Source organism: Plecotus auritus (assembly GCF_963455305.1).
Source record: "Plecotus auritus genome assembly, chromosome: 2".
In the NCBI taxonomy this organism is placed as follows: domain Eukaryota; kingdom Metazoa; phylum Chordata; class Mammalia; order Chiroptera; family Vespertilionidae; genus Plecotus; species Plecotus auritus.
The window spans coordinates 185,374,213-185,662,570 of NC_137771.1; the positions used below are offsets into that span (position 1 = coordinate 185,374,213).

At 43.5% G+C, this 288,358-nt stretch overlaps 6 protein-coding genes and 2 pseudogenes across 18 annotated transcripts; 4 read left to right on the forward strand and 4 right to left on the reverse strand.

Moving 5' to 3' along the window:
- Window positions 1-390: 390 nt before the first annotated feature.
- Window positions 391-6,376, reverse strand: LOC308241297 (5-hydroxytryptamine receptor 3C-like; the record flags this gene model as incomplete). Its single annotated transcript, XM_080654705.1, has 8 exons — window positions 391-620; window positions 751-966; window positions 1,148-1,346; window positions 2,621-2,781; window positions 2,976-3,145; window positions 3,416-3,525; window positions 4,399-4,565; window positions 6,310-6,376. The coding sequence occupies 8 exons, from the start codon at window positions 6,374-6,376 to the stop codon at window positions 391-393; spliced, it is 1,320 nt and encodes a 439-aa protein (XP_080510831.1).
- Window positions 6,377-12,593: 6,217 nt separating this feature from the next.
- On the reverse strand, window positions 12,594-14,730 carry LOC308241298 (spindlin-2B-like; annotated as a pseudogene). Its single transcript has 2 exons — window positions 14,705-14,730; window positions 12,594-13,317 (listed from the first exon to the last, which is right to left on the reverse strand). The product of its transcript is annotated as a spindlin-2B-like (transcript).
- A 2,197-nt stretch (window positions 14,731-16,927) lies between these two features.
- On the forward strand, window positions 16,928-112,380 carry ABCC5 (ATP binding cassette subfamily C member 5). 7 transcript variants are annotated; one of them, XM_080657882.1, is made up of 31 exons: window positions 16,946-17,050; window positions 18,537-18,664; window positions 19,724-19,901; window positions 49,246-49,403; window positions 49,592-49,747; window positions 50,415-50,562; window positions 55,322-55,555; window positions 55,688-55,861; window positions 56,475-56,622; window positions 59,028-59,176; window positions 59,822-59,929; window positions 63,806-64,162; window positions 71,818-71,889; window positions 72,866-72,990; window positions 73,110-73,182; window positions 75,011-75,214; window positions 76,075-76,218; window positions 79,877-79,979; window positions 83,304-83,488; window positions 83,879-84,025; window positions 84,310-84,439; window positions 86,485-86,638; window positions 86,728-86,856; window positions 89,227-89,413; window positions 92,204-92,293; window positions 94,937-95,126; window positions 99,011-99,170; window positions 104,295-104,373; window positions 105,341-105,454; window positions 109,808-109,972; window positions 111,912-112,380. In XM_080657882.1, exons 3-31 carry the CDS (start codon window positions 19,779-19,781, stop codon window positions 112,011-112,013), a joined length of 4,308 nt encoding a protein of 1,435 aa, XP_080514008.1. In that variant the 5' UTR covers window positions 16,946-17,050; window positions 18,537-18,664; window positions 19,724-19,778; the 3' UTR covers window positions 112,014-112,380. The 7 variants fall into 7 exon arrangements, 5 of the variants coding, with proteins under 5 accessions (XP_080514007.1, XP_080514009.1, XP_080514010.1 ...); XM_080657881.1 differs by lacking the exon at window positions 18,537-18,664 and having other exon boundaries at window positions 16,928-17,050; XM_080657883.1 differs by lacking the exons at window positions 18,537-18,664; window positions 63,806-64,162 and having other exon boundaries at window positions 16,928-17,050.
- On the forward strand, window positions 106,572-107,979 carry LOC308242976 (pre-B-cell leukemia transcription factor 2-like; annotated as a pseudogene). The gene has a single exon. The product of its transcript is annotated as a pre-B-cell leukemia transcription factor 2-like (transcript).
- Window positions 112,381-116,798: 4,418 nt separating the features above from the next.
- On the reverse strand, window positions 116,799-117,110 carry LOC308240835 (10 kDa heat shock protein, mitochondrial-like; the record flags this gene model as incomplete). Its single annotated transcript, XM_080654286.1, has 1 exon — window positions 116,799-117,110. Exon 1 carries the CDS (start codon window positions 117,105-117,107, stop codon window positions 116,799-116,801), a length of 309 nt encoding a protein of 102 aa, XP_080510412.1. The 5' UTR covers window positions 117,108-117,110.
- A 19,736-nt stretch (window positions 117,111-136,846) lies between these two features.
- PARL (presenilin associated rhomboid like) lies at window positions 136,847-165,338 on the forward strand. Of its 2 annotated transcripts, none has more exons than XM_080655346.1 (10): window positions 136,847-137,066; window positions 145,543-145,738; window positions 146,216-146,356; window positions 148,657-148,705; window positions 156,200-156,295; window positions 157,487-157,636; window positions 159,318-159,388; window positions 161,475-161,576; window positions 161,715-161,812; window positions 164,988-165,338. In XM_080655346.1, the coding sequence occupies exons 1-10, from the start codon at window positions 136,942-136,944 to the stop codon at window positions 165,097-165,099; spliced, it is 1,140 nt and encodes a 379-aa protein (XP_080511472.1). In that variant the 5' UTR covers window positions 136,847-136,941; the 3' UTR covers window positions 165,100-165,338. The 2 variants fall into 2 exon arrangements, with proteins under 2 accessions (XP_080511472.1, XP_080511473.1); XM_080655347.1 differs by having other exon boundaries at window positions 136,908-137,066; window positions 148,657-148,761; window positions 164,988-165,308.
- Window positions 165,339-167,855: 2,517 nt separating this feature from the next.
- Window positions 167,856-177,486, forward strand: MAP6D1 (MAP6 domain containing 1). Its single transcript, XM_080655349.1, has 3 exons — window positions 167,856-168,282; window positions 173,452-173,569; window positions 174,115-177,486. Exons 1-3 carry the CDS (start codon window positions 167,915-167,917, stop codon window positions 174,193-174,195), a joined length of 567 nt encoding a protein of 188 aa, XP_080511475.1. The 5' UTR covers window positions 167,856-167,914; the 3' UTR covers window positions 174,196-177,486.
- Window positions 177,487-178,427: 941 nt separating this feature from the next.
- YEATS2 (YEATS domain containing 2) lies at window positions 178,428-276,560 on the reverse strand. 4 transcript variants are annotated; one of them, XM_080655342.1, is made up of 31 exons: window positions 276,376-276,560; window positions 251,795-251,912; window positions 248,212-248,309; window positions 247,597-247,689; window positions 243,891-244,136; window positions 241,604-241,719; window positions 232,665-232,826; window positions 229,468-229,579; window positions 226,170-226,214; window positions 223,557-223,737; window positions 219,373-219,612; window positions 216,613-216,771; window positions 214,618-214,721; window positions 212,842-212,949; window positions 212,169-212,351; window positions 204,456-204,714; window positions 203,788-203,949; window positions 201,818-201,990; window positions 200,133-200,291; window positions 198,210-198,386; window positions 197,000-197,183; window positions 191,292-191,420; window positions 190,610-190,708; window positions 189,638-189,740; window positions 188,400-188,473; window positions 186,390-186,469; window positions 185,570-185,771; window positions 183,555-183,781; window positions 182,713-182,787; window positions 181,514-181,587; window positions 178,428-180,171 (listed from the first exon to the last, which is right to left on the reverse strand). In XM_080655342.1, exons 2-31 carry the CDS (start codon window positions 251,892-251,894, stop codon window positions 180,063-180,065), a joined length of 4,233 nt encoding a protein of 1,410 aa, XP_080511468.1. In that variant the 5' UTR covers window positions 251,895-251,912; window positions 276,376-276,560; the 3' UTR covers window positions 178,428-180,062. The 4 variants fall into 4 exon arrangements, with proteins under 4 accessions (XP_080511468.1, XP_080511469.1, XP_080511470.1 ...); XM_080655343.1 differs by having other exon boundaries at window positions 223,557-223,733; window positions 226,166-226,214; XM_080655344.1 differs by lacking the exon at window positions 216,613-216,771 and having other exon boundaries at window positions 223,557-223,733; window positions 226,166-226,214.
- Between the last annotated feature and the right edge of the window lie 11,798 nt (window positions 276,561-288,358).

Genomic DNA, 288,358 nt, shown 5'->3' on the forward strand with positions numbered 1-288,358 from the left:
AGAGAGAGAGAGAGAGGAGAAAAACACTATTTTTGTAATGAGAAGTTTCTTCAAGAAGACTCTTAATTTCAAGATTTTTTTATACTATAATATAATTCAGGGAAGAACCAGTGCTTTCTGCAAAGGGGTTTATTAAGGTGATTCAATCAACGAAGTATTCCTGAGGAGTCAGGCAGGCAAGACTTATGGGAAGGCTGAGGGGGGTTGATGGTGTGCAGGAGCAAGGACCCAACTCTGGGAGGGTATAGGAAACCACCCAGGTCTGGCCTGACTGCACAGAAGGACTAGATTAAAAATAAGGTGAGGCTGGGATTTGGATGGGCCTGAGAGCCTCGCTGGTATCCAGAGGCAAGAGACGCTCCAGGCTGGAGCTTGCAGATGGGCATCTACCTAGGTGCTCCAGAGGACCATGACCGTGATGATGGAGGTGACCATGAAGAGCAGGTAGAGGCGGAACAGCAGGGTGTCCATCATGTAGCTAAACTGCACCCACAGGCTGACCAAGTGCTGCTTTTGAGCCTCATCTTCCTGTCGGGTCCTTGTTGACTCAGGGAGCCCATTTAACTCTGCCTCTCGGGGACCTGGCACCTTCCCCACCAACTCCATGGGCTCCTTCAGACCTAAGGAAAGACAGAGACCCAGACATGGGCTGCAAAGGTCATTTGAGGATGGAGAGGAACAGGGAAGGAGGCAAGAGCAGAGAAGCAGAGGGGTTGCAAGAGGAAGTAAGGGCAGTGCTGACTTCATTACCAGGCAGTTGGATGGGAGTGAGATGCAGGCCATTGTTTCCCTTCTGGGGTGCAGTGAGACAGCGTTCCCTTGGGCTGGTGCAGTGCAGAAGCAGAGAATAGAGCCACCGGGGCATGGGTGGGGGCTGGGTGGTGACCAGATGCAGTAGGTAGGTGATGAAAACAGTCTCCAGCAGGCTGAGCACCATTAGGGAGAGACACAGGGCAAAATAGACACCTGGAGGGAAGGCAAGCCTATGTGAGGGCCAGTGGCAAGTCCCAGGACTTCTTGTTTCCTATTTTCTTAAAGTACCCTTTTTAAAGACTCCTTTTCACACTGAACTGGTTCCACTAGTCTCTCTCCCCATCTCATTCCCCCAACCTTGCTTTTATGCTCCTGAAAGAGGGAGGGGCCATACTGATGAGGGGGGTGCCAGTGTCCGGGAGTAAGTCATTCATCATGAGCAGGAAGACATTGTAGCCCAGCAGAAGGGTCATCTTGAATGGGGCACGGTTCTCTGCAGGCAGGAAGAAGCTGAAGGCATCAATGACCATCAGAAAGCTACTAGGCACCAGAAGGTTTATGGTATAGAGGAAGGGCCTGCGCCTGATGAGCACCTGGTAGGGAGGAGAGAGGGGGCAAGTGAAGAGTAGGTTGGGAGGCTGCCGAGCAAGTTAAGAGCAAGAGTTGAGATTTGGCCTGGTTGTTGTGGCTCAGTGGTTGAACATGAACCCATGAATCAGGAGGTCACAGTTCAATTCCCAGTCAGGGCACATGCCCGGGTTGCAGGCTCGATCCCCAGTACAGGAGACAGCTGATCAATGATTCTCTCTCATCATTGAGGTTTTTATCTCTCTCTCCCTCTCCCTTCTTCTCTCTTTGAAAATGAATAAAAACATGTTTGTTTGTTTTTTTAAAAAAAGAGTTGAGATTTGTCCCAGAGCAAACTGTCTAGTAAGGAAAAGTCACATTCACTGTCCTGTCTCTTCAACAAAGTCATCTTAATCACCACAGTCTGCCTTCCCAGGGTTTGATTTTTCCATGCTGCTTACTACTGAAACATATCTCATTCCTTCTTGGCTCAAAGTGTCAACTTTTTCCACTTACATTTTTTATTCCTACCAATGTGCTCTTAGCAAGATTGAGGGACCAGATTCTTAGATTATCATGTGCATTTTATCCTTGTATTTCTGCTTGTTCTCCTCATCAAGGTCTAATATCTAGTGAATTTGCCAGTAGAATTTGAGACCAATGGGAGGGAAAGCAAGACAGTGACAGATATTTTGGGGTCACTAGGATTTGGAATAATAATATCCCCAAGACAGTGTTTCATAACTTTCCCACCATCTCTTTTTATTTTTAAAAATTTTTTATTGAATTTATTGGTGTGACATTGGTTAATATAATTATATAAGTTTCAGGTGTACAATTCTACAGTACATCATCTTTGTATGGTATTGGTTGTTCACCACCTCAAGTCAAGTCTCCTTTCATCACCATTTATCCCCCCCTTTACTCTCTTTTACCTCCCCTCCCCACTTTCCCTCTGGTAATCACCAAACTGTTGCCTGTGTCTTCCACCATCTCTTTAAAAAGGTGAACATAAAAATTCCAGCCCTCCAAAAAGTTCTGATGTCCCTAGGGTTGGGACGCTCACTCTCACTGTAATCACTGCCATAGGAGCTTTGTTTCTTTGTTAGGGAGGATTTATTCCATCAATATTTACTGAGTGCTAGATACTGTGGTAGGTACTGGAGATTTATCAGTGAAAAAAGTGATAAAAATCTCTGCCCTCATAGAGCTTATTTTCTAGTGGGAGAGCTTATGCTCTAGTGAGGGACATAAGCTACTCATCTTAGGAGAAAATCACAACCAGGGCCCCTGAGCTCACATAGAAAGTGATTTGGTCGTACTGGCTGTTGTCCACAGTCATCTTCGTCGTACTCTGGTGGATATCCAGAAGTATCCACTCCCCCTTGTTCTGAATGAGGTTCTGTGATATGTTAGAAATCTCCTGCACTTCCTTCTCCATGCCCAGGACCATGTTCTCCACTGCAAAGAGATCCAGACAACTCAGCCTCCCCAAATGCTCCCAACCTCCTTGCCCAGACTGTTGGATTTCTTGCCACTTAGCTTCCACATCACTTTCAGTGAGATTCCCTCACTGTTCCCAGCTTTCTGTTCTCTCCTCTTCCAAAACCCTTTCTCTGCCTCTCAACAGACTACTGTATACAAGCCTCACTCACCTGTGTACAAGAAAGAGGTGAAGCTGAGTGTGCAGTTTTGTTCATCAAAGGGGAAATAGAAGATGTCCAGGTTACAGATGCTGGTCACCTTCATTGGCTTATCATATCTGATGTGCCCTTCACTGGTGACATAAGCCATGAGCCCTGTAGGTGTTTGATCCACATCCATGCTGTACATGAGAAAGATGAGGAGGTGGGTGCTGCGGTTCCTCATTAGACTTGGCCTTCTTTCTCTCTCAGGTCGCCTCATTCCTGTGCTCCAACCCCATCTGTCTGTTTTCCCCCTTCTACCTATCTCCATGTTCTGGGGATTTTCTAAGTTCCTCAGTTCAGGTTCTGCTCCTTTCTGAATTGAGGCTTTGTGTGGCCCCTATGGACTACTTTATGCTCCTCTCTGGAGATATGGTTTCCTTCTTGCCTTTTTCATCCCTGGTACTCACAACTCATTGATGAAGATATCTGGAAGCCACAGGTTCTCAGTTGCTATGCTGAGCTTACTGATGCCCCCACATTCCTCTGGGTTCCACCTGATGAATGGATTGTACCAGATCTAAAGGAAACCACGACATGGGCAAAAGGGCTGGGAACTAGTTTTAGTCTTGCTCTATCTCCTGCACTTTACATTCCTTTTTTCACTCATTTCTTCACTTTCCCACCCCCCTCTCTGGTGACAGCTGCCACAATGTCACTAACAGCCTTACTTACTTCCACTTCTTTCTCAGAGCTTTCAAGGGAGACCTTGAGCTTGGCTTTGGATTCCGTTGGGTGGAGCCATTTAAATATTGGCTTCCGTGACCTTGGTTTATTCTACCTTCTCCCTGTGCTCCATCTCTTCCCTCCTAAACTGGCAGAATAGTCAGGAAGCTTTGTGTTTTCATTGTTGGTCTGGCTCTGTTTGAACTTTCTAATTCATGGGTGTTCTCAGCTTTATACATTGTAATCTGCAAAGTTGGACCGAGGAGTAGAAAAAGGAAGGTACTATAGTAAAGAGGAAACTAAGAATATCATACCACATTTAGCCACAGGAATGATGTCATCAGTTGAAGCTGTGCATTCTGGAAATACAATTTTCATACAGGATTGTTAAATATATGAAGTCAGGTCCAATGCCAACACTTACCTCTTACTCATTTCCAAGGCTGTTCTGTGTGGCAATCATGATTTTTAATCATAAGCCACTGAGAAATGTAGGTCAAATAATCCAGGGCACATGGGAAACATAAGAGAAAAAAAGCAGTATGAGGCCATTGGGATTATGTTTCTTGTGGAGTATTCCAAAAGGAGACAGACTTTACCTGCAGTGATATTGTAGCATTCCCTGTCATGTTCCTCTACCCATAGAATGAGCTCTTAATTTTACAAAATCCAATCAGGAGACCCACAGGTTACCACTAGATTATTGCAGTGTTGGGTCAGGACTTACCACTTCCAGGATAGCAGACAGGGTGAAGGAGATGTTGACTTGAGTGGGGTTGCTGTAGTTGATGACTGGACGAAAGGCCTTTCTGTCAAACACTGCTTGGAAGGCAGCAGGATCCACCCCATGCTGGTCAAACCCTGAGCAATTGATGGTGAAAGTGTTGGCTCTTCCTATAGAGAGCAGAGACTCTGTGAGAGAGGGTCTCCATGGCCAGGGCTGAGGCCTGGGGAGTGTTTCTGCACAGTGAGAAAATAGGAGGCATGGGAGAAGCATATGAGCTCCTCTTTCCTGAGCAGGGAACATGGGCTGAGCTGGTAGGCAAATGGTGGAAGTTGATGAGGTGAGCTGAGTCAGGGCTCCAACCTTAATTCCATTGTTTCTGTCTCCATGCAAAGCTTATCCAAAGGTGTATGCAAACTCAGCCCTGACCACTGCTTTTCAGTGTCCTGCTATGTTCTTAACAATCTCACCACCAACCTTTCCACCTTCAGGCAATGTCCTTCCATTGCTCATCTCTGTCCTTGAGCCATCTGGGTGATGTCAGTGACAAATTTTGCAACCACAGTTCTCTTTCTCACTATATTGCTAAGGTATAGATGATGATAAATTAATGAAGAGGGGAGTAATCAGATAGGTAGTGTGAGATCAGGCACGTTCAGTGTGGTATGGCCTTACACACTGTTGGCATCAGGTAGGCAGTATGAGATATTCGGGACCTTAAGGAAGGAACCCAATTTTTCAATTTAATGAATATTTAAATTAGTTTCTACTATGTGCTGTGATTGTTCTGTTCTAAAACTCAGTAGTCATCACCACTGAGACTACCTTTTTATTTTTTGTTAATCCTCACCTGAGGATATTTTTTTCCATTGATTTTTGGAGAGAAAGAAAGAGAGAGGAAGAGAGAGAGAGAGAGAGACATTTATTTGAGAGAGACACGTTGATTGGTTGCTTCCAGCACCGGGGATTGAATCTGCAACCCAGGTATGTGCCCTTGACTGAGGATTGAACCCAAGACCCTTTGGTGTGAGGACCGTCACTCTAATCACTGAGCAACACTGGCTAGGGCACAACTGAGACTATCTTTAATATATATATATATATACATATATATATATATATGTATATATATATATATTATTGATTTCAGAGAGGAAAAAAGAGATAGAAACATCAATGATGAGAGAGAATCATTGATTGGCTGCCTCCTGCACTCCCCACACTGGGGATTGAACCTGCAACCCAGGCATGTGCTCTGACCAGGAATCAGACCATGACCTCCAGGTTTATAGGTCAATGCTTAACCACTGAGCCACACTGCCTGGGCTGAGACTACCTTAAAGAGAGTTCCTTGAAACGAATCTTATACCCAACCCCTTTCTAGTCATACTTTGTGGAGTAGAAACAGACAATGATGTGGTAACATCTATATTTATTTATCTCTGATGTTGTACTCTTCCTGGTTGCTCATTTTCAATAATGAACAGAAAAAAATACTCTAGACTGGGAAAAATTATACTGGAAAAGTTTTCCTCTTCATGATGTCTTATCCACATTCTTTCCCTTAGCTTCCTTCCTGTTCCATTTCATTTGTTTCAAGAGAGCTTAAAAGGAATTTTCTTCTTAACATTACCCGATATTCAGAAACCATGGGAATGGATTATACGCTTGGAAAGAGAAAGACACAGGGAAGAAGAGGCCAATCGAAGCAGGAAGAGTGATGAAGTAACTAAAGAGAAGAGTGAGCTAACTGTTAGGATCCTAGAAAGAGGTACAAAGCTGTCAGTGTTATAAGTTTCTGTTTTTACCAAAATGAATATCCAGTCATTGCCTAGGAATAACAAGAATTAGCCTGGTTTCTCTGTTCCCCTAAAGTTATATGTCTGCTTTGCTCCTGCTCTTGTCCCTTCTTACCTTGAAGCAGCAGGTGGAGAATGAGGCAGAGGAGGAATCCCGCCCCATGGAGCCAACCTCTTTCCATCCTCTTCTCCTTGGCTCTTCTCTGGAGACAGTGGTGATGTTGACCTTAAAAGACCAGAAGCCACACCTAGAGCCCTAGCTTTGAATAATAGAGGTGTCAGGTGGCATTAGCCACCCCTCTAACAAGCACCCCTAGTGCTAAAAGAACATCATGGAGGACTACCCACCCTGTGACCTAATTGGACCTGAATCTAGTCTCCAAAATTAATCTGGAAAATCAGTTTGGAGAGGCGGGAGCAAAAATATTTGGTCACTGGAGCAGTGCCAATGACTTCCTCATACTGTGGAGTCACTTTGGCATACAATGCATCCTACAGAAGTAACACAATGACTGCCATTGTCTTCAAGAGACACATGCACTTATTTTAACCCTCTTGCCATCTTTTTAAAAAAATGGGGTCTCCTTTTTTTTAATATATATTTTATTGATTTTTTTACAGAGAAGAAGGGAGAGGGATAGAGAGTTAGAAACATCGATGAGAGAGAAACATCGATCAGCTGCCTCCTGCACACTCCCCACTGGGTATGTGCCCGCAACCAAGGTACATGCCCTTGACTGGAATCGAACCTGGGACCCCTGAGCCCGCAGGCCGACGCTCTATCCACTGAGCCAAACCGGTTAGGGTGGGGTCTCCTTATTTTTATAACCAATTTCAGACTCTAAGGTTTTAAACATGACTCCAGTACTGATAGGTCTTAACTTTTGATTTTTTTGAGTGTATCAAAAGCAATGTGGACCCAAGGTCTACTGGATGGAGGGAGTGATTAGTGGGATAGAGGGGAGGTGGCAGAAGTAATATTGTTTTTAGTAGAAGTTGACTTATGAGGTTATGAACGATCAGCCTGCAAGTTTATGTTGTTTGGGGCAGTGCCAAAGTTTTAAAGAAATTAGTTGTCGCCCAGCCAGCGTGGCTCAGTGATTGAGTGTCGACCTGTGAACCAGGAGGTCGAGGTTCAATTCCCAGTCAGGGCACATGCCTGGGTTGCGGGCTTGATCCCCAGTAGGGGGCATGCAAGAGGCAGCTGATCAATAATTCTCATCATTGATGTTTCCATCTCTCTCTCTCTTTCCCTTCCTCTCTGAAATCAATAAAAATATATTTTTTAAAAAGAAATTAGTTATCAACATTTTGGAATTGGGAGGCTTCACATAAAAACTGTGTTTCCGGATTCATTTGAAAAATACGATCAAATAACACTGGGCTCACGTTTCTGCTGGACAACAATGTGCCAAAGCTAAGAAACAGTTAAGCCCTTTAGTGGAGCAATCACAGTTTGTCACCAACTGTTGTCTTATTCCTGACCAGCTCCCCTCATTTATGTTATCTGCTTGGCCTCTATAGGTGTTTGAGTTGGTTTTGACTGTTAAGATTGATTTTCTTGTGTGATTCTTTAAAACAAAAAAAAATTTTTTTTAATTGATTTTATTGAGGAAGAGAGAGATAGAAACATCAATGATAAGAGAGAATCATTGATTGGCTGCCTCCTGCAAGCCCCACAGTGGGGATCAAGCCCGCAATGTGGGCATGTGTCCTGACCAGGAGTCGAACTGTGACCTCCTGGTTCATAGGTTGATGCTCAATCACTGAGCCACACTGACTGGGCTTGTGTGATTCTTAAAGGGCTTTGAGAAGTAATTTCAGAATACCATTTCATGCCTAGGTGATCAGAGGTCTCATCAGATTTAGAGTGTGCAAATATTTGGCTTATAGAGGAAACCAGACATGGTATAGTTAAGTGGGCCAAAATAATCAGTGGTTTAACCTGTTTTCTCTAGAATTATTTCTGTTAGGGAAGACTCCAGAGAGGGTAATCAGTGGCTTTGAGAACAAAGGGAGAGCAGTTGAGTCAATAAAGAAGCTTTAGCCAAAACCGGTTTGGCTCAGTGGATAGAGCGTCGGCCTGCGGACTGAAGGGTCCCGGGTTCGATTCCGGTCAAGGGCATGTACCTTGGTTGCGGGCACATCCCCAGTGGGAGGTTTGCAGGAGGCAGCTGATCGATGTTTCTCTCTCATCGATGTTTCTAGCTCTCTATCCCTCTCCCTTCCTCTCTGTAAAATATCAATAAAATATATTAAAAAAAAAAAAAAAAGAAGAAGCTTTAGACTGAGCCGGTAAGGTGCAGTAAGATGGGTCTAAGACCAAATCCTGTTTCTGCTGGAATAATTTCACTTCCTCTCAGCCTCAGATTCCTTATCTCTAAAATTTGGAGGATGGTCCGGCCAGCATGGCTCAATGGTTGAGCGTTGACCTATGAACCAGGAGGTCACGGTTGCGGCTTCATCCTCAGTGTGCGGCATGAAGGAGTCAGCTGATCAACGATTTTCTCTCATCATTGATGTTTTTATCTCTCTCTCCCTCCTCCTTCCTCTCTGAAATCAACAATAATAAAAAAAAGTGATTGTTAAAAATAAATAAATAAATACAAATAAATTTTAAAAATTGGATGAAACCTATCTTGCAGGAGTTTTATGTGGTTAGAGATAATGTATGTATAGTGCCTTTCCATCCTGAGCAATTAACAAATTGAAGCAGAAATAATGGCAGTAATAATTGTTACTGTTATCCTGGCTCACCTGAGATTGCTTGGGTCACTTCAGCTGGAATGGAATCTTCTAGACTTAAGCTGTCTGGGTGACTGAAGCCATCCTGTTCCTATGAGCCCTTTTCACTCAGCCTCACTCAGGTAGGTACTGATAAGTTTCATCCCTCTGCTTTTCACAGCTGGAGTTCCTTTCCCTTTGTTATTTCACATTCAAATAAGTCTGAGAAATACTGAACTAAACAAGGCTAAATAGGTTTTTTTTGTGTGTGTGCTTTTGGTTTTTATTTTTTGATTAATCCTCACCAGAGGATATTTTTCCCATTGATTTTTTAATATATATATATTTTTATTGATTTCAGAGAGAGAGATAGAAACATCAATGATGAGAGACAATCATTGATCGGCTACCTCCTGCACGTCCCCAACTGGGGACCGAGCCCACAACCCAGGCATGATCCCTTGACCAGAATCGAACCCAGGACCCTTTAGTCATGGGCTGATGTTCTATCCACTGAACCAAACTGGCTAGGTCAAACTAAATAGGTTTCATTTCTCAGAGTATTTATATAAAATTTGTTCATGTGACTTGAATACCATATACATAATTTTCCACTTAGTTGACTTTGATAATTTCTGCTTCTCAGAATAGCTTGCAGGACTAGTACTCCATTGATTATTTGGGGGTAGGGGGGTGGGAATTGCTTTAGTTAAATAAAATAAATCCAGAAGAAGAAAAAATTACTACAAGTTTGAAAAAATTGTCTTAAAACTTACTACAGATAGAATATAGCATGCAAGTTGCATATGTACAAATAAATAATTTAAAAATAGATAAGTATTTTATTATTATTTGTTAATCTCACCTGAGGATATTTTCCCATTGGTTTTTAGGGAGAGTGGAAGAGAGAGGGAAAGACAGAAACATTGATGTGAGAGAAACACATCGACTGATTGTCTCCTGCATGAGCCCAACCAGAGCCCTGGCCAGGGAGGAGCCTGCAACCAAGGTACATACACGCCCTTGACTGGAAACAAACCCGGGGCCCTTTGGTCCACAGGCTGACGCTCTATCCACTGAGCCAAACCAGCTAGAACTAGGCAAGTATTTTAAAACCTGAAATTTTATTTAAGCTATAAAAATCTACAAGCAAATAGAAAGTAAAATATGAATTACAAGCTGTTTCCAAATAACTGGGTAATATAAACGTTGACTCAAGGAGGAATATTTTCCCTTTTCTTTTCCTTTATCAACGGGCTGTCAGCTGCAGGCCACATATCATCCACCTAGATCTATATCTAATTTTAGGATAAGGGTTTAAAAAGATGCTTGGGTATTGTTACTTCTCAAATATACTCAGTAACTTTTTAGTAGCTGAAAAGTAACAGGAATTTTTTTCATTAGTGGTCTTGGAATCAATAAAGCATACAATTTTTGTTTTAAGAATGCATATTATTTCAGCCTGGGACTCCATAAATGAACTATTTGGAATGAAAATTAAATGCAGCTTGTATAGATTTTTAATTTTTCTGAACTGACATCCGTGCCAAAAAGGTTATCACCAATGCAGACCAAAGTTGTTTATCTCCTCTTCTGGTTAAAAACCAGTATTTATAAAGCAAAACATTTGGGAAGTGCCTAGACCTGTTTTGGGCAGAAGGTTCCATCTTGGCTGGACTACTGGTTCCGGCCTTCCTTAGTGAGACCCGAGTGCCTACCATGTCGTGGCCTTACAGGTGTCCAGCCGTACTTTTCAATAATGGAGGAGAGTCCTCATGTGCCTGTTACCATTAGAGATGCTAGACATACTGTATCATTTTATTCATTTGAGTCAATAATCCTTAATTATCGCTCTGGGAGGATTAAAGTCCCAAGGCATGTCTCTGGGCTGTGGTGCTTGTTGTTTTAGCTGAGTAGATTTTGATGGCTTGTTCTGGGTGGAGGGAATAGCTAGAGTGAAAACATGGAAATTACAGTGTTGCCAGGACCTCAGATTTGAGTAGGAGAGTGGCAGGAAATGAAGCTGTGGTATTATGTGGGGCCAGATCACGGAAGGTTTTGTAGACCAAACTAAAGTTGGTTTAATGCCCAGTGTCTCCCAAACTTGCATAAGGTTCAGACCTATTTGAAGGGAAATAATTATCCTAAAGCCCTGATGCTTATTTAAATTTATATTATAATATTACTTAAATATGTACTCTCATGAACCCATGTATAAAGTCCTTCTCCTTACAGCTCTTATACTACTATAAAGTTAACTTTAATGTACAAATTATGTACATATAAGACTACAGAATCAACACAACACTAATTTAATGTGGTGGATAATATTATTTTGATAAAATTAGATAATTGCTATAAATCATTTTCTTCTTTTTAATAAGGAACTAGCTTTTGAACACCTCTCTGTTATATTTGGGGCCAATTTGATAGTGCATCTCAATATAAGTACTTCAAAAAAATTTTAAAGCAATACTTTATTTTATTCTAACTATTAACTTTACTGCTAATGAGCTTGGAAAGCTATTACTACAAAGATGGTAAGGGTGTAATACTTTCCTCGATAAAATGAATATGTGATGTGACTTATAACTATACTACTGTGTAATACACGAACACTCAGCTAATCCCACTGCAGTTCTCTACTAATACCATGAAAACTTGTGTGCAAAACATGGTATGATGTCATTTGGCCTTTATTTGGCATTGCTTACATCGTAAATACTCTTCGTTTCTAATTTTCCTGAGACCATTAAAGTGGTACCTTATTCTGTCACACTATACTGTTTCCATGATGTCGAATAAAAGATTTAATTAATTATTTTTTTAAAAGCCTTATTCCATGAAAATTACTTTCATGGCAAAATTGATCTGCAAAAGAGACATTTTGTCTTTATAACTGGCAGGAGAATTCAAATGTGAGTACCACAGCAGATGTGGCGTGATGGTTACCACTTGACATTAATTAGCTTCTGACAAGCCGGGTAGAGGAGGGTGTCAGAAGGCTATTGTAGTAGAGTGCTTCTCATGTCAATGGACATAGCACCGTCCATCCAGTTCTGCAACCAGAAACATATGCGTTTCCCTTGACACTTCTCTTTCTCACCCATTACATGTGATTCATCAACAAGATCTGTGATTTTATTTCTTAAATTGCTCTCAAGTCCACTTCTCTCCCTCTTTTCCAACACAATCCTAGTCCAAGCCAGCACCCTCTTTCCTGGACAACAATCACTTCTAGCTAGACTCTTCTCTTCCATTCTAGCTGCCTTATTCTTTCTCTAGTCTGCCAGTGTCTCCCAAACTTGCATAAGGTTCATATCTATTTGAAGGGAAATAATTATGCTAATGCAAATTTTATTTCTGAACCCTTAACTAAGCATTCACATTTTAAAAATATTCTGTTAAATTGCACTTATCTCCATTGAGAGGAGAAATGTTTGTTTCTATTATATTAAAACTTTTTCTATGATACTAGCTGAACTTTACTCAGCTTGAATTTACAGCTGTACCTTCCTTTCATGCCCCATCCACCAAACACACCCAATCTGTTCAACATGATAAAGTCCTTACACACAATATGTCATGTTCACATACATTCGTTTTTGTTGTATGTTTTTTTTCCAGAATAAAACAACAGTTATGCTGGCAAGGGTGCTGAATTAAAGGGGACCCTTAAGTTCCCAAAGCAACATTATTTTTCATGTCTACAAAGTATACATTTATTTTCACAAATGTGGCAAATTGTACCCTAGCAGGACTTTTCACCAAATCATAGACATAGATATGGAAATCAGCATCAAACTTGATGAAATACACAGAGGGTTTGGCTTCCACTTGGTGAATGTTCATGCCAATCCATTTGGAGCCATCTTCTTTGGTATATTCCACATGTTTGCCTATCGGGCAATCTACAGCTCCTCCTAGCTCCAACTCTGCTGGAGGAGACTCACTGGCATGATATGGAGGTCTCCTTTTTTATACTCATCTGAACGCTGATACAAGACAGATGCATGTACAAGACAGGGTCTTTCTCAATGGTGATATAAAACCAGGCTTTCATTATTGGTGCTTGGGCTAAGACCATCCCTCTCCATTCATCCTTAGAACCATGCTTGTCCTCAACCATGTGTTCCTCAGCTTTACCAGTTATGGTATTTGCAAGGTTTGCATCACTGAGTTGAGATGATGCCACCCTGTCAGAAAGAATTTGAAGAGACAAAACTCTTTCATCTTTGTGAAGTTCCAGTCCATAGACACAATCAATTCCATCATATTTCACCAGATAAAGAGAGGGATTTATAGGCACCTGATCCAGAATGGCTTGTTTCCACTGGGTGAGATGATGGGTTCATCGCCTTCCTCCCATCTGTGCGAAATTCTGTAGCCTATGATGTGCCTGTGGGTCTGGGATGAAGGTCTGCCCCTATGTTTCTTTTGGAAGTTTTAAAAAAAATCATGTTTGCAGACCCAGTGGCCCATCCTGCTGGTGACCTGGGTTGTTTCTCTTCAGCTACCTGTGGGTTGGGGGTCTTTATGCCTGTGTGACTTATTTGTGGTCCTTTCTTCTTCTTTTTCGATATTAAAACTTTTAAATTATGAAATACTTAAAGGCTACCCATAATACAGCAAATGATATTTGAAGCACTCATATACCCACCTCCAAGCTTTGTTAAATGTTAACATTTATAAGTCATTTTAAAAAGAAATAAAATATTACAGAAACACGTGATGCCCTTGTATGTCCCTCTTTTATCTTAGGCTCCTCCCTCCAATGGTAGAGGTAACTATCTATACATTGAAATTGTTGTTTATCATACCAAGTACACGTGTGTATCCTTAAACAATGTATCACATTTTCACATGTTTATAAAATTAATACAAATGGAGTCACACAATTTGAGTCTTTTTGTAATTTATTTATACTGGACATTGTTCTTGAGATTTATTCATATCTATATATATAAAAGCCCAGCGACTGGAACGGCAGAATGACCAGAACAACTGGAATGACTGGTGGCTATGATGCTCACTGCAGCAGCCAACCAGCCTGATCCGGCCCCCGTCAGCTCCCAATACCCCGATCGGGGGTGGGGCTGGCTGGACCCCACCCGTGCACAAATTTGTGCACCGGGCCTCTAGTTGATACATAATAGCCCTTGTTCTTTGACTGCTATATAATATCCCATTGTACAAATATCATAACTAGTTATCTGTTCCTTTATTAGTGAAATTTATATTCTTTCTACTATTACAGACCATGCACAATGAATGTATCTCCTTGTGCAGATGTGTGGGAGACCCTTTGGGTCACTTTTTCTCAGCTAATTGCATTAAGCCCTAATGTCCTAAGGCAGTGGTTGGCAAATACTACCCTGTCATATACTACCCTTTACCTCTTTGCACACAATATGCCACAATTGCCTAATCCTCACAGCTTCCAACTACACGGTAACATTTAGTCTAGTCCAGTGGTCGGCAACTCATTAGTCAACAGAGCCGCAAACCGCGGCTTGCGAGCTGCATGTGGCTCGTGAGCCGCGGTTTGCCAACCACTGTCCTAAGGTATTCATTGTGTGTAATGAATTCACTTCTCTCCTGGCATCTAGAATGATACTAGCTATATGCTATCCTTGGGAGAAATAAGAAAATAGTCGCTCAAATAATTTTGTGTAGGGTTTAATTCACTTGCAGAAGCTCCTGCTGATAAAGGCTAGTCTAGAGCATATATGCAAAAGTGGAATTGCTGGGTTTAAGAATGGGCATTAAAAACCATTAGCTTTTACCAAAATTTCTTCTTTTCTTCTGCCATTTTAATAGAGTTGTTGATGGCTCATAACTGCCATGCTGAGCATTGCATTTCCCAGTTTTTTCTCAGTCAGATGTGACCATCTGACTAAATTGTCACCAATAGAATGTGATTAGAAATGAAGTATGCAGCTTCCCGGCTGGTGCCTGAAGACCAGCTCACACCTTCACACTCCCTTTTTCCTTCCTCCCACCTGGGTGACTGGTGGTAGCAATGAGTGGAGCAACTTAGGAAGCCAAATGTTGAACCTGAAAGAGCCACGGTCACCTTGGGTCTCTGACGAACTGCAAGAAGCAGAACTGCACTGCTGATCTGGTACCCTCAGCTAGAAATGAACTAGCACGCGTGGCATAAACTTCTTGACTTCAAGCCACTGAATGTTAGGGATCTACTTGAGGTCTAACAATACTACCCACTTCCAACCCACTAAATTTGCCAAATTGTTCCTTGATGTGGTTCTATCAATGGATACTCACTCTACCAGCAATGTGTGAAATACCCTGTCTCTCCAGATCCTTGACAACACTTGGTGGTGTCAGATTTTTGGTTTCCCGACCAGATGGGCATAAAATGGCATCTCATCACTATTTTAATTCCCATTTCCCTGATTATTAGTGAGATTGGGTGTCTTTTCAAACATATTTGAATGGCTGTTCTTGTTTCCTTTTCTGTGAACAGCTTGTTCACATCACTTCCCTATTTTCCTACTGGGTTATTTGCCACTTCTTACTGAGTCGTAGAAATTATTTGTATATTATACATTTAAGAACATTGTCAGTTATAACTTGTGTTTTGTCTTCACTTATGGCATCTTGTACAGAAGGTTAAATTTTAATATAGTGAAAAGTTATCAATCTTTCCTTTCTTATTTGTATCTTAAGAAGTTCTTCTCTACTCTCAAGATCACATAGATATTTCGCCTTTTATTCTAAATGTGTTTAAGTTTTCTCGTTCATAGTTTAGGTCTTTGACCTACCTGAAATAGATTTTTCTGTGTGGTATGTATGAAGTAAAATCCCTGAGTATTTTAAAAATAGGGATAACTATTATCCCAGAACTACTTATGGAATCTTCTTTCTTTCCCTACTGATTTGTAATGTTGTTGTTTTTTCCTGTTACAGATCAAGTTTACATATATGCATTAATCTGCTTCTAGGCTCTTCATTCTATTGTACTTGTCTATCAATCCATCTTTGCCTAAGCACCTTAGTGTCTTCAAGTCCCTTTACCTTCATTTATTTTTTAAAAATATTTTCTTATTGATTTCAAAGAGGAAGGGAGAGGGGGAGAGGGATAGAAACATCAATGATGAGAGAGAATCATCCATTGGCTGCTCCCTGCACGCCAGCCACTGAGGATCTGGCTGCAACCGGGGCATGTGCCGGGACCTCCCCTTCAAAGGTCTACTCTCAACTATTGAGCCCCGCCTGAGGGGCTTCATTTTTAAAAAAAAAAAATCTCTTAAATGGATGATCATAGTACCTACACACAGGGCTGTTATGGAGATTAAAAGAAATAAGAATTGCATGTAAAGCACCAGATAGAGTAAGTAGGCACTCAAGAGTAGTTATGTTATGATCGTGTTGAAGGTACAGATGAAACACAGAGATAAAGGGATCGATCTTTTTGGGATCCTGTTTCATGTATAAAAAGAAGGGGATGAGTTGGCATACTGTGTCTATGGCTCTTGCCACTCTAACAACTGTGATCCTGGCATTTTATTATCTAGAAACAGGCAGCACACACTACGCGTTGGGCAGTGGGATAAAAGAAAAGTGGTATCAGAATGCAGGGTGGATTCCTGAGCGCGCACTCGTGAAATGCCAAGTGCACAGCAGATAAGGTTTGGGACTGGCTGGCGACCAGGACCTAGAAGCACGGTGACCTTCACGGTGTTTCTGGTGCATACACGACCGCACACCGTCGGGATCACCTGCCTACAAACACTGGGCTGCCGGACCACACAGGCTCCCGTCAACCCTCCCCGCCGCCCACGAGGGCACGCGGCTTCAGAGCAGGACTGCAGACCGGGTCGCAGGAGAACTGGGAAGGATGGTGCAGAGCTAGGAGCGCGGTGGAAAAGCACCCTGCACCTCCCCCAGGGCGACTGCAGTGCTTCTGGGAAATAGAGTCCTTCGCCGCGTGCCCAGCCTCGGGCTCCTGGAAGGGGGACTACAATTCCCTTCAGTCTTGGGGATTCTTTGTGCAGCACGCCTGCGCAGTCTGGCGGCCAATGCCGCTATAAAGGCTTGTTTTGCCCCGGAGCTGATGCTCGGGAGCGTGGTCGAGTGGCCGGCGCGGCGGTCTGGGACCTGGGGCACAGGTAAGTAATGGCCGCCGCCGCCCCCCTTCCTTCTCCCTCGGTTGTCATTTGGATCACTCCTCTGTGTTTCCTCTGGGGCCGGTGGGCTGTGATCCGGAGACGGGCAGTTCGGGAGAAGCCAGACACCTGAGAAACGGGGTCTGGCCTTCCTCAGGTCTCCCGCCGACCCCTCCTTGGGACGCGACCCCTCGGGGCACGTGGTGAGGTGCAGGCCTGGGAAGGCATGTAGGGTGGGATGAGCGGTCAAGAGTGCTGGCTACATTCCCGGCTGCGGCCACCAGGGGGTGCTGCGCCCGCAGCCCGTGGGTGTGGGTCGCTATCGGCTCGCCAGGCCCTTACTGGCCATGGGAACGCCCTAGGGTCCAGGGCATCCCAGACGAAGCTGGCCAGAGAGAAGCCCCCAACCTGAAGTTGTGGGGAGGACGGCCTGGGACACCCCGGCTCAAGCTACACACCGGACACTCTGAGCTGCCAGCGACCTGAGAAGCCATCCTCTCGTGTTTTTCTGTTTGTTTGTTTTTGCAAATGGGCAAATGAGGTTCGTGACTTAAGCACGCACAGCAAACCCTGGGCAGAGCCCAGAATGGAACCCAGATCTCTTGACTTTCATCAGTGCCCTCTCCACTTCCACCACACAGAGCTGCATGATGCTTTGTATTTATTATACAGGGCCCTTTGGTTTCTGCACAGACGTGGGGAGGCAGGAGGCACGGCAATGGTTGGCAAAGTTTCAGGTTTTGATGGAGGATTTGGGTAGGTTATACTGGGGTCCAGTGTAAGTAAAAGGTGCAGAAGGTTGGGAACACAACAAGTGGATTGGAAGAGGGTGGTAAATAGGAATCCTCCTTGTAGCCTCAGGTCGGGTTCTCTCATGCAGTTTCAGGGCCTGGAACCAGATTTCCTGAGATGTTGGAAACCTAAGTTATGAAGGCAATTTGGAAACACCAGTCTGGCTAATTGAAGTTCTTAATCCTGTGCAACCCCCATCCCCCAGGCAGGGTCATCTGTTTCATTGCACACTTGTATCACTGGAAGGAGAGTCTTGATGCAAAAGCAAGAGTGTTAGAGGTGATGGGAAACTGCTCCCCACGTCCTTCATATGTAGAATAAATTGAAATAAAGTGATTGAAAGAAACTTTGGTTATTGTGAGTTCTTACACAACTGAGGTGATCTTCATGTTCCTCTTGACATGGCATTTGATAATATAAATGAGTTCCTTTGGCCTCCTCCCTCCCCTCCTCCTGCCTTTTTCCAAAGTAGGACTAATCTTTTCAGCTTCCAGAAATTAGCTAGGCTCCTGAACCTTTGGAGGGGAAGGTTGGACTTTTGTGACCCCTGTAACAAGGAGGATTACTATTATCTGCATCCAGACATTGGCAGGTGCCAGGTCTGTTTATAGTTATGCTTAATGAGGTCTCAGTGACGTGATTGCTTATCGTGCAATTTGTCATTGGACAAGGTGACTTTTTATTTTATTTTTTTAAGATAAGGAACTAAGTAGTATCAACTCCGAGTACTCGAATCAGACTTCTGAAAGGCAAGAAGTCAAGCTTTCTTTGTGCTGGAAGCACTGATCTATGGAGGAAATTTCGTCCTTCTTATTTAGAGGATTAGTAAGTGTTCTCCTTTTTTCTGATACCTTAAAAAATGAATTGTAGCTGTCAGAATTTGGTCTACAGAGTAGTACTTTCAAGTTGCAGTGATTTCTAGCAAGAGTTTATGGAATTTAAAAGGCAACATAGCTACACTTCTTTAATTTCTAGTGAGGCTGGTATGAATGGGGTTTTCTCAGCTTGTATCTGGGAAGGTTTGAACCATCATAGAGTGGGGGAAATGTTTCAGAGAGGTGTGTATGTGTTTTATTTTTTCAAAACTAATGAAAGTTGATATAGGATATTGATTAGAATTAGAACAGTTTCAGGTCATACTAGGTAAGCCTTCATAGGGCAGGGTGGGAAGTTTGTTTTGGTTATTGTTTTTGAATAATAGCTTTGTTGAGATGTACTGTAATTTATAAACCATGCATGGAAATTCAGCCTTTTCAAGTGTTTTGTTAGTATAGTCACAGAATTGTGCATCACTACTATCTAATTTTAGAACACTTTCATATCCCAAGGGGAATTTGTTTTTAAAGTGAAGGCATAATATTGTTTTGTATGTTAGCTATGTAACTCCATGGTACTTTAAAGTAATATCAGCTTCACTAATTATAAAAATGCAAAGATGGGATAGATCATTGGTAGAATAAGTGTTTTGTAGGTTTTCATTTAGTAAAAGTTAGTAGGAGGAATAATATCCATTTTTAAATTGTGAAGTTTATAATCCTTAGAACAAACTTAAATTGTTTCCAGAAAGGTTTTTTTTTAAAGACCTATAAATACTCGCGTTTGAACCTAGGGGAAGAAGTTGGGTGTCTCTTTACCAGTGTGTCTGTTTTTCTTATCTTTTTTGTTTTCCTTAGCAGTGAGAGGAGATAATTCTTGATCCTATTACACTGATTTTTTTTTTCTTGAAAATATGAAGTGGTACTTGAAAAAGATTTTAAATATTTTTTATAGATATAAGGGTAGAAAATCTCAGTGCTTTTGCCCTTTTTCCTATTTTAAAGCATTTTTGCATATTATAAAGCACAATTTAGGAAATATCTGTTCTTGGTGAATTTTTAATTTCAGAAATTCTCAAGTGAAACCAGGAGTCTGTGAGCCCTGGCGTCTCCAATCAGAGAAGATGAAGGACATCGACATAGGAAAAGAGTATATCATCCCCAGTCCTGGTTACAGAAACGTGAGAGAGAGAACCAGTACTTCCAGACAGGACAAAGAGGACTCCAAATACAAGAGAACTGGGCTGGTCAGTATTTCCTTTCTGAGTTCCTTGTCTTAGCTGCTTGTTATACTAGACCACACCTTCTTTTTTTCATGTAATGCATAGTTTAAAAGAAGTTTCTTTTTCTTTATTGGCTTTAGATCTCTGTTAAGAATTTATGGGGAGCATTTGAGATCTTGTTCCCTGGCATGTCAGTTTGGCACAGATAAACTCATAAAAAAAAGAACTTATGGTTACTTACGAAAGAGGAGAGGTTGGCTCTCAGCCTTCCACCTATTTCTCCCTTTGCCTTCTCTCTGCCACTTATGCTCACCTTTGGTGCCTTCTGCAAAGGCTTTGCTTAAGAGAAGACAACTTATGGGAGGGGAGGGGGAATGGAGCAGAGGAAATCTGAACCATTAAGCTTCATTCATGGGCTTAAAGTTATTTTCTCCCCCTCTGCTTCTGTTGTCTGTGTTTAAAATGACTCCTTTGGAGAGACTCATTCAGAATTTAGACAATACTTGGGACAATTCTAGATTGTTGTAGGATAACCAGTAAGCTTTTCAAGTAAAAACATGTAATCTAGTTTCTCCTAAGGGAAGTAATGAATATACATTTTAAACAGGAGAAAATGTCTTTTTTTCCAAGAAAAGAGATCATGCCCAAGGGGACGTGGGGATGACTGGGTTTAAGAAGTCATGTATTTGTGTTTGTGTATTTGTTTTGTGAAAACTTGAGAAGGATGTGAGCTTTGCAGCTGACACTGGAGTTTCATTAGCCTAACATTAGCTGTCCCTCTTTGGCTATCTAATTAACATTTTCTCACTAATGGGTGTTTTCTGTCCCCACTATAACCTATACAATACTTTCCCATTCAAACTTAACTTTGGAGAAGCAGAGATTCAGTGTAATCAGTGTCAAATCCTTAAGGTGTCAGCTTTAAAACTTCTTTGTGTCCTTTTGTCTAGACCTTGTTAATTAAACATTTATTAATATCGTCTGAGTTTTTGACACTGTTAGTATAGCACTTAAATCTAGAAGAAGTCAAAGGTAACATTGGAGCAAAGTTTTGAAGGATGATTGGGTGGTGATGCTATCAAGCTACTTGCCAGTATGTCATCTGTGCCTCAGTGGTTTAGGAATAAAATAGTATTGACAGGCCCTGGCCAGTGTGGCTCAGTTGGTTGGGCTTCACCCTATATTTGGAAAGGTTGCCAGTTCGATTCCTGCTCAGGGCACATGCCTGAGTTGTGGGCTTGATCCTTGGTAAGGGGTGTGCCTATTGATGTTTCGCTCTCACATTGATGTTCTCTCTCTTCCTCTCTCTAAAAATCAGTTTTAAAAAATCTTTTTTGAAAGTTTCTTAACATAGTATTGATGGTAGAACCGAACTTGTGGGATCATTAAAGATTAAATGAGATAATACATATAAAATGCTTAGAATGGTGCCTGCCACATAGCCTGTGCTCAATAGATGTTAGCTCTTAGAACTAGTTGTCTCGATTGTAGGATGTGTAAGGGAAATTCTGCATGCCATGCTTTACTATGGGTATTGGGGAACTCTTAGATGTTACTGAGGAGGGTTTTTTCATCTTTTAACTTTTTATTTTGAGATAACTGTAGAGCCACATGCTGTTGTAAAAAATAATATAGAGAGATCCTTATGCACTTTATCCAGCTTCCCCCAATGGTAACTTCTTGAGTAACTATAGTAGAATATCACAATAGGAGATTGATTGACATTAATACAGTCCATCCACATGATTAAGACTTCACCAATTTTACATGCACTCATTTATGTGTGTGTGTTCTGTGCAGTTTTTTCACATGTATAGATTTGTATGAACCTCTGCCACAGTCAAGATACAAAACACCTCCATCCCATGCTACCCTTTTATAACCACAGCCATCTCCCTACCCTTTGCCCTAAGCTCTGGCAACCATGATTCTGTTCTCCATCTCTATTGGGCATTTTAAGTATTGTATATAAATGGAATCTATAGAATGGAATTTTAGAGATTGGCTTTTTTCATTCAGCATTAGTCCCTTAACAGCCATCTAATTTGTTGTGTTTCAGTATTTCTTCCCTTTTAATTGTGAGCAGTATTCCATGTTATAGATAAACCATAGTTTGTTTAACCATTTACCTGTTGAAGGACATTAGAATTACTTCCAATTTTTTACTATTACAAATACAGCTGCTTTGAATATTTGTATGTAGGATTTTGTGTGGATAAGCGTCATGTCTCTGGAATGCCCAGGAATGCGATTGCTGGGTCATATGATAAGTACATGTTTAGTTTCGTAAGAAACATCAATACCCTTTTTCATAGTAGCTGTACAATTTTACATTCCCACCAATAATGTATGCATCCAGTTTCTCTGCATTCCTACCAGTATTTGGTGTTATCATTATCTTTATTTTTTTTAAATTGAATTTACATGGTTTACATTGGTTAATAAAATTATATAGGCACAATTCTACAATACATCATTTGCACATTGCATTGTGTACCCGCCATCCAAAGTCTAGTCTCTTTCTATCACCATTTATCCCGTTTACCTTCTTCCAGCTGATCCCCCCCAATAATCTTTATTTTAGCCATTCTGATAGATATGTCTGCTATCTCACTGTAGTCTTAATATGTGTGAACTAATGACTAATGAGGTTGAGCTGATAAGGGATTTTTAAGACTTGATTTTGTCTTAGGAAGATTAGTTTTGAGGCAGTTAAGGAAAAAATACCTGTAAAGGTGAGAGAGAAAACACAGAGCAGTCGGGAGGCTCTTGTGCTAGCCCACGTGCGAGAGGCCCCGGGTCTGTCTTCAGCATAATAATGAGGTGGAGGAGATGGGAGAAATTTAGGGGCATCTCTGGAAGGGGAGGGACACATTGGGGTGCCTAGGATTGCTGGTAAGAATGAGTTTGCCTTTAAGCATGTTGAATTTGAAGTGTATCCAGGTAAAATGATCAGTAGATAGAGCAGGGCAAGAGGAGAACAGGAAACAAATTTAGAGTCATTAGTGTGTCCATGTAGATCAGGGGTGGGGAACCTTTTCTCTGCCGTGCGCCATTTGGATATTTATAACATTTGCTGACCATATAAAATTATCAACTTAAAAATTAGCCTGCTGCCCAGCCAGTGTAGCTCAGTGGTTGAGCATCGACCTATGAACCAGGGGGTCACGGTTTGATTCTGGTCAGAGCACATGCTCAGGTTGCGAGGCTCAACCCCCAGTAGGGGGCATGTAGGAGGTGGCCAATCAATGATTCTCTCGCATCATTGATGTTTCTGTCTCTCTCACCTTTCCTTTCTGAAATCAATAAAAATATATTTTTTAAAAATTAGCCTGCTGTATTTAGTCAAATATTTGGTGATGTTCCCCACCCCTGATGTAGGTGAAGCCTTGGGAGTGTGCAGGCTTGTCCAAGGATGGCTTGTTGAGCAGGAAGAGGTCAAACCTGGGAAGCTGGGGTGTGGTCCTGTGAAATTTCTGGGGACAGGGTCCCTCCCAACTGGGTAGAGAAGAATTGACATTGGGAGCTGCAGTGGCAGCAGTAAGCTTTTTCTTTGTAAGTGGAGAACTGGAAATAGAGTCACTGTTGTACCTTTTGTCCCCAAAATTAAAGTTAGGCATCAGACAACAAGTTTACTTCATGTGATTGAGCCTTATCTTAAAGAAACAGGAAGGCTAATACCACTTCTATAAAATTTCAGGAGTCTGTATGAATTTCATTTGCATTATCCTTTTATCTTTCTTAAGCTTTTAAATTTGAATCCTTATAGGTGTTTTTTGTTTGTTAGTTTCTTAGTTTTTACCATATCCTTGTACCCTCTGAACTTTTATTACTTAAAATATTCTTCATTAGTTGTTTTTTTTTTCTTTTTGCTTAGCCTTGACCTAAGCAATAAATCATAGGTTTATGCAACCAATATTTTTATACACACTAAAGTGAATACATATCAAATGTTTTTACAAGTTTACATATCACCTAGAATGCTCTTGCATTTAACCTGTCAAAAACCAAAATTTCTTAAGATTTATTGATCTTGAATTTGTCTGCTATGTTAACAGTTTGCTGATAGATGGAACCAAAAGGATGACAAAAGATTTCTGGTCCAGAGATGATATAAAAAATGGATACTTTAAGTAGTTGGGAAGCAGAATGGCTATGTAAAGCATATCGTTTTTTAAAATGTAAGCTGGTAATTGGATAAGAGATTAAAATTTCATGTCAAATAATCATAACCATCATTTCTATATTAGTTATTAGAGAGGAAATCTGGGACCAGACGTTCCAGTTGCCAGGTATAGTTACTGTCCCTCAGAAAGAAAAATACTACTCCAAGGAACAAAAGATCAGAATACATCTGTGGCTCTTAATTGAAAAACAAGGTTTTACTCAGCACCATTAGCCTTTGATAGGCCCAGTTGACCTGAAACTGTGTCAAACAGAAGTCAGAAGCAAAGCGCCAAGGAACAGATTCTGATTTTAAACAGGCCGGTGATTTTTTTTTCACTCTGTAAGCAAATCTGCAGAGTGCACAGTTTGCCCATTGCTTAATATTGTGGCCAAATCTTTCCTTTGAAATACTCTTGGTGAAAATTGCTCTAATCAGTCACATCTTCAAATATTTGTATCACATCTGCTTAGAGATAATGAAGGTAAAAAGACAGGGTGACTAACACCTACTTTTGTTTAGGACTATTAACTTAATGCTGTGGCCACACACAATTCCATGCTTAGCAGACATGCTTTAATCCTGAAGTGCTAATAGGGGTGCCTTCTGTTGCTGTTAATTCTTTGGGCCTAAGTACTAACGTTGGCTGGCATGAGGCTGGCATTATTTCAATAAACATGAAGATTTATGTCTAGACCACTCCTTAACGCTGTTTCTGTGTCTGAGGCATGGTTCAGGCACAGCTTCTTTTCTTACAATTGCACTCATATATATGCATATGTAGATCACATAACTCCATGAGCCCTGGTTGGTTTGTTTATTTTAAGATGTGATATTTATTCGTTTTCTTAATTCAATGAACATTTGAGCACTCTCCAAGATACATGCACAGCACGGAATGAAGTGGTCTGATGCAGATAAAGATAAATTGATGCTGGGCTTGCCTGTCCTCCAATAGAAGCTTAAACTCAGAAGCATGTACATAGATGACTGTAATTTAGATGCTATGGATATTAATATGAAGAAGAGAGTGTTTCAGTCTTTGAGGTCAGGGAAGACTTCAGGAGGAGGTAACATTTGATTGGAGATTTGAGGAATGGGTAGAATTTGGAGAAAGGAAGAGCATGCCTGGCAGAAGAAAAAGTTGTGGATAGGGCCAACTAGGACCCTGTTGACTTTGAGCATAAAGTGTGAAGTCAAAGATGTAGAGGGATAGGTTGGTGAGTTTCAGATGATGTGTGTGTTCTTCAGTAATAGGCCAGAGAATTTGGATTTTAGTTGCTTTAAATTAAAATTTAAGCAAAAGCAAGACAAAGCTATTTAATGCTTTATAAACCTTTTTATTACGTAGTTGTTTTCTTACTGCTCCCAGGCCAGATTTTAGGGTGACTTGTTTTTCATTAGCATGTCTAACCTAGAAAAGGAGGAAGAATGGAAAATAAGCAGAAGTCAACCCAAGTTCATGTGCCCTTATGACTGCTCTCTTTTTTTCCCTTCGCTCAAAAGTGTTCCATTGGTGGAATTTTCTTTCTACCATGTTAGACTATTCCGCCTCTAGGAAGATGAGAAAGCAAGTATTCACAAAGCCCAGTGACCTTCATCTAGTACAGTGGTCGGCAAACTCATTAGTCAACAGAGCCAAATATCAATGGTACAACTATTGACATTTCTTTTGAGAGGCGAAAACTGGCTTCTGCGCATGGACCTCGAAGTTTCAATCGCCCTGTACGTGTGCGCCCGCACGTGGTATTTTGTGGAAGAGCCACACTCAAGGGGCCAAAGAGCCGCATGTGGCTCACGAGCCGCAGTTTGCCAACCACTGATCTAGTATATCCTTTAGTTTTGTCTTGGGCTGACCCTTTAACCTTGATTGGAGTTTTCATAATTAGTGAGTTGTAATATTTTGAAGTTGTATCCTAGAAATCACCCTTATCCCCTCTACCCAGAGACAGTTATTGTTATGAAGTAGTTTTGTTTAGTGCCTTACATTTTTGAGAGTTTGACTCTGAAAACTTTTCTTTAGGGACTAAGGATGTGTGAATTTTCCATGCCCTAGTGTTTTCAGAGTTAAGAATATTACCTGAGTCTTCTTGCTGTTAGGAAGGAGGAGGGCAGGGTGAAGGAGATTAGTATTTGCAGTCTCTGCATTATTTTACTCTTGATTGGTACTCAGTGACTCAGCACATTTTCTCAACAACCAGTGACAGGATGAGTAAGAACACCTGCTCTCTGCGGCCCCCTCTCACCCTCTACATCCATAAAGCTTCATAGAGCTCAGCGTGTATGATACCGGTATCTGGCCTGGAGCCAGGTGTTGGTCTCCAATAGCAGGCCAGAGCTCTCTGGTAGAGATGACAACAGTGCTGCTATTGGTGCAGTGCCCAAGTGGCTTTGCTGGGTGGTGACTGAACCTGCAGCGCATGGGTCTCCTGAGGTGGCCTTGATCATGAGCTCTTTTACGCCATCTGCAGCAGGGCTGCTGCTGCTTTGCTAGAAAATGCTGCCTAAGGGGAATAAATATAGCCTGTTGGCATGAGTAGTTAAAGGAGCTTCTGTTCAAAAGGAAGAAAAGTATTAGAACTAGCTTCCTGTTTCTTTTTGTTTTGTTTTGTTTTTAAATATGTTTTTATTGATTTCAGAGACAGGAAGGGAGAGGAAGAAGGGGATAGAAACATTAATGATGAGAATCATTGATCGGGCCCGGCTGGTGTTGCTCAGTGGTTGAGCGTTGACCTATGAACCAGAAGGTCACGGTTCCTGATCAGGGCACATGCCCAGGTTGTGGGCTTGATCCCCAGTGTGGGCATGCAGGAGGTGGTTGATCAATGATTCTCTCTCATCATTGATGTTTCTATCTCTCTCTCCCTCTCCCTTCCTCTCTGTAATTAATAAAAATACTTTTTTTTTTAATAAAAAAAAAAAGAAGAATCATTGATCGCCTGCCTCCTGCATACTCCCCACACTGGGGATTGAGCCCACAACCCAGCATGTACCCTGACCGGGAATTGAACCTTGACCTTCTGGTACATGGGTAGATGCTCAAGCTTCCTATTTCTTAAGTAGTTTTAAATACCTCAGTCTTTATTTTGTTAAGATAGATAACTTGGAAGTTACAAATGGTTAATGAAAACTTTTTCAATGAAATCTTGGTTCTGCTTTTAGGTAGCCTTCTGCGAATTTTTCTTTAATGCCTCAGCATTCATTCCCTCTCTCTTAATCAAAAAGGTCAATGCCAGAACAGGAAAACAGCCTGCAGAAGGTTTTACAACGGTTGAATCTGTTAATATAAAATTTACAGACTAATGTGTGCCCTGGCCGGTGTGGCTCAGTTGAAGCGTTATGCCGAGCACTGGAAGGTCTCAGGTTCGATTCCCGGTCAGGGCACATACCTAGGTGGTGGTTTCATCCCCGATAGCGGGGAGAGGCAACTGATCACTGTCTCTTTCTTTCTCCCCTCCTCCCCCTCTAAAAATCAATTAAAAAAGAATAGCAGCCCTAGCCGGTTTGGCTCAGTAGATAGAGCATCGGCCTGTGAACTGAAGGGTCATGGGTTCGATTCTGGTCACCACATGTACCTTGGTTGCAGGTTCCCTGGTCATGCATGCAGGAGGCAACCAATCAATGTGTCTCTCTCACATTGTTTCTCTCTCTCTCCCTCTCCTTTCCACTCTCTCTAAAAACCAATGGAAAAATATCCTTGGGTGAGGATTAACAAAAAAAAAAACAAAAAAATTTGCAGACTAATGTTAATTTGCCACACTGAAGCTCACTGATTAGCAGAATTAAGCTTTTCTCTCCCTTTGTTTTCCACCCCCTTTTAGGGAGTTAGCCTATTTAGATAAGTAGATGTTATATATGTTTAAATTATAAGATTATTTTTTAAATTAGCTGTTCAAAGAATCAACTTAACTCTGTTACATCAGATGAAAACTTCTGTTTACCAAAGCAGACATGGTGTTTAGCAATCACTTAGTTTTCGTAACTAAGAAAACTAAGTAGAAGAATAGCCAGACTCTTCAAATCTTCACCTTTATGTTTGCTTCTCACCATTGTCAGCAGTTCCAGTCTGCTCTGCAGTCCCGGGGTCACATGATGGAACCACTGATGTCTTATACTAAGCATTTAACATGAGCATACACATGGCACTAGGCGCTGAAGAAAGTTTTATTTATAAATTTATTTTTTTTAAGCCAAAGCCTGAACTTAAGGGATTTTTGTCAAATGCAGAAGACCAGTATTCATCTATCTAAATCTGTGGTTCTCAGCCCAGGCTGCATATTAAAGTCGTTGGAAGAGCCTTTGAAAAAATACAGATGCAGGACCCTATCCCAGACCAATTAAACCAGTCTCTGGGGTTGGAGTCAGGCTTCAGTGTTGCTTTAAAGTTCCCCTGGTTATTTATTCTGTTGTGTAGCCAGCACCGAGAACCTCTGCCCTAGATCCCTTGGGATAAAGTCTCTTCCTCTCAACCAATGGGGCTCCAAGTGTTCCCTGTAAGGTTTTTTCCCCTGTGATTCAGATTCAGTGTAATCTTTTGAAACCTTATCATTGTAATAACAAAGTTAATCTCACACACCACTGTAATAGGAACTTTGAATAAGTTCCTTGGAAGTTAGCATATTTATAAAACAACTAAAAGCCCTCAATTTCTGCTGATTATAGAGTAATACCAGATTATGAACTGTGGGAAAACACCTGTTTTACTATGGTGATGTTGTGCAGTTATATTCACTGGCATATTAATAGCTGATCCTCAGGACGAGGCACTATAGCATAAGGAGTGAACAGGTAGTTACCGATGAGATGCATGAGTTAATTCATAGCTGCTAAGCTGGAGAATTTTGCTGTCCCTCTTGATTGAAGTGGCCACTATTTGGAAGTTCTTTAGGGAAGAGCTTGAGATGGTCAGGATCATGTAAATACTCAAGGATGTGTTGAGAATTGGGAGAGGAAATGTCCTTGGTAGTTTCTTTAACTTGGGGGTAGGGACGATGGGATAGCCTGATGTCAGCTGTCCTTGGGAGGACACCATCTTTTTTAATTTAAAATAAAAATTTAATTTCCTTTTAATTTAGTTTTTAATATTTTGAGTCTCTTGAAACCTGTATCTAAAATTGTACAACAGTTCCCCTTAAAAAGATGTCTCCCAAGGTGTTTGTCATAAAGGCAGCTATGGGACTGGGACAGTGCAGAAAAGCTTTGACTTGGCCCAGAAAGGTTGATAAGAAGAGGCTGCCCGTTCTGTGTTTGTATTAAGACCTTGTGATTAAGGAGAGGGGAGGGAGAATATCCTGTAGGATCTGAGGCCTGTCCATTCTGATCATGCCCCAGGGATTGCTTTCTTTGTGGGGCGTGCCAGACAGGAGTATTGCGGCCTTCAATCCCCACAGTGGTCGTCAAACCGCGGCTCACGAGCCACATGCGGCTCGCGAGCTGCAGTTTGCCGCTCTGTTGACTAATGAGTTTGCTGACCACTGGACTAGACTAAATGTTACCGTGTAGTTGGAAGCTGTGAGGATTAGGCAATTGTGGCATATTGTGTGCAAAGAGGTAAAGGGTAGTATATGACAGTGGTCGGCAAACTCATTAGTCAACAGAGTGGCAAACCGCGGCTCGCGAGCCGCGGTTTGCTGACCACTGCGGCCTGGGAAGATGCGAGGAGCCTCAGTGTTGCCAGTCGCTGCCTGCCATCTCTGCATTCATAAGAACTTGGACGAATCCTCAGTCTCCAGGTTTAGGAAGGCCACCCTGCTGTTGTCCTGCTGTCAGGCAGGGCTTGTTCAGCCTGGAGAATGAGTTCTGGCCCCTGCTATCTTGTCGCGGAGGTCTCCATGCAGGGGGAAGCCCATGGTTGCCCTGTCAGCAGACATTCCGCTCTGGCAGCCTGAGAAAATGAGATGGGAAAAGCCAGACAAGTGGTGCCCCGCAGTGTGGTGGGTGCACTAATGATCACAGCCACGGGGATGGTGTGAGTGCACACAGCAGGGAAAGTCTCTTGCGCAAGCATGGCCGTTTGCTCATGGATCGAATGTTCCTTGTTTCCCTCACCAGATGGGCACGTAGGTGACTGTGTGCTTCCCTAACCTTTGTTTGAACTGTAGCAGAACCTGAATTTCATTGTCCTCTATTAGCTCTCCAAGTGTCCCCGACTGTATCACTTTGGTAGGAAAAAAAATGCTCAGTGTTTCCTAGCCATGTAGTCCTCAGGAAGATATAAATAGCAACAGTATTTCCTTGTTTAATGTTTTCTCAGCCCCTGGATCAAACAGTATTTCCCCTCTGAAAAGAATGAACTGCTGTGGACACCTCTCCCTGTGTCTGTGTCATCTGGCCATGGAGAGGCATTCAGTCTGTAGATGGTGCCCCTTAAGAGAAATAAAGAGAGATGGGGGCCCTCCTCCCTTCTCAGGAGAGGCTTTAAAAAGTTACTACTAAAAAGGATTTAAAGTACCATAACTTAAAGAACAGGCCTCATAAATACATCACCTAGACCAGGGTACAAGCACTGTCTTAGCTGTGTAGCTAGCTAGAGCTACCTTAGCAGGACTGACATTTGGGGCCACAGACACTTCTCAGTTTCGGGGGCTGTCCTGTGCATTGTAGGATGTTCAGCAGTGTCCCTGGCCTCTATCCACTAAATGCTAGTAGTGACAAATGTCTCTAAACATTGCCAGATGTGCCCTGGGCAAGCAAAATCGCCCTCCCTTCAGAACGGCTGGGCTACACTGTCCAGTACCTTAGCCATGAGCCACATTAGCTATCAAGCATTGGAAATATGGCCAGTCCAAATTGAGATGTGCTGTATATATAAAATACACAACAGATTTCCCCTGATGATCCTATTGTGTAGCCAGCCAGACTTAGTTTTTTTTTTTAAGTGTAAAATAGCTCATTAATAAGTTTTGTATTGATTACATGTTAAAAAGATAAGATTTTGTATATGTTGGGTTAAATATACAGGGTGTCCCAAAAAATGTATACACACTTTAATAGCTGATAGCTCAGTTTTGAAAATGAAATGTATTTTATTTTTTTAATATATTTTATTGATTTTAGAGAAGAAGGAAGAGGGAGAGAGAGAGAGAGAAACATCAATGATGAGAGAGAATCATTGATTGGCTGCCTCCTGCACACCCCCTACTGGGGACCGAGCCTGCAATGCAGGCATGTGCCCTTGGCTGGAATCGAACCTGGGACCCTTCAATCCACAGGCTGATGCTCTATCCATTGAGCCAAACCAGCTAGGGCATGAAATGTATTTTAATAAACACTGCCTTTATAATTATTCAAAGTTTATGTGTACACTTTTTTGGGACACCCTATATTATTAAAATGAATTCCACTCAGATGAGGGGGGTGGGGTGGGGTGGGAACAGGTAAAAGGGAGAAAGGGGGGACATCTATAATATTGTCAACAATAAAAAATAATTAATTTCACCTGTATCTTTTTCTTTCTTAATGTGCATACTAGAAAAATTTAAATGACATTTGTGGCTTGTGTTATATTTACATTGGACAGCACTGAGGTGTAGTTTAACCATTAATCTCGTTGAGGCACTTAGTTCCCAGTAAAATACTGGATTTAAATTCCCTTCATATAGTGGAGTTATGGAGACAGAATATTTAAAATGTTACATATTATCAGTTGGTTTTCCTGAGTACCCACTAGTGGCGTATTACAAATCGGTGCAATGGACATTTACTTTTTATTCAGTTTCTTCTTAAAGTGGAGAAAACTCTTTGTAAATGTCCTAAAGAAATATAGTAGCTTTCTGTTCACCCTTTGCAAGTAAAAAGGGTGGATCGTTCCACTACTGACATAGACATATCTATAATAATAAAAGCGTAATATGCTAATTAACCGGACAGCCAAATGACCTTCCGGACATCATTCCGGATGAAGCCACGGAGGCGGGGGCCAAAGCAGAGGCGGTTAGGGGAGATCAGGCAGGCAGGCAGAGTGGTTAGGGGTGATCAGGCAGGCAGGCGAGCAGTTAGGGGCAATCAGGCAGGCAGGCAGGTGAGTGGTTAGGAGCCAGCGATCCCAGATTGCAAGAGGGTGCAGGCTGGGCTGAGAGACGCCCGTCCCTCCCCCCCCCCCCCCGTGCACTAATTTCGTGCACCAGGCCTCTAGTATATATATAATTGGTGCAGTGTTCAGATGATTTTATGTTTGTCTTACCTTTTCTCCTTCACGTATTAGATTTTATCTCTATTTTTATTAAGGTATATATAATTTTATTTTTAAATTTAACTTATATTTCTTTTTTTTTAATATATTTTTATTGATTTTAGAGAGGAAGGAAGAAAGAGAGAGATCGAAACATCAACGATGAGAGAGAATCATCGATTGGCTGCCTCCTGCACACCCCCTACTGGGGACTGAACCCACAACCTGGGCATGTGTCCTTGACTGGAATCGAACCTGGGACCCTTCAGTCCATAGGCCAATGCTCTATCCACTGAGCCAAACCAGCTAGGGCTAACTTATATTTCTTGGTTGGTGACATTGAATTTAGAGTTTGAGAGAACCAATTTAGAAGGTTATTCTGAATTTTGACCTTTTAGAAATACTAGAATGTACCCAGCATTAAGGCGGTGATTTTGAGGTGCGGGTCTGTTTACTCCTGCATCCCCAGCACCTAGAGCAGGGCCTGGTCCTTAGCCCCTCAACAAATATTCATTGAGTGATGGACTATAAAATCATGTCTTTTTCAGAAAAGCTAGCTGTTCAAAATATATTATCTGTCACTTCTTTATATTTATTCCCCTTTCCCTTAATGTTAATTTCATTATACAAAAAGTTTTCCTCTTCATATTTAAACTCAGCAATCTTATCTTTAATAGTTTCTGGCTTTGGGGAAAATGGAGGTGATCTCCCTTCCATAGCTGGATTAAATATGCCATTTAATTTTCTCTGTCCTATTTATTTTATCATTTTTATATAACTTTTTGGGGTTAATTCCAAATGGATTAATGTACATGTGAAGCCTGGATATCAATTAATTCATCTCCAATCACTATTTACTGGTCCCCAAAATAGTCTCTGACTCACGTTTCTCTACCCTGTCACGTTATTTATGTCTTCCTATAGTATAGCTTGAATAAATTAAGTCTTTTCTTTTGGTTCATTTCTATTTTTAATTCATTCAACCTTAGAATTTTGATAACTCACTTTACAAAATGTTAATGTGGTAGGATAAATTTATTTTTACCTTTAAACAGGCATTCTTTTTTCCCCTGGCATGCTTGGCCAGGTAAGCTTTTTTAGGAAGCCTAGAGAGGAAGAGAAATTAGGCATCTAACCAAATAGTTACAAACATGGGAGGACATCTGTACAGTTGATGTTTTATGCTTTGCTTGCTTCTATTTTATGTTTAAATTCCAGTCTGTAATGTACCTATCTTTTAGCTTCTGCTCAACTTTGGCTTAAAAACAATCAGAAATACATTTTTGTAATTAAGTAAAAATAGTTCATTTACATCCTAGTGTTCCAATTATGTACTTGTGACTTTGACTCTGGAAACTACCATTTGCTTATAATGAGATTAGTTAGGAGAGTCAGAGATAGAGAGTCATAGTTTACTTTAATCTGATACTCACCCCGGGGAAGAGAGGAGGGCTGTTTAAAAGGGTGCATATGAGGTCATTGTGTACAGTCATGATTTGTTTGCTTATCCTTTTCTTTTAAAGGCACATAACGTAATGATTAGGAGCCTCAGCTGTGGAGCCTGGATTCAAATCCCTGCTGTTATTTAACATGTGTGCCTCAGTGTCCTCAGCTGTAAGATGGGAGTAATAATAGTACCTGCTTCATAGGATCCTTACGAGGATTAAGTGAGTTAGTATCTATAAAGCATTGGAAACAATGCCTGGCACATAGTAAATGCCATGCTAGTTTGTTATAAACTAACTGACAACTTTGAGGAAGCAGTTTACCTTTACAGATACATGATAGTCATGAGATCTGGCTATAAACAAGGAAGTTGCCCTTGTGGTGGGGTGGGGTCTCAGGGAGTCAGCAGAGTTCATCAGGCTCAAACCACCCAAGATTTGGCCTTGTGAAGGGAGAGCTCTGCATAGAAATGGTAGCACCAGTCGAGTGTGCAAGAGAAAATGGCCCCACCTCAGAGCCACACAACTCAGTCTCTCCCTTCTGGAGAGACCTTCAAGAGAGTCTGTACCAAGGGCCCAAGCTGGCCACAGCCAGCTGACTGCTCTGTAGGGGCCACTAGGAGTTGGGAAAGTGGGGCTGGTGGATCTCCCATGTGGGGGCTGCACTGGGTCAGGTGCTTGCAGAGGGAGGGATGGCCCCTGCCCCAAGCCTGTATACAACTCAGTCTCTGACACCTCTGAATTCACCCTCAAGAGCCCTCCAAGAAAGTCTACACCGTGGACCCAGGAAGCTGACTCCTTCGCAGGGTGTGAGCTCAGCAGGGTGGTGACAGGGAGTTGGGAATTTGGGCTGATGCCATTTGGAGGGGAGTGCTCAACTCAGGTAAGATGGAGTGTGTGGAAGAGAAACTTAGCACAGGGACTCTGGCAGCTGCCCCTTCAGCTCTTTCCCTGGAGCCACACAACCCAATCTGTCCTCACAGAACGCCAGTCCACTCCAATCCATCCTCCCTCTGCTGGAGCCCAGGGTGAGTGGCTGCAAAGGAGATTTTGTGCATTGGCCCTTTAAGAGGGTGCCTGGGTTTCGAGCAGACTCGTCTCTCCCTGAGAATCCTTGCTGATTTTCACAGCCAGATGTTTGTGGGCTTCTTTCTGGCTCTGGTACTCTAGTCTGGGGAGCCCGGCATGGAGTTGAGATCCCACGCTCCTCACAAGGACCTTTGCAGCTGAGATATCCCTCTGTATTTTTAGCTGTCACATGTGGGGGTGGGGCCAGCCCTTTCTACCTCTCCGCCTTCCTACCAGCCTTCATGTGGTTTCTTTTGTAAATTCTTGGTTATAAGACTTATATTCAGTCTTCAGTTGGTTATTCAGGTTGATTGTTCTATATTTTAGCTGTGATTCCAGTTTGGACCTGGGAGGAGGTGAGTGTAACTTCCACCTTACTCTGCCGCCATCTTGGATCTCCAGGCTAAGCACTTTTTATTTATTTATTTATTTATTTTATTTTTTTTTTAAACGTTTTTTTTTTGTTTTTGTTTTTTTTTAAATATATTTTAATGATATTTTACAGAGAGGAAGGGAGAGGGATAGAGAGCTAGAAACATCGATGAGAGAGAAACATCGATCAGCTGCCTCCTGCACACCTCCCACTGGAGATGTGCCCGCAACCAAGGTACATGCCCTTGACCGGAATCGAACCCGGGACCCTTCAGTCCGCAGGCCGACGCTCTTTCCACTGAGCCAAACCGGTTTCAGCATGGCTAAGCACTTTTTAGAAAATATATATTTTTTATTGAATTTTAGAGAGGAAGAGAGGGGGAGAGAAAGAGGGGGGGGGGCGAGAGAGAGAGAGAAGGAGAGGAACATCAATGATGAGTGAGAATCATTGATTGGCTGCCTCTTGCACACCCCACACTGGGGATCAAGCCCACAACCCAGGCACGTGCCCTGACTGGGAATCAAAGGGGTTCATAGGTCGACATCCAACCACTGAGCTTTTGAATTTGGCATTCTCCAATACAGGAAGTGACTTACTACCCAGGGGATGGCAGAACATGACATTGTTACATAGAGTCAAAGAAACAAACTTACGCAATAAGAGGATTTCATTGCTGTTAAGTTTGTTCACTTTTTTGTTCATGGGGTTTTTGTTTGTTTTTATGGCTATTAGTAGTCTTTATTTTACTTTTGCACTTTGTTTCTCGGAAGAATGTACCAAAAATGCTTTAGTCTCCCCCTCATAATGTGTTTGTGTTGTTTATCTCTTACATATACTCACTCACCACAAACCTCAGTGCTGGGGAGCCCCATGTGGGAGCTGGCTCTCAGTCTCCCTGCTTCCCTAGCTGCCTCTTCATGCTCCACCTAGAGCCCCTGGCCTGCCTTCGGACAGGCCCTGGAGAGTGGGTTCCTGCTGCAGGCACTAGAGCCTCTGCCCTGGGGTAGGGGCACAGCTCCTAGATAGCCACTGAGGTTTCTTGCAAGAAACCGGCCAGGGGGCCCGGTTGGAGTGTTGTTCCGTACACCAAAAGGTGGCAGGTTCGATTCCGGGTCAGAGCACATACCCAGGTTATGGATTTGATCCCTGCTTGGAGTTGAGGTGCGTTGTGGGAAGCAGCCAATCGATGTTTCACTCTCATGTTGATGTTTCTCTCCTCCCTTCCTCTATAAAATCAACAAAGCATTTCCTCAAGTGAGGAGGATAGATAGATAGATAGATAGATAAATTGTCTTTAAAAAAAGAAAGAAACTGGATGCTTTGGAGCCTGGAGAACTCTGCTCCAGAGTTCACGTGCCATCATTGTGTATGTTGGGATGGGCTTGAGCCATCCAGGCGTTATCCAAGTGGGGTCCACTGAGTTTCTTTCACACCACTGTGTTCTGGTGGGTTTGATTTCCTTAGCAGTTGGGCTCCCAAGATCTTGGCCTGGTTTGCAAGTCAGGCTTGGGTGTGTGGGGACGATTCTGGAAAGGATGAGCTGGGCCAGCCACTCATTGCTGATAGATAGGCCGAGTTAGGTTTTTCACAACAGGAGATGCAGGCAGGGCAGGGCTGAGCGCCACACAGCCCTCAGGAAGAGAGGGTGAGGGAGCAGAGGAGCCGTAGGCCTGCCCTTCGGCCCCAGAGTGAAGGAAAGGTGGGCTCTGCACTGTATCTGAGAGCAGGACCGAGTGCAGGAAGGGAGGAGAGGCCACCTGGGAGCCAGGCTGTGGAGACAGCTGGTGGTGAGGGCTCAGGTACTTCACAGGAGCCCCGGGCCAGGTGTGATCCCCTGGTGGGTTTCCGTCTGCAATGCCCAGGCTGGCAGAGCCACCACGGGGCATTTGTAGCCAGAAACCCCGAGTCCTTCACATTGGTGCTTCTGCCTGAGGGGGTATGGCTCCCACCTGTTTCCATCTCTAGTTGATGTTCTAATACTTGCGGTTTTATGTTAAACACCCACTCTCTCACCAGCAAGGTAAGTAATGTGACATCTATAGGGGATTTATGTGCATCTGTACTTGGGATGTCTCTAGGGGGGGAAGTACCTGAGAAATCTGGGCAGATAGATGTCCCCTTGCCTTGTGACATAATTTTACACTTAAAAATGGCAAATTTTATGTTATATATATTTTGCCACAATAAAAAAAAGCCATTTAATTCAGCCATTCAGTAGCTTCCACCCAACTATCAATTAGAAATGATTAATCTGCAATGTAATCCTATATAATAAAAGCCGGTTGGCGGGGGGCGGGGCCTGCGAGCAGGCGACACCAAGCCAGCCAAGGCAGGTGCCAGTGGGCAGAGAGAGGCGACCAGGTGCTGCTGTGCCCTTGCCCTCCCCCCATCACCCACTGGTGGCCTCCCGCAGAGGTTTATTCAGCTCGGCCGCACTGGCCTTTCTACTTTTATATTCTGGTTCAACCACAGCATTTGTAAGATGGGGCATTGGGGAGCAAGTGCCCTTCCCGCTGGACACAGGGACTTGAGTGGGGGTCGCATGTGTGTCCCCAGGTCGCCAGCAGAGTCCCCCGTCACCAGCAGAGTCGCCAGCAGACGATGGGCTGGCCCAGGAACCGGCTCTTCCTCCCGGTGCCCTGTGCCCTCCCCACCTCCTTCCTCCTCGGGGGCCCATGTCCCTGACTGCAAAGCAGCCCCCCGAGGTCCCTCTCCCTGGCCGCCCCCCCCCCATCTCCCATCGGCCCACCAGGGACCCTGACAGGAGGGTGGAGGGAGCCCAATTCCTCCTGGCCAGCATTGGTGACAGAATATGTCTGAAGACCAAATGATATATGTAAATTCGATTTATTTGGCAAAGTAATAGCTAAAATTCATGTCATTGAATTTCAGAAACACAGACTGCTCATGTTCATATATTATTGATATTAAATAGTGAATCCAAATTACAAACGGAAGATGACATTGACTGTATAGTTAAGGCAGAAATTCCAGATATAGACCAGTGTTCTCAACTTTTTCAGATTGTAAAATCAAATATGGTACATGGGCTATGTGGAATACAAAATCCACATAGTCTATGTATGGAAAATGGAAAATGTTCAAAGGGATATCTGAATTTCCAAATGCAACTATTGGAAATATTGATGGATATCCCAAATACAAATGAAGATCTGGTAGCACCATGTCTACTGGAAATAAAGTTGTTGATAACACTTGGATTGCCCCTTATAACCTGTATTTGTGCCTTAAATATAACTGTCATATAAACATTGAAATCTGTGCATCAATTAAAAGTGTCAAATATTTATTTAAATACATCTATAAAGGGCATGATTGTGCAAATATTCAAATTTCTGAAAAAAATATCAATCATGATGAAGTACAGGACTTCATTGACTCCAGGTATGTGAGCGCTCCTGAGGCTGTATGGAGACTTTTTGCAATGCAAATGCATGACCAATCTCATGCAATCACACAAGATTAGCTATTAATTTGCCAAATGATCAGAATTTGTATTTTCTTACCGATGATTTTGCCAAAGTATAGATAGGACTGCAAGGCATAACTCGACTTTGATGGCTTGGTTCTTATTGAATAGAGAAGATTCCGACGTGTGTAATTATTATTATTGGGAGATTCCACAACATTATCTATACTAATAAAAGGGTAATATGCTAATTAGACTGGGTCAACCAGCCATCTTCCAGACGTCCAACTTCCTTCCAGACAAAGCCATGGTGGTGGGGGCTGAGGCAGAGGCAGTTAGGGGTGATCAGGCTGGCAGGGGAGGGCAGTTGGGGGCGAGATCAGGCTGGCAGGGGAGAGCAGTTAGGGGTGGTCAGGCAGGCAGGCAGAGAGGTTAGGGGCGATCAGGCAGGGAGGCAAGGTGGGGGCGATCAGGTCAGCAGGCAGAGGGGTTGGGGCGATCAGGCAGGCAGGCAGGTGAGTGGTTAGGAGCCAGTCATCCCGGATTGCGAAAGGAATGTCCGACTGCCGGTTTAGGCCTGATCCCACCTAAACTGGCAGTCAGAGATCCCCTGAGGGGTCCCAGATTGGAGAGGGTGCAGGCCGGGATGAGGAACCCCCTCCATGCACGAATTTCGTGCACTGGGCCTCTAGTGTGTTTAATAATTCTCGTGGAGAAAATGCAAAAGGGTGGGAATAAAGTATTAGGTAGACTGTTCACTGTGAGCTTTAAAGAACCAGACGATATTACCTTAGACTTTTGCTTCTGCATGTAAAAGGTGCAATAAGTTTTGCTGATCTGCGAACTGTAGGAGGTGTAATTTATGATACATTTCATGAAGCTGCTAAACATCAGGATTTTTAATCAACGACACTATCTGGAAAGACAATTGATGATGCGATCATCCTTAATATGCCCAAACAACTATGGCAATATACACTGAGTGGCCAGATTATTATGATCTCTGAACGCATAATAATCTGGCCACTCAAGTGTATATCCTATATAATAAAAGGCTAATATGCAAATTGTCCCCTTGACCAGGAGTTCGACCAGCAGGCAGGCCAGCCAACTGCCCATGTCCCCTACCCCTGGCCAGGCTGGCCGGACCCCACCCATGCAACGAATTCATGCACCGGGCCTCTAATATATATACTGAGTGGCCAGATTATTATGCATTCAGAGATCATAATAATCTGGCCACTCAGTGTATATGCGTGTTTGGATGTCCTTCTGATGCAGACAAATTATGGGATGAGAATAAATCTCATTTTATTGAAGATTGTTGGAAATTACACCGAAGAGAAGGTGCCTGTATGAACTGTGAAATGCATGCCCTTAATGAAATTCAAGAGTTATTCACATTGCATGGAATGAAATGTTCCCATTTCAAACTTCCAGATTATCCTTTATTAATGAATACAAATACATGTGATGAATTGTATGAGCGACAATAGGCAGAGGGTTTTTTTTTGTTTGTTTGTGGGGTTTTTTTAAAAATATATTTTATTGATTTTTTGCAGAGAGGAAAGGAGAGGGATAGAGAGTTAGAAACATCAATGAGAGAGAAACATCGATCAGCTGCCCCCTGCACACCCCCTACTGGGGATGTGCCCGCAACCAAGGTACATGCCCTTGACTGGAATCGAACCTGGGACCCTTCAGTCCACAGGCTGACGCTCTATCCACTGAGCCAAACCAGCTAGGGCAATAGGCAGAGGTTTTGATAAATTCTCTGAATGATGAACAGTTGGCAGCCTTTCAGACTATAACTTCAGCCATCGAAGATCAAACTGTACACCCCAAATGCTTTTTCTTGGATGGTCCAAGTGGTAGTAGAAAAACATATCTTTATAAAGTTTTAAAACATTATATTAGAGGTCATGGTGGTACTGTTTTACGCACAGTGTCTACAGGAATTGCTGCAAATTTACTTCTTGGTGGAAGAACCTTTCATTCCCAATTACCAATAAATTACCAATTCCATTAAATGAAACCTCAATTTCTAGACTCGATATAAAGAGTGAAGTTGTAAACCCATTAAAAAGGCCCAACTTCTCATTATTGATGAATGCACTATGGCATCCAGTCATGCTATAAATGCCATAGACAGATTACTACGAGAAATTATGAATATGAATGTTGCATTTGGTGGGAAAGTTCTCCTTCTCGGAGGGGATTTTCGACAATGTCTCAGTGTTGTGCTGCATGCTATGCGATCAGCCATAGTACAAACAAGTTTAAAGTACTGTAGTGTTTGGGGATGTTTCAGAAAGTTGTCTCTTAAAACAAATATGAGATCAGAGGATTCTGCTTATAGCAAATGATTAGTAAAACTTGGAGATGACAAACTTGATAGAAATTTTCATTTAGGAATGGATATTGAAATCCCCTGTGAAATGATTTGTAACAATCTGTTATTGAAGCTACCTGTGGAAATAGTATATCTATAGATAATATTAAAAATATATTTAAATGTGTGCTTTTTTTGTTCAAAAAATAAGCATGTTCAAAAATTAAATGAAGAAAATTTGGATATACTCCATGGAGATTTTCACACATATTTGAGTGATGATTCCATCAGTTCAACGGATGATATGCTGAAAAAGAAAATTTTCCCATCAAATTCCTTTTTTTTTAAAATAAATCTTTATTGTTCAGATTATTACAGTTGTTCCTCTTTTTTCCCCCCATAGCTCCCCTCCACCTGGTTACCATCCCACCCTCTGCCCTTACCACCCCCCACACACTGTCCTCATCCATAGGTGTATGATTTTTGTCCAGTCTCTTCCTGCACCCCCCACATCCCTTTCCCCCCGAGAATTATCAGTCCACTCCCTTTCTATGCCCCTGATTCTGTTATATTCACCAGTTTATTCTGTTCATCAGATTTTTTATTCACTTGATTTTTAGGTTCACTTGTTGATAGATATGTATTTGTTCATAATTTTTATCTTTACCTTTTTCTTCTTATTCCTCTTCTTAAAGAATACCTTTCAGCATTTCATATAATACTGGTTTGGTGGTGATGAACTCCTTTAGCTTTTTCTTATCTGTGAAGCTCTTTATCTGCCCTTCAATTCTGAATGATAGCTTTGCTGGGTAGAATAATCTTGGTTGTAGGTTCTTGCTATTCATCACTTTGAAAATTTCTTGCCACTCCCTTCTGGCCTGCATAGTTTCTGTTGAGAAATCAGCTGACATTCGTATGGGTACTCCCTTGTAGGTAACTAACTGTTTTTCTCTTGCTGCTTTTAATATTCTCTCTTTGTCTTTTGCTCTTGGCATTTTAATTATGATGTGTCTTGGTGTGGTCCTCTTTGGATTCCTTTTGTTCAGGGTTCTCTGTGCTTCCTGGACTTGTAAGTCTATTTCTTTCACCAGGTAGGGGAAGTTTTCTGTCATTATTTCTTCAAATAGGTTTTCAATATCTTGCTCACTCTCTTCTTCTGGCACCCCCATAATTCAGATGTTGGTACACTTGAAGTTGTCCCAGAGGCTCCTTACACTATCTTCATATTTTTGGATTCTTTTTTCTTTTTCCTTTTCCTGTTGGGTGTTTTTTGCTTCTTTGTATTTCAGATCTTTGACTTGATTCTTGCGATCCTCTAATCTGCTGTTGGATCTCTGTATATTATTCTTTATTTCAGTCAGTGTATGCTTAATTTCTAGTTGGTCTTTTTCATATCCTCGAGGGATTCACTAAATTTATCAGCGGTTTCTAGAAAATTCTTGAAAAACCTTGTAACTGTGGTTTTGAACTCTATATCCAGTAGTTTGCTTTCCTCCATTTCTGTCATTTGTGACCTGTTTCTTTGTCTCCGCATTTTGGTTGCTTCCCTGTGTTGATAGAGTGGCTTTGTGTGCTAGGTGTCCTATAGGGCCCAGTGGCTCAGCCTCCCAATTACCATAGGTGGACACTCTTGGTGCACCCCTTTGTAGGCTGTGTGCACAGTCTTGTTGTAGCTAAGCCTTGATTGTTGTTGGTATCACTGGGAGGAATTGACCTCCAGGCCAATTGGCTGTGAGGATCAGTTGTGTCTACAATGGAGAACTTCTATGCTGGAGACACCCTTATGGGTCAGGACTTGCGTCAGTGGGGCTTTGGTGCTCACTGAGTCTTCCCCCTGAGTGTGTCCCTTATGGATCTGAGGAGTTGTAATCTGGATGGTCCTACTCTGACCACTGGCTCTTGGATCTCCAAGGAGGTGCAAATTGAGCCTCTGCCTGAGGCCACCCAGCAGGAGCTACGGAGAGATGTTCAGATTCTTCTTCTTTGTTTGGGTTTTGGAGGTGCCCTGATGAGGCCCAGCTGTGAAGCAGTGCAAGCTGCTGTGGAGCCTTGGGCCTTCTTTTGGAAGTTCTGGGGCTCTCTGACCCAGCTGCAGTTTGTTAGGTAATTTTAGATTGCAAAGGGCCAGGCCATTCATATGCAAAAGCCTCTGCATACAGCTGGGGTGGGGTTGTAAATTGGGTGGGGCGGGGTTTCAGGGAATCAACAGGGCGGAGCAAACAGCAATGGCTGACTGTCAGCCCTGCCCTAAGAGGCCCCTGGGTCTCAGTGTCCCATGGTAATTGCTGCAAGCACCTCTGAGAAAAAGCCGCCCTCATGTTCCAGCCCGATGCCAGACAGTCCAGTTTTTCCCTGTATGAGTCTGGGTCCCCAGAGTCTCGTCTTGAACTGGAGTTCAGAGCATTCGGGAGCTTGTGTCTCCCTTCCGATTGAAAAAGACAGCCACATCCTCAGTTGCCAGCCCTTTCCCTGCGCACTCACACCTCTGTACCTCCGCACTTTACTTCCGCACCGCCTCTGAGTCTCAGTGTGCTTTTCTCTTTCCTTGTTGTTGTAGAATTTCCACTCTGCCAGCCTTCCTGTGGTTCTGGATGATGTCCGTTTTGTCGTTTAGTTGTAGTTTTGAAGTGGTTGTGCGAGGCAACAAGTTCAGGTGTTTACCTATGTCACCATCTTGGTTTCTATCCCCATCAAATTTCTTAATAGCATTACTCCTTCAGGAATGCCATGCAATCATCATGCTACTGAGAAATCTTAATAGTAAATGGGGTCTTTGTAATGGTACTAGATTTTTTATCAAAAGATTACGACCTAACATAATCGAAGCTGAAGTATTAACAGGATCTATGGAAGGAGTGGTTGTTCTTATTTAAAAATTAATTTGTCCCTGTCTGACATTGGCCTCCCATTTAAATTAATTCGAAGACAGTTTCCCATGATGCCAGCATTTGTGATGACTATTAATAAATCACAAGAATAAACTCTAGACAGAGTAGGAATATTCCTACCTGAACCCGTATTCGGACATGGTCAGTTATTTGGAGGTGCCCAGATGAGGCCCAGCTGTGAAGCAATGAAAGCTGCTGTGGAGCCTTGGGCTTTCTTTTGGAAGTTCTGGGCTCTCTGACCCAGCTGCAGTTTGTTAGGTAAGTTTAGATTGCAAAGGGCCAGGCCATTCATATGCAAAAGCCTCTGCACACAGCTGTGGTGGGGTTGTAAATTGGGTGGGGCAGGGCTCTCAGGGAATCAACAGGGTGGAGCAAACAGCAAGTTCAGGTGTTGTTTTCCCTCAAGTTTGAAGAGTGTGTGACCTTAAAGTTGTAAATACTTCATCACAAGGGAAATTAATCAAGCACTCTGAAAGTGTTTTTACTCTTTTTTTAAAAAAAATATATTTTATTGATTTTTTACAGAGAGGAAGGGAGAGGGATAGAAAGTTAGAAACATCGATGAGAGAGAAACATCAGTCAGCTGCCTCCTGCACACCTCCTACTGGGGATGTGTTCACAATCAAGGTACATGCTTTTGACTGGAATCAGTCCACAGGCCGACGCTCTATCCACTGAGCCAAACCAGTCAGGGCAGTGTTTTTACTCTTAACGTGGTATACAGGGAGATATTAGAATAAGTTTAATCAATTTATCAGTCATTGTTTGTATCAATGTTGTTTTTATTTCATGTTTTTGTTTTTATATCATGTCTTTGTTGTTGTTATATCATGTTATTGTTTATTTATTAATAAATTTATATATTATTTTTATATACATTTTACTAATTTTCTTTCATCTCTGACACTTCTATTATAGAGAAAGGGCAAATAGCAATATTAAAATATTTCTTCTAATTAATTCATTTTCAATGTGTATGAATTCACGCATCAGGCCGCTAGTGTCATGATAAAAGCAAATGTCAAGAGAAAGATCTAATAGAATTCTATAATGCCTTCCAAGAGGTAAATATGCTCAATTTAAGTCATATACTCATGGGTTGCTTTTCAGTATTTGGCAGTTCTTACCTGTGTGAAAAGACATTTTCAAAGATGAAATTATAAAATCTTGTCACAAATCAGCATTAACAGAGAATGATTTGTAATGATTTTGATGAAAAGGAAAACCATTTTAAACTGCAGTTAAGTGACTGCTTCCCTGTGTTTGTTTCTATGTATTAGGTAGAGCTGCTGTGTCTCCTGGAATTGATAGAGTGGCCTTGTGTAGTTGGTGTCTTGTAGAGCCCAGTGGCTCAGCCTCCCCAGTCACCTGAGCTGGGCCCTCTAGGTGGGCTGTATGCACAGTCTTGTTGTAGTTGAGCCTTGACTGCTGTTGACATCACTGGGAGGAATTGACCTCCAGGCCAATTGACTCTTAGGACCAGCTGGGACTACAGTGGAAGAGCTGCTGTGCAGGACTTGCTTCAGTAGGCTTTGGTGCTCACTGAGTCTGCCCCCTTGAGTGTGTCACCTGTAGGTGTGTTCAGTTGTAATCTGATAGGGTCTGAAGCTGTCCACTGGATGCACTGGCTCTGGGGTCTCCTGGGAGGTGTAAAGTCAGCCACTGCCTGAGGTGACACAGCAGGAGCTACAGAGAGATCAACAGATGGCTGCTATTTGTATTGGGCTTGGAAGTGCCCAGGTGAGGTGAGGCAAGGCTGTGAAACAAGGCAGGCTGGTGCTAGTGTGAGGTCTTGGGCCTCTTATTGATAGCTTTGGAGCATGCTGATGCCAGCTACTGCTTGTTTGAAAGATTTTAGAAAAGTCTGAAGTCTGAGCCAGGATGTCCATTCATATGCAAAAGCTGCTGCAAACAGCTTGGGTGAGGCTGAAAATTGGATGGGATGGGGTCTTAGGGAATCACCAGGGTGGAGCAAACAGTATGGGTCATGCTGATGGAAACTCAAATATGGCTGCCAGTCAGCCCTGGGATGGGAGAGGTCCCAGCACAGGAACAATGATCCCTGTGAGCACCCCCATCTGGGAGAAATGTGCCCCCCAAGTTCCTGCCCCATGCCAGACAATCTAGTTCCTCCCCATATGTCCCTGGATCCCCCAAAGCTGCTATCCTAGCACTGGAGCCCAGAGGGATCAAGTTAAGTTCAAGCACCGGCCCTTTAAGAGGGACTGCTGGGTTTCCCGCAGCCTCCGTGTCACTCAGCCAGTTTCCCCTGGTTTTTATAGCCCAAAGTTACAGGGACTTCTCTTCCCAGCTTTGGAACCCTGGGCTGGGGATCCAATGCGGGGCTGGGACCCCTTGCTTCTCATGGGGGTCTCCGCAGCCTAGATACCCCACCCAATTAAAAAAATGCACATGTGGGTATCAGGCCAGCCTGTTCTGCGTCTCTGCCCCTCCTACCAGTCTCGATGTACTTTCTTTACTTCTCTAGTAGTGGGACTTTCATTCAGCCAGATTTCAGGTGGTTCTGAATGATGGTTGTGTATTTTACTTGTAATTTTGATGCAGTTGTGGGAGGGGGCAAGTACTGAGTACCAGTGTTTACTTACGCCACTATCTTGGTTCTCTTGATTTTTCACTCTTCTTTTCTAATACATGCTTTTAAGGCACTCACAATTTCACTCTCTGCAGCATCCCACAAATTTTGATGTGTTATAATTTCTTACCAGTTAGCTCAGACTTTTACTAATTTTCATTTGAGGTCATCTTTGACTCATATTATTTGGAATTGTACTGCATAATTTTTGACTATTAAAAAAATTTTCTTGTTATCTTTGTTATAAAATTTTAATGATGTTCCCAAGTAGTCAGAGACCATGCACTATATATTGTCAGTCTTCTGGAATTGGTTGAGGTTTGCTTTATGGCACAGCATATAGTTCATTTTGGCAGATATCCATCCAATGTGCACTTGAAGTGGCTTTACTCTCATTTTTTGTCATCTTCTGAAGCTTTGGATATCCAAATAAGGCTGGCCTTTGTAACATTTTGTGCCTATTCTGTACATATTTCTAGTTTCTACTTTCATATATTAGGTGTGTTTTTTTTGGTAAATGATAGATCCTCCCTTCCCCCAACTGGTGGGTGGAATAACGGCAAACATGACATAACCTGCAGCCCGGAAATGCCTGAGTGCCTAACCATGTACCTTATATGGACTATACATTAAGCCACCAATCAGCACCTGTCAAATACCCTAAGCCAGTGGTCGGCAAACTGCGGCTCGCGAGCCACATGCGGCTCTTTGGCCCCTTGAGTGTGGCTCTTCCACAAAATACCACGTGCGGGCGTGGACGTACAGTGCTATTGAAACTTCGTGGCCCCTGCGCAGAAGTCAGTTTTCAGCTCTCAAAAGAAATTTCAATCGTTGTACTGTTGATATTTGGCTCTGCTGACTAATGAGTTTGCCGACCACTGAGCCCTTGTTCCTAAGTACCTGAGTGCCTAATCATGTACCTTATATGGACTATACATTAAATCACCAATCAGCACTTGTCAAACACCTAAGCCCTTGTCCCTAAGTACCTGAGTGCCTAACTATATACCTTATATAGACCATACATTAAGCCACCAATCAGCGCCCACCGAGTACCCTAAGCCCCCACTCCTTCCCATTCCTCCCCTCAAAAGGAGTGCTCCCCTCTGCACTGGTTGCTGCTCTCCCTTTGCGAGACAGCCCGGCAGGTCTTTCCTCTAATAAAGCCTGTGTCACCTGGTTTTCGGCTCCCGACTGATCTTTCAGTAAAATATATTTTTAAAATTGATTTCAGAGAGGAAGGGAGAGGGAGAGAGAGATAGAAACATCAGTGATGACAGAGAATCATTGATTGGCTGCCTCCTGCATGCCCCACACTGGGGATTGAGCCTGCAACCCAGGCATGTGCGCTGACTGGGAATCAAACCGTGACCTCCTGGTTCATAGGTCACCACTCAACCACTGAGTCACACCGTGGGTCCTATGTTTGTATTTTTAGTGTAACTTTCTTCTTTATCAATCCATTGTTTTCTTTTCTTCCCCTTGTGGTTATGGGCAGCCGAAAGGTTTAAAACAAACCAAGAAACACCCTTGTGGTACTTGAACCTTAGCAGCCTTTATTTCGTTCATTATTAGGTACTATAGTCCATACCCACTAAATAAGTGTTCACCTTATGCCTAAGGACTTGGTAGAGTAGTTAATTCTTTTCTTGGTGTTGACTCATTTGTCATTGTGTTGTTACTCTCTTGAGATTGACCTGCCTTGCCTTTGACAAAGGAAAAAATGTACTTCCCTTTTGCCTGGGCTGTGTAGTTTCCTGATACTAAGCAGCAGCACCTCGCCTGTGAATTAAAGCTATTGTATTTGAGGAACAATCCACTGAGGCACCCACGCCTATGATCCCTATGCATGAGTTCGGCTCTTTCAGTTCAGCTAATACTTGGCATCTGCTCTGGGTGGAAAGGAGTTGGGAGTGTAACAATACTTTGTGTGAAGCGCAGTGTATTAGGTGCTGCAGCCCTTAACTCTCGATTTTGGGAAATATTTGTGATGATGTGAGAAAAGGATGATAGAATCCTCTCTTGAGGAAAAATGCTCTGATTCTAGAACAGGAAGGCATGCGGTTTTGTTCCTTTTAGAGAAAATGGGGATAGATTCTTGGCCCACCCTCTTCTCCCACAGTCAGACATTGAATTTCATGCATTTCTGTTCATCTGATTAATTGATATTTATAAGTTTTATAGCAAATATGTATAACTTTGTATTTCAACTCATGGGACCCTGAGCTTCATGCTGCAGAAATTTGGGTATGGAGCTCTTTAGCTATGCAGCCAGGGCGAAAACCCTGTTCTGCTCTCCCTGTTGCTGATAAGAGGGAAGGACAGGAAGCATGTGTACATCTTCTTCCTGCGTGATGGGGCTGCCTAATTGGGGGTGATCTTTAATTTTTTGTCATAGAAAATGGGCAAAAGAATTTGCTGTTATTGGTGAAGTAATTGTCTCTCAGCCCATATTGGGAAATGAAAGATAAAGCATTTTGGTGACAAACATATAAATTTTAGAACGTACAACACCAAGAGTGAATTCTAATGTAAACTATGGGCTTCCGTTCAGAGTAATTGTGTCAGTATTGGCTCATCAGTAGCACATGGAGCCACACTAATGCAAGATATTCCTAATGGGAAATGGATGGGAAGGAGAGAGGGCAGATGAGACGGTACATGGGAGCTCTGTACTTTCTGCTCAATGTTTCTGAACCTAAAAGTGCTCAGAAAAATAAAATGAAGTCTATTAGTTTAGAAGTTTCAGGTGTCTGGTTTTTAATGCTCCTAAACAGGTACATACCATGCAAGATGTTTAACCCACTGACCTTTGGAATGTCTCATTTGAGATGAATCTGGCTTGCAGTTTGATCTGTTATGTTCCGACGCTCTGATGTCTTCTCTCCCTGTCTGCTCAAACAGTTGGAATGCCAAGATGCCTTGGAGACCGCAGCCCGAGCTGAGGGCCTTTCCCTGGATGTCTGCACACGTTCTCAGCTCAGAATCCTGGATGAGGAACATCCCAAGGGGAAGTACCATCACGGCTTAAGTGCTCTGAAGCCCATTCGGACCACTTCCAAGTAAGTGGTTCTCCTGGTGACTTCTCCATGAAGCACCAAAAGCAGTGCTGAAAATGCGGGCGAAGGTTAGACCACTTGGGGATCCCATTTTCAGTCCGGAGCTCTGTTTACTAAACAGCATATTATAAGTGCCGGCTGGCCTCTCAGTGTGTGTTGACAGTTTTGTGCTTTGGGTTTTCTCTCCTTAGACACCAGCACCCAGTGGACAATGCTGGGCTCTTCTCCTGTATGACTTTTTCCTGGCTTTCTCCCCTGGCCCGCCTGGCCCACAAGAAGGGAGAGCTCTCCATGGAGAACGTGTGGTCTTTGTCCAAGTACGAGTCTTCTGATGTGAACTGCAGAAGGTAGGCGTCTCTGGTCCACCCCGGTGACCCACATACTGGATGCGTAGGGCCTGAGCTAGGGGTGTGGGTCCAGCAGTGTGAAGTCCTCAGCTCTGTCCTTTTAAGATCGGGGCTAGTGGGTGGAGGGAGGGTAGCTGGGGTGACTTTCTCTTTGCTCTTCTGCTTTATCTCCTATTTGACCTTTAATCCTGTTTTAACCACAGGCTTTCTCTCTCTCTCTCAGCCCCGCTTCTCTTCCTGAGTCTACAGGGAGATTATGTTGCTGCCTTGTGACAGAATACATTTTTATGGTAGCTGATTGTCATGATTAAAATCTAGTTTACAACTCTTCATCTTACCATAGGATCCTTCAGAAAGGGTTAGGGGTCCTTGAGAAGGAAGTTCTTATCCACACACAAAGGCTATGCAGGGATAATCTTTCTGGGTGGAAGGAAAGACTTTTGTTCTCATCTGTATTTTCTGAGAGGCTCCCTGTGCAGGGTAAATATGTAGGCACCCAGGAAGGGTATTTTTTTCCAGAAGGTGAAGGCTAGGTACATAATTTGGAAAGGAAAGACTCCTGTGAGTGGTGTCAAAGCCTGGAGACAAAAAGTGATGGTAGGAGGGAAGCTAGGGTGTGTATGTTCCCTGGGGAGATGTGTAACGGAGGACATGTGCCCTTGTTAAGACTAGAGAGACTGTGGCAAGAAGAGCTGAATGAAGTTGGGCCAGAAGCTGCCTCCCTCCGAAGGGTTGTGTGGATCTTCTGCCGCACCAGGCTCATCCTCTCCATCGTGTGCCTGATGATCACGCAGCTGGCTGGCTTCAGTGGACCAGTAAGTTCTAACCATCCTTTCCGACAGTGTCCAGGGGCCCGGCCATGGCCAGCTCTAACACTCTTGTTCTGTTGCAGGGGTTGTGCTCACCTTTGGGCTAGTTAGCAGCCTTAGAGATGCCTCCAGGTCTAAGGAAAGGGAACATTTGATTTTGGAGTGAGTGGCTTGTCAGCAGCTGGAAGGATGTGGGGGCCGTGTTGCCAGATAAGAAACGGAACTGGCTTGCTCTCCTGGGGCGGAGGGGAACTGAATGAGTCTGGCTCTGCACAGGACTGTGCTCCTTTGCTGTGTGTCAACATGAAATGACAGTCTTGGTTTGGGAAGGTGTGTCTCTCAGTGCTGTGTGTGGGCGAGAGCAGCCTGGTGTGGCATAGGCTGTTGAGCTAGTGCCGGTGACACACCATACACCTGGAGGCAGAGTTGTCACATGTTTGATGGTTCTGTAGCAAATGAGTCCTGAAGAAACTAGAGGACTGTTGAGGTTTTTAGAATGTAACCTGGAGTCCATTCTCAGTTTGGTCTGTATTGTAAACTGTGCGGCAAATGTTGGGGTGGCAACCGTGGTTTTTTCCTAGTGTGTACTGAAGCAGAGTAGGTAAGAGTGACGTTCACCTGTCTCCTGGACACCTGTTTCTTACACCTGCTGTGCTGCCTTACACTTGAGCCTTTGATTAAATCTATTCTCTACATATTTGCCTTGAGGCATCGGAGCAGTAGTGCTACTATACTGTGCATTTCCCATGTGTGGGTAAGCTGGAGGTTCATGGGTTGGGTAAGTATGTGCCTAAGATGCATGGTGATTAGGTAAAGCTAATTTACAGTTTTTCTGCTTTTTAAAAAAAAATGTTTGATGCCTTTTTTAAAAAAAAGTTTTGACCTCTTGTCTGAAGCAAAAAACACTACTTTTCTGGTATTGGGTTTCTCCATTTATTGACCAACTAACACATTTTTGTGTAAGTTTTAAGTAAGAGGGACTGTGTAACTGAATATTATGTTATTGACCAGAATGGCAAACATTTTCGTAGGGCCATCTTCCCCCAAGAAGAGCTTCTGTCATTGTTTCACTACAGGGCTGGTGGCTGCTCTGATCCTTCATAGAATTCTTTCAACTGGGTAGCACGCTATACAGGCTTTATTGATTACATTTGGCCAATGCAAGAACTTCTTTGGCTCCTCTCACCAAAAACTATTATTCCATGAATGGTTGGGATTTTCACTTTTTACTTGGGGAAAAAAATTACCTATGCATGTTCACTTTGAGAGCCTACAGTCACTCCCTTGAGCATCTGAGTATTCCTTAATCTCTCTTTCAAAGCACAGCTCACTGAAACACTAATCTTTAGTAAATTCTCCTAGGTGCCAGGGAAAGCTGGGAGAGTCTTCCTTAAATAGGAAAAAAGCAGCATGCTTTTCCTTCTCTCTACCCTTGGGGAAGAGCACCATAAGGCCTGTATTAGTTCATGGGATTCATCCTAGAACAGTTGAGAAAGCAGTGGTCCCCGTCCACAGTCTCTCTCATTGACAAAAAGATTTAAAATTGTAAACAATGCAAACTTCTTTTTTTTTTGAGCTCCGATTCTAATAACTTTCTTTTCAATTGGAAATTGAAGAAACAGGCTGGCTTTGAGATTAGTACCAACCACGCTTAAATCCTTTTGAGGAACATCTGTTTTAGATTTTTGCATATTTGCTAATATGGCACAACTTTCCAACTGGCTTAGTCTGTTCTTACAGAAATCTACATAAGAACCTGCTCCCCAAATATGGCATATTTCTTATCTCCCCTCGGGCCTCACTGACCCTTGCTGGCCATATGCAAAGCAGGTGAAACACAATCAAGTTATTGCGTTTTGTTTTTAAACTGCTGGCCAGCCAGGGCTGGACATCTGTGATCAAGGTGATCCAAGGATTCAGTGATGCCCGTGGACCAGCACTCTGTGCAGGGTGTGTCCAAGGGTTGCCATAACGTTAATGGAATACCAGAATCTATAAGGATGTGGCCCCCACCTAAGATGAGGGGCCAAATGGCTGAATTTACAGAGCTGATTTGTGTGGCCTTCTTGGAGTAAGAGCTTAAAAGACCAGGCCTGACCTATGATGCGTGTGTAAAGAATTAGCATCCTCCCTGTAGATCTGCAAGAGAAGGCTACCTCCTGCAGAGCTATCTCTTGGTGAATGCTAACTCAGCTCAAGGGCCTTTTGGGGAAAGGACAGTGAAAAGCCTCTAGAGAGGTAAGTTTTCCACCCTTCCGACCTCTCTCCAGCTGCAGCTTGCTTGGTGCTGTCAGAATCTGGATTTGGGGGGAGTCTCTCTGTAGTGGAACCAGTGACAGAAGCTGTTCTTTAGAATTTTCAGGATTGGCTGTATTCTGCGGTCAGAATGAGAGAGTCAAGCTGGGCAGAATCTCTCGCCAAGAGTTCAGGTAAGGTAATGTTTATTCACTGGGAATGTTTTCCACAGCCAGACAGCTCTGCTGACAGTCTCACATTTTCTCCCAGTTTGTTTAAATTTACATGATAAATTTGTAACTTTTTTAAACATAATTTTGGTTGGATTTGCCATGAAAAACTTTTTTTTTCTTTATCCCATACAAAATGGTTTGAAATGTAACTGTTTTTTAAAAACCGTATTGTTGGAAATGCTTTAATCTGCTCTGCTGTTTCCTCTCCTCCCCTCCCCCTTTGAAAGCTTGGCATAGTGTAAGCATTCATTATGTCTTTTACCTTCCCCGGCTCCTCCCCTGTGGGAGGTCCTTACGCTATTACCGGTGCTGAAAAATGGCACTCTAAAGGTATGGGAAAGAAAGAACCCCAAACTACAACCTGCTGTCTTTTCACGCCTTCCTTTGGAGACTGTTCCTTCGGGTGCCGAGGTGTATGAGAAAATGCTTTACTGCATCGCCATCTTGCTGAGTTGCTTCACGTGAGGAAAATGGGGTTCTGACCGTGCCACTCAGCGACTCAGTTCCACATTTTGGATTGCATACTGGAAAAGAAGCCAATCTTCTTGCTAGTAAACCAACAAACCAGCTGTATGCAGTGGTGACCCACACAATGGATATAAACCTAAAAATGAGGGAGGGGAAAGGTGGAATACGATAGTTCTTGCAATCTGAAATCTCCTACTTATTAAATCAGGTTATTCACTGAGACTTGACGTAAATCTGATTGGTGGGGATCTCGTAGGATCTAGTGGACATCTGGTATTATTTTCCTCTCAGGAAAAATGAGAAATGCCAATTAACCCGGAGAGAGTCTGGGTTCTGGGATCAGCGTTAGCCTCTCAGGACAGTTGTGCCTGGCCTCCATTTTTGTCTGTCGTTCAGAGCTGGTTTCCAGCTAGAGCCCGCTTCGTTGGGAGGATCTGGGGCAGGCGGGTGGCTGGGTTTCTTGTTCATTTTTTTCCCCGTCCTTCTGGGTGGGGGATTGGTTTGGCTTTCTTTTGTTGTGGCTTTGTTTTGTTTCATTTTGGGCAAGATTAATTTTAGCTGCAAGGATTTGAAAAGACTGAAGGATGCCACCCGTTTTTCCTTGAGGCCTAGATTTTTGTATTCTGTCCTGAGCAGTAAGTCATTCCTCATTAGCCTAGCGAACCAATAGTGTCAGTGATTTTAAGTAGAGTTACCTCTTTGGGGAGGTTGGGGCTTTGTTTTGTTTTAATTCTCTTTCCTTAGCAGCAAAGTCTTTATTCCTGGAGAATCTACTCCATTGCAGACTCCCTGCAGCGTCAGGAGCACTGACCGATTAAGTGCTGTCAGCTTGATGTACTACTCCGGACTCTGGAAACAGATAATGGTTCTATTCTGTATTTCCACCGTGTGTGGCTAAAACAACGGCCAGTGGCCAGATGACCTGTTAGATGGCTAGCCTTGTATACCTCGACTCTGTATGTTCCCATGTATGTTACCGCAATGCTCCTCCTGTTGTACAGTGTCTGTGAGATGCTCTTTGAAGATGGTACTTTTTTTTTTTCCTTTTTCAATAAAAGTACATTACCTCCCACTTCCTGGTATTTAATCCTGTTGCTGAATGTGCCTTGTGTGAGTGTGTGCTCCGGCGTTGCAGGACCTCAGAGCTGGAGGTGGCACTCGGTGGTCCTTGGGGACTGGCTGCCTTCCTCACTGCAGGTGGTGTTAGACATGTGCTACCTGAGGTAACATGTTTTTGTTTTCGGGAGGGAGCGGGGAGCGGGGAGGGCCCGCGGGAGGGTCTTTGGATTTGTGAAAGTCTGCTTTGTTTGCTCCCTACTGTGCTATTAAACTGCGGATGTTTATTTTCAGGAATGTTTTGCAAATGCACTTCTCACTCTTCCCCAGTCCAACTGTAGGTACACTGTTCCTTTTTATCAAATAAGCACGTTTGAAACGATCCCCCCACAAAGGTCTTAATTTCATTTAAAGAAATGTATCAATGTGTGGAGCTGCTGGAATAAGGTCAAATATATACTTTTTAATGACTGTGTGTTTAGAATTAATTTCAGCTCATGGACAGGTTTATGTTACATTAGAAAGAGTAACAGTTGTGGTGGTGTCCTTAAGGAAGAACTTTTCAAGTTAGAACTCCCTCCTGCAAGATGCCCTGAGGAAATTACTGCAGGCAGGGCGTCAGTGATGTTTGGTCCTCCAAGGAGGTGTTTCCCTGCTTATACGCTGGCCACTGAACAATGGCGCTTCCTCCTCTTTCTAACTTAACATAAAGCTGTGGCGTGGTGTGTGGGTGCCGTGCAGATGCTGACAGTGGTGTGTGTTTCTCCCTGTAGGCCTTCATGGTGAAACACCTCTTGGAGTACTCCCAGGGCACAGATTCTAACCTCAAGTACAGCTTGCTATTAGTCCTGGGCCTCCTCCTGACAGAAATCGTGCGCTCCTGGTCACTTGCAATGACTTGGGCATTGAATTACCGAACTGCTGTCCGCTTGCGGGGGGCCATCCTCACCATGGCCTTTAAGAAGATCCTTAAGTTAAAGAGCATTAAGGAGAAATCCGTGGGGGAGGTGAGTAAGGGTTCTTGGCTTCAGGGCAGAGAGAAAGCTCCCTGCTTGAGCTATTTCATTCCTTTAGGTCCCCACTTTGTGCTGTATCCTCCTGAGACAAGAGGGCCGCTCACTGCTCTCCATGTCTCCTAGCTCATCAACCTGTGCTCCAACGACGGGCAGAGGATGTTTGAGGCCGCCGCCGTGGGCAGCTTGCTGGCCGGAGGACCCATTGTTGCCATATTGGGCATGATTTATAATGTAATTATTCTGGGACCGACAGGCTTCCTGGGATCAGCCGTTTTTATCCTCTTTTATCCAGCAATGGTGAGTAAGCCTCCTTGCTGTATTTTGGCAGCATTTTGTTTGATAAGTTACTTCCATTGGGTTATGTATAGTAGGCACCACTGAAGTTTCACATCTCTTATTTGAAATTTCCTCAAAGCTGGTCCTACGTTGGAAAAGTTTAGAAGGAGCTAGACAGTGCTCAGTCCACACAGGCAGAATCTGGACTTGAGAGGAAGTAAGGTATCCCTTTAATAGGAGCCTCATTAGCAGTGGCTCCTAATGAGATTTTAAAAAGAGAGAATTTGAGTGAAGGAGAAAACCAGTAGGTGCACCCTGCCCCCAGGTAACACAAGAGTGTTTGAGTCACTCGGTCTCACGTTGGTACTGATAGGGTCCTCCTACTTCCATTTGACAGCGCTCAGTATCTGTGATTACTGTGAGAACAAATATTTGTCTTAGCTTCCTTACAAAGGGATAAGAATTAAATATTTGATTCTAATTTAAAGGACCAGTTTTATTAAAGATAATACAACTACATGACACTCATTTTATTTATAATAATCTTAAACAGATTTATTTCCCAGAGAGACTAAACAGCTCTTAAACGTTTGATAAGCTCTGATTTTAGCATAACATCTCTTTTTTCTTTCAGATGTTTGCGTCACGGATCACTGCATATTTCAGGAGAAAATGTGTAACTACTACAGATGACCGTGTTCAGAAAATGAATGAAGTTCTCACCTACATTAAATTTATTAAAATGTATGCCTGGGTCAAGGCATTTTCTCAAAGTGTTCAAAGTGAGTTTATAGACTTCATATGTGCATATGGTAGAAAGACTCAGGTTTCTCTGTTTCCAGATCACCTTAGCTACTAGGAACCTTAAAGTCATAGAATCTCAGTAACTTAAGTTCTTATAATATCTTACTAGAGGCCCGGTGCACGAAATTCGTGCACTCGGGAGGGGGTGTCCCTCAGCCCAGCCTGTGCCCTCTTGCAATCGGGAGCCCTTGGGGGAGTGGGCCTAAGCTGTCAGTTGGACATCCTCAGTGTGCCGCGGAGGCGGGAGAGGCTCCCGCCACCGCCGCTGCGCTGGCCAGCCTTGAGCCTGGCTTCTGGCTGAGCAGCACTCCCCCATGGGAGCGCACTGACCACCAGGGGGCAGCTCCTGCATTGAGTGTCTGCCCCCTGGAGGTCAGTGTGCATCATAGCGACTGGTCGTTCTGCGGTTTGGTCGATTTGCATATTAGCCTTTTATTATATAGGATGAACTTTACACTGATAGAGATCTTAGCGACTTGTACCCATGACTTCATCTCACCGATGAGGAAATTGAGGCCTGAGAAAACTGTGATTTTCCCCACCCACAAAATAATTCAGCTAGCTATATGCATTTTATTCAGTTTCAAAGATCCCTGTCTATACTCTTATCCTGCCCATAATTTTTGGGTCTGGTCATGGGAACATCACAGAAAACAGTATCCAGTGACTGCTGAGAGCTCTGCTTCTATTCTCTGTGCTCTGTGGGTGCATGTGTACCAGAGGTAGTTAGGCATGAGATCCCAGGGAAAGGGGTGTTGGGAGAAGCGCTGGGTGAGAGGTCAAGATGGCTGGACCTAGCTCTGTTACTCACTCATGGGGTTTCTGGCCTGTTTTTTTATTTTTATATTTTCAAGCAATTGATTTATGTCGAGTCACAAGGTTCTCAGTGCCTGGCCCTATCATGATCCATAAATTCACTGCAGACATAAACGTGTTATCTGTTAAGCCATAAAGCTTGGAGGAATAATTAGCATAGACTGGGCATTCAAAGAGATCTCAACAAAAGTTGAATGGAGGGCCTTTAAAAAAGGTGAAATTTAAGAGGAATATATTTAAAGACACTTTAGAGTTTAAAAAAGAAGATATAGTTACACATAAACTTAATTTAAGTATAAAAGCTCTGTTAATTGACCATAACCTCAGAGTGAGCTAACCTGAATACAGCTAAAAAGTTAAATCCAATTTTAAGTTGGGAAGAAGTACAGTGCTCAGATCAAGGAAGCTGTTTAATTTTCACTGCTTGGTTTGTTGATTAAACCTTCAGGAACTTTATATCCAGTTCCTAAGCTTTTTATGTGAGCAGCCATCCAGAGCAGGATCACTCGGAAGTGTGCAGCATTGGATTAAGCTGCTTCATTAAGTAGTGAGTTTGTTGCCCTTAAAATGGAACAGATGGATGCTAAGTGGACATCTGCCAAGCATGCTGTTAGCAGGGTGACTGCTGATGGGCCCTCTGACTCTCAGGTCTATCGTTTTATAATCTTTCTGATATTCCACTCACCCTTCAGCCCCTGACTTTGGTATCTTCATCTGTGTGTGTTGGCTTGAAAAGAGCATTCTTGCTCAGTATAGATTTGGACAAGGTGTATGATAAATGTTAAAGCAATGAGTTGGATTTCTTTTTTAATATGACTAATTTGCTAGCTGAAGGTAGTTCTCAATATGACTAATTTGCTAGCTGAAGGTGCTTAGTTTCCAAGTCTTGAGCAGTGGCCATACCTTTCAGGTCAGTGCATAGCATCTCAAAAAAATTTCTTTAAGTTTAAAAATACCTCACCACTTTATTATCATACTTCCTATGTCATGGTCTCAGTACTCTGCGGTTGCTCTGTGAATAAGGGTGTCAGTTTTGCAAATATTTAAGAAAACCATTCTGCCTACAAAAGTTGTATTCCACTCATCCTTCTGCTTTTTGTGTGGAAGTCTCTATCCCAGTGTCAGCTTACAGTAGGCACTCTAGCAGATCTTAGTTCCTTCTCGTTCTCCATTACTGTGGTACTGTCTTTTCTGTGAGTACCCAGACAAGAAATAAACGGCCAGATCAGGAAGCAGAACTGCCAATTGCAGATATAATTAATGTGTTTATCTGTATAACAGAAGAAATTCGCAAGGAGAATCAGACTTAGGCAGAAGATGATCATTGTGATGGTATCTAGTACTGTTCGTTGTCAGATTCATTCCTGTAATTTGATCCATTTCAAACCTCAGGCTCGTGTGCCAGTGTTAATGATAGGAATTGATAGTCCTAGTGACCTAGTCTTTGTTTTAAATCTTGTGTGTGGCTAAAGACCTCCCATGTCTTTTTTGGTGGCAGAGGAGCAATATTGCAGGGTGGGTTTTTTTTAGCTTGCTTTTTAGAGATTGGCTTCCTTTTTGTTCTTAGAAATCCGAGAGGAGGAGCGGCGGATATTGGAAAAAGCCGGGTACTTTCAGAGCATCACTGTGGGTGTGGCTCCCATCGTGATGGTGATCGCCAGCGTGGTAACATTCTCTGTTCACCTGACTCTTGGCTTCGATCTCACAGCAGCACAGGTCAGTGAGCCCTCAGGGATTGGGAAAATCAGGTGCTCTGATCCTCTTGTTTCTGGATTTGGAAGTTCACCCAATAATCAGAAGGCATTTTTTTTCTTTTTCTTTTTTTAATATATTTATTGATTTTTTTAGAGGAAGGGGGAGGGATAGAGAGTTAGAAACATCAATGAGAGAGAAACATCCATCAGCTGCCTCCTGCACACCTCCTACCAGGGATGTGCCCGCAACCAAGGTACATGCCCTTGACTGGAATCGAATCTGGGACCTTTCAGTCCGCAGGCCAACGCTCTATCCACTGAGCCAAACCAGTTAGGGCAGAAGGCATTTTTTTCATTTGTGTGATTAAACCGAGAAGTGGAAGAGTGAAGATTCAGCCGTAATGCACAAAGAATGGATGGGCTGTGTTTAGACAACTCAACTTTGGGTTTAATTCTGAAAATACAGATCACTCTGTGGTTCAGATTTACTGAGAATTTTAATTGAAGATCTCATAAAAACTCTACCTTTAAAAAAGGTGTCTGTCTCATACCAGCATTTGACAGTCAAGCTGCAGCCTTGCTTAACTTGAAGGGAAATTGATGGTGTCTTGTGATTTTGGTTGCATAGCCTCTTAAGGCTCAGTTTCTGCTCTTTTCCTCCTTTCAGGCTTTCACAGTGGTGACTGTCTTCAATTCCATGACTTTTGCTTTGAAAGTAACTCCGTTCTCAGTAAAATCCCTCTCAGAAGCATCGGTTGCTGTCGACAGGTTTAAGGTAAGTGGCTCCCTCTCCTCCTTCGCGTCAGGACCCGTCCCTGACAAAACTACCTACCTTTATTCCAGTGGGTCACACAGGCTCACTGCACTTGGCTTTTGTTCACCTTCAGCCTTTTGGCAAGTTGGTAAGATAGGGGCCATGCGGGGGGAGGGGGGAGCGGGCGGGAGGGGGGAAAAGGAAGGAGCCAGTGGAGAAGACTGACTTACGGGGCGGAGCTAGTTACCTTTTCAGATAAATGAATTTGTACCTTTTGTAGATGGCCCACTGAGTTTTGGGTTCCCAGGATTTCAGTGTTTCTCTTCAGAGTTGTCCCTTCTGCCTGGACCTGACATGGATATATGTCATAACTTACTGGGCCTTTTCAGTGATTCCAACCTAGAGGATCAAAGCTGTCAGCTTTTTCTTACCTTGACCTACCATTTACCTCTGCCAAAGTGCTTCATTTTGATGGGTCAATATGCTAAGCCCTTTTTAAAATATATATTATTGATTTCAGAGAGGAAGGGGTGGGGGAGAGAGAGAGGGAGAGAGAGAGAAACATCAATAATGAGAGAGAATCATTGATCAGCTGCCTCGTGCACGCCCCCTACTGGGGATCGAGCCAGCAACCCAGGCATGTGCCCTTGACCAGAATCGAACCCGGGACCTTTCGGTCTGCAGGCCGATGCTCTATCCACTGAACTAAACCAGCTAGGGCATGCTAAGCCCTTTTTGATACTTCCCTGTTCCTGGCCTGTGGTTGCCACTCATGATGCAGGAACTCCAGTGACATGATGTCATAAAACTAGATCATGTTGAGAAATGCAGAAGTATCAGGGTTTTTCTGGTAGGGTTTGTTGATCATGCCTTGACCTGCCTTTGTGCCTCCAGAATAATGCAAGAGGGAAGTATATTTGGGAGGGTGGGGTGAGATGGATGTTTGAAAGTGGGTAATACTTTAAAAAAAGGAAAAGGGACAGCACCGGTGTGGGCGGGGATTCTTGGACAGAGCCACTGCAGAAAGAAGCTCTTGCATTCCTGCAGCAACACAAGCGGTGTTCGTGGCTAGAAGGCCTGAGGCTCAGGCGTTTGAGGGGTTAATATCATCAGACGTTCAGGAGAAAACAAATTGGGTTTACCTTTTAAGAAGAATGAAAAAGAACTTGCCAAATGATATTCTACTCATTTATGGTTAACAGGTGAATTTTGTTTAAGAATGCACCCCAGCCCCTGCCCTCCCTCACCCCAGCCTGGCTGCTAGAAGGGCTAAGAGCCAGAGCCATATACGGAAAGAGAAATGGTCTGATTGTAACTAGAGCTTTATTTTGCTGAACCCACAATATTCAGTCATGGAAGAAAGCAAATGATTCAACTATAAATGTGTCCCACCTCCTTGTTAGTGAATGGGTTTGGTGGCATTTTAGATGAAGAAGTAGGAGTTTGATATAGATTTGTTCACTCCTCGTTTCTCGAGAGCTCTCTTCACTTATTAGCGAGAGCTTGTATTAGCAGGTGGCTTTTCTCATAGCTCCTCTATCCAGGAAGCTTCAGAGTTAATAAAGGAAGCACAATCAGCCACAGCTCTATTATATTCCCCATGAGACTTCAATCCCCTTCTATCATATTCCTCTTGCAGTTTCCTCCTTTCCAACCTCCTTCTCCCTCTTCCCTCCTCCACTATCCCCTCTCCCTCCCCCTTCTCCTCCTTCTAGGATAATAACCTGTAGAAAGGTAGTGAGAAGCCACCTTGTGACTTCCCTGATAAGATTGTCACCAGTATAGTGTTGCCAGCTTTAGCAAATAAAAACACGGGACATCCATTTAATAATAGCACGGGACACACTGAAAAAATTATTCATTGTTTATCTGGAATCAGAATTTAACCAGGCATCCTGTATGTTACCTGGCACCCCTATGAGTAGTCCCTTCTTCTGTTTAGCAGATACATTCTGATTTGATTCTTCTGGTCAGTAAGAGTAGCATTTTGATGGTCAGTGTCCTGTGGTAAAGTTGAGGCTTGTGGTTTCTGCACCTCAAAGATTCTGTTGTCCTGGCAAGTGCAAATCCAAGTAGGTATAAATTCAAGTGTTGTGACTCAGCACCTCATGGCAGAGTGGCCCGAAGCCGAAATCCTCCTGGGAGGAGTGCGGGGCTGCAGGGAGCCTGTGAGAAGGAACCGTGGGGAAGGAGCAGTGCAAACTAGCAGCATGAGCATGTTTCTAAAGAATCCACTGGGGTGTAAGAGGTCCTTTAGTAACTCTCCAGGGGAGAGAAGATGGGAACACATGGTTTACTGTGTGAAGGTGGTGACAATATTGGACAAGTTATTCTTAGCTCAGTCTTTTAGGAAGGCTGTGACCAAATGAAACCAACAGCTGTTTTCAGAGACAAACCTGAGGTTGACAAAGTGTGAGGATTATCTAGGAGACGTAATTTTGTTTTCTTTTAATCTAGGAGACTTAGAACCATGCCACTTCTGGGAAGATTAGGGAATAGGAATAAGTAGGAGATGTGGCAATTTAAGGGAGGAAAAGAGCAGGCTCAGAAGTTTCGGATCCAACAGAAAGAGCTTGGGAAGGGGATTGTATGGTGCATTTAATGGCACCTGCACACTTAACATAGTCGGGGGTTCTCAGTAACTGAGTGGAGAGTTCTGGCCCTAAAAAGTCATCTTTTCTCTAAAAAAATAAATAAATAAAATAAATACATACATAAAATAAAGACTTTCTAATGTTATTTTTACATTTTTTATTTGAAAAAGATTTTTTAAAAAATCCTATTGGGACTCCAACTGGGATACCATTCTGTAGAGAAGACCACTGGTTTAAGAGTGTTGTCAGAAGGGGGTTCAAAGTCATGGGCACTTCAAAGTCCTGGGCTGAGATTTATTTTGGTCAGTGTTTCAGATTTCAGAAGTATTCCCATTTTCTTCCCCTAACACAGTGGTCGGCAAACTACGGCTCGCGAGCCGCAGTTTGCCACTCTGTTGACTAATGAGTTTGCCGACCACTGGGATAGGGGCTTAATCACAAGGAACAACAACAGCCTGTAATTATTGGAATCGAGAGTCTAGGTCAGTGGTTGGCAAACTCATTAGTCAACAGAGCAGCAAACCGCGGCTTGCGAGCCACAGTTTGCCGACCACTGCCCTAACAGAATTCAGTGGGACTCTGGGGAAGAGCGGGGAAAGGTGTTCTCTTCCCAAGGATGTTTCTGAGGGAAATAACCTTCACTTCCACGCAAAGTCCCTTCCTTTGGTGGTTTGAGTTTCCACAAGTTCCAAGGCAGGATTCGGAAGACATGAGACTTATTGGCAAGAAGGAGTACTCCTCAGTCAATTATACTTTAGGCCCTCTTTTCTGACCTCAGAGAGCTAGGCCCCTAGGCACTTTCTCAGCTCAGCCTCGCCCTCAGACATGTGCCATGTTGTGGGAGAGGGAAGCACACAGGCTTTGAGGTTCTACAGGGGTGGTCTGAAAGGGAAGCAGTGATGAGGGTCTGTATAGGGGAGCAGCACGCCCTGTGGTTTTTCTGCTTGCATTTTCCCACTGCTACTCAGCAACTCATGGGTGAGAACAAGGGCCGGCATATGGGCTAGTTAAATGCCCTTTGGTCACATAGACTGGTAGAAAACGAACTAGTGTGGCATGTAATTGGTAGTGTAGAGTGTTGGGCCATTGACAAGGTCCTGTTCCTCCTGAGGGTGTCCCCACACCCCCCTTGACCTCTCGCTGTGCCTGAGGCTGGGCTACACTAATGAGCTACCTTTTGCCCTTCAGCTTTCTTCCACTGTATAGCCTGATGTGTTTTGCTACGTGAGTGTACGCCCTAGGCTTGTCTCCCTGGTCTTGATCCAGTGTCTCATCTTTGCACCTCTCTCACAACTCCTATCAGAGTTTGTTTCTGATGGAAGAGGTTCACATGATAAAGAAAAACCCAGCCAGTCCTCACATCAAGATAGAGATGAAAAATGCCACCTTGGCATGGGACTCCTCCCACGCCAGTATCCAGAACTCACCCAAGCTGACCCCCAAAACGAAAAAAGACAAGAGGGCTGCCAGGGCCAAGAAAGAGAAGGTGAGGCAGCTGGAGCGCACCGAGCATCAGGCGGCGCTGGCGGAGCAGAAGGGCCACCTCCTCCTGGACAGCGACGAGCGGCCCAGTCCCGAGGAGGAAGAGGGCAAGCCTGTCCACCTGGGGAGCCTCCGCCTACAGAGGACACTGTACAGCATCGACCTGGAAATTGAAGAGGTAACCGCTGGGCCTCCCCACACGCTGTCTGTCTCCCAGGTGTCTATTGTGGCACGAGCAGGCAGCTGCTGTTCCTTTTAGCAAAGTTCTATTTTGTGGCTAGGAGTGGTTTTGAATCAATGAGCAATTCTAGCCAGCTCCACCTCTAAGAGGAATATTTCGGCATTTAACAGTAGAAATGAATAACAACTAGTCTCATGAGATACTCATTTAATAAGCAAGGAAATGAAACATTCAAGTGGGTTTTCCAGGATTTTGCCCTGAATAGATTTCTGCTGATTGTAGTTGTATGTGAGCTGTAACAATTAGTTCTGGTTATTATAGCTCTGTGTAAGCTTCTCATTACCCCCAGGCTAGTCTCAACACAGAACCTGGAACATAATAGGAATTCTCAGTGTTGTTATTATTATTGACAATTCAGTTATAATTGTTTATTTTTATTTATTTATTTTTTAATTTAATAAATCTTTATTGTTCAGATTATTACAATTGTTCCTCTTTTTTCCCCCCATAGCTCCCCTCCACCTGGTTACCATCCCACCCTCTGCCCTTACCTCCCCCCAACTATCCTCATCCATAGGTGTACGCTTTTTGTCAGTCTCTTCCCGCACCCCCACACCCCTTTCCCCCCGAGAATTGTCAGTTCACTCCCTTTCTATGCCCCTGATTCTATTATATTCACCAGTTTATTCTGTTCATCAGATTTTTTATTCACTTGATTTTTAGATTCACTTGTTGATAGATATGTACTTGTTCATAATTTTTATCTTTACCTTTTTCTTCTTCTTCCTCTTCTTAAAGAATATCTTTCAGCATTTCATGTAATACTGGTTTGGTGGTGATGAACTCCTTTAGCTTTTCTTATCTGTGAAGATCTTTATCTGACCTTCAATTCTGAATGATAGCTTTGCTGGGTAGAGTAATCTTGGTTGTAGGTTCTTGCTATTCATCACTTTGAATATTTCTTGCCACTCCGGTCTGGTCTGCATAGTTTCTGTTGAGAAATCAGCTGACAATCATATAGGTGCTCCCTTGTAGGTAATTAACTGTTTTTCTCTTGCTGCTTTTAATATTCCTTCTTTGTCTTTTGCTCTTGGCACTTTAATTATGATGTGTCTTGGTATGGTCCTCTTTGGATTCCTTTTGTTTGGGGTTGCCTGTGCTTCCTGGACTTGTAAGTCTATTTCTTTCACCAGGTGGGGGAAGTTTTCAGTCATTATTTCTTCAAATAGGTTTTCAGTATCTTGCTCTCTCTCTTCTTCTGGCACCCCCATAATTCAGATGTTGGTATGCTTGAGGTTGTCCCAGAGGCTACTTACACTATCTTCAAGTTTTTGAATTCTTTTTTCTTTTTGCTTTTCTGGCTGAGTGTTTTTGTTTCTTTGTTTTTCAAATCTTTGACTTGATTCTTATGGTCCTCTAGTCTGCTGTTAGGTCTCTGTATATTTTTTTTTATTTCAGTCAGTGTATGTTTAATTTCTAGTGGGTCCTTTTTCATATCCTCGAGGGTCTCGCTAAATTTATCGGCCTTTTCTAGGAAATTCTTGAAAAACCTTATAACTGTGGTTTTGAACTCTATATCCAGTTGTTTGTTTTCCTCCATTTCTTTCATTTGTGATCTGTTTCTTTGTCTCCGCATTTTCGCTGCTTCCCTGAGTTGGTAGAGTAGCTTTGTGTGGTAGGTGTCCTCTAGGGCACAGTGACTCAACCTCCCCAGTTACCTGAGGTGGACACTCTTGGTGCACCCCTTTGTGGACTGTGTGCTCAGCCTTGTTTTAGTTAAGTCTTGATTGTTCTTGGTATCACTGGGAGGAATTGACCTCCAGGCCAATTTGCTATGAGGATCAGCTGTGTCTACGCTGGGAGAACTGTGCTGGAGACACTCTTATGAGACAACTTGCAAAATTGCAAAAGCCTCTGTGCTCAGCTTGGATGGGGCAGAGATTTAGGGCGGAGCAGATCGCCCTGGCTTCCCGTCAGCCCTGTTCTATGAGGCCCCTGGGTCTCAGTGTCCCTTGGTAATCGCTGTAAGCACCTCTGAGAGAAAGCCGCTCTCGAGTTTCACCTGCTGCCATACAGTCCAGTTTCTCCCCGAATGAGTTGGGGTTCCCAGAAACTTGCCAGGAACTGGAGTTCAGTGCAGTCGGGAGCTCCAGTCTCCCTCCTGCTTTAGAAAGCCAGTCGTGCACTCAGCCTCCTGTGCATTCAGCAGTCAGTCATCTCCGTGCGTGTGCGCCTCCGGACCTCTGCCTTCCACAGCTCCCGAGTCTCAGTGTGCTTTCTCTTTTTCTGACAGTCCAGTTTCCCCCCAAATGAGTGGTTTCCCAGCGTCTCGCCCAGGACTGGAGTTCAGTGCAGTTGGGAGTTTCCTTCTCCCTCCCACTTTAGAAAGCCAGCCGCACTCTCAGCCGCCCATGCACACAGCCGCCCGTCCTCTCCGCGTGCGAGTCTCCGTACCTCAGCCTTTTCCAGCTCCTTTGAGTCTCAATGTGCTTTCCTCTTTTCTTCTAGTTGTAGAATTCCCACTCAGCCAGCTTTCCTGTGGTTCTGGATTGTGTCCGTTTTGTCTTTTAGTTGTAGTTTTGATATTGTTGTGTGAGGCAGCAGTTTAGGTGTTTACCTATGCCGCCATCTTGGTTTCTCCTCCTATAATTGTTTATTTTTAACGCAAGTAAAGGATCGTTGTGGTGTGTGATATCACAGCCCAGGCACACAGGACTGGATTCTCTCAGCGGCCCTCCTTTAGGGAGTGGCTGGAACAGACAGTCCCGGTTCAAGGCTTTTAAAGTACAGAATATGACTGGGAGTCAGAACCATGTTGAGAGCTACTTCATACACAGGGTCCCAGATGTAGTTATACATTCACTCATTTAACAGGCATTTTTTCATGACCAACTCTGCCGGCACTGTTGTAGGGCTGGGGTCTAGCAGGGAAAATCCAGTCAAACCTCCACCCTGTTGGAGCTTACATTCTAGTGGCAAAGACAGTAAACAAGTAGGGAATATGTTCCAAGAACCTGTAAATCCCTGAACCCACCTATATTGCTGAATCCTGGTAATTTTTTCCTATGCATACATACCTATGATAACGTTTAGTTTATAAATTAGGCACAGTAAGAGACTAACAATAATAACTAACTACAGCAGTTTGCTCTATACTCTAATAAAAGGTAAGTGAATTAGGTGAGTCTCTCTCTAGTAATTTTTCTATTTTTCACCCCAAACCTATTCTGGAATCTGTGTAACCATCCCTTACTTGCAGGAAATGGCTTGGTGTCCCTTGTTTCAGGGGTCTCTTGCTGAAGGGATCTGAGTGTAGCTGAGTGCTTTTTGGCACAACACTTTGTCGTCATTCAGAATATGTTTTCTGTTCATGTCTTCCATCCACAACTTTAATGCCTCTTCCATCTTAACTAAGCACTTATCATGCACTTGTGGCCACAACTCTTACAGTTTAAGGTGGGACAGCAAAACATGAATTTCTTTTTCCTTATTCACAGTTTCAAGGATGGAAGATTTGCTCTTACTATAGATTTTAGTAACCTCTGCATATAATTTTTCTTTATTAAGTCGAGAAATTTTGCCTTTTCTCTTACAAGAATCACTTACTTTACAGCTGCTTTTTAACATATCTAAGTTGCCAGCACCACCACGCTTGCACTTTTTAAGTAAAATAAGAGAACACAAGCACTTTGATATGGAAAGAGATATGAAAAGAGTCGAAGTGACTAATGAACAGGGAGTGTATACAGAGTAGATCTCAGCAAAGGGATGACTCGTGTCCAGGGCAAGACCGAGCAGGACTGCATGAGATTTCATTACACTAATCAGAGCGCCACACTGTTTAAAACTTATGGATTGTTTATTTCTGGAATTTTCCATTTCATATTTTTGGACCACAGTTAACTGCAAGGAACTGAAACCACAGAAAGCGAAACCATGGATAGGGGAGAATACTGTATATTGTATGTCAGAGGGTGGTAAGGGCTGCGAAGAAGAGGTGGTAGAGAGTGCTGGGACAGGGAGCGGGTGGTTGCAATGTAAATAGGTTGCCTGAGGGAAAGGCTTCCTTTAAAAAGTAGTATTTGAGGAAAGACTTGCAGGAGTAAGGGAATGAGTCATGTGAATATCTGGCGGAGAAGAGCATTCCAGGCAGAAGGACAAAACTGCAAAGTCCCTGAGGCCTATTATTGGAGCAGAGTGACCAAAGGAGAGAGTAGTAGATGCCAGGGGCAGACAGGGAGCTAGGTGCAGAGCCTCCTGTAATGACTTCGGTTTTACTCTGAGTGGAAAGAGAAGCCATTGAGGGTTTGGAGCAGAAGAATGATGTGACCTGACTTATATATATACTAGTGGCCTGGTGCACGAAATTTGTGCATGGGGGGCGGTGCGGGGGGGTATTCCTCAGCCTGTCCTGCACCCTCTCCAATCTGGGACCCCTCGAAGGATGTCCTACTGCCGGTTTACAGGGATCAGGTCTAAACCAGCAGTCGGACATCCCTCTCACAATCCAGGACTGCTGGCTCTAGCTGCTCACCTGCCTGCGTGATTGCCCCTAACCACTCTGCCTGCCAGCCTTCTCGCCCCCAAATGCCCCCCGCCAGCCTGATCACCCCCAACTGCCCCTCCCTGCTGGCCTGCTAGCCCCCAACTGCCCCTCCCCACTGGCCTGCTCACCCCCAACTGTCCCCCTGCTGGCCTGCTCACTCCAAACTGCCCCCACCCCGCTGTCCTGATCACCTCCAGCTGACCCCCACTGATGGCCTGCTCACCCCCAACGGGCCCCCCTGCTGGTCTGCTTACCCCTAACGGCCCCTGCCGTCCTATCCTGGCCTGATCACCCCCCAGCGACCCAATGTCCCAGCCCCTCCTTTTTTTCTTTTTCTTTTTCTTTTTTTCAGCGCCTCCTTGAGCGGAAGCCAGGGCCGGCTGGAAACAAGTATCTAGGATTTATTTTATCTTCTATAATTGAAACTTTGTAGCCTTGAGCGGAAGCCAGGGCCAGCCAGGAAGCTTGGCTTCCTCCATTGCCAGGGGCAACCCAAGCCTCCTGTTTGCTCCAGCTCCATGGCCGCTGCCATTTTTGTTGGGATTTATTTATCTTCTATAATTGAAACTTTGTAGCCTTGAGCAGAGGCCAGGGCAGGCGGGAAGCTTGGCTTCCTCCATTGCCAGGGCAACCCAAGCCTCCTGCTTGCTCCAGCTCCGTGGCCGGCCGCCATCTTGGGTGGGTTAATTTGCATACTCGTTCCTGATTGGTTGGTGGGCGTGGCTTGGCATAGCGGAATGATGGTTAATTTGCATGCTTCTCTTTTATTAGTGTAGATGAGAGAAACATTCTAGCTTCTGTATTCAGAAGAGTATGTAGGGAAACAGGAAGGAGGCAAGGAGAACAGTTAACCCAGGAGAACATTAGGGTGCTTGGACCGAGGGCAGTGGTAAAGAAATGTTTACCTACATCACTGGAAGTAGGGAGTGCTGGGTTCTAATGTGTTTATCAAGTCAGCAACTAACTAGAAGCACGTCACACAGACCCAGAGCTAGACTCCCAGCTCTTGAAAGCTATGACCAAGAGGGGGAGATGGTCCTAGGTGAAACCACTGGAAATAACTAGTGGTTGTTTGGAGGGCATTCAGGTCACTTTAAAATATGTATGTGTGTGTGTGTGTGTGTGTGTGTGTGTAATTATATAAGTTAATTTCAGAGAGGAAGGGAGAGGGAGAAAGAGATAGAAACATCAATGATGAGAGAGAATCATTGATTGGCTGCTTCCTGTATGCCCCCTCACTAGGGCTCAAACCTGCAATCCAGGCATGTGCCTGATTGGGAATTGAACTGTGACCTCTTGGTTCATAGGTTGACACTCAAGCACTGAGCCATGATGGCCGGCTCAAGTCACTTTTGTACTTCAGTCAACTCTTAACAGGCTTCTTATTGAATAGCGATGATCTTGTTTATTGAGGCAGCTCTATCACACTGCTAATCAGCTCTATTCGAGGGTTAGTCCTGATAGTCAGTGGATGTTTACTCTCCTACTTTCTATTGATCCTTGTTGTGCCCTTTAGAGCCCACATTCACAGAACTTGAGCTCTTTTGAAGAGAGACCATAATTCTCCAGACCCCCCCTTTAGGGAGGGGAAGGGAACTTAGTGTCTTTTGATGTCTCACTTCATTGTCGATGTCTCTTTTAGTCATCAATCCATTATCAGAGCAGAGTTTTCTTTGTGGAAATCTAACCGACCTGAGCAGAGATTGAACCCTTGATTTGGTCTCCTCGTTACTACCAGGCTATAATCTTTCAAGCTTCTGGACCATATCAAAAACGTTGTCCCACATGCTTTTTTTTAGTACTGGACACTACTTGGTTCTACAAGGATAACTCCTTTCCTCAAGTTGCTCAAAGCCCATTGAGAGAGACAGTATTCACTTAAGCAACAAGGCCAAGATCCAACAATTGTCAAGTGCTGGTGGAGTTGGGATTCAGATCAAGACCATTTGCCTCCAGAATCCATGCTCTTTCTCCCCAACCATTCTTCATTCCTTCCTTTCTGTGAGTTTTCATGCAGTACAAGGTTCTAAACTAACAGCCCTGTTAAATCATCTTTCTGTTCTTAAGAACTTTTAACACTGCCCATTATTTTGCCTGAGGATATTCAGTTAATCACAGGAGTGGTTTTCCCCTTGTATGTGGGATTGGTGGTATAGAGATTCCTCCAATTCTGGGGAATGTTTTGTAGAAAAGTGGAAGCAACACTAAACAGTTTTTATTGAAAATAATTATAGTCCGTAGAGAAAAAAATCATAGTAAAATAATTTTTAAAGAGTTCTGTTCTCTCTTCTAAAAACAACAATAAAATAAGCAATAAAAAGGCATAGATTGCCAAAACCGGTTTGGATCAGTGGATAGAGCATCGGCCTGCGGACTGAAAGGTCCCAGGTTCGATTCCGGTCAAGGGCATGTAACTTGGTTGCGGGCACATCCCCAGTAGGAGGTGTGCAGGAGGCAGCTGATCGATGTTTCTCTCTCATCGATGTTTCTGACTATCTATCCCTCTTCCTTCCTCTCTGTAAAAAAATCAATAAAATATATTTAAAAAAAAAAAAAAAAAAAGGCATAGATTGCTACCCTAGCTGGTTTGGTTCAGTGGCTAGAGCATCGGCCTGCGGACTGGAGGGTCCTGGGTTTGATTTCAGTCAAGGACACATGCCCGGGTTGCAGGCTTGATCCCTAGTGAGGGGCATGCAAGAGGCAGCTAATCAATGATTCCCTCTCATCATTGATGTTTCTGTCTCTCTCTCCCCTCTTCCTTTCTCTCTGAAATCAATAAAAATATATATTTTTTAAAAACATAGATTACCAACAAAACAGGAAAGGAGTTGGGTCTTTTTAAAAGTGATATAGGATACCTTCGCATCTTTAATTTTTGCAAAAGCTTACACATCTGTTTTCTTGGTGTAACTCCACAGAAACCCTATGAAGTAGGTGGCTGACAAGGGAGAAAAGAGTTAAGTGACTTGCTTGGTGATCAGGAAGGCAGTTCCCATATTGATGGACTGTAGTTAATGTGTTTTTCCTCAAAGAAATAAAAGTCCCTGGAGGTGAGTGGTCAGTAGTCCTTGAATGACCTTCCCTCTCGCTCTGTGTTTTTTTCCAGGGTAAACTGGTTGGAATCTGTGGCAGTGTGGGAAGTGGAAAAACCTCTCTTATCTCAGCCATTTTAGGCCAGGTAAGATTTTGTTATTGTCCTTGGCATTTTTTTGCTTCTTTCTCTAGAATTTGCTTAGCAAAGGCCTCAGAAAAACTGAATTTATTTCCTAGAGAGGATCAGGAAAAGTAGAAACAAAATGAACCCTTCATCTGCATCTCCCTGCCCCCACCCCATTCCCCACGACATTCCCACCCCTTCACAGCATTGTATCTGAAGGGAGCTTAGTGACCTGTATGTGTACACTGTATATTACAGTGTTTGAGAGGACAAGCTTTATGTGCAAGGACTACACAGACTGGTCAATGAAACTTTGTTCCAAGTTATAGCATCCCTCACCCAAGACAAATTGTCAACAATCAGTCCCAAAAGGAACCCTGAAAGAAGGCAAAATGGATAAATCAATTCATATCAATTACCATGACTGAAAACAATTCAAAGTGAACAGGTCATCATGCAGTTTCTTCATGTTGGAGGGGAGGGTTCACCATCATTGTATGGATACTCGGTAATACTAGTTGATGTGGGACTGGATTTTTTCCCCCCTTTGATCCTCAATTTACAGAAGCAGCTGATCTAGCTAATAGCCTGGATTAATTCTGTAGATGAGTTGGCCTGCCCTAAAATTGAGGCTGTAAATCCTTACAGCATCCTCCCCAGGGAATTCTGAAAGGGCCTTCCGCTTGTGCTTCCCTTAATTAAAACCGTTTGCATTTAGAAAGAAAGGATATAAAGTAGCCCATAGGTTGCTGAATGAAGTGTTGGTTCATTCAAGTCATGGGTCACCTGAGCTCCCATCTCATATAAGCAAGGAGACCTTTGATTTTCTTTGCTGCTGAAGCTCTCTGTGGAACAAAGGTGGGGTCTGGTTTTGGGTCCAAAAAGCAACCAAGGAAACTGCCAAAACTGTCAACTTCATTGTGGAATGTGGGGGGTTCTGTTGGCTTTAGGGGGATGGTTTTTCATTGATGCCATTGGATGGTGTCTGTCTCCCTAGATGACACTTGTAGAGGGCAGCATTGCAGTTGGTGGAACCTTCGCTTATGTGGCCCAGCAGGCCTGGATCCTCAATGCCACGCTGAGAGACAACATCCTCTTTGGGAAGGAGTTTGATGAAGAAAGGCAAGGATTGCTTGGTTTCTGTCATGCTTTCTGTCTAGGCTGTGTGAGACACAAGGCACCCAAGCCACAGGCTCAACTCCAACCGTGTCCCTGACACTAGGTCTCTTTATGTTCTTCAGATACAACTCTGTGCTGAACAGCTGCTGCCTGCGGCCTGACCTGGCCATTCTCCCCAACAGCGATCTGACTGAGGTACAAGCCTTCTGCTCCCGATGGGGGCGTGTATGTAGCAGAGAGGATCCTGGGAGATGAGTGGAAGGGCTCTGCTGGAGTCACCTCCTAGGAGTGCATCTTAAATGCGTGGGAGAAAAACCGACACAGTGAGATTCACTTTCACTGGTACTTTATGTTAGGAAAGCATTTATGCCTTGGGGCTGGCATATCAACACTACCTGTTTTAAGCATATAAATATGTCATATGTCAGCTGGATTTTAAACAAAATCCCACTTTTGGTTCAGAGTTCGTGTTTTCTGCACTACTCATTTTTAATATATTTTATTGATTGATTTTTTTTACAGAGAGGAAGGGAGAGGGATAGAGAGTTAGAAACATCGATGAGAGAGAAACATTGATCAGTTGCCTCCTGCACAGCTCCTACTGGGGATGTGCCCGCAGCCAAGGTACATGCCCTTGACCAGAATTGAACCTGGGACCTTTCAGTCCGCAGGCCGATGCTCTATCCACTGAGCCAAACCGGTTAGGGCTGCACTACTCATTTTTAAAACCACAAGTCAAGCATGTACATATTGAGCTTCTTCCCTGAACCTCATTCTGCCAACCTCCTTGTTCAGATGCAGTCTGCAGAGAGCCCCCTCCCGTTAGAAAGGAAGAGGCCGCTGCACAAATCCCTTTCTTTGGTTCTCTGCCCTGGAGCAGTTTCCTGTGTCTTTGGAACTGGCTTTTTGAGTCCTGAGACATTGTCCATGACCTGCCCTGGAGGTCTCTGGGGCTGGCACTTGTGTTTCAGCTGACTTCAGCTAAATCCCTCAAACCAGGTTTGGTGAATGGTTTAATTAGTTCACCGGCTCTCAAATCAAGGTGCCCAGATCAGCAGCATTCGGTGACACTGGGAACTTGTTAGAAATGCAAATTATTAGGCCCCACTCCAGACCTCCTGAATCAGAAACTCTAGGGGTGGGGCCCAAAAACCTGTTTTTACAAGTCCTCAGTTAATTCTGATACCTGCTCAAGTTTGAAAACCTTTGCATTAACTGGATGTTTTTTTAAGGACAAGGTTTTTTAAAATTACAGGGCCCATTACCATTTTACAATGGATGTATTCACTTATCCATTTAGTAAGGTTTATCAGGTGCTTGTTGTGTGCCAGCTGCATATACAGATACTTCTGGGTGTTGGGAACGTAAAAGAATAAGACAATAACTTGCACCCTCAGAAAGCTTAAGTGGAGAGGATGGGACACCCACACATGAGGCTCAAAACAAGCTGATGAAAAAGAATCACTTGCTTTTGAGTGTTAGTAAGGAAGAGATGGGGGAGGATTTGCAGAGGAGAGGATGCCAGAACTGAGCAGGAATAGTACAGGAGAAGGTGTGACATTAGTCATGTGTGTTCATAATATATCCACAATTTAATGGCTTCTATCCCAGGGTGTGCTGGGGGATTGGCAATGGATGCTGGGAACCTGCTTCGTATGCCAAGTTTGGTTGTTTAAATTCTATCCTTCAGGGCTTTTGAAGAGTTTAAGGAAGGTTGTTCATGGTTAGCTTTATGTTTTAGAAAGCTCATTCTGCCCATAGAGAATGGACTGGTAGGGTGTCCAGGGGGTGGCAAGGCCAGATGAGGATTGACTAGAAACCAGATGATTGTGGGAGCGAAGGAGGTATCTAAGCCAACTCCCCACTGTGGGCCCTGGAGGATCATAGTGGCCACTCATCCAGGCTGGGAATTCAGTAGAAGATGCCGCTTTGGGTGGAGGAGAAGAATGGTGACTGGGGTAGTCACTAAACCCAGTTCTGGACTTGAGCTGGCGGCTCCACTATGCTTTCTGGGCTCCTATAGATTGGTGAGCGAGGAGCCAACCTGAGTGGTGGGCAGCGCCAAAGGATCAGCCTTGCCCGAGCCTTGTATAGTGACCGGGACATCTACATCCTGGATGACCCCCTCAGTGCCTTAGATGCCCATGTGGGCAACCACATCTTCAACAGTGCTATCCAGAAGCACCTCAAGTCCAAGACGGTTCTGTTTGTTACCCACCAGCTACAGGTATGGTGCTTTCTTCCTTCCCCAGGCCACCCACTATGTCCTGAGAAATCAGACAGGAAGGGGGGCTTGGTCCTTCTAGGTACCTTTGTGGTCTAGAAGTTCCTGGAACCACCAGTGTTCATTTCCTCAGCAAATAGCCGCCTGGCCCACCGTAGCAATAAAGCTCGTTGTACCACTGTACCAGGTTGGCTGTCTGCATCAGAGATGCTTGGAGCATGTTAGCTTCTGCATATAAATCAGTAAGTGAAGGAAGGAGGGGTAGGTAGAAAGTAGAGTTTGAATATGAGATAGTGTGGAAAGCCTTATGTTAATTTTAGCAGGAACTGTTCAGGGAAAACAAGGTCTTCTCCCTCTGTCACTCCATGACAAGTTGCCACTTTGGAGAGCAGCTGAAGAATATTGCCATCTATTTTGCATATGTTGTCAGGTTTGGCGGTTAACCCCCATCCTGCCACAGAAAGTCAGTAATTGTGTGTATTTCTCAGTGTAGTAACAGAGTGAAGCTTAATGCAAGGTTCTTGTGGCTCCACCAGATTTACGTCAAAAACTGGAGGAACTGTACTTGGAACTACATCTCAATAAAGTAGAGCAGAGGTTCTCAGTCTTGGCACTACTGACATATTGGGCCACATAGCTCTTTGATGTGGGGGCTGTCCTAGGCCTCCCTGGCCTCTGTCCACTAGATGGCCAGTAATAACCCTCTCCCCAATTAAAACAACCAACAGTGTCTCCAGATATTGCCAGATGTCCCCTGGGGGGCTCAATCGCTTCCAGGTGGGAAGTGCTAGACTAAGGTATGAGAGATTGGAATATTTGCACAAATATCAGTAACACCGTGTCATCCCTGCCTTTGTCTCTAGTACCTGGCTGATTGTGACCAAGTGATCTTCATGAAAGAAGGCTGTATTACAGAAAGGGGCACCCATGAGGAACTGATGAATCTAAATGGTGATTATGCTACCATTTTTAATAACCTGTTGCTGGGAGAAACGCCCCCAGTTGAGGTAAGAGTTATATGACATTTATGCATCTCTCCTTTCTAGCAAGGGAGGCATGACCTTACTGAGGGATGACCAGTCTCAGCTGAGTTCAGTGCCTGTGTTTTACTGGGAGAGCCCTATTTTCTGATGACCAGACTGCTGTGCTTTGATTCACATACTAATTCTATTCTAGGAGAGCAGGATTGTGGGGCTGGTGAGCCAAGGACTTCTGTCAATGAGAATTTATTAATGAGGCCATGACAGGGAGAACAATATGGGCTCTGTGTGTTGTCAAAGTAAGATATGTCCAAACCTGTAGAGAATTTTTATGAATTTGTTTGAGCCAAACTGATGACATTGCTGGGAAGCAAGATCTTAAATGCTCTGGAAAATGTCAGTTTGCAGATTCTTTTATACATTTGGAATTAAAGAAGGAACATAAGGGAGATTACATGGAGGTGGGAAAAAGCAGGGCAGAGATTAGGTTACATGACAGTTAACAAGAGGATGTGTTCTCTTGAGGGTGGTTAAGCTTAAGGGTCTGGGAAAAGGGATTACTACGGCATTTCAAAGGTTTATTAACCTAGATGCACAAGAATAGGGCTTGCTTAAGGCAAAGATAAACCTTCCACGAAAGAAGTTATAGGCCTGGAGCATCACTACCCACTGTGACCTGTCCAGTTAGAAATTAATGTTTAGATCACCCTGTGAGGTTACTTTCACATGAAGCTCCTTTTTCAATAAACAAGTGAATAAAGAACCAGGGAAGAGAAATTAATCATTGCATACATTTGAAAATGATCCGTGGTACCCTGGCTGCTGATTTTTCACTCATTAACTGACAACTATTATGTCCCAACTAGAGGCCCAGTGCACAAAATTTGTGCATGGGGGGGGGGAGGGTGTGTGTCCCTCAGCCCAGCTGGTACCCTCTCCAATCTGGGACCCCTTGTGGGATGTCTGACTGCCCTCTCACAATCCAGGACTGCTGGCTCCCAACTGCTCGCCTGCCTGCCTGCCTGATTGCCCCTTAACCACTCCGCTGCCAGCATGATTGACACCTAACTCCCTCCCCTGCTGGCCCGGTCACCCCCAACTGCCCTTCCCTGCAGGCCTGGGTCCCCCCCAACTGTCCTCCCTGCAGGCCTGGTCACCCCTAACTGCCCTCCCCTGCAGGCCTGGTCCCTCCCAACTACCCTCCCCTGCTGGCCTGATCTCCCAAAACTGCCCTCCCCTGCCGGCCATCTTATGGCGGCCATCTTGTGTCCACATGGGGGCAGCCATCTTGTGTGTTGGAGTGATGGTTAATTTGCATATTACCTCTTTATTAGATAGGATTACTAGATTAGGCACTTCATAGATGTCATCCTATTTTAGTCATTTAAACAGAGTTCTCTAGCAAAATATGATTATCCCTTACTTTTACAGCTGAGGAAATGGAAGCTCAGAAAAGTTAAGCAGCTTGCTAATGTTAAACAACAAAATTCAACTGTGTGAATTTGAAGATCTAATTGGCTTTATCAAGTGATTTGTGAATTGGACAACATCCCTTCTAGCAACTAGAAGGGCAGAAAGAGGGTGGGAAGAAGAGATTTAAAAAGTGGATTATTTCGGGTGAAGTCATCTTTTCTTAGGGGAAGACAGGGGGCCTTAAGAGGCAGGTTACTTCACTAGTGTTGATCCTGATTCCAGACTGAGGGATTTAAAATTGCACTCCTGGAAGAGGCTGAAACTGCAGTTAGGTTAGGTACTGAGTCTTGGTGTGGCTTAGCAAAAGTGACTCCATTTGGGGCCTTTTTAAAAAAATACTAACAAGGGCATTTTGACTCTGAAGTGCTCTTTCTGGCATGCTGCCTGCCCCCTGTGGCAACAGAAAGATGGCAGCTTTCCATGGCTTTACTCTCGGCTCCGAGTTAGGCAAATCCAAGGGAGTCTTACTTAGAGCTTGCCAAATCGTGTGTTCTTCCTTCTTGCCAACCTGCTCTCACGCAAAGTCCTTATTCTGTAGGCACCTTGGGTCCTAGTAGTGTACTCAGGCTGGGCTATAGGCTACTTCTTAGCTACCAGGTCATTTTGATGTCTGTGAGGGCTAAAAGCAGGCAGTTATTGGGATATTTTCTGGGAGTCGTTGGGTTTCATCCTGCTTGATTTCAGGTGCAATACAACAGTTCATGACTGATTTGTTTTCGGCCTTTTGGAATAACTCAAGCATTATTCCAAGTGTCATCAGTAACTTCCATAGAGACACCCTAATGCAGATTTGGATTTATGATCTCTCCCTGCGACTCTCAGAGTACTTACTCATCAGATCATTTCCTCCTCACTGTAGACTCAGAGGAAAATGAGAAGAAGAGAATCTAAAGCACGAAATGTCCAAGGAACAATAGACTTGGACAGTTTGTGAGTTGTAGTGGAGGAGCACACTTTCAGTTTGTCACTTAACTCTCCTGAGCTTCAGTTTCTTTATCTTACAAATGGGGATGGCATCTGCCTCTTAGAATTGTTGCATCAGTTAAATGAAATAATATGTAATGTTCTTACGCTAGTAAGTGGTCAGCAAATGGACGTATTCTCTTTAGACCAGCGGTCACCAACCGGTGGTCCGTGAAGTCCGAAAGGTTGGCGACCACTGGTTTAAGGAAAGCTTTGGAGCAGCGGTCGCCAACCGGTGGTCCACAGACCACTGGTGGTACGTGAGGTCCGGAAGGTTGGCGACCACTGCTTTACACAGTGCATTTACTCATGTACTGCAGTAAATAAAGAATTTAGGGTCCTATGAAGAGATAAGAGGAACTTGGAAAGGAGAGCGTTTCTAATCTCCTGGGTTCAATTTGATGCATGTTTACCAAGCTCCTCTGTGCCCCGTTATGGTGAGTTCTGGGTGATAGGCCCTGTGGGGTTCTAACCACGAGTGAGATGTCATCTCCCTCCTGAGGGACTTGGAGTCTCAGGGAAGACCAGTGCACCATGCTCTTCACCATGTCCCATTTACAGCAACTGTGCTGTCATGGAGTGCTACTAACAAAGTGTCTGGGGGCGGGGCTGAACTCGATTCTAGACAAATCTGAGTTACCTCAGGGAGGGTGTAAGATTTGAATCTGTTTGAATGAAGACAACTGTGACTGTGTTGGGCCAAGGGGAGGGCATTCCAAGTGAAGGACAATGTGGACAAAGTGGGAGGTCACAGTGATTCGAGGAATGGCAGGAAATCCAGTTTGGCATGAGAGTGGGAGCCCCAGGAATGGGACAGGAGCTTGCAGTTAGGCTGGGGCCAGGAAGTGGAGTTCTTACAAAACCAGGCTGAGAAGTTAGAGGCTTTCCTCTGGTAGCAGCGGTAAATGATCAGCTCTCTGGTTTTATCTAGTGATGTGGGGATCGGAGGTGAGAAGAATGGAAATGGCCCAGACTTAATACTTGGGACAAGTTGGAGTGGATGAGAGCATAAAGGCTACTGTGTTTGGAATTCAGGTCTTCAGTGACTTCGGGAGGGGCAAGTCAATGGAATAACAGTGTAGGAACCCAGAGCTCAAAGATTGAAGGAGCTGAGGAAGTACAAGAAATGAATAGTTGGAAGGATTGTTTTTCAGTAATACCAACAGCTTGACATGATTCTCATATGTCGCATGGACATTTGTCTGAATGGCCATATCATAAATGGAGACACTTTTTTTTTTAATTTTAGATTAATTCAAAAAAGGAAACCAGTGGTTCACAGAAGAAGTCACAAGACAAGGGTCCCAAAACAGGATCAGTAAAGAAGGAGAAAGCAGTGAAGCCAGAGGAAGGTAACAACCTTTTTTGAGATTTTAGATTTGTCATTAAAATATATCAGAAATCATGCCATGTGGTAACCCATGATGTTTGATAAGACTGGATATTTGATAACACTGTGTGTGGTAGAGTACCTGGCCTTATATGCCTGGAATAACAGCATTCTTATATAATATCAGGAGACTATGAGGCACCTTCTGTTTGCTTAAACAGACCAAGGCAATAAGAATGGCCTTTGATCCCTTCTCTTCCTGTGCAGGGTGGGGTCAGGTATAGATAATTATAGCTGAATCAGCCTGAATATGAAAAAAGGGGAAAGGTGTACCCGTCCTTCCTGTGACTCACCTGTGCTTTTTAAAAATCAGTGCCCACCACGGCAGAGGCAGTCCAGCTGCAGGGATGCCTGTGTTCTCCCTGTTAGAATGGGACGCTCCTTGGAGATTGCCCCAGAACTGTGGCAAGGTCACACCTGGGTTTCTCCCAGCTACTTTCCCTATCCAGAGTCCTCTTCTTTCAACACTTTATCTTGTCAACTGAAACAAATCTTGGGAGTTAGAAAAACAATCCTATCTAATAAAGAGGGGATATGCTAATTGACCATCACTCTGTCACAAAGATGGCTACACCCACAGCTGAGGCCAAGTTCCCATAAGGAGCCTTAACAAGCAATCAGCAGGCACCTGAGGCTACGCCCTCCCTTGCCCCCATGGGGCTTGACAGGGAACCTCAGGCTACGCCCACCACCCCAGCACCAGGCCGGGGGACCTCAGACCGCACCTCCTGCCTGGCGGGGCTTGACAGGGGACCTCAAGGTGCACCCCCAGTGCTGGGTCAGGGAACTCAGGCTGCACCCCCCGCTCAGCAGGACTTGACAGGGGACCTGAGGCTGCGCCCCCCTACTGGTGGGGCTTGATGGGGGACTTGAGGCTGCACGCCCCCCTCCCGGTGCTGGGCTGGGGGACCTGAGGCTGCGCCCCCCCCCCCCTGCCTGGCATGGCTTGATGGAGGACCTCAGGCCATGCCCCCCACCCAGCGGGGCTTGACTGGGGACCTCAAGGCACACCCCCCACCCTGGTATGGGCTGGGGGACCTCAGGCCACACACCCCCATCCTGGCGCCAGGCCAAAGGACCTGAGGCTATGCCCCCTGCCCGGCGGGGCTTGACAAGGGTGGGACTGGCCGGGTCTGGATCTAGCCCAATGGCGGAGGGGGCAGGAGGCTGGGTCTGGGTCTTACACGATTTGAAGGCGCATGTGGGTGGGTGGGGACTTGACTCTGGGTCCTGTGGTGCGCCTCAGACTCTGACAGGAGGAAGGTTTTCATATACATTTTACTAATTTTCTTTCATCTCTGACACTTCTATTATAGAGAAAGGGCAAATAGCAATATTAAATTATTTCCTCTAATTAATCCCCTTTTAATGTGCACGAATTTTGTGCACCGGGCCACTAGTTTACAATACTTCAGACGTTTTCACCTTGGTGAATTTTAAGCTGCAAGTCAGTCCCTCACTTCTCCACCTCCCCGCCCAAAAAAGAATGCAGTCCTGTTTTAAAGCTCTCTTTCTGTTGTATCATGTCCTCACCTGAGGTTTTGAATCTGAGGTTTTGAATCCTGGATTTGCCTCTGTTTTCACTTCCTGGTTCTTAAAACTGTAGCAGGTGTTTGGTGTTAGGAGTTGACCATCCTGATTTACTACTCCCTGCCTCTTCTTTCTTTTAATAAACCAGGTAACAATCCTGAATTCAGGTGTGATTTAAGATAGCCTACTCACACACACTAAGCAAACACAGCACAGCCGGCTGAGACATCTATCAGTTCCTGCCAGAAGCAGTACAAAAAGCCAGAATGTTCTCAGGGAACATTTGTTCTCTGCAGAGCCACTAACCTGGAGACTGGCAACTGTTAAAGTGCTCCTGGCCTGTGTAGCTTGTTCCACATAATTAAAAGTGTGTGATGAAGAGGAAGAGGTGGCCTGTAGGGCATCAATCATCTGACCATGCCAGGGAACCCCTGGGTGCTACCTTTGAATCTTTTCTCTTCCCCTACGCAGTCACCACATCCTACTGAATTTACTCCCGAGACTCCATCCCTATTGCCACGACCTGGTTCTGGCCTTTATCGTCTCGTACCTGTGTTCCTGCTGTCCGTCCTCCATGCAGACAGCTGGGCGATAGGGTTGAAAACAGGAGACTCACCAACTCACCTTCCTGCATAGAGTCTTCAGTGGCCTCCTCCCAGTTTCAAAGCAGTGTTTTCCAATCTTTTTCCCTGATATGGCACACGCAGAAAATTCCATTATTTGTGTGTGACGCTGGGGTGCATGGAAGAGGCTGCTCGCTGCCAGAGGTGACTGGACTGGCCATCCCAGGCCCATCTAGCCCAGTAGGGCTGAGTGTCAAATCTCCACACACCTGTAGCCCATTCTCAAGAAGTTCCTCTCTGAAGGGTAACTTCAAGTACCTCTGACAGAGCACAGCCTGCCTAATCCACCTGGTCCCTTGCCACTCCACCGGCACACACACACTGTTCAGGCTGCGCTGGCTTGGTTGTCTGTACTTACTGCCCTGCTGTTTCCCCACCTCTGTGGTGGTGCTCACATCTCTTCTGCCCATTGTTCCCCCAACTGGCCGACTCTGGATTACCTTCAAGGTGCTATATGGACTGCACATAAAGTCTTCCCTGAAACCTCCCTGCTAACCACTGCACAGCTCCCCCAAGTAGGTCAGCTATACCCCCTGGGCGTCCCATGCTGCCCTGCATGTAGCTCTAGCATTGCATTTAACACATTTTATTAGAATTTTGTGTTTATTTACCTGTCTGTCCTACCAGACTATGGAAGGACCCTCAAGGGCAGGAACCTGGTCTTACTCCTCTTGACTATTCCAGGGTCTCATCCTGGGCCTATTTATAGGAAGTGCTTAGTAAATGTTAAGTGGATGAATGAATGCTTCTGATAAAGAAGAAATAATTCTGCCCTGACTGGTTTGGCTCAGTGGATAGAGCGTCGGCCTGCGGACTAAAAGGTCCCAGGTTCGATTCCAGTCAAGGGCATGTACCTTGGTTGCGGGCACAGCCCCAATGGGGAGTGTGCAGGAGGCAGCTGATCGATGTTTCTCTCTCATCGATGTTTCCAACTCTCTATCCCTCTCCCTTCCTCTCTGTAAAATATCAATAAAATATATTTAAAAAAAAAAAAAAAGAAGAAGAAATAATTCTGAACTAGAGCCCTGTGAAGCTATAGGCTCTTTGATTTTGCTCTTCTATATAGGTGCCTTCGTTTTGGAAAAATAGCCTTTTCCTTCTGAGTTCATGTTTTGTTTTGTTTTCTCCCCTAGGGCAACTGGTTCAAGCGGAGGAGAAGGGGCAGGGTTCTGTGCCGTGGTCAGTGTATGGTGTCTATATTCAGGCTGCCGGGGGCCCCTTGGCTTTCTTGTTCATTATATCCCTCTTCACGCTGAATGTGGGCAGTACCGCCTTCAGCAACTGGTGGTTGAGTTACTGGATCAAGGAAGGAAGTGGGGTAAGGTTCCTCATTAATGGGAAATTATATGCCTAAGAATATGGCCATCTCTCCATATTACCTGGCCATTCTTAAGGAAACTAGTTTTCAATTAAAAGACACAATGAACAAGGGTCACCCAGGATGAAAAAGAGGGGTCCCTAATGTAACCTCACAATACAGTTGCTCCCTGACCAACTCAAGATGCGGTAAAGCTTATCATAGCACACCTGTGGGCTGTCTGCCCTCATCCACTAGAAAAGAGTGAAGGAGGGACAAAGCCCTCCTGTGTTTGCCACACCAGGTCCCAGAGTCCTTATCCTGCGCCCTCCCCTGAGCTGAGAGTGGCCCTAAGCAGGGTTCCTGGCCATCCCTGGGAGTCTTCCCTCACAGAGCCCTGCCTCCAAACAGAACAGCACGGTGAGTCACGGGAACAGGACCTCGGTGAGCAGCAGCATGAAGGACAATCCCCACATGCAGTACTACGCCAGCATTTATGCCCTCTCCATGGCCGTCATGCTGATCCTGAAAGCCGTTCGAGGAGTGGTCTTTGTCAAGGTATGCAGTGGTGGCCTCTGCTCCTGCTCACCCAGCTGACCGGTCAGGCTTCGCATGGCCTCTCCCAGGTTCATCCTGAGGAGGGAGCTCCTTTGAGACACAGTGGCCTCCACTGGAATGACCTGTATCCCATTAGCCTCAGCCTTTTCCCATTAGCCGCCTCCTCCCTCCGGGGCCATGTGCCCCTCTCCAGTTTTGGGTGTGAACGGCCTGTGGAGTGGGGACTGAGCCTGCCTGAGTGCCCGGGTCCCTGGGCCCTGCTCACTTTGCACTCTGCTCCGTAGGGCACACTGCGAGCCTCCTCCCGGCTCCATGATGAGCTCTTCCGAAGGATCCTCCGAAGCCCTATGAAGTTTTTTGACACCACCCCCACGGGGAGAATTCTCAACAGGTTTTCCAGAGACATGGATGAAGGTATTTCTCACCACTGTTCTCCGTGCTCTCCAGCCTTCTAGGTGACACTCCCCGATAGTGCAGGTCTGTGCGGCCGTACACTCTGAGAGCGCAGTGGCTGCTGGTGCTGGTACCAGGAACATTTTAGTTTTGGCATTTTCTTCGACTTACATTTAAGCAAAAGCCCCATCTTATTTTTCATGTTTCATCTAAGTTTTCATTTGATCTTATTTAACCTCAAACTAATTCAGAGGCTTGAGTTAGTATAAAGGTTTTGGACCTTGGAGGGTCATTTGAGATTCCAAAACATTTATTTGGAGGGCAGTTTCTTGCTTTTTGGACACCTGCAGCCTCTGGCAGGTTTTCTGGGTGCTGCCTGGGCTGTGCCAGCACCAGAACTTAAATACTTCCCAGAGCCCAGACTATTAGTAATGCCACCAGACATTTATTGAGGGCTTCCTGGGTGCTGAATGTTCTACACGCCCTGTCCTGAGCCTCACGGCAGCCCTACAAGGTGGGTATTGTTTCACCCACTGAATACATGAGAAATCGGATGCCTAGAAAGGTTAAATAACTTGCCCAAGATTGCACAGCTATTAGATAGCAAAGTGGGAATTGAGCCCAGATCTTTTTGACCCAGAGCTAATGTTTTTGCTGCACTGTGTTGCTCCCATAGAGGAGTTTATTACAGGTGCTGATAAGCATTGTAAAGCCATGGCCACAGGTAGCAAGGGCTCAAAACCATCACTGATACACAGAACTGATGCATAACATGATCCCATTAATGTTAAACAACACACACACACACAAACCGAGAAAAGACTGAAATTAAAAAATCAGTGGTATCAATATATCTGAGAGTTATATGAAAATACTTCAATCCCTCTCCCCTCCAAAAAAAAAGGTAGGGGGAGGAGATAGTCAAAAAGGAGATGAAGAAAATGTTTTAACTTTTCAAGTTTTTATTCTCTTGACTTTTAGGCATGTTTGACTTTTCATGATGAAAATTTTCTTTTCCTTTTTTTTTCTCTTTAATTTGTCTTTATTGTTGAAAGTATTACAGATGTTCCCCTTTTTCCCCCATTAACCTCCCACCCCTCACCCACCCATCCCAAGCCTTCACCACACTGTTGTCTGCATCTATGGGCTATGCATATAAGTTCTCCGGTTCATCTTTCTCCACCCAACCCCACCTTCCCTCTGAGATTCGCCAGTCTGTTCCATGCCTCTGTGTCTCTGGATCTATTTTTTAAATGTTAACAGCAAATTCATTGTTTTTGGTGAGAATGAATATTATGTGTAATCTTTTTTTTTTTTGCATATTTTCAAAATATTTTATAACAAGCATATATTACTTTGTAAAAGGAGGAAGTGTTTAAAGGGGTTGGGCAACATAGTGAACTAAAAGAGGGCATGTGCCTGACTGGCGTGACTCCGGTTGAGCATCAATCTATGAATCAGGAAGTCACTGTTGGATTCCCAATCAGGGCACATGCCCAGGTTGCAGGCTCGATCCTCAGTATGGGGCGTGCAGGAGGCAGCCGATCAATGATTCTCTCTTATCATTGATGTTTCTATCTCTCTTTCCTTGTCCCTTCTTCTCTGAAATTAATAAAAAAATATTTTTAAAAAATGAGGGCACAGCGGGGAAACAATACTTACATTTTCTTGGGAGAAGAAAAACTAGAGCAATCAGGTCTCTAGATTTTTATTTATTTTTTATCAGACTGTTTAAAAGGCAACACACCAATCTTAGATAAGATTTTGGGGAACGCCTGGCCTGTGTGGCTCACTGGTTGAGCTTCGACCTATGAACCAGGAGGTCATGGTTCGATTCCTGGTCAGGGCACATGCCTGGGTTGCGGGCTTGATCCCCAGTGTGGGGTGTGCAGGAGGCAGCCGATCAATGAGTCTCTCATTGTTAATGTTTCTCTCTATGAAATCAATAAAAATATATATTTTTAAAGATTTTTGGGAATGTCTTTTTGTTTTTTTAATTTTGGGTTCCGTGTTTCCTGTTTGCGGATCCCCACAACCTGACACTTGTTTCTTTACGGTTTCCCCAGTCGATGTGCGCCTGCCCTTCCAGGCTGAGATGTTCATCCAAAATGTCATCCTGGTGTTCTTCTGTGTTGGGATGATCGCAGGGGTTTTCCCATGGTTCCTGGTGGCAGTGGCACCCCTTGTCATTCTCTTTGCAGTTCTGCACATTGTGTCCAGGTAACGCGGAAGGGTTCGTGTCTTCCAGGGCAGAGAACGGAGCCGGAGTTGCTGTCCACCCTCTGACACAGAACTCGTTCTCTCTCCAGGGTCCTGATTCGCGAGTTGAAGCGTCTGGACAATATCACGCAGTCACCTTTCCTCTCCCACATCACATCCAGCATACAGGGCCTTGCCACCATCCATGCCTACAACAAGGGGCAGGAGTTTCTGCACAGGTAAGCGCTGAGGGGGGCCAAAAGGCTCAAACATAGCCAGCATCCCTGAATTTAATCAGAGTCCAAGAATGGGGGATTATAACGTTCATCACTTGTGATTTAATTGTCTCTGATTAAAGTTCACTCGCTTGGTGGAACTCCCTTCTGAGCAAACGAGAAGACAAAAACACAGATTTGGAGTCGGTTGGCTTTTGGTCCTGAATGACCATATTTGGTGGAGTTTTGCTGTTTGTTTTTTTTGGAACTGTAAAAGACAGTCATTGATGCTAGACTGACATTTTATTTGGTTGAATATTGTTTATATGAGATTTTTATGTACCTAATCATTGTGGAGATTTGTATTAAGAGATTAGAACTAACTCAGTGATTTCCAAGATGGAGCACATGCCCCACAGGGGGGCAATTCGATTATTAGGCGGGGGGGCAATTCGAGAATGAGTTATTAACAGTGAATTTTTTGCATTTCTTATGATTCTAGGGGCCTCATATACAGTATATAAATATATATTGACATATTTATGCATTTCAGTCCTCTATTATATGTTTTGAAATTTTATTTGCTATTTTTTCATATCACTTCATATTATTATTTTTTTAACAATTTCTTAGTGATTTCTTCCTCAGTACTTCAACTGTCCTTTCGTTCTTTTATTTTTCTCTTTCATAGATGCCATGTTTTTTGAAAACTTGTTTATACCAAGTTAAGGGCCTTTTAGGCTTCCTCCACGTGAATAGGAGTTCACTTTTTGAATAATAAAAATTATATGGGGGGGGCATCAGGATTTTAGAGATGCTTAGGTGGGGCATGGCCAAAAAAAGGCTGGGAACCAGTGAACTACAAAGTCATTCAACAGAGGACTGGTTAAAGGGGCTACAGTATCCTCGTAGAGTGGAGTGTTGTGTGGCCCTTCAAAAAATGAGACAAGCCCTGCCGCATAGCTCAGTTGGTTAGAGCATCATCCCAAAATGCCAAGGTTGAGGGTTCGATCCCCAGTCAGGGCATATACAAGAAGCAACCAATGAATCCATAAATAAGTGGAACAACAAAATGATGTCTCTCCTTCCCTTCCTTTCTCTCTTTCTCTAAAATTAATAAAATAAAACCAAAAACAAACAAACAACAACAAAAAAACATGAGGCAGCTCTGAAGGTACTGATATAGAAAGATTTCTAAGATATATTAGTGAAAGAGCAAGGTACCGATGTGTGTATGCTATTCTCCCTTTTAAGTGTGTTTGTATATATAACATTTAGAATATCTCTGAAAGGATACACAAGAAACTAATAGCCACTGAAGAGGGGAATGAAGTAGCTGGAGAATGGACGGGAGAAAAACTGACTTTTCATGGTAAAACTTGTGTACCCTTTAAATAGTCTGTCCTATGCATATATTGTCTATTCCAAAAATTAAGCAATTAATTTTTTTTAAATCTAGAGTAAAAAAATTAGACTAAACAATGTAGAAAAATAACCTTAACTTTCAGTGAAAAAGAAGAAAATATACTGACTATGTACAAGTGTGTTTATGCATGTGTGTGTATATATACATGTACATGTAAAGTGCATTGAAAAAATGCTGGAAGGAAATGCAGCCAGATACTAACTCTGGTTTTAACTGATAAGGTTATGGACTTTTGCATTTTTCCCTTTATTGCGTTTTCTAATTTTCTCTAAAGAGCACATATCTTATTGTAAGGAAGAAATGTGATTTTTTTTAAAGCAAAGCACATTTGCTAGAAAGACTTCCTGCTCTAGAATCCTAGTTATGGACTCCAGATAGGGTCTCATCTGCTCTCTGGGACCCCTCGTGACAGTGGTGTCTCCCCTCCTTCATTGGCAAAGGTTGTCTGTGTATTTTTTTGCTGTGGTTCAGCTTCTGGCTCTTTGTTCCATGGCCGTGGGAAACAGTACCATTCTGCCCAATGATGGTGTGTCAGCAACAATTTCCACTTTACTATGTTCATTCTGAGAGTTTCCTTGTCCTGGTTTTGGGCCATTTCTGCAGTTTGCCTTGTAACCTTTCTTTCTGTGAGAAAATGACCCCTAACCTATGACATTTTTTCTGACGTTTAGCACAGCCTCTTTATTTGGTCTCCCTCCCCCTACTTTCCCTATGCTGTTAAAGTAGATATTTTCCCCTAACATCTTCAATATGTTTCTTTGAAAGGGTAAAACTAGAAAACCCCATGTCCTCCTATCTGTGGAGCATGGAGTACTCTGTTCTCTTTAAGTTTCCATATCATTCTCTTCATTCAAACAGAAAATACTGAAGTATTAGCCCCCGTCCATAATTCACCAGAGCTTTGACATCACCATGACCAGGGTCACCTGGTACCTTATTTGTCTATTAGCTGTTCTGCCTTCCTACAGGTACCAGGAGCTGCTGGACCACAACCAAAGTCCTTTCTTCCTATTCACGTGCGCAATGCGGTGGCTGGCTGTGCGGCTCGACCTGATCAGCATCGCCCTGATCACCACCACTGGGCTGATGGTCGTTCTCATGCATGGGCGTATTTCCCCGGCCTACGCTGGCCTCGCCATCTCTTACGCTGTCCAGGTCAGTCTCTGGGATGGGGCATCACCTTCGCTCCGTTTGAGTCCTTCCTGTGTTAGCTTAGGAGAGGCATGGTAGGGGCCTCTACCCTAAGTCACTGTTTCACCTCTGACTCCCAGAGTGCCACGCAGACTGCTTTATAGTAACCATCTGGGGCAGGAGGCTGCGAGGGTGGGAGGGGTGGTATCTATCTATATATATAAAAGGCTAATATGCAAAGTGTCCCCTTGGGAGTTCGACCAGAAAACCAGGAGTTCAGTCACTCGCTATGATGTTTGCTGACCACCGGGGGCAGCGCGGAATGAAGGAAGGCCCCGGCCGGCAGCCGGAAGGCCCCATTGGCCCTGATCACTGGCCAGGCCTAGGGACCCTACCCATGCACGAATTTTGTGCACTGGGCCTCTAGTCTATACTAATAAAAGGGTAATATGCTAAATAGACCAGGTTGACTGGACATCTTCCGGACGTCCGACTTCCTTCTGGACAAAGTCATGGTGGCAGGGGCCAAGGCAGAGGCAGTTAGGAGCGATCAGGCCAGCAGGGGAGCAAGCAGTTAGGGGTGATCAAGCTGTCAGGGGAACAAGTAGTTAGGGGCGATCAAGCTGTCAGGGGAACAAGCAGTTAGGGGCGATCAGGCTGACAGGGGAGCAAGCAGTTAGGGGTGAGATCAGGCCGGTGAGGAGGAGCAAGCAGTTAGAGGCAAGATCAGGCCGGCGCAGGGGAGCAAGTAGTTAGGGGCGATCAGGCTGGCGGGGGACCAAGCAGCTAGGGGTGAGATCAGGCTGGTGAGGGGGAGCAAGCAGTTAGGGGCGAGATCAGGCCGGCGCAGGGGAGCAAGTAGTTAGGGGCGAGATCAGGCTGGTGAGGGGGAGCAAGCAGTTAGGGGCAAGATCAGGCCGGCGCAGGGGAGCAAGTAGTTAGGGGCGATCAGGCTGGCGGGGGACCAAGCAGCTAGGGGTGAGATCAGGCTGGTGAGGGGGAGCAAGCAGTTAGGGGCGAGATCAGGCCGGCGCAGGGGAGCAAGCAGTTAGGGGCGAGATCAGGCCGGCGCGGGGGAGCAAGCAGTTAGGGGCGAGATCAGGCCGGCGCGGGGGAGCAAGCAGTTAGGGGCAAGATCAGGCCGGCGCGGGGGAGCAAGCAGTTAGGGGGCGATCAGGCTGGCAGGGGGGCAGTTAGGCGGCGGTCAAACCAGCAGGGGAGCAGTTAGGGGGCGATCAGGCAAGCAGGCAGAGGCAGTTAGGGGCAATAAGGCAGGCAGGCAGGCAAGCGGTTAGGAGCCAGCAGTCCCGGATTGTGAGAGGGATGTTCAGGCCTAAACCGGCAGTTGGACATCCCCCGAGGGTTCCCAGATTGGAGAGGGTGCAGGCTGGGCTGAGGGACACCCCTTTCCCCGTGCATGAATTTCGTGCACCAGGCCTCTAGTGTAGGATTAAAGGGATTTAAGGCTTTGCATGTGTTTAAGAAATTGGTGCTATTTTCTTCATAAAGGTGCTTTTGAAAATAGTTTTTTAATTGTAGGTTTCTGAATTCACCATCCTGTCATCTCTGGCCTCTTCATAGTCTTCAAAGAAATACTCAATTTGCTTCTTATGTGCATTTTTTCCCCAGGCTCCTGCTTTTTTCCCCCAACACTGTTACATGTGGAAAGCTTTCTGGTCTCTAGGAATGGTTTATGGTTTTTAGCTCAAAAAACAACTGGGAACTTGAGCTCTGACTAGGTATTTGAAGATGTTAAGGAATTATTATTAATTTTTTAGGTGTCATCATGGTATTGAATAATGGTATTGTGCTCTTAAAGATTTTATATTTTAGAGAGACAAGCTGGAATATTTATGGATGAAATAATAGGATAGCTTGGATTTGCTTCCAAATAATATAGAAGGATGAGGTGATATAAAGGAAACAATATTATCTGTGAGTTGACAGTTTTTTAAGACGGATGTTTGGTACATGGGAGTTTATTATAATGTCCTCTCTCCTCTTGTACATGTTTGACGTTTTTCCATATTGGAAAGATACATTAAAAAGCAGCCAAAGAGCCTAACCGGTTCGGCTCAGTGGACAGAGCATCGGCTTGCGGACTGAAAGGTCCCAGGTTCGATTCCGGTCAAGGGCATGTACCTTGGTTGTGGGCACATCCCCAGTAGGAGGTGTGCAGGAGGTGGCTGATTGATGTTTCTAACTCTCTATCCCTCTCCCTTCCTCTCTGTAAAAAAGCAATAAAATATATTTAAAAAAAAAAAAAAAACAGCCAAAGAAACCTGAGAAGAGGTATGTACATGTATCTGTACAGATCCCCCAAGGCTGTCCATGCTCTGCAGCCTCCCTTGATGATTGGATGGGCAGTAGTAGAATCCTTCATCTGATGTGCTCAGGGGCTCTGCCAGCACTTTCTGCTCAGCCTTCTTTCACTTTGTTGACTTTCCTGGAAGCCTGCCCACTGGCTGCTCACAGGTTGATTCGCTGTGTCTGCCACAGCAGGTGCAGGTACAAGTATGCAGCTTCAGATACATGTTACTGGACATGCAAAGATGGGTGGAAAGCCGTTGGATGCAGGGAAGTTAGTGCCAGCAGTACCACAATGCCACCTGCGCTCACAGAGAATTACAGATGACTGGGGTAGGGGTGTAATGGGCATTGTCTTAAATGTTTAGAGGATGACTCAGTTCCTAAAACCAGCTGCTGTATGTGCCCAGTTCTTATGATTGAGCTGTGGTCCCCTAGATGAAGGAGGCTTTCTAGCGTTGGCATCGATAATGAACTCTCTCCTGCATTTCTGCTTCTCACCATCAGTTAACGGGGCTGTTCCAGTTTACCGTCAGACTGGCCACCGAGACAGAAGCTCGCTTCACCTCAGTGGAGAGGATCAACCACTACATCAAGGTCAGACTGCAACCTCACCTTCCATGGAGGCGTTTTACCCTTTACCCTTTTCCTGCCTCAGGTGGATGTGCAAGGAGGCAGCATGTCTTCCTGCCTTCTCATCCCTCAGGAGACGACTGGCGATCTCTCCAGCAGGCGTGGAGTGGAGAAGGAATTAGCATAAGAGTTTCTAAATCTATTTGTGAATTGTCTGATTGAGAACTTACGTTCATCAGCTCATTTCCAAAACGTTTCAAACTTTGTTAGTTTAGTTAGGCTGGCTAATGTAGCAATTTTTTTGCACTGTATAAAACTGTATTTTTTTTCTTTTTTTTTTTAAATATATTTTTATTGATTTCAGAGAGAGGAAAGGAAAGAGAGAAATATTAACAATGAGAGAGACTCACTGATCGGCTGCCTCCTGCACGCCCCCTACTGGGGATCAAGCCCATAACCCCGGGCATGTGCCCTTGACTGGAATAGAACCTGGGAACCTTCAGTCCATAGGCTGGTGCTCTATCCACTTAGCCAAACCGGCTAGGGCAGTGGTCAGCAAACTCATTAGTCAACAGAGCCGCAGTTTGCCGACCTCTGGGCTAGGGCTTTGTCAGCATTTATATCATTGTTTACATGGGAAGAATACATTCCAACTTCCAAATAATGACTTACAAGCATAGTATTGAATAAAAAATAAATAAAATAAAACAAGCATAGTGTTGAAAAACTTGCCATTCAGTTGCGAACTAGTGTGTTACATAAACTGCATTATCTCGCAGAGACGTGCTTCACTGGCTTGTTTTGACAATGGACCTCGTTAGTCATAGGATATTTCTCAAACTTACGAATGATTGTTCTGGGAAAGAATGGCACATAGCAATCTGATATCTCTGCTAATAGCTGTTCCTTAGGTTTATCCACCAGCCTCTTCGCCCATTGCTCTGATCTGTGGATGATACAGGTTGTATATACGAATATGTAGTGTTTGCTTTACTCGCTGTTGGTGAGAGTCTCTGGCTGGAGAGGTGGGGGTGGGTAGTCAGCCCCAGGTTGGGGACTGGCAGGAATACAGTGTAAATCCTGCACAGACCAGTCATATTTCTGAGGACTGGCTCCCCACTGCCAGTCCTCAACCTGGATGCCTGTCCCAACATGGACCCTTCCAGCTTGGAGCGTTTGAATTCAGTCTCCACCCCCCCAGAGCAGTAGTCTTTGGCCCTTACTTCCCTAGAAGGCTGTAAGCCCCATGACTAGTCGCCAGAGAGTTTTAAAACATTGCGAGGTTTAACTATTGATAACAAAAATTACAAGCCGTTATATTAAACACAGAATTTTAAAGCTTGAATGGATTTCCAAGATTATCTAATCCAGTCCCCACAATTTACAAATGAGAAACTAAGACCTAGAGTGAAGAAGTGATGTGTCCAGTCACACAGCTGTTAGTGGCAGGATTAGGATTAGAGTCTATTTCTCCTGGATTGATTGAGATATGTCAGAATGCCAGGATCTGATTACATGTTCAATATTATTATTATTTTTTTTAATCCTCACCCAAGGATATTTTTTCCATTTATTTTAGAGACTAGTGGCCCAGTGCATGAATTTGTGCACATTGAAAGGAAATTAATTAGAAGAAATATTTTAATATTGCTATTTGCCCTTTCTCTATAATAGAAGTGTCAGAGATGAAGTGTCAGAAGTACATTGTGCCAATAGTTGGTCTTCAGACATATTCTGTCGATGACACCACTTTCAGCTTCCGAATGTCAACAAAAACAATCAAATTCACGATCGACAATGACAGGTCAAAACACACGTGTGCGATTGGCGTCAGCAAGAGCTGTCTATGTATCGTGCAAGTCAATGTTTATTTTTAAATTTGCCAGTGCGCATCATATGTACCGGACAGTCGGGCAGATGTACCGTTGGTCACTTAGCCTTTTATATATATAGGTAGTGGAAGATAGGGAAGGAGAGAGAATGAGAGAGAGAGAGAGAGAGAGAGAGAGACATAGATGTAGGAGACACACTTATTGGTTGCCTCCTGCACACGCCCTGACCAGGGTCGGTGATCAAACTTGCAATCCAGGTACATGCCCTTGACCAGGAATGGAACCTGAGACCCTTTGGTGCATGGGCTGACACTTCAACCACTGAGCAGCACCAGCCAGGGCTGATTACATGTTCAATAAATGTTGTTACCTTTCTTTGGATTTAAGCCAGGGGTTTCTAAATGGCAGAGTCCTGTTTTGAGAGTAATATTTTCAAAGAATTCCAATAAAAACTGCAGGGTTGAAGAGGAATAGAAGGGCTCATGGCCCTACCCTTGGCCTCCAAGGCAGTTTTGTGGAAGAATTCCTTAAGACAGGAGGCAGTTTGAAAGTCAGTGCCCTGCTCAGCTGCTGCATAATAGTAGCCACTGCAGAATTAGTAGCCATGGTACTCTGTCCCTATCTAAGCATTTACTGCCAAGGGATCTTTCACAGCAAGGGGCCAGGGCTAGCACTGCTCCTGTGTGGCGGCTATGGTTGTCCTGGTTTAACTTCTCTAGCCTTTTATATATATATAGGTAGTGGAAGATAGGGAAGGAGAGAGAATGAGAGAGAGAGACATCGATGTAAGAGACACACCTGGGCCAATCTGACCTGGCCACTTCTGTCTCCCCAGACTCTCTCTTTGGAAGCACCTGCCAGAATTAAGAACAAGGCTCCCCCGCCTGATTGGCCCCAGGAAGGAGAGGTGACTTTTGAGAACGCGGAGATGAGGTACCAAGAAAATCTGCCTCTGGTCCTAAAGAAAGTGTCCTTCACCATCAAACCCAAGGAGAAGATTGGCATTGTGGGGCGGACGGGGTCGGGTAAGGACCCTGTCGGAGTTAAGTTTGTTGCCCATGTGTATTGCTTATTGACTATCACTCTCATCCCTTCAAACCAGGTTCCCAGTACATGCATGATTAGTGTCTCAGGTCTCACTGAAACCACTTCTCCAGGATTATTTTCAACCCTGCTTTTCTAACACTTAGTGTTTTTTCCAATCATAAAAGTACACATTCTCACTGTGGAACACGTGGAACATATGGCAAATTACAAAGGTGAAACGCACCCATAACTCCACGGCACGGGGATAATTACTGTTAACATTTTAGTGGATATCTTCCAGGTGTTTTCTATCAACAAATATGTTTACAAAAATTAGGTCATTTTTGCCATGCTAGCAGTCAGTAGCTGTGCGTCACAGCAGGTTGCCTAGGACCAAACCAGAGAGGGTCGGACCTGCATTGCCACCATGTGCCCAGCATCCAGATATCATTGCTGACATGTACACATAAGGAACTGTTTGACATTGAAATGGGGACTCAGAACTGTTGGACATTGAAATTGGGACTCAAACATTTTTTGTTATTATATGTTTATTTCTAGTTTGCAGAGGCAAGATTTTTTAAAGGAAAGAAATGGGGAAAAAATAGATACAGAGGCAAAGAAGCATTGAACAGACTGTCAAACTACAGCGGGAAGGCAGGGGAGGTTGTGGGGGGGGGTGCGCCTGTAAGAGATCAACCGAAGGACTTGTACGCATGCATATAAGCATAACCAATGGATACAAGATACTGAGGTGGGGGCAGGTAAAGGCATGTACTGGTGGGTAGGGGAGGCCAGGGGGGAGGTCAATGGGGAAAAAAAAAAAAGGAGACATATGTAATACTATTTGTAATACTTCAAACAATAAAAATAATAATAATAATAAAAATTAGGTCATTTTATACTCACTGTTTCATGGCCTGCTTTCAAAGCCAGCAAATATTTTCCATGTCAGTTACTGCTCCCGGCACGATTTCTATGCAGCATGACATGAAATCCTGTTTTATGGGTCTCCGCAGTTTATATTGAATAAGCTCGAGTCGTGGGCACTGAGGTGGCTGCCAGGGTTGACTGTTCTGAAGAGCCCTGCAGTAGACGTCTTCCTTCTGTGACGTCGGGTGTTCGCGGTCTCTGTGATGTATGGCCCGGGTGGCCTCATGTATATCAGAGGCTCACCCACCTCTAAACAAGGAGCCTCTGTCCCTTTGAAGACAGAAATGCGTTTCTTGTTCTGGGACATCAGTTGCAAAGAACTAGAGAATAGGCCTTCCTTTTGGGTATTTTACCTCACTCATGCTTAGAAGTGCATTGACCCTGGGTTTCTAGGGTCAAGACTTCAGTAATTTCTTTCTTTCCCTCTCTCCTTCCTGAATAACGCTTCAAAATTGGGCTTGTCTCCTTTCACCCTGTTTACCCCTGGTATAGGGCCTCTCTGAGGCAGTTCTCCTAGGCTTTCTGGGCTTCATGTTCCTTTTCATCAAAATTCTTCTAGCTTTTGTTCTTGCCATTAAAAAACAAAAACAAACAACACAAAAACACCTGGCATCTTTTCTGGCCCATTTACTTTAAAGAACCTGCCACGAAGAAAAGAAAAAGTCGTTTCCTGCCCCCTGTTTGAAGGAATTCCTTCAGTCAAAGTGAGAAGGTGTTTTGCACTGGCAAGAGCATGCTCAGCCAGGGAGGGCAGCTACCCACAGCTCTCACTCTGCTCTCTCATCGGGCTCCCTGGGGGGCCCTGCTCTTCCGAGAGTTCTGACTGGTGTCCCTTCTGTGATTTCCCTTTCACACAAGTGTGATAGACTGAAAATTTCACCAAGACTTGAGTAAACCATAAGTAGTGACAGAAGAGAAATAAACAAGAAAAATAAAATAATCATAAATAGCCTGACTTGCAAAGTCTAGACTCTGATCCTAGTTCGCTTCTTCCAAGGCTCCTAGACTCTGGCCCTGCTATGGTTGTGAGGACTTTGTTGCCTTTTTTACCAGCACATTCTGTCAGAGATTCAAAGAGCTATAGTCTTCCAGTCCAGGTGTTCCAAACCAAGGCATCTTTTATTAAGATGGAACAACTTAACCTATTATTTGAGCCCCATTCCTTTCTTAGTTTGGCTCTTAAACCGCTACCTTGGCACTGAGGGAGAGTGCCCCTCCCCTCTCCCCCACTTCCTGGGTAAGGGGCCACTCACCAGACCCCCTAATCCTGAATACAGCCAGTCACTTTTAGGAGGAGAAGGCCTCCTTAACATCTGTCCTGCTACATGGGCTTGGGTTCCCAACTCATTTCTGGTAAATGGAATGGAGGAGTCCTGCCTTAGGAAGTGGACATTTCTCTAGGTTCCCATTAGGGAACAATATTGACTGCAGGGATGTGGCTGCAGACTCGGCCAAGGCAGAATAGTTGTACCCTCAGTGACCACTGAGTAGATGAAGTCATGAGGCTCTCGTGAGAGGTCTTTCAGAGCATGGAGACAGGAAGATGGGGGGCAGTGTGGTCTAACAGCTGAAATCCTGTAGTTCTCAATCTAAACCATGGGCCTGAGCTGCAAGAAAGTAGATAGACAGCACTGTGTCAAGCTATTTTGGGGGTGTATGGGGCATTAGATAGAGCTTTTTAATGTTTATATGTTTTGACAGTAGTTTCAATTCTGAGAACCTATCCCAAGGAAGTCATTTGAGGTCAGAGCAAAGTTTGAGTGACACACGGCATCCTGTATAATAAAAGGCTAATATGCAAATTGTCCCCTTGATCGGGAGTTCGACCAGGGGGCAGGGCCAGCTGGCCAACCACCCATGGCCCCACCCCCAGCTGGCCTTCTGCATCCCCTCCCTCCGCCAACCAGGATGGGCCAGCCAGACCCACCTGTGCACGAATTCGTGCACCGAGCCTCTAGTAACATTATAATAATACGTTTTAAATAAACTACACATCCAACATTAGAGGGCTAGATGAGTTAGAGTGCATCCACAGGATGGACTGTATTGCAGCCATCAAATTTTTATCCTGACAAGTTAATAATATGGTTAAATGCTTGTTATGTTATGTTCAGTGGGAAAAGCCATTACAACATCATGTCTCTGGTATGCTCTACTCTGAGAAAAAGACTAAAAGGAAATGTGTCATAAATAACAGTAGTGATTATGAGAGATTGATGTTATCTTCTTGAATTACTTATATAACTTAACATGAAGATTCCAGTAAGAACAGCTGTTCTGCTTATCACAGTGACAATGCACTCATTGTTTTAGCCCCTAAAGCTGCTTTTCTGCCACAGTTCCCTGTCTGGGCAGAGTCACCTCCAGCCGCTCATTGGCTCAGTCCAAAGCCTCCTACCCATGTGTGTTTACCCCACAGCTTCTTCCATCCCCCAGGTGTTGCTACAGCGATGGAAGGCCTTGTCTTTACTCTCTCAGCTATGTCAAAGGGACAAAAGAGAGGGGGCATCTTGTCCTCTGGTTTGCCCTAGCTCCTTGCCATGAGACCGCTGTTCTCATTTTGCTAAGAAGCATTAAACACTGTGCACCTCTTCCTAAGGTGAAAAGGAGGCATTTTTCCATTTTACTCTCATGAGTGTGTAATGGTCCTGCCCATTCCTTCTCTGACTGAGCTGTGTGATTTAAATGTATATGCCTAGTAGTTCAGGAAAATTCATCGGGTTTTCTGTTTGTTGTTGTTGTTGTTGTTGTTGTTGTTGTTGTGTGTGTGTGTGTGTGTGTGTGTGTGTGTGTGTGTGTTCCTGTTTCTGGCTATCATTTTATAATTTCCTGAGTTAATCAGTTGCAATAATGACTGCATAGAAACGGAAAAGTAGATGATTTTGCCCTGAGAATAAACCAGTTTCGTAAGTTGCTAATGAGCTACTCTTCTGCACATCTCACTCATCAGGCAAGTCCTCCCTGGGGATGGCCCTCTTCCGCCTGGTGGAATTGTCTGGAGGCTGCATCAAGATTGATGGAGTGAGAATCAGTGACATTGGCCTTGCTGACCTCCGAAGCAAACTCTCCATCATTCCTCAAGAGCCAGTGCTGTTCAGTGGCACTGTCAGGTGAGGACCTGAGCGCCCATGTGTTTGTGCCTCATTTCAAGGCCAGGTGGGCATGTTAGAGCCTCCATCTGGGACTGAGATCTCGTGACCTCCCAGTCTAGTGCTTTTCCCACTACAAAGGGCACCTCAGTAACACAACGGGGCTCGGAGGCCTGCAGCATGCTGGTGGGGAAGTCAGAGAGATTTGGGCTCAGATCTTTCTCTGCCACTTTGGACAAGCTACTTGACCACTCCTAAACTTGTTTCCTCATCCATGAAATGGCGATGTTATTAAGACCTGTTATTGTCAAGAGTGAATCAGTTCATACAGATTATACAAGCACAGAGCCTAGCAAACGATGGACATTCAGTAACGGTAGAACCATTATCGTCCTCGTCACCATCTTCCTCCATCCTCCATGCTCTTCTCTCATCAGTGCACTCCAAGTCGCAATTCTAATGATGGTTTCCAGGCATTATTACTACTCATGTTTTTCCATTTTCCAGTATTTTTCCCACCTGTAATGCTCTGGAATGATGCCTCTCTCTCTTGCAATCTGCCAGCATGCCAAAGATAAAATTCTTGACCTGTTAAAATCGTAAGAAGGAAATATATTGAATCCCATTTTTCTTCCTTATAATTTACCCTACCTTTAGCCTTAAGCTTTGCCTCCTAAAAACAATGGGTTTCCATTATTTGTGTCTATTCCTATTCATGTTGCTTCTCTTTCTAAATAAAACGGTTTTTAACTATATAAGCAACCCAGATAGGACTTCACTTTTTTTTAATACATTTTTATTGATTACAGAGAGGAAGGGAGAGGGAGAGGGAGATAGAAACATCAGTGATGAGAGAGAATCATTGATCACACCCCCTACTGGGGATCGAGCCCACAACCCAGGCATGTGCCCTTGACCAGGAATCGAAAGAGGGACCTTTCAGTCTGCAGGCCAACACTCTATCCACTGAGCCAAACCAGCTAGGGCAGGACTTCTTTTTTTTTTTAATCACTCTGAAAGTAATATTACTATTTCCTCTTTAATTTGAGCAGTTTCAAAAAAAAAAATGGTACTAATCTAATTTCAAATAACCAAGGGGCAGTGTTCACACTTGTCTGAATGGCATTTGAACTCACTCATTCAGGGAGGTTTGGTAGATAAACTGAATTCTCACCTACTTTCATGTAGGGTCAATACTCCCGGGTGCGTTTATTTTGGCATTTCTCTAGAACACTAATGAATTTGGACAGTATAGACTGGATCTGTTGATCCAGTCATTCCCTTTGGGTACTGAGATAACAAGGTCAAATAAGCAATGTCAGAAGAGAATTAGAATTTATTGAAGATTCAGATCTAAAATTAAGAAATTGGGAGTTATTGCCAAACCTGCTCTTCCTTCCTATAGATCTCTCTATTTTTAGACGCTACAGGAGCACCTTTGGGAATAAAATTGGCCTTATAATTTTTAGCTCAGGACAAAAACATATTTTTCTTAATTTTTTAATCATCATTTGGAAGAGTGTTAGGATATAAGGCATGTCAAATTTTAGACTTCCCTTGAATATGCTGGCACCAAGATGCCTGTGTTCATTTGAGAATTTTATAGCACTTCACATGGGTCTGGAATCAGGGGCTTCTAGAATTCATGGTAAAGAACTGACCTGCTGGCGTGTGCAGCTGTTGTTTGTAGAACATCGTGGAAGCACAGCTTTTGCAGGAGTCAGAGCCATTTGTTAGCAGCTCCAGAGGCTCGTTGCTTCTTGATGGACAAGCTCAGTAGTTGGTGTGCTAATGCCCTGAGTTTGTTACTGAGCTCAGAGTGCTGCTTCTGGCATCAGCTGTGCAAACTTAGGGAATCATAAGTTTCATTGCTGCCATCTGTAATTTTGGCTTTATTTTTTTCTTTTTTAAATATATTTTTATTGATTTCAGAGAGGAAGAGAGAGATAGAAACATCAATGATGAGAGAGAATCACTGACCTGCCGCCTCCCGCACCCCCACACTGGGGAATGAGCCTGCAACCTGGGCATGTACTCTGGGCGGGAATTGAACTGTGACCTGGTTCATAGGTCGATGCTCAGCCACTGAGCCATGCCAGCCAGGCTGTAATTTTTTGCTTTTTAAATCAGTGATAGACACCGAGAACATATAAAATCCTAGAACTTCTATCCTCCTTTAATCTCTCAGGTTTCTTATAATTCCCAAAAAACATTCAGCTTTTGGAGCCTTTTTGCTTTAATTAGGAAATTAGAAAGCCTATGCAATGAGTTTCCCAGAGCAAGGGAAGGATGATTAGCTGTTTCCTCAGCTTCCTCCTGGAGACTCCGAATTTGGAGACTGTATCTCCACCACCATTAACCAGCATTATGGGTGAGAACATCTCCTTGAGATACCAACATGCAGTTAAAACGTATAAGAATGCTTAGAGGGGCCGGCCAGTGTGGCTCTTGTTTTTCTTTTTTCCTTTTGACAGTCTTAGTCCCTGTGGAACTGGTAAGGACTTGTTTTATAAAAAGACAATTTCACACTTTTAGATTATCAGCAGATCACCTCTTCTTTAATTAAGAGTGCTCTTCCTAGCTGGCATCCCTGTAGAGATCAGTCTTCCCCATCCAGACCGTTCACAGGTAGACTTTATCAGAACGATTTCTGGTCCTGGTGTTCAAGATCCTGGGATGATTGTGACCCTTGGAAAGTGCATTGAATATATAGGTTAGAAACCACCAATATTGGAACCAAGGTGTATCAAATGTGTGCACAGGGACCTTGGCAATTTAACAGCTGCCAGTTATTGAGTATCCACCATGTTCCAGGCACTGTACATATACTCTAAACCTACTAAGCCATTTCGCTATGTCCCTATTATACAGAAGAGAAAACTGAGGAGTAATTTGTCCAAAGTCACGCAGTTGATAGGAGGCAGAGCAGGGATTGACCCCAGTCTGTTTGGATTCTCTGTGTGTACACACTCTCCCTCCACGAACTGCTCTTTGCCTCTGTTATTACTGAAAATACTTAAAAGTTGTGACAGCCTGGCTCAGTGGGGTTTGAGCATCAACCTTTGAACCAGGAGGTTCAATACCTGGTCAGGGCACATGTGCAGGTTGTGGGCTCGATCTCCAGTGTGGGGTGTGCAGGAGGCAGCCAATCAAAAATTCTCTCTCATCAGTGATGTTTTTATCTCTCCCTCTCCCTTCCTCTCTGAGATCAATAAAAATATATTTTTTAAAAAGTAGTGACATATTAATACCTCTTATTAGGAGTCAAATAATGATAGGTATAAATTTTTTTATTTATACAAAAAAATACTAGATGGTGTACATGGGATACAACAGTGAACAAGATCCAGACAGGGATCCTGTGCGGTGGGCAGAGAGACAAAGGAACAGGGTGATGCGTGCCATAAGGGTGAGCATAGAGACACCTCATCCAGGCTTGAAGGCTCAGGAGACACTTCCTACAGGTAGCATCTGAGCTGAGACTTGAAGGACAAGAAGGAATCATAGCCCAGAAGTAAAACCACAGTAATAATGGCTGTCACATGCACAGTGCCCACCCTGCCGCAGGTACTCCCGCAAGGACTTTATACACATGAAACGCGGTGGACACACGTAGTCCTCACAACAGCCTTTTGAGGAGGTGGTCTTTTATCCTGTCTCGCACATGAGGAACTGGGATGTGGAGTAGTTAGGCTGACTTGGCCGAGCACACACAGTTGTGATTGATAGACATTGTATAGGCATCAAGCAGGCTAACTCCAGAGTCCTTGCTTTTACCAGTGTCTCTCCAGTGCTGTGGTGAGGAAAGGTGAGCATGTTGCAAGCGGAGGGAGAGCACCTGTGCAAAGGGCCCCGGGCACAGAGAGCAGGGTCGGGCAGAGCCTCCCAGACAGCCCAGAGGCTGCGGACGCAGACACGGTGTGCGTCTGCCATCTCCTCTGCTCGAGTAGAGCTCCTCTGTGATGTGAGCCTGCTTGTGCCTGGAATTAGTGACCCTAGACATGGACACAAACATGGCACAGAGCTGAGGTTCTCCCAAAGATTTTCCCAGACGCCAAGCAAGATTTATGAGCAAAGCAAACTGTAACCTAATCCCTTTCCGATTACTAGACTTACAAAACTTCATGTTGAGATTGAGACAAGACTCCCCCCATCAGTGTAACATCCCATTTCCACCAAATATCTGTTCCACCACTACTCTACCCTCATCCTCCATGACAGAGAGCTTTTTGTCCCGTCTTTAACATTTCCAACAGTGCCTAGTCCTATTTCAATCTCCGTGATTTCCATGCGGCAGATCCTGTGGGACAGTAAACAGGAATAGCCCCCAAGCTGGTTTTCTGAACCAGGAGAAAGGAAGTCCTTCCTCTTTGGTTGCCCTTTCCTCTCTCTCATTCCCTCTGCCTTCCACTGGATCTGGCAGGCTGGCTCGTTTTCCAGGTCAGCTAGCTGTCAGATCCCTGCTCTCCCCCTGTTGCATAGGAAGAAAGAGCATTTCCCTGTGCATATAGGGAGATGTGTTTTAACATGTATGTGCTAGGAAAACATCTAGCATATATGCCAACATGCTAACACCTTTTGTTTCTATGGATCTGACTAGAGATGATTAAAACATGCGTTGGTTTGTGTTTTGTGATTTGCATGTCTATATTTCTTAATTTTTCTATATAACTTACAACAGTAAAAATGACATTTTATAAAGAAGAAATTCTGGCCCTGACCGGTTTGGCTCAGTGGATAGAGCGTCGGCCTGCGGACTCAAGGGTCCCAGGTTCGATTCCGGTCAAGGGCATGTACCTTGGTTGCGAGCACATACCCAGTAGGGAGTGTGCAGGAGGCAGCTGATCGATGTTTCTCTCTCATCGATGTTTCTAACTCTCTATCCCTCTCCCTTCCTCTCTGTAAAAAATAAATAAAATATATTTTAAAAAAAACAAAGAAGAAGAAATTCTGTTCTCAGAGATCGTCCTGCCTCGGGCAGGCATCAGCGTCCACCTCTGGCTGCTTAAGGGATGAGCCCTCTGTGACCTTAGGAGGTTTAAGGCCATTTCCCGTGCTTGTTTAGACTTTTACCCCGGACAGCCTTCGCAGTGTGGCTGCGCACGTGAAGGATCCCTGAGACATTCCTCTTGCATTTCTCTCTAGATCAAACTTGGATCCCTTCAGCCAGTACACGGAAGACCAGATTTGGGACGCCCTGGAGAGGACACACATGAAAGAATGTGTAAGTAAAGAACCACGGGCGAGCGATGCTGTGGGCACTGCCCGGTGGCCTCCGTCCAGCCTGGTCTGTCCTCCACCTCCAGCGTGTCTGTGGAGGAACACTTTTGAGCAGGACTTCCCAGACATTCCAGAAAGGGCGTAAAGGTTGATATTTCTGACCTCCGCCTCCTCCCTCTCCCCCCACGCCCATGATCATATTACCCTTTTTACCACCCATTGACTGAAGACAAGTCAATGAAAACTACTCAAAATTCAGTCATGGTTTTACATTAATTTCTATTTTATTCATCGTAACAGTACAACAGGCTTTTGAAGTATCTTTCTATGTGCAAGAGATACCTCATTTACTGAGTCTGCAGAAAGCATGCAGTCGGCTTGTGGATTCACAGATCTCTGCGGGGTGTTCGGCAGCCCCTCCAGGGGCTATGGATATCCCTCACCGGGAGGAGGGTGTCTGTGCCTCTGCTTAAGTCAAACTCAGGATCCCTTGCCCTAATTCAACTAGATAGCTCTGCTTTTATCTCTTTTAGGTTGAGCTTTCTCAAATAATTTCATTTGAAGACTAGGTTGCGTAGCTTACAAAAAGAGAAGTTTGACAGCCATGGGCCTAGAGCAGTTTTATTTTCCCCTTTTCCTGTTGCACGACCATATTTTTCAGTGGCTCAAAAATTAGGACCACTATCTGCCAGGATTTGGGGACATGAAAATATTAGAATTTCTGGGACATTTTGAGAGTAGGAGACTAACAGAATAGTATATTTGAAATAGGGATCCTAGAAAACCTGGGTCCTGGTCGCGTGACCATCACACCTGTACCTTCTTTCTAGGTGAGCCAGGTTCTCAGCTAGTATTCCTTCTTCTGTTCCAGAATAATTTACCTTTGCTACTGGATTTTTGACAAAAGTTAGGGTGTTTTCCCCCTCACTTTACTTTTTGACCCTTCTAATTTCTACTTTCTTTCTTCCTAGATTGCTCAGCTACCTCTGAAACTTGAATCTGAAGTGCTAGAGAATGGGGAGAACTTTTCAGTGGGGGAACGCCAGCTCTTATGCATAGCAAGAGCCTTGCTCCGTCACTGCAAGGTGCGGCGGTTTGGTGGGAGCTGGGGAAGGGGAGGGGAGGGGCAGGAGAGAGCAGGGAGGTGGAGGAGCACCCTTCCCTGTGGCACGTGGTCTGAAGGCGTTCCTGGCTCCCAGCCCAGTGACACTTTTAAGAGAATGCTCAGAGGTGTTTCTGGATTAACCTTGACACAATTTGGGTATATGGGTGGGTTGTTAGTTTTTTAAAATACGTTTTTATTGATTTCAGAGAAGAAGGGAGAGGGAGAAATAAAAACATCAATGATGAGAGAGAACCATAAATAATCCTATATAATAAGAGAGGAACATGGTGATTATCCGTTCTGCCGTAATGTCATGACCAGATCAGCAGGCTGCGTCCCCGCCCTCTGCTCAGGCAGCTGCAAGGCCCGGGGTAGGATAGGATACGATAGGAGGGGATAAGAAAGGAGAGGGAGAGGAAGGCAGGCCTGCATGCAGACAGGCCGAGAGGAGAAACAGAAATACAGAAAGGGAACAAGCCGACGAGGGGCAGGACACAGGTGGTGTGGAGCGGGGAGCCCCGCCCAGACACGGGAGGAGGGTGGTGGCCCCCATTGCGGGCCATTGGTGGGTCCCCGGACGGAGGGGTGGATGGTTCGAGGCCTTCTGGGCAGAGGTGCTCCTGCTTTGCGGCAGCAACACCCAGGCTGCACTGGCCTTGGCCACCCTCGCTGGGCCGGGCATCCCAGGCAGGGAATGGGAGCAGGATGGTGGCGGGGAGGCCAGGGAAGCCGGGGGGCAGCAAACACCTGGCCGGGGCTGAGCCCTGGGCTGGGGGTTAACACCCACCCCCCCACAGTGGAAGCTTTAAGGAGGGAAGGAGGGCTCCTCCCTCTCGCTCACACACCCCCCCACCTGGGCCTCCTCTCTCTCCGGCTCCATTTTCTCCACCGCTGGGGGCCAAGGTCTCCTGTGGGAGGCCCAGCCGGTACCCCAGGTCTCCCTTCAGAGCTGGGGTGAACCCCTGGGAGAGTCAGGAGACGGAGAGACAGGTGGGGGTCGGGGCAGAGGAAGCATCGGCCCTGGCGAGTTTGGGGGGAAGTAACCAGGTGGGGGAGGGGCGGGACAGGGAGGGGGCCTCAGGGCCCCCCCCCCCACTATGGACGAGCCACTTCTGGGGCCGCCCCCTCCAGGTGGGGGCTGGGGAGGTCTGGGGCTGATGGGTGAGGAGCCTGGGGGCCCTGGCGAGCCTCCTGGCGTAGCGAGGGGGGGGGGGATGGTCCCGGGAGGCCAAGGGAAGCAAGACATCGAGGACATTCTGCAGCAGATAATGACCATCACGGACCAGAGCCTGGACAAGGCCCAGGCCAAGAAACATGCCCAAACTGCTACCGAATGAAGCCAGCTCTCTTTAGCGTCCTGGGTGAGATCAAGGAGAAGACCAGCCTCAGCATCCGAAGCTCCCAGGAGGAGGAGCCCATGGACCCCCAGCTTACGCACTTGGACAACATGCTTCTGGCAGAAGGCGTGGCTGGGCCTGAGAAAGGCCGGGGAGGGGGGGTGCAGGTGGAGCTCAGCCACAGCAGCTTCCGGGGACGGCATGTCCCCTGACAACTCCATCAAACACTCGGACTATCGCAGCAAACTTGCCCAGATCCGCCATATCTACCACTCGGAGCTGGAGAAGTATGAGCAGGAATGTAAGGAGTTCATGACCCATGTCATGAACCTGCTGCGGGAGCAGAGCCGCACGAGGCCCGCAGCACCCAAGGAGATGGAGCGGATGGTGAGCATCATACACCGTAAGTCCAGCGCCATCCAGATGCAGCTCAAGCAGAGCACCTGCGAGGCCGTCATGATCCTGCGCTCCTGGTTCCTGGATGCCACACGGAAACGTTGGAACTTCAGCAAACAGGCCACCGAGGTCCTAAATGAGTATTTCTATTCCCACCTGAGTAACACGTACGTATCCCAGTGAGGAGGCTAAGGAGAAGCTCTCCAAGAATTGCGGGATCACTGTCTCTCAGGTCTCCAACTGGTTTGGCAACAAGCGGATTCGCTATAAGAAAAATATCAGAAAGTTTCAAGAGGAGGCAAAATTCTATGCCGTCAAGATTGCCGTGTCTGTCACCCAGGGGGTCCACAGCCGCACCAGCTCCCCAACACCCCCTTCCTCCGCAGACTCTGGCGGCTCTTTCAATCTTTCAGGATCCGGAGACATGTTTCTGGGAATGCCCGAGCTCAGAGATTTCTACCCTGCTTCCCAGGTGGATTCACTCTGACACTTGATGGGCCCAGGGGGCTACGGAGATAACATCAGGGGAGGCCAGATGTGTAGCCCTCGGGAAATGAGGGCAAATGGCGGCTGGCAGGAGATTGTGACCTCATTCTCAGTGACGTCCCCAACGGAAGGACCAGGAGCGTTCATTCTGACACTTCCAACTGATCTCACTCCTCAGGGCCACAGGGTGGGGGCTCATGAGGTGACTCTTGATGAGAGGACAAAGGCATCCAGAGGACAAGCCCCAGACACAGGAGAAGCACAAGATGGAGAAGGGCAAATGGGGTCGCCCTACTCCAGCCGACTCAGTGCTGGGGTTGCTGACTACATGGCAAGGAGAAGGGGGTCCCCTAAGGGGAAGGTGGGGTCTGTCTACCCTTTTTTCCCTTTTTTTCAATCTTTTTCTCCCCATTTCTTACACAGAAACACACCCAGAACCCTATCTTTCAGATCCTCTATCTCTCTCATAGACACATACACAACTATTGTTTCTCTTATAGACACATATACATTCTCTCTCAGACACATATATGACTACTAGTGGCCCAGTGCACAAATTTGTGCACGGGGCGGGTGGGGGGGCTGTGTCCCTCTGCCCGGCCTGCACCCTCTCCAATCTGGGACCCTTTGGAGGATGTCCGACTGCCGGTTTAGGCCCGATCCTACAGGGGTCGGACATCCCTCTCGCAATCCGGGACTGCTGGCTCCTAACCACTCACCTGCCTGCCTGCCTGATCACCCCTAACCACTCTGCCTGCCGGCCTGATCAACCCCAACTGCCCTCCCCTGCCAGCCTGATTGCCCCTAACTGCCTCTGCCTCGGCCCCACCACCATGGCTTTGTCCGGAAGGATGTCCGGAAGGTCTCCCAGTCTAATTAGCATATTACCCTTTTATTAGTATAGATTCTGTTTCTCTCTCTCTCTCTCTCTCTCTCTCTCTCTCTCTCTCTCTCTGGTTTCACCCATTCTCTCTCCCCACCCCTTATCTGCTCTGGGATCTGTGAAGACGCCAGCCTTGCCCTACCTACCAGAAATGCCAAAAATGGGGACACAACTTTTGGATAGATGACCTGGCCACGCCCCCGGGCCTCCCACCTCTCCCCTCCAGATGGCTTTATTACCTCATATGCAGCTCATCTTAAACCAATAGAATTGCTCAGTGAAAAAAAAAGAAGGGAAGGAGGGAGGGAAGAACTTTATAAGGGAGTCAGTAGACAGCAGAGTTAAAGAAGGAAAGAGGATGTGTGAGTGAACTGTAGGAGCTATAATGAAAATCAAGTATAGTTGTGTACTGGGGACAGATTTTAAAAATAGGAGTCAGAAAATAAAAAAGATAAATGACAGTGAATAATTAGGCAGGTAGATAGATATTAAAACAGTGGAAGGAAGTAGAGAAGAATGTATGGGAAAGGTAGGATGAGAGAGAAAGAGGGAGGGAAGAAAAGTTTTAAAGGGGAGCCGGTAGATCTTAAAAGGAGAACGGGAAGAAGAAAGAAATGGGGGAGGGAGCAAAGCAGGTCCAAGGGAGGAAGTGAAGAAAAACATTAAGGTGGGAAGGAAGGAAAAGGAGAGGGAGGGAAGGGGTAAAGATAAAGGAAAGAAGGAAGGGGGAGGGAGAGAGGGTAGGAGAAAGATGGGAAGAAGGATGATGGAACAGAAGTAGGAAATGAGGAAAGAAAAGTTTATAAATGATGAGTCAGTAGGAAAAAGTGTTACATAAAGGAGAGAGAAAAATTGTGTGAGAGGGAGAAGCCAATAAGGAAGTCAAATACAATTGTGTGTGAAGGGGATAAGATTAAAAAAGAAAGTTAATAGGGGTGACCAGGCCGGCAGGGGAGAGCAGTTAGGGGGATCAGGCAGGTATGCAGAGTGGTTAGGGCAGGCAGGCAGGTGAGTGGTTAGGAGCCAGAGGCCCCAGATTGCAAGAGGGATGTCCCAGATTGGAGAGGGTGCAGGTCGGGCTGAGGGACACACACCCGCCCTACACGAATTTTGTGCACCGGGCCTCTAGTGTATGGTATAAAATTCAAATGCCAAAATACATTTTAGTAAAATCTAAACCAGAATGCTTAAGGAACTGGTTGGATCCTCTTTCTCCTCTCTTCCCTGGCAGATTCTGATTCTAGATGAAGCCACAGCTGCCATGGACACGGAGACAGACCTACTGATCCAAGAGACCGTCCGAGAAGCATTTGCCGACTGCACTATGCTGACGATTGCCCATCGCCTGCATACAGTCCTAGGCTCTGATAGGATTATGGTGCTGGCCCAGGGACAGGTACTGAGGCATGTGGCCTTGTCTGGGAGGACTGAGCTGATTGGCATCTGAGGGTGGTTCTGAACATTTAGAAAAGCAGCCACAGCAGCTCTAGTCCCATCCATTTGGAGAGAGATACAGCCCCCTCCCAACAAGGCACTGAATTTGAGGCATTCCTGGGTTCTTGTTTTGCTTTACTACCTGTTATTTTGTTGCTCGAAAATGGGGCACACTGACAGATCAGCAAGCAAGTTTAGTTAGTAATTAATTCACATAGATAAGAATTGCCCAAAGTGAGTTGAGACCAGCCACCATGTGTTGTTTGCTTTTTGCAATCATGTAGGGGTGCCAAACTTGTATCCTGCTTCCCCACAATCTAGCCCAGCCATGCCTTCTTCATTTCCCTCTCTTTCCTTGCAAGTGCTGTTAGCTATAGACAATCTTGCATCCCCTAAGCTTTTCCATCTTCTGTGTCTACTCATACAGTCCCACCTACCTAAAATGTCCTTTTCCCTTCTTTCCTTTCCCATATCTACCTGCTTACAACCTGCCTATCTCTCAAAGCCAATGTCTCCCTGTCCACACACAGTGCAGTATCTGCTCTAGCACCCAACGTCATACCCTCATGCAGCCACTCCAAAGGAAGGATGCTTTGTCCTTAGGCCTGTCTCCCCTGGGCAAGACATCCTTTTCTAGAAGTGCCCCCTGGAGACCTCCCCTTTCATCTCCTGGCAAAGGTTGTGTCCATGCCTTTGCCCTGCAGAAGGGAGGCTGGGAAGTATGTGGCCACATTATGGGAGCCAGGTCCTGCCAGTATGTCATTCACTTTTCTACTGCAATATGGTTTCCAGTGACTGCATAGAAGTCTATCATAGGAATGGATAATTGACTGAGTCTATGCTTTACTCACTTTTTTATTTTATTTATTTATTTTTTATTGATTGATTTCAGAGAAGAGGGGAGAGGGAAAGAGAGATAGAAACATCAATGGTGAGAGAGAATTATTGATCGGCTGCCTCCTGCATGCCCCCTACTGGGGATCAAGCCTGCAACTTGGGCATGTGCCCTTGACTGGAATTGAACCCAGGACCCTTCAGTCACTGGCTGATGCTCTATCCACTGAGCCAAACTGGCTAGGGCTTCACTTCTTTCAAAAATATATATATATTTATTGATTTTTAGAGAGAAAGAGAAAGGGGGGGAGAGAGAGGGAGAGAGAAACATCAATTTGTTCCACTTATCTATGCAAAGTTGACCCTTGTATGTGCCCAGACCGGAGAGATCGAATCCACAACCTTGTTGTATCAGGACGACATTCTAACCAATGGAGCTACCCGGCCAGGGCTCTCACTTCCTTTTTTTTTTTTTTGCCAAGTAGGTCTCCTGAGCCGTTCCTTTTCCATCTATAGGTTTAGATCAGATTGCATAACTAGATGCCATTTGCCTGCTAAGCCTTTGACTTGTGCTGCAGTGGGTTCCCTGTAATATCTTGTCGATCAATTCCTGCCTACCTAAGGCTGAATGAATTAGGTCAGTGGTCAGCAAACTGCGGCTCGCGAGCCACATGCGGCTCTTTGGCCCCTTGAGTGTGGCTCTTCCACAAAATACCACGTGCGGGCGCGCACGTACAGTGCGATTGAAACTTCGTGGCCCATGCGCAGAAGTCAGTTTTTGGCTCTCAAAAGAAATGTCAATCGTTGTGCTGTTGATATTTGGCTCTGTTGACTAATGAGTTTGCCGACCACTGAGTTAGGTGAAGGAGGTCTAGAGGTGTTTCTCTCCAACCTTTCCCTGGTACCCGGTTAGTTTTAAAAAATAAAATAAAAAGGAACCCATTGGGACATGGCAGGGCTAGTCGGATTGTCACCCTGATTTCATCCTCAAGGGGCATTTGGGCTTGCCCCCCTTCCTGAAAGTGGGTCCTCGAGTCACATCCTGATGCCGCCTCCTTCCTTTGCAGGTAGTGGAGTTCGACACCCCATCGGTCCTTCTGTCCAACGACAGCTCCCGGTTCTATGCCATGTTTGCTGCTACAGAGAACAAGATCGCTGTCAAGGGCTAATTCCTCCCGCGCTGCCTCAGTCTCTTTCCTCCCCGGGGCCCGCGCTCTTCCTGTCCTGCCGAAACCTTGCCTTTCCCGATTTTATCTTTCGCACAGCAGTTCAGGATTGGCTTGTGTGTTTCACTTTTAGGGAGAGTCCTATTTTGATTATTGTATTGACTCCAGATTCATGTAAACAAAATTTAGTTTTTGTTTTTAATTGCACTCTACAAGGTTCAGGGAACCATATTATAAATATATCAGAGGCCTATAATGAAGCTTTATACGTGTAGCTATATCTATATATATAATTCTGTACATAGCCTATATTTACAGTGAAAATGTAAGCTGTTTATTTTATATTAAAATAAGCACTGTGCTAATAACAGTGCAGATTCCTTTCTATCATTTTTGTACAGTTGGCTGCACTGGAGATCTGGTTTTGCTATTAGACGACAGAAAGAGTAGCATATTGTTCTTTGCTAGCTGGTTTTTCATGGCGCCAGGTTTTCTGGGTGTCAAAAAAGGAAGCCGTGTGGCCATGGTGGGCCCTCCAGCGGCCCCCTCTGCCGCCTCCCACAACCACTCCGGGACGGGGTGGTGCAGAGGCCCCGGCCGGAAGCCGTGCAGAGCGCCGTGAATTCTCAGGGCTCCTGCTTTCTGTCCTGGTGTCACCTCCCTGTTTCCGTCAGGAGAGCAGTGGGGCAAAGCCCCCGACCCCCTTTCCCTCCCTGCCTTCCTCTTCTTGCTGTCGTTTCTAAACAAGAATCAAGTCTCTCCACAGAGGGTCCCACTGCCTCAGGTTCCTCACGCTGGCCACTGCACAGAGCTCCGGCTCCCACACCCGTTGGCTCCCCGCCCCGGAGCCGACCGCTGCTTTTCCGGTGGTACTTCTTCATTTGCCTGGTCTGCGCCTCCACAGCTCAGTGACAGGGTTCAGGATTTCGTGGGTCTGTTTTCTTTTCTCTCTGCAGATGTCGCACAGTCTCCTTCTCTCTCCAAAGCCTGCGACTTCAAGCAGCTCTTGCTACTCAGTGTCTCGCACTGGTGTGGAAGTCTTTGTACTGTAAAGAGACCTACCTCAGGTTGCTGATTGCCGTGTGGTTCGGTGTGTTTCTGCAAACCCCCTTGTGCTGTGGGGCCAGTAGCTCAGGTGGGCGTGGTCGCTGCTGTCATCAGTTGAATGGTCAGCGTTGCATGTCGTGACCAACTAGACATTCTGTTGCCTTAGCATGTTTGCTGAACACCTTGTGGAAACAAAAACCTGAAAAGTGAATAAAATTATTTTGGATTTTATAATACTCTGGTGTATAAACTAGTTCTCTGGGAAGGGAGCAGGGTGTCTGAGTGACTGGAATCCCAGAGGCGGGCTCTTGAGTATCCGGCGATGGAGTTACATCTGAGAAGGGCCAGGAACAGAGCTGGTTGGTTGCCAGGGGCATGGGGCCCAGCATGCCTGACACCCTGGCCCCTACGACGGTGTCACCAAATAAAGCTCCCGTGCTGCCAAGGAGAGAGTTGGGCGTGGGCAGGGTGAATGCTTGGGCGAGGTGGGCGGTTGCGGTGAAATATATTTCAAATGAACAGTTGGTTAAGGGTTCTCAGCAATTCAAACAATGTAACTGCCTTTTTGGCCAATTCATTCAGTTTACCTCATTGAGAATTAAGTACCCATTCAAAAGGGTAATCATTATGGAGTTTCTCAATCGAGTGTATTGCATGCAGCCAAGAAGCTTTTAAACTACTTGGTCCTGGTTCTGCCAACCATCAGCAGAGATCATCCCCTGAGCCCAGCCTTTTTTGTAAATTGCTGTCTTGAAAACACAGAGGCTTGACTCTAAAGTTAAAGTTTTCCTTCCACATTTCGAGTGCTCAGGAGCCACACGTGGCCTGCGGCTACTGTGTCGGACACAGATGTAGAACAAACCTGCTGTTTGGGGCAGGAGGTGGGGGTGTGCAGGGAGTTCTGTTGGACGGCACTGACATAAACACGCACTTTCTTTGATGCCTGGACTTACCTTCCCAGAGGGGAACGGGCAGCAGGAAGAGCCTCCAGGTCCTTGTCCTGTTCAAGCTCTCTGCTGCACCAGGACTCACTTCCCCTCCTGTCAGCTCTGTTCTCATCTCTTGGGTGTCCTCCCACCTCTCTTAACCTGCTTTGCCCTCTTAGAGGAAGGCATTTTCCTGCCTCTGCCCACTCCCTTTTCTCTCTGTGCATGGATTCTTTCCCTCCCACAGGTGTAGTGACAGACCTTCCACTGTGGGCTTGGCCTCTCCTTGGTGCCAGCCTCCAGCTGCCTAAGTGCCTCCGCTGGGCATCACTGGTGCCTCAAACAGCTTCTTGAAAATCAGTGCTTCTTTAGTAGTACCATTGTTCTCTTGAGTCTATCAGGCTAGAAGCCTTGAATTAATTTACTCTCCTTCCCCTTCCCAATAAATTCAGTAACTCCAGGTCCAGAGATTGGAGCTGGGGTGCGAGTGGAGTGACTGGGAGGTGACTGGAAGGCTGATGAGGCCTCTGGAGACGGTGCTTAGTGCCTGGGCAGAGGAGAGCAGGAACCCAGTTTCCATCACACTGAGATGCAATGGTGTATCTCGAGGGGACACGATGCCACCTTCAGTGGTTGTTCCCTGCCTCTCCCTGAGCTGCCCCATGCAACCAGGGAGACTGCCAGACAGAGGCTGAAAAGAGCCTGATGCATTGAGTTCCATGGGTCAGCGGGGAGGCTCTCTGGGAGTGAAGGTGTCCCAATCTGTCCCAGACCGCAGCCCTGCGGCCCTGCAGAGTAGCAGGCCTGGGTGTGACTGGTATGACCAAATGGATTTCCTCCATTGGGAAAAGACTCCTGGGACTTGCCAGCCTTCACGACGCTGCCCAAGAGCGCCAGCATAAAAGCGGAGCTCAGGCAGGGTGGGAGAGGAGGGTGGCCAGAGAGGGCTATAGGGAAGGAAGGCTGGAGTGCACCAGAAGCCAAGGTGTGAGGGGAGGCACAGGTCCAAGATGTTTTCCCTGCACAGTGGGCTGGTTTTATTGACTGCCTGCTTCCTGTCCTGAATCTTGGCACCTTCTACTGGGACAGGAGCCACCTTCCTCCTGGTCCCTTCCCTTCCCCACCCTTGGAAACATATGGCAACTAAGCTTTCAGCTGCACCCGGAGATACTCCTCCAGGTAGGAATTCTGTCCTCAAGTTCCTGAAGGGGTGAGCAGATGAAGCCTCCATCTCTCTCAGTCCAAAGACACTGGAAGGAAGGAACCCACGTGAGACACACGTGGGTGTGAGCACCAGTGTGTGACCTCCACCCATGGGCTTAGCTACTCTATGCCCAAGGGAAGTGGCCCAAGTGTGGCCCCATGCCCAATCCAGTATCTTCAGAAATCACCCTTCCCTGGCCTTCCTGCCCAGCAGAGCCACCTGCTACAGCTTCTGCCTTCCTGCTGTGGGCTGCCAACCAATTGGCTAGCCATCCATCCATTCATCCATCCCAATCTACAGCATTTGGGACAGAGGGCTATGATTATAAAAGACTATCCTCATTGGGGGATAATTTGTAAAGTTCCTTATTGTTTAGAGCAGTGGTTCCCAATCTTTATTTGGCCATGCCCCACCTAAGCATTGCCACACAACCTTTTGCAGCAAGGATTCAGAATCTGGAGAAGGGGCTATGTGCAAATGGATATACTAGATAAGAAATATAAATTTAGAAGGCATGGGGGAAAGCCAGGCGGACGCCTCACCCTCTAGTGGAGTGGCTCCCCAAATCTCTGGACCCATGGCTTTTTATTTACTAGAATACACATTTGCCCTTTAGCAAATCAAACAGACATATCAAAGGTAAGGTTTGGTAAACAGTAAAAGATTATCAGGTTAGGAGATTGCCTTCAGCCACCATTGTCTCGACATTGGTGCATAGTTTTAGCCCTTGCTAAAGCCCAAGGTCCATCAGCCTTCTGATGGACCTCTTGCATTTATTATGCTAACTACTTGTTGGTCTTTGCCTCCAGCAAAGCATCTCTAAATTCCTGATGCACGCCCCCCCCCCCCCCCGTGACTTACAATTCTTATTATTCAAAAAGTGAACTCCTATTCACATGAAGGAAGCCTAAAAGGCTATTAACTTGGTCTAAACAAGCTTCCAAAGACACATGGCATCCACGAAAGAGAAAAATAAAAGAACAAAGGGACCGTTGAATTACTGAGGAAGAAATCACTAAGAAATTGTTTAAAAAATAATAATAATATGAAGTGATATGAAAAAATAGCAAATAAAGTTTCAAAACATAATAGAGAACTGAAATGCATGAATATGTCACTATATATATATTTTTTATTTATACTGAGTGGCCAGATTATTATGATCTCTGAACGCATAATAAATAATCTGGCCACTCAGTATATATATATTAGCGGTCCGGTGCATGAATTCATGCATGGGTGGGGTCCGGCCAGCCTGGCCAGGGGGAAGGGACATGGGCGGTTGGCCAGCCTGCCTGCTGGTCGAACTCCTGGTCGAGGGGACAATTTACATATTAGCCTTTTATTATATATTAGCCTTTTATTACACTGAGTGGCCAGATTATTATGCATTCAGAGATTATAATAATCTGGCCACTCAGTGTATATATTTTTATTTGGAAATGTTTATATTAGTACAGTGAAACTAAATTTTAAGAGACACTAGATGTCATCAGTTTGGATATCATTAGTTTATTATAAAAGAGACACAAATTATTTACATGATGAAAGATTTCAGAACTTCAATGGAATGGGCAGCTTCACATGATGCCATTTCAATAGTGATTTATTTCAGTCTACATACTTTCCAAGATTGTCACCATCTCTAAATAAGAAATAGTCCTTGTCGTCTAGAACTACTTTGGTGCCTCCATATTCTGGAAGGAGAACTTTATCTCCAACTTTCATGCTAACAGGTTGAACCTCTCCACCCTTTCCTTCGGAGCCTGATCCAACAGCGACTATTGTTGCTTGCAATACTTTTCCTTGAGATTTCCCTGGAAGCATAATGCCTCCTTTGGTTACAGTTTCCACAGCGCTCCTTTCAACCAATATTTGATCAAAGAGGGGAAGGAACTTCCTAAAGGCCTGTCTTGCCATGACTCCGACCACACGCCGCAGCTGCAGCTGCAAGGAGAGAGCCACAGTCGCCACTGGCCATGTGAACCCACAATATATATTTACTAGTGGCCTGGTGCACAAAATTTGTCCACGTTAAAAGGGAATTAAAAAAAACCGGTGTGGCTCAGTGGATAAAGCGTCGGCCTGCGGACTGAAGGGTCCCGGGTTCGATTCCGGTCAAGGGCATGTACCTTGGTTGCGGGCAGGTGTGCTGGAGGCAGCTGATCGATGTTTCTGACTCTCTATCCTCTCCCTTCCTCTCTGTAAAAAATCAATAAAATACATTTAAAAAAAAAAAAAAAAAGGGAATTAGAGGAAATATTTTAATATTGCTATTTGCTCTTTCTCTATAATAGAAGTGTCAGAGATGAAAGAAAATTAGTAAAATGTATATGAAAATCTCCCTCCTGTCAGAGTCTGGGGCGCACTGTGGGACCCAGAGTCAAGTCCCTACCCACCTGTGCGTGCCTCGAAATCACACAAGGCCAAGACCTGGCCGGCCCCACCCCCGACAAACCCCGCAGGGCAGGAGGCGCGGCCTCAGGTCCCCCAGCCCAGCCTCAGGTCTCCCGGCACTGGGGCGGGGGGCATGGCCTCAGGTGCCCCAGCCCTGGCACCAGGGTGGCAGCACGGCCTCAGGTCCTCCAGCCCAGCCTCAGGTCCCTCGGATCTGGCGCCAGGGCAGGGGGCACGGCCTCAGGTCCCCTGGCCCTGGCGTGAGGGCACAAGGGTGTGACAACCATTTGCATATTAGCTCTTTATTATATAGGATATACTGTCTATGATGCCCCTAGAACCATAAGAAATGCAAAAAAATCATTAAAAATCAAATAGCCCCCCTGTGGGACGTGTGCCCCACATTGGGATCCCCTGGTTTAGAGGTAACCCCCACAGACATTTTAATGCACCTCTTTCCAGTCTTTTTCAATACATATATTTTACATAGATGTGATTTTACTAAATATATAATTCTGAATCTTTTTTTTCACTTAACATATTATTCAAATTCTTCTACATGAGCGGTTCTCAAACTTTCAGGTACATCGTAATCACCTGCAGGGCCTGCTGAAATGGACATTGCTGGACACCACCCCCAGAGTGTCTAGGGTGGGGCCTGAGAATTTGCCTAATAGGTTCTAGGTCCGTGGTCAGCAAACTGCGGCTCGCGAGCCACATGCAGCTCTTTGGCCCCTTGAGTGTGGCTCTTCCACAAAATACCACAGCCTGGGCGAGTCTATTTTGAAGAAGTGGCATTAGAAGAAGTTTAACTTTAAAAAATCTGGCTCTCAAAAGAAATTTCAATCGTTGTACTGTTGATATTTGGCTCTGTTGACTAATGAGTTTGCCGACCACTGTTCTAGGTGGTGCTGATGCTGTGGGTTCAGGGACCACATTTGGAAAACAACTGCTCTATGTCACTCTTAATGGCTGCAAAATCTTCCACCAAATGGATGTTGTAATTCTGAACTCTTATTGGTGAACATTTAGGTTAGTTACAATTTATGTGCCTTGGGCTTGGTCTGTATTTTGTACTGTTTCCTTAAAAAATAATTCTAATAGGAAGTAATTCTAGTAGAAATACCTGTCTTGTTTCTTTCATTTTATAACAATGTTAGGAGACCAAGTAGCAAATAAGGAAAGAAAGAGGAAGAGAATAATATAAAAATATTTATGTCAAGCCTAGCTGATTTGTTCAGTGGCTAGAGTGTCGGCCTGTGGACAGAAGGGTCCCGAGTTTGATTGCGGTCAAGGGCACATGCCTGGGTTGCGGGCTCGATCCCCAGTAGGAGGCGTGCAGGAGGCAGCCAGTCAATGATTCTTTCTCATCATTGATGTTTCTATCTCTCTCCCTCTCCCTTCCTCTCTGAAATCAATAAAAATATATTTTAAAAATTTATGTCAAGAAAAGCCACTGTATGTGTACATAAAACTTGAGTCTGAGCCTCCTTGGAGTCAAGGCAACAAAGGAAGTCCAACTGATGATGACTCTCATTACATAATAAAAGGAAACATGCTTGTGTCCAGAAAGCTCTGGTTTATCACTCTCCAAGAAGTTATTATGAAGATCATCATTCAGAATCTCCTTTCAAGGGGTCAGTGGGCAATGTATTGACTGTGCCTTAAGTAGGAGTATTTATTTATTTATTTATTTATTTATTTATTTATTTATTTATTTTTATTGATGAGAGAGAATCATTGATTGGCTGCCTCCTCCAGAGCCCCCACTGGGGATTGAGCTCACAACCTAGGCCTGTGCCCTGATGGGGAATCGAACCATGACCTCCTGGTTCATAAGTCAATGCTCAACCACAGAGCCATGCTGGCCAAGTCTTAAGTAGAAGTTTTTAAAAGATGCAAAAATATTCTTCAAAATAGTAGCTTCTTCTTATCTCAAGCCCTTTAAAGAGGTAAAAGTTTAACATGAAGTTGAATACATTGCACAGGGAATCAAAAAATATAGCTGAGGTTTGTAGCTCTCTGGCAACCCAGCTTGAGACAGGTTTCCATGCAGGTTTCTGACATGAACTGAAGGCAAACATATTAATTCCTGCTCTTTGCCAAGGCTTACTGTGTGCCAGGGGCTTTGCACCCACTACATCATTCAGTTCTCACGATGACTGACTGAGCCATCAGATCCTAGATAAAATATGTTGATTGAATTCATTATCTATCTGTCTTACCATGTAACAAATTACCCCCAAACTGAGCCACCAGAACAACAGCATTTATTATCTTACTAGAGGCCTGGTGCACGAATTTGGGGTCCCTCGGTCTGGCCTGTGGGATGGGGTCGAAACCGGATCTCCAACATCCCCCGAGGGGTCCTGGATTGCAAGATGGTGCAGGACAGGCTGAGGGACCCCACCAGTGCACGATCGGGGCCGGGGAAGGATGCAAGAGGTTGGCCAGCTGGGGAGGGACCATGGGAAGGCTCCAAGGCATGTTTGGCCCATCTTGCTCAGTCCCAATTGGCCGGACCCCAGCAGCAAGCTCACCTACCAGTCAGAACATCTTCCCCCTGGTGGTCAGTGCATGTCATAGTGAGTGGTTGAGTGGCCTTAGCATATCATTAGCATATTACGCTTTGATTGGATGAACGGCCGACCGGATGACTGGACACTTAGCATATTAGGTTTTTATTATATAGGATTATTTCAGAGGGTCAGGGATCTGGGTGCAGATTGGCTGGATGCCTCTAATTCAAGGTCTCTCATGAGGTTATCATTCAGTTGCTGGCTGAGCTGCAGTTGAATCTGAAGGCGCCACTGGGGGAGGCTCCACTTTAAGCTCACTCTCATGGCTATATTCAGGATTCACTTGCTCATGCACTGTGGGCTGAAGGTGGCCCTCAGCACCTTGACACTTGAGCCTCTACATACAGCAGCTCAAAACACAGCAGCTGGCCTCCATTAGAGAGAGCAAGTGAGAGAGCACCCAAGACAGAAGCTAAGGTCTTTTGGTAACCCAGTCTCAATGTGATAGCCCATCACTTTTGCCATGTTCTGTTTGTTAGAAGTGAGTCACTAGATCCAGCCCACCCTCCAAGAGAGGGAATCTCATAGGGAGTGAATGCCAGGAGTTGAGAATTATTGGGGTTGTTTTAAAGATAAGGTAGCACCGATGTGTAGGTGGCAAAGTTGACATTTTAATGAAAATGAAACAGTCCATCATTGTGGTGCCGGGAGACTACTCTGTGCCTGGGGGTGGTGGCCAGAACCCCAAGACTTTCCTCAGAAAATAGCTTTGGCTCATCACTGATGCTCCAGCCTGTCCCTGGTGGAAGCTTCAAAGGTACAATTTCGTTCACTATGAAAATGATAGAGAAGCCTGGCCAGTGTGGCTCAGTGGTTGAGCATTGACTTATGAACCAAGAGGTCACAGGATCAATTCTGGACGGGTCAAGGCACATGCCCGGGTTGCGGACTTGACCCACAGAAGGGGGCATGCAGGAGGCAACCAAGCAATGTTTCTCTGTCATCATCGATGTTTCTTTCTACCTCTCTCCCTTCCTCTTTCTCTAAAATCAATAAAAAAAATATTTTTTAAAAATGATAGGAAAAAAAGGTAGGGGGCTCAGTCTTCTCCATCATGACTGTCTTTGTTTAACTCTTAGAACCGTGGGTTCAGGGCAGTCTTGACTACAAGAGCCCTGCCAGGTTGTGATTATTCATTTATTATTAACTAGAGGCCCGATGCACGAAACCCGTGCATGGGGGTGGGGGGGGGGGTGTCCCTCAGCCCAGCCTGCACCCTCTCCAATCTGGGACCCCTTGAGAAATGTCCGACCGCCCACTGGGATCGGGCCTAAACGGGCGGTTGGACATCCCTCTCACAATCCAGGACTGCTGGCACCCAACTTCCCTCCCCTGCTGGCCTGGGTCCGCACTGCCAACTGTCCTCCCCTGCAGGCCTTGTCCCCCCAACTGCCCTCCCCTTCAGGCCTGGTCCCCCCAACTGTCCTCCACTGCAGGCCTGGTCCCCCCCCCCACAACTGCCCTCCCCTTCAGGCCTGGTCCCCCCCCCCACAACTGCCCTCCCCTGCAGGCCTTGTCCCCGCAACTGTCCTCCACTGCAGGCCTGGTCCCCCCTCAACTGCCCTCCACTGCAGGCCTGGTTCCCCCCCCCCCAACTGCCCTCCCCTGCAGGCCTGGGTCCCCCCCCAACTGCCCTCCTCTGCTGGCCTGGTCACCCCTAACTTCCCACAACTGCCCTCCCCTGAAGGCCATCTTGTGGCGGCCATCTTTGACCACATGGGGGCGGCCATCTTGTGTGTTGGAGTGACAGTAAATTTGCATATTACTCTTTTATTAAATAGGATTTAATCAAGTGTGCCTCCACACACATTTCTTCTTAACAACCCTATCCTTTAGATGTTATTGTTATTCTTTCTTATTACATATATTTTAATTGATTTTAGAGAGGAAGGGAGAGGGAGAGAGAGAAACATCAATGATGAGAGATAATCATTGATTGGCTGCCCCCTGCATGCCTCCTACTGGGGATTGAGCCCGAAACCCAGGCATGTGCCTTGACTGGAATCAAACCCGGAACCTTCAGTCCGCAGGCTGATGCTCTATCCACTGAGCCAGACAGGCTAGGGCTGTTATTCTTTTTTGTTACAGACTTGAAATTTCAGCTTAGAGAGCTTAAGTAACTGCCCCAAACACACAGTAAGTGACTTAACTGAGTTTCAAATTCATGTCCCTGTGAATCTAAAGTTTTTGCTCTTTCCTCCCCACTCCCTGCTGTTTGTGTTGCTCCAAAAATACCTCTCTACTTAAATAAATGAACTAACGTGTAAGGTGGAGATGTTTTGCATTGTCCATTGATCTGCTAGATTGCCTGATACTGAACTGTCCTTGGCAGTAATTGGCCAGCAAGTTCATAGATCTGACGAATGTCTCCCAGAATGTGAGGCCAGGACCATGTCATCAGCTCCTCTAGCTACTGGCCCGGCAGGATGCTCTGTGTCCTGATTGTCTGAAAGGTGTGCCAATTTAGGTCAGGTTTAAAAGGAAGGAACCAGGGCCCTAGCTGGTTTGGTTCAGAGGATGGAGCATCGGCCTGTGGACTGAAGGGTCCCAAGTTCGATTCCCGGTCAGGGCACATGCCCGGATTGCGGGCTCGATCCCCAGTGAGGGGTGTGCAGGAGGCAGCCGATCAATTATTCTCTCTCATCATTGATCTTTCTAGCTCTCTCTCCCTCTTCCTTTCTCTGTAAAATCAATAAAAATATATTCTAAAAAAATAAAAGGAAGGAACCAGGGTTCAGCTCTGTTTAATACCATTTGAGATTAGAAATTTCCTCAGTAAGAGTCCATTCCTGTCCATTTGATTCGAGGAGCTGTTCTGTGATTAAAGCTCCAGGGGACTATTAGCAGCCTGCAATCAATACTGAGCTTTTGCCAGTTGAGCGAGAGATTTCTCCTGAAAGTGGAACCAAAGCTTGATCGAAGATCATTAAATCCTAGATATTCCATGGAGTGATAATGACAACAGCAATGCTTCCTGATACAGCGGTGGCATTTCAAGCCTGTCTCTCCTCATTCTATCTGATTATAAACTTCAAATTGCCAATTATTGGGAAGAAGCTGGTGGAGAGTCCCCAGGGGGTACCCAGCAGGCAGATGGCTCTGTAATTTGGGGAGAGAGAAAGTTGCCCCTTTTGTGTACTGGACTGGCTCTACTCTGAGCCTGTTCCAGGAATTAAGATCAGTCCGTCACTTTGCAAGAAGTCTGGAACATCACCCAGAGCAGGATATACATAATTTTGGAGGGAAAAGAGCATCTTGCCAGGAGCCTCTGCATCTGAAGGTGAGTATTAAGAAGGTGAGACAGAGGTTACTTCATCCCAGGTAGGGAAAACGGGGGAAATTCCCGGGACTATAGTTAGGGAATGTATAGCTCACGAGGCAGCAGCAAGAACACGTGCTTGCCAAGCTCTCTGCTTAAAACGATAGAGGGACCAGGTCTGGGCGCCTGTAGGTCTGGACGACCAGGACCAGGCCCCTCCTGTAAGCTGCAGTAATGCAACTAAAACAAAGTAAAAAGTGCCTTCAAAAAGCATTTACATTGTCCGAATTTCTGCATTCCTTACTGACTCCTATTTGGGATGCAGGCTTCAAACTCTGCTGAGTTTTTGGTGGTTTTTTTGTTTGTTTGTTTTTGTTTTGTTTTGCTAATCCTCACCCAAGGATATTTTTTCCCATTGATTTTTAGAGAAAGTGGAAGGGAGGGGGAGAGACAGAGAGCGAGACATCAATGTGAGAGAGACACATCGATTGGTTGCCTCCTGCACGTGCCTGCAACCGAGGTAACGTGCCCTTGACTGGAATCAAACCTGGACCCTCCAGTCGGCAGGCTGATGCTCTAACTGCTGAAAAACCCAGCTAGGAATAGTTTTGTTTTTAATTTCAAGATACCTTTGTCAAAACCAAGAACCCTGTGGCTAGTCCTCTGCCCCCCACAGGGGTGGTTGATTTAATTCTCTGGTGGTTGCTAAATGAGCCTTCCTCAGAACCCCTGAGTGTCCCAGGTCCCGGTTCCATAACCAACCCCATCCTGGCTCCACTTTGCCCTCCTGGTCAGCCCAGGGCCCATGTGGTAAGAAGGAGCAGAAATCCCCGACAGAAAGTGCCTTTGGCTCCTTTCGGCTCCCATCGGATCAGTCAGATTCTCTTTCCAATCACTCACTTCTCCTTTGAGGTACAGTGAGGGCTAGGGTTAGGGTTTACCTCTCCTCTCCCCAATCCTAGAGTGAAGCTTTCTGTCTCCTCTCCTTCTCATTACTCAGTCTTTCTTTCTCTTAGTCTGTCTGCCATGTCATTTCTTCTCTCTCTCTTACACACACACACACATGCACACGCACACGCACACGCACACGCACACACAGTGTTTGTTGCCCTGTGCAGAACCTGGTCCCCTCCAGCCATGCCTACAGCTTTTCCATAGGAGGCAGCAGCCCGCTCTGGCCCGGGTTGGGAGCCTTTAGGGTAGAGGTGCGTGGCCCTTAGCCAGAAGGGCATATGCTCAGCCACTTCACTGACGTGAGCCTGGAGGGAGGGAACCCAGAGAGGACCTGCCTGCGGAATCTCCATGAGGCCCCCTGGCCCCTGGGCAACTCTCACCACACATGGGGTGCTCGCTAAGCTCACGGCAGCCCCGTGTCAGGGCTGGGTACTGGGCCAGCAGAGGCCCCCTGGGCTACACCAGCTCCTCTGGGCAGGGCACCATCTTCTTGCCTAACCTGGCCTCTGTGCTCTATGACCCTGAGTATTGGGAGACACCCCAACAGTTCAACCCCAGTCACTTCCTAGTCAAGGGTGGAAACTTCGTGGTCAGTGCGGCCTTTCTGCCATCCTCTGCTGGTACTGGGCACAACACTGTGTCATGGGTGGTGAGTAGGGGGTGTGGTAGGACAGGCACAGCTGCCACCTTCTGACCTTTCCCTCTGCTTCCAGGGCATGGGGTGTGCCCAGGGGACCAGCTGGCTAGGATGGAGCTCTTCCTGATGTTTGCCACCCTTCTTAGGACGTTTAGGTTCCACTGCCAGACGGGAACCAGGAGCTCAGACTGGAGTACATCTCCGGGGACACTCTGCAGCCCCAGCCCCAGCTCCAGCCCCAGCCCCAGAAGATCTGTGCAGTACCATCTGAGTTTCCCATCCCAGGCTCTAGGGAGAGCGCTTATAGCTAGCTGGCGGGTGGGAGACCTATCCCCCTCAATCTTTCCGTGGTGTCTCTTGGCTCCTGCAAAGTTGGAGGTGATGAAGAACAGGAGCACCTAGCTCAGCTGCTCATGAGTTCCCCTAACACATGCTCTTCAGAGTGTCATTAGAGAGTAGGCTTATTAAGGATTCTACAAAGGTAGTTCAGTTTCAGAAGTTCCGTTAGGTTAGGTTAGTTATGCTTTGGCATGGAAGGATGTTACAAGGTTAGTTAAGGTTTGGCATTGAATCATTACACGAGGTTAATTTGTCAAGCCTCATAAGGTAGCAGCTAAGTAGGTTCAGTGGGAATGGCATTTGAGAAAAACTGTAAATATAACCATTTGTCCAAATACAATTGATGCGGATGCCTGATAAGCCCCAAACTGGGCAGCTTATTTTCTGCCCTCTCCTGCCCTCTGCTGACCAGAGGGAAGACGTGCAGATCACTGCAGACCTAGGATGAAAAAACATCTCTATTCTCCCTATCAGGTAAAGCCCGCAGCCAGTGCAACTGCTTCCATCCAACAAGTTCTCCACCAAGGACTCCGTACTTCCTCCCAAGGATTGCCAAGTTTTGAAACATTGTGTGTCCAGACACGTCTTGTTTATTTAAAAAAGAATAGCTTGTATTAAGGAAATACAAATAAGATGCCACCTGGCCTGGTAGCTCAGTTGGTTAGAGCATCCTCCTGATACCCCACAGTTGCGGGTTCGATCCCCTGTTGGGGCACATACAGGAATCACCCAATGAATGCATAAATAAGTGGAATAGCAAATCAATGTTTCTCTCTCTCCCTTCTCTCTCAAATCAAGCAATAAAAATAAGATGCCAATACACACCTATTAGAATTGCTAAAAACAAAACCCTGACAATCCCAAGGTACTGGAACTCCCATACACTGCTGGTGAGAATGCAAAGTGGTACAACCAGAGGTCTCCTATGGCTACTCTGCTGCTCTCGGGCCCTGCCCACAGTTATTGGCTGGGGGGTGGGGAGGCGGGTGCTGACTGGGCGAGAAGCCTGATAGAGACTTGGTTCTGCCCCATGTGGGTGAAAGACCGAGTGCCCTCCCCGAGTCCACATGGCAGCATTGCTTAGGTCCGTGGTCGGCAAACTGCGGCTCGCGAGCCACATGTGGCTCTTTGGTCCCTTGAGTGTGGCTCTTCCACAAAATACCACGGCCTGGGCGAGTCTATTTTGAAGAAGTGGCATTTGAAGAAGTTTAACTTTAAAAAATCTGGCTCTCAAAAGAAATTTCAATCGTTGTACTGTTGATATTTGGCTCTGTTGACTAATGAGTTTGCTGACCACTGGCTTAGGTGAAGCTGCAGAGTCCTGAGAAGTCTCATCTTTCTCCTTTGAGTTATTTAAAAGTCGTACATGTGAGTAAACCAATGTTTCTCCTTAGTAGGATATCAATCATTACTGTGGGGATGAAAAGGGGCCACATACTAAACCTGACAAGCTCAGGGGAGGCCTGTGCCGTGGCCTTACAAACTGGGAGATTTAAAGTAACCACACAGGGTGCTCTGAAATTAACACTTTTTAACTAAAGGTGGTTCATGGTGGGTAGTCATGTCCTAAGGCAGTTTTTGTCCCTAACAAAGGTCCATCTGTGCCAGGCAGTTAGACAGGAGCAGAGCAAGGATGATGGGCTAGGTACGGAAGGTCACTGGGGTAGAAGGCCTGGGTGCCTAACAAAGGACAAATGTAGGGTGGGACCTAGTCCCCAGGGTGACCTTTCCTCCCTAGATATACTATCTAGACCTGAGTTTTATTTCAGCTCCAGGCCCAGAAGAGCAACAAAACCAGCTACAGTTGACCTCAGGGCCAGCTGCATTGAATAATGACCCCCTGCCCTAGTGCCAAACAATCAGTGGAGACCACAACCCTGAAAGGAAACACCTGGAAAACTGCTGACTATTCTATTGAGATCTTCCCCAGAGACCTCCCCTAAAATCTCCACCCTGAAACCCTTAGGCTGGAGGACCCAGCATTTAGCACGCAGGCCCAGCACCTTCCCTCCCATGCCCCTCCATGTCCATTCCCCAGGTGTTACCATTACCGTCCTCACTCCCAAGCTCCAAGGGCCCTTCCTCTGCCTCTATAACTTGTTTCCTCAACCCATTGCTTCTAGAAATTACTTCTTCTCTGTGATTTTATCAATAAATGTTCTCTTATAGTTTGAGTCTTGGCTCTGAATTCTTTCCTAGCCAGAACCCAAGTACTGAGGTTGCTGAATTCGGGTCCAGTCTGACCACGCCTGGTGCCCTTCTGCGGCCTACACCAGAGGGTTGGAACTTCCAACCCCACACAGGAAAGGGGTGGGAGAGACTGAAGATTAAGTTCTGTAAAGACTGGAACAAACAATTGGATGAGTTTTCCGGTTGGTGAATGCGTCCACGTGCTGGGAGGTGGTGCACTCCAGTTCTGTGGGGACAGAGCGCCAGTGCTGGGGCCGTTTGGATCTTGCTCTGTGTACCTCTTTATTTTTTATTTTTTTAATATATTTTATTGATATTTCACAGAGAGGAAGGGAGAGGGATAGAGAGCTAGAAACATCGATGAGAGAGAAACATCGATCAGCTGCCTCCTGCACACCTCCCACTGGGGATATGCCCGCAACCAAGGTACATGCCCTTGACCGGAATCGAACCCGGGACCCTTCAGTCCGCAGGCCGACGCTCTATCCACTGAGCCAAACCGGTTTCGGCTGTGTACCTCTTTATATGGCAATTCCTCCGCATCCTTTATAATACCTTCCATTTATTTACTTCTTAAGGTTTTTTTTTTAAAAAAATATATTTTATTGATTTTTTACAGAGAGGAAGGGAGAGGGATAGAGAGTTTGAAACATTGATGAGAGAGGAACATCGATTAGCTGCCTCCTGCACACCTCCTACTGGGGATGTGCCCTGCAACCAAGGTACATGCCCTTGACCAGAATCGAACCTGGGACCTTTCAATCCACAGGCTGACGCTCTATCCTCTGAGCCAAACCAGTTAGGGCTTCTTAAGGTTTTTAATGGATTTTTTTAGAGTGTCAGCGTAAGAAACATTCAAACCTGTGAAGAATTTTTGTGAGTTTATTTGAGCCAAACTGACGACAATTGCTGGGAAGCAAAATTTCCACAGATTGAGATAATGCTCCAGAGAATGGCAGTTTTGCACCTTATCTTATACATTGCAATCAAAAGAGGAGCTATATGTGGGTTACATGAAATCCATTGGTGATCAATTAGGGAGGTGGGAGAAAGCAAAGCGGGAAGACCTCTGGGATTGGATAAACAGTAAAATGATAGACACATGTGTACTTCTTTTACATAGTTGGGTATAGGATAGTTAACAGTCAACAACTAACTCAGTAACTATGAGGGGATGTGTGGTGTTTGCAGAGCGCTGCCTGTGCTTTTGTTGTAGGTAGTGGGAATGCACCAGGTGTCTGACCAGTGGGGTCAGACCAAACCTAGGCTCAGCAACCTCAGTACTTGGGTTCTGGCTAGGAAAGAATTCAGAGCCAAGACTCAAAATGTAAGAGAACATTTACTGATAAAATCACAGAGATAGAAAAAGTACTTCCTAGAAGAAATGAGCTTAGGAAACACGTTTTTATTGATTTTTTTTAGAAAGAGAGGAAAGGAGAAGGACAAAGACACATTGATCTGCCGCCTCCCGCTTGCCCCCTACTGGGGATCAAGCCTGCAACCCAGGCATGTGTCCTGACGGGGCATTGAACTGGTGACCTCTTAGTACATGAGATGATGCTCAACCAACTGAGCCACACCGGCCAGGGTGGCCTAATGATTCTCTGTCCACAGATCATCTGCCCACAGATCTCCTTGGGCATGTATTTCTCCTCTCTTGACATTCTGCCCTGTATCTCTAGCACTGTCAATCACCTGCTCACTGCCTCTCTTTCATTGACATCTCAGGATTCCACTCCAGGTCCTGCTGTCATCCTAGTGACCCCACGTTAATGTAAACAGCCCAGTCAACATCCGGGACTCTCACTTTCTGAGCTTCCTCATCTTTAGTAATTTCCAGCTTCATTCCTCTTCAGCCATCAGCCTATGGCCACCCCAAGTTCTTGTCAGCACCTACACAAGCTCTCCCTCTGAAATGAAAATTTCAGTGTGGACAAAAAAGGGGCTCTATAGAAAATAACCTCACAGGGTGATTTGATCATAAATTCCTAACTGGGTAGATCATGGTGGTAGCACACCTCAGGCATATAATTCTTTAGTAAAATGTTTATCTTTGCCTTAAGCAAACCCTGCTTGTGGTTCTTGTGCATCTAGGTTCACACACCTTTGAAATGCCAGAGGAATCATCTTTTTAAGACCCCCTTGGAGGCATAACCACGCTCCAGGAGCGTATGTGCTTGTTAACTATCCTATAATTCATTTCCAACCTTGCTTTCTTCCACCTTCACGTAATCTTCCTTAACTACAAATCCATAAGAGAAATTGTAAAACTGTCATTCTCTGGAGCAGTTTTTAATCTTGCTTCCCGGCAATTGTCATCAGTGTAGCTCAAAGAAACCCATAAAAATTACCTACAGCTTTGGACTTTACTATGTTGACAATAGGTCCCACTTAAGAGCTGTGAGTGCTCTGATATTTTACCCTACTTGAAAGCTAACATGTTAGCCTGACAGTTTTAGGGATGCTGGTAGAAAACAGGAGAATTTTGAGTCAGAGATGAAGGACAAATTATTGCTCAGAGCAATAGCATTAGTGTCAGCATTTCTGTGTTGGGTTCCTGAGTTCCAATTCCCATGGGGCAACTCAAAGAGGGCTGAAAGACACCTGCACACTCGGTGGGTGGGTTGCATTATAGGAGAGGAATGCTGAGTTCAGGGAATCGAAATCTTTTATAATAGGCAGTAAGTGTGCCTTTGCTCTGTAGGGCAACAGTATCTTTTTCTTCCAAAGTGTTACAGACTTGCCCTAGCCGGTTTGGCTCAGTGGACAGAGCGTCAGCCCGCGGAGTGAAGGGTCCAGGATTCAATTCCCACTCAGGACACATGTCCAGGTTTTGGGCTTGATCCCCAGTAGGGGGCATGCAGGAGGCAGCCGATCCATGATTCGCTTTCATCATTAATGCTTCTCTCTCTCCCTTCCTCTCTGAAATCAATAAAAATATATATTTAAAAAAATTAAGGGGAGCTAATTCAGTCCATAACACTTGCTTTTTTTTTTAAAATAAATCTTTATTCAGATTATTACAATTATTTCTCCTTTTTCCCCCCATAGCTCCCCTCCACCCATTTCCCACCCCACCTTCTGCCCTTACCTCCCCCCCCACTGTCCTCATCCATAGGTGTATGATTTTTGTCCATTCTCTTCATGAACCCCCCATGCCCCTTTCCCCCTGAGAATTATCAGTCCACTCCCTTTCTATGCCCCTGATTCTATTATATTCACCAGATTATTCTGTTCCTCAGGTTTTTAATTCACTTGATTTTTAGGTTCACTTGTTGATAGATATGTATTTGTTGTTCATAATTTTTCTCTTTACTTTTTTCTTCTTCCTCTTCTTTAAGAATACCTTTCAGCATTTCATATAATACTGGTTTGGTGGTGATGAACTCCTTCAGCTTTTTCTTATCTGTGAAGCTCTTTATCTGCCCTTCAATTCTGAATGATAGCTTTGCTGGGTAGAGTAATCTTGGTTGTAGGTTCTTGCTATTCATCACATTGAAAATGTCTTGCCACTCCCGTCTGGCCTGCATAGTTTCTGTTGAGAAGTCAGCTGACAGTCGTATGGGTGCTCCCATGTAGGTAATTAACTGTTTTTCTCTTGCTGCTTTTAATATTCTCTCTTTGTCTTTTGCTCTTGGCATTTTAATTATGATGTGTCTTGGTGTGGTCCTCTTTGGATTCCTTTTGTTTGGGGTTCTGTGCGCTTTCTGGACTTGTAAGTCTATTTCTTTCACCAGGTGGGGGAAGTTTTCGGTCATTATTTCTTCAAATAGGTTTTCAGTATCTTGCTCTCTCTCTTCTTCTGGCACCCCCATAATTCTGATGTTGGTACGCTTGAAGTTGTCCCAGAGTCTTCTTACATTGTCTTCAACTTTTTGGATTTTTTTTTTTTGCTTTTTGCTTTTTCGGTTGAGTGTTTTTTGCTTCTTTGTATTTCAACTCTTTGACTTGATTCTTGGGTTCCTCTATTCTGTTTCTGGGTCTCTGTATAATATTTTTTATTTCAGTCAGTGTATGTTTAATTTCTAGTTGGTCCTTTTTCATATCTTCGAGGGTCTTGTTATATTTATCGGCCTTTTCTAGGATATTCTTAAAAAGTCTTATAACCGTGGTTTTGAATTCTATATCCAGTCGTTTGTTTTCCTCCATTTCTTTCGTTTGTGATCTGATTCTTTGACCCCGCATTTTCACTGATTCCCTGAGTTGGTAAGGTAGATATTTGTGCTAGGTTTCCAATATGGCCCAGTGGGTCTGCTTCCCTAGTTAACCTGAGGTGGACACTCTTGGTGCACCCCTTTGTGGACTGTGTGTACAGCCTTGTTGTAATTAAGTCTTGATTGTTGTTGGTATCACTGGGAAGAATTGACCTCCGGGCCAGTTGGCTGTAAGGATCAGCTGTGTCTATGCTGGGAGAAGTTCGGTGCTGGAGACAGCCTTATAGGATTAGACTTGGCAAATTGCAATAGCCTCTGTGCTCAGCTTGGATGGGGTGGAGTCTCAGTTTTGGCTCCCTGTCAGCCTTGCCCTTGCGCGCATGTGCGCTTTCAGTCCTCCGCCTTCCCCAGCTCGAGTCTCCGCCTGAGAGTCCAGACTCCCCCCACAAGAGCGTGGGTCCCCAGGGGCTCGCCTGCAACTGGGGTTCACTGCAGTCAGAACTGGGGCTGAGTGCCGTCAGGAGCCTCTGACTCCCTTTCACTAGGGAAAGCCTGTGGCAACTTCCGCAGCCTTTGTGCGCACTGGCACACGCGCGCGCGCGCGCTCTTTCAGTCCTCCGCCTTCCCCGGCTCCCGAGTCTCCGCCCGAGAGTCCAGACTCCCCCCACAAGAGCGTGGGTCCCCAGGGGCTCGCCTGGAACTGGGGTTCACTGCAGTCAGAACTGGGGCTCAGTGCAGTCAGAATCCTCTGACTCCCTTCCACTAGGGAAAGCCTGTGGCAACCCCCGCAGCCTTTGTGCGCACTGGCCCGCGTGCGCCTTCAGACTTTTGCCTTTCCCAGCTCGAGTCTCCGCCCGAGAGTCCAGACTCCCCCGTAAGAGCGTGGGTCCCCAGGGGTTCGCCCAGAACTGGGGTTCAGTGCAGTCAGAACTGGGGTTCAGTGCTGTCGGAGGCTTCCTTCCCCCTTCCGCCAGAGAAAGTCAGCCAGGCTCTCAGCCGCCCTTCCTCTCTGCACGCACAAAGCCCCTTTGCTGTACCTCCAATTCTCTGTGAGCTTTCCTCTTTCCTTCTAGTTGTAGAATTTTCACTCAGCCAGCTTTCCTGTGGTTCTGGATGGTGTCCGTTCTGTCTTTTAGTTGTAGTTTTGAAATTGTTGTGCGAGGCAGCAGTTTAGGTGTTTACCTATGCCGCCATCTTGGTTTCCTGCTTTTGTTTTTAATATATTTTTATTGATTTTGGAGAGGAAGGGAGAGGGAGAGAGAGATAGAAACATCAATGATGAGAATCATTGATTGGCTGCCTCCTGCACACCCAACTCGGGGGATCGAGCCTGCAACCCATGCATGTGCCCTGAACCGGAATCAAACTGAGACCTCCAGGGTCTTAGGTTGACACTCAACCACTGAGCCACGCCAGCCGGGCATGTCCCCCTTAATTTTAAAATGTATATGTTGAAGCCCTAGTCCTCAACGTGATGGTATTTGGAGATGGGCCTTTGGAAGATAATCAGGTGTAGGTGAGATCATGAGGGTGGGGCCCTCATGATGGGATTAGTGCTCCTTGAAGGAGAGACGCCAGAGAACTTGCTGTCTCTCTTTGCCACGTGAGGACACAGCAAGGAGTCAGCAAGGAGCTCACAGCAGAACTTGACCATGCTAGCACCTTGACCTCAGACTTCCACCCTCCAGAACTGTGAGAAATAAATGTCTGTTGTGTAAGCCACTGGCCTATGGTATTTTCTTATGGAAGCCCAAGTAGACTAAGACACAAGGCTATAAACACACCTGCCCCTTTGCTCTGGAGAAAAACATCTTTATCTTCCAAGGTTGTTTGCTTGCTTACCACTCACTTACTATTAAAATGGTAGATACCCCAAGCTCAGTTGAGATGCAAATCTACTGCATGTTCAGCATCCATCTGGCCCATGGCATTGCTGCTGTGGGACTTAGAGACAAGGGAAGCCCATGAAAACATAATGCTCATACTGCTTGTTGAGCTGTGGGAAATAATCTTATATCTCGGACTCAAGAGTCTTCTGGTTTCCCTCAGCACCCAAACTTATTAGCTTGCAAAGGGACTAAAATCCAAATCCCAGACTTGATACCTATGACAAAAGCAAAGTGAATTTATTTTCGTTTCTCCAAGTCTTGCCCTGGAATACATCACAAATGCTACTCTTTATATCTAGAACATTTTGGCCTTTCACTTCTCTTGGTGACCTACCTCAGTGTCTCTGGGGAGCCTTCTCTCCTGGTTCCTATTCCCCATCTCTGGACTGTGTTATTTCCCTCCTCTGAACTCCCACAGAGCCTCTTCTCTAATCGTAGCACTTTCCCCCAGGGTCTCGCCATTGCCTGTTTATTTACTTGGTCCCTTTTCTCCCAATAGAGTAGGATCTCTGTGATGTCAGAGACAGCGTTTTCTAAAATACATTCCAGAAGTTTCCTCAAAAAACTGAAAATGGAACTCCCATTTGACCCAGTAATCCCACTCCTAGCAATATATCCTAAGAAACTAGAAACACCAATCAGAAAGGATATATGCACCCCTATGTTCATAGCAGCACAGTTTACAATAGCTAAGATTTGGAAACAGCCTAGGTGCCCGTCAGCAGATGACTGGATCAGAAAACTATTGTACATCTACACAATGGAATACTATGCTGCCATAAAAAAGAAGGAATTACTACCATTTGTAGGCACCTGGATGGAATTAGAGAACATTATGCTAAGTGAAATAAGCCAGTCAATGAAAGAAAAATACCACATGATCTCACTCATTTGGGGATAATAAAAAACATTATAAACTGATGAACAAAAAGATAGATACAGAGGCAGTAAAGCATCAAACAGACTGTCAAATTACAGCGGTAAGGTTAGGGAGAGGTGGGGGAAATAGGAGATCAACTGAAGGACTTATATGCATGTATATAAGAGTAACCAACGGATGCAAAACATTGGGGGGTGAGGGCATGTATGGGAGTGGGGTGGGGGGGGGGCAATGGTAAGATATGTACACATATAATACCTTAAAAAAAATAAAAAAATAAAATACATTCCAGAATTAGTACATTGCCTGCCATAGTGTACGGATGCTTAATAAGTACTTATGGAATGAATGCAGTGCTATTTTACTAATATGCATAGAGCAGTATTAAAGCACAAATAAAGGTCATCTAACTTAAAGTGAAGGTCTAGGAAGGGCCTTAAGGGAAACCAGAATATGCCACCACAATACAGTTTTCCAGGTGCGTCCTTTCTGGATTGTGGTCTCCACTAATTGGCACCAGGGCAGGGGGGCATTATTCAATGCAGCTGGCCCTGGGGTCAGCTGTGGTTGGTTTTGTTGCTTATCTGGGTCTGGAGCTGAAATACATACAATTGAGGCATAGATGTTATCTCTAGGGAGGAAGGGTCAGGGGGTCCAAACCACTGTGACCAGCTATATGCTAAGGGAGGAAAAGTTACCAACAGGTGATTGTCTGTTGCTAGGCACCTGGGGCTTTCCACCCTGGTGACCTCCTGTACCTGGCCCATTGTCCTTGACCTGCTCATGTCTGTCTAACTGCCTACCACACTTTGTCTAAAAGATATAAAAGTTTTCTTCTCTGGTCACTTCATTTCATTTCATAAAGACTCCCGTGTACACTGTAAAAATTCAATAAGATTTGTGTGCTTTTCTTCTGTTACTATGTCATTGTCAGCTAATTTTCAGACCCCGCTAGGGACCCTAAGTATCAAGGAAAACTTTCTCCTCCTGTATAGTCTCCTGGAAGAGGTGATGATTGGGGTTGGTCTGAAGGACAAGTTGGTTAGCTAGGTTGAGAAGGGAGAGAAAAGAAAAGGGTCTCGGACAGTGACAATGGTATGTGAACTTGGAAGAAGTAGGTGCCTTTTATTTTTTTATATATTTTATTGATTTTTTACAGAGAGGAAGGGAGAGGGATAGAGAGTTAAAAACGTCGATGAGAGAGAAACATCAATCAGCTGCCTCCTGCACACCCCCTACTGGGGACGTGCCCACAACCAAGGTACATGCCCTTGACTGGAATCAAACCTGGGACCCTTCAGTCCGCAGGCGACGCTCTATCCACTGAGCAAAACCGGTTTCGGCGTAGATGCCTTTTAGAAACTGTAAGGTCTGGGGCTGGGAAAGCAGGAACTTTACAAACTTTGCTTTCTAGCCTGCTTTAGCCTGCTTGAATAATGAGGAAAATAAACTTAAGCTGTCTGACCTTGTAGGCCAGAGACTAGCTATGCCCATAATTTCAATGCCATGCCAGGTGCATTTTTTAATTGAATAGAACTGTGTTGTTTTCAAGGCCAGCAGCGAGATAACCACTAAGTGCACATAGGGCTGGCTCTTTAATAAAAAGGGAAGTTCTGCTTGTAACCTGGCTTAGAATTTGAATTCATTTTCTCTAAGCCCACCGGTGCAGCCCACTGGTGAATAAGTGTGACTCCCCCGGCCTGTGCTCTCGGACCGCGGGACCTCACCCGAGAGCTTTCAATAAACGCGATTTTTCGCTTTTAACCTGCTTGTCTTGGTCAACTTATTGGTTTCGGTCGGGTTAAGTCTTACAGCTCTGATTAAACCTTACAGAAACTGCAAATGATTCAGTATGGCAGTAGCTAAGGTCGGAGGGGGTGACCCAGTGGGCAGGAAATAAAGCTGATTGACAGATAGCAAGAGCTGAATCCTGAAGTTTGAATTTTATCTAGAATCCATATTTTCAATTCAGGCTTAGACTTTTTAGTAAAGATATGAGACACATTCTCTTAAGTATGTCATAACATGAAATGGTGAGATGCTGAAAAAAAAATAGTAATTTAAGAAAACTTGCTCCTCTTTGAACCTCTGAGCCACTGCAAATAGTAATAATACCAACCTCAAGAGTTTGGGGAGGATTAATAAATACAGTCAATTAGGGAAAGTGCCCGGCACATGGCATTACTCAGTAAATGCTGGTTTTCCCTCCTCTTTTTTCTCTGGGCTTCATCTGCAAAGGCGGTGGAGGGTGGGCTGCTCCCTCACGCCCCTCCCAGGTCCCGGCTCAGCGGTGGGAGGGAGAGGGGGGGCGGCCCCGGGCGGGTCTCTGGTTCCTCGGGATGGCCCAGCCTCCGCTCAGCCGCGTGGGGGCGCTCTAGGCTGTCCCGCGGCGCTCTATGGTTTTCCCCTCCGCCCCGGAAGTGGTTCCGGGTAGGGGTTGGTAAGGTCGGGCCATGGTGGGGCAGAGGTTGGGAACATGGCGTGGCGAGGCTGGGTGCAGAGAGGCTGGTGCTGTGGTCAGGCGTGGGCTGCGCCGGGGGCCGCCCGCAGCTGCTCGGAGCTCCCCGCGGCCCTGGCCCGGCCGCGGCTGCTCGGACGCAGGTAAAGACCGCCGCTCGGCGTCTCGCCTCTGGGCCGGTAGCTCAGGCCGCGCATCCTCAGGGGCAGAGGCCGTGCCGGTCTCTCTTGCTGCTCCGGCTCATCCCCTCTCCTTCCGGTCCCTTCTTCTCTCCCTCCCCTTCTCTCACCTCCGCCCAGTGCTCGCTTCTCGCCGACACCGTGCCCCGGGCCAGGTGCGCAGTGCCCGCCGGTCCAGCTCCGCGAGCCGTGCCGCCCCTTTCCCATCGGGAGGGGCGGGCGGGGCGGGAGGGGAAGTAATCTCAGGGCTGCAGGCGTGCCGGCCTCATAATCCCGCGAGGAAGGTATTGGACACCCGCCCCGCCCCCCTTTTTTAGATTTTGATCTTTTTAATCGTCAAGCATTCTTTAAAAAAAGTATAGTTGACATATAATGTAATATTTTCAAGTGTCCAAGAGTGAGTCTCCAATACGTCTAGTAACCATACAAAGTTATTAAGATACTAGAGGCCTGGTGCACGAAATCCGTGCATGGGTGGGGTCCCTAGGCCTGGCTGGCAATCAGAGCCTATTGGGGCTGTCTCACCCAGTCCTGATCCGGGCTGGGCCAGCTGCCAGCCCAGGCCTGCCGACTGCCAGCCGGGACCTACCGTGGGGAGGTTGCCTGGCTGTGGGAGCCCACTGACCACCAGGGGGCAGCTCCTGTGTTAAGCATCTGCCCCAGGGGTCCTCAAACTACAGCCCGCCGGCCACATGTGGCCCGCCGAGGACATTTATCTGGCCTGCTGGGTGCCGCTGCCTGTCCTGCTTAGCAGCCGACTCGTCCTGGGCCCACAGTGCACATAGGAATTTGTTCATAGTTTGTTTGTTTTTAAACTATAGTTCGGCCCTCCAACAGTCTGAGGGACAGTGAACTGGCCCCCTGTTTAAAAAGTTTGAGGACCCCTGGTGCCCCCTGGTAGTCAGTGCGCGTCATAGCAGCTGGTTGACTGGTCGTTCCTGTTCTGGTTTTTCCGTCGTAATGGTTGCTTAGGCTTTTATATATATAGATAGATTGATTATGTTCCGTGTCCTGTATTGTGTTTATCCTTGGAATTTGTTTTGTAATTGGAAGTCTGCACCTCTTATACCTCTTCACCTTTTTCACCCATTTCTGGATTCTTTTTTTTAAACCTCACTCAAGGATATGTTTTTATTGATTTGAGAGAGAGAGAGAAACATTGATCCGTTGTCTTCTGTATGCGCTCCCATTGACCAGGATCAAACCCGCGACCTTTTGGTGCAGGGGACAATGCTCCAAGCAACTGAGCCACCAGGACTGGGCTGGACTCATTTTTTAAGTGAAGCAGTTACATAGCTGGCAGGATGGTAGTACCGAGATATTATTTTCTTTGTCTTTTTCAAGCCTATGTTCTACAAATTACCTTATTTAGCATCTAGAGAAGTAAGGGAAGATGGAATCAGAGGAGAGCATCATTTTGCCTCTTGCATAGTCCTAGGAGAGGCTTTTCTGTTGAAGAACTGAGATAGTGGAATACTTGGATTCCAGATGATTTGGAAAGAAAACTACTCGAGTCTTCCCAAGTAGAAGCTATGTATGGCTTATCAGCATTGGCTGCTTTTTGTGTTAGAATAATTTAGTTATAAGTTGAGAATATAGAAATCACTCAACTATCCAAGATTCTGATATGTATTTAACTCTAGAACTTGTTCCTGTTCTTTCTAGTTTCAACCTTCCCAGTTTTGTTTTTTTTTAAATATATTTTATTGATATTTTACAGAGAGGAAGGGAGAGGGATAGAGAGTTAGAAACATCGATGAGAGAGAAACATCGATCAGCTGCCTCCTGCACACCTCCCAGTGGGGATGTGCCCGCAACCAAGGTACGTGCCCTTGACCGGAATCGAACCTGGGACCCCTCAGTCCGCAGGCCAACGCTCTATCCACTGAGCCAAACCGGTTTCGGCACAACCTTCCCAGTTTCTGACTTGGTTAGATTGATGCCTTGGAAACCACCTGATAGATGGTGGCAAAGAACATGAAGTGTTTATCTATACTGGGGACCAGCTAGTGGTAAATAATTGAGGCTTCAATATAGTGGAGTCATTGCCTAATCTTAAGGATTACCTGGATCGTTCGTAGAGTAGAATATAACATTTCCTAGGCCCACCCTTGTCCTATCAACTCAAAAGGAGGGGACAGGGGAAGAAGAGTGGAAAAACCTGTACTTCTAATAAGTACTCCAATTGAATCAGAGCAGGGATTGGTGAAAACCACGCATATGTTGTACCTTCATGATACACTTAACATGAAGCATGAGGCACTGATCTTAAACTCCTGGGTAGGTTTGATGGGGGGGGGGGGGGGAAATGAATATGGCTATTAGAAAGCAACAGGTGTATTAAATGTTAAAGCTATGCATTCGGAAGGAAAAAAGAAAAAAATGATTAATGAGTCTTTAGTAAAAATTGGAGGCCATTTGAGAAAAGCAAATGAAACGATATTGAAGGTTAGTATCGAATTTTTTTGCCATTTCTATGCAGAGTTTGAATATTAAATTTATTTGGTTGCATAGAAAAATGTGCATTACAGGAAAATATAGGTAAAGTTGAAATAGGATATATACCTACTTGCCTCGAAATAAGCATTTAAAGTTAATAGGGAGGATGGATTACCACATATAATGTATTAGGTAGGCTGTGACTTCCTGTGCTTCTGAAATTAGTATGCAGAAGAATGAAATCAGGGATACAGTTAAAAAGCAGAGTTCTGGACCATTTCTCATAATTCTGATGTAATAGATCTGACCTGTGGCTGAGAATTTGCTTTTTTTTTTTTTTCTACTTAAATGTTATCATTTTAAAACTTGATTGTCAAGAGCAAAACTCTGGCTATTAAATAATGACAAAACAATGCCAATGCAAAACAGCAATAAGTCAAAACTATAGACATGTTAACATTTTTAGCTACTAAATGAAAGAAAGTTTCTTCTGCTGCTGGTGTATATTTACTCAGAGTCCTCGGACTTGACTGCACAAGACTTTGCAGAAGACTGGCAGTGAACAGATGCCAGCATGAGCAGGAACATGGTTGAAGAAGCAGCTTCAACTTTGCTTTTCCACAATCTGCTGCGCTTCAGTCATTAACTTCTTCAGGTGACCCCATGTTGGCATCTCAGTCCCTTGCATAGCTTTCAGTTTTCTTCTTCTTCTGCTTTGCCGTCATGGGGCAACTCTCAGTCCTTTTGAGTGAAGGGACACAGGAGCTTCTCTGGGTCCATTGTGGTGACGCATGTAACACTCTGGCACCCAAATTGGCTGCACTGCTCCTTCTTACTTCTTTAAATCTGTGGCGCGCGCAGTTCTTGGAGCGATCCCCTCGCCTGACTTTTACTTTTGTGAGTACCCCTGTACTCAGTCCCTGTTCTGGGGCGCCAAATGTAGGTATTTCTCTCTTTCCGCGTCCAGCGCGGCTAGAGAGCGGGTCCAGTTCCTGAGTAGGGGCGGCTAGGGATTGAGAAATAAAAGAAAGAGAGAGACAAGAGACACAGAGATAGAAGGAAAAAGCTGGGACCGGGTGGGACCACCGTCCTCTTCTGATGGAGAGACAGGGACAGGGACCAGAATTTGCATTTTTTACAAGCGCTGCAGGTGGTGATACAAGAATTGTGCAAACTACAGCGGGTTCAAGGCAGCCCACCAGCCAAGAATAGTTTTTACAAAACAAGATGCAACAGAGATTTAAGTTGTTCACAACAAAGACTAAACTATTTGCCATTTGGCCCTTTACAGAAAAAGGAGAAAAATCTCACTTAGACGCTTCAGAAACTTTACCATTATCAAACTTCTGTCAGCACTTCTGAAAAATGGTTAAGGCTAGAAAGAAGTCTGCATTATTTGTCAATTATGCAAAGAGAAGAAAAATAATTGATTGTAGCAGTTACCTGGCGCTTAAATTTTTTAGATTGGGATATCAGATGGGACCCAGCCCTTCAAGAATTTATCATCTAATGGAGTGACGCCCATAAAAATAGGAGGATGTCCACACTGGTGGCATAATGGGGCGAGAGAGCAGGTGGGAAACACTGAGGGGCAGTCAGACATCCCTCTCACAATCCAGGACTGCTGGCTCCCAACCTCTTGCCAGCCTGCCTGCCTGATTGCCCCTAACTGCTTCTGCCTGCCAGCCTGATCACCCCCTAACCCAGGGGTCCTCAAACTTTTTAAACAGGGGGCCAGTTCACTGTCCCTCAGACTGTTGGAGGGCCGGACTATAGTTTAAAAAAAATAACAAAAAACTATGAAACAAATTCCTATGTGCATTGCGGGCCCGGGACGAATAGGCTGCTAAGCAGGACAGGCAGCGGCATCCGGCGGGCCGCATGTGGCCTGCGGGCCGTAGTTTGAGGATGCCTGCCCTAACCACTCCCCTGTCAGCCTGATCGATGCCTAACTGTTCCCCTGCCAGCCCGATTGCCCCTAACTGCCCTCCCCTGATGGCCTGGTCACCCCTAACTGCCCTCCCTGCCAGCCTGGTCGCCCCCAACTGCCATCCCCTGCAGGTCTGGTCACCCCCAACTGCCCTCCCCTGCCAGCCTGGTTGCCCCCAACTGCCATCCCCTGCAGGTCTGGTCACCCCTAACTGCTCTTCCCTGCTGGCCCAGTCACCCCTAACTGCCCTCCCCTGCTGGCCTTGTCGCCCCTAACTGCTCTCCACTGCTGGCCTGGTTCCCCAAACTGCCCTCCCCTGCAGGCCTGCCCTCCCCTGCAGGCCTGGGTCCCCCCCAACTGCCCTCCCTTGTAGGCCTGGTCCCTCCCAACTGCCCTCCCCTGCCAGCCATCTTGTGGTGGCCATCTTGTGTCCACATGGGGGCGGCCATCTTTGGCCACAGGGGGCAGTCATTTGTGTGTTGGAGTGATGGTCAATTTGCATATTACTCTTTTATTATATAGGATGACTTTTTCTATTTAAAAGTTATGGGAATCATATTTCTAATTTTTGTTAATCCTAGTCTGATAGTACTAACCTGCAGATAACCATTCTAATTTAAGTAGAAATACTGTTGGAAGTGTCGGGGGTCAGGCTCTGGTTCCTTGCTATTCTAAGTGGTTCACAAACCAGCAGTTTAGGCATCTAGGACAGGGTTGGCAAACTTATTTTGCAAAAGGCCATATGAAAATAGTGACACTCACATGGTCAACTGTCACATATTCTTTTACTTAAACAACTCTTTTAAAATGTAACAATCATTCTTAGCTGGTGGTCCAAATCCACCCTTGAGGCCATAGTTTGTCAACCCATAATTTAGGAGCTGCTTTAGAAATATAGCAGCCCTGCAGAATTAGAACCTGACTTTCACAAGATCCTCAGGTGATTTGTATGTACACTAAAGTTTTCCCATATCTGTGGTAGATTGAAACCCTTGCTGCACATGAGAATCCCCTGGGAGCTCCTAAAAAATATTGATGCCCCAGTCCCATCCCTGGAGAGACTATTTAATTGGTAAGAAGTGGAGCTCTGGTATTTTAAAGGATAGTATGACTCAGAGATGTTAAAATTTCGGTTCCCGACCACTGAAATAAAGCGGTTCGTAAAAAAGGGAGTTGTAAAAAAGCTAGTTGTAATAATTTCGCTGGTGGAGGGTCTTGCCTTAAATTGATAAACACAATATCTGAAGTGCAGTAAAGTGAAGCACAATAAAATGAGGTATGCTTGTATTTTTAAAAGCTCACCAGGCAATTCTAATGTGTAGTATAGGGGAGAAAAGGGTGTTTTGCCTCTACCAATCCTAGGTTCATTGGCTGGGGTCCTGTAAATTAGACTGACAAGAGAAAAATAAGTTGTCTGTGTAAAAACTGTAATTCCCATATATATACTCTTAATATATGTATTATGCAGCTGAACTTGATGGGGCCACCTTGTATAACATTGTCTACCTGGAAGAAGTTAGAGTTTTACAAAAGAAACAAAAATGCTTCACAAATTTATGTGGGTTGAGTTTGAATGGAGAGTGTATAAAGCAGTGGTTCTCAACCTTTCTAATGCCGCGACCCTTTAATACAGTTCCTCATGTTGTGGTGACCGCCAACCATAAAATTATTTTCGTTGCGACTTCATAACTGTAATTTTGCTACTGTTATGAATCGTAATGTAAATATCTGTAAAAAAAAGGTAAAAAAAACCCACACAGATATTTACATTACGATTCATTAACAGTAGCAAAATTACAGTTATGAAGTCACAACGAAAATAATTTTATGGTTGGCGGTCACCACAACATGAGGAACTGTATTAAAGGGTCGCGACATTAGAAAGGTTGAGAACCACTGGACTATAAAGGAACGGTTGGAGCCTTTAAGCATATGTCATTAAGGGGTAGGAGAAAAGAGGAAGCCATCAGGAAAGGGAAATTGAAGAGCAGGGAGTGCAGTCTTACAGGAGCAAGGGCTGGCAAGTGTGATCAGTAGTGTCAGGTTTGTTTTGGTGTGTTTTTTTAACCCTCAACCAAGGACATTTTTCCATTGATTTTTAGAGAGAGGGAAAGACAGAGAGAAATATCGATATGAGAGAAATACACCAATTGGTTGCCTCCTGCACGAGCCCAGACCAGGGCCCAGGCTGATGCTCTACCCATTATTGGCTAGGTGTGTCAGATGTTTGGGGAGGTCAAACTAAAGGGACTCAAACAACAAAACCCTTTGTAGCCCTGGCTGGTTTGGCTCAGAGGATAGAGCATTGGCCTGTGGACTGAAGGGTTCTGGGTTTGATTCTGGTCAAGGGCACATGCCCAGGTTGTGGGCTCGGTACACGGTAGGGGGCATGCAGGAGGCAGCCAATCAATGGTTTTCTCTTCATCGTTAATGTTTCTATCTCTCCCTCTCCCTTCTTCTCTGAGGTCAATAAAAATATATTTTTTAAAAACCCTTTATAAAACATTTGATGTGTGTCCCAAAACTGGTAGTGAAATAAATAGAAGGGAGGGAGACGGGGAAAATCCATCAATTTATAAAGGTCAATATTCATAAAAGGAAATCGTTAATTTGAATTTGGAGTGACTTCAAGGGCAATACTTACATTTAAATGTTCTGGAACCTGGGGGTGGGGGCCATTAGGAAAGGGAAAGGGCGGGCTAAAAGGGGTCAGTGGGGGATAAAGGGGGACATATGTAATACTTTCAACAATAAAGATTTAAATAAAAACAAATAAATAAATGTTCTGGAAATTGACCAAATTTCAAACAAAATAACAAAGCCATTCTGTGCTAATTCAAGTTGGCAACTTGGAGTCTAGCTTTTTTTTAAAAAAAATATATTTTATTGATATTTTACAGAGAGGAAGGGAGAGGGATAGAGAGCTAGAAACATCGATGAGAGAGAAACATCGATCAGCTGCCTCCTGCACACCTCCCACTGGAGATGTGCCCGCAACCAAGGTACATGCCCTTGACCGGAATCGAACCTGGGACCCCTCAGTCCGCAGGCCGACGCTCTATCCACTGAGCCAAACCGGTTTTGGCAAGTCTAGCTTTTTTTAAAAAAATTTTTTTGGTTTTGTTTTGCCCTAGCTGTTTTGGCTCCGTGGATAGAGCGTTGGCCTGTGGACTGAAGGGTCCCGGGTTCGATTCCAGTCAAGGGTTCATGCCCAGGTTGTGGGTTCAAACCCCAGTATGAGGCGTGTAGCAGGCAGCTGATCAAGTAATTGCTGTCATCATTGATGTTTCTCTCTCTCTCTCCCTCTCCCTTTCTCTCTGAAATCAATAAAAATATGTTTTATGAAAATATATTTTTATTGATTTTTAGAGAGAAACATCCATGTGAGAGCAGAACATTAATTGACTGCTTCCTGCACGCCCCTCTACTGGGGATGGAGCCCACTTTTCGGTTCATGGGACGATGCCCAACCAACTCAGCCACAGCAGCCAGGGCTCCAGCTTTTTAAAAATTTATTTTTGCTCCATTTCCCTATATTTTTACTTTCTCTTTTTTAAACATTTATTTTAAATTACAGTTGACATGCAATATGTATTATTTTCAGGTATACAACATATTGATTAGACATTTATATACCTTTCAAAGTAATCACAATAAGTCAACCATCTGTCACCATACGTAGTTATTGACTATATTCCCTATGTTGTACATTACATTTCTGTGACTGGTTTTATAACTGGCGGTTTGTACATCTTAATCCTCTTCATCTTTTTCTCCATTTCCCTGTTGCCCTGGAGTTCTTCCACTTTTTACAGGACTGCAAACGCTGTGTGGAGGATGGATAAAAATTATTTTGTTGATTGATACACAGTAACAGCCCAAACAAGTTCCCTCCACAGTTCAATGATTTGACTTTAAATCCCACCTGGGAGTAGGCGTTTTGGCTTCTTTTGGGCTATTGAGTGTGAATAAATTGAGGTGGTGATGATGCAGGCCAAGTGGAGAGATTTATAGAGGTTTTGATGTTTGGAAGATGCAGTTCTGTTTCTAATCTGTTATTTTCCTCTATAGGTTTAATTTTTTCATTCAGCAAAAATGTGGATTCCGAAAAGCACCCAGGAAGGTTGAACCTCGAAAATCAGGCACAGGAACAAGTGGTGAAGCGTACAAGAGAAGTGCTTTGATTCCTCCTGTAGAAGAAACAGTCTTTTACCCTTCTCCCTATCCTATAAGGACTCTTGTAAAGCCTTTTTTTTTTACTGTTGGGGTAAGAGCTCATATTACTAGGAATTACGTACTTTGCTGCAAGGTGCAGTGTTAAAGTACCATTTGTCCTATTTGGGTTCCCTTAAAGACAAGTGGAGGGGAGGGGTCAAAAGGATCTGGGTATCTTCAGATCATACATAATTACAAGAGAGCACGAATTTAATAATTGCTGTTAGAATCTGGTTCACTTATGTAATCCCAGAAAAGAAACTTATGGGCCTCTTATTTGATACAACATTTCAAGTGATATTAAGTTTAATGTTTTTAATTTTCTTAAAAAATTGCTAGCGTTAATAGGCCTGACGGTACCGTGAAGTTAAAAAATGGGAAACAAGTGTTATTTTCACCTAACAGGTTTCACTATGTCACATGTTCCTTCTATTGGTTTGTATAAAGCCATGAAAATGAAGTATTGTTCTTGGAACAATGTATAGATTTATTTCTCTTTTAAGTTTATTTTGTAATATATTTTTTATAGTTTACAGGCTTTGCATTTGGATCAGCTGCTATTTGGCAATATGAATCACTGAAATCTAGGGTCCAGAGTTATTTTGATGGTATAAAAGCTGATTGGTTGGATAGCATAAGACCACAAAAGGAAGGCGACTTCAGAAAGGAGGTAAACATAAACATGGCTTTCTTTATTCTATTGGTCACAATTCTTGAAGTCTGGTTATTTATGAAGTGTTTTTAATTAATGACAACATTGAATCAGTAGATGTGAAATCAGTACACTTAATATTCTTTGGAGTCAAGTATTTATTAATAGTTTGTATATCTGGCAGTGTTGTACTTGACAGTGTTCCTGGTGGTTTGTCCCTCTACCCATGTGTATCAAGAACCACTAGGGAGCCCTAGCTGCCTTGGCTCAGTGGATAGAGCGTCAGCCTGGGACTGAAGGGTCCCATGTTTGATTCTGGTCAAGGGCACATGCCCAGGTTGTGGGCTTGATCCCCATAGGAGGCATGTAGGAAGCAGCCAATCAATGATTCTCTCTCATCATTGATGTTTCTATCTCTCTCCCTCTTCTTCCTCTCTGAAATCAATAAAAATATATATTTTTTAAAAATCCTTACTCTAAAAAAAAAAAAAAGAAATCACTAGGGCTAGTTGTTAATGTTTTTGGGGCCTCTCCCAGGCCTACTAAAGTTTAAGGGCCAGTTTTACTTGCATCACCTTCCTGGACTATTTTGATTCTATATTCCATATTAGAGTTACAGAGTATTTTTCAAAATATTTATGCCTTGGGGGTAGAGATGCTATGTAGATTTAGAAAACTTCTCAGTGACATGATGTTTATATGCCTCTGGTAAATATCCATTGTTGAGATGGATGCAAGAATGTACAAATACATAGCTTTTAGAGTTTTCATTACTTCATATGCAAGTTGATGGCCCTCTTTTCTCTTAATTGATTTTTTAAAAATATTGCCTTTTAGATAAAACATATATTTTATTTCACTTGACAATATTATTGAGCACTGAGGCCAGAAGCTATTATGCGGATCCAGGTCTATGTGGTTTTTAAGGACCTTCATTATTTTAAGACACATTGCCCCTCCAATTTGGAGAGAGGGTCAGTGTCCTCTTCAATTTTCTCCTTCCTAGGAACTTAATCCTGGCCAGCAAGAGTCTGAGAGGGCAGCCTTGGGTTCTTTTTTCCTAAGAAAGGTTTCTCAAAGTAGGGAGAAGTATTCATTTCACTTTGCTTGCCTATAGACACATACAAGAAGCATGAGTCTGACCTGTTTCAGAGAGGCTTTATGTCAGCAGAACAATGGATAGAATATATATAGGTGAAAACTGCAATACAGCAGTGATTTTTTTAAATATATATTTTTATTGATTTCAGAGAGGAAGGGAGAAAGAAACATAGATGAGAGAGAATCATTGATCGGCTGCCTCTTCCATGCCCCACATTGGGGATCAAACCCAAAACCTGGGCATATGCCCTGTCTGGGGATCGAACCGTGACCTCCTGGTTCATAAATCGATACTCAATCACTGAACCACGCCACTTGGGCAGTAGCAATGATTTTTATCCAGTACAATATGTTTGAGAAATAGTAAAACTAACTTATTCCATAATCCCACATCCCTTAGGTTTCCAACACGTCGGCATAATAGATTTTTGTTGATTTTTTAAAAATATATTTTTACTGATTTTAGAGAGGAAGGGAGAGGGGGAGAGAGATAGAAACATCAATGATGAGAAAAATCATCATCCTGCACGCCCCCTACTGGGGATCAAGCCTGAAACCCTGGCATGTATCCTGACCAGGAATTGAACCCTGACCCCCTGGTTCATGGGTTGATGCTCAACCACTGAGCACACTGGCCAGGCAGCTTTGTTTTCATCTAGTCCCCTTTCTTTCCCTTCCCTCCCCAGCACTGATTACTATAAAGCAAATCCTAGGCATATTTCATCCATAAAAATTTCAGTGGGTGTCCCTGAAAGATTAGGATTCTCTGTTTCTCTTTTTCTAAACCTCAGTATGATTATTATACCTAAAAAAGGGTAATTTTAGTAGAAAATATTCTCAGAATTTTAAAACTAGATTGGACCTTGGTGAATAATCACTTACTGATACTTATCTATATCTGATAGTGTGGTAAGTGCTTTACTTTGTTGCTATTTCTCACAAGAATGCTATTACATATCTGTTACTATCTCTATTTTATAATCAGGAAACTGAAATTTAGAAGTAATCTAATAGATCACAGAGCTAATCAGTGGCTCTGGGTAGAGGATATAGACCGTCTCCTATAAAGCACTTGTGCTTTCCACTCTATGACATGTATTATGTTTGTTGTTCACCAGTGATTTTCATATGCACAAAGCATTTTCTTTCTAGCTTTTCATTTGCCTACCCTGAAAGGATTTACCATATGGTGATATGCATTTTTCCTTCTGTTTTAGATTAACAAGTGGTGGAATAACCTAAGTGATGGCCAGCGGACTGTGACAGGTTTGTGTTAGCTTACACGTTTTAGCCATTCAAGGAAAGAGAAATCAAACCAAAAGGTACAGTATGTCACAGTCAATGGCTTTTGTACCATGCTCACCAATGGTTTAGAAGACATAGGAAGTCTCTGTACCTTTAGGCTAATACCACAGTGTAAAGAATAGTGTGGCAAAAAGGTATACATGATGCTCTGGGTCAATTATTTTTAATTTTGATCTATCTTTGTTGTAGAATGCTAGCTTGTGAAATAGGTTATGAATAATTATTCCGCTATTAAAAAAACAAAAGGGGACATTGATTAAGTACTTTCTTTATGCAGAATGCTTTATACACTTTCTCTCCCTACCTCACAAGGTTGCTTACAGGTTAGTTATTTCCCTTTTTACAGATAAGGAAACTGGCTTTCAGAGAAGGAACTTTTCGACACAGCTAGTAAGTAGTAGAACCAAGGTTCAAAACCTGGGTCTGCCTGATTCTAAAGCGATTTTCTCTTTACTGTGCCATGCTATTTACAAAATCCTCTTTAAATGTAAGCATGCCATACATATCATCATGATAATTTTTATTCTTTGTAAATTTTTATAGGAAGACAATTCTGACTCTTCATGATAACGCTTGTTATTTGAGATTTGTTATATGAACTTAGTTATTTGAGAAATTTGGGGAAATGGATTTGAAAGTCCTTTTTTAAAATTTTTTTCATTAATTTTTAGAGAGAGGGGTAGGAAGAGAGAGAAAAACATCCATTTGTTGTTCCACTTACTTATGCATTCATTCGTTGATTCTTGATGTGCCCTGACTGGTGATCGAACCTGCAAACTTGGTGCATTGGGTCAGTGCTCTAACCAACTGAGCTACTTGGCCAGGGCCAGATTTGAAAGTACTTGAACAATTGTGCACATAGGGAAAAAATAACTTCCTAGGGAAATAGCAAAATACTGCTTTTTCTCAAATATGATTAGACCAAATGATACTCTTAAATATTCTGTACCTAAGTGGAGAAAAGGTGTTTAACCTTCAGTTTTTCTGTGTCCTCATTGGTACCTGATCTAGTCTTCAAGCTTATGGTTCAGACATTGCTTCCTGCAGGAAGTGCATATATTTTCTGAACTCATTGCACCTTTTAATAACATAACAGAACCTGCCTTACATAATTTACATGTAACATTCTCGAGGACATCAATGAGATTTTTCATTTGGTTATAGCACCTAGCACATAACTTGCCAGAGACACTCAGTTAAAATCTGTTGAGTGAATGAATGTTGAGTGGGATCTTGAGTCAAAGGGTTGAGATTTTTAAAGATATATTGTCGTAAAGTAGTCAGTGAGGTCTTAATAAAAATGACTTCAAGATAACTGTAATAGCACATCTGTTTCCAATGGAATTAATGGGTCTTGGGGTTTTTATGTGTGTGTGTGTGGGTGGGTGTGCTTGTTTTCTGAAAGTATCCAAAATTAACTCCCTTAGGATAGTAAAGTTTTGATTTCTTTGATATTTTCAAAGTATCTTAAAATTAGTTGACACATTGTATTCTTTGAAGATGATGAAGATTTTATGCCATTTAATTTTGAGGAAACCTGGGATCAGAATTTAAAACCTTTCTCATGTCAATAAATAATTTATTCAAAGAAATCGGTATATAATTAAAAATCCGAATTCTTTTGCCTAGCTTGCTTTTTCTTTAGTCAAATCAGTTATTTGGCATGAAGAACATAGCAGTAAAGAGACAAATATTGAGTGTAAAGTGCTTCGAATCTTTCTAACGATCTTGAGTCCTTTTTGTCAGATTATCTAAGTGACTTTTAAAGGCTGATGAAAGGTTCAGTGTGACCTCAGCCTTCTCTTGTGTGAAGTAATTATTCTGGTAGTAGTGGTTCTAATTTTACAACATTTGTTAGTGAAGCTTAATAATAAATTAACTACATACTAAGATTCTCATGGTTTACAAACTAGTGCTTTAGTTACGTCTTGTCTCTTTTCAGAGGTACCAGTTCTTAACTTTGCTTAGCTCTTCTGATTGCTTTTCTTATTCTGATCCTAAGTGAGGCGAGCTCAGTCCCCAGTTTTAATTGAGGATAGATTTATGGGGTGACAGATTCACTTGTGCTGCTTTCTTTCCTTGGATTTGTAGATGTTCTCTGAGTGTTACACAGAATAGGAAGAGATTGTGGCTTTGTTTAATCTCTTGTTTGCCCCAAATATTCTTCTCACCCAAGGCTGCCTCAAACTTAAAACATTTGCCTGTAATTGTATTTGACAAACGCCTTCTTGGAAAAGGGGTTTTGTACTTGAGCTCCCAGGCAGGTCAAATATTGACAGATGCCTTGCAAGTGAGTGGGGTCTGCCAGAGCACTATTATCAGATAGGTCAGATGATAACAATTGTTTAGGAATGAGGCTTTGAAAGAGTTCTAGGTCCACTCTGTTACCTCTGTTGGTTGCCAGGCTGCACTAGGAAAGTGGATTGTTTTCAAGGATAACTTATAGCTAGAAAGTGGGGGATGGGACTCGGCAAGTTACAATGCTTCAAGCTCATTGTTCTTAGCAGGATTCTGCCATTTTTCTTAAATACTGGGCTGTTGCAAGACTTCGGCTAGTTTGCAGAGTTTTGAAAAAGTAGATTCTGACAATTTTTGCCAATTTTTATGAAGGAGAGATTTCTTTGCAGGTCCTTCATTATTCTCACTGATGTAATCCAGTGCTTCACTTTTTTAAAAATATATTTTTGTTGATTTCAGAGAGGAAGGGAGAGGGAGAGAGAGATAGAAATATCAGTGATGAGAGAGAATCATTGATTGGCTGCCTTCTGCACACCCCCTACTGGGAATTGAGCCCACAACTCGGACATGTGCCCTTGACCAGAATTGAACCTGGGACCCTTCAGTTGGCAGGCCACTGCTCTATCCATTGAGCCAAACCAGTAGGGCCAGCCCATCACTTTTGGTAAAGGTAGGCACTGAGGCAGCAGAAACCTTCCCAAATCAATAGCACTAAGCTTATCCATGAAGTTACTGAGTCAAGTGAAGGTAGGTAACACACCTAAGTGGAGATATAAGCAGAAACCTTGAGCAATTCCTGTCTTTTGATTGGAGCTTTTAAGCCATTTACATTTAAAGTGATTATTGATAGGTACTCATTTATTGACATTTTATTCTTGTAACTATGTTCCTATGTTCTTTCTTCTTCTTCTGGAAGAAACTGTACTTCTTTGAGCATTTGCATACTAGGTGCATGTACTATCTTATTTAAGCTTCACTACAACCTTCATGAGGTGTAGGAGTATTACCCTCATTTTATAAATGAGGAAACTGAAGTGAAGTGGGTGAAATGCTACAGGCCACAAAGCTATTAAGTGACATACCTAGGATTCAGACCTGTAAAGGCCATTTCCTTTCTACCATATTTTCATTTATTGCAGCAGTCGCCAGCCGATGGTCCATGGACCACTGGTAGTCTGTGAGGTCCGAAAGGTTGGCGACCGCTGATTTATTGGGCTGTCACTGTGTGACTGCTATATTTAATCATACTTTTTCATTTAGTCATCATTCAATTCTTTATGGTAGATTTTATTACCCCCATTTTACAAAAGAGGAAGCTGAGGCTGAGAGGTTAGACCTTTTGCCCAGGTTAGTGTAATTAGCACAGAGTCAGTTCTACTGGACTCCTTCACCCATACCTTTGCACTGCTTCATAGGCCAAGGATTACCACACATCTTTTTCTGTTCACCTGCTGCTGGGAACAGCCTATGCTGTTTCCCTGGTAAGGAGACCTTTGTTTGGTGTCCGAAGTTTTAGAGTGACCAAGGTCAGAAGAAATCCTCTTGGCTACCCTTGTCTCTACTAGAAAGAGCTCTGGATTAGAAATTCTGGTTTGGCCACTAAATTTGGCTCTCTGAAAGCTTGTACCTCTTAGAGCCACAGTTTTCTCAGCTATAATTGGCTTTCAAAATGGGATATGCAAGGAAGAAAATACCTGCTACTTTTCTCATTTCTTTTTAATTTGTTAGTGTGTGTATAATGAATAATAGTGGCTCATATACATGATTTGGGTATGTTTATTCAGTAGTTTACTGGTGGGGTGTCTAACCACAGACCTCTGGTCTATGAAGTGTGAGGGGTTTGGACTACAGTGTGTTCCAGGGCCATAACCTATATAATAAAGGGTAATATGCAAATCGACCGAACTGCGGAATGACTGGTCACTATGACATGCACTGACCACCAGGGGGCAGATGTTCAACGCAGGAGCTGCCCCCTGGTGGTCAGTGCACTCCCACAGGGGGAGCACCATCAGCCACAAGCCAGGCTGGCGAGCACAGTGGCCCCGCCTCTGCGGCAGTGCTAAGGATGTCCAACTGTGGCTTAGGCGGGGAGTGGGCCTAAGCTACCAGTCGGACATCCCCCAAGGGCTCCAGGACTGCAAAAGGGCGCAGGCCGAGCTGAGGGACGACCCCTGGCGCCCCCCCCCCCCCCCCCCGCACGAATGTCATGCACCGGGCCTCTAGTTCTGTCATAATTTACCAGAAAGGTTTCTAGTATTTGGGTTGAAAACTTGGCAATGTTAATTCTTTGACAGTTGTTGATCTTGATATATGTGGTTATTTTTCCCTTTTTCAAGTCTTTTCCCTAGTTGTAGTCTCTACAGCCAGAGATGCTCTCTACTTCCCTACAGTGTTGTAGTGATTGTGATTTCCAAACGTGTATGCTGTCACTGGTTTCTGGAAGGAACCTGAAGCAGCTTGTGGAACTGGCAGAGTAGGCAGGCAGTTTCAGGGGCCCAATCTTGCTCTCTTTGCATTGAATCACAATTAGAGTAAACTGCAAAGCTCTGACTCATTTTCTGATTGTGGAAACCTAGGCAAAACTATTCTCGGTCTTCTTTTCCCTGAGATATCCCAATCACTGTGTACAACGACCTAGACCTAAGAGAGTTCTCTGGGAAGGCAAGGTATTTACCTCACCCCAAAGAAACTAAAGAGCCCTGACCAGTTTGGCTCAGTGGATAGAGCGTCGGCCTGCAGACTCAAGGGTCCCGGGTTCGATTCTGGTCAAGGGCATGTACCTTGGTTGCGGGCACATGCCCAGTGGGGATTGTGCAGGAGGCAGCTGATCGATGTTTCTCTCTCATCGATGTTTCTAATTCTATCCCTCTCCCCTCCTCTCTGTAAAATATCAATAAGATATATATATATATATATATATATATATATATATATATATATATATATATATAAAAAGAGGCAGCCAATCAATGATTCTCTCTCATCATTACTGTTTCTCTCTCTCTCTTCCTCTCTGAATTCAATAAAAAAAAATTAAAAAAAGAAACTAAAGAACCCCAGGTACCACAGTAATCACTGCTCACTTCCTTTAGGATAGCCCCCTGAGGTCTTTCCTCCCATCTGAGGAGGTTCTGCTCACCTGCCTTGCCCAGAGTTCCAGTCGCCTCATTAGGAGATGCACATACTAGTACAGTGTTCATACTTACCTTGCTATGAGTCCTTTTTCTCATCCTTTCGTAAATACTGTCCTCACCATCTTTGAAAGAGTTCCAGTTAGTTTCCAAAAATGGTATAACAGCTGTCACAGTCCCCACTAATAAGAATCTGATAAAATTGATGGAATAAAGTCAGTTAGATGCAATACCAGTAAACACCATTTAATTTACTTTGGAGAAAGGAAAAATGCTTCTAGTTCACCAGGACATTCCACCAATTGTAAGATACATCCTGATTTCAGATATTAAATGGAAAATATTTTAGAATCTATGAAAGTGGAAGTTTCCTTCCATACTTAACTCAAGTAGGAGAGCAAACACTGGAGAGACTAGGAATGCCAGGGGGTAGCTGAGAACTTTAGAGAGTGAGCAAATATGGAAGCCAGCGGTAACTCCAAGATGTAGCAGCTAGCAGGGTCTGTACAATGAATATCTTCTAAAAGAAATCCTCTTACCAGAATGTTGGAATCAGTCCTAATTATGATTGTAGATGTTGAAAGGGCTAGTTGCCTGTTGCCGAAAGAGACTGAGGAATGAATAAATGTTTCAATTTCTTTAATTCAATTAGATGACTGCCTACTATGTGCAAAGAGCTGTGGTACATAAAATTAATGTAGTTTTTGTTTTTTGTTTTTTTTTTAATATATTTTATTGATATTTCACAGAGAGGAAGGAAGAGGGACAGAGAGCTAGAAACATCGATGAGAGAGAAACATCGATCAGCTGCCTCCTGCACACCTCCCACTGGGGATGTGCCCGCAACCAAGGCACGTGCCCTTGACCGGAATCGAACCCAGGACCCCCCAGTCCGCAGGCTGACGCTCTATCCACTGAGCCAAACCGGTTTCGGCTAATGTAGTTTTAAAGTTTGAATTTTTTAAAAAATATATATTTTTATTGATTTTATAGAGGAAGTGAGAGAGATAGAAACATCAGTGATGAGAGAATCATCGATTGGCTGCCTCCTGCATGCCCCATACTAAGGATCAAGCCTGCAACCTGGGCATGTGCCCTGAATGACTTCCTGGTTCATAGGTTGATTCTCAACCACTGAGCAACCCAGCCAGGCAAAGTTTGTAGTTTTCACATCCAATCCAGCCTCAATAATAATTTTGTGACTCAATAGTTAATTCTGTCATTAAATAAACCAACTCAGTTGAGTGGTAGTTCTGGTAACATCAGTTCTTGCAGGAATATGAAAATCACCCAACTCCCAAATGTAAACATTTTTATTTTAATTTTTTTTTAAATATATTTTATTGATCCTTTACAGAGAGGAAGGAAGAGGGATAGATAGTCAGAAACATCGATGAGAGAGAAACATCGATCAGCTGCCTCCTGCACACCTCCCACTGGGGATGTGACCGCAACCAAGCTACATGCCCTTGACCGGAATCGAACCTGGGACCTTTCAGTCCGCAGGCTGACGCTCTTTCCACTGAGCCAAACCGGTTTTGGCCAAATGTAAACATTTTTAAAAGCAATTGCATAAATCTTCCACATTATTCCTGAATTCTTAGCCAATGTATTTTTCTCAAACATGTGGATCTTCATCTACATAGAAATACATAGATGTTTCATAAGCTATCCCTAAGTTTAAGGAGCATACCATTCCCTGTAGAAAAAGAAGTGATGTTATATAGCTTTTCTCCTTTTGGCCAAAGGACCTAGTCTACATTATTTCTGTTTTGGGGTTAGCCATTACCAAACAGTAATTATAGATCTAATTATTGATTTAGAAGAGTAGACTGTTTAGAAGTAAACTATGGATCTGAGTGAGAGAAGTTAGCTCCTAGAGCATTTGCGATTTTTCAGGCATTCTCTGACTTTACCAACACGTGACAGTTTTGATACTTAAAATCCTTAGCTCACTTTTTCTCCCCAAGTGTGTAAGAGTTCTATATAATTGTGGTAGAAAATCTTATTCAGGTGGACTTTTAATCAGACTTTCTTTGTTTTTATTTTTAACTGTCCTAAGTTATAAATATTTATTTTGTAGGTATCATAGCTGCAAATGTTTTTGTATTCTGTTTATGGAGAATACCTTCTCTACAGCGGGGAATGATCAGATATTTCACATCCAATCCAGCCTCAAGTAAGTCTGACTTGTGTGATTTTATTTTGAGGTAGAGGTAATATGAAAGAAATATGCTTTATGTTAATTGAATGTTATAAAAAGGATGAGTTTTTATTAACAGTTATAAGCAAAATCAGAGGATAGCCTGTAAGCTCTTTGAGAACAGGGACCCACTTTCTTACTGCTATGTCCTGGGTACCCACAATGTGCCTTGCACATAATAGATATCTAAATATTACTTAGTAACTTAAAATTCATGATCACTACATGTTTACTCTTTTTAAATATATTTTTATTGATTTCAGAGAGGAAGGGAGAGTGAGTGAGAGAAACATCAGTGATGAGAGAGAATCATTGTTTACTACTCTTTGAGAGACTGTTATTTACTAATTCTTTCTTCTAACCAACTTTCACCATAGTGACAAGTTACTTTCATTGAATTGAGACTTGTTATTGGTTGCTTAATAAGTAGAAAAGAGATTTAGCTCGGCCTGTGTGGCTCAGTGGTTGAGCGTCAACGTATGAACCAGGAGGTCACAGTTCGATTCCAGGTCAAGGCCGGGGTTGTGGACTCAATCCCCAGTAGGGGCATGCAGGAGGCAGCCAATCTATCATTGATGTTTCTGTCTCTCCTTCTATTTTAATTGATTTTCAAGAGAAGAAGGGAGAGGGAGAAAGAAATACATCAATATGAGAGCAGAACATTGATCAGCTGCCTCCTTCACACCCCTTACCAGGGATCGAGCCTGCACCCTGGGCATGTGCCCTGACTGGGAATCAAACCAGTTACCTTTTGGTGAATGGGACAATGCTCAACCAACTGAATCACACCAGCCAGGGCAATTTATTTAACCTTTTTATTAATCCTCACCTGAGAATATTTTTCCATTTATTTTTTTTTAGAGATGGGGCGGGGGTTGGGGGGAGAGAGAGAGACATTGATGTGAGAGAAACACATCGATTGGTTGCCTCCCACACACGCCCAGAGCAGGGCTGGGGATGATCAGAATCAAACCTAGGACCCTTCAGTCCTTGGGCTGAGCTCCATCCACTGAGCCAAACCGGCTAGGGCTTGTTTAATCTTTTAACTGGCTCTGTTTTTGTTTCCCGTGTTTGATTTCACAATAATAATGAAAAGATCTAAAATAGACTATTTTTGCTGGTGGTCTGTCCCACGATTACTAGTCTGTGTTTTTCTTTCTCTCCTAGAGGTCCTTTGTTCTCCAATGTTGCTGTCCACTTTCAGCCATTTCTCCTTGTTTCACATGGCAGCAAATATGTATGTGTTGTGGAGCTTCTCCTCCAGCATCGTGAACATCCTGGGCCAGGAGCAGTTCATGGCGGTGTACTTATCTGCAGGTAACAAGCTTTATTCTTGGGCTTTTCAGAGTGCAAACACTCACCCACCTGGAGAAGGGATAACGGAAATGATTAGAGCCGTGTTCTACGTACAGGAAGTGCTCAGAATGCGTTTGTTTCTCAGATTGTACGCACAGAAGAGAACCACAGACTGGTGGGGCTGCTGCTTCACTTTTGCAGATTTTCTCTTAATGTGAATTATTTAGCTACTGTTTAGTTTTAAATTACTCAGACAGTAAAGTTTCATGTTGAACTTAAACATGTCATTTTATGTCACTAGGTCTTGGTTTATTTTATTTAAAAAATATATTTTTATTGATTTCAGAGAGGAAGGGAGAGGGAGAGAGAGAGAGAGAGAAACATCAATGATGAGAGAGAAAATCATTGATTGGCTGCCTCCTGCATGCCCCACACTGGGGATTGAGCCCACAACCCAAGCATGTGCCGTGACTGGGACCTCCTGGTTCATAGGTCGATGCTCAACCACTGAGCTACTCCGGCTGGGCTTGGTTTCTTTATTTTACAGATAAATAGTTCCCAGACTTCCCGGCTGTCGCAGTCATCTGAATCTTTATTCAGTAACCTTAAGCTCATTTCCCACGGTGTGTTCAGCTTCCAGAATGCTTTTTCCAGAGCTATTCATTAAGATTGTCAATAATGAGTTTATTCTTGCAAGCGTACATGTTAGCAGGGACCCACTTTAGTTGTGGTCCTGGTGGTAGCATCATTTCCTTATTTCAACCAAGAAGTGGTGGTGCAGGATTCCAGGTTCCTAGATGTTGCTAACTTGGCAATTGATTCATTAAATTTTGTTTATCTCTCTTTGTAAAATGTACTTAATTAAAACCATAAAGTATAAAAATTTATTTTTTAAATCCCTTCATTTAAAGCAGGATATCTGGTAGTTATTGTGTAGTGAGCTTAGAGATGGAAGACCTAGGTTTAGATACTTTTTCTGCCACCAGCTGTGTGATGTTCCAGAAAAGACTATATACCTCTCTGAGGTTAATGATATGTAGAAAGCATTAAATAGAAGCATCTACCACAAGGCCCAGAATGAGTACTTAATGTTATTAAATACTCATGTTCATCTAGTCCCTCAGAACTAGAAGCTGAGTGGTTTCTCTGGGTAAGATAAGGGTGTAGTTTTTCCCCAAGCATTAGTTGTATTGTAGGTCAAAGAGTCTTTTAAATGCCATTAATACCTGCTCTGTAGGAAGTTGTTTTTATAAATGAGCCACACTCAGCTCAGATGATGTTGGAGGCAAAGGGATTTGTAAAGGACCATCTAATCTAAATCTGCAGCAGAATCAGTGGCTGAGCTGGGTAAATAAGGACTCCCCGGTCCCACTGCAGGGTTCTGATTTAGTGTTTGGAATGCAGCCCAGAGGATTCCCAGACAGTTGGTGAGTTTGGAATTAGTCTCTTTTCTTCATGATATAGATGAAGAAAAAGGTGACTGAGAGGTCAAGTAAATGACTCTTACTCAGAAAGCTGTGCTGTCAGTCTGGCTTTTCGTTCCCTGTAAAATACCTAGAGTGAGACAGGATAAGTGTCCATGCCTGCACCTCGTAGTGACCCAGCTGGGTCCCCGGCACTGTTCATCTCTGTGGGTGGAGATCAGAAATGGGAACCATTGTGACACCTCACTAAAATGACTGAAACGTGACTTATTTCTCAGGTGTTATTTCCAATTTTGTCAGTTATGTGTGTAAAGTTGCTACAGGAAGATATGGACCATCACTTGGAGCCGTAAGTATTTCTAATTTAAAATATTTTAATTTTACAGAAGTTTCTAACTTCATTTTGAAATAATTTTAGAATTACAAAAAGTGGCACAATTAGTACAGAGAGTTCCTATATGCCCTTCACCCTACTGTTAACTACAGAAGGACCACACAGTTATCAAAGCCAGGAAATTGACATTGAAACAATTATTTCTATTAACTGTTATCTATATCTAATTTAGAATTTATACATTTCTAACACCTTGTAAATTTGAGGCTATAAATTTTAACTATTGGTCATTTATATATGCTTACTGGAGTAGAGTACATATCAAGAGTAGCCAACAAGATAGGAAATGAACCTAGGTGGCCATCAGGAGATGAATGAATAAAGATGTAGCATATATATACACACATACGCAATGGAGTATTAACCATTAGAAACAATGAAATCTTGCCATTCACAGCAACATGGATGGACCTAGAGCAGGGGTGGGCAAACTTTTTGACTCGAGGGCCACAATGGGTTCTTAAACTGGACCGGAGGGCCGGAACAAAAGCATGGATGGAGTGTTTGTGTGAACTAATATAAATTCAAAGTAAAGGAGCGGAGGGGAGAGCAAGAGAACCCTCCGCTCTTTCGGCTCCGCGGGCCGGATAGAACAGCTGATGAACAGGCCGAATCCGGCCCGCGGCTGACCTAGAGAGTATTATGCTAAGTGAAATAAATTGGCTACACCAATTTACATTTCCATCAATAGTGCACAAGGGTTCCCTTTTCTCCACATTCTTGCCAACACTTGTTATTTCATGACCTTTTATGATACGCACTAGAGGCCCGTTGCATGAAGAGATTCGTGCAATAGGCCTTCCTTCCCTTGGCTTCCAGCACCAGTTTTCCTCCGGCACCCAGGACCCAGGCCTTTGCTCTGGCCGGAGTCTGCTGCCTTTGCTGCAGACTCCGGCCAGAGTCTGCCTTCTTCATCTTTGCTGCAGGCTCCGGCCAGAGTCTGCCACCTTCGTATTCGCTGCAGACTCAGGCCGGAGTCTGCTGTCTTCATCTTCGCTGCAGACTCCAGTTGGAGTCTGCTATCTTCATCTTTGCTGCAGACTTGGGAGTCTGCAGTCTTCGTTTTTGCTGTGGCCAGAGTGCCACTCCTGTAGATCCCTTTGCCCGCCCCTCCCCTGGCCCTCCCTCTCATAGCAGGCGTCCTGCCCCGCCTGGCCACTCCACACCTGGAGCAGCTGGGCGGATGCCATCTTTGTCCTTCTAATTTGCATATTCCCTCCTGATTGGCTGGTGGGCATAGCAGAGTGATGGTCAGTTTACATGTTTCTCTTTTATTAGTGTAGATTCTAACAGATGTGAGGTGATACCTGATTTTGGTTTTGATGATTCATGATGTTGAGCACCTTTTCATGTACCTGTTGGTCATTTGTATGTCTTTTTTGGGAAAATGTCTGTTCAGATTATTTGCCCATTTTTTAACCCCTTTGCCCAATATTTTGTACAGTAGTAACTGAAAGCTTTTTTTTTTATCCTCACCCGAGGATATGTTTTATTGATTTTTAAAAAAATATATATTTTTATTGATTTTAGAGAGGAAGGGAGAGAGAGATGGAAACATCAATGATGAGAGAATCACAGATTGGCTGTGCCCCACTGGGAATCGAACCTGCAACCCAGGCATGTGCCCCTGACTGGAATTGAACCTGGAACCCTTCAGTCCGCAGGCTAATGCTCCATCCACTGAGCCAAACTGGCCAGGGCTGTTTTATTGATTTTTTTGAGGGGGAGGGGGAGAGAGAGAAACAGAAACATCAGTGTGAGAGAGAAACATCATCCCAGGGAAGGGGCAGGTAGGTAGGAGTAGATGCTTAGCAGAGATCAGTTAGTTGCCTCCCACAGGCTTGAACCCGGAACCTTTTGGTATATGGGACAATACTGCAACTTACTGAGCCACCGGCCAGGGCAGTAACTGAAAGCTTTTAAGCTTTGTGCTCACCTAGAAACTTGTGGCTTGTTAATTTTCTGGAAAGTATTTCTACTTTAGATGTTGAGGTCACTAAGCAGTTGCATGCTGAGAGTTTCACCAGTTGTTCATTTGCAGTCGGGCGCTATCATGACGGTCCTTGCAGCTGTCTGCACTAAGGTCCCAGAGGGGAGGCTCGCCATTATCTTTCTTCCAATGTTCACGTTCACCGCAGGGAACGTGAGTATTTTCATGAAGGGAGGTGTGGGGACAGTGGTGGTATTTTAATATTGACTGAATTCTTGCCCTTAAATTAGAAATGTCAATGCTGAAGGAAGCAAAGTTTACCAGTTACGTTCTTTTTTTGCTGGCTTGCAGGCCCTAAAAGCCATTATTGCCATGGATACAGCAGGAATGATCCTGGGATGGAAATTTTTTGATCATGCAGCACATCTTGGGGGAGCTCTCTTTGGAATGTAAGTTTTGAGTGTAATTGATTGCTACACTGCTTTTTCAGGTCATTTTCTTCTCTTAAAGAAGACAGAGTAAGGCAGGGGCAGGTGGGGTTGGGAGGGCGAGGAATCCTCAACATGGTTTGCTTTGGCCTTGCCCGGTTTCACATGGGAGGTGGGACATGAGAATATCAGCCCTGCCCCTGCCTCAGTCACTTGTAGAGAGACTGGCTGTGCCTTTACTCTACCCTTAACCTCAGGCCACCTTAACTCCTAACCTGTCATGATTCCCAGCCTCTTTTGGAGACTGTTCCCCAGCCCCCAATCTGGGCTATCACCTCCTTTCCCCACTCTCAGGCCTCCTCTCCCCTGCCCAAACCCCACCCTGACCTCCATCTCACAGGGGCTAGGCAGACACAGAGTGGGCAGAGCCGTTGCTTTGCCTGCAGTGAGTGTGTGCATGCTTGCATGCTGCGTGACAGGCCAGTGGTAAACACTAGTGGGCATCTGTTATATGGCAGCCACTGCGCTAGCTACCTTACGTTACACTACTATTACCTCTCTCTTATATGAATGGGCTCAGTAGCTACAGGAAGATATGGACCATCACATGGAGCAGTAAATATTTTCATGAAGTGAGGTGTGGGGACAGTGGTGGTATTTTTTTTTTAAGAGGTGTCTTTTTATTTATTTATTTTTTACGGAGAGGAAGAGAGAGGGATAGAGAGTTAGAAACATCGATGAGAGAGAAACGTCTATCAGCTGCCTCCTGCACACCTCCAACTGGGGATGTGCCTGCAACCAAGGTACATGCCCTTGACCAGAATCGAACCTAGGACTCTTCAGTCCACAGGCCGATGCTCTATCCACTGAACCAAACCGGTCAGGGCAGTGGTGGTATTTTTATATTGACTGAATTCTTGCCCTTAAATTAGAAATGTCAAACTGCTCTTAAGTAGCTGAGCAGAGATTTCAACTCAGTTCCAGAGCCCTTCCCGCCCTGTCATACTTGAGTATAATTGCATTGTGGTCACAGATCTTCCACTTGTGCTTCAGACAGTGGACTTGGAGCCCATCTAACCATAAGAGTCCCTTTAGCAGAGTTAGATGTGCTGGATCCCCTGATGGCCTATCTTTTCTTGTATAAATGTTGCCTTTTGCCCGTACTTGGTTTTTACTTTGTTTCATGATTATGGGAAAACTGAAGTTTTTTAATTAAAAAAAGAAAAGAAGAATCTATTCTCAGTGGAGCAGTTTTGCCCAGTAGGCGGTAGAATTAAATGCCATTATGCCATTTTTAATTTTTAGTGATGATTAAAGAATAGCATATGTGAGTTCTAGCTTTAACATCAGCACATTATAAATAGTAGAAACTGACCTGATATTACAGCATGAGAAACGAAGACTTATGAAAAAGGGTTCTGTTTTATGAACTCTAAATTTATCTGAATCCTTCCAGGTGTACTTAAAGGATCTTATCCCCAGCAGGTTTTATTCTCCTGAACTATAATTAGGTGACCTTTTTCCATTCTGAAAATAATTGGATCAAATACATTTTAAGTCCAGGATCTGAAAGGCAGAGAAATCTGTTTTCTTTGCTGTTTCTAATTTCAACTTCTTTTATTTACTTGATCTCAGTCATATCCAGAACATCTTTAGATTTAAAAGTCTTTGCTAATAGTACAGGTTCCATTAGTATCCTGCACATTTCCTTGGCTTTATGTCCCTCACCACATTTTATGGTCTTCACCTTGTACTGCTGCAGTAATAATAGCTGACAGATTGAATATGTGTGGTATGCCTAAGCTAAGGACTGATGTGTATAATACTCTTAAAATCCTGTGAGGTATTCCTTTTTACAGAAATGAAGCTGCTTAAAGAAGGGCACTCATTCAAGGTCACAAAGTCATTGCAGAGCTAGAGTTTCAGATTGCACATCAGGCCACACTGGCCCAGGGCTGCATGTTTTTATAAATTTCTTTCTGTGAGTTTACTGGTTTTCTTAATTTTTCAAAATTTTAATGGTGATTATATTTTTATCAGATTTTAATTATTTTTATTGATTATTAAGATTTAGGTACAAAGCCAAGCACTTATAATTTAAAAAAATACTCAGAACATTTAAAAATGTTAAAACCTTAAACTGCTGATACACATGTAAAGCAAATAGTGCATTTTTTTCAGTCAGGTGTCTGAGAGATGCAAAAATCAACAAAGTCTGGTCTTTCCCTCAGGGGACAAGAAATGTGGGAAACCAGGGCAAAAATAAAGGTTTCAGTAATAAACATTTTCATTAACAGCCATTTCAAATCAATCCCACCACCTCCAGGAACGCTCCCAGCCTCCCCCAGCCCAGGAGGAGGGGCAGATGCCCCGGAGTCACACTTGCACCTTGTGCTGCCCTGGGTTGAGCACCTGGTCTTGCAGTACCTGGACCTCTCAGCTTCTCAAAAGCAGGCCCTTGTCATTTGCCCCTCACTCTGTGCTCCTCAGCTGGTAGTTGCTCCTTAGGTGTGCAGTGGTTAGAGCACAGGTTTCAGAGTCAGATTTGGGTTCTGGTCTCAGTTCTGGTGATTCCTAGTTGTGCAAATTGAGCTAATTAAGTCACTGAACTTCTCAGTGTTTCATCTTCCTTAGCTCAGGCTGCTTTTAGGCAGTTTTTAACAGGAGAATGGCGATTAGAACTGTACTTTAAAAGATGGGTAGAATTTGGATCAGCAAACGACCCTTTGCTTAGCCAGGTGGAAAATGACGAGAAGCATTTAAACTAGCCATCATTAGTAAGTAAACTCTACTTCTGAATTTTCTTACCAGGATTAGAATTGGTCTGACCTGTTGGTGAGTCCTTGATGGGCCATTTAGAAGCTCTTAGCACCTTGAGCAGATTACCTTATCTCAGACTTGGCTTCCTCTGTAACAGAAGTGATGCTTAACTTGCAGGGCTGTGGTGAATCCAGAGTAGTGTGTGTGAAGTACTTACACTTTTCAGTTCAGTCTCATGTGGTCCCACCCTACTTCGACCCTTTACATACTCCAGATATTAAAGGTAAATTATGGATGTATATCAGATAAATTAGCTATTTTAATAAGCTACATAGTAAATTGCAGCAGCATTAATTTTTTAAATGTCATCATGTTACTTACCATGTGTGTGTCATACTGTTTGAGTGTGGGCCTGCTTTGTTTTTCGTTTTCCCAGATGGTATATTACTTACGGTCATGAACTCATTTGGAAGAACAGGGAGCCTCTAGTGAAAATTTGGCATGAAATGAGGACTAATGGCCCCAAAAAAGGAGGTGGCTCTAAGTAAAACGGATTGGACAACACTGGTGCATCTGGTCCTGGCTGCCTGGAAGCCCCAGGAACGCATCGGCCCTGGAGTGACCACGTCTTTGCTCCTGCCTGGAAGACACCCGGCTTCTGCTTTCCCAGAATTTTAAACTCTGTCCTCAGTACATGTCTTACTAGAAAGTGAACTGTGGCAATGTTATGAAATAAAGGTTTATACTCTAGTTTGTAAACAGAGGGTGTGTGTCTCTCTGGAAGAGCAGTTGCCCTGGAACCCTGTTCTGTCGGATGTAGGTTGAGCTGTGAACCCAGCAGGGTGCACAGGGAAAGACCTGATGGAAACTTGGAGGGACTCTAGAATGGCTTCCAGGTTTTTGCACATTGGCCTTCGCACATCTCTGCTAAGCATCTACTCCTACCTACCTGCCCCTTCCCTGGGTTAATAGGTGGAAGACAGAGTATCTTCTCCGACATGGTCTGAAACAACAGCTGCTTATTTTGTAAAGTTTCCCAGGAGTTAATGTTTCCTGGCAGTTGGTGGCATACACAAAAAGCTCTTTTTAGGCTTTTGCTTTCTTGGTTAACATTGAAACCTAATGAGACTTAAAGGAAGCATCTTGGATAAATTCAGACTAGAGCCTGAGCCTGATTGCATCTTACATTTGAAAAGGTACATTCTTTGAATTTAAGCATTTTACTGAAATACCAGACAGTGATCATCACTTTTGTGGAACTAACTTGCCTTCTGATTGAGAGTTATTTCTAGGAAATGCAATTTGAGAATTTAAGTTTTTCTTGAGTAGATTTACAGAAGAGTTTGTTTTTTTAAAAATGTATTTTTATGATTTCAGAGAGGAAGGGAAAGGGAGAGAGAGAGAGAAACATCAATGATGAGAGAATTGTTGATCGGCTGCTTCCTGCATGCCTCCTATTGGGGATCGAGCCTGCAACCTGGGCATGTGCCTTGACTGGGAATCAAACTATGACCTCCTGGTTCATAGGTCGATGCTCAACTACTGACCACACCAGCCAGGCAGGACTAAATATTTCAGTCACCAAATCTAGGTGGCTAATTCCTGGTCCATGGAGGTCACACAAAGGCAGCTGCTCCACTGGGGGTCACAGTATGCCCCTCTCCTGGAGCCTCCTGGGCCATGGCCCGGCCAGGGCAGCCCTTATATCCCTTTGCTGTGACTCCAAGCTAAGACAGGCAGTGGTTTGGAAGAGGAACCCTACTGTGAGGGCTGGGCTGCACTGCACTTCTCTGAGGTGGGACACCTTGGATACCATCCAAGAATGTGCTTGGAATGCAGCTCGGGATAACCAGTGCTGCTGCTTCAGTGTTACTGGTGTAATTGCTCTGCAGTGTGCACTGAGGCCAGGTGTCAGATATTCAGGAGACCTTGGCTCTAGCCAGTTTGGCTCAGTGGATAGAGCATTGGCCTGCGGACCAAAGAGTCCCAGGTTTGATTCCGGGCAAGGGCACATGCCTGGGTTGCGGGCGGGCTTCGTCCAACGTGCAGGGGGCAGCCAATCAATGATTCCCTCTCGACATTGATGTTTCTATCTCTTCCTCTCCTTTCCTCTCTGAAATAAAAATATATTTTAAAACATATTCAGGAAATCTTTGTGGCCAGGGGGTTGTTTCTAATACTTGCATGCAGATGACTTTTAGCCTGGAGGATTAGCCAAATTAAGCTTTGCAATAAAGTAAGAATGTAGGCCCAGGAGGGAAGGGAATTTATAATTATTATAATGACTAGAGGCCCAGTGCATGAAATTCATGCACTGGGTGGGGGGGGTGTCCCTCAGCCCCGCCTGCACCCTCTCCAATCAGGGACCCCTGCCTGCCTGATCGCCCCTAACCGCCTCTGCCTCTTCCCTGCCACCATAGCTTTGTCCAGAAGGACGTTGGGAAGGATGTCTGGAAGATGTATGGTCTAATTAGAATATTACCCTTTTATTAGTATAGATTATCATAATTTACCATCATAATTATTACAGGGTTAGCTTCTTACTGTACACGTAAATGTCTATCCATGTTACTAGATGTTTTTCCACTATGTTTGTAGCATAGTGGCCAAAGATTTGTGGCAGTTTTATAAACTAGATAAAGCCTTCCACCATGCTTTCAAATTAGAAAGTGGGAAAGGTCAGTTGAGGGCTAATGCCAATTCTCAATGAAAAGTGGATTGGTTGTCACAAATTTAGTATTGTTAAGGCAAACAGCTGGTGACTCACAGGCTGATTCATGCGTTTTCTCTGGGAAGCATGGCCCCAAGTTTCCCCTGTGTGCCTCTCATGACTGCGAGTCCCTGAGGTGCAGCCTGGCACAAATGCTGCAGCCTCGCCACGGACACGCGGTCCCCACGACAAACACCCGCGCTGAGGAGGGCTGTCCCGAGTGCTGGCTGAGGGCGATCCACAAAGCCAGGCCTGATTTATAAGATAACATTTAGGGAACTTTGGATTAAATTATGAAACATTCTAGTTTTAGTATATGTGCTGCCGGAGCGAGCACATAAATTAGGAAACATTCTAAAAGTTGGACCTTTGTCAATGCCTCGAGGCAGTTTCGTACCTCACCCCCTGATCCCCGCTGCGGCGTCCTTCCGGTCGCGCGGTCTTCCCTGGCTCGCACCCCGCTCCAGCTGTGCACACCGGGTCCCAGCCCCACCTCCCCGGGCTCTCACCCAGTCCTCCCCACTCGCGTACGGCCACCCCCGGCCAAGCGGCGGCGCTGCGGCGGCGTGGGGAGGGCCGCAGGGGCGGGGACGCCGGGCGGGGGCGGCCTGCCGGAGCGCGGGGAGCCGATCGCCTGGCGGGCGCGGGGCGGCATGGCGTGGCCCTGCATCAGCCGCCTCTGCTGCCTGGCGCGGCGCTGGAACCAGCTGGACCGCTCGGACGTGGCGGTGCCGCTGACTCTGCACAACTACTCGGACCTAGAGAGCGAGGAGCCGAGCCCGGGCGGCGCCGCCTCGCGCACGGGCGCGTCCCCCGCAGGCGGCCGGGACGTGCCCCTCACTCAGTACCAGCGGGACTTCTGCGCGTGGCCCGCGCCCGCGAGGCCCAGAGATGCGACGCAGGGGCGCAGGCTGGGGGCAGGCCGCCGGAGGGGCACCTCTCCCGCACCCCCTGGCCAGGGGATCTACGTGCTCCCCATCGGGGATGCGGACGACGCTGCAGCAGCGACCTCGTCGTACAGGTATGGGCCTGGGGGTAGGGAGTGCATCGCGTCCAGACCCGGTGGGCGGAGGAAACCGAGGCCCGGAGCCAGGAGGACACGGGTGGGTGGGGGAGAGGGGGTGCCTGGAACCCCCATCCCACAGGACTTCGAGAGCGGCGGGCGGCCTCGAAGATCATTCCCTTTGGCCCCTGGGCACGGCAGGGGTCCCCTTAGATAATCCCTGACCGGCCTCAGAGTGAATGAGCGAATACCTCCGCTGACGGAGAGCTCACTACCTCACTTCCAGCCCCGCACCCACCTCGGGCCGCACCGTCAGAAAGCCTGCCTTGGCGTAAAATCTGCTTCCCTTTAACTTGCACCAGGTGGGCCCAGCCTTAGGAGGCGTGCGCGCAGGCGGACTGCCTGAGCTGCCTCTGGCCCGTGCCCTCTGGGGGACTGGCGGTGAGGCCCAAGCAGCTGGGCTGTTAAAAACACTGTCCCTGGGATCCAGTTACTTCGCTTCCAGGAATTGCCCTATGTGAGGTGGAGCTAAGGAATATAAGGTCCGTTGTAACATTGTACAGCCGAAGGTGGAAACAACCCGCTGTCCGCTGAGTGGCTGGTTAGTTACAGCTCCACCAAGGGATGGGCCACTGGGAAGCGGAGAAGGTACTGGTAACAGAAGCTCCTCAGTAGGCCCATGTCAAACCAGCAAGATGCAAAATAGCATGCCTGCTACTCTGTTTTCAAAAGGGGTGTTGACGTACACAGATAAGCATAGGATATCTCTGATGGGTGGTAACCTGTGGGGGAGAGGGCGTGGGGTGAGGAAGGAGGATGCTGCGAGGGAGGAAGGAGACCGACTTTTCACTATACTCTGTCTCACACTGTTGCTTTAAAAGAAAAAACGTCCAGCTGTTACCTTTTAAAAGTAAACAATATTTTGCTTTGGCCGGTCGGCCGGCTGCGCACCGAAAGACCTAGGGTTTGATTCCAGCTTTAGAGCACATACTTCCGTTGCAGATTCGATCCTTGACCTCAGTCGGGGCGGTGGGGGATGCAACCAATCGAAATGTCTCTCACATGGATGTTTCAGACGCTCCCCACCTACGCTCTCCTTCCCACTCTCTCTAAAAAAATCAATGGAAAAAAATCCTCTGGTGAGGAGTAACTAAAAATAAATAAATAAGTAAAAATTTTAGAGGGAAAAAACACTTCTATTATAAGCATCTTTATAGCTAAATCTTTGCTCCTATGATAATTTCTTTAGTATAAACTCCTACTTGTGGAATTAAAGGAGCAAAGAGGTATAAACTTTCCACATCAGTTTTATTTTCAAATCAACTGTATTTTTTTTCTATAATCCTCACCCGAGGACATTTTTTCATTGATTATTTTTAGAGAGTGGAAGAGAGAGGGAAAGACAGAAATATCGATGTGCGAGAAACCTATTGATTGGTTGCCTCCTGCAGGAACCCTGACCAGGGCCCAGGCCAGGGAGGAGCTTGCAACCGAGGTACGTGCCCTTGACTGGAATCAAACCCGGGACCTTTCGGTCTGCAGGCTGATGCTCTGTCTACTGAGCCAAACCGGCTAGGGCTGGAATCAACTGAGGTATAATTCCCATAGAGTAAAACACATCCACTGTAAGTGGTGACTTTGGTAGAAGCCTGGGCACCACCACCATCATCAAGACATGTAGAACGCTCCACCTCCTCCACGGCCTGTAGTTTTTAAGAACTTGATGGGGAGTGATTGCTAGAGGGTGGTCTGTGTTCATGGACACTGTTCTCGGCGTGTGGGAATGTCAGGGCAGGGAAGGAGGTGGTCGGTTCTGACTGCTGCACTCGGGCCCTGAGCCAGGTGGAGGTCTGGAAGGGCAGCGGTCCTGTGTGTGCAGCGCCTTCGCGGGGCTGATGTTCTGGGGGCCAGGAGCAGGACGGGGGTGCTGGCAGGGAGCAGCTGCCTCGTGTGGGGCTGGCTCCTCCTCGCTGCATGTTCGGAGCCTGGGCTTTTAGAAGCGGTCCCTCCTCCGTGGTGAGCAGATGGCGGGTCGGAACGTCCTGCTGGGTCGTCCCCACTCGTGACACGTAAGGCACTAGCTATCACTCTGCGTAGCACGCACTGGGCACCAGGCTCAGGACTTCCTCGGGTTATCTCCCCAAGACCTCACAGGAACCCTCTGGAATCAGTGCCGGTCTTGTCGTCCCCATTCTACAGACGAGGAGCCTGAGCGGCTGGCACCAGGCCCAGGGAGCAGGCAGTGGGACCCAGTGTGTCTCTCCTCAGAGACCCAATGTGTCCTCTCAGGCAACATGTTCCCTAGGGCGCCGCCTCCTGAGTCACCGCAGTGGTGGCTCACTTCCTGGTGTGCAGTCTGGTGGGCTCTCTGCCCCTTCCTCATCGAGAACAGAAAAAGCGGGAGTGTGGCTGCCTGGTCCCCAAACCCCGGAGACAAGACCACTGCGGAACCTGGCCAGCAGGCCCCTGGACCCTCCCCTCCCAGCTCTGGAGCCGGGCATGAACAATCCTTCCTGCCTGCCTTCTTGAAAGATGCACCTAAGTGAATTGTTCCCCAAAGATGTGTTACCGAAGACCAAAGAAATACCAAGCACGCTTCCTAGAGAAAGGGAGGGACCCCGTTTATTAACACTAGTGGACTCCGGGAATGATTTCCAAATCAGAGTGAAGAAACACGCAGAGGGCTTCACTTTTTATAACCTTCTGGGGTCTTTGTCTTGCAGATATGGTTCCGCCAGGTGTTGGGGGGTCCCCAGGCCATATTCAATGATCTGTCCTGGGGCCAGGGATAACCACCGCCCCCCACCCCCCACCCCGCCCAGGGCAGTGCATTGTTCACAGTTTTTATGGCCTGACACGCCTTGCAAGACCAGTTTCCTCCTCAGATGGACCGCTTCACCCAGCAGGTCCTGCCCGGCCTGGCCCCTGGTCTCCATGAGTGAACTGACCTGCCTCACTTGCCGCCAGGCTCTCTCCTCCTGAGCATCTCCTCCCAGAGCCTCCCCTCCAGAATTCTGTGCCTGCGGGTCAGGCCCAGGTTCTAGCTCCACCCACTTCCAGAAGAGCCCCTTCCTGGCTCCTCCCTCTTTCCTTCCTGGGCCCGTCAGCTGAAGGGCCAGCAGTTAAAGTGCAAGACTTGACTCCCACTTTTCCAGCTGCTGGACATGAAGGCTCATAATTGTGTGCACATGGAGCAGTAGCTGCACTTTTCAGCAGAGGAAATGAAGGCTCTGAGCAGTTATGGGATTTGTTTGAAGCCGCACTGGGCTGAGAACCAGGCCTCCGGACCCTTGGCCCTGGGCTGAGTGGCCCTGGGCAGACCCCTGCCCCTCAGTGGGAGGGTGAGCGGCCCCCAGGGTCCAGCATGAGGTGGCAGTAGAACCTGCTTGGTTAGGAGTGGCACGGTGGCCTTGGCTAGTCCTACGTTTTTATTATCTTCTTGGTCAGATCCCTTAGTCTGCCTTCCTCTCCTGAGCAGTCACCAGATCCTGGGGATCCCATCTTCGGTCCCTTCTATTCCCTGATTCCTTCCCCTCCCCACCCCCACCTGGGCTCCAGCACCAGCCCCGCCTGAGCAGCAGCCCCAGGCAGTGCTCTAGCCCCTGGTGCTGGCTGCTTCCTGCTCTGGGACCCCTGCAGCCACCTTGGGCAGCAGCTTGGGAACCAAGCCCAGGGCCCAGCTCAGTTTGGGGACAGAAGGGCTTGCCCAGGAGAGGACTTGCTCCCCCAGGAGAAACAGAGCAGCAGATGGCTCAGGCAGCCAGCCTCGGGAACCCCGCAGCTTCAGAGGCAAACGGATCTGATAGGGCCCTGGTCCCGCTCGCCTCCTGGCATCCGAGTGCTGACCCCGGACAGACACGGCTGCTCCCTGCACACACGGCCCAGCTGTGCCGCTGCCAAGAAAAGGCAGCTTTGTTGACTGCAGGGCCTGAAACCAGGCCAGGGCTGTGGGTGGATCCAGCCCACACGTGGTACTGCCCAGCCAGCTGGACACTCCACCGAACATGGCCTCCGCCAGGCCAGGTGCTCCCGTGGACAGGGCAGGTCTCTGCTTCCTGAGCTCACCGTCTGGTAGTGCCGATATAATCAAGAGGCTTTTTTTGTTCAGAGGAATTAAGTCTTCATCTAAAGAATGCTACTCCAAGGACATGGAGGGGGCGGTGGCAGCCCGTCACTCGTCACCTCCCTCCAGGGAGCTGGCTTTCCCTGTTGCATGCCACCGCCCCCCCTGCACCTGCACCCATGCTTGAGTGCAGAGCCTTGCAGAAGAGCCAGACCATCTTGTAGGTTTTGCGATGGTCACTATGATTATTCTCTTTTGCAGGAGTTAAGACAAATGGTTAAAAACTAAAAGTAGCCCTAACTGGTTTGGCTCAGTGGATAGAGCGTCGGCCTGCGGACTCAAGGGTCCCAGGTTCGATTCCGGTCAAGGGCATGTGCCTTGGTTGCGGGCACATCCCCAGTAGGCAGCTGATTGATGTTTCTCTCTCATCAATGTTTCTAACTCTCTCCCTTCCTCTCTGTAAGAAATCAATAAAGTATATTAAAAAAAAAAAACACACACAAAAAAACAAAAGTAACATTGAGCTTTATTTTCCTTCTCACTCGCCACCAGGTGCGGAGGACTTTGCTGTGCTGGGCTCTCTCCAGGCCGGCACCTCCTGACACAGGGCCTCAGTGACCTGTGCTGGAAGGGAGCATCCTTCCCTGGCGCTGGGCCTCTAGGGCCCTCTGAGGCTCCCGGAGACAACACAGGGAGCACCGGAGGGGAGGGCTGGGTCTTGTATCTCCTAGGCCCAGCACACCAGCTGTTGGCAGTCTGGGACGAATAAGAGGCAAGTGTTAACAGTTCTTCCCTAACTCCGCGCAGCCGGAGCCAGTTGCTCATTCTGCTACTTCCTTTGGGGGTCAGGTGAGCCAACTTCACAGTGGAGGTGGAGCACTCAGAAGTGAAGGGCAGGTCAGCCAGATGCGCTTCCTCCAGGAAGTGGTGGTGCCTGGCAGCGCATTTCCTCTGCAACTAGCAACTAGCTTTTGTGAGGGAGGAGCCCCTGGAGCTGAAGCAGCATTTCAGCAGTGGGCATGGCCGGGAGTTCTCCACGAAGCACGAGCAAGGGCAGTGCCCCTGCAGGAGCAGGGGAAGCGGCGGTTGACCCTGTGAGGTTGTAACCCTGGTCTCTGTTCCAGACAGGAATTCCAGCCCTGGACTGGAGTCAAGCCGTCACGATCCACAAAGGCGAAACCGACCACGGTGATCACAACCCACAGCTCTGGATGGGCCGGCAGCCCTGGGGCCGGCTTCCAGGTCAGCCTGAGCCAGTGCTGCAGGGCCTGTGGCAACAGGCCTTTCTGCCCCACCCCTCAACCCCAGATTAGGGACTAGGGGTCAGACTGCAGGGTGTAAATGGCATTATGGCTGGGGCAGCAGTGTCTGAGCACCTAGTGGTCTCTCAATAAACAGAAACCCAAGGTCCTTGGCACTGGCCAGGTGGTGTCCCCCAGTGCTGGCTTCTCTCGTGAGCAGGTGTCTTTCCCGTCTGAGTCCCAGTCTTACCTTTGACTGCTCGGCAGTAGTGACAGGCACTCGTGTAGAAATGGAAGGGAGGTGGGGACTGTTCAGCTCCCGATTCCACCCAGAGGAGGCTTCAGGGAGCAGAATGGGAGATCGTATGCCATATCTGACCTATGCAGTGACCCCGCCCACTGTGGAGGTTCCCCGGGGACCCTTCAGGTTAGTAGCTTCAACTCGCAGAGGACAAAGGGGGGCCGAGAGGAGGGAACTTTTCCGGAGCTGGGGGAGGGGAAGTGGAGGGAGAGGCCCACTGATCTGTGCCACCGCTCGTGTTTCAGGTCCCTGAGGTGAGGAAGACGTTCACTCCTAACCCCTCAGCCATCTTCCAGGCTCCAGCTCCCCGGATCCTCAATGTGTGACTCCCACCGAGCAGAGTGCCAGCGGGCTGGAAACGGGGTGAGATCTGGGACGGCTCCTGCCTTCTCACCCTGGGGCGCACTCCCCAGCTGCCACCGGGGCTGCAGGCCTGGCGCAGAGGGACATGGCACCACTCAGCCCAACTCTGGACCTCAGCCATCCTCGGGAAGTGTGCGGAAGGCTTCCGATCTTTTAATTGCCACCCTTATTTTTAAACCGGAAGAACTCGAGGATCAATTCTGTTGTGAACTGAACTGGCCCAGGGGCACTGAGGCATATGGACAGCAGGTCCCTGAAAGAGCCAGTCATGCCCGCTGTTTTCCCGGCTGCATGGTAAACTTACAACCTGCGGTAACCCAAGGTAACATTCTTGAATGTTCCTACAAATGGTCCCACATGACCAAGCTGTAGAAACCTTAGGTTATCACCTGCATGTGACTCATAATTACCAGGAAGAAGTTGCCAAAAGAAACAGTATCAATCACAGGGTTTCAATTTTAAAGACATAGTTTCTTTATGGCCAAGATTACCCTTATGTGTTTGTTTTGTTGTTTTTTTTTATTGATTTCAGAGAGGAAGGGAGAGGGAGAGAGAGAAACACCAATGATGAGAGAAAACACTGATTGGCTTCCACCTGCATGTCCCCTACTGAGGATTGAGCCCGAAATCCAGGCATGTGCCCTTGACAGAACTGAACCTGGGACCCTTTAGTCCGCAGGCCAACGCTCTATCCAATTAGCCAAACTGGCTAGGGTGACTCTTATGTTTTTAACAAAGAATTTCTGGGATGAGTGCTTTAAGTATTGAATGAACGAATGCCATTTACCTTGTGGAAGGTTGCTGAGCCCCACATTTTACTACTACTTCCAGTTTCCCCCTTAACATAGTGATAACCAGAGGGGAACTACCATCCACAATGGCTAAGAATTAAAAGCTTTCTTTTTTAATTTTTAAATTTATTGATTTTAGAGTAAGGGAGAAACATCGATTTGCTGTTCTACCCCATTCATGCATTCACTGGCTGTTTCTTGTATGTGCCCTGACAAGGGATCGAACCTACAACTTTGGCATATTGGGATGATGCTCTAACCAACTGAGCTACCCAGCCATGGTTGGGAGCTTTTTAAATATTTTTTTTAATTTAATGTTATTATTTTCAAGATATATATTTGTATTGATTTCAGAGAGGGAGAGAGTAACATTAATGATGAGCATCATTGATCGGCTGCCTCCTGCACGCCCCCTACTGGGGATCGAGCCCACAACCCGGGCATGTGCTCTGGGAATTGAACTGTGACCTCCTGGTTCCTAGGTAGATGCTCAATCACTGAACCACACCGGCTGGGAGCCTTTTTTTCTTTTTCTAAGAAGACCTCAGTATTAGCTTCATTCCCTGAAGTCCTTAAAGTGTCATCTACACCAGCCTTTATTCTCAAGCCTGCCCTGCTACAGGGACAGGGAGCTCACTGTCTGTTGAGGAGGCAGCTCATTTTGTCTTTGGAAAACTCTTTCCTTTAAAATTCCAGCCCGTGTGGCTGTGGAGAACAAGCCTGGTCCCCTTTGCACAGCAGCCCTTTCAAGCCCTTGAAGGAGCTTATGTCCCATCTTTAAGATTGGAGGCACAGCCTAGGTCAATTTGGTAAGGAGGCACAGGATTCCCTTTGGATTTTTCTCTCTCCAGCCCGAGGGGGACTCTAGTCTGGAGCACTTATTTAAGCCACAAGAGGTGACATTCGGGTCTTAGAAGCCCCTCAGTGTGGAGGTGGGGCTGTGTTTTTAGCTTAGGCTGCAAAGGGAGTGACCCTCAGAGGTGCTAGCTCTGGTAGGATAGCCCTTCCCCTCATTCCGGCAAAGGAAATGCTCTGAGAATCATTTTAAAGGGAAAACCAACCATATGCTGACACCAAGGGTTCTATTACTTCAGACTTCATTGGTTTGCACATTAGATGTTTCTAAAAGAAGAGACTGCCTGCTGGGCATTCGGTGGGAAATGAACAGATTAATGGAACAGTTTCAGGTTTTACTAAAACGCAAAAATATGCTATTTCAATTTTTTGTTTATTTCTTTAATTACAAATGAGCACCTTCTCCTAGTTTCCTTCATCCTCCTCTTGATAATAAGACCTGACTGTCTCCCGGCTGCAGCTGATACCTACCCCGAGGCTCACTGAGCCCGAGAACCCTCTCTTTGGCTACAGTCCACACCGTGTTACATGCAGCCTCTCACAAAACCCACCAACCTCCTGCCACATTTAGCTCCCCCACGTGCCCCCACTCCCAGGAGCCTAAGTAAACAACTGTCTTTGAAGCTAGTCTTGGACTCAGATCTTGACTTCTCCATTCACTAGCTGTGAGCAGTTTAAGCTTCCGTTTGCTCATCTGCAAAGTGAGGCTAACCCCCCGACCTGGCTAAGAGTCTGGGTTTATGTGCAGGGGACTTAGGACAGTAAGCAGAGTGCAGCGTTGTAAGAATTCTTTCCTGCCCCAGCACCCTCCCGTTTCTCAGGGAGCAGCTGTTACCATGTGCGGCTTTGCTCCACCTCCCCCGATGCCAACACAGTCCCTCCCACTGAGACCTGCCCTTCCCATGGCGCAGCTGGCGGTGCCCTTCCCTCCCGGAGCCTGCCTTGTGCTGGCATACCTGCACGCCCAAAGACCTTTTTGGATTGCACTAGAACAGGGCTTTTCAAACACCCCAACCTGACAACCTTCCTAACCAGACTTCATTAATTAGGAGGACATCTGGGTTCTGAAGAAACTTCCTCTCACTGGCTGTAGGTCTTAGGCCTAACATTGTCACTGGAGTGGACTTAAGAAGCCACTGAGTCCAGCTGGTGTGGCTCAGTGGTTGAGTGTCTACCCAGGAACCAGGTTAGGGTTCAACTCCCAGTCAGGGCACAGGCCCAGGTTGCAGGCTCAGTCCCCAGTAGGGGGCATGCAAGAGGCGGGTGATCAACGATTCTCATCATTGATGTTTCTCTCCCTCCCTCCCCTCCCTTTCTGAAATCAATAAAAAAATACTTTTAAAAAAGTAAAAAAAGGGGGGGGGGCAATTGAGACAACAGTCTCAACCATGTGGTCCCAGATCACATATGTAATATACATTGACAAAGAAAAACGCATTGGAATATTAATGGTAGTCATCCTTAAGATGCAGATTTACGGGTAATTTTAAATTTTTTACTCATATTTACTAAAGTTTCTATATAATAAGCACTTTTGTATTAATTCTGTAAAGAGAAAAGTTTTTAAAAATAAAAGGCAGTTCAATCTGTGAGCTAACTGTCAGCCAGAGGAAGAGTTCAGTATTCCTGATTCCATAAGCAAGGTCCGCCCTGCCGGCAGCGCCTCCACCAGCAGGGAGGCAGCCCAGGGGCCCCGCGGAGGAAAGCCCCGTGGTCCTTTCAGCTGGTCATTCAGGGCAAGTCCTGCTCTGTGGTGCTTCAAACTCAGAAACCTGCCTCAAATACGAATCCTTCCGTACCGGTAATAACGCCAGGATTGTAGGCCAAACTACCAAAAGCAGCTTCTGAGAAAGCCTTGGCCCTGCAGCCTACCCACGCCGTTCCTCCATCAGCAGGAGTCCTCAGGAAGGTAATGCCCATGTGGAGCCTCTGTGGCTGAGGGAACATGCAGCAAGGGAGCCTAGCAGTGCCCCTGCTCTCCTTCCTCCAGCCATTCAGCTCCCTGAAGGTCAACACTAGTGAGGTCTGGTCCCAAGAAAGCTCTATACTTGGACTGTCGTCACAAAGCCTCCTCCCGGCGAAGGAAGGGCTTTCCAAGCCTTTATTTCTCAGGAAGGGTGGACACAGAGTGGTCATTCTGAAATGTTCTGCATTTCTGTACTTTTTAGCCATTATGATAGCAGATGGTCATGAAGGACGGTCTCAGGAGTAACTTCTTCAAGACCTCAGTACAGACAATTCTCTCCTGCCAGCCACGCCCGCGGGGGCCAGGCAGAGCTGCTCCCTCTCCACGTGGCTGTGAGGAGGCTCTGAGCTCAGTCAGCAGCTTTCCTTTGCCTCGAGCTGTCAGAAATCAGTATGTCCAGTGTCAACATGGATCTTCCAAAATTTTTTCAGACACGTAGCTGTTATCTTTTACCTTGCACAGATAGCCTCATGTTCTTTTTTTGGAAAGAAGAGGGAGAATTTAACACAAATACCTATATGTTTGCCCCACCCTGGCTCTTTCTAACGTAACGTAAGAAGAACTCGACCACAGTGTAGTGATTCAAATTCAGAAAACCCATCACAAATACTAAAAGATTTATTGTTGGTATTTCTGTTACACAATTATATTATACATTATGATACAAATACAGACATATGGGGGCTGTTAAATCATTTAATGTTCTTTTGCAAAAAGGTAATTTCTTTAGGCTTTCATCCCTGTAGTCGGTCTGTTCTCACTGGGATGAAACTCCGTCCTGTGGCTGTCACTGTCCACTGCTGAATGAACCCACGCGCTTGCCCACACCCCATCCGTGTGTGATTAGCTGAGCCTTTACTACCTATTTACCACCAAGCCAGGGGGCACCCTTGCCTTTCTGAACAGACGTCCTCCTGCATTTGCAATCCTCAGATGCTGAATAAAAGTGGGTATTTTTCTCATGGTGTCACCTCCCCACCTTCTTTTCCTGACAAACATCTGCAGGACTCATGAAAACACGAATTATGCTGCCTAGATAAGTTCCGTTGACCCTGACTCACAGGTTTCAAATGGTCTTCGGGCAGCTTCCTGACTGGGAATAAATTCATTACTTCCACAGACGGTTAGGAAGCCTGGGACCTTTAATGGAACTGGACGTCTTCCAGGTACAGAGCTACCTTCCTCCTCACTTCTCCCTCCCACCTGCTCATGGACCGTCTTTTCTCACTGCTGAGCAGGGAGCCCTGTCTTTTGGCTTCAGCAGTCATTTCTCCACCTTTAAGGCACTCACAAGTGTTTCTTTCAAACACTTTCCTTCTTGCAAAAAACTTGACTGAGAAGGGGACATGGAATCCACCGACAGGACAGACAGTCCTGGCGGGGCTGTCGCAGGAGCTGCTCCCGCTGGCCGTTCAGCCTGGGTGACCCGAGAACTGTGGCACCAGCTCACTGCTTGGCACACACGCGAAGCTGTGCGAGACTGCCAGGGGCCGGTGTTTGTGGGCATTGTCTCTCATGAACACATTAAGAGCTTCTGCTTATAGTCGAACCTTCCCAGACCGATGCTGGAATGTATCTGTTCCTTGCCTGTGACTTGTCCCTCCCTTCTCTCTGAGACTAGCGGTAGGTAGTGATGCTCCCGTGCTCCATCAAGTAACACTTCTGCTCACGGTGCAACCTTCGGGCCTTTGTTTCCCGCACAGCATTACCGCATCCTGTGACGGATGCACGTGGGCCGAGTGCCAATTCTCCACACCGTGGCCACCCGCTGAGTGCTGAGCCTAGTCCTCCAGGTGTTGCCAGGGTAACCCAGCCCACAGAATGGGTGAAATCTCTAGCCTGCCAGACTCATGTTCTCCTCCTGGAGGGAGAATCAGGCCCAAGGTGCCCTCTTGAGGATGTCCCACGGGGAGAAGGACCTGATACACAGGCCTAGCCCAGCTCTGGACCCTCCAGTGAGCTTTAAAGAGAGTGGGCAGATGCAAGCTGACAGCATGCACCCACAGCTTCACCCCAGAACCAGGAAGCCTATGTCCTAACGGGATCTGACCTGGGACTGAACACTCTGGTGCTGTGCTGAATTAGGTGGTAGGAACGGTGCGTTAACCATGATATTCTGAGGCACAGACGACCTCCTTCCCAAACAGAAGAGTCATCACAGTTGAAAGCTTCAGATCCAGCTACAGATCCTGCTTTTCTAGGGGTGTCTTCATTCCACTCACTGATCTTCATTCAGTATCCCCATGTGTTTGTTTGTGAGGAAGTCCAGAAAAGGAATGTTGCAAATGGCCTGGTGAATATTAGTCACTGTAATTTCTTTGGGAATCCTGGTCCAAAAAACAAAGGCTGTTAGGTGCAATTCTCTCAAGTATCTACTCATTTATCTAAAGGGCCATCTCCTGCACAGGCCCTGGTGGGGGGATAATGGTGAGTGACAAGGCATGGCTTAGGGCCACTTGGGGAGTGGCCAGGGGCATTCTCTCTCCTATTAATTTTTTTAAACTTTGGTGAAGGTTTGGCTACCCACTTTACTCAGCCCTATTTAGGGCTCAAATCTGACTTCCCAGCCACAGGTATGAGATGGACTTCAAAAAGCTGGTTGAATGATTAAGAAAAAGATGCTGAGGACTGAGAAAAAGGACGTCAGTGCAGCGTAAAACAATGGTATTTTGTGGCTCAGTCTTCGCAGACTGAAAGCTGAGCCAAAGTACCACAGAGCTCTGGGCCTCAATGCCTGTCTCTTGGGAAGATGGTAGATGGAGTCCTGGTGGGCCAAGTGTGATGTCAAATGTTCTCATCAAAAGCACCAGCTCCCCGCCCCCCATCTCCACAATCAGGCCAGGGGGTGGGCAGGGGCCCAGCAGGCGCTCAGCCCATTCCTGGACTTCAAGTGGACAGGAAGCGATCACCAGAACGCCTCTGTGCCCGATGCCACCTTCCTGTGAAGTCTGACCTCGTCCTCTGACAGGCCTCTTTACGTCTGTCCACAGGCACCCTTACAACTGGATCACAATGGGATAAAATGTTTGTTTCCTCTGACAGGAGTGCCAGGATGTGGACCAAGGGCCTGCCTACCATTCTTTCAGGGCCCAGGAAAAGAGCAAAATTCAGTGTCCCAATCAATTATAATTAGAGCGGCAGCAAGCTAGTGGTGAGCCTGTGAGTAGGCTTCGCAGCCAGAGAGCTCTGGGTCTGCCTCTAGGTTATCATGGATGTGTTGGAAAAGCCAGGGAAGATCACTTTACAAAGCCAGGTTTCCCAATTTCCAAAAGGGGACTATGGGTTTTGCAATGAAAAAAAAAAAAAAAAAAAAAATCAGGTAATATATGGATGCCAGGCCCCATCTGACATATAATGGACACTGTTATCTTTAGTTGTAAAGAGCTGGTAACTGTCCAACCCTGGAGCATAGCAGAGCCCTACTGAACGGTATCCACGGAGCAGTGACTGGGCAGGTGCAGATTCTCGGCAAAGCTGAGCTTCCACCACCAACAGGTTTTCTCAAAATAACCAACTAGAACCTGGAGTCAGCCTGCCTCTGAGAATGTTCCAGGCACAGACACCTCCATCTCCTCCTGGACTGACTTAAGTATGAAACATCTTAATGAGCAACTGAACTGTCAGGAAGTATCTGCAGGCCTGACACCACTGATGCGGAGAGAACGGTACCTGTTGTGGGATGCTGCCTGGTATCCGACCGCCAACGCCTGCCTCAGGATGTCACTCACCAGCTGCTCTGTAGCCTGCAACAGAACACGCCGTTACGCTCGCAACGGCCACCTGCTCTCAAGCAAGAAGGGCTAGATCTGACCCCAGCCCGAACCCTACGCCTTGGAAACTGTACCTGAGGGTCAAAAGTCCTCAAGGGAAAATTAAAGGTGGGAATAACAGGCCACACACAGTAAGTAGGCCATGATAGACGCCACGACTCAGAAATGGAATGGGGTGACTTTCATTCATCAGAAGTTGTTTTTAAAGGAAACAAGGGGCGGTTACTTGGCATCCTCTGCTGGAAAGGACCAGCTGAACCCGGGTTGGGCTGGGAGAGTGGTGGCTACTTCTCTGCTGTGTGTGACCTATGAAGGACACCCAAGGCTCTGCCTCGGTCACCTCCTGAAGCAAAGAGAGCATCGACTCTCACCTCCAACGGCTGAAAAAGCACTTGAAATAACACTAAAAACATCAGTGACGTCAGGAAAGGAACTCTTATTGGAGATGCGTTTACACTCAGAAAAGTCCAAAGGCAAAAAAGAGAAAACTTTAAGCCTGAATACAGTAAGAAATCTTAAAACTTGTGGCCCTAGCTCAGCCTTGGGCAAACTACGGCCCGCGGGCCGGATCCGGCTGTTCTATTTGGTTCTCTTGCTCTCCCCTCCGCTCCTTTACTTTGAATTTATATTAGTTCACACAAACACTCCATCCATGCTTTTGTTCCGGCCCTCCGGTCCAGTTTAAGAACCCATTGTGGCCCTCGAGTCAAAAAGTTTGCCCACCCCTGCCCTAGCTGGTCTGGCTCAGTGGATAGAGTGTTGGTCTGTAGATTGAAGGGTCCCAGGTTTGATTCCAGTCATGGGCATGTACCTCGTACCTCAGTTGCAGGCTCGATCCCCAGCCCCAGGCCAGGGCACATATGGGAGGCAACCAATCGATGTGTCTCTCACATCAATGTTTCTTTTTCTGTCTCTCCCCATTCCTTCTACTCTCTAAAAACCAATGGAAAAATATCCTCGGGTGAGGATTAACAACAACAAAACACAAGAAAACCTTGCCATCTCTGTTCTGTTTGTCCTTGTCCCTTACCCTAAACAGCCTGCCACCCATCCAGCCTGCCCCACCTGACTGGCCCTCTGCTGCCAGCAGGCACCCACCTTTAAAATCATGTCCTCCACCACGGACGCATACACGTTCCTGTGAAGCGCCACGGGCTGCAGGGTGATCCCAATCTGGAAGAGCCAACGGAAGCATTAGCTCCTATTTGTACAGAGAACAGCCTCTTTAAACAAAGCACATTTCTCTGATACCCAAGGAGATGTCCAGTTGGAATAAGATATCGCATTTCTCATGATTCTAAGTGATGGTTAAAAATGCTATTATAATCCCACATCTACCCTCACATCCCCTTCATGGAAGACCGTGATCAGGATTTGCCATGAATCCTGACAGTGGGATCAAAACATTGGAAAGTCTGGACTCAGCCTAAGGCGCTGTTTGCAAAAGGTGATGCAGATATACTAGTACTTGGAAATAGTGCCTGGCTGCATTTTTCATTTCCTCCTGCAAGCGACAACACACGCTGCCTTTCACTGTGGGTCCTGAGTAACTGTAGGTGCAGATGCTGGACAGCTGCTGAGTTCCCTCAAAGGGGACAACTGCTCTCCTGTACCATCAGGTGCATCTGCACGGCAGACAGGGCCCCGGGGGCTATGGGAATGAGAGGGGAAGCTCACGCTCTGAAGTCTGACTTAGAAATATTATGACATGCCTCCCTCATGAGAGAAAGGTGTTTCTACTGAGGCAAATGAGAAAAAAGGAGATGAAAAGTAACAAAATCTACTTACTGCCTTTGCTTTAATGCCACGCTCAACAAGTACCCTTTTCACAGGTAATCAACTTCTTGCCCAAGGGAACAGAGCCTGGGTTTATCAGGTGAATGCCCGAGCACCGACCACCTGGTTTGTGATCTCATGGCACCACAAGCCGCAGCCCCTACCTTCTGTGTGATGTCGCCAATGAACTCAGCCCCCGGTGTTGGTGGCAGGTAGAATTTCACTTCTTCCTGCTTCTCCTCCTGCTCTTTTTTGATGTTTATCTGCAATGGCTCTGAGAGGTTGAGGACGTCCACCTCCTCCTCGTTCTCCGGCTCTCTCTTCTGAAACTGCTGGAGGTCCTCCAGCTTCCGGCACAGGTTGTCGGCAGAGGAGAAGGACGACGGGCACTCTAAAGGAGAGGTGATCAGTCTTAGAACAGCTGTGGTGACGAAAGAAAAGGCCTTGCCACCTCTGTAAGACCAACGGCCTGAGACCGAGAAGAGGAATAAGTATCAAGGGAACTGAGCGCCTGGCCCTAAAACTCGATGGCTCTGTGATTATGAGAACTAGTAACTCATGAGGTCGACAAGCAGAACAGCCACCCTGCTCAGTGTATGTGATATCACTGCCACCAGTGATGACACAGCCAGCACATAATTCTGACTCACGCCACCAAAACTAGACCATCTCCTCACCCCACAAATATTAATGACTAATTTTTTTCATATTTTTAAATGTGGAAAATTTAGACACGTACAGTGAAGAAAATGAACACCCATGTTCTCACTGCTCAGAGAGGTGTTGCTGTCGTTTTAGGTACACCTCACAGCCAGTCTTTCATGAGCTGATTTATACAAGATGTAACAAAGAGCATTAGAACTTCAAGCCAGCGGAGGTGCTAGGCATCTTCCAGTGCAGCCGTCGCCAACCGGTGGGCCGTGAGGTCCGAAAGGTTGGCGACCGCTGTTCCAGTGCATCCCTCTCACCCATGGACGAGCGAGGTCAGACCAGCCACGGGGTGAGGTGGAGCATCCTGCTCCTGGCTGCTTCTGCTGTATGGACTGGGCACCACAGTTAATCAGTCACATTAACGGGGATCCCATTACATGTGGAGCATCATGCCTTACATTTACTACCAGTGAAGCACGGAAGTAACCAACATGGTCTCTGCCCTCCAGAGCTTAGCTGCATAAATAGGGCAAACCCTCCAGGCTCTGTATTAAGTGCCGCTAGAGATCAACAGGGAGAGGTCGTCCTGCACTGGGGGCTTGGGAAAGCTTCGTGGAGAAAATGAGACTTGTGCTAAGTCTTAAAGGACCACCCTCCCTGTGCTCCAGGTTCCCGCAGATGAGGAGGCAGAACTTCTGTTTTTCTACAGAAATGGAGTTTGGAGGAGAAAACCACCTTTCCTATTCTTTCTTAAAAACATTTTTTTTTTAATTGATTTCAGAGAGGGAGAGAGAGAGAAACATCAATGATGAGAGAGAATCATTGATTGGCTGCCTCCTGCACGCCCTCCACTGGGGATCAGGCATGTGCCCTGACCGGGAATGAACTGCGACCTCCTGGTTCATAGTTGGACACTCAACCGCTAAGCCACACCAGTCAGAGGCAAACTTTCTTCCTCTTTAAGGTGAAACTCAAAATATTCTCCCAATATATCTTTTAGGTCCTGACACAACAACACAGCTGCTTATATTTTTATCATAAAATAATTCACTTTATCTGCAACATTGTTAATTGTTTACGTCTGTGCCTCCCCTCCAACGCTGGGTGGTACACTCCTAGCCAAGTCTGCAGATGAAGTGACAGATAAGGCAGTGTCCCCAGATTCAAGGAGACTGGACCTGTCTCGGAGGGTTACAAGGTCACAAAGGAAGAAGTCACTTCTGCCTGGAGAGAAGGAGGTGGATTAGCACAGTCTTCCAAGAAGAAATGGTGCTGAGGAGGATACTCCTGAACACACAGTGTGTGCCTATTGCATGACCCGGGACAGAACACTGTTGGCCGGGACACGGCACTGGGGCATAAATAGTTCTCTAGGGGCTGTGTTAGGGGAGGGCGGGGTCACAGGGTCAGAAGTGAACAAAGGCTCCCGTTCCCCACAGTAACTCAGAGTCCTAGGTAACTGCAGAGGTTGGAAGAGATGAGCGTGTGCCCTGGGAACAGGCCTCAGGCTGCTCCCCTGAAGGCTTGCCTGGCTCGCTGTCGATCTGGGTCAGCACGTCCTCAATGGAGTCCCCGTCGCTCCTCAAGCTCTCAGGATCAGGTGGGGTATAGCCGTGGCAACGGCACCAGTGAGCAATGTGCTTGGTTTTCAGGGGTGTCAGGTGGTGAAATCTTGGGTTCTTCTCCAGTATTTCTTGTAAGACCTTTCGCATTGTCATTGCTCTTTGCCACTTAAAAAGAAATTTTTTTTTAAATCATAACCAAATTCTTCAACTTAGTATTCAAACAAATCACCCAATTGTAAATCACCCTGCTAACTTGTTAGAATCATTTTTTTCTAAAGAAAACAATCTGATTGTGTTAATCCTCAATTTTAAAAAAAGGGGAAAGAACTTTTACCTAATGCTTATAAAATAAAATGGCTCTCCTAAGTTTAAGTTTGGCCTACAAGTCACCTGGTCTCAACCTATTATCTACCACTTCCTCTCCTCCAACCTCCCCCAAACCCTTTGCAATGACCTTCTCATAGCTCCCAAGCACGCCTTTGCACACCCTGTTTCCTCATAACCCCACTGTCTGGCATAGTAGCTGCCTCACTGGAGTAATAAACACTTGATTGAATTTTAATATACTGAAATTCATTAAAGAATTTTGTAAAAATGTTTACCAATGCAAAAAAAGAAAGTGGACCTTTCAAAGGCTAGCTACAAGTCTTGAAGAACAGGATATGTAACTGAGGAAAAGATTCTATCATCAAATATTAACAAAACATGCTTCACATTTTATCACTGGTTCATAAGACAAGGCTTATGGACGCGGCCAGAATGCACGCGGTAGACATGGATTACCTCGGCGGCTCTCCTCTTTCCGATGTTCCAGCCATAATACTGCTGCACAGACTTGGCAGAAAAACAGCTGGCATCTTCACCTAGAAGGCACAGATCCAGCAAACTTTGAATAAAACCATGATTAAATTCAAGTCTTATTTGTTGGAAGCATGTCCCCAAGTTTCTTTAGACTTACTCATTGAAGTACGTTCCTTACCAGGCAAGTTCAGATGCTTCTCCTTAAGAGAGAAGGCATCTCATTCGTGTGCACTCAAAACAACACCCTTCAGTGGGCAGCTAGCTTCCTTGGTAGAGAAAGGTAATGCACTGGCTGAAGCTATTAAAATAAGTGGAAATAAAACTCCTCCAGGAGCCAGACGACCCGAGACCTGGCTCTGGCCGTGCCCTTAGCTTCGTGGCTGGGGGACCTGACGTCACTCTCTGGGCTCCAGTTTTCTCATCTGGAGGACGAGACTGCTGGGAAAGATGGTTCTGAACTGCCTTCCAGCTCTCATACTCTGAGGTATTGGTACCTAAATTTTTTAAAAAAGATTTTTGAGTGATTTTTTCTGCTGGGCTAGGAACATGTTATTGAAAGTATACTTTGAACTACCTCAAAATGACCCTTTGAAATTCAACCAGGGAAAAAAGATACTCTGTTATTACAGTTGGAATAAAATGAGCAGGGTGGTCTGTAGTTGGCCTACCATTCTCATATTTGCATGAATATAATATGATCACGTGCTCCATCCCTTCCCTCAGGGTGATCTTGCCCAAGTATCACAGGCAGCCTGCCCCTCAGTGAGGCTGTTACTCTGTCAGAACACCTGTGCTGAGAAGCCAGCGATTCAGTCTGGCGAACAATGGCAGCGACAGGGCAGACCTCGCTGCTGGAGGTCGTGACAATCATGCCTTTTGCAGTGAGCGACAGTGAGTGGAGGAGGAGGGAGGAGGAGTGGGCTTGGAGTCAAACAGAACTGTGGTTGTAGCCTACCTCACCACCCACAGCTAATGACCTTGTGCAGTTACTTAATTTTACTATCCTCGATTTTCTCATCTGTAAAGAGAGATGACATCCCACAAGAGACTGATTAAATAAGACAATAAATGCAATGAGACTGCAGAGTATGGCACACTGTAAGCAAATGTTAATTTCTTTCCTTATAAATAAACTAGAGGCCCGGTGCATGAAATTCATGCATGGGGGGGGGGTTGTCCCTCAGCCCAGACTGCACCCTCTCCCATCTGGGACCCTTGAGGGATGTCCGACTGCCCGTTTAGGCCCGATCCTACTGGGCAGTCGGACATCCCCCTCATAATCCAGGACTGCTGGCTCCCAACTGCTCACCTGCCTGCCTTCCTGATTGCCCCTAACTTCTTCTGCCTGCCAGCCTGATCACCCCCTAACCACTCCCCTGCCAGCCTGACTGATGCCTAACTGCTCCCCTGCCAGCCTGTTTGCCCTTAACTGCTCTCCCCTGCAGGCCTAGGTCCCCTCCAACTGCCCTTCCCTGCAGGCCCAGTCACCCCAAACTTCCCTCCTCTGCCAGCCTGGTCACCTCTAACTGTCCTCCCCTGCAGGCTTGATCGCCCCCAACTTCCCTCCCTAGCAGGCCTGGTCTCTCCCAACTGCCCTCCCCTGCTGGCCACCTTGTGGCAGCCATCTTGTGTCCACATGGGGGCCGCCATCTTGTGTGTTGGAGTGATGTTCAATTTGCATATTACTCTTTTATTAGATAGGATATTAAAAACGAATGCAGCTTTAATGATATACAAACAGATTAATGATTTATATACAAAAAATGTGAAAAATTCCTCTTGCAGGTCAAATACTAAAGACAGTAAAACACTAACTAGTTAACCAAGATACTATGAATTCTAAAACCCCGTAAATGAGCTACAGCTGTAGCTAAACCTCTAAGATAACCCCCGCAGTATTAATTACTGTACACGTGATTAAGTTGACTCAATATCCCAAGTAGTTCACAGCTTTTAAAAAATGCACCCATATATTTAGTGTAAGTGTCTTACTTTTTGTAGTGATTAATGGGATCTTCTTTACCACTGCCGTTAAGAGTTGCTGGATAGTCTCTAAATGGTCTATCCTGAGAAGGATAAAAGAAAATTGAGGTTGTAAATGCATAACAGTTTCTAGCCATATATACACATTAATTTATATACCCATTCCCCCTTTCTGAGGGAATTAAAACTAAACTAATTATACGGGCAGTCTTTCTTTCCATAGACACCCTTCTTTATAAAAGGAGATCATTCTATGCTTAAAAAGAAAACATCAGACTAAATAAACAGATGAGATCCCAGGAATGGCAAATTATGTAAATAGTAGACATTATTTTACTTATGTATGTAAACAGCCACATAACCTTTTTGTATGGTGACTGCCACTAGAGCAGAAAATCCTGTAATAAAAATGTCTTAGTGTTATTCCAGTTCACAAGCTGTCTACTATCATGTGAAAATGACTAATTTTCTACTGTTCCCAGCAGCCTGAGATACATCAAAATATGTGGTCAGAGGTGGGTACCAATTTGGAAATTGGAAATCATATGAAGTTTTTTTTTTGGTTGTTAATCCTCACCTGAGGATATTTTTTTCATTGATTTTTAGAGTTGGTTTTTTTTTTTTGGGGGGGGGGGGGGCGGGACATGGGGAGGAGAGAAACATCGATGTGACATCGATGTGAGAGACACATTGATTGGTCACCTCGCCTCTCCCCCACATGCCCCGACCAGGGCCAGGGACCAAACCTGCCAAACCCAGGTATGTGCCCTTGACACAGAGTCGACTCTTTGGTGCATGGGCTGATGCTCTGACCACTGAACAACACCAGCCAGGGCATGAAGTGTTTTCAGAAGAAGCAATGAGTGCGTATGGCCCATGAAAAGGCAGTTGTTTAGGCAGGTACGTGGGTACTTGGACAAAAAATGTGTACACACCTGAGTAATTACATCATGTGCAAAGTATACAAATGCTGGCAAGCTCGCTGGAGGGAGGTCTGTAATTCCACCTGAGGCTCCGGAGACAACAGATAAGGTAGGTGATGCCTCAGGCCCATCAATGTGTAAAATGGAGACTCGGGAGCTGTGCATCAATACTTGATCACCACACAGACAGGTCTCCACCCAGCAAGGGGCTTAACAATACACACCCACAACTCTACACATACTCAACTGTCCCAGGCATGGTTTTTAAAAGTTTCAGAAAAACATCCAAAGCACAACTCCCTTAGAAAGGACAGAAATAATTACTTAATAGCATAGTTCCCCAGCTCAGAGCTCTCTTCTGTTTTCACTGCTGTCTGGCCCTCCTGAGGGAGGCAGCTTGGCCCGGGAGTTTCTGGTTCAGTCTTCACTACAAGGGAAGAGCAACAAAGAGAGAGCTGTTAGGGAGCAATGATGGAAGGACACGTGCAGGCAGAAACAAAAGCCCTTCCGTGGAAACCCAGTGAGGGAAGTGCCGCAGCAGCTGTGGTAGGGACACAGCCGGGGGCCTGAGATGGCGCCTGTCCTCACAGTCAGCAGACAAGGGGAGAACTGTTAGCTTGGGTCTCATGGGTCTGTCTCTACTGTCCCCTTAACCCGGCATGCTCCTGACCTCTCCACAGCTACACAGGCTTCACTCTTTTATTTTATTTTATTTTTTTAAATATATTTTATTGATTTTTTACAGAGAGGAAGGGAGAGGGATAGAGAGTTAGAAACATCGATGAGAGAGAAACATCGATCAGCCGCCTCCTGCACACCCCCTACTGGGTATGTGCCCACAACCAAGGTACATGCCCTTGACCGGAATCAAACCCTGGACCCTTGAGTCCGCAGGCCGACGCTCTATCCACTGAGCCAAACCGGTTAGGGCCAGGCTTCACTCTTTTAAAATCCAGGTGACAATCCATGTTCATACAAAGTCCTATCCCCCTCCACACCCACCAACCCTGATCAGACATCCTAGATTGAAATATTCCAGAATCCACTTAGGCTGCATTTATCACTCATTACTTACTATCTCAATCAACTCTCTTCAACATGATTACACGTTCTTGAAGGGCAGAAATGATGCTACATCTCTATGCTTCCCTCAATGTCAAGTCTATATGTAAACAGTAAGCATTTTTGAGGTGGCTGATCCACAGATGCTGAAAAATATTTGGGTTGTAGACCCAAGGGATTCATTAATGTCTTGCATAAAACCTGAGGGCAGATATACTGTGAAAAACAACATACCTTTTGTAACAGTTGCTGGAGCAGAGCTGGGGACAACTGGAGTGGGGGCAGCCACCGGCAGAATGGTAGGTGATTTGTTGGCAGAAAACGACTGAACCACTAAATGCAAGAAAGGGCAGGGGAGGATATAAGAAATATAGGAGTTATTGTAATGAGGATGATGTAACAGACGATAGCCCAATTTAGACTAATAGCACAAAACAATCAGAGTTCAACAGAAATGAAGGTCCTTTTTAATAGTGATTTTGACAAGGTGGGCTGTTTACCACTAGTACTAGGGGAACTGAGTCATATCCATCAACTGTGGAAATGGGGGTCTGTCATTAAATTAAGAAAGTAAAAATCCATTTATGAAGTCTCATAAATGCTTAGTGTTCCCCCTCTATTCGACTTCAGAAATGGGCAGCTATTAGAAGCCATGGGCCATCTGGGTTTTTCTGTCAGTCCTAGAGTTGATCTCTAGAGTGGCCATCGCCAACCGGTGGTCCGTGGATCACTGGTGGTCCGTGACGTCCGAAAAGTTGGCGACTGCTGCTCTAGAGCTCAAGGTGCCAGGGAGCATGTGACAGACAAAGGCAGGCTGTGCGAGGGGGGAGCAGTCACCAGCTGAAAGAATATGGACTTTCCCCACGACAGACCTGGAGACAACCACAGTAGGACAGCCCCCTGCTGAAGGACTTACCTTTATTCACAGGCATCAGTATAGTCTGCACACCTCCAGATGTATTTACACTGAGTGGTTTGAGCTGGCTGGGGATTGTCAGGACCGCCTGCTGGGGATTGGATTGACTGGAGTGAATCTTTAACAACCCTGAAATAAGTTGGAAGATAGGGCCAAGCTGAAGATCAGATGCTTCCTTGAAGTTCCTGACCTCATTAGCATTTATATTTTCTCACAAGAGTAAGTTCTTAGGACACTCACCCTTTCAAGAAACAAAGAGCTGGAAGCATGAGGCCATGGATGTGGCAGATTTCACAATGAAACAATGGTGTGATGATAATGATTTATTTTTACCTCGCAATCACAAATACAGAAATTTTGGGAAAAGCAGAACTAATAGAAAAGAGAAAAAGTCACCTAAAGTTCTACGACAGAGACAACCAATATTGAACATTTTGAGAGTTCTTTTTTATGTTTGTTTTCTATGACAATTTATTTATTTTGTATATAGCTGTAATATGTACAAATCTGGATATAAAGTTTATATTTTGTTTAGGTAACTGCCATTTTTCTGCCATTAAAAATCTTCTCTGACTCCTGACTGCCTAGAGAATGTTTCCAAAATTAGTTTCAAAGCATTGAGTCCATTTTCATCTGGTCCCAACTGACCTGCATCCCCTCATACCATCCCTGTGTTAATACTTCACTCTGTCTACTTGCTGTCCCCTACAATCTCCTCTCTGTGCAGTCTCTATTTGTCAAACACCAGAGATTCTCAACTTGGCATTTTAGAAAGGGTCATCCTCTCCCACTTTCCTTTAAAGGTCGTTTCCACATTCCTATTTCCATTACAGAACTGTGCTAGGCATTCAGAGGCCAGTAAGGTGACAAAGGGCGTTACTGTGAGAGATACAACACAAACACCTGTTATAATGTCATTACAGCATCAGTGGCTAAAGATACTTTAGCGAGTGGAAAGCAGTTGCTTTAAGGAAAGGAATCTAGAAGAAAGCCTTAAATAAAAAAGAAAATCTTTTTTTTTGCAATAGATGAATGTTAAACCAGTCTTTACAAGTACTTCTTGAGACATGCCACCAGAGAGTAAAACAATGATCTGGTATTTTCATTTTATAAAAAAATACATTTTTATTTCAGAGAGAGGAAGGGATAGATCTACAACCCAGGCATATGCTCTGACCGGGAATTGAACCATGACCTCCTGGTTCATGTGTTGACACTCAACCACTGAGCAACATCAGCCACGCTATTTTCATGTTTTTAAAATTCTTTTTTATTAAAATATTACATGCTTATCAGTTGAAAATAAAAAGTGCTAACAGGCTTATAACTAAAAATAGTCATCCTTTGCTCCACCTCCCTAGCATTGGCTAGTTCCCAATAGCATCCACTTTTTAAAAAAATATATTTTTTTATTGATTTCAGAGAGGAAGGAAGAGGGAGAGATAGAAACATCAAAGATGAGAGAGAATCATTGATCTGGACGTCCACCACTGGGGATCAAGCCCGCAACCTGGGCATGTGTCTTTGACCAGAATCGAACCCAGGACCCTTCAGTCTACAGGCCGATGCTCTATCCACCGAGCTAAACCAACCAGGGCAGTAGCACCCACTTTCAACCCTTTTGGTCGTTTCTTTTAATATTTATTTTAGTATTTTTTAAAAGAATGTGTGTATTATAGGCCTTGATTCATTCTTTTTTTAAAAAAAAAATATATTTTATTGATATTTTACAGAGAGGAAGGGAGAGGGATAGAGAGTTAGAAACATCGATGAGAGAGAAACATCGATCAGCTGCCTCCTGCACACCCCCCACTGGGGACATGCCCACAACCAAGGTACATGCCCCTGACCGGAATCGAACCTGGGACCTTTCAGTCTGCAGGCCGACGCTCTATCCACTGAGCCAAACCGGTTTCGGCTTGATTCATTCTGATATAAACATTTTAATGTTACATACTGACTATTAAGACTTAACGATGCAAAGAATACCACGATACTATGATTCCATTTTATTTTCTGGGCTTAATAATTTCCTTCTTCTCATTTGTTTAATTCTCTTTTAAAATCTAAGTCTTCACTTCTTCAAGATTGCTGTAAACCACCCTTTAATACAGTTCTCCACATAGTCAAGTCTCCTAAACAATTTACAGTTCCGTTTGGTAAGAGATGTCCTTCCTGGAGCTCGCTGATCTGCTCCAATCTGGATTGTTGCTTTCTAGGCCTGCGGCAAAGCTCTCATCCTGGGGACAGCCTCCACTGTTACTCTGGAGTCCCCTTTGCCTTCCATGCTGGATTCTGTTTTCTTCTTCTATTTTGGTCTATAACTCCTCATTCTGATAGAACTTATATTTTAGCAATGTCTTGAGACAGGGTGCATAGCAAATACACTGGCAACCCTCACACACAGTATTGTTTTAGCTGATTACAGAATTCTAAATTGTAAGTAATCTCCCCCTAGAATTTTGAAAAGCTGTCTTCTAGCTTCCAGCATTGCTACTGAAAAGCCAATGATATGTAATTTCTGAACTTTTCTTTGTCTGACAGCTCTTAAGATCTTCTCTTTGTCCCTGGTGTTCATGATTTCATGAACAAATTGTGCCTTGATGTGAGCCATCTTTCATTCATTGTGCTGGCCACTGTGACTTTTGAAACTAGAAGTTCGTGCCCTTCAATTCTGGGCTAAATTGTTTCATTTTTCGGATCATTTCCTTCCCACTATTTTCTGTTTTCTTTCTGGAACTCCTTTTAGTCTAATGTTGCCGGGGCTCCCTGGTACATCACTGACTTTTCTTTCTTAGTGCCTACTTCTTGGTCCGTTCCCTGCTTCCAATTTGGGCCCCACAGTTTAGTCTAAAGGCTGCAGCCAGTGATCCTGTTAAAAGATAAGGCAGATAATGTTACCCTTTAGCTTAAAACCCATCAGTGGCTTCCCTTGGAGTAGAAGTCAAAGTTCTTAGAATGACCTACAGAGGCCCTAGTGATTTGGCCCCATCACCCTGACTTCATATCTAGTGCCCTTTCCCTTGTTCACTCTGCTCCAGTCCCAGTGGTGACTGACCTGTTCAAACTAGTTTATGATGCACACAAAATGTAATTAAAAAATTACTGGTCAGTAGGAAATACTTTGATTCTGTTACGAAAATATTATTCAGAAAGTTTCATCTTATGAAACTAGAACTTAAAAGCAAGGAGACTTCATTTACTGCATGCTAAAAACTTAATCAGAAAAGGGGAGGGCACTCATTTCTTACACTATCTACTCTGGCCCTGACACGTGCCTCCAAACAGTCAGTTAGTAAAACAGAGCACTCCTTACACTAGATAGAACTTGATCAATTTCAACTGGGAGGTGGAAGTCATGGAAAAACAGATCAGCCTTCATCTTCTGGTCTCCTCTAACTACCCCAAAGCAAACAAGACATAGGGACCTGGTTTAGAGTCATGTACGGAATGTAGTGATGACAATGATTATAATAAGAACAACAATATCCTCAATCTTTTATCCAAAGGGATTAAGGTGTGTGTGTGTGCGATTATGCACATTTAAGTGATACCCAGCCTTTTCTGTTTATCAGTGCCAACTGGTACACTGTTATCAATCTACAATAAGACATTAATCTGTTATATTATTATGGAAATTAAGAGTGTTCATAAACTTTTGTAACAGTTTGACATTGCTGTGATATTTTTATAGTATTTTAGAAAAGCATCTGGATTGGATTGTAGAAAAACAAAACTCTCTCAAGTCTGAGACACAATGCTGCAAATTACATCAGCCCCTGGCATCAAGGACAGCGCGATGTAATAAAATACATTTAATATCTCTTCAGCAAAATACAAGTATCCACATTAAGTAGTATAAATAGCCTATCAATGGAGGTTAGATTTCACCCTAAAATTAGTTATGAAAGTAAAAACAAACCTTTGGTTTTTCACAGCTTTATAGATTTTAGAACTACGCATAAGGAAATGTGGATTAACAACAATGCTGACACTGAAAGTGATAATATCAGCAATTATCTAAATACTAGAGGTCCGGTGCACAACATTTGTACACTCGGGGGGTGGAGGGTCCCTCAGCCCGGCCTGCACTCTTTTGCAGTCCGGGAGCCCTGGGGGGATGTCTGACTGACGGAAGCTGTCAGTTGGACATTCTTAGCACTGCCACGGAGGCAGGTCCTGTGCTTACCAGCCATCAGCCCAGCTTGTGGCTGAGCAGCACTCGCCCTGTGGGAGCACACTCACCACTAGGAGGCAGCTCCTCCATTGAATGTCTGCCCCCGGTGGTCAGTGTGCATCACAGTGACTGGTCTATTTGCATATTACCCTTTTATTATATAGGACTAGCTACTACATGCCAGACATGCATTAATATATTAACTCATTCAATCCTCTCAACTTTATGAGGCAGGTATTATTATCAGGAAACTGAAGCAAGTTTTTTTTTAAAGATTTTAAAGAGAGAAGGGAAAGGGATAGAGATACAGAAACATCGATGAAAGAGAAACATCCATCAACCCCCTCCTACATACCCCCACAACCTGGGCATATGAAAGTTATTTGAATTAAGGCTCCCGGATGTATGTTACCCAAAAGAGTAAAAGGCACACTTTTCTGGTGCCGTTCAGGTCAAAAACATATCATTCATTTTGTCAGACTTCACACACGTCACCCTAATACTACCCAATACAATAACTAATGTTAAAGAGTCAGCAAGGCTAATTTATATGTTTTGTTTGTAAAAGCAAAGAGATGTATGATATTTTATGATGAGTTCCATTTAAAACGGATTTTAAAAAAAAGAAATTGGTACTTTGTCAGCTTTCTACAAAATTACACTATGAAAGCAGCTAAAATACCCAATAAAGCTCCAGATGGCTAAGATTTTATAATGGCATTTAAAAATCATTAAATTATTTATTGAAAAATCAGTGTGGCCCTAGCTAGTTTGGCTCAACGGATAGAGCGTCAGCCTGCGGACCAAAGGGTCCCAGGTTCGATTCCGGTCAAGGCATGTACATTGGTTGCAGGCCCCTCTCTGGCCCAGGCCCTGGTCATGGCTTGTGCAGGAGGCAACCAATCAATGTGTTTCACATCGATGTTTCAGTCTTTTCCTCTCCCTTAAAAAAAAAGGGGGTGGGGGGGAGATATCCTTGGGTGAGAATTAACAAAAACAAACAAACAAATCTATAATAATAAAAGTATAATATGCTAATTAGACCGGACGTCCTCCTGGACGACCTTCCGGACAAAGCCAAGGCTGTGAGGGAAACCTGGGTCCCGGGTGCTGGCGGGAAGCCCAGGTCCCGGGTGCCAGAGGGAAGCTGATGACGGCACCCGGGGGAAGGAAGGCCTACTCTTGCACAAATTTCGTGCATCAGGCCTCTAGTAAATAAATACCATAAAAAAAGTCAGTGTGGCTCAGTTGGTTGAGCATTGTCCAGTACACTGAAAGGTTGCCAGTTTGATTCCCAGTGAGGGCACATTTGTGCCCGGCTGAGGTATGCAGGTTTGTTCCCAGCTGAGGTTGTTCAGGAGGCATCCAATCCATGTTTCTCTCTCTCTCTCTCTCCCCACACCTCTCACTAAAATCAATAAAAAAATATTCTTGGGGGAGGATTAAATTATAAAAATATTGTTTAAGACCTTCTAAAAATATTATAGCCAAAGAAGGGAGGGAGAAATAGTATCATTATGATACAACTGACCTGACACTGTAGCCTTCCCGGGGATGGGGTTAGGTGTGGAAACCAGGGATGTGGCACTGATGACAGAGGGAGCAGCAGCCTTGCAGGTTCCCATGGTGGCCTGGCTCACACACACTTGCTGCTGCCCAGAAGTTTTCATTATGGAACCTACAGTAGATGATGAACTGGGAGCTGTTCCTTCTGACTGCTCATCCGCAGGGCCAGATGTAACAGAAATATAAAAGAAAGCAGTAACTTACGTAACAGTGACTGCCATGCTGCATACTCAATAAATATTATCTACTAGCTATTATTACCTACTTATTAAATGTAATGCCATTTAGAAAAAGACTGCTTCTCTAGTTTGGTGGTTCCTACATTTTTAGATTTCATGGGCCAGGAAATGTTTTAAATGAGGCGGTATCACAGGGTTACCACATTTATAAAATATTTCATTCCTATTTATAGCTGAATCATATTCAATTTTATGGATCTGCCACATTGTTTATCCAAATCAATAATGAAAAGATAATAACTCAATTAAATAATGGGCAAAGGATCTGAATAGACATTTCTCTAAAAGTACACGAATCTTAAAAAAAAAAAAAAAACCCACAAGAAAAGATAACTCAGTATCATTAGCTATAGGGAGATGCAAATTAAAACCACAAAGAATTACGAGTTCACACCCACTAGAATGGCTTTAATTTTAAAAATGAGTAAGAACAAGTGTCAGCAAGGAAGTGGAAAAACTAGAATCCCCATACATTACTGGCGGAATCTAAAATGGTGCAGCCGCTTGGAAAACAGCTTGGCAGTTCCTCGGAAACTTAAACATAGTTACTAGATGATCTAGTAATTCCTTTCCTAGGTATACAGCCAAGAGAAATGAAATTATACAAAAACGTGTACAAAACGTTTATGGCAGCATTATGCATTGTAGTCAAAAGGTAGATGCAACACAAATGTCTGCTGATTGCTACTGAGTACAGAGCGTTTTTTTTCAGGATGGGAAAAAATGTTCTAGAATTAGATGGCAATGGTTGCACAACCTTGGGGACATAATCTAAACCACTGAATTGTACACTTAAAAATGGTGAATTTTAGGACATGTAAATTACATTTCCATTTTTAAAAAGAGTAATATGGCCCACTTGTGTGCCTGCTGAATATCTTGTTTTTAGTACTTTTAGGTTTCATTATGATTTTCTACGCTCATGCTAATTCTCACCTGTTGTGCAGGACCATTTGCTGACAGGGCCACAGCTGGCGAAGTGGCAGTTGTGATAACCCCTCCTGCTACTCTCAGCATGGTGGTTCCAGGCTTTGAGAGTTGTGAGGTGGCTGGCACAGACTTCAATGTACCATCAGATATTTTCATTAGAGATGCCTGTCCCCCAGGGGCTGCCTGCAAAAACAAAATGGGTTGAAGTAATAATATTGCCCTGGGTAACAGGCATAATTCATTCCTTACTTACAGATGCCTGTAGAATTAGAGCATGTCCAAGAAACTCTTGCTGATCAAAACTATGGGAAGTGTTTGTGCAAATTCTCAAGTTTATGACCTTTTACCTACACATGTTCCTTTACCCCTAATACAGAACAAGTAAATGAATGCAACTGCAAGCCACTATTTGGCAGCAGTGTCTTCAGAGACACCGGGCCATTTGTTATTAAAATAATTGAGTCCAAAGTGCTCTTAAATATAATTTTTAAACATGAAAATTGAACTGAGAGGGCCAGATTTAAGTGGGTAAATTAATGGTGCTCTAGACTAGTACAGGATTAGCATTTAGTCCTGGAGAATCATTCAACAACTTATAATACTTTTAATAGTTTAAAACAAGGTTCAGCAAATGGCATGAGTGAGCATGTCAGGCCATATGATCTCTGTTGCAATTCCTCAACTCTACTTTTATAGCATTAAATGGGTGTGGCTGTGTCCCAATAAAATGTTTTTATAAAAATAGGAAGCTTTGGGTATCATTTGCTGACCCCTGGTCTAAATGATTGCTTTGTGCCCCAGATTAATGCATCCTACAAATCATAACATTTTTTCAGTCTTTGTGGGCATACTATATGCCAGGAATGGCAAAAAGCACTTTTACATATCTCATATCATTTAATCTTTTCATAAACTTTATAGGGTAGATTTCAGTCCCACTTTAAAGATGAAGAGATAATCTCAATAACTACCAGGGTCACACAGCTAATATAGTAGATCCTCAGGTTATGTTGGAGATCCGTTCCTACGGCGCGATGTAACGTGATTTTCGCCGTAAGTCGGAACCCACCTACATAAGCACCTACGTCACTCACATGGAGCACATACACAGCAGTAATGAAGTGAAACAGTGAAAAAAAAATTTTAAAGAAAGATAACAATTCCTTACTTTTACTTGTGGTAAATAAATAATAAAAAACATAAAGCACATATGTACATATGTCAAAATGACGGAATTTTTTTTTTTTATAAGTAAATGGGAGATGGTGACATAATCACAAAACAACGTACGTCGAGTCCGACGTAACCCAAGGACTAACTGTAACTGAAGGAGCCATGATAAGAAGCCAGGAGCAGCAGCCACAGCACAATTTGCATTAGTCTTACACACAGAGTATCATTTCATAGTCAAAAAAATGACTAAAATTAAAAAGAATGATGATCTTTTTGGCTTATATTAAAAAGTGCGTAGGAACGTGCACCAAACTCCCTGCAGCGTTTACTTCCTGTGTGGACGGTGTGGCTGAAATCACCTCTCAGTATTCAGCATCTCCTGCATGAAGTCCCTCCAGAGAAATTTTAGAATGAGGTGTCAAGAAAATGTTTGTTTCTTCTAGGAAGTATTATGTGGTTAGTTTCTTTTCTCTCACAAATAGTGTACACTTTATGACTGATAATGCTTCTTGTTGTGGTTTGGCAAATTTTATTAACTATATAGGATATTACTATTTGTAGATCTAAATAACTTAGGCTTTATTTTCTCATTCTACTTATGTTTTCCCAAATCTCAAGATTTTATTCTTATTTTTTCTATACTACTTTGTTGTTCATTTTCTCATCTAACCTTAATTTCTTTGTGGAAAGAATAAGTTGTAAATTTGTAAGTAAATGCCACAATCACCAGGTATTTGTGTGTGTGTGTGTATTTACCTGGGTAAACAAAGTGGTTTTTTGTCCAGATATGACTTTCAATGTTTGTTGTCCTTGAGCAGAAGATGTGCTGACTCCCAGTGTACCTTGGACCACTGACCCAGTAGTCAGCTGTTTTCCAGATGTCTGGGGTGATGGCTGGCCAACTAAAAATGTACCCTAAGTTAGAAAAAATAAAGACCGAATCAGTAACTTGTTAAATTCAAATAACTTCCTCTGATCCTTTAAATCACAACGTCCCATGTTACAAGCTACAATGTTCCCTTATTCTGCAACTCAGCCACAGTAACTGGAAAGAATAGTGCTTGGTGTCACTACCAAGTTATCCCTACTTCTCAAACTTTGCACAGTAGCTACAGAGCAGGTGTGAGAAACTTAAGTTATGTAATCTAGTCCTGAAAGCTGGATTTAATCACTCAGACTGATTACTATCCATCCCTCTCAATAAAAATGTCTGGAACCAAAATTCCATGACTTTCCTTAGAGGAGAGCCAAGACTTTGTGACAAGGGGAATAAGGCGGAAACCCGGTCCTCATCTTGAATCCAACCTAACTCCAAATACCACAGTCTGATAGCATCTCTTTGGTTACTCCTTTCTGAGAGAACATTTTGAACTGCACATTAAGACTGTTTATTACCTCATAGATTTGGGAAGCATTAGCAGAGTGAAAATCTTTCTTTGTGTCAGAAAGATCTGGGTTTAAATTCAAAGCCTGCACTGGCTTAGCAGAGAAGCCGTGAATAAGTTACTTAAGTCTTTCTGAATTTCTACTCTATTTTCTGTCAAAACAAAACAATATAGATTTATAACATTTATAACAAACTAGAGGCCCAGTGCAGAAATTCGTTCATGGGTAGGGTCCCTAGGCCTGGCCGGTGATCATGGCCAATTGGGGCCTTCCTTCCTCCAACTGCCAGCTGCTGGCCGGGGCCTTCCTTCATTCCGTGCCACCCCCCTGGTGGTCAGCACATGTCATAGCGAGCAGTCGAACTCCCGAGGGGACAATTTACTTATTAGCTTTTTATTATATAGGAGGACTAGAGGCCCAGTGCACAAAATTCGTGCGTGGGGGGGGGGGGGGTCCCTTCAGCCCAGCCTGCACCCTCTCTAATCCGGGACCCCTTAGGGGATGTTCGACTGCCAGTTTAGGCCCGATCCCAGGGACCTCACAATCTGGGACCACTGGCTCCTAACTGCTCACCTGCCAGCCTGATCACCCCTAACCACCACTGCCTGGCAGCCTGATTGCCCCTCACTGCCCCCCCCTGCCGACCTAGCTGCCCCCAACTGCCCCCCCCCCCCCCCAGCCTGGTTGCCCCCAACTGCCCCTGGCCGGCCTGGTCACCCCATGCAGCCTGTTCAGTTGTTTGGTTGTCCCTCACTAACCCCCCTGCCGGCCTGGTCACCCCACGCAGCCTGCTGTTCAGTCGTTTGGTCATCCTTCACTAACCCCCCTGCTGGCCTTGTCACCCCACGCAGCCTGCTGTTTAGTCGTTACTGTGAGGGCGTCCTGACCAATTTGAATATTACCCTTTTATTAGTATAGACAATATAGATTTATAACAGCTAAAAATGTCAGTTTTTGACTCCTAATCCCAGAGCTGTAATGGTAAATCCAGTATAGCTAAAATCAGTTCTTAAATAACGGAATGATTTAACAGACACCAGTCATAATGAGCAGACCTGAGGAGTTTGCTTGAGAATGTAAGATGTGTAGGTCAGGTGCTGGGATATCCCTCCAGGCCCAGCGGGGCTTTGGGCTCCTCCTGTTCCTCCCCCTCCTCCACTGCTGCCACCTCCACTGCCACTGCCTCCAGCACCACCAGCACTACTGGCAGCTGAGCCGGACTGCAGGTCTGCAAATACAACGAATGACAGCAACATCATAAAAAGTATCAAGAAGCTTAACAGAAAAACAGGTGAGCCCAGAGATATTTCCTTTACAGCACCATTCCCTCCCTTTCCTATTCTTCTTCTTTCTCTGACAAGAGAGAGAACTTCCTAGAGTTGAAGAGTGACATCTGTTTACTTTCAACTGCATGAGTTGATTAGTTCAGCTCTGAGTACAATGAAGAACTTACCTTTGACAACTGTTTTGACTTAGTAGTGGAAGTTCATGAGAAAGTCTGATACTGACATTTTCTAACCAACTATTTTTTAAAAAAATATTTTTGTTGATTTCAGAAAGAAAGGGAGAGATAGAAACATCAATGATGAGAATCATCGATTGGCTGTCTCCTGCACGGCCCCTACAGGGAATTGAGCCAGCAACCTGAGCATGTGCCTGGATTAGAAATCTAACTGTAACCTCCTGGTTCATGGGTCGATGCTCAACCACTGATTGATTTTAATCAGCCCTTCAAGGTACTCACTGACATGCTTCCAAACTTTTAGGCATCTGATTCATTTTCAGTGGAACTGCTAGAATTTAGTGTGATTTTACAGTACTCTCTCTTTCCACCCCCCTGGAAAAAATTATGACTTTCTTCATATTTATGATGACTCCAGGGTCCCATTCTTTTTAGCTCTTCAAATTCCACTTTAAAGCCCATGGACCCTTTTTGCTTCCCTTTGGGTAACATACTGTACATTAATTAAATCTAAGTAACTGATGAATTCTGGAATGAAGAAAAAAATTAGTATGAAGAAAAAAACACCAGGGTAAGAGACTGGAAATCACCCATTAGAGTCAATAAACAAAATGGTGATTAGCATTTTGGCAGGAGTGGCTAATTTCTTTTTTTTTTTTTTTTTTAAATATATTTTATTGATATTTTACAGAGAGGAAGGGAGAGGGATAGAGAGCCAGAAACATCGATGAGAGAGAAACATCGATCAGCTGCCTCCTGCACACCTCCCAACTGGGGATGGGCCCGCAACCAATGTACATGCCCTTGACTGGAATCGAACCCGGGACCCTTGAGTCTGCAGGCCGACGCTCTATCCACTTTGGCAGGAGTGGTTAATTTCTAATAAACTTGATTGCTGTACCAATTGTACTTCTGATTCAGAGGAAAATAATTCCTTTTACCTTTCCCTTTACAACACTACTCAAAGTGTTTTTCTCTGTATGTCAAAGCAGTTTACGTAAGTCTCATAAACCACTTAATTCCTTGGGGCTTTAAGACATACATTTAGGCTGAGCCAGTACTTCTCTTTCCATCTCCAAACCTAGCACACTTACAAAGCATATCTGAACAATGGCAAGTGGAGACTCTTGATCCAAGTCCTATTCCTGTCTCCTTTAAAAGAGAAATAGGTTCCAGCTACTGGAAGTATAGAACTTCTCCCCAGGTATCACTTGTTGTCAGTTACCTCTGAAAGGAAGACCTTTCTTCATTTACAGTTCACACAGACAGCTTTCTCCCAGCACAGCCTCAAGAGCCATCTCTCTTCAGTGTAATCCGTCCCTGATCCCAAACTCTGAGTAGATAAACCCAAAATAATAGTGCCACCTCTTAAGACTATGATTACTTAAAGCTAATTCTAGTTAAATTATGCACTTAATGTTTTAAGTGCATTTGGGCAAATACTACCATTATGCCACCAAAGCTATGGAAATGCTTCCTGAAACAGGTAAAAACTGAGCCTCAGGTGGATGAGATGAACATACCCAGAGACCCAAGAACCAAACGAGTTAATGATGGACTAACTAGCACTGTTGGTGGCTCGCAGGATGGCTCCTTGAGGGATGAGCAGCAGTTTTCCTTTTCCTGAAGGGTTCTTGCTGTTTGTTGTAAGGTAAAGTTTAGTGCCAGGTGGCAAATTTGCCAAGTTGGCCAAGTTAGTGGCTGGTAGCTGCAATGTTGCCATTACTAAAATGATAAAGAAGAAAAAGAGAAGAAAGACAGTAAGATAAAATGGAACTAGGGCAATGCCATCTCTAAAATTAAAACACAGAATAATAAAATACTTATTAAAAAGCGATTAAAAAAGTAAACTCTAAAGTTTGTTTCTCAGATACACAATGCTTTAAAGGCAGATATTCTTAAATAGCATGCCTTCACAGAAACCACACATCAAAGCCTAGAACACATTCAAATGTTTAATATCTCAAAACGCTGCAATGACTGAACAAAGTTTTAAGTATGAAATACAACCCAAAGTGGAAATGAGGACAAATGAAAATTATTCTTCAAACCTAAAAGCAGTATCATAAGAAACAAGCTGTATTTTTATTATTACTGCTAACACACACACACACACACACACACACACACCTTACTAGGTTTTCTAGACAGAACCAAATACCAAATAAAATCACTAGCAAGAACTTTTTGGTAGGCACTGCTGCTGAGTACCCCCAAACAGTATTAGTTACCTGAACCCTGGGATCCACTCTTCTGGGGACCAGCAGCAGTGACCTGGGCCTTGGTTAATGTTTGCACTGGCTGAGCGACAATGGTTCCTCCACCTCCACTCACAATTGCTTTGGCAACTCCTTGGGTCACAACTTGCTTTGGACCAACTGCTTTGGCGACGGAAGAGCTGGCCTTGGCCACGAGGATTTGGCCACCACTGATTGCCACTGCCTGTTTCACTGTTGAAGGTAAAGTAGACCCAACTGGCACCCCAACAACCTGTTGAAAACAGAGGAAAGTCCAGCAGTGCTTCTTCTTAAAGTCCTTCGAGAACACTTAGAACAGTCACTGTGTGCTAGCAAAGAACAAAGCACAGTCCTAGATACAGTACTTGGGTCTAATCCAATGTAGGAAGGCAACCTATGATAGATGCGAACAGCAATATTTCTTACAATTTGGAAATTTTTACAATAAGAGGTTATAATTTTTCTCTTAACCCCAGCTACTATTACTTGTTTTAATTATACAAATATGTGTTTTCATAGAAAATTCAGATGTGTAAGAAAAAATCCTACTCATTCAGAAAAAAAACCCTCTCAAAATTTTTAGTGAATTTAATTCTAATTCTTTTTAATATTCATTTTAAATCAGATTAGGATCACACAAATAATTCTGTAATTTCTAATTCTTTATCATATCACAAGCCTTTACCAGTTGTTTTTTAAATACATTTTTAGATAACCAAGTAATAATATAATAGAACTGATTTATCATAACGTATATAAATATTTCATAACTGCACGGATATTTAGGTAATTTTAAACTTTACATTACGAAAAACTGTGCAATAAACATTCTCATATATGGACTATAAACCCCACTATGAAAATGTAAATATCATCTCTTTTTTTAAAAAAATATATTTTATTGATTTTTTACAGAGAGGAAGGGAGAGGGATAGAGAGTTAGAAACATCGATAAGAGAGAAACATCGATCAGCCACCTCCTGCACACCCCCTGCTGGGGATGTGCCCGCAACCAAGGTACATGCCCTTGACCAGAATCGAACCTGGGACCCTTCCGTCCGCAGGCAGACGCTCTATCCACTGAGCCAAAACTGTTAGGGCTAAATATCATCTCTTCATTTTTTTAAATAACCATATATATATAAATACATTTTTATTGTTTTCAGAGAGGAAGGGAAAGGAAGAGAGAGATAGAAACATCAATAATGAGAGAGAATCACTGATCAGTTGTCTCCTCCATGCTCCCTACTGGGGATCAAGCCTGCTACCTGGGCATGTGCCCTTGACCGGAACTGAACCTGGGACCCTTTGGTCTGCAGGCCAATGCTTTATCCATTGAACCAAATTGGCTAGGGCAAATATCACCTCTTCTGTAACCCCTTCTATATTACCTCTCTCTGAAACTATTTCTTTATCTCTAGAACTCCTTCCTAACAATGATGTCACCTCTTCCAACTTATTTTTTCCCTTGCAACTGATTTTTAAGAAGCCATCTCTTTCTATATCAGGGGTGGGCAAACTTTTTGACTCGAGGGCCACAATGGGTTCTTAAACTGGACCGGAGGGCCGGAACAAAAGCATGGATGGAGTGTTTGTGTGAACTAATATAAATTCAAAGTAAAGGAGCGGAGGGGAGAGCAAGAGAACCGGATAGAACAGCCGGATCCGGCCCGCGGGCCGTAGTTTGCCCAAGGCTGTTCTATATACTTCTAATCTTTCCTAAAGGTAGACACTTGGTTAGAAATGGAAAAGTGTAAACTAAAAGAATATTTAAATGACTTTTTAAAAAAAGACCCCAGTACCCAAATTATGAACATTAGAAATATCTGGTTCTGAAAATACTATAGAGTGAACTCTTTCAAAGTGAGAAAATACTACAGAGCTCTTTTAAGACAAAATAGTAGGATGCTCAATTAGAAGAAACAATTTATTTCATAAAAAGACCTTCTTCACCAGAATCTAGATGAAAACATTTTTACAAGAATGGCAAATGATCTACCTTCAAAAGGCAAAAAAGAAAGTAGAAAGTACTTTCCCCATCAGATTGGAGGGGAAAATTTTAAGTCTGATAACACCAAGAATTGGCTGGAGGATATGAAGAAACAGGAGCTTTTGTTCATTGCTTAAGTATATCTGTACTTAAGTATATCTGCCACTCAGAGAGGAACTGGCATCCTATATAATAAAAGAGTAATATGCAAATTGACCGTGCCTCCACTACACCCACGAAGCCACGCCCACCAGCCAATCAGGAGCAAGTATGCAAATTAGCCCAACCAAGATGGCTGCAGCCTCGGAGAGAGCAGGAGGCTTGGGTTTCCCCGGCAATGGAGGAAGCCAAGCTTTCGGCCTGCCTTGGCCTCCGCTTAAGGCTACAAAGTTTCAATTATAGAAGATAAATAAATCCCAACAAAAATGGCTGCGGCCACAGAGAGCAGGAGGCTTGGCTCCGCTCAAGGCTACAGTTTCAATTATAGAAGATAAATAAATCCCAGATACCAGGGCCTCCGCTTGGGTCGCCGGGGGGCGTGGCCAGCCTGCAAACCACCATAGGCCCCTCACCCAGGCTGCTCCACACCCCAAGGGAACCCCCACCCTGATCCAGGACACCCTTCAGGGCAAACCAGCTGGCCCCCACCTGTGCACCAAGCCTCTATCCTATCTAATCCTATCTAATAAAAGAATAATATGCAAATTGACCATCACTCCAACACACAAGATGGCTGCCACCATGTGGTCAAAGATGACTGCCCCCATGTAGACACAAGATAGCCACCACAAGATGGCCAGCAGGGGAGGACAGTTGGGAGGGACCACATCTGCAAGGGAGGGCAGTTGTGGGTGATCAGGCCAGCAGGGGAGGGCAGTTGGGAGAAACCAGGCCTGCAGGAGAGGGCAGTTGGGGGTGACGAGGCCGGCAGAGGAGGGAAGTTGGGGGCGACTGGGCCTGCATGGAAGGGCAGTTGGGGGGAACCCAGGCCTGCAGGGGAGAGCAGTTAGGGGTGACCAGGCCTGCAGGGGAGGGCAGTTAGGGGTGACTAGGCCTGCAGGGGAGGGCAGTTAGGGGTGACCAGGTCTGCAGGGGAGGGCAGTTAGGGGCAAACAGGCTGGCAGGGGAGCAGTTAGTCATCAATCAGGATGGCAGGGGAGTGGTTAGGGGGTGATCAGGCTGGCAGGCAGAAGCAGTTAGGGGCAATCAGGAAGGCAGGCAGGCGAGCAGTTGGGAGCCAGCAGTCCTGGATTGTAGAGGGATATCCGACTGCCCGTTTAGGCCCGATCCAGGTAGGATCAGGCTTAAACAGGCAGTCAGATATCCAGGGGTCCCAGATTGGAGAGGGTGTAGGCTGGGCTGAGGGACACACACCCCCATGCACAAATTTCGTGCACCGGGCCTCTACTATCTAATAAAACTGAGAATTCACAAAAAACATGTTGTAGCAATTTTACTTTTAAGAATATAGTTGGCCCCTGACCATAGGCGTTTGGGATACCGATATCCCCACATTAAAAAAATCCAAGTATAACTTTTGTCTCCCCCAAAACTTAACTGCATCAGGTATCCTTCATAGGGGCTGGTTTCAGGAACCCCTGCAGATACCAAAATCCACGGATGCTCAAGTCCCCTATATAAAATAGTGTAGCTCAAAGGATATAGTTAGCCCTCTGTATCTGTGGACTCCCAACCACAGATCAAACAGTACAGGTTTTTCTTGAAAAAAATCTGAGGAAGTGGACCTGTGTAGTTCAAACCTATTTGTTCAAGGGTCAACCGTATCTTTTATGTAAATCTTCCAATACACAAACATTACATGTTATTTATAGCTATGTGTTTACATAATAAAAGTGTGGACTGAAGAACTACACATTCAATTTCATGATAGTGTTGGTTGGTTTTGGAAAGAACAAAGTGAACTTCATCTTTATTAATCATGTTTTATTTGAAGAAAAATGATTTAAATTAAATATGAACATGTTAATTTAGGGAGGAGGATATGTGAGTAATGACTATATTATTCTCTATTTTAAAGAATTCTAAAGATTCTTAGAATCTTTCTTTTTTAAAAAAATATATTTTATTGATTTTAGAGAGGAAGGGAGAGGGAGAGAGAGAGAGAAACATCAATGATGAGAGAGAACCATTGATTGGCTGCCTCCTACACGCCCCCTACTGGGGATCGAGCCCGCAACCCAGGCATGTGCCCTTGGCTGGAATCGAACCTGAGACCCTTCAGTCCGCAGGCCGACGCTCTATCCATTGAGCCAAGCCAACTAGGGCTAGAATCTTTCTAAATTAAAAAATAGTATTACTTAAGAGGTGGGACAAAATGATAAACCAAATACAACTGGTGAATGGAATATTTAAGTTAAATAATTACTAAATCATACATGGTTTCTTTTCAAAGAATGTAAATATAGAGAAATGCACTTGCCATGTGCTTGGATAATATGACTGATGTAAAGAAAATGGTCCCTCCCTAGCCAGTTTGGCTCAGTGGATAGAGTGTTGGCCCTCGGACTAAAGGACCCAGGGTTCGATTCCAGTCAAGGTCATGCACTTCGGTTTCAGGCTCCATCTCCAGCCTTGGCTGGGGCATGTGTGGGAGGCAGCCAATCAATGTGTTTTTCTCACATCAATGTTTTCTCTCTCTGTCTCTACCCCTCCCTTCCACTCTCTCTAAAAATTAATGGAAAAATATCCTCAGGTGAGAATTAACAAAACAAACAGAAAATGGTCCCCTAATCAATTGACATGAACCACAGTATAATATAGAGGAAAGAGTACAAGTTTTTCTAAACAGACCTGTTTCCCAGTTTTCTTTCATCAGTCAGTAACTGGGTTAAGTTATTTAACCTTTTTGAGCTTTAGCTTTAGACACCTCATCTATAATATTTACCTCTTAAGATTCCGAGGCATAAATGAGAATAAGTTTATGAAATGCCAAGCTAACCTGGCACTCATTAACTAAAGAAAGGTAATCCATGAAACCCCACGAGACTCAATGGAGAGAAAAGAGCCACAGGACAAGCATTTGTCAATGTCTTCAGCATTTGTCCAGGGCAGAGGACCCTAGATTGTTAGTCAAAGAGAAATTAAAGTATGTAACATCTGATGTCTGCTTTAGAATATTCCAGAAGGTTAGCAAACATTTTGATAATTGTTGAAACTGGATAATGGGCACATGGGATTCATTATAATAGTTTCTCCACTTTTATGTAAGTTTAGAGAGGAGGGAAGGAAAGAAGGAAGAAACAAAAGAATTAAAGAACCAATTTTTAAAAAAGCAAGTTAACCTATAATGAAGAGAAATTATCCCAGCTATCCTGGCGTGGTTGAACCAATCCCTTAGGATTACCCAAATCTCTTTATTCTGACTACCAGCCTCATTCTGCAGGCAACGGAGTTGGGCAAGTCATTCCCCCTAGAGATGTGGAGATATAAAAACTCTTCTTACTAATCAAAAAGCTTTCTGTGCATCATAAAAAAAAAAGTTTATTAATAGCAGAAAAATATTTTTGGTGTATAGCAGAAACTGCCAGTTGAACCTCAATATTCCTTCGTTTCTCTCATAGAGGCCCCAATTTTCAGCTAGGGATACAGTCCCATAGAATACTGACTATATCTCCCAGCCCCCACACAAGTAGGTTTGGTCATCTGATTTCTGGCTAAAGGCACATGAACAGAAGTGGTAAGTGCAACCTTTGGGTTATGCTTCTCCCCTCCACCCTTCTCTTCTCTCTCCAAGCTGGCCAGGAATGTGAATACGGTAGCTTGAGATGAAGTAGCTCTCTTAGTTCTTAAGATGAAAATAAAATTTTGAGAATGACAAAGCAACTAAACAGAAGTCTAGATTCTTGATGATTGTGGAATCAACACAGAACTGCCCACTGTCTTTTATGTATGAGAGAAATAAACTTACTTAAGTCTTTGAGTTTTGGATATCTTGGGTTACAGCAGTTGAACTTTTTTCCTAAGACAAGTCTTCACATTTCTTAAATATATCAAATATAATAACCTATTGCATAAATTAAATTATACATAATCTATTTTCATGTTCCTAAAGAAAGCCAAGTTCTTAAAGAAAATAATACATACATATTGGACCTATTTTAATTTCTTCCCCCAAATTCCATGCATCTGACTTGCTTTTCCCTCCATGTGCCAATCTCTATCCTTACATTCAATTGCTTCAAAATTTCCAGGATATGACACAATCTCTCCCAGAGCCAAATAAAATGTGGTATCCTAAGTTGGTCACAGGAGGGCAGTTTTTCGTAGACAAGCTTATCCACTAGGAGCATAGCACTCACAGGATAACAGCTCCTCCTTTGTTCTAAAATAACTGAGAATGCGTAAGTCTGATATTCTACTGGGGGGAACTCTACACACAGCTGTCTATGGACACCACAAGGAAGGCTCTTAAGTAGGACACAATAACCACAAATTAGCTTTGCGTGGTTTTTTTTTAAACAATACAACATTTTGGCTTAAAACCTTCTCTATATTCCCAATTTCCTTTTAGTTTTACAAGGCAGACACCCTTTATTCTGTATTGTTATAAATATATCACTTTGATGCAATGTTTCTATTTCTGCCTTTCCCGCGCCCTTTACAGACCTTTGCAAGTCAGCAAGATTCTGTATACGCTTTTTTTGCTATCTATACTGCTTAACTCCCACATGAACCCACTAATTCCATTCCCTTTTCATGTCAAAAGCAGTACCTCTCTCTACTTTCATGAATATGATATGCTGTGTTTTTATTGTGCCGAAGTTGTAGAGAAGGTAAAACACCATTTGGTTTACCCTTCCGTTTTCCAGCAGTTTCTACAAATGCACTTCAGCAATAACCAGGGTGTACTTGCAGATGTTTTATAAGTGGTTCTAAAATCTTTGCGTGGTTTTTACCTGGATCCATCTGTAGCTATGTAGTCTAACCAAAATATCTAAAACCTTTTTCTACTTTAAAGTATTCCTCTAAAACAATTCTCTCTCCCTAGACAGGCTGGCTCTCAAGTTGAAAAGCAAACACTTCACATAATGTTCTCAAGAGCTTTAGAATATATCTGCCCTAAAAGTGAGATAATTTAACTCTGGATGTTCTAAAAGCATGTTTAGGTTATGTCTCGCAAATCTTAATTAGTTCTGGAATGAGGAGTCTTGGAGTCAGCAGACCTGGGTTCAAATCCTGTCACTTATTAGCTATAAAACACAGATCTATGTGCAATTTTACAGTTCTCCCAACACATAATTCCCCACACCTCCAAATTATAAAGAAAAGAAACTCTCCAAAGAGCCAAGAATTATTAAACAGATCACACAGCATGGACATCAGAGGTATAAACTACGGTACTCTCCTATCAGAAAGTCAGTAAAACAGTAGACCTTGGTCCTGTCAGTTACCCACTTTAGACTGAATCATGTGGAAAGCTGTGCTCAGGAAGTCAATCACCCTCACTGGCAGAGATAACATTGTGCCCTGTGCCTCTGACTGTTCCAGGACCCTCTATAAGACATGCCTGCTCTGGTCAATGGTTAAAGAGCAGATGGATTGCATGTCGACTAACTTGCTTTTTTCAGTGGGGCTTTCATCTACAGGCTTTTCCGGGATCAGCAACCCTGTCACCTATATCTTTTCAGCACTTATTTCAATTATTTAGGCAAAGAATGGCCATACTTGTTACCTCCCCATCCCTACCCAACACAAACCTTGGAGGGCTGAATCTTTGGTGACTGAGCAGTCCCTTCTCCAGCAGCTATGACCTGTTTTTGAGGGGACACAGCTATCATGTGACCCCCTTTCACAGTCACATACTGGGGGAGTGGTGACTGGCTGACAGCTCCAGTTGTGGGCACGTGAGAGGCTTCGCCAGGTTCCTGTTTGATGATTACCTTGCAACAAACATGATAATGATACTGAATAAACATCCCAAGAAAAGAGCTACTAATACCTGAATCTATTCTGTTCATAGGAATGAATAAATTAATGAAGCCTGGTCTATAAAGAATGGCTCCACCAAAAGACTAAAAACACGGCTTAAAGGAAGCCCATAACAGCTATTAAAGGGACAAAGCAGGATCTGGACTTGATCCTGTGTATCTACAAACTCAACCTACGCGTTTGTTTTAGATACTGGCACACTGGCAGCGCAGAGAAACACTCTGTGCTCTCTCCAGTGGTCATCTCCCTGGGCTCCAAGGGCTGCCCTGTGGACGCCACTGAATAAATGGAAGCATGTCTCCAAAAGAGCATCTGGCTTAGAACTGAGGCTGATTAAAAAGTTACATGTTCTGAGGTAGTGTCAACCAACTCCAACATGCCACAAAAAAGACTATGTAAGACCATACTGACTTGCAGGATGATCCCTGAAAAAATACTCACTTTTGTGAAAGCTCCAAGTCCTCCAGTTATAGGTTTGGGGCTTTGAACCTTAGGGTGACTCCCAATTGGGCAAAGAGGTGGCATAGATGCAAACAAAGAATCCTCCTGCTGTGAATGTAAAAATACATATTGTACAATTAAGATAAAACGAGTGACTTTAGATACTTTATAGTCATATTTAATATAAATCTGTAACATTCCCTAGCACTATAAACAACCAAAACCAAACCAAAACAAAAAGCCCAAAACTCTTTGGGGTCTTCTAAGCCTCAACATCTGCATTTTAATATTATTTTAGAAACTACATGCGCCTGGCTGGTGTGGCTCAGTGGTTGAGCATTGACCTATAAATCAGGAGGTCAAGGTTCGAATCCCGGTCAGGGCACATGCCCGGGTTGTGGGCTCAATCCCCAGTGGGGAGCATGCAGGAGGCAGCGGATCAATGATACTCTCATCATTGATGTTTCTCTCTCTTTCTCCCTCTCCCTTCCTCTCTGAAATCAATAAAAATATATTAAAAAAGGAAACCAAATGCAAAGCAAGACTAGTAATTGGCAGGAAGCCACTCATCTGTGCCCCCCTGTATGCCAGAAGATGCCTATCACACTACCTCTCCTATTTGGTCAACTCACTGGTTTCCGAGTCTAGTCTCCTGCCAAATGGTAAACTAGTAAAGGACAGGCACTATGTTTTTTTTCTTTCCTATCACTAGAGCCTAGGCACTAAATACATGAATGAAACAGGCAGTCAGTGTTTGAGCATATTGTTTTTATAATACTTGACTTGTTGTCTGTACTCAGAATAAATACCCAGGACACAGGGAAATTTTTCAATAAACATTTAAAAAACTAAACAACAAAAAGAACTTAAACAAATAGCAACTGTAAAGACAGCAAAAGTCAACATTTAAAATACTGTCGTCTCCAATTCTCAAATACAAAATGCAAATCTCAGAGTCAATTTGTCATAAATAAATGTTAGGGGCAAGAAACAAAATTATTACAATTTAGACATCTGTATAAACACAGTGCTCACACATTACACTGAATTTAGAGAAAAACCTTGCCTTGGACCAGGAAACTATTCAATATCATCACCATTAAGTGCCTAAGTATAAGAAATGCAATGTTAGCACACAGTCATGTAAGAGATGATCTCTGAATTCTTGGCAATTCTCACACAGGAGTTTATACCTCAAAACTCCAGCCTTTAGACAGCCATGACAATGACAAATAAATTGAATAACTTAACCAAACAACAAGCATTGTCTTTGCCAAACAGTGAACAGATAGCTAGCACTTTGATCTGAATGGAATTCCAAATTTCAAAGTACTTATTCCCTGAAAAATAAAACAATAAATTTTGGAAAGAGGAATTATTTTCAGGTAACCAAATGGCTGACATGTGGAAAAGGAAATATATTTACTCCTTTTTGGTGCAAATATAGGGAAAAATAATGTTTTGCCAGATAAATATTTTTATAGGAAAAAAATTTATAACAAAGCTGCCCCCCTCCACCCAAAATATAGGCTGCCTCACTATAGTAAGTTTTCAAATAGATACCGGGTAACCAATTGACATAAGTGTTGAGAAACATTTTCTACACAAGGAAAAGATCAAGGAAAGGTAAAGAAGTCTGGAGTAAGATGATCTTCAAGATACTTATTAGCCTGAAGGTTTTACTTCATGAAGTTTGCAATATCAACTAACAAATTACTGAACTCGAACACACTGTCTTTAAAACTAGCGAAGTGCAATAATGTAATAGAAGGTTACCTTGACTGTAGATGTTACAAAACTACTTCCATGAATTTTAGGAATAGGGGAACCTGTTCCTTGGGAGGCTTGAGAGGCAGTAGAGAGCTTGTTTGTAGGACTTCCTGTAAGCAAGGCAGATTTAAAAGTATAAACAAAACAAAATTTGCAAAATGGAATTTTAAAGCATTTTCCACCACCCTTCCCTTTTCCCCACTATTTGGTTTTCATGTTTAAGGGTTGAAAACCTACAACCCTGAAACTGTTATAGAAGAAACACTTAAGGATTCATCCTACAAAGGTGACCACTTCACCATCCTGAAAAGGGACAAGCTAATAAGAATGTGTAGAATAAATAAAGTAAGTAGTTTTACTGTATAAAAACATACTATAACATAATGGAATTGGTTATTTAACAATGTGCCAAAATGTATACATTCAAGTGAATGCTAGCTCCTTCAAAGTAGTTTCACTAGAAGGAATACCTATTTGGAAATCCAGCCAACATTAAACATTTTATACTCCATTTGTACAACTGATTTAGGGTCTGATAAAAATCACTCACATTATCTACAGCCAAAAATAAGTCAAGCCTGGCTGGTGTGGCTCAGTGGTTGAGCATTGACCTATCAACCAGGATGTCACAGTTCGATTCCCGGTCAGGGCACATGCTTGGGTTGTGGGCTTGATCTCCAGTGTGGGGCGTGTGGGAAGCAGCCAATCATGATTCTGATCATTGATGTTTCTCTCTCTCTCTCCTTCCTCTCTGAAATCAATAAAAATATATTAAAAAAAAAATTCAAGACCCAAAATGGTATTTGGTCACCTACCCATTTACCAAACTTGTCTGCAAAGACGTTTGGCTGATTGCTAAAACTAAGTATCCTCAAAGCACACATATTTGGCATCCCTAAGTATATTCAAAAGGGTCTTAGGTAATTTCTGAAAGCAGCATTTTTTTAAAGGAGTTCCACAATTACAGTCACTGTTAAAGGAACCAACTTTTCCAAAACCTACCTGAAATGGCCCAACACACATTCACATGTTAAAATATTTGGGAAAGAAAGGTTTCATTACCTTACAATCATCTCTCTTATTTCATTTCTCTTTTTACCATTTCTCTTAATTAGAAGTGAAAACTACAGGAATGTTTACACTTAGGAGCATGTGTTTAAATATTCTATTTATTACCTTCAATTAAACTAATGTTAGTGAAAGTACTTAAAAAAAAACAACACCTGAAGAGCAGTCTGTAGTTACATAAGATTATATGACAAATATGGTGAATCCAAATCTGTCTCATTCTTCCTATTAGTGTTTTCTTTTTATAATGGTAAGGTACAATTTTCCTCCCAGACGCAAAATTTATCTTATTCACAGAAAAGTAAAGATGACTTTTTTATTTGACTGGGGTGAAATATACTAGTATATTGCTCACAAAGTTATTCTTGAATTAAAGCTTAATTTGGAAATAACCACATTGCTTGCAGGCCCTAAAAGAATGTCTTCCAAATGAAATAAAATCAACTCTCTCTCTCTTTTTAAATTAATTATAGCTCACTTTTAATCTAGAAACTAAAGAGAAAATGTAAGTCAATTCTTAAAAATACAACTTTTGCCTGGTTGGCGTGGCTCAGTGATTGAGCATCGACCTAGGAACCAGGAAGTCACGGTTCGATTCCTGGTCAGGGCACATGCCCAGGTTGCGGGCTTGATCCTCAGTGGGGGTTGTGCAGGAGTCAGCCGATCAATGATTCTCTCTCATCATTGATGTTTCTCTCCTCTCCCTTCCTCTCTCTGAAATCAATAAAAATGTATATTTTTTAAAATACAACTTTTATAAAAAAGAGTAAATCTCCCTCAGAAAAACAGCACTAGTGTTACTCATGTATTCCCTCCTCTTGTTATGGATGGAGATTTCATTTTCCCATTATATGGCTATTAAGTGACACTAGGATTTCATCTTTAAAAAAGATCAAATCTTTTGGATCACATAAATATTGATCAAACACACACCTGTAGTGGGAGTGGTGGCTCCAATAACCTGCCCTGGCTTGTCCATGATAACATAAGGGTTACTAATAACAGAGCTGGCAGTGCCTTGCTTCACATGGACTGGAGTGGAAGTTGGGGTTCGAGGCAATGGTGATGGACTTGGCGTTGATATGGGGGAACCTTTATTAATTAAAAAGAGAAAAAATAAACTAAACAAAATAGATATATTCAACCCATCTAAGAAGATGCTGGAAGATAATGAAAGAAGGACAGGGATGCCAGGACAAAGGTGACAAATCAGGAAAAGTGAATGAGAATGTCTATTTCAGGTACTGAGCAGCGGCAGTAGCAGCAGCCTCGGTGTAGCTGAGGCCAGGGACTAGTGTGTTTCCCTCTCCACAGCCTTATCTGGTGACCAGCAGCATTAGCATCTGCATCATCTGGAAGCTTGTTAGAAACGGATTCTGAGGTCCTACCCAGACCTACCAAATATAAATCTGTATTTTAACAAGTTCCCCTGTAGGCACATTAAAGTTCAAAATGCAGCGCTTTACATAACAGTGTGAAACTGTTGAATCCCTGGATAATAAATCTCTTAACAACTTAGGCAGGTTGTATTCGAAGATGCTAAAATTAGGGAGGAAATTAGTAAGCGATAAACTGGACTTAGGAACCAGGAGTCTTGATTTGGGATTAATTTCCAATAGGAAAATAAGAAATTCACCCACCCAAAAGCAAAGTCTCTGTCAATACTATGTCACAGCCACAATCCAGAGAGATTCATGTTCCCACAGAATATGCTCAAAGGGTTATCAATATACCATTAAACATCTTATATTGTCTTCTAGTGATCCAATTAGTCATTCCTCAATTATTCTCTAAACTTCAAACCAATTTACATATTCAACATCTACCTCTGAAGCAGCCACTTCCACAGTGATTCTAATTGGTAGATAAAATTATACATTCTTTACTAATCATAAATTTCAAAGACTTGGATCATATTACTGCTTAGTCTTCTATTTTTAACAACAAAGACTCCCTCCTTCACCTTCATTTAAGTACAAGAGGCCCGGTGCACAAAATTCATGCACAGGGTTGTGTGTCCCTCAGCCCAGCCTGCACCCTCTCCAATCTTGGACTCCTCTCACAATCCAGGACTGCTGGCTCCCAACTGCTCGCCTGCCTGCCTTCCTGATTGCCCTAACTGCTTCTGCCTGCCAGCCTGATCACCCCCTAACCACTCCCCTGCCAGCCTGATTAATGCCTACCTGCTCCCCTGCCAGCCTGTTTGCCCCTAACTGCCTTCCCCTGCAGGCCTGGTCACCCCTAACTGCCCTCTCCTGCAGGCTTGGTCACCCCTAACTGCCCTCCCCTGCAGGCCTAGTCCCTCCCAACTGCTCTCCCCTGCAGGCCTGGGTCCCTCCCAACTGCCCTTCCATGCAGGCCCGGTCGCCCCCAACTTCCCTCCTCTGCTGGCCTGGTCACCCCTAACTGCCCTCTCCTGCAGGCTTGATCACCCCCAACTGCCCTCCCTTGCAGGCCTGGTCCCTCCCCTGCTGGCCATCTTGTGGCAGCCATCTTGTGCCCACATGGGGGCAGCCATCTTGTGTGTTGGAGTGATGGTCAGTTTGCATATTACTATTTTATTAGATAGTATAGAGGCCTGGTGCATGGGTGGGGGCCGGCTGGTTTGCCCTGAAGGGTGTCCCGGATCAGGGTGGGGGTTATCTTGGGCTGTAGGGTGGCCTGGGCGAGGGGCCTGTGGTAATTTGCAGGCCAGCCACGCCCCCCGGCAACCCAAACGGAGGCTCTGGTATCTGGGATTTATTTATCTTCTATAATTGAAACTTTGTAGCCTTGAATGGAGGCTAGGGCAGGCGGAAAGCTTGGCTTCCTCCATCGCCAGGGAAACCCAAGCCTCCTGCTCGCTCCGTGGCTACAGCGATTTTTGTTGGGATTTACTTATCTTCTATAATTGAAACTTTGTAGCCTTGAGTGGAGTCCATGGCCGGCCAGGGCGTGTGGGAAGCTTGGCTTCCTCCATTGCCGGGGAAACCCAAGCCTCTTGCTCGCTCCGTGGCCACAGCCATCTTGGTTGGATTAATTTGCATACTCACTCCTGATTGGCGGGTGGGCGTGGCTTGTGGGTGTGGCGGAAGTACGGTCGATTTGCATATTATTCTTTTATTAGATAGGATTATACAGAAACCTCCCAGTGCCTAAGTATTTTTACTGACTCTCTTTCAGTCTTTCCTGAGGTGGTACGGCCAAAAACATATAGTCCTACTAAAAGTTTACCTAACATAAATGTGAAATTGTTGTAAGGCCATGGAAATTCAACCTTCCTGATAATAATTGAAATGAGTAATTTTTCTCATGTAGTTAGAGTATAAAAGATATTTCAACTCCAAACTAAAAGGCCTCTACATTTACTTTATTACTAGTTGCTCTGGTTTCCATATAGAATCACAAACCATAATTCCTACTTTAAATTCAACCATAATCCTAGCAAACATTTTACCTGTGCTGCTTCTAGAAAAATTTGACCTCTCTGAATTTCATTTCTTGCTTCATTCAAAAATTGTTTCCACACAGATGACTTTTGTTTTTGCTTCCTGACACCTCTGTTCTGCTAATCAAGTGATTAGCTCACTTGTTAAATAAGCAAAAGCCCTGCTTTAGAAGAACTAAAAAAAAATTTTTTTTAAACCCCAGTATTTTGTTTTGTCATTCCAATAATTTTTATACACATCAACTTCACACACATCATCTGTATACCTGAAACAATCTTGCAGCTCATGGTGATAGGCTGGAAGGATTTCCCAGGTGACTCAGGATTAGGAACCTGACTCTGTGGCACAATTTTGCAGCTTGATGCTATTGGCTGAAAAGCTGAATTGCCATGAGAACAAAACATAACTTTCTGGGATGTTGTCATTTTGGTGGGTGTTCGTTCCAGTGAAGATGGCAAAGAATAAAATGTAGTATGCCTCTCAGTTTCAGTATTGGCTGGTAATCCTGTTTGAAATGAAACAGGCAAATGATTAAGTCGTTAATCTCTTTGCAATAATAAAATCTTACCATTGTGGGAAAAGAATGAAACAATAAAAATCCCTTATCATTTCAACAACCATTTAAGCCATTTACTAGTAATAAAATAAATACAACCCACAGTATTTATTATCCCTTTACACATTTTTGGGTGAAGTGTGTTAAAAAATAAATTTCAGCCCTAGCTGGTTTGGCTCAGTGGATAGAGCAGTGGTCGGCAAACTCATTAGTCAACAGAGCCAAATATCAACAGTACAACGACTGAAATTTCTTTTGAGAGCCAAATTTTTTAAACTTAAACTATATAGGTAGGTACATTGTTATTAACTTAATTAGGGTACTCCTAAGCTGGCCTTTGCTAAAAACTCAAGGGGCCAAAGAGCCGCATGTGGCTCGCGAGCCGCAGTTTGCCGACCGCTGGGATAGAGCATCAGCCTGTGGACTGGAGGGTCCCAGGTTTGATTCCAGTCAAGGGCATTAAATAAACAAATAAATAAATAAATAAATTTCAATTGAGTACATTTTAAAGCTTTAACTGGCTTTATTCAACGATGCATGAATCAAGCAGTGTAGCAGAGAAAAAGCAGCTCTCAGGAGCCGTACAAAATGAAACTTTTAGAGGCAGAAGGGAGCAGGAGCAAGGAAGTTATTGAGCAAAAAGCAGATCAGCTGTGGTAAGGTCACCTTTCTTAGGGGACAGCAGGGGTCTATCAGGCCAATTACCCATCTAGTGCTGATTAGGGGATTCCTGATTGACTGATTTAACATTCATTTCTGAAAGAGGCTGAAACTCTAAGTTTGAATTTGGTAATGTGAGCTTGGCATAGGTGACCACATTTGGGGCCTGTTGTCTTGTTTTTTAACAAATGTGAATATGCCTAGAATCATATTTTGTTAAAATGTTTCTTTAAAAAATTAGAAAACATATTAACTATAAACAGTACGCAAGTTCATTTTGTTCTATATTTTTATACAAATTGAAACCTGTTTAAATTAGAGAGGAGGAAAAACTCAAAAGGATTCACTTAATCAAATGATGTCCTATCTTATTAAATGCTCATAAAGAAGATGTAATTAAAATTTAAAGAGGAATAAAGTTGACATTTTATAAAAGAACAAAAATATTAACATCACATTAAAATGCAGGCTAAGAGACAAACTAATACCATTTAGAGTCAATTTTCTTTTTCTTTTTTTTTTTTTAATATATTTTATTGATTTACAGAAAGGAAGGGAGAGGGATAGAGAGTTAGAAACATCAATGAGAGAGGAACATCGATCAGCTGCCTCCTGCATAACTCCTACTGGGGATGTGCCAGCAACCAAGGTACATGCCCTTGACCGGAATCGAACCTGGGACCCTTGAGTCCGCAGGCCGACGCTCTATCCACTGAGCCAAACTGACTAGGGCAATTTTATTTCTTGTATGTAAGTTATATAAGTGAATACTTAAACATTCATTGATGATGAATCTTATCTACACGAATAAAAGAGAAAGATGCAAAATTGACCGTACCTTCGCGACGCCCACCAGCCAATCAGGAGTGAGTATGCAAATTAACCCAACAAAGATGGAGGGTTAATTTGCATACACAGGCGCTGAGCGGCCGGGGGTGGGGCGGGATGCATTGCCATGGCGATGACGCAGGCATTCTGCAATCCCCCAGTAGCTCCAGGCCTCTGGGCAGCGTGGGAAGGCGGAAAGGTGGCTCCTGGCCGGAGCCAAGGCAGAAAGGCAGCTCCGGCCGGAGCAAAGGCAGTGCCGGCAGCCAGGGGAAGGAAGGCCCATTCTTGCATGAATCTTCATGCATCGGGCCTCTAGTATTTTAAGTAAGATTAGATATTTATTATTTAAGTTTCTTGTTCACATAATTGGGAACCGGACCAGAATTACAAGAAACTACTATAATCATCAAGGAATGAAAATTTAATGGTTTTTAACTCAGAAAAGAACATAATTTTCTTCCACCTAAAGAACTGACAAAATTCAATATATTTCTGTATTTACCATATATAATCATAAAATGGCTTAAAATACATGGTATTTTAATTAATATTTACTACATGCAAGAATTGTAACTCAATTAATTAGTTGCAATTTAATAAAAGGGATTGAGTGCAACGACAGGCTGGAAAGAAACATTAAGATCTATGCTCCATGAGAACCCTTGGACATGGACAACAGTGTGGTGACTGCAGGGGGTGAGGGGGGGTGGAGGTGGAAGAGGGCATAGAGGGGATAAATGGTGATGGGAAAAATTAAATTAAAAAATATATATCTATGCTCCATGACATTGATGATGTTGGACATAATCACAACACAGGGCTGTTCTAGGATGGCTATTTACAGTTTCCCCTTGTTGAGTCAATGAGAAGTAGTTTTTCCATTAATGAAAAAGATTGATGCAACTTTATCTGCTTGATTTTAATTATGAGGATAAGAGTTCCCTAAGTTGGACTGAAAAGCCTTGATTACGGTAAAAACAGGGAAATTATCTTTGTCATACTTTTTTTTTTTTTAATATATTTTTATTGATTTCATTGATTTCAGAGAGGAAGAGAGAGATAGAAACATCGATGAGAGAGAATCATTGATCGGCTGCCTCCTGCACGCCTCCCACTGGGGATCGAGTCTGCAACCCTGGCATGTGCCCTTGACCAGAATTGAACCTGGGACCCTTCAGTCCGCAGGCTGGCGCTCTATCCACGGAGCCAAACCGGCCAGGGCCTTTGTCATTCTTTTAATGCCTATCTTTTCTCTAATATGGTTGTTAAAATAATCCACATTCTCCTCCAGTGAGATACATCTACAAACCCAAACTAGAGCAGAAATTCAGTTTTATGATATGCCCCAACCTCATGAACTTCATTCAATAAGCCTTACTTTTCTCTGAGTTACCTGTCGTAAAAGGAAGTCTTAGCGACAAAAGCATTTAACAGAGAAAATGGTTTTATAAAGTTTGTGCTGTAAAATCCAACATTAACACTGCAAAATCAGAACTAATGTTTTGTTAGGGAATCATCCAGTTACAGGAAATGTTAATGAATTCATTTACTTTGGTGAGGAGGAGGAGGCAGGGTCAACTTATTTACCATCAGTGTATCTCACAGTGGAAGAGGTTTTGTTTCTCCCTGCTCAGCTATAATTGAGACTGTGTTCAAGTCCCCTTCCCTAATGCACATGTAAGTTTATTAATTGATTTTTTCCAATTCACTATTATTACTTTGATGTTTTGCTCTATTTTATCATGTGGGAAGAATGGTATCTATTCCTTAATAAACGATGTGTCACACTTAAAGAAGACTTGTGGCCCTAACTGGGTTGGCTCAGTAGATAGAGCGTCGGCCTGCAGACTGAAGGGTCCCAGGTTCGATTCCAGCCAAGGGCACATGCCTGGGTTTCAGGCTCAATCCCCAGTAGGGGGTGTGCAGGAGGCAGCCAATCAATGATTCTCTCTCATCATTGATATTTCTCTCTCTCCTTCTCCCTTCCTCTCTAAAAAAAAAAAAAAAAAAGATTTGTGGCATGATCTAGTTTGCAACACTGATTTATTCAAGTATGTCCTGTAGAGAAGCATATAGCTTTTGTTGAATCTACAAAAATAGCAATATAACCATAAAAATAAAGTAATTTCTATTTTAAAAATTTAATGCTTTTTAGTGAGTTTTGTGTTCTACAAAATGTTAGAACTTAATGAAAGATATTTTCTGAGAAGAGTAATAAGCATTTTGGTATTTTCATAATAGTACTGGGTAGTAGAGGCAACATGCCTACTTATGGAAAATTTCCTTTTTCTGAGTCTCTGAAGGCAGCAGTTAATTATCATATTATGTAAATGAGAAAAAATGCCCCAGAATGACTCCTCCATATAAGGAAAAATACATGAATGTACAAGAAAAAAATATATTACCTTTCTCCACAGAAGTATCAGGTACTGCCTCATGTGACTGCTTTATTGGTGAGGAAGCTTTCACTGGGGCTGGAATGGTCAAAGGCAAAGACGGTGGGGCATCAGAGATGTCTGACTCGGAGGACTGTGGGTAAATGGAGTCTTCTCCAAGAGAATGCCGGTGGAGCTCAACATCCACTACCTACAAAATCGGGCAATAATTGGGCTCATGAATTCATCATAAGTGGCCCAGAAAGCCCCAAACCTTCTAAGAACACAATACTCTAAGAAAGATGTGAGAAATGATTTCTAATCATACTTCAAAGGCAATTTCCATCTCAAGAACTAAAGGATTATACCAGAATATAATCTATTCTGGTTTAACAGATAATTAGTAATACCAATCATAAAACTGAGGTCTTCCCATTTGTTGTTTCAATGCCTTAGAACACTCTTCCCCCAAATCTTTGCATGTCTGCCTCTTTCTCACCATTTGGTCTCAATCCAACGTCGTCTTCTCAGGCCTTCCCTAACCAACCTAGCTAAAGCAACCCTCTTGTCCCCCAGCTACTCTCTCCTTTATTGCACTTATTTGTAAATGAAACCTTATTTGCTTTTATGCTTACTGTATACCATCTGCCAGTTCTCAACACAACCAAGAATAGTTGAGAACAATAGCTATCTTGTGCAGAAATCTGTATCCCCACTACCTATACTGGTGCCTCGCATATACTCTGTGCTCAAAAAATATCTTCTAATATAACACGAAGTATAACTAGCTAATTATAATTATAATGACTACTGCTGATATATCATAAATTCCAAAAAAAAGGTGGCGAGGAGGTGGTAAGAAGAGAAAAAGTGAAGTTGGAGTCTCATACTTCCAGATTTCAAAACTTATAATCACAAAGCTATATTAATTAAAACAGTGTAATACTGGCATAAAAGACATATAGACCATTAGAATAGAATACACCCTCACATATATGGTAAAATTATTACATATATGGTCAAATTATTATTAAAGTACTGTTATTCTTTTTTAAAAATATGTTTTATTGATTTTTTACAGAGAGGAAGGGAGAGGGATAGAGAGTTAGAAACATCGATCAGCTGCCTCCTGCACACCCCCTACTGGGTATGTGCCCGCAAATAAGGTACATCCTTTGACCAGAATCGAACCTGGGGCCCTTCAGTCTGCAGGCTGATGCTCTATCCACTGAGCCAAACCGGTTAGGGCTATGGTCAAATTATTTTTGACAAGGATGCCAAGACCATTCAATGTGAAAAGGACAGTCTTTTACAAAATGGTGTTGAGAAAACTGGATACCCACATTCATTAGAATGAATGTGGATTTTTACCTTACACCATATACAAAAATTAATATACAAAATGGATCAAAGACCTAAAACAATAAAACTCTTAGAAGGAAACATAGGGGCAAAGCTTCGTGACATTGGCTTTGGCAATGATTTCTTGGATATGACACATAAAAACAAGTAACAAAAGAAAAAAACATAAATTGAACTATGTCAAAACTAAAAACTTTTGTGCATCCAAGGACATAATCAAGAATGAAAAGTTAAAAAAAAAAAGAGAGAATGTAAAGGTCACCCACATAATGGGAGAAAATATTTGTATTTCATATATCTAATAAGAGACTAATATCAAGAATATAGAGAGAACTCCTAAAACTCAACAAAAAAAACCCCCCAAACAATCAGATTAAAAAATAGGTAAAGGATTTGAAGACATTTCTCAAAAGAAGATATACAAATGGCCAATAAACACGTGAAAAGATGCTCAACATCAATTACCATTAGGGACATGTAAACCAAACCTGCAATGAAATGCCTGGTTACTATCAAAAAGACATAAAACAACAAATGCTGGAGAATTGGAACCCTTACACACTGTTGGTGGAAATATAAAATGGTGCTGCTGTTATGGAAAACAGTATGGCAGGCCTCAAAAAATTAAAAACAGAATTACAGTATCATCCAGCAATCTCTCTGCTGGGTATCTATCCAAAAGAATTAAAAGCAGGGACTGGAACAAACAGGCCCACATTCTTAGTATTCACAATAGCCAAAAGATGTAAGCAACTCAAGTGTTCGTTGACAGATAAATGGATAAACACAATGTAGTATATACGTATCATGAAACATTATTCAGCCTTTTTGGGAAGGAAATTCTGACACATCTACAATGTGGATAAATCTTGAAAACATTATGCTAAGTGAAATATGCCAGTTACAAAAAAACACACAAAACACTGTACAATACCACTTATATTGCATCTAGGGTAGTCAAATTCAGAGAGAGAGAAAGTAGAAGGGTGAGTGCCAGGAGCTAGAGGAAGAGGAGAATAGAGAATTATCGTAAATTGTTCCAGTTTCAGTTTTCCAAAAGGGTGACAGCAATCACTGCACAAAATGTGAATATATGTAATAACACTTAAATGTGTACTTAAAAATAGTAAATTTTATGTGTACTTTTTCACACTAAAAAATAAATAAATGAGGAGGATATAAAATTTTTCTAAATTTAGCACTCATTTTTTTCTAACTAAAAATGAAGATCAATTTTCAGTCTATTTGTTCCCAAATAATGCTATTGGGGGAAAAACCTACCGTCTCTGCTCCAAGAGTCTGCAAGCCAGTGTACGTTCTATCCAGCTATTTAAAGACAAAAGCAAGAGTTAGGTTTCACATGCTTACTTGTAAATATAATCTCATCTAACAACTCTTTCACCACAAGTTTTCATACCATAACTACTTTTTCATAATATAAACTCATCACTTCAACAAAAACCCTCTTAATATTGTGGGGAAGAATTACTCAATTAATTTTATTCAAAATTAATATAAACTTCTGACATACATGTAGTAATTATACTTTTAATATAACGAATACACTTCTAACAACCCATTCTAAGGACAATCCAAAAATGGAGGATGTTTTACAAAAAGAGATGTTTACTGCAGCATTATCTATAATCACAAAAAATAAAAGCAATATAGGTTTCTCAGACAGTAATACCATAATAGTTCTCCTAGTTTGGGAAGTCTAATCTGATGGTGGTGTGCAGAATGAAGACAGATTAGAATTAAAAAAGCTGCCAAAACCGGTTTGGCTCAGTGGATTGAGCGTCAGCCTGTGGACTGAGGGGTCCCGGGTTCGATTCCGGTCAAGGGCACGTAACTTGGTTGCGGGCACATCCCCAGTAGGAGGTGTGCAGGAGGCAGCTGATCGATGTTTCTCTCTCATCGATGTTTCTAACTCTCTATCCCTCTCTCTTCCTCTCTGTAAAAAATCAATAAAATATATTAAAAAAAAAAAAAAAAAGCTAATCAGGAAACAATAAAAGGGTAGAATATAAGATTATGAAGAATAATGGTCTGCAACTAAAAGAATATTTAGAACAAAAATGGAAGAAGCAAAGATGGCTCTGAGGGTTGACATAGAAATGACAGGAAAAATGATACTCTAGTACAAATAAAAATCACATGGTCACAATACAGTTGTTTAAGGTCTCAAGGCCAATCTATAATAATAAAAGGGTAATATGCTAATTAGACTGGATGTCATTCCAGACGTCATTCCAGACATCCTTCCAGATGAAGCTGGGGCTGGAGGAAGCCGGCCGGTCCCGGAGCGAAGCCAGTGCTGGCAGCTGGGGGAAGGAAGGCCTACTCTTGCACGAATTTTCGTGCATCAGGCCTCTAGTTGATACATAATATGTAGTAAAATGAAGTTTTCAAAAAAGTTGACAAGAAATGCTTTAAATACATCATTTTAAAATACTGTGCCTCAATCTTTTACCAGGAATTCTAAATGATATGGACAATACAATATGCAAAACTACGCAAATAACTTCCTTAATCATCGGGATAAGGGCTGGACCCAGTCTACAAAATGGTATGTGTGATGCTTAAAGTAAGATAAAAAGAAAGCAAAACTAATTTAGACCTTCTTCTAAGTAAGTGGGACCATATTTTGCCCCTCTGAACAAAGTGGCAGTAAATTCTTTATTTGATTTGAGTTTTCCTCTGAGGTCAAAAAGCAATCTAATCTCACAGTAATCTCTAGAAAATAATGTGTACATGAAGTTAAGCTGTCTTACAATGGCTGTATAACAAGCAATGGAGGGCAAATTTCAGCATGCCTTAAGATTGAAAAGGTACATTTGTAGAACAAAGGAAACAAAAACCGGATTTTTGCAGATGTACTCAGTTTCATTTAGCTCAGTTTTGGGAGTTATTAATGAGAACAATGTAGTAAGCCACAAGTAAGGGTGCTATGGGAGAAGTTCAATATAAGAAAATGTATACAAGACTACTATAGAGAGGGCCTAGAGGAACATTTTAAAAATAGTCTGTCTTCCAACTATAAATGTTAAATATGTTATTATGTAAAAATACTTTCAAAAAAACATACACAGATAAAAAGGTCATAGGAAATAGTTCACAACATCATTACTTCAATTATATACTCCAACATTTTGGTGTATTTCTTTTGTGTCTTTTTAAAATCATGGTTGACCTCATACTATACATATACTTTATACTCGGTGCTTTTTGCTTACTATATAATGTTAATTTCCCCCCAGGCAGAAAACACTTTGTAAAATGTGACCTCATACTATACATATACTTTATACTCGGTGCTTTTTGCTTACTATATAATGTTAATTTCCCCCCAGTGCAGAAAACACTTTGTAAAATGTAACTTATAATAGCTGCATAACAAACCACGTGGCTATATCAGAGAAGGATTTCTGACAATACAAATCAAAAGTGTTACAACCTTCACCCTGGCCAGGTGGCTCAGTTGGTTGGACTGTCCTCCTGTACACCACAAGGTTGGGGGTTTGATCCCCAGTCAGGGCACATACAGGAAGCAACTGATCAATCCTTCCTCTCTCTAAAAATCAATAAACATATCCTCAGGTGAGGATAAATAACCTGCTATAGTACTTTACATTTCCTAAAACATGTTCACTTCAATTGTTACTTTAGGAGGTAAACATATTCTTTATCCTTATGAGATAAACAGACAAGGCTTATTTCAGGAAATCCTCACCTAATATTGTTGATAGGTTCTGCGACTTTAAGCAAAACATCTATCTATAATAATAAAAGCGTAATATGCTAATTAGACTGGACAGCCGAACGACCTTCTGGACAACCTTCCGGATTAAGCCGCGCTGTGAGGGCCGAGCCCCTTGCACGAATATCGTGCATCAGGCCTCTAGTAGTATAATGAAGCCAAATCTACTATAGGTTAAATGATATATAGAAGAGTTAAGTTCCTATGACATCTCATCATTATAATGACATTGAATGAAACATCATTTTAGGACTTTCTGTATTTGCCTGATTTTTTAAATATATATATTTATTGATTTCAGAGAGGAAGGGAGAGGGAAAGAGAGAGAGAAACATCAATGATGAGAGAGAATCATTGATCAGTGACTTCCTGCACATCCCACATTGGGGATCGAGCCTGAAACCGGGACATGTGCCCTGACCAGGAATCAAACTGTGACCTCCTCGTTCATAGGTTGACACTCAACCACTGAGCTACGCCATCGGGCTACATTTGCCTTATTTTATAGAAAAGTAAGATTTTTAAAAAAACACAGATTAACCACAGGTAACACAATAACAGTGAGCTCTGGTCAGAAATTCAAGTGTTCTGATGATCTGATCTAAAGAACATACATTCAACTGTAAAGTGACCCCTCCCTCCCCCGCAACCTTCAGAGAACAAAGGAGTGTATAGCAGTAAGTATAACACACTCAGAAAGATTTATCCTGCTTCCACTATCCTTCACCTGGCCACTTCTCTCAGAGGACTAACCTACTATGTTCAATACCAGGTGAAAGAGATACTTTATTTCCAGAGAACAATGTTTTGTTACAATACCTTCAGATTATGTATGATATCTATCCGCTTGTTCTGGCTGTCCTTAAAGTGAACTTGAACTCTGACAGGAAACTCACCCCAACCTCTTCTGGTCAGGTGAAAAGGAGGCTCTCTATGGAAGAGCAGATATTTTAACACATTAATCCACATGTAATCATTCTAAAGGAAAAGTTTTCTCCCAATGGATAAGTTAGAAATTCACATCCTTCTGACAATTATTTACATTTCCTCATTTGAAGGTAAATCAGTTTGCTGCTGCATTATGCTAAAATGCTAAATTATAGCCCTAACCCAGTGGTCGGTAAACTGCGGCTCGCAAGCCACATGCGGCTCTTTGGCCCCTTGAGTGTGGCTCTTCCACAAAACAACACGTGCAGGCGCGCACGTACAGTGTGATTGAAACTTTGTGGCCCATGTGCAGAAGTCGGTTTTCGGCTCTCAAAAGAAATTTCAATCATTGTACTGTTGATATTTGGCTCTGCTGACTAATGAGTTTGCCGACCACTGCCCTAACCGGTTTAGCTCAGTGGACAGAGCGTCAGCCTGCGGACTAAAGGGTCCCAGGTTTGATTCCGGTCAAGGGCATGTACACCTTGGTTACGGGCACATCCCTAGTAAGGGGTGTGCAGGAGGCAGCTGATCGATGCTTCTCTCTCATAGATGTTTCTAACTCTCTATCCCTCTCCCTTCCTCTCTGTAAAAAAATCTATGAAATTTGTATTAAAAAATAAATAAATAAATAAATAAAATGCTAAATTATAAAAGAAAAATTTAACTCAAACCTATATTAAATTTTCAATTACTGGATACTTAGAGCTAAGACACTTATCCTATACTAGAGGCCCAGTCCACAAAATTTGTGCACTGGGGCAGGGGGGTCCCTCAGCCCGGCCTGCCCCTTCTCACAGTCCAGGAGCCCTCAGGGGATGTCCTACTGATGGCTTAGGCCTGCTCCCTGCAGAGCGGGCCTAAGCCACAGTCTGGCCTCCCTCTGCCGCCGGCTGATCAGGGAAAGGCACTGCCCCCATAACCCCCTCACTGCTGCTGCCTCTGGCCTCCCTCTGCAGGAGGTGACCTGGCGATCAGGGGAAGGCGACGCCCCCATCACGCCTCTGCTGCTGCCACTGCCAGCCGCGAGGCTGCCTGAGCCTTGGCCTTCGCAGCCACTGCGGCTTGCCTGAGACTCGCCTGGCCCTCAATGTCTGAGGCTCGGGCCCTTGCAGCGGCAGCGGCCATCGGCAGCCTGCCTGAGGCCCGGGCCAGCCCTGGGCAAGTGGCAGCCGCCCATTGCCTCCCCAACACTGCAAGTCCCTGCCCACCTGCACCTGCTGCATGCGCAGCCTGCTGATCAGTTGTTACTATTACGGTGTCCCGACTAATATGCATATTACCCTATTATTAGATAGATAATAAAAGGCTAATATGCAAAGACTGAAGGGCGGAACAACTGAACAACCAGTCGCTATGATATGCGCTGACCACCAGGGGGCGCGCGCAGAACATGGCAGGCGTTAGCAGCAGAGCACGGAACATGGCGAGTGTCGGCTATGGCAGGATGGTAGAGCAGGTTAAGTGGGGGCACCAGACCAAGGCGGGGCACCAGTTGCTGTCATTAGGGTGAGCCTCTGGTGGTTACTGAAAATTCTTTGCTCCCGTGCACCGAGGTCCAGCTCGGCGCTCGCACCCACAGCTAGTGCCAGAGCCACTGCTCGCACCCACTGCCAGCGTCCGGCACCAGTCCTGACCACTCAACGCCGTCAGTGGGTGCAAGTGGTGACTGCCGGCCCAAATCGCCCCTGAGGGCTTCTCCACCTCCCCCTGCTCCTGAAGGGCGATTGGGGCAGCAGCCACTGCTCATACCCGCTGACGCTGACCCTGCTTGCACCCACTGCTGGTGCCAGCCCCAATCACTTCATGCTGTCAGTGTGTGGGAGAGGCGGCAGCGGGAGCAGGGCTGCCGCAGACAGGGGACGGGGGAGGGGCAAGGGGGGCGCGGTGGGAACACAGAGAATGGGCCAAGACCTGCCCCTGTGCCCACCGTAGCCTTGCGGCCCACAGTTTCTTTCAAGGTGCACGAATTCGTGCACTGGGCCCCTAGTACCATATAATCCAGTGTCATTGTTTTCACAGATAATGAACTAGAGTGATTGGATGGCCCAAACAGTGTGGCTCAGTGTTTGAGCTTCGACCTATGAATCAGGAAGTCACGGTTCAATTCCCGGTCAGGGCACATGCTCGAACCCCCGTTAAGGGGTGTGCAGGAGGCAGCCAATCAATGATTCTCTCTCATCATTGATGTTTCTATATCTCCCTCCCTCTCCCTTCCTCTCTGAAATAAATAAAAATATATTTTAAAAAATAAAATTTTTGATGAATGTCACGATAAGAATCAGAATCCTTGATAGTTATTTGACAGACATAGGCTGAAATATATTTTCCCTACCCCCAACACTCATTTATTCCTCCACTCTGGCAAAAACAAAGTAAGTCATGAATACTCTATTTGAAAGTGACAATTTATTTGAATGTATCTGCTAAGAGGACTTAAAAGATATGTTCACAATATGATCTTTCCCAAATAGTGACTATGATTTCAGAGGATAGAGAGGAACTCGTGAGAATGCTAATTGAACCAATGAATTTTCAGTCAGAACCTAATTTGTAAAGGAAAAAGAAAATTTGATGAAAAAAAGACTGGCAAACTATTAATAATTGGTGTTGGATATATTAGGGTTCAATATACTCTGCTTTTGTACATGTTTGAAATTTTCCTTTCTCAAAAATCAATTAAAATATTAAATTTAAAAAAGATAGATGTAAGACTAGAAGCGAAGGAAGAAAAGAAGGGAGAGAGGGAAGGAGGAAGAAAGGATTTCAAGGGAGTGTTTTCAAATTAAATCACTTTTCTTCCACTTGAATAAATCTGCACTTCTTTATTTTTTTATTTTTTTAAATATATTTTATTGATTTTTTACAGAGAGGAAGGGAGAGGGATAGAGAGTTAGAAACATCAATGAGAGAGAAACATTGATCAGCTGCCTCTTGCACACGCCCTACTGGGGATGTGCCCGCAACCAAGGTACATGCCCTTGACCGGAATCAAGCCTAGGACCCTTCAGTCCGCAGGCCGACGTTCTAGCCACTGAGCCAAACTGGTTAGGGTAAATCTGCACTTCTTTAAACTCAAGTATGCTTACCTAACTTCCACAAGGTCATTTGGTTTATAGCTGGGATGAAGGAAGAACCAAACTTTCTTGACAAAATGATTAATGCTGGGTTCTCTACGAGACCCTCGGACATACACCATCCATTTGTGGGTTGATTGGTCATTTTCTTCTCTCTTATCGGGAGGTATATACCTAGAGGAAAAGAAAAAGAAACTGAATCCTTTTTTTCCTTCAAAAGCCTAATAAAACAATTAACACCTACTTAAAACAAGATTAAAAATAAATTACAAAAAGAAAATGGGAAATTCACAAATATGTGGAGATTAAATAGCATGCTACTGAACCATCCCTGGACCAAAGAGGAAATCAAAGAGAAATAAAAATATCATGAGACAACTGAAAATGGAAATACAACACATCAAAGCTTAAGGGATGCAGCAAAAGCAATCCTAAGAAGGAAGTTTATACCAATAAAAGCCTACATTAAAATAAAAAATCTCAAATAAGCAACCTAACTGTACACCCTAAGGAACTAGAAAAAAACAAACTAAGCTGAAAGCTAGTAGGAGGAAGGAAGTAACAAAGATCAGAGAAGACTAAAACGACAATAAAAAAAGATAAAATAAAAAAATGTCCAACATCACTAATCATCAGAGAGAATCAAATTAAAACCACATGAAATATTACCTCACACCTGTCAGAATGGCTACCATCAATAAATCAACAAACAAGTGCTGGGGAAGATGTGAAGAAAAGGGAACCCTCATGTACTGTTGTAGGAATACAGACTGGTACAGCCGCTGTGAAAAACAGTATGAAGTTTCCTCAAAAAGTTAAAAATGGAACTACCTTTTGACCCAGCAACCCCACTTCTGGGAATATATCCTAAGAATCCTAAAATACCAATTCAAAAGAATATATGCATGCCTAAGTTCATAGTAGCATTATTTACAACAGTCAAGATTTGAAAACAGAACAAGTGCCCATCAGTAGATGAGTGAATAAAAAAGCTGTGATACCTGTACACAATGAAATACTACACATGCATTAAAAAGGAAATCTTGCGACAGCATGGATGGACCTAGAGATTATTGTGCTAAGTAAAATAAGACAATCAGAGAAAGGCAAATACCATATAATCTCACTTACATGTGGAATCTAATGAACAAAATAAACTGACAAAATAGAAGCAGAGGCATGGATACATGGAACAGTCTGATAGCTGTCAGAGGAGAGGGAAAGGGGGTACTGGATAAAAAAAGGTGGAGGGATTAGCCAAAGAACATATACGCACAACTCACAGACACAGACAACAGTGTGATGATGGCTAGAGGAAAATGGGGGGCACAGAGGGGCTAGGTTGAGGTGGGCAAAGGTGGGGAGGATGAGAACACCTATACTAATAAAAGGTTAATATGCTAATTAGACCAGATAGACCAGGCGTCCTTCCAGACAAAGCCGTAGCAGCTGTGAGGGCTGGCAGCAGCAGCAGCAGTGGGGTGATGGGGGCGGCCAGACTGCAGCTTAGGCCCACTCCCGGACTGTGAGAGGGGGCAGGCCAGGCTGAGGGACCTCTGCCCCCGCCACAGTGCACGAATTTTCGTGCACCGGGCCTCTATTTTGTAATAATGTCAACAACAAAAATAAAATAAAAAAGAAAAGATACAAGAAATTAGGAGTTGTTTTTTTGAAAACATAAAATAGAAAAACCTTTAGCTACAATTATCAAGAAAAAAGAGAGGACTCATATAAATAAAATTACAAGTGAAAGAGGAGATGTTGCAACTGCTATCACACAAGCACAATGAAATTATGAACAATTATATGCCCCCAAATTGGACAACCTAGAAGAAATGGATAAATTTCTACTACAGCAAGACTGAATCATGAAGAAATTGAAAATTAGAACAGCACAATTACTAACTAGTAAGGAGATTGAATCAGTAATCAAAACACTCCCAACAAAGGAAATTCTAGGACCAGATGGCTTAGAGTAAATTCTACTAAATAAATGAATGAATGAATGAATGAATGAATGAATGAATGAATGAATAAATAAATAAATAAATAAATAAATAAATCTATCCCACTAGTTTATATACACCGAGTGGCCAGATTATTATGATCTCTGAACGCACAATAATCTGGCCACTCAGTGTATATCCTATATAATAAAAGGCTAATATGCAAATTATCCCCTCAACCAGAAGTTCAACCAGCAGGCACGCCAGCCAACCGCCCATGTCTCCTCCCCCTGGCCAGACCCCACCCATGCACGAATTCATGCACTGGGCCTCTAAAAAACACACACACACACACACACACACACACAAATATATATATATATATATATATATATATATAGTGGCCAGATTATTATGCGTTCAGAGATCATAATAATTTGGCCACTCAGTGTATATGCATACATATATTAGTATATATATACACAGACAATGAAAACAGTGTATCAAAGAGTTATCTGCACTCCCATGTTCACTGCAGCATTATTTACAACAGCCAAGATAAGTAAACTTAAGTGTCCATCAACAGCTGAATAATAAAGATGTGATTATAAATACATACAATGGAGTATTATTCAACCATGAGGCATGAAAGAAGGCGGCCTGCATTTGTGACAATATAAATGGACCTTGAGAGCATTGTGCTAAGTGAAATAAGTCAGAAAGAAAAAGACAAATACTGCATGGTATCACTTACATGTGGAATCTAAAAAAAAATCAAACTCATAGAAGAATAGAAAAAAGTTGCCAGGGCTGAGAGTTGGGGAAAATACAGAATGGCTGGTAAGAAGATACTAACTTTCAGCTATAACATTGTGAATATAGCTGATAATATTGTATTATATAACTGAAATCTGCTAAGAGAATAGAACTTAAATGTTCTCACAATTATGTGAGGTCATGTAGGTGTGTGAATTAACTTGATGAGAGGAAAAACTTTCAAAATGTATACATATATCAAATGATCACAATGTACACTTTGAATATCTTATATTTTTGTCAATTACATCTTAATAAAGCTGAAATTTAATTTAAAAATTTTAAATTGTAGCAAAACTTAACAGCTATATCACCTAACCAAAGTCTTTGCAGTTAATCCTTTTCTTTAAAAAAAATAAAAATTTTTTTTTTGGTCTAAGGGGCATTCCCCTAAAGTTTGTTTTGTTTTCTGAGTATCACTATGCAATTTAAAAAATTAACCTTGCTTTTACTATCAAGTGGGCACATGATGTAGAAATAACTGATGTATTTTATTCTTGGGTTAGGAACCTCTAGAATTTGGGTTGATTTCATATAGGTTTCAGGGTGCTAGAACTTTGGACACTTCAGGTTCCTACTCAACTGCAGTCAAAAATGTTGCAACTGGCTTGGCCGTTTAAAAGCCAAAACAAGCCATTCCCTTAAGTCCTGCCCATGGTAAAACCAGTATCTTTAGCCCTCCCTTACGCAGTTGATTTTATTTCACAAGGCCCCCTTATTACATTCTGTTAGAAAATATGGTCATAGCCTTCTATATGTCATCTATGCCTATAGTTATCCTTAGTGATGCAGTAGGCCCTGTTGCCTAATCTGGTTCTTCATCAGCAGTATTCTTGTCCAGTCTTGACTCTTTGCTCTTCCATATATAAAAAGCAGCCTGTGGATTTCATGAACCCTGTCAAGATTTAAATCAGAATGTCTACATATCAACTTGAAGAGGAGTGTTATCTTTATTATACTGAGCCTTTCTATCCATGAACATAGTATACTATTAAGTTCTTTTAAGTCTTTAAATAAAGTTTTTATAATTCTTCATGAAAAGCTTACATGTCTCTTATTTACTGTATTTTTATTGCTATAGTAAATACATCTTTTAAAATCACGTTTTCTAATTTTGTGGCTGTCACACAGAAACAACTGGTCTCTATACTGATATTATATTCAACAACCTGGTGAAGTTCTCCCATTAACTCTAAAACTTTATCAATTGTTTTATATTTTCTTATGTAGACAGCATCATCTGTTAATGACATTTTATTTATTTTTTAATCCATATACTTTTAATTTTTTAAACAGGACTCCATTAGTATCTCCAAGAGCAATACTGAATAGGAGTAGCGGCCCCAGACATTTCTTGTCTTGTTCCTAATCCTAACGGGAAGACTTAAATTCACCACTGAGTATAAAATATGCTGTAGGTTTTTCAAAGATATTCTTTATCTGAGTTAACTAAATTCTAAGTCTGCCATCAAGACTTATCACAAATGGATGTTGAGTTTTGTCAAAGGTTGTTTTTGCATTTTTGATCAAGTGTTTATCTTCTTTAATCTGTTAATGTGTTTATTATACTTATTGATTTCTAATGTTAATTCCAACTTGCATTTCTTGCTCACGATAACCATTTCTATAGTTACTGAATTCAGTTTGCTAAGATTTTGTTCAGTATTTTTGTATCTATAAGTGTGATGTCCTATAATTTTTCTTTTCTTATGAACTCCCTGTCAAGCTTTATGAACAGAGTTAGGATACCCTCATAATGTAAGTTGATAAGTGTTTTCTCTTTGTCCCCGGAAGATTTTGTATACAACTAGAATTATCTATTCATGCAGCCTGTAAAGCAATCTAAGCCAAGTGGTGTGGTTTGGTTTTGTCACAGGAATGTTAAAAAAAAATCAGTAATTAAATTTACTTAGTAGTTCTATGACTATTCCAAGTTTCCTTTGTCACGTCACTTTTAAGTTGTATTTTTCTAGGGATTCTTCAGTTCATCTAAATTTTCAAATACACTGGCATAAAGACATACATAATTTATCTCTTTAACAGTGTGCAGCATCTGAAGTTATGTCTTTTTTCACTTCTAATATTTATTTGTATCTTTTTTCCTTATTTAATTTCACCATGTTTATGTATGCTGTTTATTTTTTTCTCCTAAATTCTTTGCTTCCCCCACTGCATTGTCTAATTAAAATGCTTAGTTTATTAATATTAAGCTTTTTTTCTACTGTAGTCTTTTAAGACTTTAAATTTCCCTTTATCCCTTTAGTGTTATCCTACAACTTTTGATTTTATTATTTAGTTCTGGTTATTTTAACGTGATTTTTTTCATTGCCTTAATGAGTTTTTGCAAGTGATTTGAATTTCCAGATATATTGGAGGTTTTTTAGTTACCCTATTGTCACCGATTCTAGCTTTATTGCACTAGTGGTCAGAAAAAATACAAGTCCTTTGTTGAAGCCTGCTTTTTGGCTTACTATGTAGTAAATTTTCATAAATGTTCCTTGTATGCTTAAAAATGTTTCTCTTGTGTAATGTTCTATATGTGTGTACTTTAGCTTTGTTAATTGATATTTCAACTTTTTGTATTCATGTAAGTAGTTTGCTGGACGTACCAATTACTGAGAGATGTATATAAAGTCAGTGGTAGTGCATTTGGTAATTTCTGCTTGTGGTTCTATCAATTTTAAGAATTTGTTATCATTTTAAGACTATGTTATGAAGTACACAGAAGCTAAGAATTTTTTTTATCTTCTTGATGAAGAAAACCTTTTACCATTATATAATAAATCTTTACCTCTATGAATGCTTTTGGTCTTAAAGTCTCTTTTGCCTGATATTAATATGTTACACTGGTTTTCTTTTGGTTAGAAACAGCTAGTTATAATTTATCTATTTGCTTACTTTCTTTTCTTTTTGGGGCCAAACTAAGGACATATGCTGGGAGCAAGATCCTATTTGCTTACTCTCAATCTTTCTGTATTTAGATTTCACTGATAAAATTCAGAGATCTGAATTTTAGGTTATTTTATTTCAATATAAGAATTACTATATTCTAACTAGTTAAATCCATATGCATTTTATGACTGTTTATACATTTAGATTTGTTATTACCAAATTACTTTATACTATTTGTCGTTTTTTCTCTTTATATCCCTCCTCCTGTCCCTGCTTGCCTTTTTCTAGAATCAGTTTCCCCCTTTTCATTCATTTTCCACCCCTCCCCTTATTGTTAAAGTTTAAATTTCTATTATCTATTCTTTTAGTTGTTATCTTAGATATTGCAGCAAGCACTCTTAACAAAATCTAAGGTAAATCAATATTTTTACCCTCTTCTAGAACAAAGACCTTACAATTTTCATGCCAATCACTCCCTCTACTTAAAACTTATTAACCAGAATTTTAGTTCTAGCTTGTCTTTAAAAACCCTTGTTTGAAAGTGTCAATGACTGTTTCTACCCAATCTTCTTGTGGCCTGGTGGATCTATCTAGATTTCTAACTTAGACCTTTCCTGGGCTGATCTGTCCTGTACTATATTTAAGACCCCAGCTCTAACACTTCACACAAGCTATATAGTTTCCTTAGCTGAATACATGCTAACTCTAAAATAACCTATAAAACAAATCTAATTGCCTAATCATATTTTATGATTCCATTTAAATACTTTTACATGGACCATTAAGAATCTTTGTTTTTAGTATCCTGAGATTTTATGTACATCTTGTTTGTTATTAATGATCCATTAACTGGGGCCTGGAAGATTCCCACCCACCCCCAATCTGATTTTCCTGCCAGATAATTATTGTAATTCCAAATCCTTTTTTAAATAATTGAATCTAATTACAATTTCCATAAATATATTAATTTATTCATCAAGCAAATATTTACTGAACTCCAACTAATATAAGGTACAAAATAAATAAGACATAGTTCCTACCCAAAAGAGATTCCAATCTGATTGGGGGGAAATGTACAAAAACAGAAAATGACTATATGAAAAAAATGACAAGGAAAAACAGGGGAGATATACCTAACAGGGTTGGAAAAGGGCAAGTAAGACTTTGTGAGGAAAAGCAATCTTCCGCTATTTGAAGATTTATGTCTTTATTCATTCCTAGATACTTGGCAAAAATGTTCACACTCCCAAAAGATAGCATGAGATCATACTGTTAAAAGAGATAGATAGCTCTTTAACTTTGAGGAATTCTGTCTTTAAGAACTGGTCTGCAACCTTCTTCTACAAATTAAAAACATTTCAATTTGGGCAACCAAATAAAACATTTTTAGGAACTACCTACCTAAGTTAAAACTAGGTCAGAAGAAGTCAAAAGTCCCTCTAAACTTATACACATTTACATGCTTAATGAAATACACCATTTGTGTAAAACCTCATGTCTTAGAAATTTTTACCAAGCATAACATACTCTATGTCAAAGATTAGCAGACACACTAAGGCAGCGTTCTCAAGTCTCTGGTATTACTTTTCTTTTAAAACAACTAAGAGTTTGCCTGGCCAGCATGGCTAAGTGGGTCAGCATCGACCCATGAACCAGGAGGTCAGTGTTTGATTCCAGGTCAAGGCACATGCCTGGGTTGTGGGCTCAAACCCCAGTAGGGGGCATGCAGGAGGCAGCCAATCAATGATTCTCTCTCATCATTGATGTTTCTTTCTCTCTCTCCTTCTCTGAAGTCAATAAAAATATATTTTAAAACAAAACAACTAAAAGTTTGAAAAAAAGAATTCCTGAGTTCTCCATTATAATACTACTAGAGGCCCGGTGCACGAAATTTGTGCATAGTGGGGGGTTTCCCTCAGTCCAGCCTGCACCCTTTTCAATCGGGGACTCCTTGAGGGATGTCTGACTGCCAGTTTAGGCCTGATACCACCGCTGGCTCCTAACCGCTCACCTGCCTGCCTGCCTACCTGGTCGCCCCTAAACCTCTCTGCCTGCCAGCCTGATCTCGTCCCCAATGGCCCTCCCCTGCTGGTCTGATCTCACCCTCAATAGCCCACCCCTGCCGGCCTGATCTTGCCCCCAACTGCCCTACCCTGCTGACCTGGTTGCCCCCAACTGGCCTCCCCTGCTGGCCTAATCTCGCCCCCAACTGCTCTCCCCTGCTGGCTTGATTGCCCCTAGCTGCCTCTGCCTGTCTGATCGCTCCCAATGGCCCTCTCCTGCCAGCCTGATCTTGCCCCCAACTGCCCTCTCTGCCTCGGCCCCCACCACCATGGCTTTGTCCAGAAGGAAGTTGGACATCTGGAAGATGGCCGGTCGACCCAGTCTAATTAGCATATTACCCTTTTATTAGTATAGATAGATTATATAGGATAGGCTTGCTGAAATGGCGGGGGCGGGGGGGGGGGGAAGAAGCCTTTTTCAGCAGGAGGAGATGCTCTTGGCAAACAAAAATACATAATCCCTATATCTGGACTGATAGCCAGCCATATGCACTATGCTGCCAAACCGGTCATTAAAAAATTGAACTGCAGCCCTAACTGGTTTGGCTCAGTGGATACAGCAGAGGCCTGCTGACTCAAGGGTCCTAGGTTCGATTCCGGTCAAGGGCATGTACCTTGGTTGCGGGCACATCCCCAGTAGGGGGTGTGCAGGAGGCGGCTGATCAATGTTTCTCTCTCATCCATGTTTCTAACTCTCTATCCCTCTCCCTTCCTCTCTGTAAAAAATCAATAAAATACATATTTTTTAAAAAATTGAACTGCTTTCTTACACCTTACACCAAACAGCTGTTGCCCTTAAAACCCCTCCTCAGCCCCCACCTTAGGTTCTGCCTTTGCAGTTCACCCAGATTAAGTTCTGATTGGTTGGTTTCTAAGCCAGTCAGCATCTCCAGGCCTATCTCCGGGTCTGATCAGAGAGGCGGGGCTGATCAGCAGCCCGTGTGGAGGCCCGGAGAGAAAGAGAGAGGAAAGGGCTGATCAACAGCTGCCACGGAGGCTACGGATCAGACCCTGCTTTTCTGTCCAAGTTTCTCTCCGGGCCTGACCCGCAGCCCCCTCGGCAGTCAGTGCTGGGTCACCACGGCAACAGCACTAACTGCAGGACTGACTTCTGGTTGGTCGAGCCTTCGGTCGTTATGGACCCTGGGTTTTTATATGTTAGAATAAGAGTATGTCTGAGTTCTATTAACATAAATGGATGACTGAAAATGAGACAATTCAACTGGATACTCACTTGGACACATTGCCCACTACTATTGTTTTCTTTACAAAAAGTCGTGAAGTCTCATCTCCTGCAAGATCAACATTCCGATGCTCTGTTTTATGGGAGCCAGTAATACTAGAGGTATCCTGAAAGAAATCATAATTTTCATTTTCAATTTGGACAATTTTCAATAGGCAGAAACTATAAAATCATACAAGGTATGAAATGAATAACTTGCAATTTTTTTATTATAAAATTCTCTGGTTTTGTGGCACCTCAGAGTATAAAAGAATGATTTTACTCTAATTTTTGCATTAGTTGAGACAAAAAGTTTGTACACTATATTTCTACGTGTGTGTATTTAATAGGCATACACATATGCTTTGTCTATGCAAATAGGTGTGGAAGGATACACAAGAAACTAATTACAATGATTACCTCTGGGAAATGGGAAAGGGGAAAGGGCTCAATGGGATTTACTTTCTTTTCAACCATCTATACTATCAAAACATTTTCAATGAGAAGTAATTTAAATACAATAGTTCAAGTTTAATTATGGAGACAGACTGCCAGGGTTTAAATCCTGGTTTTTCCATTTAGTAGATGTGTAATCTTGGGTAATTATTTAACTTCTGTCTCAGTTTCCTCACCTATAAAATAAGGATGATAATAGTTTTTACCTTACATGATTGCTTTGTACAATTCTTAGAAAAGTGCCTGAAACATAGTACTAAATATTTGTTACATAAACATGACTATGTGTATTATATAAAAGATAAATTTCTAAATCCAATGATCAATACAACCTGAATTCTTAATTATAAAAAGAAAAAATATACAGTATTTTCCCAGAAACAATACTGAAAAAGGCAAGTAAACCCAAACATTAAGAGTTCAGATTTTTGAGTAGTGGTATTATGACTGATTTTTCTATTCTTTTTTACTTTTCTGTAGTTTAAATTTTTCAGCAATGAATACATGAATTGATAATAATAAAAATTTCCAATTTCATTTTTATGAAAAAAAAAAAAAAAAATCAAATCCTTGATGTCTGAGTTTGTGAAAAGGAACCCTGAAATGTCTTCTATCATAGAACACGTAGATGAGAAAAACCATCAGTCTCATTTCTAAAGCCAAATGTTGCCCTGGCCAGTGTGGCTCAGTTAGTAGGCATTGCCCCTGTACCAAAAGGTTGCTGGTTCGATTCCTGGTCAGGGCTGTTTCACTGCCACATCAATGTTTCTCTCTCTCTCCTTCTCCCTTTTTCTCTCTCAAAAAGTTTTTTTTTTCTCAATAAAAATTATTTTAAAAATAAACGAAGCCAAATACCATACTAACAAGTTCAGAGTATCTTGAGATGGCAACTCCATAAACTGGCAGGATCAAAGAGCAATAAATGGTTTTCAATTCTATTTATCATTCGTCAAATTTCCTCCAGTTATCAAAGTATCTTAGAATATCAAGTTTCACAGAGTAAAATGCTAAAGAATCACTGCTCTTGCAAATAAACATGACAAGAGTGGAAAGACCTTGGCAAGGTCACAGCATTGCCAACTCCTCAAAATTTCTTTCATATCCATGTGAATGGCACTAGGAGTGGTGCCATATGCAGGGGTGCTGAATTTTAAAATCAGAAAGACATAGGTTTAGCCCTAGCTGGTTTGGCTCAGTGGATAAAGTGCTGGTCTTCGGAGAAGGGTCCCAGACTTGATCCCCAGTAAGGGGCATGCAGGAGGCAGCCAATCAATGATTCTCTCTCATCATTGATGTTTCTATCTCTCTTTCCCTCTCCCTTCCTCTCTGACATCAATAAAAATTAAAAAATAAATTTAAAAATGTTGAAGAACCAAAGAAACACATAGGTGTAGCCCTGGCTGGTTTGGCTCAGTGGGTAGAGTGTCAGCCTGCAGACTAAAGGGTTCCAAATTCAATTCCAGTCATGGGCACATGCCTCGGTTGCAGGCTCGATCCCTAGCCCTGGTGGGGGCATGTGCGGGAGGCAGCCTATCGACATGTCTCTCTCACATCGATGTTTCTCTGTGTCTCTCCCCCTCCTTTCCACTTTCTCTGAAAATCAATGGAAAATGTCCTTGGGTGAGGAGTAACAAAAACAACAACAGAAAGGAAAGACACAGGTTTAGCTCTCGGTTCTGATGCTTGTGGACACATATAACTTTAATCTCATTAAGACTCAGTTTCCCCATCTCTAAAAGGAATATAATTAACTTATTTCCCAGGGTTCCTATAAAATAGGTTAAATGAAATAACATGTACATACTCTAATAAATATAGTTCCCTCCCATCCATCCAACTATACCCTTCCAGTATTTCGACTTGGTCTCTGTTCCATGTTGTTTGAGAGTCTTTCCTCTATATCCATATTGCTGTTATTGTCTTTGTCAGACAAGAAGTCATTGTGTTGAGATAAAGAATCACTTTCAGAATGATTGGCTGATGGAGTTTCTGATCTCTGATTGGCAGGAGATGATGACCTAGATGGCGATTCCAAAAATTTCTTGATAGCAGGATGATTAAAAACCATTGTATCACATGCCTTTGATCCCTGCAAAAGTGAAAGCAATCAAAATAAACTTTAATCAAATTCATCAAAAGTAGGCAAAATTATCTACTTTATGTTCATGCTTAAAATCTTTCAAAATCTCTCCACACCCATAAAATAAAGTCCTAATTCCTTAACATGGTCTGAACCACCAAAACAAGAAAGTGATAAGTAACTATGCAAAGATCTTAACACTAAAGGCTAAAGATACAAGTCCTCTGAAGGTAAATGAAAAATAAAGGTAAATACATAGTAACATATGGTAAGCAAAATTTGACTTTAAAAAAATGTTTCAGTCAGAGTATTGCCCTGATACGCCAAGGTTGCAGGTTTGATCCCCAGTCAGGGAACATAACAGCAAATTGATGTTTCTCTCTCTCTCCCAAATCAGTAAAAAATTTAAAAAAAAAAAGTTTCACATTGCTTTACAACATAGCTAGAACAGCTCTGAATAAAACATCCCTGTAAGAAATATAAAAATATATCCATGTTAAATAGTTCCCACGTAGGAGAAAAATGTAGTATACAATACTTTAAAATTATTAATACTGACATAAACTTTGCCCTCAGTTCAGTACTGAAGCCTAGGGTATTTTTCTGTATCTCGTTAACCTGAATACAAAATACAGTGTGTTCTGTTATATAATATGACACACTGTGCTACGTTCCTAGGAAGCCCAGTTTTTAAAACCTGTGCCACTCATAGTGCAATATACAGATCTTGTAACACAGAAACCCACACATGAAAACTATATGTTCATGTTGACCAATGTCAACCCAATCAATTTAATAAATAAAATTAAAAAACAAAAAAAACCTTGCTATTAAAATAATTGTTTTAGAAAGAAAAAGGAGCCAGAGACTAGTGTTTCAGAATCAAAGCAACAAAGTTGTTGAATTTCAATAATAAAGGTATCTTTTAGAGCTATAAATACATTTTTTACAACAAACTAAAATTATAACTAAATATCACTGAATATATCCTAATCAGAATATAAGATAAAAATCATTACATTTCTGGACCACAAAATAGCACAACTCAAAACTGCTAATGGTAAAAAAAGAAAGAAAAAAAAGGAAACAAAACATTAAATGAATAATCAGCTCTTCAGAATAGCTAAAGTCCTACATCATACAACCCTTAGATCATGATGTCCATTTTGTTGAATACAACAGCAAGCTACATAACAAATGACATCAGAATCTACTCTGGGTTAAACAGTGTCTCCAAAAATTCATGTCCACCCTAAACCCAAGAATGTGACTTTATTTGGAAATAGGGTCTTTGCAGATGTAATCAAGTTCAGTTAAAGTCATTTGGATAAAGGTAGGCCCTAATACCATTAGTAGTGCTCTTTTTAGAGGGATATTGGCCTGGTGTGGGTGGCTCTGTTGTTTGATCGCCATCCCATGCGGTCAACAGTTTGATTCCTGGTCAGGACACATACCCGGGTTGTGGGCTCAGTCCCCCGTAGGGGTGGTGCAAGAGGCAGCAGATGAATGTTTCTCTCTCACTTCGAAGTTTCTCTCTCTCTCTCCCTAAAATCAACAAAAACGTATTTTTTTTTAAAAAAAGGGGAAACTTGAACAGAAAGAGAAAGAGAAGGTATGCAGAAGAAAACATCCATGTGAAGACAGAGGCAGAAATTAGAGTGATGTAGCTACAAACCAAGGAATACCAAGGATTGCCAGCAACCACTAGAAGCTAGGACAAGGCTAGGAAGGGATTCTTCCTAAGAGTCTTCAGAGAGAGCATGCGCCAGCCAACACCTTGATTTTGGACTGCTGGGCTCCAGAATCATAACTTCCTGTTGTTTAAAGCCAACCAAGCTTGTGGTAATTTGTTATGATTTGTTAGCTGCAGAAAAGTGGTTCAGACTCTAACGTTGTATGGAAACTCCTGCAATAGAAGAGACAACTGTCTACCATCTAAAATTAAATTCAAATAATACTCCAGATTTCTCTAAGACAACAACAGGAGTATCACCAACACCAGGCACCCTAAAGCTCCACGGGATGACATGAACGCCTAAATATGAAAGGTACCTCTTCTTTATAAAAACCATAGGAAATGATGCAAAGCAGTATGCCATCATACCTCCCACCATTCTCACAGAGCCAGTACTGTCCAAAAGAAGAATTACCTAACTCTAATTGAAAGAAACTTAAGGAAAAAAAATTTTAAGAGAGAACAACGAAGTTATGCTGAAATTATCAAAGTGTCAATCTGTCCTGTTGCCTTTCAATCCTATCCACATCCTTTATAACTGGAGTGATCTAGTGGCAATCACAGTAACCAAATAATTACACTCTTATCATCAACAGCAGGACAACCTGAGTACTCTATCTCCTGAAGTGAAACAACATGAGGTATATAGCATCACCTATGAAGCATTATTGCCAAAATGATTTAACCTTAAAATAATCAAATATTTAGATATGACTTCCAGTTTACAGGAAAAACAGAGGGAATGAAGGAATAACCAAGGGAAAAAAAATAAATTCAAAATGTGAAACATTTTACAAGATAAATGCCCTGGATCTCTTAAAATAAGTCAATATTCTGGGGGGAAAAAATAGGTGGGAGAACGGGTCTAGATAAAATTAATCTAGAGAAACAAAATAGCTAAATGTAGCTATGAACCTTGATTAGATCCTTGTTGTTGTTTTTTTTAAAAAAAACAACAACAACACACAAAGCAGCTTTAAAAGATATTTTGGGGACAACTAGAAAAATTTGAATATGGACTGGTTAACAGATAATAGTAGTGAATCATTCTCTTAGGTATTGTGACTACATAGAAGAATGGCCGTTAGGAAATATGTAATTAAATATTTAGAGGTGAAGTGTCATGATGCCTGGAACTTATTTTCAAATGCTTTAGAGAAAAATAAAACAGATAAAACAAATATGGCAAAATGTTAAAATTGTTCATTCTAAGTGATGCATTAAGAGGTGCTTATTTAACCTTCTCTGCATATTTGAAATTTTTCATAAAAAGTAAGGGGGGATGGAAATCAGGGCTTCCTGAACAGGGCAAATCTACTGAAACAAAAAAATTCCATTCATTAGCAATGAAAAGTCAAAGAAAAAAAAAATCAACCTACAACTTCCTCCAAAGCCAACCATAATCAAATGAAGAGAAAGAAGGCAAGTTATTTTTGTATCTGCAAAGCCTAACAACACTGCTAAATATTAGTAGGAAAGGGATTAATTAAAAAGAAAAAAAATGTTACTTAGCATTATTGACAACATAGAGAGGTACAATTAAAGGACGAATAAAGGATTATGGTTGAACACAATAAGTTTATGTACATTCCCAGGAAAGTAGGCTAGGCTTCTTGAATTCTAAAGGTCAATATGAGAAATGTTTCAAAGGCAGGAATTCCACATCAACACTAATTTCCCCTTCACACAACAAATATGGGTGGCCAGAAATGACTGCATATGAGGAAAAGTTACCTCAGAAACTTTTAGAAGTCCTGCAGAAGCATAGTAGTTTGCGACAATGCAGGCACGAAGTTTATCCATCATCCTTCTTGCCTCAATCAGTCGCTAAAAACAAATGTCAACTCATTACTTTAAAAAATAGAAATGACAGGACGGATATATAAATAATTCATAAAATAAGAAATGCAAATGACCAACAAAAGCTCGACCTCTCTAATAATCAAAGACAAATAAAAATGACCATTTTCCACCAATCAGGTTGGCAAAGACCTAAAAGAATGACAAAAACTAATGTTTTTGCAAGAGCATACAGACATATTAATATGTATATTTATGTGTACACATGCATTGTCATGAAACATCCACAAAGAATTGAGCACAAGAGCAAAGAGGAATTATATTTGGGATGAAATTTCAGGTAAATTTTTTATCTTTTCCTGTAATTTCATTAATTAAAAAAAGGGAGGGGGCATGTCTTTTTTCCAAAAATGAGAAAGCTCTTAAAAAAAAAAAAAACAGCAAAGGGAAAAAATAAACTATGATTCTATCTCAAGAGGTTTTTTTCAAGTCATCGTGTAGATTTTTTTCAATAGCTTTGTGTGTTTTTTTAATTTGTCATCATTATACCTGGTCAATGACTTCAATTTCATGTTCCTTATTCTTCATTTCAAGTGTAAATTGCTCCTTGATAATAGTCTCTATCTTCTGCACAGCAGCATCTCGAGCTACACAAAGAACATAAAGTAATCCATGGTCTAATTAATCAGTGGTTGTCTTAAGTCAGCAAGCAAAGAAGAAACCCAGGAAAATAGTAACTCTGAAGTGAAGAAACCTATTGGCCATCATCTTAACCAATGATGAAAAGTGAACGTCACTAATATTGTGTTTTCTGATAGGATGCATTGAGAAGACTACATCACTGAGCCAAAAAGCTGAATGTAATTACAGGGACATCAAATAAACCTAAACTAAAGGACATTCTATAAAATAACTGGCCTATATAATTCAAACATTACTATTTGAGGAGATTAAAAGAGACTAAAGAGATATGACAACTAAATGCACTGTGTGATCCTGGACTGGATCCCAGAGAGGGAAAAAGAGTTATTGTGGTTGAAAAGGGGCCACATGATAGCCTGAGAAGGTTAGGGAAGACCTGCAGGATGGCCTTGCAAGCTCAGGGACTTAAAGTAACCACATCAGATGGTCTGAAATTTAAAAAATTTTAGCTAAAAGCAGTTTATGGCAGGTAGTCATGCCCTAGACTAGAATCTTCCCTGACAAAAGACAATGCATCTTCGATAACATTCCTTTGGAATGTCAGGGTAACTCCCCCTTTTTCCAGACCCCTCAGAGCACAATTAATGCACCAGAGCAGAGACCATAAAGCCTCTCATTATTTTATCATGTTAACTGCTGACTGTTAACTATCCTGTACCCACCTATGTAAAAGATGTATGTGTCTGTTATTTTACTTTTCACCCAAACCCAAAGGCTTCTCCACTTTGCTTTCTCCCATTTCCCTAGTCCAGTGGTCAGCAAACTGCGGCTCGCGAGCCGCATGCTGCTTCTGTTGACTAATGAGTTTGATGACCACTGCCCTATTCTATCACCAATGGATTTTATGTCTTCTCTTTTGACTATAATGTATAAAATAAGGTGCAAAACTGCCATTCTCTGGAGCATTATTTCAATCTGTTGAGATTTTGCTTCCCAACAACTGTCGACAGTTTGGCTCAAGTAAACTCACAAAACTTCTCTATAGGTTTGAATATTTCTTATGTTGACATTATAAAAAACAGTATTAGGATAACTGGTTGAGGGAGAATGATCAACCAAAGGAGGCAAAATGTGAACAACTGGTCATTAATCTTAATTTTAAAAATATGGATAATTCTTGAAATTTTCCTGTTTGAAATTACATCAAAATAAAATTACCAAAATATAAAAAGAAACCCAAGATTCTGAGAGAAAATTTGGTGACTTAGGAGAAAGAAGTAAAGTATTAGCTAGAGCAGTAACATGAGAGCAGTTTATAACAACACAGGAAGTTTCCTTCTGTAGAGAAGGATCTAGCAAGCAATTCAGCAGTTTCTAACCACAACTACCCAAAGGGATGAGTAAAGAAAATTCAAAAGGAAAGAAAATGCCTCCAAAGGTGATATAATTTAGATGATGACTACTCAAAGTAATGTGCAACTCAAAGAGTTAAAATATCAGAATATAAAATGTAGCTTGATAGAGAATTTTTAAAAATAGAAGAGCCAAATAACCACTTGAACAACCTGGGATTTTGCAAAACAACCTGTATTTGTAAGATGAAAAAAAATCACCATTTTTTGGGGTATATGAAAAATTACAGAGAAAATTTGGACTCCGTGATCACCCCTGTCACTTTCTCCCCATAAAATATGCCATTAAATTGTCAATTTAAAACTAGTAATGATATAAACATTCTTATAGATGTCTGCATAAAGGCAAATGACCAATTTTTCTCATATTTGAGAAGAATATTTTCTAGTATTACTGTATATATATCCTTTATACAAACCCTGTGTACAGAAACCAGCAGAGACTGAAAGTCTCCCTAGGGACAATAATCACTGAATGCTATTTTATCATAAGCTCCTGAAAAAGAAAAAACTCTTCTAAATTATCTCTTTCATGGAATAAGTAAAAACAAAACAACAAACAAAATAAAATACAGGCAAAGGAAGCATCCTACCAAATCCATTTTGAGAAAATTCTGAAAAATATGATTGGGAATTAGGTAGGGTATGGACATCAAAAGGAAGAATAACAAATTGTGACTCAATAACAAAAAAGTATCCCTGCTCAGGCTGAGTGCTTGGGAATTTAAACTGGATTAAAATGAAATTATGATGTTTACTAAAACATTCAGTTTTCCCTATTCTCATTTTTATTTTTAAAAAGTTATGTTGCCCGGCTGGTGTGGCTCAGTGGTTGAGGGTCTACCTATGATCCAGGAGGTCACGGTTCAATTCCTGGTCAGGGCATATGCCCAGGTTGCAGGCTTGATCCTAAGTATGGGGTGTGCAGGAGGCAGGCAATTGATGATTCTCTCTCATCATTGATGTTTCTATCTCTCTCTTCCTCTCCCTTCCTCTCTGAAATCAATAAAAATATTTTTTTAAAAGTTATGTCATATGATACATTTGAGTTGCATGATATTTTCACATTTATTTTGTTTGTTTCTGAAAGGAAACAACATTTCCTTGTAAATAAAATTTCTACTGAATGGGGGAGGTTGCAGTGAAATGTTTTCATTATTTGGAATTAGATTTGGTAATGTTTGCTCTACAAAGACTTTGGTGGAGGGTACAGTATGACTTGATTGCACTTATAGAGACAGGAATTTTCTTTACTAAACTCTAGGAGTCCTCATCTTTGTTGGAGCTGTAACACCTTTTTCTGACTTTGATGCCTTCTTTACTCAGCGATAATATATAGATTTGTCATTTAAATGAACAATAATAAATTTCAGTAGTAATTTGTTTTGAAAACTCAAAATTTAGTTCTATTTTTAAAGATAGTTTAAAACATTCTGGGTAATTACAGACACTTAATTGATGATATGCTCTTCAACTTAAAACTAGTAATTATATGATCTTGAGCAAGTAATTTAATGCTCTTGAGCCTTAACTACTATCCTCTATTTGCAGAGGTAAACTAGATCAATGTTTCCCAAATTTCCATCATTCATATACCCCTTCAAAATACCTACCAGATCTGAGAACCACATGAAACATATAATTAAATAATATTTTAAAATAATTTTAGCCTTATCCTTAGCAATAGTCATGAAGCTACAAGTCTCATGAGACCATCATCGTTTCTATAGACATTAAAATAATATATAACTATTAATATAAAAAAACCTGAATCCATGTACCACCTATAATCATCTCACATGACACCACACGGTAGTACACATAGCTTATGTAAGACTTTATGATTACACCTAACATACAATAATGACTAAAACTTATAGCCTGTCTCATTACTGATGCTTCAGTCTACCTGATTGTTCCTATCTTTTATGCCACACATGGTATATTACTATTAAACAGAGCACTTAGTAATCCTTCTCACAAGCTTCTTCAAATTATATACAACAGTGGAAATGCATTCCAATTTAGCATGTGCCAACAAAAAAATACATAATTTCCTAAGGTAGGTGAATTTCTACCTGAATTCTCAATTGCTTTATGCCGCTTATTTGGAAGAGCCACAGATACATCCTCATAATCAGGGTCAGTTTCTTTAATTGTTCGCTTGATTCCAGACATGATGACATCCGTTCTTCACTGTGAAGCAATAATAAATTAATTAATTAATAACAGAGCTGGGCAAAAGTACTTATAATTATATGTACACACATACAAAGGGAATAAATACTGACACTTAAAAGTCAGTATAAATATGTACATATCCCTCTCAACCCCAAGACACAACTTCAAAAGTTTACTAAAAAAATCATCATGCTCATCATCATCTGTTACAAAGCATGGATTTCCTTCCAAGAAAAAATCCTTTAACAAAGCAGCACATTGTTCAGACTTTTTTAAAGGGCCAGGCTTTCACAGAAGGACCATCGTAAGGAAAAGACACAAAAGGAAAAAAAAACAGACTTGAATTAAAACATGGTAGGCCCACACATTATCTTGAAATTCATAATGTATCAAACATATTACAAAATACAAGCAATATAGTCTCAATAAAAAATTTATTATATAAATCCTCTCTCTGGTACTTACACAATACCTACTACAGAACAGGTACTCAATAAATATTGTGACTGATAGTTTATCATTACTCATAATAAACAAACTGTATAGACTTATAGTAAAGTCCAATAAATCTTCTAGATCTGCATTGTCCTGATACATGAGCCACTACCCATACATGGCTATTTAAAGTTAATTATAATTAAATAAAATTTAGAATTCAGTTTTATTCCACATTTCAATATTTCACATTTCAGAACTAGCTACATTTCACGTGCTCAATAGTCATCAGTGGCTAGTAACTACTACTATAAGCAAAGACATAGAAGAATTATGTCACTGCAAAAAGTCCTACGGGACAGTGCTCCTCTTCCAAACTCTGTTTCATTGAGCACTTACTAACTTTTCATCAGTCATTGTAAGATATGCTGTCCAGACCAGCACTGTCCAAAAGAAATAACATGTGAGCCACAAACAAATTTAATATCTTCTAGCAGCCTTATTTATTTGAGAGAAAGGAGAGATAGAAAGAGAGAGACATCGATCTGCTATCCCACCAATTGATGCATTCATTGGTTTATTCTTGTATGTGCCTTGGCCAGGGATCGAACCCACAACCTTGATGCATTGGGATGATGCTCTAACCAACTGAGCAAACCAGCCAGGGCCTAGCAGCCACATTTAAAAGAGGGAAAAAATGGGTGAAATTAATTTTAATAATGTATTTTATTCAACCAATATACCCAAAATATTATTCCAACAATGTAATCAATATAAACAAATTAGCAAGAAGATACTTTTTACATTCTTATCTTTGTACTAAGTCTTTAAAATCCAGTGTGTATTTTAAACAGAGAGCACATCTCGATTTGGAGTAGCCACATTTCAAAGGTTCAATAATCATCCATGGCTTGTGGCTCCTTATTGGGCAGCCAGTTTCTACTGACATACAAATAAAAAAAACTGCTCCAGGGTGGTTACATGAGTTGCCCCTTAGCATTCTATATAATAAAGAGGTAATATGCAAATTGACCATCACTCCAACACACAAGATGGCCGCCCCCATGTGGACACAAGATGGCCAGCAAGGGAGGGCAGTTGGGGGGGACCAGGCCTGCAGGGGAAGGCATTTGGGGGGGAACAGGCCTGCAGGGGAAGGCAGTTGGGGGCGATCAGGCTGGCAGGGGAGGGCAGTTTTGGGCAATCAGGCCAGCAGGGGAGGGCAGTTAGGAGCAACCAAGCCAGCAAGGGAGGGCAGTTAAGGGTGACCGGGTCGGCAGGGGAGGGCAGTTAGGGGCAATCAGGTTGGCAGGGGAGTGGTTAGGGGGTGATCAGGTTGGCAGGGGAGGGCAGTTAGGGGCGACCAGGCCTGCAGGCAGGCGAACGGATGGGAGCCAGCAGTCCTGGATTGTGAGAGGAATGTCCGACTGCCCGTTTAGGCCTGATCCCTCTAGGGGTCCCAGATTGGAGAGGGTGCAGGCTGGGCTGAGGGACACACACACACACACACACACACACACACACACCCTGTGTACAAATTTCATGCACCGGGCCTCTAGATAATCTACAATATAAAAAAGACAAGAAGATTTCTCTGATTTCCAAACCTCTGCTCTTATCACTAACAGAGATTATGTACCTAACCAAAGACAAAAATACAATGAATATTTATTGAGGTAATACAAAGTTTTAAAATAAAATTAATGAAGATGAAATGTTAACTCAAAAATATTTATTTTTTTATTCACTCAAAATTAACAGAAATAACAATTTAAAAGTCTCTTGCCTGGCTGGGTGGCTCCATTTGGAGCATTGTCCAATACACCAAAAAGGTTGTGGGTTCAATTCCTGGTCAGGGCACATACCTAGCTAGCGGGTTCAATCCCAGGTGGGGGCATGTAACAGGAGGCAATGGAACAATGTTTCTTTCCCATCTCTCCCCCCAGATCCCCTTTTCTCATCAATAAACATATCCTCAGGTGAGAATTAAAAACAAACAAACTACTCTTTAAAAAAAAAAAGAAAGGCTCTTAGTTCAGTTCTTTCACCCATCCCAGAGACAGACTCACTTGATTCAGGTGTCAGACTCATGTACTGATATATGTATATGTAAATCCTGGATTTAAGAGAACGTTTTCCCTATAACTGTTATCGTGCATAATAGCCGTAAGCTTTAAAATATTCTAAAACTTGTGTTAATAAACATACTTAATCAAGCCATTTAATGTTATTTACTATCATTACCTAACCTGCTCTAATTCAGAATATAAATAAGTCTTTATTTTTATAGAGACCCTGAATCTATTATTTTCTGTTTTTAGAGCTTATAAAAAGTGAGAGTAAAATCTTACTCTTTTCTTTTAGCCTTTTCCATTTGGTCTGCAACTAGTTTTAGACAAACTGTCACTAAGAATTTCTAGTGAAATTCTGGGACAGTTATATGAAGAAAACATTCTTTAAAAAAAAATCAATAAACTTCATTCCTTTTTTCCTTAATGCAAATAAGAAAAAAAAAATAACACTCTTACTCTGAGACAAATCTAAAATTGGAGGCAGAGACAACCCAACAGATCTCCAAATCTATTTCTGCGCCATACCATTTCCTCAGAGACCACCTGTCTTCCAGTTTGCCAAGAGTCTTATGGGATTACCTGTGAAGATGAGTGAATCCAGTATCATCTTCACTAACCCATTCCATGGACCTCATAATCTGCATATTCTCTTCCCACCACCCCTCAAGTAATCTCAAGATTACAGTGGTTCTTCCCCAGAAAGGTTGGGGTTTCTTGAAGAAAATAGTACTTTATTTTACCCTCACTTAAGGAATGAAGCAAAAACTCTTTTAACGTCTGCTCTGAAGCTGGGGAAATAGAAGAGGAAAAAGGGAAGAATTTGGTAGTGGGGGGGTTGGGTAAGTAAGAAGAAACCACCAATGAGTTAACTTTTTCAGCCAAGGTAATTCCTATTTAATGCAGCCCTTGTAAGCAATCTTCTCCTGCCATTTTTGGGCATAAACTTGAGCTTCCGATAAACATTATCGGAAGATATAGGAGTGTATTGAGCATGTTTAAATAAGTCAGTCTGCTTCAGTCTTAGCAAGAATACTAAAGTATACACATGCTGCATTCAAGTATATGCTAGCTAAGGCTAGGCATGTATGCCGAAGCATGCTATCATCATGATGTAATAAATAAGCGAATGGAATGTGTAACAAACCATGGCAATATGAATTTTTGGATTCTTCTTGTCTGGTTTCGAGATTTAAGAAAAGGAAATGTGAACAGTTGTTAGATATTGTCAGATTCAACTCTGAAACAAAATGTCCTGATCCTTTTTAGGTTTTAAATAAAATGAAATTAAAAAGAATACTGAAATGTTACTGTGAACTGTTAAAAAAATCTGTTACTGTTTATAATTTGTCTGTGAAAACGGACTTTCTCCATACCATGGGATCAAATACTAATGCAGAAATATATGTAACACTCATTCCTGTAATTTAAAATTTTCATCTCATTGAAACAGCCTCATTATAAACAGTTAATGTTGTCCAGTTAGCCTTAAAAAAAACACACATTTTCCCCCATGTATAATGTAAGAAAGCAAAACCAGCCTGTATCACACCTATTCAAGTAACATAAACTAGTCTGAGTTTTTAAAAAAAGATTAAAGACCAAAACAAAAACAAAACCTTTTAATATTCTATATTTTGAAATAAACTCTAAGAGAAAAATAATTTTTAAAAAATTATATAATTAAAAACATAAAAATTAGGTAATACATAGTCACTAGAAATTCTTAGTAAAAAGTTTTAGTTCTCATGTCAGAGAAAACCTAGAACCCCTAGAATTTAGTCCTAGAACCCTGTCTTGCAGACATATCTTACAAGGTGGCCAATTCTTAGGGGAAGGAGGTCCTTGAAAAATTTGCTATGTACTATGTGAGGTATCTTCTCAATATAAAATTCTATGATCGCCCAGTTGGTGTGGCTCAGTGGTTGAGCCAGGAGTTCAGGGTTTGATTCACAGTCAGGGTAAATGCCTGGGTTGCAGGCTTGATCCCCAGAAGGGGCCGTGCAGGAGGCAGCTAATTAATGATTCTCTCTCATCATTAATGTTTCTATCCCTCTCCCTTCATCTCTCTGAAATCAATAAAAACTTACTTAAAATTCTATGATCTTTATGGCATTTGAATCTCATTAGAACCACTATTTTGTGTTCTCATTCAAGACAACTTTGCCCGTCTGATTTAAAAATGGGAATGGGGAGGAGCAGAACAATCATTTTCCATCTGCTTCCACATAGACAAATGTTTCTAAGATGTTAATAATGGTTTTTATAATCCTTTGGCCCTATTTCTATAGTCTTCACTTCCTACAAAATATTTTCCCCTTTGTTAACATGACAACCAATGTTTATCAAATATTTGAATGACAGGATCTGTAACCATTCTCCTCTATTAGCAAAGAGACATTTAAAAAATATCTACAAAATCCAAAACAGAATGGGCAAACAAACTGTGGTATACCCAATGAACTCCTTATCCATGCAACTACAGAAATTAATTTCAAAATCATTATGGTTAGTAAAAGAGCCAGACATGAAAGAATGCATAAAATGATTCCACTTATATGAAATTCTGAAACAGACAGATTTATCTTTGGTGAATGAAAAGAGAATAGTAGTGGGGTGCTGGTGGTGGAGAGTGATTGGGAAGAGGAATAAGGATCATTCTGGGGTGATAGAAATATTTTATATCTTAATAATGGTGTGGGTTACATGGGTAATATGCAATCATGAAAACTCATCCAACCACACACTTAAAATACGTGTATTTCAACTGTTTGTGTATTTTACTATACCTCAGTTTAGGACTATAAAAATATATATCTGATCATGTCAACCCTGCTTGAAATCTTCAATGGCTTCTCATAACACTTAGAATAAAATCACTCTCTTTAACATGACCTACAAGATCTTACATGAATTGGGTCCAGCCTTCCTTTCCATTCTTCATCATTAACTTTCAGACATATTGGTTTTCTTTCTGTTCCCCAAATATACCTCAATCTTTCCTTAGGGTTTTTGGACTTAAGGTTCCTTCTCTCGGGAATGCTCTTCCCCTAGGTTAGCTCTACCAGATCCCAATTCAAATGTCCACCTTATCAGAAAAAGCCTTCCCTGATGATACCTTCCAACATAGCTCTCCCCCTCTTTCCCCTACACAGTTCCTGTAAGCTCTCAAGAAACTAATTGCTGAATAAATTAATGGCTAACTAAAATACATGATAAAATATAAATATCCACAGGGACTATAACTACTAGTTTACACTAGCTTTCATCATGCTTTCCACAATACTATACTTATAAATCTATTTGTTCATATTGCTACAACTTCAAAAGCACTATGGCTAAATGTTTAAAATAAAGAGATGTGCAAAAATGCCTGGCCAGTAGTTGAGCATTAACCCATGAACCGGGAGGTCACAGTTCGATTCCTGGTCAGGGTACGTGTCTGGGTTGCAGGCTTGATCCCCAGTAGGGGGTGTGCAAGAGGCAGCAGATCAATCATTCTCTCTCATCATTGATGCTTCACCCTCTCTCCTCCTATTCCTCTCTGAAATCAATAAAAACATATTAAAACAAAAGAGATGTGCAAAGTTATACACAAGCATGTGCAAACAAAAAGATAGCAGGCTGGGCAAGATTAATAACAGACAGTAATTTAAGGCAAAGAAAACACTTAATAAAGACTGCTACTATTAAAAGACACAATCACAAAGATATATCATAACCTATACACCAAACAACATAGTGTCAAAACAAACAAAATACAAAACAAAGCAGAAATACAAGGAGGATTTAAGAAAATCACCATTATAATAGAATCTGAACACATCTCTCAGAAATTTAAAAGACCAAGACAACAACACATAAAAATACAGGTGATAGCCCTAACCAGTTTGGCTCAGTGGATAGAGAGTCAGCCTGCAGACTCAAGGGTCCCAGGTTCGATTCCGGTCAAGGGCATGTACCTTGGTTGCCGGCACATCCCCAGTAGGGGCTGTGCAGGAGGCAGCCTACTAATGTTTCTCTCTCATCGATGTTTCTAACTTTCTCTCCTGTAGGGAGCGGTTATAGGGTTAAGCCACGGACTTATCTGCTGGCAAAGCACAAACAAATCCCAGCTTAGAGGGCACAGCCCTCTTAGCATAATTAAGCTTGATCTTGTGACTGCTCCCTAGATCTTTCCTGGGTAGCTAATGGGCTGTGGGAGGTGCAGCAAATGCTGCCAAAACAAGTGAAACTTACAAGAACATTGTAAATTACCTTGTTTACCTCTGACTATAAAATAAAGCATCAGCTTGCAGTCTGGATCTGTTCTGTGGTCTCAGTCAGACACAGAAGATCCACCTAGACCCAGCTTATTCTCTTTGTCTGTCTTTTCTTCATCCTTCGCCGGCCTCCCTCAGGCTTGCCAAACCCTTGGCCGTGCTGGCGCGGCACACTCTCCCTCTCCCTTCCTCTCTGTAAAAAATCAATGAAATATATTTTTAAAAAAATACAGGTGATATAGATGTGATTAAGAAGCCAGATTTGGCGGAGAAACCAAGATGGCGGCATAGGTAAACACCTAAACTGCTGCCTCACAAAACAATTTCAAAACTACAACTAAAAGACAAAACGGACATAATCCAGAACCACAGGAAGGCTGGCTGAGTGGAAATTCTACAACTAGAAGGAAAGAGAAAAGCATACTGAGACTCAGAGGAGCTGCAGGAGGCAGAGGTACTGAGACGCGTGCGCGGAGAGGACTGACAACTGAGTGCGCGGCTGGCTTTCTCAAGCGGGAGAAAGACAAAAGCTCCCAACTGCGCTGAACTCCAGTTCTGGGCGAGACTCTTGGGAACCAGACTCATTCGGGGAGAAACTGGTCTGGCAGCGGGCGGAACTCGAGGGTGGCTTTCTCTCAGAGGTGCTTGCAGCAATTACCATGGGACACTGAGACCCAGGGGCCTCTTAGGACAGGGCTGACGCGAAACCAATGCTGTCTGCTCCGCCCTGAGACTCTGCCCCATCCAAGCTGAGCACAGAGGCTTTTGCAAGTCTTGTCTCATAAGGGTGTCTCCAGCACAGAAGTTCTCCCAGCATAGACACAGGTGATCCTCACAGCCCAACTGGCCTGGAGGTCAATTCCTCCCAGTGATACCAACAACAATCAAGACTTAACTACAACAAGACTGTGCACACAGCCCACAAAGGGGGGCACCAAGAGTGTCCACCTCAGGTAACTGGGGAGGCTGAGCCACTGGGCCCTATAGGACACCTAGCACAAAAGCCACTCTATCAACTCAGGGAAGCAGCGAAAATGTGGAGACAAAGAAACAGGTCACAAATGAAAGAAATGGAGGAAAACAAACTACTGGATATAGAGTTCAAAACCACGATTATAAGGTTTTTCAAGAATTTTCTAGAAAAGGCCGATAAATTTAACAAGACCCTCGAGGATATGAAAAAGGACCAACTAGAAATTAAGCATACACTGACTGAAATAAAGAATATTATACAGAGATCTAACAGCAGACTAGAGGATTGAAGGAACAAGTCAAAGATTTGAAATACAAAGAAGCAAAAAACACTCAACCAGAAAAGCAAAAAGAAAAAATAATCCAAAAATATGAAGACAGTGTAAGGAGCCTCTGGGACAACTTCAAGCGTACCAACATCCGAATTATGGGGGTGCCAGAAGAAGAGAGAGAGCAAGATACTGAAAACCTATTTGAAGAAATAATGACCAAAAACTTCCCCCACCTGGTGAAAGAAATAGACTTACAAGTCCAGGAAGCGCAGAGAACCCCAAACAAAAGGAATTCAAAGAGGACCACACCAAGACACATCATAATTAAAATGCCAAGGGCAAAAAACAAAGAGAGAATATTAAAAGCAGCAAGAGAAAAACAGTTAATTACCTACAAGGGAGCACCCATACAACTGTCAGCTGATTTCTCAACAGAAACTATGCAGGCCAGATGGGAGTGGCAAGAAATATTCAAAGTGATGAATAGCAAGAACCTACAACCAAGATTACTCTACCCAGCAAAGCTATCATTCAGAATTGAAGGGCAGATAAAGAGCTTCACAGGTAAGAAAAAGCTAAAGCAATTCATCAACGCCAAACCAGTATTATATGAAATGCTGAAAGGTATTCTTTAAGAAGAGGAAGAAGAAAAAAAAGGTAAAGATAAAAATTATGAACAACAAATACATATCTATCAACAAGTGAATCTAAAAATCAAGTGAATAAAAAAAATCTGATGAACAGAATAAACTGGTGAACGGAACAGAATCAGGGGCATAGAAAGGGAGTGAACTAACAATTCTTGGGGGGAAGGGGTGTGGGGAATGCGGGAAGAGACTGGACAAAAATCATACACCTAGCCAAAACCGGTTTGGCTCAGTGGATAGAGAGTCAGCCTGCGGACTGAAAGGTCCCAGGTTCGATTCCGGTCAAGGGCATGTAACTTGGTTGCGGGCACATCCCCAGTAGGAGGTGTGCAAGAGGCAGTAGATCGATGTTTCTCTCTCATCAATGTTTCTATCTATCCCTCTTCCTTCCTCTCTGTAAAAAATCAATAAAATATATTTTAAAAAAAAAATCATACACCTATGGATGGGGACAGTTGGGGGGGGGGGTAAGGGCAGAGGGTGGGGTGGGAACCGGGTAGAGGGGAGCTATGGGGGAAAAAAGAGGAACAATTGTAATAATCTGAACAAATAAAGATTTATTAAATTTTAAAAAAAGAAGCCAGATTTAACAGATACATACATACAACTATGAACTCAGCATAGAATAGTCCATTTGAAATATTTATAAAACTTCATTAAAATTAAATCATATAACAGAATATGAAGAAAGCCTCAATAATTACAAAATGTGAACATGTTATAATCATATTCTCTGATCCTAATAAAATATGAACTTAACAAAAACTCACTATGATATGGAAAATACGACATTCTAAATAACTCATGGCTCAAAGAGGAAATTAAAAGAACAGCCTATTAAAAAGTTAACAACAATATATCTAAACCTATGGAGATGTGGCCTAAAGGTATCCTCAGAGGAAAATGACAGACCTGTTTTTTCATTTGTGAATACAGATTACAAATCCTTTCCAGCAGGGTATTAAAATAGTACACCATAACTAGAAGGTATTACTGCCAGCATTAAATAAAGTAGATCCAGAAGCAAGGTAATTTGACTACACACATTTAATGTTGGACCTTTAAGAACTAATCTAAATCCATATGATCGATATCCTGAATCATACAGGGGTAGTCAAAAGTAAGTTTACAGTTGTGATACGCAAAACAAGTTTATTCTCTTATTATTTATTAATTATTGCATTATTTTTCATACGAATAACTGTAACCCTACTTTTGCTAACCCCTACATTTTGCAAATTAAGAATAGCAGCAGGGCCATGCTGGTGTGGTTCAGTGGTTGAGCATTGACCTATGAACCAGGAGGTCACGGTTCAATTCCTGACCAGGGCATATGCTTGGCTTTCAGGCTCAATCCCCGATTGTGCAGGATGCAGCTGATCAGTGATTCTCTCTCATCATTGATGTTTCTAGCTCTCTCTCCCTCTCCCTTCCTCTCTGAAATCAATAAAAAATATATTTTATTAAAAAATAGCAGCAGCCCTAGCCGGTTTGGCTCAGTGGATAGAGCATTGGCTGCAGACCAAAGGGTCCCAGTTCGATTCCAGTCAAGGACACATACCTTGGTTGCAGGCTCCTCCCCAGCCCGGACCCTGGTTGGGGCTCGTGTAGGAGGCAACCAATCAATGTATTTCTCTCACATCATATTTCTCTCTCTCTTTCCCTCTCTCTTCTACTCTCCCTAAAAATCAATGGAAACATATCCTCGGGTGAGGATTAAAAAGAAAAAAAAAAAAAAATAGCAGCAGGTTTTACCCCAACACCATCTAAGCTTCCCAAAGACTGCTCAATGTGTACGCTAAGAATGTATATCCAGCCTGGCCGGTTTGGCTCAGTGGATAGAGCGTCGGCCTGCGGACTGAAGGGTCCCGGGTTCGATTCCGGTCAAGGGCATGTGCCTTGGTTGCGAGCACATCCCCAGTAGGAGGTGTGCGGAGGGCAGCTGATCGATGTTTCTCTCTCATCGGTATTTCTCACTCTCTATCCCTCTCCCTTCCTCTTTGTAAAAAAAAATCAATAAAATATGTTTAAAAAAAAAAAAAGAATGTATATCCATTTTAATATCAGACTGAGAAAAATCATTAGGCATAAAGAAGTCCAATGAAAAGAATCAAAATGTTTTCCAACGTCAATTTAATTTTTTCCTATTTGAAGATTACTCATAAAACTGTCACCTCTCATTGATATAGTTAACATAAACAGCTAATTCCCCCCAAAAAATTATGCTTATTTTCACACTACAAGCTATCTGAAGTAACCTATTATAGGAAAGATTCAGATTAAGGGAAATCTAAAAGAAAAAAGATTCTGTTCTGATTTTCATTACAGTTGGTCCTGACAAAAACTCTATCCTAAATATCCTAAGCTAGGCCTTATACACTAAATTGTTTGACTACACTCTCATTTGTTGGCCAACACAATTAATCTTTCCTCAACTCATCTAGAATTGGAAAAAAATATGTATTTTAAGTAAAAATAATCACAATTTTACACTGGGCCAGAATGGTGGGAAGCTGACAGAGGTTGATCATTAGCGTCAAACTGATGTGGGCCATTCAGTTGATGTAGGCCATTCCCAATATGGCATGTAAAGAGCTGAACAAAATGAAAAAGCTATAGAGCTGAGCTCAAAAAGTATTGTTTCGTTATTTAAGTATTATCTATTTTCAGGTAAAAACAACTCTTTTTCTCTTATAAACAAAACTGCTTAAGACTAAAAGTTGCTCTAGCCCTAACCGGTTTGGCTCAGTGGATAGAGCATCGGCCTGCGGACTGAAGGGTCCCAGGTTCGATTCCAGTCAAGGGCATGTACCTTGGTTGAAGGCACATCCCCAGTAAGGGGTGTGCAGGAGGCAGCTGATCGATGTTTCTCTCTCATCGATGTTTCTAACTATCCCTCTCCCTTCCTCTCTGTAAAAATTCAATAAAATATATTTTTTTAAAAATGAAAAAATAATAAGTTGCTCTATATAAGGTAAGCCCCCAAATCCATTCAGACAAATAATCTGTTTCTAAACTGACCAAGTAATAGTATGAAAAAGAGTTTAGATTGAAACAGCTATTCTAAATTATCCATGTCCTCCTTCTATTCATCAGTGGAGAATTTGCCTTAGGTAAGTTTTTTTTTGTTTTTTAAATCCACACCCGAGGATATTTTTTCCATTGATTTTTAGAGAGAGTGGAAGGGAGAGGGAGAGAGAGAGAAACACCAACGTGAGAAAGACACATTGATTGGTTGCCTCCAGCAGGCCCCCAACCCTACAACCAAGGTACGTGTCCTTGACCAGAATCGAACCCAGGCCCTTCAGTCTGCAGGCCAATGCTCTATCCCAGGGGTGGGCAAACTTTTTGACTTGAGGGCCACAATGGGTTCTTAAACTGGACCAGAGGGCCGGAACAAAAGCATGGATGGAGTGTTTGTGTGAACTAATATAAATTCAAAGTAAACATCATTACATAAAAGGGTACGGTCTTTTTTTTTTTTTATTTCAATAGTTTTATTCATTTCAAACTGTGCTCTGATACTGTGCTCTCCAGGGGCGTGTCTCCCTACATCACAACGATAACGTGTCTACGCATTCCCAGGGTGATGTCGGGAGACGCATCCGCGGGCATTACAAGGAGCCTCTGGAAGATTGAGAGGTTGTTCCTTCTACTGAATGGGCGGATATAAATCCGCCCACTCAGAAGAAGGAGCTGCGGCAGTGTTTCCCGACGTTGCCATGTTAACACTGCTGCTGGTGAAGGAGCAGAGGGGAGAGCAAGAAAACCCTCCGCTCTTTCGGCTCCGCGGGCCAGATAGAACAGCCGAACGGGCCGGATCTGGCCCGCGGGCTGTAGTTTGCCCACGGCTGCTCTATCCACTGAGTCAAACCGGCTAGGGAGGTAAATTTTACTCTTCCTTTACCCTATCACTTCAACATAATTTTTATAGAAGAGTGAACAATGGATACATAAGAGTTTGAGATATTTCAGGTAAATTCTTCTATATATATAGATATATACACATACATATATAAATACACATACACATATACATACATATATACACACACACACACACACATATATATGGTGGTTGTTTTTTAATTGATTGCAGAGAGGAAGGGAGAGGGAGGGAGAGAGAGAAACCACGATGAGAGAGAGAATCATTGATCGGCTGCCTCCTGCACGTCCCATACCGGGGATTGAGCCCCAAACCAGATCTTGTGCCCTGACCGGGAATCTAGTTTTCTTTCCAAGAGAAGCAAAAAGGAAACAAAACTCGTCTACATATCTATGTTGGAGAGAAAAGAACAGGAGCAGATCAAGATTGTGCCAAACTCTTGGACACAGTGATTGGGACTATATAAATTGAGCCAAATCTTGCACACTTCACTAAATAGGGACTTTTCACTGGAGCTTTCAGATGGACAATAAATCCTATGGGGATAAGTGTTATGCCTTTCTATCTGGAGCTATGATTTTTTCTATAAAGGAAATAGCACCTTAAAGCCTAAGACATTTTTTAATATCTTAGAAAATTAGTTTTTCTTTAGAATAACACTGCCTAATCTGAAAAATCTAACCATCAATAAAAACCTACCTATTAATGAAAATTTTCTGGAATTAGATATAGTGATGTTTGTACAACTTTGTGAATATAATTTAAAAAACTAAACTAAACTAAATGTTACACTTTACCAGAGTGAACTTTATGGCATATGAATTAGATCTCAACAAAGCAATTATAAAAAATAATAATGATAAACCCAATACACATTAATTTTAAACAGAAATCTATTTACAGATTATCCTACCCCCGGTATGTGTGTGCACACTATTTGTGCACTGACAGGGCTATCAGCTGGGGAATCAACATTCATTAGGAAGACCAGTTGAGGGGGAAGTACAGACTTTTAATATTTTTAAATTTAACTTTATCATGAAATATTTCAGATATTCAAAGAAGTAAAAATGCTCAGTGAGGGGCATACAGTAAATTAAAAAATATTAGTAATTTGCTATTTTGTAAGCTGGGTGGGAGCTACGTAGTCATTTATTGCTTTACTGCTATTCTTTATAACATACTTCCTTATTTATGTGCTCTTTAGTATATATGATGTATATCCCCATTTTTTGAAACAAAACTTTAAAAGTTTAAAAAGTAAAGAAATTATGCACATTCATACCATGGAATAAATCAGCTTTTCTATAATGTGACAGACACATTTTTAAAATGTACCACACTGAGTAAAATTGTATCATAAAAATCACGAGGCTTATGGGAAAAATGAAGTTTTGAAGTATGACACTCAAAATTTTTACCAATAACATAAAAAAGGGAGTCTAATTATAATGGTAGCCATTTTACACATGCTAAATGGTTAAGAAATCCTATATAATAAAAGGCTAATATTAATATGCAAATTGTCCCCTTGGGAGTTCAACTGGGCGTGAGTTTGATCAACTGCTATGACATATGCTGACCACCAGGGGGTGGCGAAGAATGAAGGAAGGCCCCGATCAGCCCAGATCACCGGCCAGGCCTAAGGACCCTACCTATGTACAAATTTCGTGCACCAGGCCTCTAGTACATAAATAAATATGGCACTTTACCTTGAAAAAGACTTTAAGTTTGCTGTAGTAGTAAGTGGGCATTGAAAGTTTGCAGCTTGTGAGTTACTATCCAGTGGTAGGATGGTAATGTGAAATCAACAAAAATCTGTAACACCAGATGTGGATGGGTATGACTCATTACACAGCAGTAAACTGAGGTTGCTGGAAGGTATTTGAAGTGCATGCCTGTGTGTGCCTTGTGTATTCCTCCTGTGGCTCAGTTGGGCAGGGTAGTTTCCTGCATTTGCCTAGCATTTCTTGCAGACAAACTTCACATTATACTCAATTCCCTATTATATCAATTGCACTGAACAAATTTGTGTTTTCCCGTAGCAAAACTGATGGTACTACTGTAAGACTGTAATGAAACTATTTAAATACCTCTAAAATAAATTGTAAAGTGAAAAAAAACAAGGTGCAGAACAACGTCTGTACTTTGATTGCTTCTGTTGTAAACCAGAAGAAAAAGAGACAAAAGAGATGCTGGTATATGTGTGTGTTTTTCTACATCAAAAACAATTAACTATCATTGTCTCTGGGTAGTGGTTTTGCTTTTCATTTTATCCCTGACTACAATGTTTACATTTTCTAATCATGTCTAAGTTATTTGGGGGAGGAAAATGCCAAAAAGAACAATATGAGAGATTGATTATAGGTATCTTTATGTCTCTTTCTGTTTTCTTCTTACTTCTCTGTATGTTAAAAAGAACACAATTAAGAGTGTGGAACAACTGGAATTCTCATGGAATGCTAGTGGGAATGAAAAATGGGACAATCACTTTGGAAAAAAGTTTGGCAGTTTCCTAAACAGTTAAACACACTCTGCCATATGACTCAGCTATTCTGCTCCTAAGTATTTACCCAAGAGAAATAAAAGCATATGACCTACAAAAACTTGTACACAAATGTTCACAGCAACTTTATTTGTGCTAGTCAGAAACTAGACACAACCTAAATGTCCATGAACAGGTGAATGGATAAACAAATTGTGATATAGCCACACAATAGACTATTACCTATCATTCATATATATATATATATATATATATATATATATATATATATATATATATAAAGAGCCAGGGTCGTAACATCCAAAACGACCAAAGACTCGACCAAATGCCAGGCTGCATGCGCAGCAGGCGAGCGGTCTGAACTGCTGACCTCTTGGGGGGGGGGGGGGGCGGGGGAGGGAGAGAGAGAGAGAGAGAGAGAGAGAGAGAGAGAGAGAGAGAGAGAGATGGCTGCTGATCAGCCCCGCCTCCACGATCAGGCCCGGAGATGCTGACTGGCATAAAAACCGACCAATCAGAACCAAATCTGGATAAACTGTGAAGGCAGAACCTAAGGTGGGGGCTGAGGAGGAGTTTTAAGGGCAACAGCTGTTTGGTGTAAGGTGTAAGAAAGTGATTCAATTTTTTAATGACCGGTTTGGCAGTATAGTGCATATGGCTGGCTATCAGTCCAGATATAGGGATTATGTGTGTTTGTCTGCCAAGAGCATCTCCTCCTGCTGCAAAAGGCTTTCCCCCGCCCCCCATTTAAGCAATCCTATCCTATATAATCTATCTATACTAATAAAATGGTAATATGCTAATTAGACCAGGTCGACAGGCCATCTTCCAGACGTCCGACTTCCTTCTGGACAAAACTACGGTGGTGGGGGCAGAGGCAGAGGCAGTTAGGGGCGATCAGGCCGGCAGGGGAGGGCAGTTGGGGGCGAGATCAGGCCAGCAGGGGAGGGCAGTTGGGGGCGAGATCAGGCTGGCAGGGGAGGGCAGTTGGGGGTGACCAGGCCGGCAGCGGAGGGCAGTTAGGGGTGATCAAGCAGTTAGGGGCATAAGAAAAATTTTGGGGAAATGCATATGATCACTACCTTGATTATGGGAATGGTTTCACAGGTATATAAGGATGTCGAAACTTATCAAATTGTACATTTCATATATGTGCAGTTTGTGATATGCAAATTGTACCTCAATAAAGCTGGTTAGCCGTGGCCGGTGTGTCTCAGTGGTTAGAATGTTGGCACCTGCACCAAAGGGTCATGGGTTTGATTCCTGGCCCTGGTCAGAGCACATGCGAGAGGCAACCAATCAATACCTCTCTCTCTTTCTCTCTCTCTCTCTTTCTCATACAATAGAATATTATTAAGTAGATATACAAAAAGTCACAAGTTATATGACTCTATTTATATGAAATGTCCACAAACAGGCAAATCAATAGACACAGAAAATGGTTGCAGGGGGAACTGAGATTGACTGCTAATAGATATGGGATTTCTTTCTAGGGAGATGGAAAACTTACAGAATTAGATAGTAATGGCTGCACAACCTTGTGAATATACTTTATGCACTTAAAAATGGTGAATTTAATGAACAACATAAACTGATGAACAAAAACAGAGAATTATCAATCAGACCATCAAACCTCAGAGGGAAGGTAGGGGAGGGTGGGGGTAAGAGGTAAGGGGGAGAGATCAACCAAAGGACTTGTATGCATGCATATAAGCCTAACCAATGGACAGACACCAGGGGGAGTGAGGGCATGAGTGAGGGAGGTGTGTGTGTGTGGGGGGGCAATGGGGGAATAAGGACACATATATAATACCTTAATCAATAAAGAAAAAAAAACAAAATAAATAAAAATTGTGAATTTTACACCATGTGATTTATACCTCAATAAAAGAGTATACATACAACCTCAAATAAACTATTTTTTCTAAAACAAAATGGGTAAAAATCACCAATGTATCTAAAACCCTAGCTCACTCTTCAAATAAGCAGAATAAACAATCCTTATCTAGAAGAATGAATTCTACCTCTCCTTGTCTGCAGTCATCAAAGTTCACATGCCTGAACATCTCACAATTACCTTCTAATGGGTAATATTTCCTCTGCCTTCTCTCCACTTACTAAAATGCTACTTCATCCTTCAAGAATCAAATTAAATTTCAACTCATCCATGAAATGCACTCCAGCCTTGGAAAACATTTTTCTAACACCCACAGAACCGATGATACAGAAACAATCTGTTTCATAAGTCTTGTTTTCTATGAGGGAAAAGTACACCAACCTCCACTCTTCATTTGGTAGCAGTGTACAAAACAGAATGAAAGGGGACCAGGATTAAAGGCAAGGGAGGGAAACGGGAGGGCAATTTAAGGAGATGGCAATGAAGATTCAAATAAAAATCTGTGGTCAAATGAGAAGAGAGGAGGATCAGGTATTTCTGAGAATCTATCCTAAGGAAATACTCTCAAGGAAGAGTGATGTACATCATATGTGGGCTGCTTAAATGTTAGTTTTCCCCTTCCTGTGTATCTATATATATAAAGCTCTATAAGCGAATGGTCAAGCGGATAACATGCACTGACCACCAGGGGGCAGACACTCAATGCAAGAGCTGCCCCCTGGTGGTCAGTGTGCTCTCGTAGCGGGAGTACCGCTCAGCTGACCAGTGGGCGCCAGACGAGGGGCTCATGGCTGGCGAGCGCAGCTGCAGTGGCACGAGCCTCTCCCGCCTACAGGGCAGCACTACCAAGCAGCGGCAGCAGAGGCAGGCACCACAGGGCCGGGATGAGTGGGAGCTGCGCCCGGCCCGGGCTCAGGCTCTTCCCTGGCCGCCTGTCACTTCCCGCACTGCTACATCCCTCTGGGAGATGTCGGACCATCCCAATCCCCGCGGGGATGTGAGAGGGTGTAGGCCAGTCTGAGGGACCCCAACGGTGCACAAATCCATGCACTGGGCCTCTAGTTTGATAATTAAAAAAACTGGAAATAGTCCATAGCAAATTATAGTGCATCCACTAAATGAATATGAAAAAATTTTATTATGATCCTATATGTAGTAAACCCTGAAAATCATGTACACAAAAACTGTTAGAATAAATGAATTCAGCAAAGTAGCAGGATATAAAGTCAACACACAAATATCAGTTGCATTTCACCCAGGCTGGGAGGCTCAGTTGGTTAGGGTGTCACCCCAACAAGTCAAGATTTGATCCCTGTTCAGGGTACATACATGAATCAACCAATGCCCTAGCCAGTTTGGCTCCGTGGATAGAACGTCAGACCATGGAATGAAGAGACCTGGGTTCGATTCTGGTCAAGGGCACGTACCTTGGTTGCAGGCTCTATGCCCTGACCTGGATGGGGCATGTGTGGGAGGCAACCAATACACAGTAACATCAATGTTTCTCTCTCTCTCTGTCTTTCCCCCTGTCTTCCACTCTCTCTAAAAAAATCAATGGGAAAATATCCTCAGGTGAGGATCAACAAAAAAATAAGTAAGTAAAAGAAGGAGTTATTTGTTTAAAAAAGAATCAACCAATGAACACAGAAATAAGTGGAACAACAAACTGATGTTTACTTCTATCTCAAAAAAAAAAAAAAAAATCAGATGCATTTCTATACATGAAAAATGAACTATGAGCCTGGCTGACGTGGCTCAGTGGTTGAGCTTCAACCTATGAACCAGGAGGTCCCCGGTTCAATTCCATGTCCGGGTTGTGGGCTTGATTCCAGTATGGGGCCTACAAGAGGCAGTCAATCAGTGAGTCTCTCTCGTCATTGATGTTTCTCTCTCTCTTTCCCCCTTACTCTCTGAAATGAATAAAAATATATTTTTAAAAAATGAACTATGGCCCTAGCCGGTTTGGCTCAATGGATAGAGCATGGGCCTGCGGACTGAAGGGTCCCGGGTTCAATTCCAGTCCAGGGCACATGGCTGGATTGCTGACTTGATCCCCAGTAGGGGGCGTTCAGGAAGCAGCCAATCAATGATTTCCTCTCATCGTTGAGGTTTCTGTCTCTCCCTCTCCCTTCCTCTCTGAAATAAAATATATATGTACATATATATTTTAAAAAATGAACTATGAAAAGGAACTATAAAAACAATTTCATTTACAATAGTATCAGAAATAATAAAATACTGAGGGATTACCTTAACCTAGGAGGTGAAACAGCTATACAATGAAAACTACAAAATATTGGTGAAAGAAATTAAAGAAGACATAAATAGACACATCCCATGTTCATAGATTAGAAGACTTAATATTGTTAAAATGTCAATACTAGCCCTAGCCAGTTTGGCTTAGTGAATAGAGCTTCGGCATGCAGACTGAAGGATCCCGGGTTTGATTCTGGTCAAGAGCACATTCCTGGGTTGCAGGCTCCATTCCCAGTAGAGGGCGTGCAGGAGGCAGCCGATCCATGATTCTCTCTCATCATTGATGTTTCTCTCTCTCTCTCCCTTCCTCTCTGAAAAAAAAAAAAAAAAAAAAAAAAAAATATATATATATATATATATATATATATATATATATATATAATTTTAAAATAAAAAATAAATGTCTATACTACCCAAAGCCACTTACAGATTCAATGCAATCCCTATCAAAATCCCAATGACATTTTTGCATAAGTAGAGAAACATACCCCAAAATTCATATAGAATTTTAAGGCACCAAAATATCAAAACAATCATAAAAAAGAACAAAACTGGAGGACTTGCACTTCCTGATTTTAAAACTTACTATAAAGCTACATTAATCAAGAATATGATATTTGGGGCCCTGGCAGGTTTGGCTATGTGGATAGAGCCTTAGCCTGCAGACTGAAGGGTCCCCAAGGGTACATACCTCAGTTACAGGCTCGATCCCAATCCCAGGCCCCAGTTGGTCAGGGTGTCTCTCTCACATTTATGTTTCTCTCTGTATCTTGCCCTCCTTTCTACTCTCTCTAAAAATTAATGGAAAAAAGTATCCTGGGGTAAGGATTAACAACAATAACAAAAAGAGTGTGGTGTTGGCATAAAGACAAATATAGAGACCAATGGAATAGACTAGAGACCAGAAATAAACCGTTTTTTGAAAAATTAAATTTATTGGGGTGACATTGGTCAACATGAACATACAAGTTTCAGGTGTGGGTTTTCTATATTACAAGACCTGTATATTGCAACATGTGCCCACCATCCAAAGTCAAATCTTCTTCTGTCACCATATATTGGGACCCCAAAAAGCCTTTGAATATATGGTCAAATGATTTATGGCAAGGGTGCCAAGGCCATTCAATGGGGGAAAGAACGGCCCTTTCAACAAATGGTGCTGATGGCCAAGTAGCTCAGTTGGTTAGAGCATTGTCCCCATACACCAAGGTTGCGGGTTTGATCCTCAGCCAAGGCACATACAAGAATCAACCAATGAATGATGCATAACTAAGTCGAATAACAAACTGACCTCTCTCTCTCTCTCTCTCTCTCTCTCTCACACACACACACACACACACACAATATCAATTAAGCCCTGACCGGTGTGGCTTAGTTGGGTGAGTGTCATCCTGTGCACTGAAAGGTCCCCAGTTCAATTCCCAGTCAGGGCACATACCCAGGTTGCAGTTCAAACCATGGTCAGGGTGTGTGTGGGGGGCAACCAGTAGACGTTTCTCTCATATCACTGTTTCTCTCTCAAGTCAATAAAAACACATTAAAATATTAATAAAATTTAATTTAAAATCAATTACAAAAAATTTTTTAAGAATGAAATCAGACCCTTATCTAACACCATAAACAAAAATTAACTTTGAAAGGATCTAAGACCTTAATGTAAGATATCTCTAATAATAAAAGCATAACATGATAATTAGTCCGGATGGCCAAACAGCGGGACGACCTTCTGGACAACCATCCGGATGAAGCTGGGGCTGCGAGAGCCACACCCCTTCCATGAATTTCGTGCATTGGGCCTCTAGTAAAACAATAAAACTCTTAGAGGAAAACATAAGACAAAAGTGTCATGACACCCTAGCCTAGCCGGTTTGGGTCAATGGATAGAGTGTTGGCCTGCGCACTGAAAAGTCTCAGGCTCAATTTCAGTCAAGGGCTTGTACCTTGGTTGCAGGTTCCCTGGCCCTGGTCGGGGTGCATGCAGGTGGCAACCAATCGATGTGTCTCTCTCACATCGATGTTTCTCTCTGTCTCTCCCTCTCCCTCCCACTCTCTCTAAAAATCAATGGAAAAATATCCTTGGGTGAGGATTAACAAAAAACAAAAAAACAACGTGGCAATTCCTCAAAAAAATTAACAACAGAATTACCATATAATTCAGTAATCACTCTTGTGGTTGTATATATCCAAAAGAACTGAAAGCAGGGACTTGAACAAGTATCTGCTACAGATAGCTGTACACCCACCTTCTTAGCAGCATTATTCACAACAGCCAAAACATGAAGCAGCCCTAACCGGTTTGGCTCAGTGGATAGAGCGTCGGCCTGCAGACTGAAAGGTCCCAGGTTCGATTCCGGTCAAGGGCATGTACCTTAGTTGCGGGCACATCCCCGGTAGGGGGTGTACAGGAGGCAGCTGATCGATGTTTCTAGCTCTCTATCCCTCTCCCTCTCCCTTCCTCTCTGTAAAAAATCAATAAAATATATTTTAAAAACAAAACAAAACAAAACAAAAAACACAAAACATGAAGCAGCCCAAGTGTTCATTGACACTTGGATAAACAAAATAGATATAGACATACACTGGAATATTATTCAGCCTTAAAAAGGAAATTATGACACATGCTACAACCTGGGTGAACATAGAGAATATTATACTAAGTGAAATAAGCCAGCCACAGAGACAATTATATGATTCCACTATATCAGCTACGTATTATTACTGCCTAAAGAACTCAACAATAAATTAGAAAATGATTTTTTAAAAAAAGCAGCAGCAGTACAGAGGACAGGAACAGAAACTCACAAATGGTCAATAAATGTGAAAAAATCTTCAACCATATTAGTAATCAAGAAATGGAAAAATTAAACAAGACATCAATTTTTCACCTATCAAATTTAGTTTTGGGTATATGAACATAAGGGGTCTTGAAGAAGGGGCACTTTTTTCTAATTCACACTCACTGTCTTCACTTCCTCACATCCCATTCAATTATTCCAATCTGGTTTCCACCTTTCACTTCTAGATTATTGGATAGACCAAAAACCAATAACCTCCATGATGTCAAATCCAATTGAGCATCTTACCAAATATCTTAGAAATACTGATAAAAAAAAAAATTCTCTATCTTTCAGAAACTTATCTCTTTTGGCTTCCATGACACCAGCGTCCTGCTTTTTCTCGGACCTCAATGGCCTGTTATGCTCAATCTTCTCCTTCTACCAGACCTCAAAGTATTGGAGTGCAGGAGCTAACTCATCCTCCCTAAGTGATCTCACATAGTCCCAAAACTTTGATATCACCTATGTAACTGAGTACTCGCCCCAAATTTTTTGTTTTGTTTTGTTACTCTTCACCCGGGGATATTTTTTTCATTGATTTTCTAGAGAGAGTGGAGGAGAGGGAGGGGGAGAGAGAGAGTCATCAACATTGATTGGTTGTGTCCCACACACCACCTTGGGTGGTGGGGATTGAACCCTTGCCCTAGACCAGGAATTGAACCCTGAAACTTCAGGTCCCTGGCAGATGCTCCAACCACCTGCCATACTTGCCAGGGCCTCTCAAATTTTTATCTCCAACTCTAGGCTCTCTCTTCTGTGAGTGCCAAGCCTGTACAGCCAACTGCCTCCTCAATATACTGACTTCATAACTAATATGCATCTCAAATTTAATATATCCAAACAAAACATGATTTTTGCCACCTCAAATTTCTCTTCCATTCTTCTTCCCAGTAAATGGCACCACCTATTTATAGTTGCTCGAAACAAATACTGAAAAGCAAAGACGTCTCCTTTTCCCTAACCCAGTGGTCGGCAAACTGCGGCTCGAGCCGCGGTTTGCCGCTCTGTTGACTAATGAGTTTGCCGACCACTGCCCTAACCAATCCATTTCCATGTCCTGTTCATTTTCCCACCAAAACATTTTTTAAAATGTTGTTTTTAATTTATTTTAGAGGGAGAAACATCAATCAGTGCCCCCCCCCAACCGCCCCCAGGGATCATCCAAAACCCATTCATGTGCCCCCATTGGGAATTGAACCAGCAACCCTTTGGTACACAAGATGATGCTCAACCAACTGAGCCACACGGGCCAGGGCTCCAAAATATCTTTTTAATCTTTCTATCCTTCTCTATTTCCACTGTCATGGACCTAGTTCAAGGTACTGCAAACAGCATCCTAACTGGTCTCCACACAGCAGTCCCATTATGATCCTTAACTGCTTAAAACCTTCAAAAGATTCCCATAAAAACTGAATTCCTAATCAGGGCATCATTTGCTCCTATCTTTGAAAGAAAATACACAGCCAAAAATATACACTCAATGATAATCTCTGTAGACCGGGAAACTATGGATACTTTTTCTCGTTTTGCTTGTATGTTTAAATTTTTCTATGATGAAAACTTGCTTCCTGCTTATTAAGAAAGAGGAAATTATATTCCTGAGTACTACTTATTACATCGCATTTTACATGATAACTAGAAAACGGAATAGAAAATTGTAGGTAATCTCTGTTATAAGGGTAGATGAAAATACTAGCAAACATATATCAAACTCTAAGATTTGGTGATACTTTACTCCTCTACTTTCTATTTTTTAACATAATTACATTCATAACAGGGGGAAAACGTTATGATATAAACTTCATTGTCTTCTGCAATCTGGCCACGACCCACCAAACCAGCCTTTCTCCAAGTACTCACTTTCCCAAGCTCTCCACTCCAGCCCTGCACTGTCTCACACCTCTGCAGCTGGAACTGGGGCAGCATTCCTGGAATACCCTCCAACCTTTCCAAACCCTACGCATCCTTCACGGAGGGGGACGGTGGGGATGGCGACAGGTTGGAGGGAGATTCCAGGATTCTTGTTGGTAAATCCACAACTTGCTAATGCTGGGGCCAAACCTGGTCTCCAACCCCACCACAGGCCTCCAAGCTCACCAACCTGAAAGCTCCGGCTACAGGAGCTCAAGGGGCCCCCATCCCCTCAGCGAGCGCTGCGCCCCTTAGGAAAGGAACCTCCCACACACAGACCCAAATTCCGGGTTCCCGCTCCGGAGACACCCCGGACACACACACACACATACTCCCTGGATCCAGGCTCCTCCTCCAGGTCCTCTCCTTTCCACACTCACCCGCGGTCTCCCTCGCTCTGCACCGGGGGCGGCGCGGCGGCGAGGTGGGGGAGGGGCGCGCACGTGCCCGCGCCGCCCCCGCCCAGACAAGGCCCCGAGAGCGGAGCGCGCTCCCCGCCGGTCCCATCCTGCTCCCGCCAACACTCACCCTTTCCCTGGTCTCCGGCTGAACACAGGCCAAGCAGGAAGCCACGAGGCCGCACGGGGAAGGTGAGGGAGCAGGCGAAACCCCGCACAGACCCCCGCGCCACGAAGCCCCAGCGACCCCGGAGCCCGCGGAAGCACAAGGCTTGGTGTAGCCCGCCCGGTTCGTTCGGCCCGCACGTCACCAGCAGGGGCGGGGCGGGGCGGGGCGCGCGCGGAGGCGGCAGCGGCGCCGCGCGCGGCCTGGGGGCGGTGCTCGCTGGAATGTGGGCGGGGCCTGGAGGGGCGGGGCCTGGAGGGGGCAGGGGCTGGCCCCGACTCAGACCCAGGCTCGCGCTGCCACTTTTCCTCGAAGTATGGGCTTGGGTTATGGCAGAGTTAGCATCATTTATCGTTTTATCGTTTTCCTTCCTAGAAGGAAATGGAAGGTTCTAGCTCCAAGTTGGACAGAATATTCATTCTGCCAGCATTTATGAAGTTTACCTAGTACTGTATTGACAACACTGGCTATGATTTGTGTGTGTCATCTTATACCAAGCTTTGTGCTAGGTGCTAGGAATATAAATAACTGTAGTTATTACCAGCCTACTTTACAGATGCAGAAACTGAGGGAAAGGCTAGGTCACACAACTAGCGAGTGGCAATCTATCAAGTCTAGGTTTCCTTTAAATATCTCTTGATATTTAAACCTACCCTTCTCTTGCCCTGTACCACCCTGCCCCAAATTCCTTCTTCTCTCTGCTCAAGACTCCTCTAGCCTCCCACCTGGTCTCCAGGGATCTGTTTCTGTCCTGTCCCCCTTTCATCTGTTCTCATTATGGAAAGGCTAGAGACCTGGTGCACAAATTGGTGCTCGGGTGGGGGTCTGGCCGGCCTCCCCAGGGAACATCAGGTGGCTGGCCAGGGGGAGGGGCTGCCAGTGGTTGGCCAGCTGGCCCCACCCCCTGGTTGAACTCATGGTTGAGGGGACAATTTGCATATTAGGCTTTTATTTTATAGGATAGGATTTACCACTGGGGATGGGTGGCAGGCTTAGAAAGGGTTCACTTTGCAATTGACTTATACTTTACATATGTTGTCAACTTTTGGATGTATTTAATGTTTAATAAACATGTCTTAAAGGATTTACTTTTATCTCCAATGGCAAGCCTGGTGCATTAGTATGAACTCAAAACGTATTTGTTGAGTGAAAGAATAAGAGGGCCAATCATTGACTGGGGTTTAGGTCTATCAGGGGTTAACCAGATTAACAATATTTGTTCAGCAAATTTTGTTTTGTTTTGTTTTGTTCCCCAAACTTCTTATTGCATTTCTACTCTGTGTTTTGGCACTGTGTGCCAAGACCTATGTTAGGCACTGAGAATCAGAAATGAACCAAGCAGTTCCTGTCCTTGTGAAATTTATGATCAATCTTATGTGAAAGACAGGAAAGGCCTCCCTGAGCTTTAAGCTAAGGCCCACAGAAATATTAGGAATTGGAGTGTTAAAAATAAATTTCATGGAGAAATAGGTAAGGTAAGAGGTCAGCATGTGCGTGCCAGTGTTCCTGACTTTTGGGGTCTAACCCTGATACAGGAGCACAAGAGTACCCCACCCATTAAGCAGGGGTTAGGAGGTGAGGTTGGGAGCCCATTTCCCCTGGCCCAGCTCTTGGAAGACTGCCAAATTCTGGTAGACGTTTTACATTGAGCAGGGCTCAGGAGCAGAGAGCAGCACTGGGGAAGGAGAAGAGTCAGAGAATGCTGTTGGGTGTCCACAACTTGCACATGGCATGCCAGAAGCCCTTCTCTCTATGCTTCCTGCCAGGCAGGCAGAAAGTAGCATGGTCGAGAGCCAGGGACAGGCCAATGGGCACTGTGCTATGGGCCAGGTGATCCTAATCCAAAGGTAAGGCGCACGGATTTGTCAGGGAATGGCTGGAGAATGTAGCTAAGACCCCAAGGATGGGAAAAGCTGAAGACCCCAACAAGAACAGAAGTGCTCCTAAGTCAGCTGGTGAGCAGAGCAGAGATGGAGAAAAGTGAGATGTCAGACTCTGAAGGTGCTGAAATAACAAGTCATGAGCTTGCCAGTCAACAAGCTCAGCAGCTGATGCCAGCAGGGCCATGGTGACCAGGAGTGACTCCGGAGCAGAGGCCACTGAGGACCCAGGCTAAAGCTCCCAGCTCCTGTTACTTTCCTGAAGCTTCCCTGTGATCCCACAAGCCATCTTGGCAAGTCAAGAGGGGGTGGGGAAAGTCTGGCAGGGCTGCAACTTTGAACTGACTGAATATTTACCCCAAATGAGACTGTTTAAGACTAGATAACTTTAATAGGCAAGTTTGAGTTGAGCCCAGTCCCCAGGAGGAATTAGAGCCCATGAGAAAGCTTGCATATTTAGAGAGAAATAACATAGCTACAGATCTTTACACATGTGCATGCAATGTGTCCATTTCAATAACAGATAAGCTCTATGAAGGAAAAGGGCAGGGTGCTGTGAAGTGGAAGTAAAAAAGTCCTCCCTGAAAAAAATAATAAATGAAACCTGAGGCAGAAGGAGCTGTGGATCATGATAAAGTTTAAGACAAGGTAAGAGAACTCCAGGGTGTTAGGTCTGATCAAATCATTGAATCGACACCCCCTACCCTGGGAACTGACCTTTAGACCACTTTACAAGAACATTCCCTTTCGTTTAGAACACATTCCACTTGCTAGACCACATTCCACTTGGCTAAATGCTAAAAGCATTACCTGTCCCCTCTGGACCTTTCCAGGATTCAGACTCACCTAGAGAATTCTCCGCCCAGAAAAAGCCCACCTAGAGTCCCTTAAAATCTCTGACGCCCGTCCCTGGTGCTGGTGCCATTTGGGGGTTTAGCCCATCTGGATTTCCAGATGACCTAATACATTTATAAGTCCTTACCCCTTTTGGCTTCGTGTGTTCCTCCTTTGACCACCCTAACACAAGGTAACCTAAGCAAGAGCAAAATGGCTGGGATGGGGCTGAGTTAGTCAGAGGCAAGATCACACAGGAAGTGGCATTAAGATTTTGATCTTTATTGTAAGAACAACAAGAGGTCATCAAGAGTGTTAAGTGTGGAGTGAACAGTATTTAATTTCCCTTCAAAATTGATCACGCCCTGGCCAGATAGCTCAGTTGGTTGGAGCATCCTCCTGATACCTCAGAGCACATACAAGCATCAACCAATGAATGCATAAATAACTAGAACCACAAATTGATGTTTCTCTCTCTCTCTTTAAAATCAATTAAAAGAAAGAAAGAAAGCATCCAGACAGTTGGAAAGCAATTTGAATTGCCCAGGTGAAATAGGAGAATGGCTTCCACTGGACAGTGGAGATGGAGGGAAGTAAGTGGATAGATTCAGCAACTGGGGACAAAATACAGAGACTTGGTAATGAACTGGGAGGAAGCCCCTGCTAAGTCAAATGGCACATGAGAAAGAGCCACCCTATCCTTCAAGCAGACAAAGACCTGTGCTGGGGCACACAGCTGGGCAAGTGGCTGGAGGTTGGATTTCAGGCCCCTCCTTGGCCAGGCCTCCTCAGGCATTATTCACCAGTACAATCACTGGAGGTGGAGGGGGTGAGGAGTGGAATAGGGTGGGGAGTGGGTTAGGGTAAGGGTGGGGACAGGGGGCTGGTGGGGGAGGTTTCAGGAGTGTTGACACTGACCTAGGAAAAGGATCCAGTAGTTTGGGGGAACCTCACACTGGCAATTGCTGGCAAATAGCTTCTTGCATCAGAGAAACAGGGGAAGGAAAACCTGAGAAGGGTGGTGGATCCAAAGCTTGGCCTGAGTGGGAAGGGGAAGCTGGCTCAGATGGAAAACTGTTGCTAAATTGACCAGAGATTCCCAGGCCCCAGGTATCCTGGCTTCTTCCCTGGAAAGACCAACCACTCTTCCTAAGATTAGCAGGAACCTGACTCCTGGAGCCCTTAAGGTAATGAGGTTCCCCTACCAGGATGCAGATACTAATTAGACCTGTAAAATGAGAGCCTCACTTATTTACAGCCTCAAGCAAACTTAAATTAGTGCCTGGGAATTACATTCGTATAGTTAAAAATAAATGATTGTCCCCAACCAGGTCCAAACAAGAAACGGAACGTTTGTTAGGCCTATTTGGATTTTGGTAAAACCATATTGAAAGGGTTAGCTAGCTAGCTTAATTAGGAAGGTTTAGGGAATAAGGAGGGTCCATGGGAGAGGAATGTATAGATGGAGAATTAAAGACGCGAGGGTGCTTATTTTATACAGAGGATAGAGAAATGCCACAGGAAGAGAGGGTCCAGGCAAATGGAAACATTTCTGGCCTAAACAATTAAAACAGCCATAAACCAAGGACAGGTGGGGGGTGGGAGGAGGCTCTGGTCTGAGCAGTTGGGAGATCAAAGGCCAACTCTAACCAGCAAGATAAGGGGGAGAGAAAAAGGAGGGCAGGGGAAATGGGCTCCCAACCTCACCTCCTAACCCCTGCTTAATGGGTGGGGTACTCTTGTGCTCCTGTATCAGGGTTAGACCCCAAAAGTCAGGAACACTGGCACGCACATGCTGACCTCTTACCTTACCTATTTCTCCATGAAATTTATTTTTAACACCCCAATTCCTAATATTTCTGTGGGCCTTAGCTTAAAGCTCAGGGAGGCCTTTCCTGTCTTTCACATAAGATTGATCATAAATTTCACAAGGACAGGAACTGCTTGGTTCATTTCTGATTCTCAGTGCCTAACATAGGTCTTGGCACACAGTGCCAAAACACAGAGTAGAAATGCAATAAGAAGTTTGGGGAACAAAACAAAACAAAACAAAATTTGCTGAACAAATATTGTTAATCTGGTTAACCCCTGATAGACCTAAACCCCAGTCAATGATTGGCCCTCTTATTCTTTCACTCAACAAATACGTTTTGAGTTCATACTAATGCACCAGGCTTGCCATTGGAGATAAAAGTAAATCCTTTAAGACATGTTTATTAAACATTAAATACATCCAAAAGTTGACAACATATGTAAAGTATAAGTCAATTGCAAAGTGAACCCTTTCTAAGCCTACCACCCATCCCCAGTGGTAAATCCTATCCTATAAAATAAAAGCCTAATATGCAAATTGTCCCCTCAACCATGAGTTCAACCAGGGGGTGGGGCCAGCTGGCCAACCACTGGCAGCCCCTCCCCCTGGCCAGCCACCTGATGTGCCCCGGGCAGGCCGGCCAGACCCCACCCGAGCACCAATTTGTGCACCAGGTCTCTAGTCTTTCCATAATGAGGACAGATGAAAGGGGGACAGGACAGAAACAGATCCCTGGAGACCAGGTGGGAGGCTAGAGGAGTCTTGAGCAGAGAGAAAGAAGGAATTTGGGGCAGGGTGGTACAGGGCAAGAGAAGGGTAGGTTTAAATATCAAGAGATATTTAAAGGAAACCTAGACTTGATGGATTGCCACTCGCTAGTTGTGTGACCTAGCCTTTCCAAGCCTCACTTTCTAAATGTGAAGAAAATGAACCTCTCACACATTACTGGTGGGAATGTAAGAGGGTGTAGCCGCTGTGGCAAATAGCCTAGCAGTTCCACAGAGTTACCATATGACCCAGCAGTTAACTCCTAGGCTGATACCCAAAGAGGCAAAACCATATGTCCGCACAAAATTTGCCCAGGAATATTCTTAACAAAAACGTGAATTAATAAAGTTGTTAAAAATATTTTAAAAAGAGACCTCTGGGCATAGGCTCAAAATGTCTGAAAATTACTTGTAGAGGTAAGGTAAAATAAATATAAAACTTCAGCTGTAATATGAGCTGTTTCTGGTGGAACATAGACAATGTAAAAAGGGGAGCATACAAAACCAGTTCTATTTAAACTTCCCGGTCAAATTTTTAAAAACTGAAGACTTTTTATTTTAATTTGGTTACATTTCCTTATATATGTAATCAGCTTTTATTTATTTATTTTTTAAATATATTTTATTTATTTTTTACAGAGAGGAAGGAAGAGGGATAGATAGAAACATCGATGAGAGAGAAACATCGATCAGCTGCCTCTTGCACACCTCCTACTGGGGATGTGCCCGCAACCAAGTTACATGCCCTTGACGGGAATCGAACCTGGGACCTTTCAGTCCGCAGGCTGACGCTCTTCCACTGAGCCAAACCGGTTTTGGCTGTAATCAGCTTTTAGGTGTCCAGTTAATACAGTACTGAGATATCTTCATTTAATTGTTTTTATTTATTTTTAATTTTTTTTCAGATGATGGTAGTTTTATTGTTTCTTTAATTCTTTATTGTTTAAAGTATTACATATGTTGCCTACCTGATTTGGCTCAGTGGATAGAGTGTCGGCCTGCGGACTGAAGGGTCCCAGGTTCCATTCCGGTCAAGGGCACGTACCTCGGTTGAAGGCTCCTCCCCAGCCTGGACCCTGGTTGGGGTGCAGAAGGCAACCAATAGATGTGTTTCTCTCGCATCGATATTTCTCTCTGTCTTTCCCTTTCTCTTCCACGCTCTCTAAAAATCAATGGAAAAATATCTTCAGGTGAGGATTTAAAATAAATATAAAAATAAAGTATTACATATGTCTCCTTTTTCCCCCATTGACCTCTCCCCAGCACTCCCACCCCCTTAATTGTTTTTAAATTGGACTTCCACCCTACAGTTCTCTGTTATGAAAGATAAACAACAACTCTAGTACTGAGCTTATTTATTTGCTGACAGAATTTCTTATAGCCTTTAATTTCCTTGATGGTATTTACTTGTATTATTCTCTGCTAGGTTTTATCATGATCTCTTCCTGGCTGCCTTGTGGATGGCCCTTCTGTTCCAGAACTGCCCCCAAATGCCCTTAATCAAGAAGTACAGTCCTGACTGTAAATAGCCTTTGTTCCCAAATAAAAGGTCTTTGGTGGCCTAAACTGAGCCAAAACAAACAATGTTGCATATACCAGGTTCTAAAATCAGTCACTGCCCAGAGTGCTATCCTGTTGACCCGGATGTTAGAAATCCTATTCTATCCTCACAATGGGGCACCCAATGGCAAATTGTGGGACTCTGCCCCTGTATTCAATCCTCAGATTCCTCAAATGTAAGTAAACAGAGGAATTTAATTGGGATGAATAATCTTCTATAAACTGATCTTGGCAGTAAGACATACCACGTGTGTAATAACTTTTATTTTCCCCAAACTTCTCCAAACTCATATTTGTATGACCATTATGTTTTTCCTTCTATGCTTGTAAAATGCCTTATTCAGATTTTCAGAGTAAACCCATCCAGGTTTGGTATTCCATAGCTGAGCAGCAATAATGTCAGAATAGTCATAAATGTGCCAGGAGAAGAATTGTTGTCATTATAAAAGGAACAAAAGGAGGGGAAACTGTCAGGTAATTTTCCCTGCTGCTTTATTTACTATTCATTGTAGATAAGATTAAGTATTCACAGTTTCTGTGTAGAATGACTTTGGATCTCCAGGGCCCCAAATGCAGGCAATCAGTTGTAGAGTAAAACAAAAACAAATAAGGGGTATGATAGCTGGGAAAAAATTTTTTTTATTACTATTTTATTTTATTTTTTTATCCTCATTTTATTTTATTTTTTAAATAAATATTTATTGTTCAGATTATTACAATTATTCCTCTTTTTTCCCCCATAGCTCCCCTCCATCCGGTTCCCACCCCACCCTCTGCCCTTACACCCCCAACTGTCCTCATCTATAGGTGTACGATTTTTGTCCAATCTCTTCCCGCATCCCCAACACCCCTTTCCCCCCGAGAATTGTCAGTTCACTCCCTTTCAATGCCCCTGATTCTATTCTATTCACCAGTTTCTTCTGTTCATCAGATTTTTTATTCACTTGATTTTTAGATTCACTTGTTGATATGTATTTGTTGTTCATAATTTTTATCTTTACCTTTTTCTTCTTCTTCCTCTTCTTAAAGAATACCTTTCAGTATTTCATGTAATACTAGTTTGGCGGTGATAAACTGCTTTAGCTTTTTCTTATCTGTGAAGCTCTTTATCTGCCCTTCAATTCTGAATGATAGCTTTGCTGGGTAGAGTAATCTTGGTTGTAGGTTCTTGCTATTCATCACTTTGAATATTTCTTGCCACTCCCGTCTGGCCTGCATAGTTTCTGTTGAGAAATCAGCTGACAGTCGTATGGGTGCTCCCTTGTAGGTAACTGTTTTTCTCTTGCTGCTTTTAATATTTTCTCATTGTCCTTTGCTCTTGGCATTTTAATTATGGTGTGTCTTGGTGTGGTCCTCTTTGGATTCCTTTTGTTTGGGGTTCTCTGCGCTTCCTGGACTTGTAAGTCTATTTCTCTCACCAGGTGGGGGAAGTTTTCATTATTTCTTCAAATAGGTTTTCAGTATCTTGCTCTCTTTCTTCTTCTGGCACCCATAATTCTGATGTTGGTACGCTTGAAGTTGTCCCAGAGGCTCCTTACACTATCTTCATATTTTTGGATTCTTTTTTCTTTTCTGGTTGAGTGTTTTTTACTTCTTTGTATTTCAAATCTTTGACTTGTTTCTTGCGATCCTCTAGTCTGCTGTTGGATCTCTGCATAATATTTTTTATTTCAGTCAGTGTATGCTTAATTTCTAGTTGATCCTTTTTCATATCCTTGAGGGTCTCGCTAAATTTATCGGCCTTTTCTAGAAAATTCTTGAAAAACCTTATAACCATGGTTTTGAACTCTATATCCAGTAGTTTGTTTTCCTCCATTTCTTTCATTTGTGACCTGTTTCTTTGTCTCCGAATTTTGGCTGCTTCCCTGAGTTGATAGAGTGGCTTTGTGTGCTAGGTGTCCTATAGGACCCAGTGGCTCAGCCTCCCCAGTTACCTGAGGTGGACACGTTTGGTACACCCCTTTGTGGGCTGTGTGCACAGTCTTGTTGTAGTTAAGCCTTGATTGTTGTTTGTATCACTAGGAGGAATTGACCTCCAGGCCAATTGGCTATGAGGATCAGCTGTGTCTACGTTGGGAGAACTTCTGCGCTGGAGACACCCTTATGAGACAAGACTTGCAAAAGCCTCTGTGCTCAGCTTGGATGGGGCGGAGCCTCAGGGTGGAGCAGACAGCAATGGCTTCCCTTCAGCCCTGCCCTAAGTGGCCCCTGGGTCTCAGTGTCCCGAGGTAATCGCTGCAAGCACCGCTGAGAGAAAGCCACCCTCAAGTTTCGCCTGCTGCCAGACAGTCCAGTTTCTCCCCAAATGAGTCTGGGTCCCCAGAGTCTCGCCTGGAACTGGAGTTCAGAGCCATCGGGAGCTTTTGTCTCCCTCCCAATTGAGAAAGCCAGACGCGTACTCAGTTGCCAGCCCTCTCCACACACGCGTGCCTTGGTACCTCTGCCTTCTGCAGCTCTTCTGAGCCTCAGTGTGCTTTTCTCTTTCCTGACAGTCCAATTTCTCCCCGAATGAATCTGGGTCCCAGAGTCTCACCCGGAACTGGAGTTCAGAGCCGTCGGGAGCTTTTGTCTCCCTCCCATTTGAGAAAGCCAGCTGTCTACTCAGTTGCCAGCCCTCTCCGTTCGCACGCCTCAATACCTCTGCCTTCTGCAGCTCCTCTGAGTCTCAGTGTGCTTTTCTCTTTCCTTCTAGTTGTAGAATTTCCACTCAGCCAGCCTTCCTGTGGTTCTGGATGATGTCCGTTTTGTCTTTTAGTGGTAGTTTTGAAATTGTCTTGCAAGGCAGCAGTTTAGGTATTTACCTATGCTGCCATCTTGGTTTCTCTCGGAAAAATTTTTTTGACCCTTAATTGTATACTGTTTGTACAATGTTGACATATATATATATGTGTGTTTTAAATATATTTTTAAATTAACTTCAGAGAGGAAGCGGGGGGGGGGGGGAGAGAGAGATAGAAATACCAATGATTAGAGAGAATCATTGTTTGGCTGCCTCCTGCACGCCCCCACTGGGCATCAAGCCCACAACTGGGGTATGTGCCCTTGATTGAAATCGAACCCGGGACCCTTCAGTCTGTAGGCCAACACTCTATCCACTGAGCCAAACAGGCTAGGGCAACATTTATATTTTTGTATAAAGGACTTATTTATGCAACAACATAGGATAAGCTGTGCCTCTCCTCTCCTGCTTTTACCACCCCATCTCTCTTCTTATAACTCTCCTTTAGATGTGGCATACATGTCAGCTTGGCAGACTTCACATCTTTTTCCAACCCTTCTTCCCCTACCTTCTATAGAAGCTAGAAAATTAAACACTCAATCTCCTACCCTTCCTTGCAGCCAGGAGTGACCATGTGGCTCAAGAAAATGAAACCACAAGTCAATGAATAAGAGTCTCCCAAAGGAGGAGGAGGGTTGTAACTAGTCCTGCCTTTGCCCCTCGGTCCCTTTTTCCAACCTTGAATTTGGATGTGATACCTGAAGAAACAGCCTCCATCCTTTGGCCATGAGATCACGAGCCAACATGGTAGGGCAGAGGAAAACTGGAGCCTGGGTCTTTAAGGACAGTTTGGAGCCTTAGTACCAGGCCTGTACTGTCAACTTGCTGTGTAAGAAAACTATCACTCATTTGTTTAAACAACTTGAGTTCAGGCTTTCTGTTAATTGCAGACAAGCACATTCCTGTATGACACCTACCCTTTCCTCCTAATTGGTCATGCTACCTGCCTCCTATCCCCCTCTACTGCACCTCTAGGGCAGGGATCACCTTTCTACAACACAGATCTGATCGCTTCCCTCTACTATTTAAAACAACTCCCAGTGCCCCCACCCTCCATTGCCTAAGACCTGTGGTTCTCAAATTTTACAGGTCATTGCATTACCTGAAGGACTTGTTCAAACACAGATTGCTGGATTCCTCCTCCAGAGTTTCTGATTCAGTAGGTCTGGAGTAGGTGCTAAAATGTGCATTTTTTTTTAAATATATATTTTTATTGATTTTTTTACAGAGAGGAAGGGAGAGGGATAGAGAGTTAGAAACATCAATGAGAGAGAAACATCGATCAGCTGCCCCCTGCACACCTCCCACTGGAGATGTGCCCGCAACCAAGGCACATGCCCCCGACCGGAATCGAACCCAGGACCCTTCAGTCCACAGGCTGACGCTCTATCCACTGAGCCAAACCGGCTTCGGCATGTGCATTTTTTTAAAGCCCTCCCCTACCCCCCTACATTTTTTTCCTTTTTTTAAAAAGTATATTTTATTGATTTTAGAGAGGAAGGAAGAGGGAGAGAGAGATAGAAACATCAATGATGAGAGGGAATCTTTGATTGGCTGCCTCCTGCATGCCCCCTACTGGGGATCGAGCCCGCAACCCAGGCATGCGCCCTTGGCTGGAATCAAACCTGGGACCCTTCAGTCTGCAGGCCGACGTTCTATCCATTGAGCCAAACTAGCTAGTCACCTTCCCAGTCTCTGGGGCTGTTCACCACATTCCTTGTTATTTTCCAAGTCACCTTTCACTTTTATGCAACGTGGAGGTCTAGACTCATTCTCTTCCCCCTGCCTAGAATGCATGCTCCCTTCTCATTCCTTGAAAACTCCAGTTCTTCAAGGAAGTGCCTGCCTTCCTTTCTCCTGAAGAATTAATTTCCTGCCTTCTCCTCTACACTCCATTGGCACTTCATAATTTTGCTAAACTGTGGTCCTCAACCAACAGTAGAGACATCACCTGGGAGCTTGTTAGATATGCAGAATTTCAGGGCCCACCTCAGAGCTACTGAATCAGAATCTGCAACTTAACAGGATCCCCAGGTGATTTTTGTGCTCACTGAGGTGTGAGAAGTACTTACTGTTGTGCAGGGCCTTGTGCACTGTGATAGATTCTTTGATGACAGTATTTCTTTTGATTTCTTCAACAGTCCTATAGATCATCATCACTGTCTACAAATGATAAAAGAGGAAGTGGAGGCTAGTAGTAGCAGAGCTTGTATTCAAACCCAGGGCCATCTGGCTTCAAAATCTGTGCTTACTCCATACCAATCGTCTCTCTATTACAGGTCTTCACACATAGTATCACCATCATCCATCCATA

Excerpts from the sequence above, each read along its gene's own strand:
- ABCC5 (XM_080657881.1), top strand. The coding sequence starts at position 19,779 with ATGAAGGACATCGACATAGGAAAAGAGTATATCATCCCCAGTCCTGGT. Across the intron at positions 72,991-73,109 it reads AAGGAGTTTGATGAAGAAAG|ATACAACTCTGTGCTGAACA; the intron begins GCAAGGATTGCT and ends TATGTTCTTCAG. Across the intron at positions 109,973-111,911 it reads TGGTGCTGGCCCAGGGACAG|GTAGTGGAGTTCGACACCCC; the intron begins GTACTGAGGCAT and ends CTTCCTTTGCAG.
- PARL (XM_080655346.1), top strand. The coding sequence starts at position 136,942 with ATGGCGTGGCGAGGCTGGGTGCAGAGAGGCTGGTGCTGTGGTCAGGCG. Across the intron at positions 148,706-156,199 it reads TGGCCAGCGGACTGTGACAG|GTATCATAGCTGCAAATGTT; the intron begins GTTTGTGTTAGC and ends TTTATTTTGTAG. Across the intron at positions 159,389-161,474 it reads ATGGACCATCACTTGGAGCC|TCGGGCGCTATCATGACGGT; the intron begins GTAAGTATTTCT and ends GTTCATTTGCAG.
- MAP6D1 (XM_080655349.1), top strand. The coding sequence starts at position 167,915 with ATGGCGTGGCCCTGCATCAGCCGCCTCTGCTGCCTGGCGCGGCGCTGG. Across the intron at positions 168,283-173,451 it reads GCAGCGACCTCGTCGTACAG|ACAGGAATTCCAGCCCTGGA; the intron begins GTATGGGCCTGG and ends TCTCTGTTCCAG. Across the intron at positions 173,570-174,114 it reads GCCCTGGGGCCGGCTTCCAG|GTCCCTGAGGTGAGGAAGAC; the intron begins GTCAGCCTGAGC and ends CTCGTGTTTCAG.
- YEATS2 (XM_080655342.1), bottom strand. The coding sequence starts at position 251,894 with ATGTCTGGAATCAAGCGAACAATTAAAGAAACTGACCCTGATTATGAG. Across the intron at positions 229,580-232,664 it reads AATGACCTTGTGGAAGTTAG|AGAGCCTCCTTTTCACCTGA; the intron begins GTAAGCATACTT and ends GCTCTTCCATAG. Across the intron at positions 185,772-186,389 it reads GAAAGAGGAGAGCCGCCGAG|TGGCAAAGAGCAATGACAAT; the intron begins GTAATCCATGTC and ends TTTCTTTTTAAG.